The sequence below is a fragment of the Schistocerca serialis genome, chromosome 4 (assembly GCF_023864345.2).
Source record: "Schistocerca serialis cubense isolate TAMUIC-IGC-003099 chromosome 4, iqSchSeri2.2, whole genome shotgun sequence".
NCBI lineage: Eukaryota > Metazoa > Arthropoda > Insecta > Orthoptera > Acrididae > Schistocerca > Schistocerca serialis.
In genome coordinates this window covers 626,354,264-626,604,386 of record NC_064641.1, presented here as the reverse complement: position 1 = coordinate 626,604,386, position 250,123 = coordinate 626,354,264, and the positions used below count along the sequence as shown (strand labels likewise).

The following is a 250,123-nucleotide window of genomic DNA, read 5'->3' as shown; positions in this document are numbered from 1 at the left end:
GGCTTTGCGTTTCCTTGAAGCAAATAACCTTCGAAAACTATGTTTTATCCTCTGAACTGATTAATCCATTTCAATAAGCATTCTTGAAGACGCGGGAATTTCCACTGGCGTGTACGCTTCCTACTCCCGTATGATACGTTTTCAGCAAATCTATATTTCTACTTGCGATTGGCAAAAACGTTGCGTGACAAGGTCCCGATAGTTTTCACTACATCTTTTCCTTTCATCCACATTTCAGTGCCCGAAAAACCTGCTCCTTTTCTGCGAGATCCAACAGATACATTGCTTTAAAGTCGTTGTTACAACTCATTTATGGTAAGTAGAAGGTGATGTACTCTTAAAGAAATGAGTTCACGAAGAGTTGACTGACGAAACAGTCACCGAAAAAATTACAAACACTGAGTATTAGATAGCCTCTGACATCGAATTAAGGATATTTGAGGGCGATCTGTCATCATTCTCGCTTCGATTTATCGAATGTAAAAAAGATACAGAATTTCTCTAATTTATATCGATTTTTTCAAGAGACCGGACCACTTGATCGAGTTATTTGAATATTCGATGTATTGGGGTTCGTACATGAAAGAGTCGACTTTTTATAATCGAGCTGCGTGAAGAAGTCTTGGTCTAATAGTTTCTCTCCCTCTTTACATGATATTTTACACTCCACCTGTCTGAACTTGTTTGTTAGCACGAACAGGAGGGAAACTTTTGTATGTGCCTTGCGCTTTGGAGGACATCTCTGCCATAACCCTTAATCAGTTAGATGAAATAACTCCTCCCGAACAGGCCATGAACGCGGTTCCGCACTTACGTTTAGTGAAAAAAATACGAGCTTACGGAATATCGGACCAGGTTTGTGATTGGATTCAGGATTTCCTAGAAGAAAGAACACAACATGTCATTCTTAACGGTTCAAAATCTGCAGATGTAGAGGTAATTTCGGGAGTACCGCAGGGAAGCGTGATAGGACCTTTATTGTTTACAATATACATAAATGACTTAGTTGACAACATCGGTAGCTCCGTGAGGCTATTTGCAGATGACACGGTTGTCTACAAGAAAGTAGCAACATCAGAAGACTCGTACGTACTCCAGGAGGACCTGCAGAGGATTAATGCATGGTGCGACAGCTGGCAGCTTTCCCTAAACGTAGATAAATGTAATATAATGCGCATACATAGGGGCAGAAATCCATTCCAGTACGATTATGCCATAGGTGGTAAATCATTGGAAGCGGTAACGACCGTAAAATACTTAGGAGTTACTATCCGGAGCGATCTGAAGTGGAATGATCACATAAAACAAATAGTGGGAAAAGCAGGCGCCAGGTTGAGATTCATAGGAAGAATTCTAAGAAAATGTGACTCATCGACGAAAGAAGTAGCTTACAAAACGCTTGTTCGTCCGATTCTTGAGTATTGCTCATCAGTATGGGACCCTTACCAGGTTGGATTAATAGAAGAGATAGACATGATCCAGCGAAAAGCAGCGCGATTCGTCATGGGGACATTTAGTCAGCGCGAGAGCGTTACGGAGATGCTGAACAAGCTCCAGTGGCGGACACTTCAAGAAAGGCGTTACGCAATACGGAGAGGTTTATTATCGAAATTACGAGAGAGCACATTCCGGGAAGAGATGGGCAACATATTACTACCGCCCACATATATCTCGCGTAATGATCACAACGAAAAGATCCGAGAAATTAGAGCAAATACGGAGACTTACAAGCAGTCGTTCTTTCCACGCACAATTCGTGAATGGAACAGGGAAGGGGGGATCAGATAGTGGTACAATAAGTACCCTCCGCCACACACCGTAAGGTGGCTCGCGGAGTATAGATGTAGATGATGTAGATGTAGAAAGGTACCGACCGGCCGCCATGGCACCCTAAGCCCACAGATGTCACTGGATGCGGAGGGGCATGTGGTCCGCACACATCTCTCCCGGCTGTATGTCAGTTTCCGAGACCGGAGCCCCTACTTCTCAATCAAGTAGCTCCTCAGTTTGCCTCACAAGGGCTGAGTGCACCTCGCTTGCCAACAGCGTTCGGCAGACCGGAAGGTCACCCATCCAAGTATTAGCCCAGCCCGACAGCGCTTAACTTCGATGATCTGACGGGAACCGGTGTTACCACTACGGCAAGGCCGTTGGCATTAGATGAAACAGGATACTGCTAAATAGATTTCAGTGTTGCACTCCGGTGAAGGATAGTACTGTCTTGCGACTCAGGTTCTGTTGCCTCCGTGTTGAAAGCACCAGTCGCTCGCTGCGGCACATGCATGTGGTCGTCGCACTAGCTGGCCAGTTAACAGACGGCAGCTGCCAACACAGCTTGTTCTCGCAGCGGCAGAAGTGGTGTGCCACAGCTGCCTCTGTGCCAGTTTTGAATAGTACCATTTTGCCATGCATGCTGTACTTTAACCACGGTGGCACGCGAACAGTTTACAAACTTATCCGTTTCGCAAATGCTTCCACCATTCGCCCTAAAGCCAATGAACGAGCCCTTTTGGACGTCAAATAAATCGCTCTGTTTCCGCATTGTGATAACTACTGCAACGTTTTCCGCGTCTCCCTGAAATGCATCATACACCCCCCCACTGCTAGTACTGAAAACCTGTCGTCTGTGAGTGGTTATTGCACGTTGAAGTCGAACATAGGCGGTGGTCAGTTGGTCACACTAATGTTAATGGACGGTATACATCCACACTCTGCAGACCACAGTGAAGTACATGACAGGATATTTCCCGTTGTACCAGTTACGTCCGTTCCACTCACGTATGGAGCGAGGGAAGAATGACTGCTTAAACGACTCTGGGCGCACTGTAATCTTCTTGCGAGCCAAACGGGGGCGATACGTATGGCGTTGTAATGTATTCCTAGATTCTTCACTTAAAGCTGGTTCTTGAAAATTAGTACGTAGGCTTTCTGTGGATAGTTTGCGACTATCCTCAGGCATTTTCCTCGGCATCTACGTGATGTTCCCTTTCCTTGTATACGTTCAAATCCCCTGTTAATCCCATCCGGTCCGGCTCCCGCACACTTAAGCAGTAATGTAGCTTGGGTCGCACGAGTATTTTCTACGCAATTTCCTTTGTAGCCTCTTTGCGTTTCGCTAGTGTTCTACCAGTCAACCGAAGTCTGCCACCTGCTTTACCTACGACTAAGTCTATGTGATTGTTCCACTTCATATCTGTACAATGTTTTGCACCTATGTATTTGTAAGAGTTGATCGATTTCAGTTGTGACTCGCTGATACTGTAGTCGAAGGACATTATGTTTTTTTCGTGAAATGAACAATTTTATATTTCTAAGCATTTAAAGCAAGTTGCCAGTCTTTGAAATACTTTGAAATTTTGTCATGACTTGACTGAATACGTAAGTAGCTTCTTTCAGACAGTATAGTTAACCACATCGTCTAGATAACTGCACTGGCTGCGAACAATATGAACTTACTGTTAATGTTCCTTACAAAGATCCGATTTAATAGCTATGTAGCTTTTATTAAGACACTACTTTATTACAGATAACCGCATCGTCTGTGAAAAGTCGGATTTACTGTTAATATTATATGCAAATCATTAATACACAACATGAACAGCAACATTCCAACGTACTCCCATGGCGCACGCCTGAAGTTACTTCAACATCTGTCGTCCAAGATAGCATGCTACGGCCTCCCTGCCGAGAAATCCTCAATCCAGTCAGAAATTTCCTTTAGTACCATATACATTCGCACTTGTGTTACTGAGTCAAATGCTTTACTGAAGTCAATAAGCCCTGCATCTGCGTGACTGCTTGGGTCTGTGGTTTTCCCCACAGGTGAAGGAGGCCTAAGTCTCATTGGCTCAGTTTCGGTTTCAGTGGAAGACAGCACCTTGATTGTGTTGGTTATGGAAGAGAGTATAACGTGCTGAGTTCTTCCTGGTCTCTGTCTCCATTGCACTGGCCCCTAGTCCAACGATAGATCCCGTACTAGGTGATAGATCCCATATTAACTGTAGAGGAGACAGGGTCGGCAACAAAAGGTGCTATTTGAGGTACATGACTCTCTGTAGCCCTCTCAGCACACCTATTCACATGAGCTTCCAATCGTTTGACAGTAGTCAGGGCGATTTCAGGCTGCTCATGAACATCAAATAATTCACTCCGTACCCGAAAATAACATTAGCAGCGAGGCTGCACTGTGGCTGGTGCAATGTTTTGCAGATTAGCAAACAAATTACTCTATGCTCGCGGTTCCTGTTTTAATGTCTGGATCTGTTTACCTAAAAATGAAGCAGTTAATACGCAAAACGAGATTTCTACTAAGGCAACAGAAAAACCTGGGCTAAAAGTTACTGATTTCCTGAAACTTTTTTGAGGTTGTGTTCACTATCAAACTAGAGAATAGAGTTAATTTACGTTACATGAAACCAAGACACGCTACTATTGAAAGGAAAAACTAAACGAAGCACGCTGTGTTAGTTATAGCATTCGCTAGATTAACTGGAAACCAATTTAATACGTAATGTAATGCACGATATTGATAACTTACTAATAATTCAGAGATATAAGTTTGAATGTGTATACACGTATTGTGAAATCACAATTGTAGATTTCAACTGATTTTATTACACACAATATGTTTCTTTTCATGATCATGGTATGCAAATATACGATATATCACGAGTTTTTATTTAATTAACACGTATAGCATTTTTAAATTTTATGTGAAGTTTCTGGACCTAGGTTCCTGAAGCGAATTTATCTGATGCACATCAGTTCACTGGGACAGAAAGGAAATGCCAAAACTCGGCTGCTATATATAAATATAAGTAAATAAACATGAAAAAAGCACTGATTTTGCACTTAGGTGAAGACACGAATAGCTTTCTTGTAGAAATATTGTGTAGTTTCCACAATACCATCCTACACAACATCCGAGGACCTTTCAATTGATGAGCCTCAACAGCTGAGCATAGCCGCACATCTCTTATAAATTTTGTACGGTTTGGACAATTTCATCTGACGCAACGCTCGAGAACCTTTAAAGCAGTTAATATGTCGGATAGGCTTCAGACAAGAAACTAAGATTACCACTTGAGTGTCAGTGAGACATGGACTTTAAACGAGGAAACCAATCAAAAAGCGAAGGTTACGCAACCAGTAATGGAGAGAAGCATTCTGAAAATTATCGGAATAGTCAAGAAACCAAACTAGTCAAGGCACATGGAGTGAAATGGATGTCTAATGACTGGTGATAGTAGTACTGATGACGGTAAAACAATAAAATAGCAGTGCGCAAACGGCCAGTAGTTTGCTTATATGAGGTGCTGATTCCCGTATTACACAGTGAACGAATGCTGAAAGCTGAAATAGCGACAACGTACCATGTTGTTGCCAAATATCAGTGTCAATAGATATTTAATTGTTACGCATTCTCCTGATCGGCTAATTGAAAGGAACGTATGTACACTCTCTCCGTAGGCCTCTGCATCACCCACATCGATGGACGGCAAGAGACACGCAGCCTCGTTGTTAACGACACACAGATGTGAATGGACTCTAACGAGCCCTATTGAACCTACTTAGTAAAAACACAAATTTGCTGCGTCAGCCTCGTTTCTTTTGTTTTTTATCTTGTATGCAGAGTTTTCCGGACGAGCTCAAGTACACGTCTACAGTGAAGTGCTCGTACACCAATACTAAGTTGGCTGATTTTGATGGAATTTGCCGCAGCGTCAGACCACAGCTTAAGAGTGCAAAATATTCTTACATTAATGCGCGGCGACAAATTATTCCGTAGTAATGCGAACAGGCTGTCCTTTTTTCTCTTTATTCATGTAAGGCCTCGATACTACAACCGAAACATAGTGAGAAGCAAAGAAAAAAAATCTAACAATCAGTTTACCTTCCGCAGTAATGTAGCATCCATTTCTGTGGTCATTTCATCTACATCATTGCTGAAGTAGCTGACGGAGGATTATTTTTTTGCATATGGGGACATTACAGTGCACAACTATTGCCTTGTCGAGCAATAAAAAAGTAAATGCAGAATTGTAATGCAATAGTTTAACCAACAATCAACGTACACTGAAGAGCCAAAGAATCTGTTACACCTGCCTAATATCGTGTACGAACCCCGCGAGTACCCAGAAAAGTTGGAACGAAAGCCATATCTCTCTGCACTACTGGAAAATAGAAGTTACAGTACTTTACCTATGCGCGCTGGCGCCGAGCGCGCTGCCTGAGCGCACCACGGGCAAGAACCATAGCCTGCAGCTCAGTCATAAACATTTCATGGAAATAAACGCTCTGAGCACTATGTGACTTAACTTTTGAGGTCATCAATCGCCTAGAACTTGGAACTAATTAAACCTAACTAACCTAAGTGCATCACGCACATCCATGCCCGAGGCAGGATTCGAACCTGCGACCGTAGCGGTCGCGCGGTTCCAGACTGTAGCGCCTAGAACCGCACGACCACTCCAGCCGGCGAAGAGATATTCTCCTTAGTATCTCACAATGTAGTTAACTGCAGAGCTAGCTATATTGCAGTTTCAGTGAAGGGCGGTTTCGTAGACTATCGTAGTATTACATTTGAATAAATGAATACCTTTAAACGAAAGAGGCACAAGCGACACCTCTGTGATACTGCATCCAAGATATAATTTCTTTTTTCTGTATCCAGACATAAATCTACATCTACATCTGTACTCTGCAAACCGCTGTGATGTGCGGGGCAGTGAGTGTGTCCTTTTGTACCAGTTATTAGGGCTTTTTCCGATTCAGTATACGTATGGAGAGCGGGAAGAATGTTTAAATACCTCTCTGCGTGCAGTAATTAGTCTGACCTTGTCCTCACGATCCATATGGGAGTGAACGTATGGGGCTGTAGTTTAATTCTAAGAGTCATCATTTAAAGCTGGGTCAAACAAATCTGTGACGATTCGTGCTGCCCTTCTCTGTATTTGTTCAATATCCCCTTGCAGTCCTGCTCGGTATGGGTCCCACAGCGTGAGCAGAGATTCTAAGATGAGTTAGTGTCGAGGTCCAGTGTGCCGGCCAGTCTGTAGATGGTTTTTAGGCGGTTTTCCATCTGCCTCGGAGAATGCGGGCTGGTTTCCCTTATCCCGCCTCAGCTACACTACGTCGGCGATTGCTGCGAAAACACTTTGTCCACATGCACGTACGCCATAATTACTCTACCACGCAAATATTGGGGTTACACTCGTCTGGTGTGAGACGTTTCGAGGGGGGGAGGGGGTCCACTGGGGGCCGAATCGCACGATAACGCTGGGTTCGGTGTGGGGCGGCGGTGGGGTGAGTGGACTGCTGTAGCCTGTTGTAGGGTTGTGAACCACTGAGGGCTACGGCGGGGGACGAAACCTCTCCGTTTTTCTAGGTCCCCAGTTCCATACAATACAATACAATACAATACAATACAATACAATGGGTCAGATGAGGATTTGTAAGCGCTCGCCTTTGTAGATTGATTGCATTTTCCTAGTATTCTATCAATAACCGAAGTCCGATACCTGCCCTGCCCTACCGATGACTGGGATAATGTGATTGTTCCATTTCAAATCCTTACGGTTACAACCAGGTTTTTATTTGAGTTGGCTGACACAAACTGTATCTTGCTGGTATTGCAAACATAGGATATTACGTTTTTTCGTTTTGTGAAGGAAACAATTTGAAATTTTTGAAAATTTCAAATATTTTGCCAATGTGTGCACCACATGGAAATCTTAGCAATATTTGAATCAATATTTACGCAGCTTCTTTCAGACAGTACTTCGCAGCACACAACTGCATGATCTCCCAAAGCGCGCGGTATTAGCCGAGCGGTCTGAAGCGCTGTAGTCATGGACTGTGCGGTTGGTCCCGGTGGAGGTTCGAGTCCTCCATCGAGCATGGGTGTGTGTGTTTGTCCTTAGGATAATTTAGGTTAAGTAGTGTGTAAGCTTAGGGACTGATGACCTTAGCAGTTAAGTCCCATAAGATTTCACACACATTTGAACATTTTTGATCTCCTAAAATCGGAGTTTACCATAAATATTGTCCGTAAAATCATAAATACACAACTTGAACAGCAAGGAACTTAACATCTCTTGATGACTCCCCATGCAAGCTAGCTTTCTGCATCCTCGCTAACAAAAACTCCACAATCCAGTCACAAATTTCACTTGACATCCCATACGATCGTATTTTGATACTAAGTGTAAGTGTGGTACTGAGTCAAAATGTTTGTGGAAATCGAGAAATACTACATCTATCAGACTACCTTTATTTATGGCTTTTAGCGTGTCATGTGAGAAAGGTGCGAGCTACGTTTTTCGTGACCGAAATCCATGCTGGCTGAAATGGAGTTCACACTCTTCGACATGCCTCATTATGTTTCAGCTCGATGCTTAATTATTTCCATCTTTGTTTCTAACTCTAACAACCGGTTATGTTGAAACTTCCTGTCTGATTAAAACTGTGTGCCAGACCGAGACTCGAACTCGGAACCTTTGCCTTTCACGGGCAAGTGCTTGGGTAGCTCAGGTGGTAAAGCACTTGCCCGCGAAAGGCAAAGGTCCCGAGTTGGAGTCTCGGTCCGGCACACAGTTTTAATCAGCCAGGAAGTTTCAACATAACCGGTTGTTAGAGTTAGAAACAAAGATGGAAATAATTAATTTTGACATCAGAAATACCACGTGAGGCTGCACAATTAAATTTTGTTAGAATGAGACACATAATTGACTTATTTGAAGTTCGATTTTTTATGTGTTGCTTGCTGTTTTGATTACGTGGTTGGTTACAAACGTGCTATAATGTCTTTGTTTTCCAGTACTTAACATTTTACTGTACGTTCTTTAATGTGACATGTTACATGTGTGGAAAGTAAAATGTCTGAAAGGATATTTACCATTTTGAACCAGATCAGTAGCCACATCTCTCAATGCTTTGGCATTCCTCGAAATGTTCTTATACTCTTCATCGCCTGTATCGTACAAGAAGTTGATGAGTTTTCCTGTTTGCATGATTTCCACTGAGTGCAATGCACGCTGACCGATACGACAGATCTGCTTTCCGCCGCTATTGGCTCAACCGGCAGTGTCAGAAGACGGCGAAAAATGCGGCTGCAAACGCTCAGAGGCCGACAGACGCGGTGCCCGCGACGGCTGGTCGGACACGGCGGCCTAAGACCGCCCTTTGTGTGACGGACATGATGCACTAACACGCATTTCAACGATGCTGCCTGTCCGCCGCGGCTCAAGGTCGCAGACAGCTCGCACAGACCACGTTCTGTGTGGCCAGTCTTAAATGGATTAATTCCGGGACGCTCGCAAATGGTACGGTAGAATTCCTGCCTCATCCAGCTCCACCTCTAATGAACTTCTTGTCGGCGGGACGATAAACCTTAATCTTCTTTCCTTCATAGGAGGTCAGTTTCTTGGATGACAAATGCCTGCTTTCTAGCGAGAGTGTTCCTATAATTCGAGGAGGCGCGAGAAGTCCAAATTGATATTCAAATGGCCATTGATGTGGAACAACACTCTCCTCGTACGAATTTAAACACTTGTCAGCTGCGAAATTACATGCGCAATCAAATACCGACGTAAAAATTTGCGCTTTGACGTTTAGATGAGGCGAAGAACATAATACACTGAAGCGCCAAAGATACTGATTACATTTTCCCAGAATTCTATCATTAACCGAAGTCCGATACCTACCGATGACTGGGCTAATGTGATCGTTCCATCTCAAATCCCTACAAAGTGTTAAAACCAGGTATTTATTTGAGTTGGCTGATACAAACTGTGACTTGCTGATATTGCAACCGCTCACCGAGGTGTGTAAACAGGCAGAATACGGCGCTGCTGTCGGCAACGCCTATACAAGATAAGTGTCTGGCGCAGTTGTTAGATCGGTTACTGCTGCTACAACGCCAGGCTTGTTGTTATAGTCCTGGTGTAATAGTCTTCTCACGATCGATGGGACACAGCTTCTCCGAGGTAGCGCTGAAGCTGGGATTTTCCCATACGACCATTTCACGAGTGTACTGCGAATATCAGGAATCCGGTAAAACATCGAATCTCCGACATCGCTGTGGCCGGTAAAAGATCGTGCAAGAACGGGACCAACGACGACTGAAGAGAATCGTTCAACGTCACAGGAGTTCAACCCTTCCTCATATTGCTACAGATTTCAGTACTGGGCCATCAACACGTATCAGCGTGCGAGCCATTCAACGAAACATCATCGATTTGGGTTTTCGTAGCGGAAAGCCCACTCGTGTACCCTTTATGACTGCACAGCCTCGCCTTGGTCCGTCAGCACCGACATTGGATTGTTGATGATTGGAAACATCTTGCCTGGTCGAACGAGTCTCGGTTCAAATTGTATCCTGCGGATGGACATGCACGGGTATGAAGACAACTTCATGAATCCGTGGACCCTGCATATCAGTGGGGGACTGTTCAACCTGGTGGAGGCTCTGTAATGGTGTGAGGCGTGTGTAGCTGGAGTGATATGGGACCCCTGATACGTCTAGATACTAATTTGACAGGTGACACGTACGTAAGCATACTGTCTGATCACCTGCATCCATTCGTGTCCATTGTGCATTCCGACGGACTTGGGCAATTCCAGCAGGACAAATCGACACCCAATACGTCCAGAATTGCTACAGAGTGACTCCAGGAACATTCTTCTGAGTTTAAACACTTCTGCTGCCACCAAGCTCCCCAGACATGTACATTATTGAGCATATCTGGATGCCTTGCAACGTTCTATTCAGAAGAGATCACCCCTTCATACTCCTACGGATTTATGGACGGCCTTGCAGATTCTTGGTGTTAATTCCCTCCAGCACTACTTCAGACATTAGTCGAGTCCATGCCACGTCGTGTTGCGGCACGTCTGCGTGCTCGCGGGGGCCCTACACGATATTAGGCAGGTGTACAAGTTTCTTTGCCTCTTCAGCATTCATCCGTGAAATAAAATGAGGGGTAAGTGGCTCGGAACAATTCTTTGGGCCATATTACTGAAAACAGTAAACAGAGAAAATGGAAAACGTCGTATTTTAATCTCAAAGAGCACCTGACAAATAATTCTTTAATTACAACTGCTTTCGATATCGAGATTACCTTCAAGAAACTTAAGATTATTTACAACAGTCTACAAAGCAGCTTTAATAATATGGCATAATTAACATAAAAGCCATACTACAACGTTGTCGTAAAGTTTGTCAATAGTGAAATATACTAACACTATTAATCTTCGTCTACTAATAGGGCTCCACCTATTCGTTTGGAAGTACCGTACATATTGCACCCTGTAGAGTGCCTCCTTACGAAAAGGTGAAACCCGAGTATTGACGACAGTGGCACAGTGTGACTTGCCGAGCGTTGCTAGGCACTTCAGTCCGGAACCGCGCTGCTGCTACGGTCGCAGGTTCGAATCCTGCCTCGGGCATGGATATGTGTGATGTCCTTACGTTAGTTAGGTATAAGTAGTTCTAAGTCTAAGGAACTGATGACCTCAGCTGTTAAGTCCCACAGTGCTCAGAGCCATTTTTGAACAGTGTGACTTCTATGTTCTTACCGCATACAATATTAAAGCTGCGATGAAGGATGTTATAAATAATGTTATGGTACTTGAAGATGATCTCATGAACCAAAACGGTTGTAACTAACCAATTATTTGTGAGTATTTCTTGGCCGTTAAAATATGCCGTTATTCAGATATGGACTGCTGGGCACAAGCTACACAAGATATATTAGGAAAAAATCTATTAGAAAAAGTATAAAATATGTAGGAATTTTTCCTTCCCAAACGTCATCCTTCAAATCGGAAAAGCTCTTGAGGCACCAAAGCATTTATTGTTTGCAGGTAACCACTTTTTTCTGAGACTGATAGTTGTCTGTTCTACTCTAACACTTTTTTCTCGTACATTACAGTGCAAGCTACTGCACGCTTTAAGCATAAAGCTCTAGATGCTGAGAGCAAAGATGTTGAACATAGTCGTTCTTGTGATTGCTGATGGGCGACTAATGCTGCCAGGTAGTTTTTTATTGTATGCAAGGATGCACCGAGTGGTGAAAGCTCAACGATAGAGCCTATACGATGGACTATGGCTTAGAAAGTTTACAAAAAAGCCAACAATTTTACGTTTATTCATCACGACCTATAATTTTCATGCTTTACTTTAAACCTTAAAGTGAATGCCAGCATCAGAAAGAATTAAATGGACAATATACTGAACCGCAACGAAAAATTTTAAGTATCTATGGATGGAATTGAATATTTTCTGAACAGAAAAAGTATTAATATCCAGTTGACGAGAATGTACTGCATCGTTTAAAACGATCGGACCCTGCCCACTAAACCACCAACCCTCCCTCCCTCCCTCTCCCCCAAAAAAATCAATGTTTATCGAAGTGTATGGTTGTATCAGGAAAAGGTGATAGACCTTATTCAAGTATTTTAGAGCTGTCGCACGGAAAAAGAAACTAGAATATTCCAAATGCTTATTGCATTAAAAGAAAAAGCCAACAGAGGTTACGTACTTCCTAAATATATATTTCTACGAAGTTTCACTTATATATGATTCTCCATAAAAAAATTTATTATGAATCTGCCAAAACATATACCTCAACTAGATTGAGAGTACCCAACGAGGACACTTCAGAGATACGTGGAATGTTGCAGAGAGTAACAATAGGACGTCATACGAGTCTTGTCTTATTCCCTTTTCTTCCTCCTCTACTTTTGAACTCTTATCTTTCTTATTTTCCCCTATTATCCTCTACTGGCTATAGCTATTTTTCTGTACACCGCAAGCGTGTTTTATTTTCACGTATTTATCGTTCGACATTCACTCATCCTGCTTTGTTCTCCCACTTACTTTATTTTATACACCTACGCAACCTACCTATTCACACCTGTATAACCACAAAGCCATAATCATTCCAGGTCCTTCGCAGATTTTTAATTTATAAGAGTTTGTTGTGTTTAATAACGCAATGTACCCACAGTTTAAATTTTAGCTGCCTAAACATGCTCTTTTATCACTATATAGGGACTAAAGCCCAAGAAGTTTATATTTAACTTCACATAGGTCATGCTCTACGAAACAAAACTGTTCATTGTCTTTATATCTGTTATAATCATGTAACATTTTGTTTGTGGAAGAGGCATGCTGACTAAATATCTGTATGTTCCGTTTTCTGGTTTCGTCATGACATTTTTTTCTTAATCTTTCTAGAAAAGCAGTGTAGTAGTTGTTAGAACGAGGGAGACAGTAAATCTACCGGGTGGAGGACAGTTAGGAATTGTGTTGCCACACAGAGATTTACGACGCCTCGTTGTGGTAAGATGTACAACGTATTTGCATACCACGGCTTAAATGATTTTGTAAACTCAGCCAATTGTTTACTGTATGATGTTATATTTCACGCCGACACTGATTCAAATGCTGTTGAGAAGAATTGGTTACTGAAAAGAACAATGTGAATCGTGCAATCCTGGTGTCTCCTGAGCTTCCTTCCAACTCACATAGAGACGCCACTTAGTATCTACAGATCTCCGCTTCTTATATAACAACCTTCGGAACTATTCATTTGCAATGATTGAATAATATGCCAAAACCACAAAGTACAGAAAAACAAGGCGGGAATTCCCTCTAGGTTGCGCACTGACTGTGGGAAAAGCCGGACCAGTACTTACTTGTAGAATGACCTAAACGTTACGTAAGCTGGTCGTAAAGGACAATGTTACTGCGATCGTACCACGCTGTCATATAGTTTTAGTATCCAACTGTTTTTGTTTCTGTAACGTATTCATCATTGTTTTGCCGGTCAGATTAGACATGTAAGTCAACGCGAGAAGGCAGTTGTACACAGGTCGCAGGTTCGAGAACCACTGAGGGCACGTTTGTGATCTTAATCTGTTCGCTCATTCTCCGTCTCCATCATATTTAAGGTTCTGTTATGAACATATGAGAGAAACGAGCAACTAGTGTGTGTGTGTGTGTGTGTGTGTGTGTGTGTGTGTGTGTGTGTGTGTGTGTGTGTGTGTGTGTGTGAGTGAGTACGGAGTTCTCTGTGAAAATGGCAGATAGTCCTCAGAAGCCAAACAATATTATAAATTGTTGCTGCCACAATACGATAATGCAGATAAATGACGCGCTGTGCAAAAACAGTGATAAGTGATGATGTGGTTTTATTTGGAATTAGTTTTTCAAGACTCTCCGTTTGTTCTACGTATTTGCTTATAAAAAAATTACGGACAAGTTGAATACTACGAAGACTTTTCTATTTTCAGAGAGTAACTACATTTCTATAATTTTACTTCGTCATTTTCCGTAACAAGCTTTTGGCACATTTGCTACAGGACTCTTCAGGAGTCTTTTCTTATTCACGGTTCTCGTTGAGTTAACGTACATCCTTAAAAAATAAACCTGCAGCTGTACTCAAGCATTTGACAGCGTATTGTTTTAAATTCGAGGAAGATAGCGTACTATTTTAGTTTCTAAACTAGTATGGTAGAAGAGTGGTTCAATGTACATCCAGTTATCCTGATGGTTTCTCTAAACCATTTAAAGTAATACCTGGACGCACCCTTAAGCAAAGCCAAGGCTGGTTGCTTCCCCAGTATAGGGCTTTGTTCCATCTGTAGTATGTCTTCAAGAAAAAGATGGCGCAGTACGATTACCAAACTACTTTAAAGTACCTGACGATGACAGCGAAAACCAACAGAGAGGTGTATCACCTCAAGGAGGATAACAGAGAAAAACTGATCACGATAGACAAAAATATTCAGCTGTGTAACGGTTTCTTCCTGCAGTCATACCAAAGGACAAATGGACCACACTTGAAATATGGAGAAATTTATTTGAAAGAATCCAGTCGAAAATGACATAAATACAACCATCTCTGCAGCACATTAAGATAAACAATTTTAGCTTAGGATGATTTAGACACCAGGCGAATAAAATATATCTTGAGTACTAATAAGCGCTTTACTATTTGATCACTACCGGTTTCGTGGAACTAAAAGCCACACTTCAGGTGAACATCTATACAACAACAAATCCAGAAGGAATAACTGCCCTGTGATATACACTGGTATGGTACACTACTTAAAGATTTTTAAAAAATATTTAAATAATATTAAAAACTTTTACATGTGGATATCAAAATTTTAGTATTCACATGACAAAAACATTAGAGCGGAAATGTTCGGAACCTTTTTACCCATCATTCGTTGTCAGAACAAAACACCGCTTCAAGACGGTATTTTATAAGATGAAACAGCCGGATTCCAATATGGTGGATGGATCCTAAACAAATCGCACCTAAGTGATCCACTGGTAAGGAGAAAGTAAATGAAAACTATTAAGACCTAATTTCGGGCCAGAATGAAAAACCAATAAGTGGTTGCCACAAAATGGAGGAATGTTCTACCTGGACAAAATCGTCAAATAAATAGCTATTGGTGGAAAACAGAACCTGATACCCGCACCTACCGCCTCTCCGATCTATACGGAATCGCGAACAGGGGACGCGGCCGCGTGCTCTGTCATACTGACGGCAAAAAAGTAAACAGCTAGCCTGTGGACTGCTCGCGCGTGCGCTATTGATGTGCGGGATCGACCAAATGATAGGTGGTCTTTTGGGAGAATTTTAGAATGTTTAAAACATTTTTACGAAATAATAATTTTTAGAATTTTAATGTGCTAAAATATCTCAAAATTTTAAGCTTTATTTAGTGCACTCTGCCGGCAGGTATGTTTCGTTGGCGTAATGTATGCATATGATGGTCCTCTTTTATGCTCTAGAATTGGCATAACTTATGGGCGTTGTTAACGGAAAATATATCAGTTGTCCCCCATCATTTTGTATTCTACATATTGTTTTTCAAAAAAGTTTTTGCACTCTTTAGCCAAATATTCCTTGTTCTCATTCACCATTCGTGTATTCCCCAAAAGACCACCTATCATTCGGTCGAGCCCGCGCATCATTAGCGCACGGGCGAACCGTCCACAGGCAAGTTCTACAGAAGCGTCAAGACCAGCGACATGGATAGAAGCATCAACTGTATCACTTCACTTGTATTAGGAATTGTACATCCTGAAGAGATTTCTTGTTTACATGTCGCCCTATGCTTGCGACACTTCTGTGTTGTTGTCAGAGTTAAGTATTGCCATTTATTCATTTCGTAATAAAACTCTTTAATACGATTTGGTTGAATTGCTGTCTAGCGATCCGAGAAACCAGGTTTCTTAGGAACGCCATATTTGACGAGTAGGCAGGATACATCATCAGACCTGTTAATTATTATTTCGATCGAACCTTATATGGACTGGTGCCTTCGCATTTAAGTGTCGGAACAACGTGTGCAGAGGTTTAGGACTCGATTCACGTGTGATCTGCTTCTTGCATTTTGTGACTTTTGTTTTACGTATCACAAATCACCTCGAACTATACCACAACTTTTAAAGCCCTATGGTGTTCAAAACAGTCATCGCGTTGACGACTGTTGTATTGATTTAATTCACCTATGAACGCGTGAACGGTATCCAACTATTGTTCCTTCTATTTCAGTTGTTAGGTGAGAGCATTTGAAAACTAACTTACAACTCCTGCTGCAGTGTCATAACTAAGTCGTTAATTAGTTATTTATGAGCTTTGCTGTCTTTCTTTACTGTTACATATACGTTCAAGAGCAGATAAAATTGAACATGAAAACAGCTCTATCTGACGTAATTAAATTATGTGTAGACTGTATATTGAGAGTAGAATGTAAATGCACTATGAACAGTACATCACCATTTTCAATTAATGTTTGGTTTTTAATATACATCGCAACTGAGACCCATGCTCTATCGCCTGATGATTGCCCTGATTAACTTGTGATGCACTGCGCCGATGTAGTTATATGCTATCGCACTGGCGCCATGGGCACTAAATTTTTTACAACGCTACTCTCAGTATTCTTGCTGCGTAAAATTAGCATAAAAACTCCATTGTTTTCTTCAGGAACAACCCCTGTATTGTCTTCCTGACGAAGACCATGGAAATGATTGTCGAAAGATTGATTTTTCTTCCAATTTGATGCGGCAAAAACACCGAGAGAATTTGCAGTATCCGTGTTGGAATATTTATTTCTTTAGATGATTCGTATGTAACCAAAGAATCGAAAGTGGTTGGTGGTCGAAACTGACACAGTGAGAATGAGAGCTTGTAAAGGCACAGGATAATTCTTACAAAAGGGAAAACACCAACCAGATGCTGTAAATAATACTATTTATTAAAAACAGAGCCATTATCGGTTTCGAACCATGCTCGCAACAGCAGCAGCTAGGCTCATGATTTGTCACGCTTTCCAATATGTAACAGGGACAAGGTAAACGATAGAAAGCTGTCCTTGTGTGCGTAGATTGAATCTAAATGTCGTATAACGTTACAAATTTATAAGAATTTTTGGCATCATGCTGAAACATCAGCGACTTTTCTTACTGTAAATGAAAGATATCAGCCCAAAGCGCATTATTTTTAATTTTGCTGTTCAAATTAATGCGATTTAGACTGATAGATTTTAATGCTGCAAATTACTCATTTTTTCCGCGAAACACAGATATGATGATGAGAGCAGTAGAGTCTATAAATAACGGAATTCAACACTTTTTTAATTTTTCTAACAAGCATTTCGATCAGATTTAATTTTAATCAATTAATTATTCTGTTGCAAGAGGAAGTAATTCGAAAAATCGAAAAATAAATCACCCTTCGCCTGATCTTCATCTATATTCGCCCTAATTAGCATGACGCGGTTTCATACGGGCTACGTGAATTGTATAAAACTTTTTATTGCGGTATAGGAACAACTTTTGCATATCAGTCTTATGATAGTTACTAACAAGTCAGTAGTTTGCATTCAGCTCTAGCGGCTCGGCTTTTTTAACTACATGTAGTAAATTTTAAGTATCTAACGTAGAAACTGTAAAATTATGGCAAGGGAAATATTATTTAAAGCGTTAAATGATTTTTAAGCTTATTCTGGAATATATTATCGGATAAAGAAGAGGCTTTGGCTATCCGAACAGTCACTGTAGCTAATGAAGAAACAACTGAACAGTAAGAGTTCGTTATGAATACATAGATATAAAAATTAAAAATTTTCTTGTGTACCTTCTTCAAATGATTTCTTATACCTCTACAATGCTGCGGTAACACGTTGGCGTTCCCCTCCATTATTACTGCTGTCCTTGCAGGTCCTCACTACCGTGCAAACATTTATTGCGATGTACTTTCATGGACTAATAAATAAATACTCGAACAACTTTTTTTGAAACTGTCCCGAATATATTTTAACTCACAACATTTACGTAATACATTCACAAGGTTAATAATACTTGCGTGCGTACATTTTTTACACAACTCATTATATGCGTCTGGTCTCTTTCAGATATCAACCCAGACAGGCAGCTACTAATTAATTGGTGCGCGCTGGATTGCTCATTAATAATCATCTCTGGCCTCGCTATCTTCTATCATTGTCACAGATGTTATCGCTATCTGGCGGCCAGAGAACGCGTTTCTTTTATCAACTAAAAAATTACAGTCACAGAACGTATAACACGGTGTTCGACCCAAACGTCGCCCTGTCATTGTAAAAAGTTGTACAATATCTACAAAATTTGTGGATGACTTATCCCCTCTTTTAATCATAACATAACCGAGGATTCGTCGAACAAAAACCTGCGTCCGGTAGTCGGAAGAGAGCACTTCTACAAATATGGTAGTAGAAGTGGGCCACAAAGTTACCATCCGATATCTCTGACGGCCATTTGTTGTAGAATCCTAGGATATATTCTGAGCTTAAATATAACGGGGTACCTCGAACAGAATGACCTCCTCCACTCCAACCAACATGGATTCGAAAACATTGGCCAAGCAAAAGCCAACTCGTACTTTTTCACATGATACGCTGCAACTCAGTGTACAAGACAGTATTTCTTGTTTTCCGGGAAGTACTAAAACTACGCTTATTATCGAAAGTGTGATCATATGGAGTGTTAAGCGAAATTTATGAGTAAATTTACAATTTCTCGGTGGGGAGGATGTTGGATGGAGAGCCATTGACAGATGTAGAAGTAACTTAAAATGTACCCAAGGGAAGTGGTTTCGACCATCGTATTGTGCATTAATGACCTAGTAGATTATATTAATATCAACTTCAGACTTTCACAGATCAGGCGGCTCTATGTAATGAAGTACTGTCTGCAAAATGCTACACAAATATTCAATCGGATCTTGATAAGATTGAAAAGGGGAGGAATAACTAATCACTTGCTTTAAATGTTCATAAAGATAAAATTGCGCACTTCAAAAAACGATAAAACGTTATATTCTATGACTACAATGTGGGCGATCACAACTGAAGTCGGCCAATTATTACAAATATCTAGGCGTTGCAGTTTGTTGGAATATTAAACGCAAAGGGTCAGTCGTAAGTAAAGCAGATAGCTGACTTCGATTCATTGGTAGGTTAATAGGAAAATGAAAAGAGTCTACAGTGGAGATTACATATAAAACGTTCGTGAAGCGCATCCTATAATATTGCTCAAGTGTGTAGGACCCGTACCAAATAGGACTAACAGGGGATACTGACCGTATAGAGAGAAGGGCAACATGAATGCTCACAAGATTGTTCGAGCTATGGGAAGCGTTTCGGAAACGCTGAGAACAGACGCAAAGGGAGCCTAAATACAAGGTGTTTATAAATGAATATCGGGGTTCTAACGCTTTATAATATTTATTATATTAAACTCACAGTTACAAATCATACGTCAAATGAAAGAGCAACTCAAACAGTTTTGCCAAGAACCTTATAACTGTTCATTGTGAGCACCATTTGTCGCACGGCACACATAAAGTCTACAGCCGAGTTCTCCCCAAATGTTGATAAGTGTGTCTTCGGTGATTGTAGCAACAGCTGCTGCAATCCGATTTCATAATTTAGGGAGGTCTGCTGGTAGCGGAGGCACGTACACACGATCCTTGATGACGCCCCAAAGGAAAAATTAGCATGGCGTTAGGTCGGGTGAACGTGGAGGCCATGCAAAGCAAGCCCTGTCATTGGGTCCCTTGCGGCCTATCCAGTGCTTGGGTACAGTGAAGTTTAACCAATCGCGTACTTCGCTATGCCAATGAAGATTTATAAGGTTCTTGGTAAAACTGTTTGAGTTGCTCTTTCATTTGACATATCATTTATAACTGTAAGTTTAATGTAATAAATATTATAATAGGTTAAAACCCCGATATTCATTTATAAACACCCTGTATTTCAGGCAAATCAACATTTACAGTATTTTTAGATTTAGAGTAAGTTTTGTACAATGTTGACTGGAATGCACTCGCTGAAATACTGAAGGAAACAACGATAAATTACAGGGAACGAAAAGTCATTCACAAGTTTCACAGAAATTAGACTGTATTTATAAGAGTCAAAGGACATAAAAGGGAAAGAGGTGTTGATAAAGGAGTGAAACAGTGTTCTAACCTGTCCCCGACGTTTTTAAATATCTGCGCTGGCCAAGAAGTAAAGGAAACCAAGGAGAAGAAAGAAAAGCTTGCAGGTTTGGCGATGGCATTGTAGTTCTGACAGAACTTGGAAGAGGAGATGGACAGAGTGAATAGTCCAGAATGAGATTTTCACTCTGCAGCGGAGTGTGCGCTGATATGAAACTTCCTGGCAGATTAAAACTGTGTGCCCGACCGAGACTCGAACTCGGGACCTTTGCCTTTCGCGGGCAAGTGCTCTACCAACTGAGCTACCGAAGCACGACTCACGCCCGGTACTCACAGCTTTACTTCTGCCAGTACCTCGTCTCCTACCTTCCAAACTTTACAGAAGCTCTCCTGCAAGGTTCGCAGGAAAGCTTCTGTAAAGTTTGGAAGGTAGGAGACGAGCTACTGGCAGAAGTAAAGCTGTGAGTACCGGGCGTGAGTCGTGCTTCGGTAGCTCAGTTGGTAGAGCACTTGCCCGCGAAAGGCAAAGGTCCCGAGTTCGAGTCTCGGTCGGGCACACAGTTTTAATCTGCCAGGAAGTTTCATATCAGCGCACACTCCGCTGCAGAGTGAAAATCTCATTCTGGAAACATCCCCCAGGCTGTGGCTAAGCCATGTCTCCGCATATCCTTTCTTTCAGGAGTGCTAGTTCTGCAAGGTTCGCAGAAGAGCTTCTGTAAAGTTTGGAAGGTAGGAGACGAGGTACTGGCAGAAGTAAAGCTGTGAGTACCGGGCGTGAGTCGTGCTTCGGTAGCTCAGTTGGTAGAGCACTTGCCCGCGAAAGGCAAAGGTCCCGAGTTCGAGTCTCGGTCGGGCACACAGTTTTAATCTGCCAGGAAGTTTCAGAGTGAATAGTGTTTTGAAAACAGGTTATGAGGTTAATAACAACAAAAGTAAAAAAAAAGGTAGTAGTTGTAGTCGAACTGAGTCAGGTGATGGTCAAGAGGATATATTGGGAAATGAGACACTAAATATATCAGAGAAGTTCTGTTATTTGGGTAGCAAAATAACGACGGTCAGTGTGTAGAGGATATAAAATGCAGAATAGGAATAGCAATGTCTGAAAAAAATTACTTTATTAACATCGAATGTAGATGCAAGTGTGAGGAAGTCTTTCTGAATGTATTTCTCGGGACTGTAGCCTAGGACGGAAGTGAAAATTGGAGGATAAGCGGGTCAAACACGAAGAGAATAGACGCTTTTAAAATGTGGTTCTGCCGAATAATAATTAATGTACATAGTATGGGTAGATCGAGTATCTAACGAGGAGTTACAGTCTGATTACAATAAGGAATCGGTTGATGTGATACGTACTGAGGCATTTCAGGAATGTTCAGTTTGGGTAATAGTAGGAAGCATGGGAGGGGCTCGAATACATTAAACAGATTCACATGGATGTAGTTTGCACTGGTTGCATACAGACGAAGATGACTGCACAGGATTGGCTAGCGTGTAGAGGTGCATGAAATCGGTTTTCGGACTGACAAGGGAACATTCCCAAGTGTCAATAAACGATCTTGATGAAACTTGGGGAATTTACAGAGGAGGCAAAATAGTGCAATAAGTATTTTTTGTTTGTGTTCAACTTTACTTTTAAGTGCTAAAACACACCACGAAAGGTAATTGCGCATTTTAGAGTGAGTATCTTCCAAACAATTATATCTGAACAGGGTTTGATTTTAAAGCTGAAATGTCATTAATGTTCTTGAAAACTGTGTGATCAACGTTTGTAATAATAAGAAATTTTGCAGAATAAGTCACCACCATTAGTTAATTTTGAACATAAAAACTTCTGTTACACCATAAAGTAGAGATGCTTTGAAGCCACACACAACCCTATGTAATGAAGTTGGTTTCTGAAACACCATTTTCGTAAAGTAAGCTGTACACAATGTGCTATCGGAGTATTTTCAACAAACCTAAGTGAAATATCTAAAGATTCATTAATATTCTAATTATTTATTTTATGTTTTGTGTTGTTATTTTACGTTTTATATTCATGGTGTTTTGTTTCGTACACAAACGTGTATTTTGTTAATTGACAATAATAAATAACTCACTATATTATGATAAAAAATAATTACGATAATGATAGTCTGTACGGAAATTCTTAAAACATAACACGATGCACATAAAATGAACGGATTTTTTCAAGTGATTTTCACGACGGAAAGACAACATAAAACCAAATTCAGCAGGACTTAAAATTGTCACAGGTATCCTCTAAATATCCTGATTTGTATGAGGCGTATTTCAGTACATTGGTAAGTCTTCGCGAAGAAAATTGATTATGTAGTAGTGACTGCAGCTTGATTGTTTTGTTTCTCATGTGGAGATTGACATCATAGTCTTTCAACAGAACTAGATATAAAAGTTTGCTCACAAAGTTTTTCCAGGATCGAAACCTGTGTATATCCCACCTGTGCCGCCGAACCCTTTGGGCTCAGCAAATGAATAAGTTCTTTGTCCTCAGGCGCGATGCTCCAAAAGATTCTTTTACATTGACCACCGCAAGAATCTTAGAATAATACAGATTTTTTTTACCTCATTGAGAAAGAAAAAATCTTCCAAATATCTTTTGACCTGGAGAGACTTTTGTCTACCAGATTTAGATGCTGTCATAATGACATCTGTGGCTTCAAAAAGAGATTCTCAGCTATCGGTCCAAAGTCACCACTAGCTTCTTTTAAAACTATGAGGAGGCGAGTGGTCAGTGTGGAAAAAAGAAAAACATCTAGAGCGTCGTACCCGAGGCCAAGAAACATCTGGTGATCACAAAGGGCTCGGTGGAACAGGTACAGCCGTGGCACATATACGCCTTTCGATGTTGGAGGAACTTGTGAGAAGGTTTTCTGATCTAGTTCTGTTGAATGATTGTGATGTCAGTCTCCACTTGAGAAACAATACAGTCAAGCTGAATTCATTCGCATATAATCAATTCTCTTCGCTAAGGCTTACAATGTATTGAAATATGTTTGAGACAAATCAGGATGTTTAGAGGATCACTCGTGAAAATTTGAAATCGTGCTGAAATTAGTTTTACATTGTCTTCTCCGTCGTATAATTACTTGAGGAAATTTCGTTCATTTTATGCGCACAGCGTAAAAAAACCTTAAGTTTTCAGCACTTTTTACAGATTATCAATATTGTAATCATTTTCTATCACAATAATGAGTTCTTTATTATTGTCAGTTGATAAAATAAATGTATGTGAAAGATACACTATAAAACAAAAAAGTCATGGATGTATAAAGTAATATAACTAAAAATAATTAGAATAGTAATGAATGTTGAGATATTTTAATTAGATTTGATGAAAATACTCCGACAGCACATTACGTACAGTTTGTTTTCCAAAAATAGTATTTCAGAAACCAGCTTTATTACACAGGGATGTATGTGGCTTGAAAGCTTCTTTAATTTATGTTGTAAAAAACGTTTTCATCTTTCATAATCAGTTAATGATGGTGAGGTACTTTGAAAAATTTCAGATTATTACAAAATTCGATTATACAGTTTTCAAGAACATTAATTACGTATCAACGTTTATATGAAAAACATTTTTTATATGTAATCGTTTCGAAGATATTCCCTCTAAACCTAAAATGCCAGATTACTTTACGGGGTGTGCTTTACCCTTTAAGTTCAAACAAAGAAAGTACGTATTGCACTATTTATCCCTTCTACACATCCGCCATGTTCCATCAACATCGTTTATTGATACTTGAAACTCTTCCCTTGTGAATACCGCAACAACAGCCGTCTCGATTCATTACCTTTTATTAAGTCAATTACTTTTCCTCGTAAACTGGATACACTTATGTTATATGTCCGTATTCCATTAAAACGCTTTCATTCAGTTTTGCCACATTACAGTTACTCATTCACACCCCCACGCGACGTCAGTATTGCCATCGACAAACAGCAACATTACAGATCGAATAAAATAGCTTTGTGAGAGACAGATAGTACTGCCTTGGGCCAGTGTTGCCGGACTCCAGCGAACCAGACTTGACAAGGATCTGCTTGTAACTACCAAACAGGCAACAAAGCAAGTACACAGTGCTCGAGAAAGAACTGTGACTGGCATCTACCACTCGAGTCGTTGAAATGTCAGTCATAAAGTTATTTTAATCGACGTATACATTTCGTGTCCATATGGCATTACTGACTTGAATCTGAATGTCACAGCCATCTGCTGCCATGGCTGTCAAAAAGTACACATAACAACCAATACCTTAAATATTACGTGCAGAACACTTCTGGAGAAACACCATCCAATATTCCGCAGGTTCATAGTACGACGTCTCTAAAATTCAGTTCATTGCAGAAAATGTGCTTATCCACGCTTTCCCGGTGAATCGCCAAATCCAGTACGATAGACGAAACATTGGACCATTCTGGTGAATATCTCTTAGGAGACGAAAATTTGTGCTAGACCTCTACTCGAACCCTGATTTCCTACTTTTCGTGAGCAGTCACCCAAACCAATATCTGAGTACCCTTCACAACTGACTCCAACTTTCACTTTCACCACTGTATCCTCCTATTACTTCCGAACAAACACAAACTATCTGATAAAAGGTGTCCTGATACCTATTAGTAGACATTACTGTGGGGTGTCTGCACCCTTCGCCTTTATGATGGCTTAAACTGTGCTGGGAAATATGTCAGTGACGTGGATGAGTGTCTGTGGAGCAATGGCCGTCCATTCTTCCTCAATAGGCGAAACCAGAACATTTAGGAATGTTAGACCCCATGATCTGAAGTGATGTAGACGTTCTAACCCATCCCAAAGGTGTTGGGCCACGTCGGAACTTTGAACAGGCCAGTTCATGTCATTGTCCACAAACCATTGGCTCACAGATGCTGCTTTATGAAAGGGTGCAGTGTCATTCTGACAGAAACAGTCATTGTCTCCGAACTATTCCTCTTTTGTTCGTAGCACACATCACCGTAAAATGTGTTCCTGTCTTCCCAATCTAGCGTTTTCTCAACCACAATAAGGTGCTTTGAGTAACGTACCGTAACACGACCTCCTCCATATTTCGCTGTTGGCGGTGAGCCTCATGAAAGGTAACGTTCTCCTGGCATTTGTCAAATCCAAACCCTTCCATCGGATTGTCAAAGGATACAGCGTCATTCGTTCGCTCCAAGTCATTCGTTTTCAGTCATCCAGTGTCCAATAGCGTCACTCTCTACTCCACCTCAAGTGTAACTTAGCATTCACTACACATACATTGGGCTTACGAGGCGCTGCTCGACCGTTGCACCTCGTTCCTTTTAACTCCCAACACACAGTCACTGTCACAGTTGACAATTTGGAAATCATGATTGATTCTTTCCGCTGATTTCAACCGATTTTTTAAAACCACCTTCTGCTATTCTAGATTGTCCCTGTCTGTCAGTACATGAGGTCTGCCTGGTTTTGGTTTAGACATGGCTATTACCTCTCATTTCCACTTCACAATATTACGAAGCACTTTTAGAAGGGTTGGAATGCCCCTGTTGGATCTGCTACTTAGGTGACCTCCAATGATTAGTCCACGATCGAAGACATTCAGCTCTCCTGACCTACCCATTGCGCTTTTAGTATGACAACGCACTACTCCCTAACTCCATTTATACTAGTGGAATCGCTTCTCATGATGTCTAGTGGTAAATTCCACATTACGTGGTAGTGACCAAATACTTTTTGATCAGTTAGTGTAGATGTTTCTCTATTCCAGAATGAGATCTCCAGAAGAACGGTGTGGAAAGATATGATTTCTGAGATAATACGTTAGTTAAGGTGTCTGCTCCCGAAAAACAGGGAAACTGGGTTCGAGTCCCACTCAGGCACAAATTTTCAGTCTCACTACTGATGTTCAATATTTCTTACCGTTGCTTCACTCTTATCATTCATGCCAATCCCCATTGATTTCACCTTGATTATATCCATTCACATCATATTAGTAAACTGAGTTCAACAGCGCACTCGTTCAACAGGTGGAATGAAATAATTACAGCTTCGGTATTTTGATGTTCCGCACATCATTCCGATTCCATCCATAGCAATTGGCTTGCTCTTATTCACTGTACTGTCCTCTACCAGATTCGTGTCCAAACAGGACGCTTGCAAATAAATTCTCAGGACAAGTTGCATTATTCATTTATAACTGTACTGTAAATGTCTTGGAGATTTCCTTTGCATGATGTGACACGTAGTTATTTGATTCGAATTTGGAGTTTGCTACTCAGTAGAAGGACAGTGGGTTTTCTGGATCATGGGAGGATAACAGTGGGCTTTCTGGGTCATGGGAGGATTGCAGTAGACTTCTGAATCTAATCTGAGCTTTGCCTATAATTACTATTAAACACAGTCTTGATCACAATTTATTTTATAAGGTGACCGGTTTCGACCACTGCTGTGGTCATCTTCAGACCATTGAGTGGAAACCCCTTTCTGTTGGAGAATCACAGTTGTGATTCTCCAACAGAAAGGGGTTTCCACTCAATGGTCTGAAGATGACCACAGCAGTGGTCGAAACCGGTCACCTTATAAAATAAATTGTGATCAAGACTGTGTTTAATAGTAATTATTTACAATTTTATTGATCACTGCTGTTCCCATAATGCATTCAAAAGTAATGAGCTTTGCCTGTCGGCTTGCCCATATACAGGGGCAAACACATGATATCATTCCCTTTCCCTTTCGTAAGCCACTCCCCTTCTAGACCATGACCCTCTTCCTTCCCCTCCCCTAATCCTCTTTCCACCAATTTTTTATTTAATTTCCTGGAAATAGATGTCAGAGAGCTTGTAAGTCATTACACGTATTTAGTCCAGTCACAGTTCAGTATTTTACTGCCATAACAGGTCATCCAAAATTATTTCTCAATTCCTTAAGACACGCTCCTTCGCTCTTTTGTTTTTTTTTTTCCTTAGAAACAGGTTAATCAGGGTGCTTCCTATAGTTAGGATGGGTGGGTTATAACATTTTCGTCCAGTGATGTTGGCAGCTGCATATTATCTACATGATCTCTCATGTATTATGGCCAACACTAACGTCAGTTACTTGTTCATAACTTGCTGGCCGAAAGGATGAAACATTATACTACACTGTGCAAAACAATTAAAGGATCACTTTTTCCAAACCCCATAATTGTTTTCAGTTGCGACGTAGAAGGCTGAAATTTGCCTCTGGTATGCCAACAGCCTTTTTTGTAATGGTGCAAAAGCACATCTTTGAGTCCTACACTTCTACTCTACCACCTGTTAGACTGGCGTAATCTAACTGGTATGAAGGGTATGCATGCCTGCAGGACACTTGTCACGGGTTGTCTCTGTACAGGTACATTTTTAAAGTGCTCAACAAAGGCACTTCGGTATCACCGAGAGTGTAACTGAACAGGGGTACCTAAGGGGGACACTTTACCGTTTTATTCACCCATGTGTCAATGTCACAACCCTCCATGATCACATCACAGGAGGGTGCAAACAGGAGGGCTGAAAAATCATGAGCACCCTCTACTGCCTCAGATGGCAGTCAAATTTCGTTGAATGGTTTTGAAAAGTCCCGAGTGGTTCCACCCAGTTCACCAGAGCAACAATTGCACTCACACTGCTTTCCAAAGGGGTACGATCATGTTCAGTGGAGTTCCTGGCCCATGAAGTCTTTAGAGAAGGGCTGAATCATCTGGATATATCAGCAGTGTCAACCGTTGTCATGGATGTCGCCCTATTGCTTATTGCACTGTGAACTGTCGTTTTCGACTGTGAAATATGTAAGAATCAAAGCCCAAAAAGAAGGAGTGGTTTCATTGACGCCCTTTATGTCACCCCTGAAGGATTTTCGTGTAGATTCTGAACAGTGATGTGTATCAAATGTTTTCCTTGGCCACCCATATGAAAACTTCTTAATCTCAACCCTAGGCATCGAGGTTCTGACCTCGATCGTCGAGCTGTGAAACGAAGGGGTGAAATGTGAGTAAGAGGAGGTGCGTCGATCTTCTCATCGTCGACCCGTCCACGGTGGCGATGCGCAGAACTGTGGAGAAATTTAGGGCCAATGTGACGTTATTAATCCACCTTACACCTCACGTGAAATTCTGACCTTTTTTCCTACATGTGTCGACATCTTGGTATTTGAAATCTTATGAAGCCTGAAGATGACGTCGTAGGGCACCTCACTTTTTCACCATTAGAGAGGAAGGTTTTAGGCACTTTTGAGCCAAATTTCCACCTTCTACATCGCAAGTGGAAACAATTAAGGGGTTTCGAAAAAGTGGTGCTGTAACTTTGTTGTGCAGTGCACGAACAGTTTGATAGAATATTATTGGCTTATTTTGCAAGATTTTCTCTTTTTGTTTTCTTGAACAACATGTGCCTCAACACTTGTATGTTGAATTTATGATCATCATCAACAGACAGTGGCATAACGATCTAGTAGACTTTATTTTGTATTTTGGTGTTTTGTTATGAAGAAAGATTTCAAGCTACAGTGAATTTGTTATGCTACATCTGAAAGTGTGTTCTTGATGTCTGGAGGAAGAATGGAAAGTGTTTTTTGTTAGTTTGTTTACTGACCGTGTATGAAGGTATTGTGCTATGAAGTCACTTTCAAATGTTAACAATATCAGTTAGGCCTGCCAAGCATTTCAGTTGCAGACCCACAACACATAAAAGAATGTTGGAGATGCTGGAAAAGTTGGAATTACGCCAGATAGTGTAAGAGAAATGCATGGCTGAGACATGGTAGACCATGGGTATCTGGGAAGTTTAGGCAAATGTAGATAGTTTGTGACTGAGATGTAATCTGTTGTAAATAGTGTTAGGTGGATTATGAATTAAAAAGTTCTCCAGGAATCTCGCTAATATACGTGTGCTTTGACGTCTACAGAATCCCTGAGCCATGTGTGGAGCATTTCTCTTCCTTTACATTTCTGCGCCACACTCCTCCTGCTTCTATCGTTGATTCTATTGTTTACTGAGGTACTTGTATACGATGACAGAACAAAAATAGATCATTTTGCAATAGTATCTTACGGTTGAAGATTTTTATCTGCTCATCACGTGACACTGGCTCAAAACAGATCAGAAAAGCGCTGGGATACCAGGGATGTGAGACGAATCATTGGTCCTGATGTCCTCATTACACTATTACTCGTTCCCTGACGTTCAGTCAGCGTGATAGCAGAGAATCCGCCTAAGAAAACTGTCAGAATCAGAGTTAGGAATAATGTCAGCCATTATGAGAAAATATGTGAGCTTTCAGGCAAATATAACAGGAAGAAAATATTATTGAGTTAAAAGACTTGAATTAAACGGCGTAGGTTACAGCTAGTAGAGCACCTGTGGTTAAGCAAATACATCAGTGGCATCACAGATCCCATGAAGCATAATATACTGAATAGGTCTCTCAGAGATAAAGTTGAAGGTTTGGGATTTAAGCTATAATTATCCAGATATTATGATCAGAACTGCGACTGCAGTGACTTTACTGTGGATTCCTTTTTTCTTGTAAATAATTTATGTTAAGTTCTTTCTGCCGAAATTTATTCTTATTTCACGACGTAGCAGGCTATTATGTTAATCTGTAACGTGGAGAACAGGCTGACTAGGTTGATGATGACAAGAGATACACTGAGGCTAGGGATAGACATATGGGGGAGTAACTCATGGAAGAGAGTGAATTCGTAATTCTGTTCTGTTAGGACATGTCCCAGAACCCCAAAAATTCCATCGGTATGATATGGTTTGACACTGCTGCTGAACTGCAAAAAAGGACTTAAAAGGCAAAGACTGGGAAAGTTAGCTAGTTCCAAGTATGTTAGCAGAGATAATTCCATGTTCTAAATTCTTCCACGAGGGGAAGATGTTAACATGCAAGGTTAATGGCACAACAAAGCTCGTCGTCGCAGGCAGCCACTTATTGCAATATCCTGCCGTGACTAGCCACTGTAGTAGCCACCTAGGTGCCTCTGTCCACCTGTTGGTCAGTGACTAATATGTTACTCAAACCAGGAACATTCCAGTATATACCATATATGACATCAGCAGCAGCCACACCACAACAAACCCAGTTTTACATGTATAAGAGCTGGCTGTCTGGTCAGGCTGGTCATTGGGTAGACTCAATGAGTCTTTGAGTCAGTATTCATTGTAGTGTTGGCTTTTCTGGGTGGCCACTACTGCTCCACCAGTAATGCTCCACTATTAACCTGACAGGACCGCCTGCCAGGAGTCCAGTCAAAGCAAAGATCGGTCAAGAGTCGAACTGAAGTTCTCCTAACCACCAAACCATGGGCCACACACCAGAGCTATGCAAGTCTGTGCATCAGCTCCTGATGCAGCTAAGCCTTCCGGCTTAGTAAGCTTAGTATGGTCAGTCTGCCATTTTGCTGAGATGGATGTACTGCTGCTGGAGTCTTTATAACAACACTTCTCTACGTCGCACATGTGTCTGACACCATACCCACCAGCTGTGGCATGAACTGTAAATACAGACTGTTGGAAAATAACAATGGGCTCTGTTGTCAATTAGCGGCTTTTGGCTTACCCTGATCCACCATCCTCAACCAGAAAACACCAAACCCCTACAATATAAATAGTTCACGTATGGAGATATGTAACATGCACCACAACATTCAGTTCACTATAGAATAGGAAACAGAATAAACAGTACACTGCCTTGATCTCAGAATGACGTAATCCAACAACAGACACAGGTTCAATGCATGCAGAAATAAACAGCTACAAATATGATAATAAACGTGACATAAAACTTCCTGCATTCTCTAAAACAGGAACCATCAGATGTATAGTGTGCAGGCAATGTAGAATAACTGCAAGTAAAAATAACCATCAAGAAGAGCTAAATATGATTATCAAAATACGACAAAAGTATAGAAGCAACTGGAGTACAGTATACAAACAACACTATACCCTTAAAATTATGGCAATCCAGATATACTAACACATAACTGTAATGCAAAATGCACAATCATATCAGAAAACTCGTCCCTCAACACAAAAACAAAACAGCACGCTGTAACATATCGGAAAAATGCTCACACACACAAAATAAACAACTTCATCCAAAAACATAGAAAACAGTTTCCATAATACAAAGGTCATTAAAAACTGCAAAGGAAGATAAAGATAAATGCAATATGGTAGTTTAACGATATATGAATTAAATTGTGATAGCTACAACTGCAAATATATTGGTATCACTGAAAGAAATTTTAATATCAGGTATAATAAACACACATAAAGAGACTGAACAGGGGATGTGACCATTCTACATATGTTGAACATCTAATAAAAGAAACTCAGTGTCTCATTGAGATAACAATAAGCATGGAAATTTTATGCAATAATTACAAAAGCAAACGAATATCACTCTCCAGGAAGAGTACTTAACACAGAGAGTTATAAAACAATGGAACTAAGCGCAATCAGTATGATTCACACGGCGATTGTGTAGCATACATACGTGATAATACTCAGGGATTCTTTGAGTATATATATATATATATATATATATATATATATATATATATATATATATATATATATATATATATATTTCTCTGTAATATGAGGAATAAGACTTGTAGAAGCTTAAACATGTCAACAAGTCTTGCCCTGTATGAGTCCTTGCTGATTAAGCATATGTACCTGTAGCAGCATTGACACACGATATCTCACACTAGTGAGGTGGGTGCTGGGCAGGGAGGGAAGGAGGTTGCTCGGTTGTATGTGATGCCATAGATCAGTGAAAAGATGGGTAAATATGCTCAGTCGTCAAGGTATCAGACAAGCTGAGACTTATTGATGTGTTCATACTTGCATGCGCCTTATTTCTCAAATTAAAGGGATGTGGATTGCACATATATATTCAAAGAAACGCTGGCTGTTACTTTGTGTGTATGTACTAAGAATATTGTATAAAATAGATATCTGCACTTCTTGGACAGACCTCTTTCAGGGCCTTGGAAAACCTTTGATTCACTTTCCACTAAATTTACTCATTAATGCCATTTCTTACTAATAAATAAACTTTCAGTAGTACACTCACAATACAAGACATAAAAATTATTTTCATGTAGAATCTGCCATATTGTCTAGGATTCAGAATAGAGTTATATACTGTGCTGGACAGAATTTCAACAATCTCTCTTCTAATGTACAGAAATAAGTCGGAAATCCCTGTTAATTTAAAAGAAAATTAAAAATGTAGCAGCAGCCACTCTTTCTACGTAGATTCAATGCAAGTAGTATTCTTCATTATAAAACTGCATGAGAATGTAGTGTAAATTGATCTTCATTTGTACAGATGAAGATAATTATATTTTTTGAAAAATACCACTGCATTCCTATGAACGTGAAGCTACCACCAGGAGATAAATAGTAGCTATTTGATACAACTGAAAAAGCAGCAGCTTTCTTCTTTATTCTAAGTTACTAAGTCATACTTACAGCTAGAATAACCACAAACGCTATTAAGTAGTATAGTGATAGTTGATTGTTAAAAAAGTATAAATTTAAATTTTTACAGTTGATTTTGTATTTTTTATATTTGCCTACACTCGTTTTACACCACAGAAGATTCTCTTTCTCAGCAGGATCTACATAAAAATTTGACTGAATGAATAGTGAAAATGTTTGTTTAGTACTTTTCAGGCAAAGCCCATTTCACCAAATACAATTCTCTGAGATAATTGTAATGAGCGATCGATAGAGATATGACCTTCAGAATGTATCGGCGACATAAGACTTACTTCTCGTAACTAGTGGGAGTTGGCCAATTCCGCTTGCATGGCGGATATGGATGTTTTAATACGGGCTCCACATATATGCAGAGCTACCGATTGTATACAACGTACAACCTTGTAAAAATACGGGATACGAATGCAACGTATACTATAGTATAAAGTTTATCGCTGACACCAACAATGCCCTCCAGAAAGCATAGCAAAAAAAGAAGCCAATCGCGCCACTTGTCTGTGAGCTACGGCCGTAATGCAACGTAAATGTCAACTTTTCTCTGTTTTAATGATTTCAGAATATGATTGTGGCCCACACCAATAGTCAAGGTATATTTATAAATATGTAGTAATTGAAATTGCGTTCTTCTTTAATAAATAGAGTTTCAGTTAAAAATGTGTTTCATCAACTGCATCTATTCATTATTCGAATGAGAAAAGTATTCAGGAATGCAATTATTATCACCGTAGGAGGTATCCTTGCAGCCTTCAATCGCAACGTGGGAGAGAAATCATCCAACATGCAGCCGTATTCCATCTTACTCCTTCCTAACAATTTGTGAAGACGGAAGTTATTTGTAGTATTACGATTGTCTGTTACAATTAGTTCAGTCAGCTTCAGTATTACCTGGTATATTGCGAATATCCTATTCTGTTTATCGGGTGTTTCCAGAAACACTTAACTACTTACATTATCAATGTTCAGTATTAACTTCTATGAATATGATAACGAGGTTCAGATTCAGAGTTTTTGTGCACAGGTTTGTAATGATTTGCCATTCGATGAGCTTAATAGAAGCGTACCTAAAGTGTTGCTACCAGAACTTCGAACAGTTCTCGAAATATCTGTCTGCTTCCGTCATTCGACCTTCCCGATTTCAAATATGGACGATCAGTCTCCAGTGCGTGTGATACCGTCTTGCCCCAAAGCAGAATTAGCTTCGTCTCCCGTCAAAAACTTCAAGAACTGTATTCTATTTCTCTGCGGGTTACGAACAGAATGTTGAGGGGCCTTTGCTCCTGCTATACATTACTTGGCAGCAACTTCCTGATTTACGTGCAGGGAGCACGCTATTCAGGGCTACAAGTTACTACAGGGACAATCGAAACAGATAGATTAGAGAAACGAGTCGATTTTTTAAAATGCTAAAATCGTCTGAATAATTGAGCACCCATTGTGCGATATCATCGCAAATTATTCTTGGCTCTTTACGGAAGCGAACCTGCGAATCGACAGCGAGTCCTATTCATTCAGGACAAAATAATTTTCCTTGATGTACAGGACTCATTTTTTACATTACATTTTGCTCGTAGTCTTCTGACGTCTAGTATGATTGCATTAATACCTTACGAATTCACCGCTGTATGTAATTCTTTTTCGTCTATAGATAGCAGTATTTTATTTCCAGTGGAGGGAGAGTAGACTGATAGTTCTCCTGTGTAATAGTAGTAAATCTTTCGTGGTCTACAGCTATACACATGTGCGACAAGCAGACCTTTTCCAAACCAAATGGAATTTTCTGAAAACTGACTTTAGCCAAGTGTGTGTTGTGTTCAAATGGCTCAAATGGCTCTGAGCACTATGCGACTTAACTTCTGAGGTCATCAGTCGCCTAGAACTTAGAACTAATTCAACCTAACTAACCTAAGGACAGCACACACATCCATACCCGAGGCAGGATTCGAACCTGCAACCGTAGCGGTCGCTCGGCTCCAGACTGTAGAGCCTAGAACCGCACGGCCACTCCGGCCGGCGTGTGTAGTGTGTACCGATCACGAAAGACCAGTAACATTTTACATTTACAGAATTTTATGACTGAAAATTACGATCATATTGACGCGTCGCGTTGTTTTTTTGTGTATGTGTGGCACATTGTGATGATAACCAAGTACTTTAGGTTTACTGTGATGTGCCATGTGTTCATAAAGTGTATAATTTACTCGTAAAGGTGTGGCAGGAGATTCTAAACGAACATGCTCTCTGAGTGTCTCCACGAAAAGAAGTTCTAAAAATATCATTACTACTCCTATATTCAATGCAAACAATTGAGATTTAATTGGATGGTAATGCACTTGTGGAAGAATACCTTTCGTTGGGAGAAATGCGTTCGTCCTCAGATTCACTATGTTGAGAAATAAATATGTTGACATAAAGAATAAAAATATGGAATGTTAATAATGTTTGTTTTATTTAAAAACTTCACGAGTACTCACTTAAAAACTTGAGGGACAATACTTTTTAGCACGTCCTCGTATTTTCAAAATTAATTTACCAGATGAAGGAGAATTGCCATATTATATAGTGATGGTTAACGATATTTCATTGAACGTTCTAAGAAATCAGTTTCCTGATTTACATACAATATGTATGCAATTGTCAGTTCTTCACAGCCGCATTAAGCAGTATTTGGTTCGTGTATCAGTGAAGATGGCTGGGAAATGGTCCATGGCTAAATATCCTTGTGGAATAGGAAACCTATAAATTTTCTATTCCCTTGAACTGTGAACAGCCAGGGCTTCGAGTGAATGTTCAGCTATATTTGTCCCTAATAACAGCCTTTACTGCTTTTCTGTATTTGATTTTCATCTTCCCATTACTCTTGTTTTTGCTCTTGATCTTCTACATTATGTAGGTCTTATGATATTGCTTTAATACTTTTAAATTATCTTTTTGATTGGCTGTCTTCGCTACGTCAACAATTATTTAATTACATTTAATATCAGTTCGCCCTTCGTTCCACATAAATTTTACTGTTTTCCCAAAATTTTCGTGTTTTACGGTGACTTCAATAAAGTCCGTTGCCAGTGAACTAGTTTTCTTAATGAGGTGTGGGATCTGCTAATCCTGCAGTGAGTTTCAACAGTACAATCCGTTATAACTGAAAATATTTTTTGCTTTGTGTTACTGTTCAATGTAAAACTGGAAGTAGAACTGTAGGTTGCCAGAAAGACTAGAAGTCTCAGTGCGTAGCGAAACCAATTCTTTGTAACCAGAATTTTGAAACAGTAATGTACAATCCAGCCTGCCGTTATCTGTGGTTTTGGAGTCGTCTGTGTATACTTGAGTGTCGGTTAGACCGTCAGTGAGAGAGCACTTCGATTTCCTGCTGCTAATAAGGCGAGTACACCGTTCGCTTGTTACACATTTTTGCGAGCTTCAAACAGGTACAACTTATTTTCAGTTATCTGGGTAGTTACTATTTTATTTTTGTAATTTCTTGCGTGTTTGAGTGCCTACTAGACACAACCGTTTATTTTAATAACAGTGTAGTGTACAGTATCGCCGTTGCTATCGACTCTCGTATCGTACAGGCTTTTGTTTGTTTGGTTAGAACAGCTCAGTGTCGGTTAGACCGTCAGTGAGAGAGCACTTCGATTTCCTGCTGCTAATAAGGCGAGTACACCGTTCGCTTGTAGGGTAAACATAGTCATGTGTAGGGACTGTGGTTGTTGTGAGCGGACGCAAGGAGAATTGGCCACTCTTCGGGGGCAGGTGGAGGCTTTGTCTGTTAGGCTCATCGAGCTCGAGGCGCAGGCGTCGGCTCGTAGTGGCGTTGGGGCAACTGTGGTGAGACCTATGCCTACTTCGGTGGCCTTGGAATCGCATGGAACCCCTGATGTCGCTGCGTCTTCCGGCAGTGAGCATCTTACCGGTCAGCCATCACTCCAGGGTGAATGGCGGACAGTGATGGGCTCGCGCGTGCCTGGCCGAAAGGCGAAGGTGGGATCTGGCCGCGTGGCAGCTGCCTTACCCCTTTCCAACAGGTACGGGGTGCTTCCTAGTGGTGATGACATCGTTTCCGAGCCACCACAGGATGCCTCGCCTGTTGGGCCAGTGGCCGATTCTCCGGCAAGGTCCCGACAGTCACAGAGGGCGGGCCTGTTAGTTATAGGGAGCTCCAACGTTAGGCGGGTTATGGAACCCCTTAGGAAAATAGCGGGTAGGTCGGGGAAGAATGCCAGTGTGCACTCGGTGTGCTTGCCGGGGGGTCTCGTCCGTAATGTGGAGGAGGCCCTTCCGGCAGCTATTGAACGCACTGGGTGTGACCGGCTGCAGATAGTAGCACATGTCGGAACGAATGACGCCTGCCGCTTGGGTTCTGAGGCCATCCTTGGTTCCTTCCGGCGGCTGGCTGATTTGGTGAAGACAACCAGCATCGCACGCGGAGTGCAAGCTGAGCTTAATATCTGCAGCATAGTGCCCAGAGTCGATCGCGGTCCTCTGGTTTGGAGCCGTGTGGAGGGTCTAAACCAGAGGCTCAGACGACTCTGCGACTATAATGGTTGCAAATTCATCGACCTCCGTTATTGGGTGGAGAACTGTAGGGCCCCCCTAGACAGGTCAGGCGTGCACTACACACCGGAAGCAGCTACTAGGGTAGCAGAGTTCGTGTGGCGTGCACACGGGGTTTTTTTAGGTTAGAGGAACCCCCCCTTGGGCGAAACGATAAAATACCTGACGGCTTACCAGAGAGGACATTATCATCGTTGATAAAGAACGTCCGTCCTCAGAGACCAAAAACAGGAAAAGTCAACGTAATATTGGTAAACTGCAGGAGTATCCAGGGCAAGGTTCCTGAATTAGTATCTCTTATTGAAGGAAATAGTGCGCATATAGTATTAGGAACGGAAAGTTGGTTAAAACCGGAAGTGAACAGTAACAAAATCCTAGACACAGAATGGAATATATACCGCAAGGATAGGATAAACGCCAATGGTGGAGGAGTATTTATAGCAGTAAAGAATTCAGTAATATCCAGTGAAGTTATTAGCGAATGCGAATGTGAAATAATCTGGGTTAAGTTAAGTATCAAAGGTGGGTCAGATATGATAGTCGGATGCTTCTATAGACCACCTGCATCAGCAACCGTAGTAGTTGAGCGCCTCAGAGAGAACCTGCAGAACGTCGTGAAGAAGTTTCGTGATCATACTATTGTAATAGGGGGAGACTTCAATCTACCAGGTATAGAATGGGATAGTCACACAATCAGAACTGGAGCCAGGGACAGAGACTCTTGTGACATTATCCTGACTGCCTTGTCCGAGAATTACTTCGAGCAGATAGTTAGAGAACCAACTCGTGAAGCTAACGTTTTAGACCTCATAGCAACAAATAGACCGGAACTTTTCGACTCCGTGAATGTAGAAGAGGGTATCAGTGATCATAAGTCAGTGGTTGCATCAATGACTACAAGTGTAATAAGAAATGCCAAGAAAGGAAGGAAAATATATTTGCTTAACAAGAGTGATAGGGCACAAATCGCAGAATATCTGAGTGACCACCATCAAACATTCATTTCTGAGGAAGAGGATGTGGAACAAAAATGGAAAAAATTCAGAAACATCGTCCAGTACGCCTTAGATAAGTTCGTACCGACTAAGGTCCAAAGCGAGGGGAAAGATCCACCGTGGTATAACAATCATGTACGAAAGGTACTACGGAAACAAAGAAAGCTTCATCATAGGTTTAAGAGTAGTCGAATCATAGCTGATAAGGAAAAGCTGAACGAAGCGAAAAAGAGCGTAAAGAGAGCAATGAGAGAAGCATTCAACGAATTCGAACATAAAACATTGGCAAACAATCTAAACAAGAACCCTAAAAAGTTTTGGTCATATGTAAAATCGGTAAGCGGATCTAAATCCCCTATTCAGTCACTCGTTGACCACGATGGCACCGAAACAGAGGACGACCGAAGAAAGGCAGAAATACTGAATTCAGTGTTCCGAAACTGTTTCACTGCGGAAAATCGTAACACGGTCCCTGACTTCAGCCGTCGCACGGACGCCAAAATGGAAAATATTGAAATAAACGATATCGGAATTGAAAAACAACTGCTATCACTTAGTAGCGGAAAAGCATCCGGACCAGACGAGATACCCTTAAGATTCTACAGTGATTATGCTAAAGAACTTGCCCCCCTTTCTATCAGCAATTTATCGTAGATCGCTGGAAGAACGTAAAGTACCTAGCGACTGGAAGAAAGCGCAGGTCGTTCCCATTTTCAAGAAGGGTCATAAATCAGATGCGAATAATTATAGGCCTATTTCGCTTACGTCAATCTGTTGTAGAATAATGGAACATGTTTTGTGTTCTCGTATTATGACGTTCTTAGATAATACAAATCTCCTTCATCATAACCAACATGGATTCCGCAAACAGAGATCATGTGAAACTCAGCTCGCCCTATTTGCCCAAGAAATTCACAGTGCCGTAGACACTGGCGAGCAGATTGATGCCGTATTCCTGGACTTCAGGAAGGCATTTGATACGGTTCCGCACTTACGTTTAGTGAAAAAAATACGAGCTTACGGAATATCGGACCAGGTTTGTGATTGGATTCAGGATTTCCTAGAAGAAAGAACACAACATGTCATTCTTAACGGTTCAAAATCTGCAGATGTAGAGGTAATTTCGGGAGTACCGCAGGGAAGCGTCATAGGACCTTTATTGTTTACAATATACATAAATGACTTAGTTGACAACATCGGTAGCTCCGTGAGGCTATTTGCAGATGACACGGTTGTCTACAAGAAAGTAGCAACATCAGAAGACTCGTACGTACTCCAGGAGGACCTGCAGAGGATTAATGCATGGTGCGACAGCTGGCAGCTTTCCCTAAACGTAGATAAATGTAATATAATGCGCATACATAGGGGCAGAAATCCATTCCAGTACGATTATGCCATAGGTGGTAAATCATTGGAAGCGGTAACGACCGTAAAATACTTAGGAGTTACTATCCGGAGCGATCTGAAGTGGAATGATCACATAAAACAAATAGTGGGAAAAGCAGGCGCCAGGTTGAGATTCATAGGAAGAATTCTAAGAAAATGTGACTCATCGACGAAAGAAGTAGCTTACAAAACGCTTGTTCGTCCGATTCTTGAGTATTGCTCATCAGTATGGGACCCTTACCAGGTTGGATTAATAGAAGAGATAGACATGATCCAGCGAAAAGCAGCGCGATTCGTCATGGGGACATTTAGTCAGCGCGAGAGCGTTACGGAGATGCTGAACAAGCTCCAGTGGCGGACACTTCAAGAAAGGCGTTACGCAATACGGAGAGGTTTATTATCGAAATTACGAGAGAGCACATTCCGGGAAGAGATGGGCAACATATTACTACCGCCCACATATATCTCGCGTAATGATCACAACGAAAAGATCCGAGAAATTAGAGCAAATACGGAGACTTACAAGCAGTCGTTCTTCCCACGCACAATTCGTGAATGGAACAGGGAAGGGGGGATCAGATAGTGGAACAATAAGTACCCTCCGCCACACACCGTAAGGTGGCTCGCGGAGTATAGATGTAGGTGTAGATGTAGATACTCGGTAAAATTATCAACAATTCAGTTTTTTGCTAATTGCTGTTCTCCAACGAATATTTTCTTTGGAAAGAAAGAAAGACTCTTAGTTAGAAGAAATGGCCTCCTATATCTGAAAGAAATGAAACCTTTGGGCCACCGTGTGACGCTGTTGCCTTTCCATAGGGATCGATACAGAGTCCTCTATTACGTAATGTTTACATAACGAACATGGAAACCAGGCTACCAAGAGCTATTCAGTCACTGAAATATACTGATGATGCATGTATATACACTTCTTATGTCCTTCTCGAAGAAGTGAAAGGAGTAACAAGCTCGCCGACATCTCAGCTAGAAAACTAGTTTGAATCCAAAGCCTTACGGCTCTCATCTCTCAAGGCATTTATCGTCAAGTTTCGGACGTAAAGGATTACACAGAGACTACCACAAATGAAATTAAACAATCAACTTTCTTAGTGCAAAGCCAGACTAAATTTATGGAAATGATGTCATTGATGGGGCATATTGTATACCTCAGTGATTCTACCTGGTCTCCATGGGAAGAAAATTACATTAAATTAAAAGTAAAGGGCAGCATAGACATGGAAAGACCCTTGGACAGACCGTTCGACCCCACGTCATCAACGATAACAGCAAAGGTTGTTAAATTATCTTTATATATTCATAAATTATTACATGTATTGGTCTCCTGAAAGTTTACAGTGTAGTGAATAACATAATTAGTGTCGAATCAAAATCAGTTCGGTTATCATTAACAAGGCTTGTGGTAATGCCGAGCAGAATCGAGAACTTAAACGTGAACTCTGTTCCTGAGAACGAAAGGAATCCACACACGTTCGCAGAACGAGAACTTTTACGAGTATGTTCACTGTGTTCACTGGAAGTGATGACTTTTGTCTTGGAGCAGTGTGTTTTTTAGAAGTCTGTAGCATATGATAAGATGCTTAATTTTAAATACGTCTTGTGAAATTATAAATAAAAAGCTTGGTGTGCTCCATAAATTAGCCCATGCTTTTTGTACAGGCTGTACTGAATATCAAGAGACTCCTGACGATATTTTAGAAAAATATAGTACCGTAACATTCGAACAGAGCTTTGTTTTAAAAATGTTTCTTTCTCAAAATAAGAACCATAAATACTTACTTCAGAGACGAAACACACGGAGAACGCTAAAGAGCAGCTTGCAGTGGCATTTACTTCAACTATGGTCGTTGGCTGTTTAATTACCGGCGAATTTTGGGATATAAAGGTAGATCGTTCTTTTTGAATATCCAGTACTAAGCAATCATTTCCGAACAAGGCACATACCTACATGGGAGTGTACCACAAGAAAAATATCCAGCTTGGCATACCTGCTGTAGAATTTCATGAGGCAGAGGCAATATTGTGTGTACTGTTTCACCGATAACAGGTCCCTACCCCTACGGCGCATCCTTTCCTGACCTAAATGACTGTGGGATTACCTTTTCACTAGCATAGGTGCCACAAACTGTCTAAAGAATGGGTGCGTTAAGTGCAGTACAACATTCTTAAAGAGACTTTTCTTTTAAATTTTCAATCCTCATCTCTTTGTCACGTATTGTCATATTAGTGGCTACTCGCTCTGCTCCCCACCATCCCTCTACTCTACCTAAACTCCGAGGTAACTCATGGGCGGCCCTATTACAGTTATTGTTGCTTTGGAAATTACCGTTTTATTAACTTTTACTTTTACTGAAATCAGACATATGATTTTATCTTGCAACGTTGTTGATTTCATGGTCATGAGCCCGAGGCTGATTTGATGTACATGTCTATCTTTGTCTTTCCCACACAAGTCTATTCCTCTCTGTATAACTGTCGCAGCCTACAAACAATTTAACCTGCTTATGTTAGTCAAGCCTAGGTCTCGATCTACTAGTTTTATCCCCAGCCCCACTCTCCTACACTCACTTATACTTCCCTCAAATCGACTTGATACCTTAGGACGTGACCCATCAACCCTTTTTTTCTGGGCAAGTTTTGCCTAAATTTATTTTCTCCCTAATTACATTCAGTACTGCGATATTGGTTATCCGATCTTCCCATACAATCTTCTGCATTCCACTACAGCAGCACATTTCTATTCTCTTCTTTTCGGCACTGTTTATCGTCCACGTTTCACATCCATGCAAGATTACGCTCAAGACAAACACCTTCAAAAGAGACATTCTAACATTTAAATTTAAATTCGGCGTTAACAGATTTCTTTTTCAGCAAGCCTTTTATTTCTATTGCCAGCCTGTACTTTTTATCCTGTCTGTTCCGACCAGAGTCAGTTATTTGTCTGTCAAAATAACAAAACTGATGTCCTGCCTTCAGCGTCTCATTTTCTTATCTGATTCCCTCAGCATCACTACATTGATTACACTCCATTATCCTTGTTTTAAATTTGCTGATACTCGTGTTAAACTGTTCATTACTCTTTCCATTCCTTTCAACTAAAACATCCTTTGCCGTCTTTGACAGTATCGCAATGATATCGACAAACATCAAAGTTCTCAATTTCTCCTTCCTGGACTTTAAATCCATTTCTAAGTCCTTGTTTTCCATTAATGCGTGTCCACTACAAAAATTTCATAACGTCTGGAATAGGCTACAATCCTGTTTCACTGCTTATTCACCTATTATTTCCTGTTCATTTGAATGAATGAATGAACGAGTTTCCTTCGATTCTTATAAATTCGATTCTTATAATTGCTTTCTGTATATATTGTGAATAACTTTTTCTCCCTGCTACCTTCAGAATTTGAAAGAGTGTATTCCAGATAACATTGTCAAAAGCTTTATCTAAATCTAGAAATGCTGTATTTACAATTTTTTTCAGTCTGTCCCGTAAGATCGGTCATAGGATCAGTATTGCCTCGTGTGCTCCTACATTACCCTGGAAACCATACTGACCATTCGCGAGGTCGACTTCTACCAGGTCTCTCACTCTTTTGTAAATAATTTGTGACCATATTTTGTAATAATTTGTTAGTAAACTGGTGGTTCTGTGACACATGACATCCTGTCGTTGTCCGTAAATGCTCCGCGTACAAAACTCAACTGGATCTATGACTTCATTGTACCATTTTTAGGGGAAGAAGACGTTTCAAACCTGGGTCTGGCCATCATGATTTAGGTTTTCCGTGATTTCCCTGATATCGCTTAAGGCAAATGCCAGGATTGTATCTTCGAAAGGGCACGGGCGCATTCCTTCTCCATCGTTCTCTAACCCGAGCTGGTGCTCCTTCTAATGACCGCGCTGTCGACGGGATGTTAAACACTAATCTCCTCCTCCTTGTTCAAATGGTTCAAATGGCTCTGAGCACTATGGGACTCAACTGCTGTGGTCATAAGTCCCCTAGAACTTAGAACTACTTAAACCTAACCAACCTAAGGACAGCACACAACACCCAGTCATCACGAGGCAGAGAAAATCCCTGGCCCCGCCGGGAATCGAACCCGGGAACCCGGGCGTGGGAAGCGAGAACGCTACCGCACGACCACGAGATGCGGGCCCTCCTCCTTGTACCACTTTATTTGCAGTACATTATTTTATTCTTACAGTGATTATTCAGGTCTGATTTCAAACTTTCTCTGTTGCGTTTTTCTATTCGTTATTGAAGTTAACAGCACAAAAGGCAAACAGAAAAATGTCATCAGCAAAACGAAAGATCTTCAGATATGCTCCATTAAACCACATTCATTCCTCTGTTGCATAGTTTGGAAATCTGAACACCTCCTCTAATGCTGAAAATATTTTTGGTGACTACAGTTTCAAATCCGAAATTTACCACTACCCCAGTGATAATAGAAGTTCTAGCACTGATGTGTATAAGGGGTACTCAAATTAAAACGAGAGAGATGTGAAAATGTAAGTTAATTATTTATTATTTCAGAAGTAATCGCTATAACTGTTAATACATTTATTGCTGTGAGACAACACAGTCAACGCCTTCATGGAAAAATGTGAGCCCGTCCACATGTTGACATGGTTATTTGAGTACGCTGCAGAAGATTCGCTGAGAAATCGTTAAACATCCCCCATAGAGTACCGATCTCTCCCCATGCGATTTCCATATTTTTGGAGTCCGAAGAATAAACAGTCGTGGCCGTTGTTTTGTTTGGAGGAAAAAGATGCACATCTGGGTGCAATCGTAGTTCCGCAGACAACCGCATTTTTCCCATAAAGTCACTTATTTCTTTTAAAACAATAAATAGTTTATTTACTTTTTCCGTCTGTCTCGTTTTTATTTCATTGTCCCTCCTTATATATTCTTCGAGAAACAAATACCCCGTTCTGTAAAGGCTTTCGGTACAGGTTTTGTTGGAATTTACTCAACAGTTTCTCTAAATGTACGAGTCCAAGAGAAAGTGATGTTTCACACACAATTACTCATTCTGTAATTTCATTTTCTCTTCTAATTCCAGCTTCTCCTTTCCTTGACTGAATGCAATTTTCTAAGCGGTTGCGTAGTGTTACATGTCACGTAGGCAAACATTTCCCACTCCCTATTTATGACAAAATAGTAAACTAGTACTAGGTAGGGAATAAGTCTCCAAACACATACTGTGCGCAGTCATTTTGTTCCGAGTTTGTACAGAGTTGGCCGAGCGGTTCTAGGCGTTTCAGTCTGGAATCGCTCGACCGCTACGCTCGCAGGTTCGAATCCTGCCTCAGGCATGGATGTGTGTGATGTCCTTAGGTTAGTTAGGTTTAAGTAGTTCTAAGTTCTAGGGGACTGATGACCTCAGAAGTTAAGTCCCATAGTGCTCAGAGCCATTTGAACCATTTGTACAGAATTAAACGGAGAGGTGTGCGGTTCGAGTAATCGGCAAGGCGCGAAGGCGAGTAAACGTCTTCATCTGCTGTGGGCGGGGCCTTTAATGCTTTGACGTCGCGGCTTGGCGTGTCTTCGCTGTCAAGGAGCAGATACCCTCTCCAAGAATGTAAACAGCAACAACCAAAGGAGGGTCTAAAATAATGTGTCAGTTAATTCTCGTCGAGCCTTCAAGGCTGATATTGTGTTCAATCTATATTGCATCTCCAAGTTAGGAAGTAACCGTGATCTGTGCACCGATTGAAACAAATACAAGACAGTCAATGATGAAGTTCTGACGTCGTTTCGTAATGAGAGTAGATATCGTTTTCGTTACATCAATAATAGCTGCAAATGTGAGGAGCTGAGGTCTTTCCCTTTGCTATGTTCGATTCTACGAAGATACTGCTTTACAGGCCCTCCACGTAAAGAAGATAATTAACGGCTACCGACTTACATGAAAGATAAATTAACACACGATACGTCGAGTGACAGATGAAATGTGTGTGTTCTGACTCAGTTCCAAACACAGCAGTAGAGGGCCAAAAACACTTTAGTTAACGTAATTTAGACATTACGGGGAGGGGACTATAATTTTTTAGTTTTGTTTTTCTGTTTTAGTGAATCAAACATAAATGTAGCCTAATTTGGGGAATTTTTCTCCGTTTACAAATTCTGTAAATAGCAAGGCATTCTGAAATGTAATTCTACCGTATTTATGTGAAAACTCTTAAATAAAACAAACGTTATTAACATTCTACATCTTTATTGTTCATGTCGCTAGAGGACTCCGAATTGTAAAGTGTAACATGGCAGTGTGTAATGTAACTGTATCAGTGCACGGGAAACAACGTGTTGTAACCAAGTTTCGAACTCAAAGAGTTGGTCCACACGTGGAGCACCCTTTCCCTCAGCAGACCACACACGAGTGCTGCGGCATTTGCAGCAATCAGACACCTTGGATTCACCGTCATCGATCGTGCTCCATACTGTCACGACTTGCCACCATCTGATTTTCATCAGTTTCCTAGACGTTAAGAGCGTCAATGAGGACTTCACTCTTATAGTGATGAAGCGGCTTCGTCAAAAACGTGGAACGTTTTACATTGACGATATCAACTAATTGGTCCCTCGTTGGGAGAAATGGGTTCGTCGTCTGCGTGACTATGATGAGAAGTAAATGTCGAGACATGAAAAATAAAGATGTATAATTTTAAAAAAGTTCGTTTCATTTAAAAATCTTTAAGAATAAATATATAAAGAATTTAGGGGCATTGCTTTTAAGTACGCCCTCGTAATTTTACAAGTAACTCTTTTACAGCTAATCCTCTAACTTAAATAACTTCTAAGGACACAATGTACCCCAGGTGCCTTCTTTGCATTCATGCCTGAAATGGCTTTTTTCGCTTCTTCGCGCACAGCAGCGGTGCTTTTTGACATCGCAGGTGACATTACGTATAATGCCTCTGTTGGATCCGTCAACGTTTTGTTCGAGGTCGACACATGCAGGAAAGATAGAGACGGCTCCCGTGCAGCTTCGTCCTTCTCCTCGAGCATATCCCGTAAGAGCGTTCCGCACCCTTGATTGTTAAGGACAGCTACTTCACGGCGTGCGCCCGCTTCCTCCCTGTAGATATAATAACCCACGAGCAGCGCTTCTTACCAGATGCTTATCACGACGAAGCACATCTAATGCCAGATGGAGGCACTTCCGTGTTTTATGCCGTTTGCTTGGCGGCTCCCTAGCCTTTGAGGGTGAAGTTCGATTAACGTCCCTGAACGCTGATCAGAACTTTCCATTTGTACAGCGTTCATCCAGCGCACCCTGCATCTTTTCGTAAAAATGGCTGATTTTGCTGATTAGCTGCTATTATGAAGCATTCTATGTGAACAACAGGCGTACATAAATAATTTTAAAAAGATACACGAAATACACTCTGATACCAAAAAAACAAAAAACAAAAACTACGCACCACAAAGGAATTATCCAAATGAGACGGAAACCAGTAGATGCGATTTAAGTTTACAAAAAAGTTATTACAATTTCAGAAAAATTAGATCACTTACTGAAGGGAAACAGCTTCATAAATTCCGCATGTCAGTAACGCGTTGGTCCATTTCTTTCCATTATGCATGCAGTTATTCGGCTTGACACTGGTTAATAGAGTTGCTAGATACCCTTCTGAGGATATCGAGGCAAATTCTGTCCATCTGGCGCATTAAATCGTCAAAATCCCGAGCTGGTTGGAGGACTCTGCCTATAATGCCCCAAAAGTTCAGTTGGGCGTACATCTCGCGATCTTGCTGGCCAATGTAGGGTTTGGTAAGCACAAAGACAAGCAGTAGAAACTCTCCTCGTGTACAGGTGAGTATTATCTAGATGAAAAGTAAGCGCAGGATGGATTGCCATGAAGGGCAACAAAACGGGACGTAGGGTATCGTCAACGTACCGCTATGCTAAAAGATTGTCGTGGATGACAACCAAACATGGCCTGCTATGAAAAGGCCATGATTTCTGGTTGTCGGGCGGTATGGCGGCCGATAGCCACGTTGGTATCCCACCGCTATTCTGGGCGTCTCCAGATACGTCTCCGGCCTGGAATCTCATCGACTGGAGAAGAATCACCTTCAGTGATAAGTCCTGCTTGGAACTGAGCCCGAATGACTAGCGAAGACGTGTCTGGAGCAACCCGAGACAGAAGTCGGATACCAACCTGACTGTCGCTCGCCATACGTCCTGACAACCAGGAGTGGTGCTCTGGGATGCCATTTCTTTTCATAGCAGGACCCCTTACAGGACAGCGGTGCATCGAAGATATTCCACGCCTCGTTTTTTTGCCCTTCATGGCAAGCCATCCTGGGCTTACGTTTGTGCAAGGTGAAGCTAGCCCTCACATGGTGAGAGTTACTTCAGCTTGTCTTCTTGCTTACCAAAGACTAACTTGGCCAGAAAAGTCGCCGGATGACTCCCTAATTGAGAACGTCTGGAGCATTTTGGGCAGGGCCCTCCAACCATTTCGGGATTTTGCCGATCTAACGCGCCAATTGGAGAGAATTTGGCACGATATCCCTCAAGAGGACATCTAACAACCCTCTCAATCAATGCCAAGCCGAACCACTGCTTCCATCACGGCCAGAGGTGTACCAACGCGTTATTGACTTGCTCAGTTAGTGAAGCTCTTTCTCTTGAATAGATCATCAAATTTACCTGAAACTGTAATCATTTGCTTGTCTCTGTATTTATACATGGCATCTACCGATTTCCATCCCATTCGGATTGTTCTGTCATGGCGCATCGATTTTTGTTCTTAGACTGTATTAAAGAAAAGCTGTCGTGAGTGTGGGATGTTCACATGACGTAGGAACGTTTGCAGTTATATAATTGATAGTGGACGTGGTTGTATTTGTAAAAAATCTGTCAGTATAGCTTACTGCTTTGTGTGATACAGTATTATTGCTTCACTAACTATTTCAGATTAGTGTCTACGTTGTTCTACGTCCTATATTTTTATAGTAAACTGTACGGAATAAATTCTAACCATGTTTCTATGTAAACTAATTTTGTACTTACCTATACTTGTTGCTTCAGTCGTGCTCTGTACGAAGTAAGATCTAACTAGGTTACGGTTTCAGTTATAGGAATAATTCTCGAAAACAGCTGTAGCTAGTTCGGCTTCGTATCTAGTCTCTCTCAGGTAACGAAAATTTCGTATTGGTAGAATATTTCTCTATTAGTGTGTTAATGTATCGTTTAACAATTTTCTTTGATCTACCTTTCAATCATTCGACTATTATTCCTTGATGCATTTTTTTAGCAATAAATGTTTTGACGTAATGTTGTTCAATTAAAAACCATGTATTCAGTTTCAATAATGTATATAAAATTTGACAGTCAGACTTTTTTTCAAAACAGATTCGTTGAGAGCATCCCAAAACCGAACCGTTACTGATGCTCAACGTTCTTAACCAAAAAAGTAACCAAGAAGCTTACAGTAAAATAGTGCAATACAAGCCTGTCTTTTTGGTCGTTATGATCTCGAAATAGTTGACCAGATAGAAAAACTCAAAAGGTGAGCAATGCAGCTTTCGATCAACACGGAAATAACGCAAGCTAATACATACTGGCCATTAAAATTGCTACACCAAGAAGAAATGCAGATGATAAACTGGTATTCATTGGACAAATATATTATACTAGAACTGACATGTGATTACATTTTCACGCAATTTGGGTGCATAGATCCTGAGAAATCAGTACCCAGAACAACCACCTCTGGTCCTAATAACAGCCTTGATACGCCTGGGCATTGAGTCAAACAGAGCTTGGATGGCGTGTCAGGTACAGCTGCCCATGCAGCTTCAACACGATACGACAGTTCATCAAGAGTAGTGACTGGCGTATTGTGACGAGTCAGTTGCTCGGCCACCATTGACCAGACGTTTTCAATTGGTCAGAGATCTGGAGAATGTGCTGGCCAGGGCAACATTCGAACATTTTCTGTATCCAGAAAGGCCCTAAAGGACCTGCAACATGCGGTCGTGCATTATCCTGCTGAAATGTGGGGTTTCGCAGGGATCGAATGAAGGGTAGAGCCACGGGTCGTAACATATCTGAAATGCAACGTCCACTGTTCAAAGTGCTGTCAATGCGAACAAGAGGTGACCGAGACGTGTAACCAATGGCACCCCACACCATCACGCCGGGTGATACGCCAGTATGGCGATGACGAATACACGCTTGCAATGTGCGTTCACCGCGATGTCGCCAAACACGGATGCGACCATCATGATGCTGTAAGCAGAACCTGGATTCATACGAAAAAATGACGTTTTTCCATTCGTGCACCCAGGTTCGTCGTTGAGTACACCATCGCAGACGGTCCTGTCTGTGATGCAGCGTCAAGGGTAACCGCAGCCATGGTCTCCGAGCTGATAGTCCATGCTGCTGCAAACGTCGTCGAACTGTTCGTGCAAATGGTTGTTGTCTTGTAAATGTCCCCATCTGTTGACTCAGGGATCAAGATGTGGCTGCACGATCTGTTGCAGCCATGCGGATAAGATGCCTGTCATCTCGATTGCTAGTAATATGAGGCCGTTGGGATCCAGCACGGCGTTCCATATTACCCTCCTGAACCCACCGATTCCATATTCTGCTAACACTCATTGGATCTCTCCGGGTTAGTGATATCTCTATCATCAAATAATTTCATTACGCTTAGTGAACTGAAACAGCAGTACCACACTTATATAAACATTACCCTATCACAATAAAATGCAAAACAATATTATTGTGAACCTTTTAAGACAGAATAACCCACAATAGAATTGTCGTAGCAAACGCAAACGTCAGCTGTAGGGAACGCAGTGACCGTTGTAATCGATGCACAGGTAACAGCAACATGTCGCGTATTAATCGATTTCTTTTTGACTCGTTCCACTCATGATACGCAAGCATTCTCACATATCAATTGCCTTGGTGGCAACACGTTGGGGTTTAAAGCGTCGCTCGGCACCACCGTGAACACAACGTGGTAAGAATTGGATCCGCAGTGCTATTGCAGACAATTCAGATAATATGTGGCCTTCGGTAATTTATCTGTGCATTGATATAGTTATGAGCTGCTACTTGCTCAGTACATACTTGCATATATTTACTGTAATCATCAGGTGTATCACTAAAGTACACCGTTGTGCGAAATTTAAAGACGAAAGTATCTTTAGCATGATACGTCACTTTCAAGTACGTTCCTGAGTGCATTACGTGTTATCCCTTTTAGTCATACGAGGATACGTCCCGCATTGTCGAACATGATCGTTATGGCGGTCCGCGTGTTATGGTGTTCAAAAATGGCTCCAGGCACTATGGGACTTAACATATGAGGTCAGCAGTCCCCTAGAACTTAGAACTACTTAAACCTAACTAACCTAAGGACATCACACACATCCATGCCCGAGGTAGGATTGGAACCTGCGATCGTAGTAGCCGCGTGGTTCCGGACTGAAGCGCCTAGAACCGCTCGACCACAGCGGCCGGCCGTTATGGTGTGTGGAGGCATAATGTTGCATGTGCGTCCTGACTTCAAAACCTTTGAACACTGTACACTCGCCGCTCAGCGTTATTGTTACACTGTACAGCTTCCCTGTGTGCGTGTTTTCAGAAATTGATTCGGCCCTGACTTCGTATTGAGGGATGACAACGCACACTGAACTGCGCAGGTGGAGCAGCTCTTGAACTGAGAGGATTTTGGCTTATGGACTGGCCTGCCTGTTCCGCCCGGCTTAAATCCCATCGAGCACGTGTTGGATGCGTGTGGGAGACATATTGCAACACTCCACGTGCACCGACGAATATACAGTCGTTGTCAACCTCCCTTGTGGAGGAATAGAACGCCTTACGATAAGAACTCCGTACCAATCTCGTGGCCAGCGTGGCAGCACGTTGCTCAGCATTAATAACTAAGTCCCACCCTTTCCACTGCCCAGGGGACCCTCATAAATCGCGATCACTTCAGTGTAATTGTTGTCTTCCATAAGAATGACATTCTGTTCGTCTCACTGCACGTTTCCTTCAGTTACCTTCTGTCCTACACTGTAGCACTTCTTTCTACACTACTGACCATTAAAATTGCTACACCACGAAGATGACGTGCTACAGACGCGAAATTTAACCGACAGGAAGAAGATGCTGTGATATGCAAATGATTAGCTTTTCAGAACATTCACACAAGGTTGGCGCCGGTGGCGACACCTGCAGCGTGCTGACATGAGGAAAGTTACCAACCGATTTCTCATTCACAAACAGCAGTTGACCGGCGTTGCCTGGGGAAACGTTGTTGTGATGCCTCGTGTAAGGAGGAGAAATGCGTACCATCACGTTTCTGACTTTGATAAAAGTCGGATTGTAGCCTATCGCGATTGCGGTTTGCGGTTTATCGTATCGCGACATTGCTGCTCGCGTTCGTCGAGATCCAATGACTGTTAGTAGAATATGGAATCTGTGGGTTCAGGAGGGTAATACGGAACGCCGTGCTGGATCCCAACGGCCTCGTACCACTAGCAGTCGAGGTGACAGGCATCTTATCCGCATGGCTGTAACGGATCGTGCAGTCACGTCTCGATCCGTGAGTCAACAAATCGGGACTTTTGCAAGACAACAACCATCTGCACGAACAGTTCGGTGACGTTTGCAGCAGCATGGACTATCAGCTCGGAGGCCATGGCTGCAGTTATCCTTGACGCTGCATCACAGACAGGACCGTCTGCGATGGTGTACTCAACGACGAATCTGGGTGCACGAATGGCAAAACGTCATTTTTTCGGATGAATCCGGGTTCTTTTTACAGCATCATGATGGTGGCATCCGTGTTTGGCGACATCGCGGTGAACGCACATTGGAAGCGTGTATTCGCAATCGCCATACTGGCGTATCACCCGGCGTGATGGTATGGGGTGCCATTGGTTACACGTCTCGGTCACCTCTTGTTCGCATTGACGGCACTTTGAACAGTGGACGTTACATTTCAGATGTGTTAGCCGGCCGAAGTGGCCGTGCGGTTAAAGGCGCTGCAGTCTGGAACCGCAAGACCGCTACGGTCGCAGGTTCGAATCCTGCCTCGGGCATGGATGTTTGTGATGTCCTTAGGTTAGTTAGGTTTAACTAGTTCTAAGTTCTAGGGGACTAATGACCTCAGCAGTTGAGTCCCATAGTGCTCAGAGCCATTTGAACCATTCAGATGTGTTACGACCCGTGGTTCTACCCTTCATTCGATCCCTGCGAAACCCTACCTTTCAGCAGGATAATGCACGACCGCTTGTTGCAAGTCCTGTATGAGCCTTTCTGGATACAGAAAATGTTCGAATGTTGCCCTGGCCAGCACATTCTCCAGATCTCTCATCAACTGAAAACGTCTGGTCAATGGTGGCCGAGTAACTGGCTCGTCACAATACGCCTGTCACTACTATTGATGAACGGTGGTATCGTGTTGAAGCTGCATGGGCAGCTGTACCTGTACACGCCATCCAAGCTCTGTTTGACTCAATGCCCAGGCGTATCAAGGCCGTTATTAGGACCAGAGGTGGTTGTTCTGGGTACTGATTTCTCAGGATCTATGCACCAAAATTGCGTGAAAATGTAATTACATGTTAGTTCTAGTATAATATATTTGTCCAATGAATACCCGTTTATCATCTGCATTTCTTCTTGGTGTAGCAATTTTAATGGCCAGTAGTGTATGTATGGTATGGTCCAAGTTTCTTCGAGCTATGTTGCTTGGTAGGATTCATCATGCGAATGTTCCTTCGTCCTGAAGTTTTGCACAACACCATTTTATGTTGCTAGCCGCGTGATAGATTTACCAAATGACAATAAATTTAATTTTGTGATTATTGCACGGGAGACAAACCTTCCGCTAGCTAAGCAATACAAAAGTGATAGGCAGGCAGTAAATAGTATTGGTACTACGTGGTACCCACATCCATGTACTGTATGATGATTAGTTTATTACAAAATGTGTTACTAGATGTAGTAAACAAAAGATTAACGTGTTGATTGTTGGCAGTTCACCGGGCGCGTCGAACCGTGAGGTTCTTCTGCGAGGGATCACCCACAGTGGCGAATATCTTGCGAGGACGTGGCTACGAACAGGTACGGGAAACTTGCTTCATAATCTCGCTGTGATTGAAATTCATATTGTTTTGTTCTGCTTCTTACAATTATTCTATTATCAGTTAACTCTCCTTCCCTCTTAAACTGTACTATTTCTATTTTTTAGTTTTTTTCTTGTTTTCGTCATTCTTCCTAGTGTCGTTGCTGCTTACACATCTAAGCCTGCGGTCCTGAAGCCACCACAGCAGAGAGTATTCAGACTATGAGAATAATTTTTACATTTCATATTTCGCGAAAGGTATGCGGAAAGAAAGATTGTCGATAAACGTCAGCAAGCGTCGTGATCATGACGCGAGTGGGTTGTTGGAGGAAGTAATCTTTTCTTGACTCGTTCTGGTTGGTGGGCACTCGTAATTTTACGAGGTTGATTCTTTGCGGCGCAATGCACCTTTCTTATTGCGTGTCCCTCTATGCTTTGTTGAGTATTTCTGAAGCATTCCACCCATGACGAAGGACGCAACTCTTCTCTACATTTGACTACCTATCCTAATCAAGTGGGTAAAGAGCCCGCATCGTCGAATACTACTGAAGAATTGAACGAACAGGAGTTTTGTAAATGAATCCGTTCGTGCATGAATGACATTTCGATGTGATTCTTCTATTAATCGGTGTGTGTCTGTGTGGGAGGGTGTATTTCATTAAGTATATTCTTAGGTGTCTTGTGAGAAAACAAACGCAGTCAAGAAAAACCTTCCGTTATAGGTTTAACGACACACTTGAGAGAATTTGAGATAGGCTTGATTGTTTCCTACACACTTGATGAGTACAGCGTAGGTTAACAAGAACTATTAAATGTTAGCTTAGATAGCAAGGCAAAAACAAAACGGTCCTTTCATTTTTATTACAGTTGTATATCTGATACTCAGGTGACGTTCGTACTTCGCAGAAAAGTTGAACATGCACTTGCATCAAGTACACGTTCCAAATGATGATGGCAGAAGCAACCAAAGTGGTCTTCTTGGAAACTGTCATACGAGATGACTTTAATAGGCAGCTGTAAGATGTGTGCTAAGAGCTGTTAATTAGCAGATGGAAAAAATAAGCACATAAACGTAAAGCTTCCATTATCCACAACTTAACCGTGCTCTTGCGCAGAAATAAGCAAACAATGCAGCCATATAAATAATTGACCACTTCCCTTTTATATCAAAGGCACTAGAAGATAATAAAAGTTTTACAAATAAATTGAAATCACAACTACTTGAGAAATACTCCTAGTCCTATAGATGAATTTCTGAGAAGATGACACTTATGCGGCTGGGTTACATGTATCAAACTCTGTAGCAGATTGTGATTTAAAAGTAATTTAGATTTCTAAATGGTTAGCAACGTGTTCACAGAAAAAATCTCATCTGTAAACCTACTATATTTTCCACTTCATGGCGAGCTGTTGCGAATATTATGCACGCAACAAGCAAGATATTAAACTAATCTATCATGAGCAAGTCCAAAAACAGTACCAGGACCAGATAAGAGCATTATGTGGATATCCTATTTCATTTTCGGTGTATTCAAACTGCTGTAGTCCAATATCAAAAGCCATTGTGAACATATTACTCACATCTTAGCTACGAGTTGTTCCATTCGACTACGTTTAAATCACTTAAATGAAACTTCAATGTCACACTTCGATGACAGATAAGAGCACAGCAAATTTTAATTTGTGAAATATCACTATGTAAGTACTGCATTTGATAACATATAATATTTCAAATAAATGTTTTCCTTTTTCACAAATAATATCTCATTAATGGCTATTGTATACCAACTGTTCATAACTGTCTGTTACATGGTATTGTACCTGGTCATTAGCCATCCATCTCTGCTTCTGACACAACACCCATCACAATCTTCTCTCTGGAGACAGTGCATGCACCCAGCAATGCGAGTACACAACTTGTTTTGGAAACATTACAGCCGATAAACACAAGAACGCCTTTTGAAATGCTAACGTCTAATAAGCGGTACCAGAGTTGCCACCCTTGCCACCAGCAGCGCTCGCATCGATGACGGCGACACTGCAGTCACGACGCTATGTTATATCTATGGGTCACATGCTCTCTGAGTGCTCGAAGGGTATACTTCCACCAGATAGATATTTAAGGCATGATCTGGCAGCTTACACCCATGTTCCTGGCTTTACACTGGTTAAACGCAGCAGCTTGTCAATCAGAGCTCCTCCAAGCTCACCTCCAGTGACCCTTACAGGTCAACATGGCCTTTGGATATACACTGTGCTGTGATGACACTCCAACATGCACCAGAGAAAATACTCTACACCAACCACACTGGACCCCATTCATCACCCCTGGAGCTACCACCTCCTCTGCAACTGATCTTCCTCGTACTTAGTATCTCACGATTTGCATTCTTCTGTGGAGCTTAGACTGTGAGTTTGTGCCTAGTAATTACCTGTTGGCACCACCGCGCCTCCAGCAGGTGCCACTGGTCGAGCCCTGCCTACCATCAGCCGCCAGCACCCTGCTGACTCCGCATCAGCTCGTCAGCGTTGCTGCTAATTCTCTTCTGGCAGATGCTGTCACTACCTCTTCAGTGTGGCATTCATATCCCTCATGGCACTTAGGCTTCCAAAGGGGAGGCTCGACACAGATAGTATTTAATCCTTTGCCCAGGTCTCCTCCATAATGGGCTGGTCTCTTCTGGTGATTCGATCTGATGGTACCAGCATCATTAGTGTGACATCTTTCATCTCACTGCATGGCACCAGCTGGTCACGTGCTCTCCCACCTTGGTAAACAGGCTGTTCTTCTCTGGCCGTGTAGTCGCCCCTTTCAGTGAGCATTCCACACCACCAGCTAACCCACGCTGGCTACGCATCTGAATGGCTTTGATCCTGTGGCAACGATGTTTCTCCATTTTTTTTTAATTTTCAGACTAGCTCCACATCAAATACCTCCACAGCCATTCCCAGGCTATCCACAACGCTTAACAGCCTTGGGTCGAGAATTCCAGGGGACAGGGTTGATGCCACCAAGAGCTAATCACACCCTTGGACATCTCCTGCCTTGACCCATGTGTGGTACCCTTCCCATGTGATCACCAATCATCTGCTTGTCTTCGGGCTAGCACTGCTATCTTCCCTCCTTTGGAGAAGGGATGCAGGACCTGCCGACCAACATCAAGGTAGCATTTCCTTGAGGAGGAAGGGGTACTATATCTGGCGTTAAATGGCCATTTCTGCTTCCAGCATAATACCTGTGACCAGCCAATAGGCAGCTTTAGTGCTGCAGGCACTTCTCTTCTGGAGGCAGTACATGCTCCAAGCAATACAACTAGACAGTGTGTTTTGGAAACATTGCAGCCGATGAACGTATGAACACGTTTTTGGCATGCTAACCTCTAGCAAGCGCCAACAGAGTGCCAGCCTCGCAACCACCAGCACACGCTTCGACGATGGTAACATTGCAATCGAAGCATTATGTTACATGTGTGGGTAGCGTACTGACCAAGCGCTCTGGGGTATACTTCCACTTGACAGATATATTAAGGCACCACCCAAGTTCTGGCAGGCCGTTTAAACTTAATGCTCTAGGCTTGACGTTGGTCAGGCCCAGTGGCCCATCAATCAGAGCTATTGCAGATCTCATGCCGGCCACCCCCAGCAGCTCCATCCAGCCCAGCGCAGCCTCTGTATCTAAAACTGTGATGATGTTCCAGCAGCCAACAAGGAAGATACTCCACAGTAAGCCACCAGCCATTGCCCCTGGAGCCGTTGTCTCCTCTGGCGGCTGGCCTTCCTTGGACTCGGTGTCTTGCAATTTGCATTCTTCTATGGAACTTATACTGTTAGTGTGTGCCTAGCAGTTACCGTCACCACCTACGCCACATTGGAGGTTAACTTCCCCAAATTCCTTGCAGATCAGCAGTATCTTTTTGTTTGTGTCTATCGGAATCAGTATTATGTGGAGCCTTGCTTTATATGGGTTGTCTTAATAAAATATTACTTTGCGCTACCTGCGAATCGTTACTCATTGCTTGTGTGCCTCCCAGTGTAGCGGCAGCAGCCGAGCCGAGAGGACGTGCAGCAGAGCAGCAGCAGCACTTGTCTGATAAACTCTAAATTAATTTAGTCTTTGTTTTTTGTTCACGTGTTTCTACAAAGAAGTGAATTGTACGGGTGCATTTTACTGTATAGACTAGTGGTTAGAAAATTAATCTTAGTTTCTGTTGTTGCGTAAGTCTTGTGAATATCCTTGTGTAGAGCGGCTTCCTAGTGCAAATTTCCCGTCGCCAGAAACTCCGTCACGCCGTTAAGTTTTAGTTTAGTGCTAGTAGACAGAATACAGTTTAGATCAGTGTATTCTAGTTTGAATATTAATCTCGTGCAGTAACTTTCTGACAAGCATGATTTCTAATAACAGGTATCCGTAAATATATTAACTTCAGTAGAAAATTATTTTTGTTTAATAGCCTGCGGTCTCAAAGTACAGTGAGAATTCTGCACAGCACTCTAAAATTAGTTAGTAAATTAGTTAGTTCCAACGAAGAGAGGTGCGTTTCGTCACGGGACCGTTTAGCTGGCGAGAGAGCGTTACGGAGATCCTAAACAAACTCCACTACAGATGTTACAAGAGAGAGTTACTATTGAAATTTCGGGACAGCACTTTTCAGGAGGAGTCGGACAACATATTACTTCCCCCTACATATATCTCGCGTATTGACCACGAGGAGAAAATTCGAGAAATTAGAGGCAATACAAAGGCTTACCGACAATCATTCTTCCAACGCACTATTCGCGGTTGGAAAAGGGTTGGAGGGATCATATAGTGGTACCGAAAGTACCCTCCGCCACTCTCCATTAGGTGGCTTGCGGAATATGATGTAGATGTAGATATAGATGTAGATTTACTGCACATGTAACGTGGCACTGTTTTTTCATCAAATTGTTGTTCTATACCCTTTAGGTTCGTTAATCTTATTATATTGCTTCACACACATGCAAGACAGAATTACGATAAATCTCAACATCCCCAAAGGAGTTTTCATTTGGTTAGCAAAGGTTTTGTTCAAATTCTAGCAACGAAATAAATGTCACATACGGCGAGGAATCGTTGCATACTTATAATCGGCCGTGGGTTTCAGAAGACTATCATATTACGTCTTGAATTAGGCTTCCAGTCCGGACTGGTCTCACTTCACTATTTCAGTGATTTATCTACATCTCTTTTCCTATTGGGTCGACAAGTTATTATTTTAGGTTGGTCTTCTTCCTTAAGCCATCGCGCTTGTAACTAACGTGGCCTATTCGTTTGACATTTAGTGTAGAACTGGTTTCAAATTCAGTCCGTTGCTTATGCCGCTATTTATAAAGTGATCCAAGAGACTAGCAGTTTTGACATTCCTTGGAGATTTGATTTCTGCTGCCTAAAACTATGTTCTAATCAACTCTTAGAGTGATCAAAGTTTGAGAACCATACGGTAATTTTGGAATTACAACAGGTTTATAAAATTTGTTGGGGGTGTTAACGAGAAAGTCTCGTAAAGGTTTGAAATTAGAAAGTAACTAAGTGCTCTCATTCTCAGATACTGGATGAGTCTTTGCACGGCGTGACGTGGGCTACACTTTATCACCCACACCCACACCCTTTGACAGGTAGGTGTTTCTTAACCCCGTAGTGTTTCTTAGGACACAGTAAGTGATAAGCGTAACAAGATTGGTTGATATAGGTCCACTGGCTTAGGAGAAGATACATAAATACATTTTTATATGTGTATGCAGAAATAAACAATAGAGAACGGTTTAGAAACATCATAAAGAAACACACACTTAAACAAGAACATACGGAGAACAGAACGGGAAAAAGATGGTCGGAGAACGCAAGAGAGAACACAGTGAACGTATGAAGAGAATTTGGGAAGAACGAAGAAAGAAGAAGAAATCATGACTACTCAAGATGTAACCTCCCCACAAAAATTTTATAAATAGACAATATTTAATAGAAATGGAGCCAAGAAGCAATATCGTCCCCACAGAAATATTTAAATAAAAAATATAATAATAAATGGGAGCCAAGTGTAACCTCCCGCAATGAAATCTACTGACAATGACAATTAAACAAAAATTAGCAATCTGACCCAAGTATAAGTCACTCACAAAAAATGAAAGTCGATTCAGTGATAAGAAAATCTCAGTGATAATGAAAATTCAATTAAACCGAAATATCGGTCTTTGGCCCTGTGCAAAAAAATCAGAATTAAATTCTTACCTCAGTATAACTGCATGTCAAATTTCTGCTCTTATTGTTGGCCACGGCTTGGAGGAACTGCATTGCAAATAATATTTTTTTTTTTTTTTGAAATTTAACTGAAACTTTTCTTTAAGGGAAATGGAAGGAAATCGTTGGTTCAATTAAATGATTTTTTTGTTAAAAATTGCTTTGAAATCAAAATTATTATTGGGGCACTTGTTGAAAATTAATTACAATAAATAAACTTTACATTATCTGATGGTTACCTACATTAACAATATACCTCATTCAGCATCTTGACCAGAATGCCATGTCGACGCTCGCCGACTGCGTCCCGCTCGCGACCGTGACAGGACTAGACCACTACTGCCGACAGACTACATCACACAACTGCACTGGGCTGCTACTACTGACCGACTGCTCTGCATGACAACTACTAGCGTACTGCTCGCAACACTCGCGCGGTCAAGCGCAGACTAACTACGATAAATGGCTCTCTGGTCAAAGATTTTATCATGCCTCACCATCGCTGCTACATTACATACGTGTTTCATAACCCTCCACTGGGGGGGCAAAAATTTGGCAGCGTGGTGAGTCATTTGGACTTGCCATCGCAAGAAATTTTTACAGTTTACAGAATATTCAAATGTAGTACATAAATTAAATGTGGTGCACACGCACCGAGTACAAAATATATCAGACAAAGACAAAATGTGAGTACAAAACATAGTAGCAAATCAGAAAACTGTATATACAAATTATTTGACAGATAACAGAGTGCACACGCACTGAAAAAATTCTTTAGCATATTCAGAACAAATAAACAGAATGGCAGAAAATCATGTTGATAAGAGACATGAGTGTACTCGCACTGGAGTTGAGAACATATCAGCAAATGACGAAATGTATATACAATGAGTAACAAATGACATAAGTGCATACGCACTGAAGTATTGAATATACAGAATGAGTACAAATCATATTGAAAAATGAGAAAAGTGCACAGGCACTGAAGTTCAGTAGAAAACATATTAACACCTAACATAAGTGCACATGCACTGTAGTTCAGAACATATCATCAAAAAAAAAAATGTATATACAATATAAAAGACAAGAGTGTACATATACTGTACTTCAGAACAAATCGAAAAAATGTCTTTAGCATTTTCACAACAAATAAACATAATGGCAAAAAATCATGTCGACCAGTGACATAAGTGTACTCGCAATGGAGTTCAGCGAATCGAAAAAAATGTATAACCCATGAACATAAATGATGTTAGCAAAAAATGATTTTCACTATGTGACAAGAATTAGGATAGGAAAGGGAAGGATTGCATCATGGTTGTAACACTTTAGATTGCACACAGCTGTTCTGAAAGTCCATATCTTTCCACAGAAGTACAACACCAAGTGACACAATTTGAAGTTCTTTTCCCATCAGAATTTATCAGCATAGCCAAGACACTGAACTGTCGTAGTAATGTTCCATGTTTTCATTTTGGCAGTACATTAGGTACACCAAACAGTGGGACCATAATAACGTCTTCATCGCTCACGGTGGTGGACAGCATGTCGTGTCAACACCACGCTCTTACAAGGCACACCAACGTAGAATTGGTGCAAAAACCAAATATAGTGCTCCATGATCATGAGGATGGACAGGACAAATCGACATTGCAGTAATTCAGGGTAGTTAGCTCATAAGGTGAAGGACATTAAGTCACATAATATTGACAATTACAGTAGTAGTTTGCGGCATTCATAGCCTAGTTATTGAACATTTCTGTACCATGTAGTTAATATTACAGAATAATGTTCATAAAATTAAATTATTGGCATCATGGGTAATCGTATTACAATAAACAGTGGCAGTCCTTGGCCAGTTACAAAGCATATTTGGTATGACAGAATAATGTTCATCAGACGTCTTAATTGAAAAGGAGAGTCAATTATTGGCCTAGCATTAACATAATACATTGAGTGATACAAATGATTGGCACTCATTGGCCATTTACCAAAACATGAAAACTCAACATTGAAAACAAGAGCTAATTAATGGCATAATTAATAACATAGTTCATTGAGTGACATTAATTATTGGCACTCAGTGGCCAGCAAGTATTGAATAGAATAAAACATTGTTCATCATTCAGTATTATTCAGATCATTACGAAGTCATTATTAAAAATCAGTTAATTACAGTCATAGCATTAATAATCATGGGCATTATAAGTAGTCTCATTACAATAAAACATTGTTCCTCATTCAGTATTATTCAGATCATTTTGAAGTCATTATTAAAAATCAGTTAATTACAGTCATAGCATTAATAATCATGGCCATTATAAGTAGTCTCATTACAATAAACAGTGGCAGTCCTTGGCCAGTTACAAAGCATCATTTTATATATATTTTTTGTATCATTAAGAAGTCATTACTGAAGTGACATACTATTCAGAGCTAATCAGTATTATTCAGAACTTTCTCAAACTGGTATCACTATTTGGGACTGGTAATACATTTTTTTGTTAGCAATGCATTGCGTTCGGATCGATAATTAATTGCTGAGGCATAACACTATTTGGTTTTGACCTATTGCTGCAAATGAGGATAGGTAACGTCATTCGTCATGAGTCAGCTGTAGCAAGGTTATGTAACAAGGCAGTATATGTGATCACATTTATAAATGATAAACACAAATGGGTAAAATATAAAAATGCAAGTACTAGAACAGGTATAATAAGTAACAGGTTTAGTAAGTATCATGAAAAGCTTCTCCCAAAAAAAAAAAAAAAATACAAAATGAATTATTGACCTGAAAGAAGAAACACACACTATGCTGAAAAGTAGTGAACTTCAAATTAACAAGTAGTGAAATGAGTATAAAATGTGTTCCATAGCTGTCCTTTCCAAAACTTTCCGTCATCCTACTATGCAATATAACACCTGCTGTCAAAACAAACTGCAACAAATACTTAAATAACTACATAGCATAAATACATAACTTCAACATTATCCTCATCTGTAAAGAAAAAAACTTCATTATCAATCACTTCATTATCCATATTATCATAACTTCATTATTATCATCACCTGTAAAGAAAAACTTCATTATTCTTAACAGCATATTCTTCATCATTATTCATCAGCATTGATTATCATCTGCAAAAAATCACTTCATTACTCATTATACAACTATTCCTTATCTCTAGCATATTTCATCACTAAAAATAAGATGTGTAGTTCTGTCTGACAGCCTGCATCAATCACCTTGTATTCTGAAAGAAAAAATTAGTTAAGACTGCTATTCTACGATGAGTATAGTATATTCTTGTTAATGCTTGTTAATCCTGATCCATTTACTCTTCCTCATAAAGTTATTGCATCTTCTTTCGTTTATTCCGTAGGTGAAATTCCCATTTCTGTTGAATTTATTTCTTACACGCATCATTTCTTTCTGAAATGGATGAACAAAGATTAATGTCTTGCATTTAAATCATATACCCACTAAATAATGACTGGTTTATGGTAACATAATTAACCATACAGCATAACATGACAGAAAACGTAATATGTCAAAGACATTGACAGTGTTCAGATGCAAAAATGTACACAGAATAATACAATGCAGCAGCAAAAAACGTAAAACAGTCACGATCTTGAGATGTCATAGGGCAAAAAGAATGTCAAAGTCAGCTGGTGTGTGTTATATCTTAACTATTTCACAGTGCATACAAACAAAACTGGAGTACAATCATATACACAAAAAAAATGGAAAATGTGCTCGGTCTGATGTGTAATGACAAGAAAAACGACCTGCTAACCTTACCTTGCCGGGCACTTGCCAAGAAAAAATACGATAATCATCAGTAATTAGTCAGGTGAATATAATTGCATTAGTAAATGGCGTCATAGTGTGTTGAATTATACAGTGTCTTCATTCAATAAAGGGTTTAATATTTGACCAATGGTGGTTGCCTTTCGATTTTCTGGTTCTCAAAGTTTCGACGTGTACAACATTGGGGTGAGGGATGCTGCGAATCCGAAATGGACCTGCGTATAGAAGTTCAAATTTACTGCACTTATCTTTTAATTTGCTGGATAAATAGTGTGTACGTACTAATATATTCTGTCCAACGTGAAAGTCGCGGCGTGTACAAACCTGTTTTTGCTGTCTTCTCCGGCGCTCTGCGGCACGTTTGATGTTGTTCAGCGCAATGTCAATTATTTCGTGGTGTCTTAGTCGACGACATTTAGGGAAGTTTACTAATTCTTTAATTTTGTTTGGTGGTTCAACGTTTTTCAATATAACAGACGGAGATAGCATAGTGGATTCATTTGGAATGGAATTAATTACATCTTGGAATGAGAGTATGTGTGTATCCCAATCAATATGTCTTTTGTGGCAGTATATTCGTCACAGCTTACCAATTTCTTTCATTAACCGTTCACAAGGGTTCGAAGAAGCGTGGTACTTGGATATATAAATCGGAGAAATGTTTCTAGCTCGTAACATGCGTGTCCATATGCCACAACGAAATTGAGATCCATTGTCAGAAATTACTCTCATCACATGCCCTACATGAAATAGAAAATGTTTTACAAATGCTTTCGAAACAGTTTTAGCAGTAGCTTTGCGTAATGGAGTGAAAGTAACAAATTTTGAAGTGAGCTCAACAGCGACAAAGATGTAGCAAAAACCTCTGTTAGTTCTCGGAATCGGACCAAAAATATCTACAGCGGCCATATGTCTTAATTTAACAGGTATAATGGGATATAAAGGAGGAATATGTGAAGTGGTGTCTGATTTAGCTTTCTGGCAAATTTTACAAGACGCTAAAACTCGTCGTATACGTTTCTCCATGTTAGTAAAATAACAGTTCTGTCTCAGTATAAGAAAACATTTTCGTGCTCCGTAATGTGCGTAACTTAAATGAGTGTACCAGATTAATTTGTTAACCAGTTCGTCAGGAATGCATAATAACCAATTGTTGCTGTCAGGATGAGAGCGGCGAAACAGAATGTCATTGCGTACAATGTAATGGTTTCTAATCGTAACATTATTCCTATCTTGCCAAAGGTGTTTAATTTCTTTCCACACGTTGTCTTTATTTTGTTCTTGTGCTATGTCCTGTAATGACGATGAAATAAAGTTTTCAAATGCAACTTGCTGAATGTACATGACACTGAAATTTGTTTTGCAGAAGTTGGTTGCTACATCTTGCTGATTGTTGCTCAGAGAACGCGATAGTACGTCTGCTATAACATTTTGTGTGCCGGGAATGTGAACTATTGTAAAATTAAATTCCTGTAAATAAAGTTTCCATCTGCTTAATCTGTTGTGAGTGAATTTGGCCGAAAGTAAAAATTGTATCGCTCTGTGGTCTGTGTAAACGGTGGTGTGTCTGCCATAAAGAAAGTGCCGAAATCTCGTAAAAGCCCATACAACACATAATGTTTCAAGTTCTGTAACAGAATAATTTCGTTCAGCAGGTGACAGAATGCGACTTGCAAATGCGATGTTTTTAATTGCTATTGAGCCATCTTCTTCAATTTCCTGGAAAATGTGTACGCCTAAAGCCGTGTTAGAACTGTCGGTGGCAATGGAGAAATTTCTGGTAAGATCTGGGTGCGATAAAAGTGGTGCATTCAACAGAGCATGTTTCAGGTTCATGAATTCAGAGTGTGCTTGCTTATCCCAAGACCAAATACTGTTTTTACCTGTTAATTGGCTTAATCTGGGTGTGTCTAAAGCAGAGTGATGAATAAATTTACGGAAAAAATTAATTAAACCCAAAAAACTGCGTAATTGCTTTTTTGTTGTAGGAATAGTAATGTCACGTAGAGCTTGAAGTTTTTCCGGATCAGGTGCAATGCCTTCTGCTGAAATTACGTGTCCAAGAAATTTTATAGAAGTTTTGCCAAAGTGCGATTTACTAAGGTTAACTGTAAGTCCTTGTGCATGAAAAGTTTGTAACAGTTGTTCAAGAATCAGATTGTGTTCAGACCAGTTAGCTTCTCCGATAAGAATATCGTCTACGTACGTCGTGATTCTGTCCTTAAGTTCTGTCGGAAGTATTGTGTTTAAACCGCGAATAAAAGCTGCAGAAGAAATAGTTAACCCGAATGGTAATTTACAAAATTGATAACAGTCGCCAAAACAGAGAAAAGCTGTATATTTTCTACAATTCGGATGAAGTTCAATTTGCCAAAATCCCGATTTCAAATCTAGTGTAGAATAAATAGCAGTACCATGAAATTTCTGTAAAAGTTCCTCTAAAGTCTGTGGTCGATCTGTTTCATTAATAATAATGTCATTAATGTGACGTGAATCAAGTACAAGGCGAAGTGAGCCATCTTTTTTCTTAACAATATGTAGCGGGTTTATGTACGGACTAACTGCCGGTTCTATAATTTCTTGGTCAAGCATATCCTGCAATTCTTTCTTAACCTGTTCTCTATGGATATACGGAATGGGATAATGTTTAGCTTTAAATGTATCGTGCTGTTTGACTTGAAATTCATACATAAATCCGGACATAGTACCAGGAATGTTGTCAAAAACTGGAGCTTGCTGTAAAAGAATTTTGTGTAATTGCGTTCGTTCGTCGTCTGTAGTTGCACTGCTCTCTTTAACCTTATCAGAAATCAATTGCATTACGTCGTAGTCAGCTTCGTCTGGAGTATTATAGTTGTGTACGTACGTATCCGTGAACAATGTGGGATTACAGTCTATGTTACGTGTTGCGGAAATGACCTCTGTGCGGTTAATTGTTTGTTCTTCCGCAGATAAAGAGTGCTGAAATTCTAAAGCCAATTGTACATTTTCATCCTTTAACATTAAATAAGAATTTTGAAAATCGATAACTGCGTCGTGTTGTACCAGAAAATTCGTACCTAAAATAACGTCTGTTGTCAATAAAGGAACAATCCAAAAATTAGAGTGGAAAGTATGACCTCCAATACAAAATGATAAATGCGTCTGTAATTTAACGTCTACTCCTTTACTCGATACTGCTCCCTTCACTTTTGTTTTGCCTAAAGGTAATGTCGGATAAGTATTCTCTTTGTTGCACTCGTTGAAAGTCTCCTCATTTATTACTGATATAGGTGATCCAGAATCAGTTACTGCTGAAAATTTCGATGAACCAATTTTAATTTCGATAACAGGATGTGAAATAGTTTTGTGAACAAATGGTCTTTCCTGCAAGAGAGTGTCTCTGATATCGTCAAAAGTAATTACATTTTCATGGATAACATTCTGTGTGTCTAAAGTAGTACTTGTATTATTGGAAGATGCGACCTGTACAGTATCTAGTCAGATTCTATCTGATGTGTTACTATTTTCAGCTGGATGTTGTGGCATTTCTACTATTTGAACTGTTCTATTATTTCTTCCAGACGTATTACGCTCTGGATGATACCTACTGTCGGGTTCATTCATGAGAATATGTTCTTGCGTATGATTTTGCTGTTGGTGAGACCGACTGTTATTATATGTACGCTGATAATTGTGCTCATCGTTTTTACGTCTATCGTGAAAGTCATTCCTATACGGTGCATTGCGATAGGAATTGAAATACTGTCTTCTTTGTACGTAGTGGTTTCCTTGCTGCCGTGCGTTACTATTTGTTTGATCTGGGACTATACGTGCACGCGGCGGAACATTAAAGCCTGGTTGACCTTGTGCATTCCATTGTTGGTTATGTATTCCAACCGGCTGACTTTCATGCTGTTGTGGTGGAAAACGCCTATTGTTACCAAAATGTGTTTCCTGTTGCTGAAAATTTTGACGATATTGATAATCTGAATTTTGTCTGTGATTTAAGTTCTGGTAGTTGTCGTTCCTAAAGCGTCTGTTACTTTTCCTATTGAAATTACGTCCCTGGTCATAATTACTGTAAGTTTGTTGACCTTGGTTATTATACGAAAAGTTTTTGTTTACAAAAGAATAATCAGATTGCTGTACTTCTAAAAGCTGCAACAGATCCCTGAATGCTGAAATGTTTTCTTTTTGCTGGCCCGTTAGAAGTGACACCCTTAATGACCGTGGTAATTTAGAGATGCATAATTGTATAAGTGCGGATTCACTGTACGGTTCACTTAGGCACTGGTTCAGTTGCACCATGTGCTTAAAAAATTGCGTCACACTGGGAAAATTGGAGTTCTCATAATTTGGTAAGCTAATTAACTGATCTTTAATTCGCTGTGTCGTCTTCGACCAATACGCTGACAGAAAAGCATTCTGAAACTCTTCTACTGAATAGCATTGCCTCGCGATCGGTCTCATACGAGTTGCCGGTTCGCCTTCCAAAAAACTGCAAATAAATTCAAGTTTAATCGTTACAGGCCAAATCGGTGGAAAAGCAAAGCTAAATTATTGTATCCAGTCTAGCGGGTGAATCTGTGTTCTGTCGTTTTTAAACACTTTAAACTTTCTCACTGACAGAAAATGTTTGTAATCAAAACTATCGTCTCTGTGTGATGGAACAGGTTCAGGGTTGTAAGAGAATCTGTTGAACTGTGGTTGTTCGGAATCAAAGTCCCGTACTCTCTGTAGATTACCCAAATTACACGCGCTGCGTGAGTCTGACAAATGTTCATAAAGTGGCGTCTGTTGTGGTATGTTATTAACTAAAGTGTTTTTCATCTCTGTTACTTCTTGTTGTAAACTTGACAATTTTCTACGCAACGTGTTATTAGACGAATCGATCTCATTAGTTGTCTGCTGTAAATTTTGAAATTCAGGTGTTAGATTAAATGAAACCGGTGAAGTATAGTCTGATTTATTGTCATTAGCACTTTCGATAGCATCAATACGACTGGCCAATTCATCATATTTTTCAGTCAGTAATTTTGCCTGATCATCGGTTTTAGTGTCAGTGGCATTAATCTGTTTTTGCAATTTACGCGTAGTTTCATTCAGTTTTTTAACGTCAGTTTTGACGACATCTGAATCGTGTGCTAATTCTAATTGTTCTAGTCTGTCGGTCACTGTTTGAAAATCGGTTGTGTATGTGTCTGTATTCGACTTAAGATTGGAAATTTCGTCACGTAATTCTGTGTTCGACTGTTTGATGGAATTAATTTCGTCGGACACTGTAGCAATAGTATTGTCTACATACGTTTTTGCCTTCGCAAACATTTTACGTTTGTCTTCCTGTCTCTGTGCTGTGATTTTTTCCATTACTTGTCGTTTTACTTTGTTTTGATACTGAATAAATTTACGGAAACGCGTATCACTGTTTTGTATGTGGAGATTAAAGCGTTCGTCAATCTGAGTGTTCTGTTGTTCGAATTTCGCGTCTATCTTTTCATCCATTGCGCGCGAAAGTTCTGCTGTCATTGCTTTAAACTCGTCGTGTAATTGTGTAGCCTTTTCAGAGCATTGTTTAGCGACTCCGCTAATTTCGTCTCTGAGTGTTTCTGTTGCAGCTGTTTGCAATTCCCTTAATTCCTGAGCAACAGACTTAATTTCTTCACTACTTTTTTTTTTTAACAAGCCTCAATTTCCACGCGTAACTGTTCCTTAGTGTCATGACACTGCGCGGCAACTGCTCTAATTTGTTCACTAAGCTGTCTGGAATTGTCGTCTAATTTTTCATTTAACTGTCTGGAATTGTCGTCTAATTTTTCATTAAGCTGTTCGTTCTGTTCCCTAAGTTGTTTAAAATCTTCACTTTGTTTGTCTAATTTTTCATTCTGTTGTTTGAAATTGTTGTCTATTATCTCACTTTGCTGTTGTAGCAAACTTCTCATAATTCGTACCAAGTCAAAACTAGCGTTTATATTCTCTGTGCTGTTTAGTGGTGGATCTGGAATTGTCTCGTTTTCTGTAACCATTTGGTTATTCTGAGATGTACAAAAAGGTTTGCCAGTTAAACATATACTGTCAGTCCCTATTTCGGAATTAAATGGATCCGTTGTACTTTGTGTATCCTGTTCATTTTCATTAGACAAACTTATCTGTACATCACTTGAATTTTCCAGACCGGGTGTGTTCCGCTGGGCAGCGCTCATTACTATAGACCGCTCCGCGTCATCAATTGTCGTCAAATTAACAGACGAGACAATTGAGTTCGTTTGTTCATCATTAAGGTAAAAGTCATCACTAGTGGTTGGAATGCATTGATTGTCAGTGAACACAGGATTGTCATCATTACACTGCGTGTCACAATTACTATCGGTCACGCTGTTTAAGTCGGTAATTTCATTCAAAATACCTCGCGATACACTATTCACAGTCTTTCGCGGCATTTTAACAATAGTCACAATTATTCACAAAACAAATAAGCACAAATGCAAAAGCAACACACAAATACAACAGAGCAACGAATTGCCGTTGACCTGTAGAAAGAAAGTCACAAGATTAGTAAAAGCGTTGCGCCAAATCCTAATTATATCTAAGCAAATAAGAGCAGATATCTGACTGTTTTTCAAAAGACTCTCGACGAAATACGATCCTGGACTGTGTGTCGCCAAGTGTAACCTCCCCACAAAAATTTTATAAATAGACAATATTTAATAGAAATGGAGCCAAGAAGCAATATCATCCCCACAGAAATATTTAAATAAAAAATATAATAATAAATGGGAGCCAAGTGTAACCTCCCGCAATGAAATCTACTGACAATGACAATTAAACAAAAATTAGCAATCTGACCCAAGTATAAGTTACTCACAAAAAATGAAAGTCGATTCAGTGATAAGAAAATCTCAGTGATAATGAAAATTTAATTAAACCGAAATATCGGTCTTTGGCCCTGTGCAAAAAAATCAGAATTAAATTCTTACCTCAGTATAACTGCATGTCAAATTTCTGCTCTTATTGTTGGCCACGGCTTGGAGGAACTGCATTGCAAATAATATTTTTTTTTTTTTTTTGAAATTTAACTGAAACTTTTCTTTAAGGGAAATGGAAGGAAATCGTTGGTTCAATTAAATGATTTTTTTGTTAAAAATTGCTTTGAAATCAAAATTATTATTGGGGCACTTGTTGAAAATTAATTACAATAAATAAACTTTACGTTATCTGATGGTTACCTACATTAACAATATACCTCATTCAGCATCTTGACCAGAATGCCATGTCGACGCTCGCCGACTGCGTCCCGCTCGCGACCGTGACAGGACTAGACCACTACTGCCGACAGACTACATCACACAACTGCACTGGGCTGCTACTACTGACCGACTGCTCTGCATGACAACTACTAGCGTACTGCTCGCAACACTCGCGCGGTCAAGCGCAGACTAACTACGATAAATGGCTCTCTGGTCAAAGATTTTATCATGCCTCACCATCGCTGCTACATTACATACGTGTTTCAAAGTTCAGTCGCTCTCTCAAAAGGGAATAATCGAAAATAATAATAATATGTACGCTGAACTGCAACTCTGTCAAATTCTTCAGCGCCAGACCTCCCTTCTTTCGTAGAAAGCGCGTGTAGTAAGAACGGTGACTATTGCTTATCGTGTTTAGAAAAAGTGTAATGTTGCTCGTAGAAATAACTCAAGAACGTGGTGTCTTTGCTGAAGGCGAAGTGCACTTCATGTGTAATGAATTAGTGCTGCTTGTAAAGTTTTACTCGCCGTAAAATCGTGAAAATTGGGAATTGATGGCAAAGAAATTTGAAAATATTTGATTATCCACAAACACACACACACACAAACACACACACACACACACAGATTTGGTTCAGAAACGTACAGCATGTGATTTTTGGAACGAAAGAAAATCCATATAATTATCTCGAAAAATATTGAAAGAGTGTCATTGAACTAGGAAGTGATGAATTGAAAAGCGTTATTACTCGGATGCACTAACAGCAAACGGATTATGTATCGGGTATCGAAGATCATCCGTTTCAAAATGCCACTAATGTAACATTCCAACATGAAAAACACGCTTTAAAGGTCTTTAGGTACCATGAAATTCGCCTTTCCATAACACGCAATACGAACCTGAGAATGCTCATAAACCACACAATGCATGCGAATGACGAGCAAATTCTGATTTCAATTATACTCAAATTCTATGCAACCACTTAACACCTTATGAAACCGCAACGCGCCAAACGATTCTACTGGGCACACGCATAAAATTCGCTCCAATAGACTGACCACAAAAGACTCACCAAGTTGTCCCTTTCAAAAAAAACCATCGGCCATTTCGCCACCGACCGCACTTGGGTCTTATTGGCTCGTGAAACCATAACTCAAGAGAGTGGTTTCCTACCACCTTACCGACTTCCCAGGGACAACTGCAGTAGCAGATAGCGTTAGCTTGGTACAGAATCTATCTTTACCTGCAATTTAATAGTGAAACTTGCGAATATGACAGAACTTTCACAGTATGGAAAACCCAAGAATAATTTGGAAAGGGAATTAAAGTCCGGGCAAGGGAATTAAAAGCCTTGATGTTTGAAGACGACGGACGACAGGACCAAAAAGATGAATCACATGGAACAAGCAGTTCTTGAAAAGAGATATTAGGATGAACAGCAACGAAAGTATAACAAAGCTAATGGATTTAAGTCAGATGCTGAGAGAATTAGACTAGGAAACGGAATAGTAAAAGTACTGAATGAGTGTTGCTATTTGGACGCAAAATAACTGACATAGGACGAGAGGATATAAATGCATACTGGGAGCAACTATATAATAGTTTCTTAAAAAGAGAAAATTGTTAACATTGAATATAAGTTGAACTGTTGGGAAGTCTCTTCTGAAGGAAGCCTTGTGTGGAAGTGAAAGGTGCACGATAAAAAGTTTAGACAAGAATAATGATGGAGATTAGTAACCGGGACATCCGCAACTGAATCGAATGATTAATTAATTTAAAGAGATCCACTTTAGTTGTGCTAATTATTTATCCACACCACGACGGTTTCGGGATGTTAGAATCCCATCTTCATGTGTATAAACTGTAATTTACAAAAAAAGAGAAGAGATGAAATACAATCCATCATATCGGAAAAAACCAGAAGAATGAAACAAGGCGACTCACTAATTATATTTGGTAATGCATAATGTGCATTAGGCTAGTCAGTGCAAGGGCTTCAAATCAGTGCGTCTTACGAGGAACTTAAAAAAAAAAAAGGGAGGGCCTAATAATCAAATGGACCTAAAAATATAACGTCTGGGCTGTTAGGACGAAGGAAAAAGGAACAAACAACAAACGCTGTCAGTCTCTTCGCTGTTTACATTGCTACATTAACATTCTATATCTTTGAACCATGGACCTTGCCGTTGGTGGGGAGGCTTGCGTGCCTCAGCGATACAGATAGCCGTACCGTAGGTGCAACCACAACGGAGGGGTATCTGTTGAGAGGCCAGACAAACGTGTGGTTCCTGAAGAGGGGCAGCAGCCTTTTCAGTAGTTGCAAGGGCAACAGTCTGGATGATTGACTGATCTGGCCTTGTAACAATAACCAAAACAGCCTTGCTGTGCTGGTACTGCGAACGGCTGAAAGCAAGGGGAAACTACAGCCGTAATTTTTCCCGAGGGCATGCAGCTTTACTGTATGATTACATGATGATGGCGTCCTCTTGGGTAAAATATTCCGGAGGTAAAATAGTCCCCCATTCGGATCTCCGGGCGGGGACTACTCAAGAGGATGTCGTTATCAGGAGAAAGAAAACTGGCGTTCTACGGATCGGAGCGTGGAATGTCAGATCCCTTAATCGGGCAGGTAGGTTAGAAAATTTAAAAAGGGAAATGGATAGGTTGAAGTTAGATATAGTGGGAATTAGTGAAGTTCGGTGGCAGGAGGAACAAGACTTCTGGTCAGGTGACTACAGGGTTATAAACACAAAATCAAATAGGGGTAATGCAGGAGTAGGTTTAATAATGAATAGGAAAATAGGAATCCGGGTAAGCTACTACAAACAGCATAGTGAACGCATTATTGTGGCCAAGATAGATACGAAGCCCACGCCTACTACAGTAGTACAAGTTTATATGCCAACTAGCTCTGCAGATGACGAAGAAATTGAAGAAATGTATGATGAAATAAAAGAAATTATTCAGATTGTGAAGGGAGACGAAAATTTAATAGTCATGGGTGACTGGAATTCGAGTGTAGGAAAAGGGAGAGAAGGAAACGTAGTAGGTGAATATGGATTGGGGGACAGAAATGAAAGAGGAAGCCGCCTGGTCGAATTTTGCACAGAGCACAACATAATCATAACTAACACTTGGTTTAAGAATCATGAAAGAAGGTTGTATACATGGAAGAACCCTGGAGATACTAAAAGGTATCAGATAGATTATATAATGGTAAGACAGAGATTTAGGAACCAGGTTTTAAATTGTAAGACATTTCCAGGGGCAGATGTGGACTCTGACCACAATCTATTGGTTATGACCTGTAGATTAAAACTGAAGAAACTGCAAAAAGGTGGAAATTTAAGGAGATGGGACCTGGATAAACTAAAAGAACCAGAGGTTGTACAGAGATTCAGGGAGAGCATAAGGGAGCAATTGACAGGAATGGGGGAAATAAATACAGTAGAAGAAGAATGGGTAGCTTTGAGGGATGAAGTAGTGAAGGCAGCAGAGGATCAAGTAGGTAAAAAGACGAGGGCTAGTAGAAATCCTTGGGTAACAGAAGAAATATTGAATTTAATTGATGAAAGGAGAAAATATAAAAATGCAGTAAGTGAAACAGGCAAAATGGAATACAAACGTCTCAAAAATGAGATCGACAGGAAGTGCAAAATGGCTAAGCAGGGATGGCTAGAGGACAAATGTAAGGATGTAGAGGCCTATCTCACTAGGGGTAAGATAGATACTGCTTACAGGAAGATTAAAGAGACCTTTGGAGATAAGAGAACGACTTGTATGAATATCAAGAGCTCAGATGGAAACCCAGTTCTAAGCAAAGAAGGGAAAGCAGAAAGGTGGAAGGAGTATATAGAGGGTCTATACAAGGGCGATGTACTTGAGGACAATATTATGGAAATGGAAGAGGATGTAGATGAAGATGAAATGGGAGATATGATACTGCGTGAAGAGTTTGACAGAGCACTGAAAGACCTGAGTCGAAACAAGGCCCCCGGAGTAGACAATATTCCATTGGAACTACTGACGGCCGTGGGAGAGCCAGTCCTGACAAAACTCTACCATCTGGTGAGAAAGATGTATGAAACAGGCGAAATACCCTCAGACTTCAAGAAGAATATAATAATTCCAATCCCAAAGAAAGAAGGTGTTGACAGATGTGAAAATTACCGAACTATCAGCTTAATAAGTCACAGCTGCAAAATACTAACACGAATTCTTTACAGACGAATGGAAAAACTAGTAGAAGCCAACCTCGGGGAAGATCAGTTTGGATTCCGTAGAAACACTGGAACACGTGAGGCAATACTGACCTTACGACTTATCTTAGAAGAAAGATTAAGGAAAGGCAAACCTACGTTTCTAGCATTTGTAGACTTAGAGAAAGCTTTTGACAATGTTGACTGGAATACTCTCTTTCAAATTCTAAAGGTGGCAGGGGTAAAATACAGGGAGCGAAAGGCTATTTACAATTTGTACAGAAACCAGATGGCAGTTATAAGAGTCGAGGGACATGAAAGGGAAGCAGTTGTTGGGAAGGGAGTAAGACAGGGTTGTAGCCTCTCCCCGATGTTGTTCAATCTGTATATTGAGCAAGCAGTAAAGGAAACAAAAGAAAAATTCGGAGTAGGTATTAAAATTCATGGAGAAGAAATAAAAACTTTGAGGTTCGCCGATGACATTGTAATTCTGTCAGAGACAGCAAAGGACTTGGAAGAGCAGTTGAATGGAATGGACAGTGTCTTGAAAGGAGGATATAAGATGAACATCAACAAAAGCAAAACAAGGATAATGGAATGTAGTCTAATTAAGTCGGGTGATGCTGAGGGAATTAGATTAGGAAATGAGGCACTTAAAGTAGTAAAGGAGTTTTGCTATTTGGGGAGCAAAATAACTGATGATGGTCGAAGTAGAGAGGATATAAAATGTAGGCTGGCAATGGCAAGGAAAGCGTTTCTGAAGAAGAGAAATTTGTTAACATCCAGTATTGATTTAAGTGTCAGGAAGTCATTTCTGAAAGTATTCGTATGGAGTGTAGCCATGTATGGAAGTGAAACATGGACGATAAATAGTTTGGACAAGAAGAGAATAGAAGCTTTCGAAATGTGGTGCTACAGAAGAATGCTGAAGATTAGATGGGTAGATCACATAACTAATGAGGAAGTATTGAATAGGATTGGGGAGAAGAGAAGTTTGTGGCACAACTTGACCAGAAGAAGGGATCGGTTGGTAGGACATGTTCTGAGGCATCAAGGGATCACCAATTTAGTATTGGAGGGCAGCGTGGAGGGTAAAAATCGTAGAGGGAGACCAAGAGATGAATACACTAAGCAGATTCAGAAGGATGTAGGTTGCAGTAGGTACTGGGAGATGAAAAAGCTTGCACAGGATAGAGTAGCATGGAGAGCTGCATCAAACCAGTCTCTCGACTGAAGACCACAACAACAACAATCTTTGAGTTGGTTCTTATATTTTAAAATATTTCATTTTACGTCACTTGAGACCGTAATGTATCCTACATATGTGATGATTAAAACGTGGTACAGTTCATGTTACCATTACTTTTTATCACGATTTTTACTGTCCTGTCTTCTGTTCACCCGTCTGGCTTACGTACCATTGTCTTGTTGCCTAAGACGGCTCATATTTGTGAGGTTCAGACTACTTTTTCTGTCATTCGTTTAGTTGTTTCGCTTCTTAAACATATTTCTAAACCATTAGTGTTTTGTATAATGTACGGCGCCCAGCCTGACCATCTTGTTTTGCTATTTCGCTTCTTACATTGCTACACACACATTTTAGATTTGTGATGGATTGTAATGTATTGTACTCGTATTTTACGTCACTAGAGCCCATACTGTATCTTACATACACTATGTGACCAAAAATATCCGGACACCTGGCTGAAAATGACTTAAAAAGTTCGTGGCGCCCTCCATCGGTAACGCTGGAATTCAATATGGTGTTGGCCCATCCTTAGCCTCGATGACAGCTTATACTCACGTAGGCACACGTTGAATCAGGTGCTGGACAGTTTCTTGGGGAATGACCGCCCATTCTTCACAGAGTGCTGCGCTTAGGAGAGGTATCGATGTCGGTCGGTGAGGCCTGGCACGAAGTGGGCGCTCCAAAACATCCCAGAGATGTTCTGTAGGATTCAGGTCTGGACTCTGTGCAGGCCAGTCCATTAAAGGAATGTTATTGGCGTGTAACCACTCTACCACAGGCTGTGCATTATGAACAGGTGCTCGATCGTGTTGAAAGATGCAGTCGCGCATCCTCGAACTGCTCTTCAACAGTGGAAAGCAAGAAGGAGCTTAAAACATCAATGTAGTCCTCTGCTGTGATAGTGCCACGCAAGGGGCAAGCCCCCTCCATGAAAAACACGACCACACAACAACAACACCGTCTCCGAATTTTGCTGTTGGCACTACACACGCTGGAGATGACGTTCACCGGGAATTCGCCATACCCACACCCTGCCATCGGATCGCCACGATGAGTACCGTGATTCGTCACTCCACACAACGTTTTTCCACCGTTCAACCGTCCAATGTTTACGCTCCTTACACCAAGCGAGGTGTGTTTTGGCATTTACCGACTGGATGTGTGGCTTATGAGCAGCCGCTCGACCATGAAATCCAAGTTTTCTCACCTCCCACGTAATTGTCATAGTACTTGCAGTGGGGCCTGATGCAGTTTGGAATTCCTGTATGATGGTCTGAATGGATGTCTGCCTATTATACATTACTCTTCAACTGTCGGCGGTCTCTGTTAACAGACGAGACCGGCCTGTAAGCTTTTGTGCTGTACGTGCCCCTTCACGTCTCCACTTCACTATCACATCTGAAACAATGGACCTAGGGATGTTTAGGAGTGTGAAAATCTCGCGTACTGACGTAAGACATAAGGGACACTTGACCACGTTCGAAGTCATTGAGTTCCGTGGAGCGCCCCAGTCTGCTCTCTCACAATGTCTAACGAGTACTGAGGGCACTGATATGGGGTACCTGGCAGTAGGTGACAGCACAATGCACGTAATATGAAAAACGTATGTTTTGGTGGTGTCCGGATACTTTCGATCGCATAGTGTATTATGACGATTTACGTAGCATGATCCGTTGCCATTAATTTTTATCACTGTTTTTACATTTTTTATCCTTTTTCATTCATTTTTGACTATTTATGATTGCCTTGTTGGCAAAAATGTCTCATATTGTTACTTGTTTTAGACTTATCTAGCTCAACACATCCCTTCTATATTCTGCTGTCCTTCTAAATTAAATATTCTAAGCGCTCTGCCCATTCAATGCTGGCTTTCTATACCTTCGCTGATAATGTCAGTCTACTCTCTTGTACACCGTTGGCGCATGCGCCGCTGCTCACCTCCACAGCCCCGGCGAGACCCTCCTCTCAGTCGTGGCAGATGTTCATATCGTCCGGGTGCCTGACGGTGGACGGTATGAGTAAAGTGCTGGCTTTTGGTTTCTTTTTCCTTCCTTTTCTCCTAGTTCCACCAAGATACAGTGATTTGGAGCTCTCACACTGAATGATCCGACAGCATGTTATGCGTTACCAAATGCAATAACTGAGTGGCCTTGTTTGATGGTCTGCTCTTCTGGCTTTTCCAGATACGTTGTATGATATTTCTTAACCTCTTCTCATTTGTATGTTCCAGTTTTATACGTTAGAGGATGTGATTTTAACATCCCAAAACCGGCCGTGATTTGAATAAATCATTAGTACAACTAAAGCGCATCTCTTCAAATTACTTAATAACAGAGAGATTTTGACTCAAGCTGAAGAGAAAAGAAAATTATGTCGCAACGTGAGTAAAAGAAGGAATCTGTGAAAGGACATATACTGAGACATCAAGAAATCGACTGTTTGGTAATGGAGGGTAGTGTGGGGGGTAAAAGTTATAGATGATGACCAAGACTTGGCTACAGTGAGCGGATTGGAAGAGGGCCAGGTTGGAGTACTTACACATAGACGGTTCAAATGGCTCTGAGTACTATGTGACTTAACATCTGAGGTCAACAGTCCCCTAGAACTTAGAACTACTTAAACCTAACTAACCTAAGGACGTCACACATCCATGCCCGAGGCAGGATTCGAACCTGCGACCGTAGCGGTCGTGCGGTTCCAGCATCAAACGCCTAGAACCGCTCGGCCACATCGGCCGGTTATAAATAGATGAAGAGGCTTGCACAGAATAGGCTAGCGTGGAGAGATGTATCAACAACAGACTTTTCGAGGACATTTAAACATACATCCTCAATTTAAATGCTTTAGTCTCACTAAAATTGTGCTCTCACTGCATAAATAAATCTACGGCACTTCAAAGAGCATCATCCGTGACCGATCGAATTGACGTAGGTTTTCAACTGTATTAACCCTTCAAGAAAAATAGTCTTCGCGTTTGTTACTGCAGTAATCTGAAATATTTTTTCATTTTTTTCTTAAATTATCTTCATCGAACTATTGAGAAAGATATCGGGAAGAATGTGTTCCGTGTAAATAGAGAACACGGCCACGTATATATCTGTAGTACTCTGAGGTCTCTCTCTCTCTCTTTCTCTGTCTGTCTGGAAAGCACATTGGCAGTACCTTACTTTGTTAATGTATCAGTGATGTATGAGGCTCTTTACTACTCTCGGCGACGAATAGAGCTTTAGAAGGCTGTTCCATTAGAAAGCGCAGAACGCTCACGAAACACTCTGGCACTCCACTGCTGCAGCTGAGTACACTGCCACGAGCGGTGAGCGCATTTGGGAAGCGGAACGCCCCTCAGCTTCACTCGGAAACCGTCACGATCTCTCACACTACATTTTCCAGTAAACCTGCGCGGAGTAATATTTCCACATACACCACAACTCTCCTTTACTTATTCAGCACAAATACCTCACTATCGTGGGAACATTGGCGACATACACTACATCGCATCTATTGGCGGTCTTATTTTACGCACGACATGGCATAAGATAAGAACCTACTACCTCTCTGCACCTGCATAGTTGCCGCTGTTCTTCCTCGATAATTTATTACACAATACCCCTACAATCTTCAACAAAACGGTTGCAGAGTTTACGATGCGTAAACTGACAAACGATCGCTTATAGTTTAGAAAGAACTTGATCTTCCCCTGTAGAGAACACAGCGAAAGAGAAGATACTATCCACTGTTATATTTAGATTTAAGATGCGGCACTGAGACACCTATTTTTTTTTCTACAAAATGTATTACGATTGTTAGGAAAAAACATTTACATCAAACTGTCCCGGTGTTGCACAAAACTCCTCGCTTGCCTTAGTGCCTAATCAGAGGATTGGTTGACAGCAGATCTCGTCTTCACGTCGGTTTGCCTTCTTCATTTTTCTCAAAGATGTTAGAGATGACATATTTTGTGATTTGATCTGTGTACTTCAACAGCGGCTTTTGTCTATATCTTCTTCGGTTGATAAGTGTCCCATATATCAACAGATGACGAGTAATCTGAACTTTTCTTTTTACGTTAATTCTCCAACTCTTTTAAAAGGCTTCGTCATCCGCGCTCTTATAAGTCCATTTTAGTTAAAGACACGACTGCAACACTACATTTCAGAAGTATTCAGTCATTTCCTTTCTTTAGCCCCCGAGTCCAGGTCTAACGGCCGTCCAGTGCCACAATTCAAACATGTGCTTTCAGGAAATTGTTCCTTATTTGTAGCCTATTTTTCGTGGATAGTATCTTCTTTTATTACTGGAGTACCTGAAAGAAATTACTGCTAGAGGGTAAAATACTTGGGCTAAAATAACATTGTGGTTGTCGCTTCAGTGCGTTGAGTAGTAGGGACCAGCCATTAGCCTACTGTTGCTTTTCCTCGAGCATTACGTGCTCACTTGTCGCCTCTTTTGTAGCCACTTTCCGAGATATACGAGGTATAAAGTAAACAATGGCAAAGACGGAAGTGTCGAATAGTGACAGCTCTTGCATCTTTGTTCCACTGTACTGAATTTATTTTTATGTCAATAAACCAACGCTGCATTTATTTCTGAACTTAAAATTTTTGGTCAACGGTTTACTTTCTACATAAAAAAATTAAAAGCCATTGTATCATATTATTCCGTTTAGTCCTGCACAGGAGCACCTACTTCTTCATTTTAGCGAGTTTTCCTCTTATCCCAGTACCCTCTCATCCTGGCTCCGTAGGTGTTTTCCCGTCCCTGAGTCAGTTTCACGCTAGTTTCCGGACGCGCTTTTACAGCTGTTAGTGACTGCAGAGAATCCACGGCTCTGTAAATCTCTCATTACTAATATGCGTCGTGAATGTCGTTGTGGTCAATTTCTGGTTTCATAAAGTCCTTTCTAAATACTGTTGTCCACGCCGCGTAAGTAGTTTTTCCTCTAGAAACTGTGCTGAAGATCCTTGACATGAAACTTCGGTTGTCCATCTTGACAACATGACCGTACAAAATTAGGCTCCTGTTTCCCTTGCTCTTGTAGAGATCTTTTTTGTATTTGCTTCTGTACATATGATTTCTTTCATGTGGCCCATGATTTTCTCAGAGTATTGCTATCCTTTAGTTCTGGATTCTTGATTTTTCGCTGTTTGGCCATGTTTAGGCACTCTGAGGCATATAACACAGACGATCTTGTGTTGTTGTTTAAGATTGGTGGAAAGAGAGTTTGATCTGTAAAAATTCTTACGAAAGGGGTATGTTTTCTCCAGTTTGGAGGACGTATTGTTCATGATCAGACTCTATTGACTATCAGAGTTATCCATTCTCCAAGGTATTTGAAGAAGTTAGTTTTCGATATTAACATATTAGCCAATGGGATCGTATCGGGTGCATCTATAACGTTCGGGATGAGTTCTGTTTTAACTGCTCTGTCGTTGAAGAAAGAATTGATAGGTAGCCTCTTCTGCGCTGGGTGCCAAAAGTGTGAGGATCTGTGAGAACGCTATGCAGTTGACTCTAACTTGTTGTTTTTTTTTTTTCTTTTTTGTCATCAATTCTGCGTGCTTAGTCATCTGTGTCATCGTCATTAATGAATAACTTTTTTCGATGGACAATTGAAGATAATTTGGGATAGATAAACTCCTCATCTAAACCAGTTCTGATGTCGAAGTACCTTGACAGCTCTCCTCTGAATTTTACTTTTGACATCGTATCGATAAGCGTTGCTTTCACAAGGTTCAAAATCTTGGTGTCTAGTCCCAGGTCATTTAGTCTCTGGAAAAATGAATCTTTGTCTACGAGTGATAGACAATTCGGTCATTGACAAGGTTACTAAGTAAGGTGGGACGGTCAAGATCTTGTTTCCGCTTTTTTTCAGTTTTTATAAAGCGATTCTAGGAAAATTATTGAGCTTAGTTCTGTTCCCCGGGAGTAGACAACATTCCATTAGAACTACTGATGGCCTTTGGAGAGCCAGTCATGACAAAACTCTACCATCTGGTGAGCAAGATGTATGAGACAGGCGAAATACCCACAGACTTCAAGAAGAATATAATAATTCCAATTCCAAAGAAAACAGGTGTTGACAGATGTGAAAATTACAGAACTATCAGTTTAATAAGTCACAGCTGCAAAATACTAACGCGAATTCTTTACAGACGAATGGAAAAACTGGTAGAAGCGGACCTCGGGGAGGATCAGTTTGGATTCCGTAGAAATGTTGGAACACGTGAGGCAATACTAACCTTACGACTTATCTTAGAAGAAAGATTAAGAAAAGGCAAACCTACGTTTCTAGCATTTGTAGACTTAGAGAAAGCTTTTGACAACGTTAACTGGAATACTCTCTTTCAAATTCTGAAGGTGGCAGGGGTAAAATACAGGGAGCGAAAGGCTATTTACAATTTGTACAGAAACCAGATGGCAGTTATAAGAGTTGAGGGGCATGAAAGGGAAGCAGTGGTTGGGAAAGGAATGAGACAGGGTTGTAGCCTCTCCCCGATGTTATTCAATCTGTATATTGAGCAAGCAGTAAAGGAAACAAAAGAAAAATTCGGAGTAGGTATTAAAATTCATGGAGAAGAAGTAAAAACTTTGAGGTTTGCCGATGACATTGTAATTCTGTCAGAGACAGCAAAGGACTTGGAAGAGCAGTTGAACGGAATGGACAGTGTCTTGAAAGGAGGATATAAGATGAACATCAACAAAAGCAAAACGAGGATAATGGAATGTAGTCAAATTAAATCGGGTGATGCTGAGGGGATTAGATTAAGAAATGAGACACTGAAGATGGTCGAAGTAGAGAGGATATAAAATGTAGACTGGCAATGGCAAGGAAATCGTTTCTGAAGAAGAGAAATTTGTTAACTTCGAGTATAGAGTTAAGTGTCAGGAAGTCGTTTCTGAAAGTATTTGTATGGAGTGTAGTCATGTATGGAAGTGAAACATGGACGATAACCAGTTTGGACAAGAAGAGAATAGAAGCTTTCGAAATGTGGTGCTACAGAAGAATGCTGAAGATAAGGTGGGTAGATCACGTAACTAATGAGGAGGTATTGAATAGGATTGGGGAGAAGAGAAGTTTGTGGCACAACTTGACTAGAAGAAGGGATCGGTTGGTAGGACATGTTTTGAGGCATCAAGGGATCACAAATTTAGCATTGGAGGGCAGCGTGGAGGGTAAAAATCGTAAGGGAGACCAAGAGATGAATACACTAAGCAGATTCAGAAGGATGTAGGTTGCAGTAGGTACTGGGAGATGAAGAAGCTTGCACAGGATAGAGTAGCATGGAGAGCTGCATCAAACCAGTCTCAGGACTGAAGACCACAACAACAACAACAACAACAACAGTTCTGTTCCTCACCTTATAGTCCTAGAATTTAGTTTTATAATAACTTGGCTATTTTCAAAGTGGGCACGATTATTGTGATGGTTTGAAATTAAGTAACTTACTGAGCTCAACTCCGAGTATTTGCAGTGAATAATGTGATCGCTAGATACATATGGTGCTCTGGACGAAATCTGGCTAAAATATGGAAACTATTTTTAAAGCTGGAAGGACCACGATATCTCACTAAACTCTAAAAACACTACTGACCATTGAAGTTGCAACACCCAAAATGATAGCAAATAACGTAATTATCCTCACTGTACGTATACAGCAGAATAGGAGGAACACAGGATTAAATTTGTTGGTGATTTGGGGATCTATAAAGTGCGAAATTTGATAAGAATTGCGAAAACACTCTGTTGGCACCCACCTACATAGAGAGAAATGATCATCACGATAACTTAAGAGAAATCTGGGCTCGCACAGAAAAATTTAAGTGCTCGTTTTTCCCACGCCCCGTTCGAGAGTGGAACAGTAGAGATAGCTTGAAGGTGGTTCATTGAACCCTGTGCCAGACACTTTATTGTGAGTAGCAGAGTAATCACGTAAATGTAGATGTGAACAGTGGCCATCTGCTGGGCTTCCAGTCAAATTCAAAAATGGCTCTGAGCACTATGGGACTTAACATCTCAGGTCATCAGTCCCCTAGAACTTAGAACTACTTAAACCTAACTAGCCTAAGGACATCACACACATCCCTGTCCGAGGCAGGATTCGAACCTGCGACCGTAGCGGTCGCGCGGTTCCAGACAGTAACGCCTAGAACCGCTCGGCCACTAACGGCCGGCTCCAGTCAAATTCAGCTTGGATGAGAGGTACAGGTACGTTACTCCATGATGCTCCATCTTCGTACCAGAATTCATCAGTCGCAGTGACTGGCGAGTGGTGGTGTGGTAGTCTCTCTGCAGTCCGTGATCAGACGTGTTCTTTCAGTGAAAGAGCTGGAGACGTGCTGGCAGAGCGACAGTCGATCTCCCTCTTTATCGGGGTAGAACAGGACAGCACGGGCAACATACTACCCGGCATTGTCTTGTTGAAAAAAAAGAATCACAGATACCTCGAAGGGAGACCACAGCCATCAGCCTTAACATCGTCCAAATTACCAGCCATACGGACCTGAGACGATCATGTTGTATGCCTAATGGCACCCCAAAAACATCACACCAGGTGCTGGACCCCAATGACGATGACAAATACATTCTGGCATCTTTCTTTCTCTTCAGAGCCAACTATATGTTGCACAAACTACACTCAAAATACCTGTGAAAACCCCAGGAAACTTCGTGCAGTAACTTTGGAGATTAACGTGTGAAAACAGACAGGAACTACGCTTTTAAATAATACTTTAAATCACCATCATACAGTCAGGGGCGACTGTTTTAAATAAAACTTTAAACTGAAATCCGATTTTGGTGGAGTAAAGCCTGTATTTTGCCTCAAACTACGCTCAAGTTATCTGTGAAAACCTTATGAAAATTCGTCTAGTCATTTTGGAGATTACAGGGTTCAAACTGAATCGGAAGCAGACAAGACTGTTGTAGATGAAACTTAAGTGATGATATCTTCTTTTCCGCTATCCGATTTTGATGGAATGAAGCCTATGCATTGCCCCAAGCTACGCTCATGTTACCTGTGAAAACCCCACGAAAATTAGGCTAGGTGTTTTGGAGATAAATTTCTCCAAACAGACGGACACAACTATTTTAGATAAAACTTTAAATCGGCATATCTTTGTTTTTTATTTCGCGATCCAATGTTGGTGAAGTGAAGCCTATTGTTGCTCTAAGTTGCACTCAAATTACCTGCGAAAACCCCACGAAAATTCAAGTAGTTTTAGAGATTAGCGTGTTCAAACAGACAGGCAAGGCGTATTTACATTTTTATTGTTAGTATAGATTATATGGCAGCAGATTGGCACTGGACTACTGCAGAGCATAACTAATCGTAGATGTTGTTGCCCAACATCACGACAAAATTTCCAACACAATACCTGAAGGACCTTAACATACTCTGGGAAGTTTTTGACTTCATGTGCTCTGTGTCCTCTGGGAGATAAGAGACACAGCAACACATAGAAGAGCGCCGAGGCGCCTGCACCTCTGGCAACAATGAGTTAAGCATAACGTCCAGAGAGGGTGGCACATGGCGAGGACTATTTCATTCCTTGACCATATGTCATTCAAATGCACTGGCACGCAGAACTTATGGGCGAAAGTAACTTTCGCATGATGTATCATTATCAGGTATTATAGTTCGATGAACTTAGACCAGTCATAGAAAGAACTTCTACAGTATAGGAAAGGTGGTAACGGGAAGAAATACGCATGAGAAGAACAGAAATGGAACTTTTATTCGAAGACAATAATTACACTAAAATCACCACGATTTATGATGGTCGCCTGTACATTACAAAGGCGGAACATGGTTCTTAATAGGCTTTGTGATCACCATGGACAACAGGTAAAAATCGTCAACGTGCTCCCATGCTGGTTGGTAGCGGTTTCTTGTAACAGAGGCTTCCATTACTCCACCAACGCGGTTGATAACTGCTGGACGATCGTTGCTGCAATAATTCTCCACAACGGATCCCACATAAGCTCGGTAGAATTTAAGTCAAGGGAACCGGCAGGTCTGTCCGTTCGCCAGATTTCCTCTTTCTCCAACTTGTTGCAAGAACCTCTCCCTCCACCCCACCCCACCCCCCTTTCCCATCTAGTGCGCTGTTCCATACGGTTCTCATCCACAAAAATAAGGTCGGGATGAATGTACCACAGTAAAGTTGCGCATGGGGAAGGAGTAGAGTGTCACAATAACGTTGACGATTGAGTGTTCCGTATCCATAGATTTGGAGGCCATTACGAGCTTGCAACATCATGGTTCTCCATATTATAACACCTGGACAACCAAAAAGATCATGTTCCACAACGTTTCTGGGTGCATTACGTGTTTCCCCATCTCACCATATAAGGGTATGTCCAGCCTGTTTGTTGATCAATTCCAAGGTAACGCTAAATACACCAAATATAACGCTTTGGGGTGTGAGGTGAAAAACCGTCTGTTCACATAGAGATTCATTGTCGTTCTTACAGGGTGTTTCAAATATGACCGGTATATTTGAAACGGCAATAAAAACTAAACGAGCAGCGATAGAAATACAACGTTTGTTGCAATATGCTTGGGACAACAGTACATTTTCAGGCAGACAAACTTTCGAAATTACAGTAGTTACAATTTTCAACAGATGGCGCTGCAAGTGATGTGAAAGATATAGAAGACAACGCAGTCTGTGGGTGCGCCATTCTGTACGTCGTCTTTCTGCTGCAAGTGTGTGCTGTTCACAACGTGCAAGTGTGCTGTAGACAACATGGTTTATTCCTTAGAACAGAGGATTTTTCTGGTGTTGGAATTCCACCGCCTAGAACACAGTGTTGTTGCAACAAGACGAAGTTTTCAACGGAGGTTTAATGTAACCAAAGGACCGAAAAGCGATACAATACAGGATCTGTTTGAAAAATTTCAACGGACTGGGAACGTGACGGATGAACGTGCTGGAAAGGTAGGGCGACCGCATACGGCAACCACAGAGGGCAACGCACAACTAGTGCAGCAGGTAATCCAACAGCGGCCTCGGGTTTCTGTTCGCCGTGTTGCAGCTGCGGTCCAAATGACGCCAACGTCCACATATCGTCTCATGCGCCAGAGTTTACACCTCTATCCATACAAAATTCAAACGCGGCAACCCCTCAGCGCCGCTACCATTGCTGCACGAGAGACATTCGCTAACGATATAGTGCACAGGATTGATGACGGCGATATGCATGTGGGCAGCATTTCGTTTACTGGCGAAGCTTATTTTTACCTGGACGGCTTCGTCAATAAACAGAACTGGCGCATATGGGGAACCGAAAAGCCCCATGTTGCAGTCCCATCGTCCCTGCATCCTCAAAAAGTACTGGTCTGGGCCGCCATTTCTTCCAAAGGAATCATTGGCCCATTTTTCAGATCCGAAACGATTACTGCATCACGCTATCTGGACATTCTTCGTGAATTTGTGGCGGTACAAACTGCCTTAGACGACACTGCGAACACCTCGTGGTTTATGCAAGATGGTGCCCGGCCACATCGCACGGCCGACGTCTTTAATTTCCTGAATGAATATTTCGATGATCGTGTGATTGCTTTGGGCTATCCGAAACATACAGGAGGCGGCGTGGATTGGCCTCCCTATTCGCCAGACATGAACCCCTGTGACTTCTTTCTGTGGGGACACTTGAAAGACCAGGTGTACCGCCAGAATCCAGAAACAATTGAACAGCTGAAGCAGTACATTTCATCTGCATGTGAAGCCATTCCGCCAGACACGTTGTCAAAGGTTTCGGGTAATTTCATTCAGAGACTACGCCATATTATTGCTACGCATGGTGGATATGTGGAAAATATCGTACTATAGAGTTTCCCAGACCGCAGCGCCATCTGTTGTTGAAAATTGTAACTACTGTAATTTCGAAAGTTTGTCTGCCTGAAAATGTACTGTTGTCCCAAGCATATTGCAACAAACGGTGTATTTCTATCGCTGCTCGTTTAGTTTTTATTGCCGTTTCAAATATACCGGTCATTTTTGAAACACCCTGTAAGTGTCTGGCAGAATGATACGTAATTGTAAGAAATGTAACAAACGAAGTGTAGCAGTAGGTTAAAAACATAATCTCATTCTTTCCGGCACAATATCAACCTGTAGAATGTATTAATATGCCACCTAATGTCTTGCATATCCCTTCTTGGAATCCGTGCTATGAGAAACCAAGTCGGAAGAGGTGGTGGTAAGTTCCTATGTGACCAAACTGCTTAGGTCATCGGTCGTTAGGTTTACACACTACTTAATCTAACTTAAAGTAGCTTACGCTACGGACAACACAAACACACACACCTATGCCCGAGGGAGGTCTCGAACCTCCGACGGTGGGAGTCACACGAACCGTGGAAAGGCGCCTGAGACATCGCGAGTACACCGCGCGTCAAGACGGAAGATTACGATCTACCGTCCCATCGACGACGAAATATGACGGAAGGAAGTTTCGAGTTTAACGACCCGTCGACAGTCAGATTATTTGAGCCCAAACTCGAAGTACTATAGTATCGGGAAAGGAGATCGACTACGTCCTTTTCAAAGGAACCATCACGGCATTTCCCAGGAGTGATGTATGTAAATCACGGAAAACCTAAATCTAAATGTCCCGACAGGGATTTTTTCCGTCGGTCTCCCGAAAGCGAATCCATTGTGTTACCACTGCGCCATATTGCTCGGTCGCTGTCACAAGTAGGTACCACCAAAGGGTCAGGGCGACAGATTACAAGACGAAACTTTCAATAACTGTGAAAGAAAAGCCATTGAGTGGAAATCGCCTAAGAAACGAGTAAATGCAGCAAAGAAGCACTTCTACGAGCTTTGTGAGGTTGATTGTCAAAACTTATTCGCAAGTAAATATCTTGTTTCTAGGAATGAAGTTTTCTATAGAGATTCCATGTCTACCGCCTGTGACAAATATCTAAATAATGAGTCACACAAGATTTTCAATGACATTTTCACGTGAAATTTCTTTTCCGTTTCCGACATAGCTAATATCGATAATAATTTACAGCCGCCCTGTATCTAACAAATCCACGGCTGGTGGAAATTTTGACGGTTCTTTCTCTAGGCTAAAAAAATTAAAAAAAATTTTATATTGTAGAATGAGTCAGGAATTGTTATCCGGTTTGGAAACCCTATTATTAGGAGAAAAGAATGGGGGCTAATGGTCACTGCCTTGTTTGACCGTCGAGAGAGAGTAATAGTAACGCCGAAAAGTCTTAACTGGCAGAACTCGAAGCGATACTCCATACATCTCTTAAGAAGGTATTTGGAAAACACCAAGGCTCATCTTTTAGCGTGAAAATCACCAATGTCTTCAATACTCAACGTGTCTAACCCGTAGAAACAGTGCAGATAAAGTTGCAGAAATAACTGCTCGCAAACAGGCGCACAAACATTAATTCTTCGCACAGACGTTATGGTTCAGAAGAGTGTACCCTCTGGCACAACGTATACTATGATTCGCAGAATATAAATGAAGATAAGGACGTATAAGCTAGGTAGAAATGAAAAATCACAAAATACTGATTTTTCAAAAAATAACGGACCATTTTCTATGTACAGAGGAAAAGCTCATTTAAGTAAGACAAGAATTTAGGTTGCTGAGCAAATACGTTTCGTTAACAATTACATTTTTACATGGATATTCAAACTTATTTTCAAAAAAAGCATTAAGTCTGTTCGCAGGCCCTGGCGGGTCCATCTGTACCGACCGACCGCCATGTCATCCTCTGCTAGTGGTATCACTGGATGCGGTATGGAGGGTCGTGGCGTCAGTTCACTGCTCTCCCGGCCATTGCTGCTTTCGTGAGCTGTATCCGCTACTACTCTACTAAGTGGCTCCTCACCTGGCATCACGAGGCTGAGTGCACCTCGTTCCACTGCCTCCACCAAGGAAAAATCCGTGGCAGTACCAGGAAACGTACCCGCGTCCTCCACATGCCAGATAGCCACGCTCACCACTCAGCTACTGAGGCGGTTTGCGACCTTATATATTTCTTCCAAATTATCTATTAATTCTTGTTTTGATTTGCATTACAGTATTAGATATTGTTTCATTTGTTGTTATATTAATCAGATTTTTAAATAACTAATATTACTGCGCGTAAGAAGTTAGTCTTCAAGTTAAATAAAGACGCTATGGTTGCGTATTTTAAGTAATGTGCAGTGTTTACGCGCAACGATTCAGGGACGAATACATGTTTCATGTATCAATAAATCGAGGGAAAAAATTGTGATTGTATTTCGCTTCACCAGAGTATTTAAAATAAAATAGACTGTTTTTCATGTTGTTGTTGTTGTGGTCTTCAGTCCTGAGACTGGTTTGATGCAGCTCTCCATGCTACTCTATCCTGTGCAAGCTTTTTCATCTCCCAGTACCTACTGCAACCTACATCCTTCTGGATCTGCTTAGTGTATTCATCTCTTGGTCTCCCTCTACGATTTTTACCCTCCACGCTGCCCTCCAATACTAAATTGGTGATCCCTTGATGCCGCAGAACATGTCCCACCAACCGATCCCTTCTTCTGGTCAGGTTGTGCCACAAACTTCTCTTCTCCCCAATCCTATTCAATACTTCCTCATTAATTATGTGATCTACCCATCTAATCTTCAGCATTCTTCTGTAGCACCACATTTCGAAAGCTTCTATTCTCTTCTTGTCCAAACTATTTATCGTCCACGTTTCACTTCCATACATGGCTACACTCCATACAAATACTTTCAGAAATGACTTCCTGACACTTAAATCTATATTCGATGTTAACAAATTTCTCTTCTTCAGAAACGCTTTCCTTGCCATTGCCAGTCTACATTTTATATCCTCTCTACTTCGACCATCTTCAGTTATTTTGCTCTCCAAATAGCAAAACTCCTTTACTACTTTAAGTGTCTCATTTCCTAATCTAATTCCCTCAGCATCACCCGACTTAATTAGACTACATTCCATTATTCCTGTTTTGCTTTTGTTGATGTTCATCTTATATCCTCTTTTCAAGACATTGTCCATTCCATTCAACTGCTCTTCCAAGTCCTTTGCTGTCTCTGACAGAATTACAATGTCATCGGCGAACCTCAAAGTTTTTATTTCTTCTCCATGAATTTTAATACCTACTCCGAATTTTTCTTTTGTTTCCTTTACTGCTTGCTCAATATACAGATTGAACAACATCGGGGAGAGGCTACAACCCTGTCTTACTCCCTTCCCAACCACTGCTTCCCTTTCATGTCCATCGACTCTTATAACTGCCATCTGGTTTCTGTACAAATTGTAAATAGCCTTTCGCTCCCTGCATTTTACCCCTGCCACCTTTAGAATTTGAAAGACAGTATTCCAGTCAACATTGTCAAAAGCTTTCTCTAAGTCTACAAATGCTAGAAACGTAGATTTGCCTTTCCTTAATCTTTCTTCTAAGATAAGTCGTAAGGTCAGTATTGCCTCACGTGATACAGTGTTTCTACGGAATCCAAACTGATCTTCCCCGTGGTTGGCTTCTACTAGTTTTTCCATTCGTCTGTAAAGAATTCGTGTTTTTCATGTATCTTACTTATTTCACTTTTTGGCGTAGATGGGAGGAGAGTGGCAGGATAATGGTGTAATGTAGTGAAATGAAATGATCGTACGGCATTGTTGGCCGGGAGACCCCATGCGGGGTGTTCAGCCGCCGAAATTGCAAGTCCTTTTTAGCTGACGCCACTTCGGCGACTTACGAGTCAATGATGATGAAAGACACACAACACCCAGTCATCTCGAGGCAGAGAAAATCCGTGACCCCGACGGGAATCGAACCCGGGACCCCGTGCGCGGGATGCGAGAACGCTACCGCAAGACCACGATGTAATGTAGTGTGTGTGTGTGTGTGTGTGTGTGTGTGTGTGTGTGTGAGACTCAAAACTAAACTAAACACTGTAAACCGCTTGTACTTAACTGTTTGGATGTACAGCTCTTATGGCTCGTGGTGTCAGGTGGAGTTCCTGAAGAGCAACTGGGACCTGTGCTGGTGCGACCCGCGGCACGTGGAGACGGCGATGGCGGCTCTGGACCCGGTCCGCAGGGACGACGGGCGGCGCGTGTGCCACTTCCGCAACCACTACGAGCTCACTCGCAAGAACCTGCTCTCCAGGAACCTCTCCAGGCTCAGGTACCCGCAGCCGGCGCTTACCTGCCCTCATTTGAAAACTCTATGCATAGGACGGGCTGTATTAATATTCTTTGCACTTCCCTTCACTGTCGATAACGCGGAAGGTAGGAACGAAGATTAGGATAGAACGTACCAATTACGACTCGGTCATTACAGTTGGAGCACAAGCTCAAATTGGGGAGGGATGGGGGTATTAAAAGACCGCATCCTTTCAGAGACACAAGTCCGACTTTTCCCTTAAGTGATTTAGGGAAACCATGGGAAAACTGACGCTGGATGGGCGGACGGGTCCGCCTTACCATAGAGCCACCTCCTTCGGTCGGAAAGATGGAAACAAATAACACATTTGCTTCAGTGTTAGTTATTATCACGGTCTCCAACTGTTTTGAAAGACTGATTCCACATTGCCAGTGGAGTTTTACGTTTTCAAACATTCGACATTTCTCTTACTTTCTCCCGCGGTTTAAACAAGCCTGTGACCATTAGCACTATCTTCTTTTTGTTTTATTCTTCCCTCTCGATGATTCCTGTCAATCAAACAGGATATAAGTACCACTTCCATGAGCAGCATCACCCTTTAAAAGGTGTAAGTGACTTTTTAAGCAGTCTTTTCTGTTGGCAAACTATTGCGTTTCAGTATGCTGGCAGTCAATCGAAGTCTACATTTGTAATACCTACACTCTGTATCCATGTATGAACCCTGCAGTTGCTAAATACCTGTGGGAATTGGATATATATCCTAAACCCCATCATCTCTCTGTCCATTTCCTCCCCCTATTTCTATCTCCTCCTTATCCCCCGCCCCCCTCTATGCCCGTTTCCTCCCCACTTCTCTGTCCATCTACACCTCCCCCTCTCTCTGATTTTGATCTTTTTATTATTATTATTGCAAATTCAGATTCTGTAAGCCATAAATACAACTCTTTTATTTTCTGTGAAAACGATTACGTGTAAGAAAACAAAACAGCACATCGTTGTATATACAATGTTTATTTAAAAATATATATAATTAGAAATAATATCTAAGAGAGAAAAATCTTTCTATTGGTTTAAATATCATACTATCGTAATTAAAACAGATCGCCAAAACGAAGACAAAACCGCACATGGACAAAGCACAGCATCTCCTTGCTTGCAGTTGGTTTTAACAGAAAACCTATAGAGTGTCTTGCAAATATATATATAGCCTATGTCCTCACGAATGTTTATTAGTGTCCTGTAAAAATTTGCGGTAAATTGGTCAAGAACGTTTCCAGATTTTGCTAACAACATTTCCCTATTATATATCACGTAGACATTTATGTCTTACATACAGGGTGATTATAATTAAAGTTAAACTTTCAAAACACTGTGAAATAACACCACTGGTCACAATGACGTCAACTTGCAAAGGAATATTATCGGAGAAGGAGGAAAACGTATGGCAGAAGAAAAAAATAGCGTGAAAATTGATCAATAGAGTGCGCTGTATTTGTCAGACTAAGTAAATGAAAACACCTGTCAAGCGCATGACCTAAAGCTGGTATAAACACACCTGGTACACGGTTTTTCCACCTTTCGCGTCTGCGACGTTCGCTTTGACTGTCCCAATTCTGGATGGCGCTCTGCTTGTAAATCTGTATTACAAGAATGATGACTGCACACGTCGCTCTGCTGAAGTTCCGGGCGCTGAAGGATTTGAAAATAGGCTTTGGTCAGATGACTGCCATGGGTCTGGAGAAAATGATTAGGAAATTCGAAAAAAAGAGCTCTTTTGGTGTGCAACCCGGTAGAGGGAAGAAGCGAATTGATTCGACGTCAGTGGAAGCAGCGGCCACAGCAATGCAGGAGGAGGCGAGTGGTCGTGTGCAAACGTGTAGTGCACGGAGAATTGCCCGAACACTGGACTTACCCTTGAGCACGGTGCGTAAAATCCTACGAAAAATTCTTCTTTGCTATCCATTCAAAATTACCCATGTGCATGAGTTGCTTCCTGTTGACCTGTCAGCAAGAGAGACCTTTGCTTTATAATTACTTGCTCGCATGGAAGTGGACAATGATTGGCCGTGGAAGATTTTGAGATTGACGAAGCCCACTCCCACCTGACAGGATATGTCAATACACGGAATTGTCGAATATGGGCAACAGAAAATCCACACGAAAATCAACCAGTACCACTTCATCCTGAAAAGGTCACTGTGTGGTGCGGGTGCGGCATCATTTATCATAGGGCCATATTTTTTCGAAGAGTCAGGTGCTTCCGGTCTTGTTACCTGTACCGTCACTGGTAAACACTATGAGTGTCTTTTGCGCAACCACGTAGTTCCAGTTCTCCAACAGCGTGGATGTGTGGATGGGATCTTTTTAATGCAAGATGGGGCACCTCCGCACATTGCAAATCCAGTTAAACAGCTGCTGAAGCGCCATTTCGGAAATGCTAGAATTATCAGCCGCCATTCCGCTGCAGCCTGGTCGTCCCGATCACCTGATCGTAATCCGTATGACTTCTGGCTGTGGGGCTATCTGAAAGATGTTTTGTTCAGCCTTCCGGTTGCAAACTTAGGTGCATTGAAGACACGCATTGCGCAACACATTCTGAGCGTGACCCCGGAAACACTTGATCAGTTGTGGAACATGTTGTTTCTCGATTTCAACTTGTTACAGAAAACGGTGGACACTATTCTGAACATGTTTCGCGCCAGTCACACGGAAATTAATAATCCGATTTGATTTTGATAGATGCTTTTTATGGGGTTTTTGGCCTCAGGACAATTAAAAACCAAAACCCATGTGATTGATGCTTTTTATGCAATTCTTGGCCTCAAGACGATTAAAAACGGATGTGACTGATGCTTTGTATGCAGTTTTTGGCCACAGGACGATTGAAAACCGATTCTTCCCATCCGATGTGTTATGACCTTGTCATGGTGGATGGGCTTACGTAACTAACAGCATTACACTTGTACACCCATGCAAACTGAGTAGTACGGTTTGTCTAACGTCAAACGTACACCTTAGGCATTGTTGTATGATTCATTTGTCATTTGTAGTCGACCACTGTTAAATTATGATGCTTACAGGCCATCTATTGCTACATTTTTTAGTTACTTATATTTATTCTGCCATACGTTTTCCCCCTTCTCCGATAATATTCCGTTGCAATTTGACGTCATTCTGACCAGTGGTGATATTTCCACAGAGGTTTGAAAGTGTAACTTTAATTATAATCACCCTGTATATTAAAAGTGTGTAGCCTATGTCCATCCGAATGTTTATTACAGTAATGTGTAAGATTTTGAAGTAAATCAGTCAAGTACCTCTCGAGATTTTTGATAACAACGTTTCCCCATTCTGTATTAAATGTGTATTTACATATTATGAGACTAGCTCTTACCCTCAGCTGGGCTCACATACGAGTGATGGTGAGTAAATAAGCTGCTGTACGTGCAAGAACACCAGCTGCCTTCATGTGTCTCCCTGTTTGGGTAAGAATAGCTCGTGATGTGCACACCGCTCTCACCGTTCCCCATGCTACCCAAACGTCCGAAGCGTCGACATGTGGAGCATCGCTCCGAGCAGTGCGTACACAGGGGTACGGCCAGGAGCATCCATCTATGTATCCTGCTATCGGAGTAGCTACACATCACACGTGTAAATAGTGTAGAAGTGTGGATTAAACACATTGAGGATTGTATAAGCATTGTATTCGTTACTTTGAATCGTATAACGTAGCACATATCAACCGATAAAACTATTTTCAAAACATGCTTAAGTTAAATATTCAAAGAGTAAATAGCTGTTTCAAAGACTAAATACTTTTCGCTAATTCGCTTAACATTCTTCAAACGAATACTACACACTTTCTGAAGCAGCCTTTGTTTTTGCTCTGGGTTCAAGCTATCTCCATACCAGATTTAGAGAAATTGGTTCAGCGTGTTAGTTGTAGAAATGTAATGGACAGAGTTGCTTCCGCCTTTATAATATTAATAGAAGCCTATGGATAAAACCTTCATCTACGACATCTTTTTTTCCATGATCTGATTTTAGTGAAATAAAGCTTGTGTGGTGCCCCAAGCTATGCTGATGTTACCTGTGAAAACCCAGTGAAAGAGATCATCGTGTTCAAACAGAAACAAATAAGACGGTTTAAAATAAAACTTTAAATCAGGATATTTTTTTCGTGATTAGATTTTTATGAAATCAAGCCTATGCAGTGCCCAGGGTATTCTCAAGTTATCTGCGAAAACTGCATGAAAAATCATTTACTAGTTTTCGAGAAGAGTGTTCAGACAGACACGACAGTCTTATAAATTTATTATTAATATAGATGTCGCTCCAGTAGTTGTATAGAAACATGCTCGTATTCGAATGCAACGTTGTGTCAAAATTTCAAAGCACTCAGTGAAGAACTTTCAGAGATTTATGCTTTTAATAAATGAACATTTACATTTTTGTTCGTATAGATGACATTTTTATACATTTTATCAAAATATTGTTGCTTTCTTAAACTTTTTATATTTTCTGTGGTTTATTTTAATGCATTTAATGTATTTATAACACAAAATGTTCGAAATTTGTATATAAATATCAGAATTAAATTTTGTGCAAACTGGCTACTTCATGCTTAGAAGATTGAAGTTGTAGGCTATAGGAAAAACACGGAGAGAAGGCCGTCGGTACTTGAGAGGTGAACGCACGAATACAAAAGATGGAACGGAACGTAGCGAGCGCGTCCGTTATAGAATACAGAATATAGCCTGCGGCCAGCCTTACGGCAAAAAGCAATTGGAGCAACGAGTGATGCAAAAGTGCTTATAAATTGTTCCAAATGAGCCTCGGATTCAACGGGCTGGAGCACGTAACGGCAGAGCATATAATTACATGCTCTGGGTCAGTACTTCGACGCTAAGAAGAGATTTATAGAGCGTATTACATGAAGAGCCACGGTTGCACAATCATGGTCAGCATCGCCGCCACAGCAGCTCGATACTTCGTCTATCTCTAGGAAAAGTAATGTTGTAGAATTATACTACCACCAAGAACTATACTTCGTCATATTTGCTTAATATACATATCAAAGGGAACCTATTGTGTAATACCTACTTATCCGGTCGATTGACGTTACCTGAGTAAGATTTCCAGCCCCGTTCTATTATGTAATCTGCGATGTTATGAAATTCCAAATCCTCATTCAAACAGTTATTTAATAATGCTTTATTCATTGCGTTGTCAACGGCCTTGCTGCGCTGGTAATACAGATTCCCGCCAGATCACCGAAGTTAAGCGCTGTCAGGCTTGGGTACCACTTGGATCCATTATTGTCAGGGTCTGCCGAGCGCTGTTAGCAGGCGAGGTGCACTCACCCTTCGTGAGACCAATTAAGGAGCTACCTGACTGAGAAGTAGCGGCTCCAATCACGATCATTAACAATGGCCGGGAGACTGCTGTGCTGACCACATACTCTTCCAAATCCGCATCCAGTGACGCCTATCGGTTGAGGATACACGGCGGTCGATCGGACCGTCGCGCCTTCTGATGCCTGCTCTGTCGGAGTTTTTATTGATTGAGCTGGTTGTAGATGGAGTAAGTAGTTTAATGAGACATACTTTGCTTCTTTCAAATGTCGCACGTGCTAGTAAAATTGAATCATATCGATCACATTGTTAAATGCTTTTGTTTGATATTTCTCAAATAAGCGCTACTAAAAGTAATTGTTTAGTGTATAACTCAGAATGAAATTGTTGTACACTACTGGCCATTGCTACACCACGAAGATGACGTGTTACAGACGCGATATTTAACCGACAGGAAGAAGACGCCATGATATGCAAATGATTAGCTTTTCAGAGGATTCACACAAGGTTGGCGCCGGTGGCGACACCTACAACGTGCTGACAGGTGGAGTTCACGTTTGTGTCCTGAACTCGGTATGTAGTGAAGCTGTGCCACTTCAAACTCCTCTTGAAGCTGTGGCTGTCAGGATATGGACGACGCAGGAAATAACTCTCTGCAGATGGTGCTGTACCCCTGAACATATTGGCTGCACTGATTGATCAACTCTCTAAACCTTTCCTACTTTTGGGAGATTTTAACGCCCATAAACGCATGCTTACTGTCTGTGGCAGAGATGTTGAAAATTTGCTGTCCCAACTCGACCTCTGCCTCTTAAATACTGGGGCCGCCACACACTTCAGTGTGGCTCATGGTAGTTACTTGGTCATTGATTTATCAATGTGCGGCCCAGGACTTCCCCCATCTACCCACTGGAGAGCACATGACGACCTGTGTGGTAGTGACCACTTCCCCATCTTCCTGTCACCCCCATGTCGTCATGCCTACGGACGCCTACCCAGATGGTCTTTAAACAAGGCACACTCGGTAGCCTTCACTTCTCCTATCACCTTTGAATCACCCCCAAATGGTGCCATCGATGTTGTGATTGAGCAGGTCACTACAACGATCGCTTCTGCGCTGGGAAACGCGATGCCTCGTTGCCCCTGAGGCAATTAAAAAGCGTCGGCGAGCTCTACAGCGACATAATCGGCACCCTTCCCTAGATCACCTAATAGCCTTTAAGCGGCTCCGTGCCCGCATTCGCCTGCTTATAAAACGTTGGAAACAGGAGTGTTGGGAGAGGTACGTGTCGACCATTGTGTGCCATCCCTCACCTTACGAAGTCTGGCCGAAGATCAGATGTCTTTTTGGGTACCAGACCCCTACATCCCTGGCATTTACATCAGTGGCGCATTATTTACCGACGCAAACGCGATTACCGAGCACTTTTCTGAGCACTGTGCTCGAGCCTCTGTGTCGGAGAATTACCTCCCAGCCTTTCATACCCTCAAACGGCGGGTGGAAGGGAAAGTCCTCGCGTTCACTACACGCCACAGTGAACCCTATAACGCCCCATTTACAGAGTGAGAGCTCCTCAGCGCCCTTGCACATTGCCACGACACAGCTACTGGGCCGGAACGGATCAATAGTTTGGTGATTAAACATCGCTCGTCTGACTATAACGATATCTCCTCGTCATCTTCAACCGAATCTGGTGCGATCGCGTCTTTCCATTGCAATGGCGGGAGAGCGCCATGACTCCGGTGCTAAAACCCGGTAAAAATCCGCTTGATGTGGATTGCTACAGGCCCATCAACCTCTCCAACGTTCTTTGTAAGTTGCTGGGACGTTATGTAGTGTCGGCGATTGGGTTGGGCCTAGAGTCACGTGGCCTACTGCTCCATATCAGGGAGGCTTTCGCCAGGGTCATTCTACCACTGACAATGTTGTGTCCCTCGAATCTGTCATCCGAACAGCCTTTTCAATACGCCATCACCTCTCTGCCGTCGTTTTTGACTTATGTAATGCATACGACACGACCTGGCTACATCATATCCTTGCCACATTGTATGAGTGGGATCTTCGGGACCCGCTCCCGATTTTTATCCAATACTTACTGTCACTCCGTAGTTTCCGTGTCCAAGTCGGTGCCTCCCACAGCTACCCCCGTATTCAGGAGAATGGCATTCCGCAGGCTTTCGTATTGAGTTTATCTCTGTTTTTAGTGGCCATTAACTGCCTAGCAGCAGCCGTAGGGGCGTCGCTCTCCCCTTCCCTTTATGCGGACGACTTCTGCATTTCGTATTGCTCCTCCAGTACTGGTGTTGCTGAGCGGCGCCTACAGGGAGCCATTCACAAGGCGCTTTTACGGGCTCTAGCCCACGGCTTCCAGTTTTCAGCCGCAAAGTCGTGTGTCATGCACTTCTGTCGGCGTCGTACCGTTCATCCGGAACCTGAATTTTATGTTAATGACGACCCACTCACTGTAGTGGAGACATATAGATTCTTAAGACTGGTTTTCGACGTCCGATTGACTTGGCTACCTCACCTTCATCAGCTTAAGCGGAAGTGCTGGCAGCACCTCAGTGCCCTCCGTTGCCTGAGCAGCACCAACCGGGGTGCAGATCGCTCTACGCTGCTGCAGCTCTACAGAGCCCTTGTTCAATCCCGCCTTGACTATGGGAGTCTGGTTTACGGTTCTGCGGCGCCCTCAGTGTTGCGTTCACTTGACCGAGTGCACCGCTGTGGCGTTCGCCTAGCGACAGGAGCTTTTAGAACGAGTCCAGTGACCAGTTCCTGGTGGAGGCCGGAGTCCCTCCTTTGCGGATCCGTCGTGCACAACTGCTCACCAGTTATGTTGCACACATTCGTAGTTCTCCTGAACATCCGGATTACCGTCTCATTTTCCCTCCCGCGGCAGTTAATCTCCCACAACGGCGGCCCAGGTCAGGGCTCACAACTGCAGTTCGCGTGCGATCCCTTCTCTCCGAACTGGAGTCCTTCCCTTTACCCCCTCTACTTGAAGTCCATTCAAGTACACCTCCATGGTGTACACCTCGCCGAAGCTTCGTCTGGACCTTTTATGTGGCCCTAAGGACTCCATTAACACCACCGCTCTCTGCTGCCACTGCCTCTCGATTCTTGAAGTGTTCTGTGGCTCTGAAGTGGTTTACACTGAGAGCTCGATGGCTGACGGTAATGTTGGCTTCGCCTATGTCCACAAAGACCATATTGAACAGCATTCTTTGACCGCTGGCTGCAGTGTATTCACTGCAGATCTTGTGGCCATATCTCGTGCACTTCAGTACATCCGTTCCCGTTCTGGTGATCCGTTCCTTCTCTGTTCTGACTCGCTGAGCAACTTACAAGCTATCGACCAGTGCTATCCTCATTATTCTTTAGTTGCGAACACCCAGAAGTCCATCTCTGGCTTGGAACGGTCCAGTCACTCGGTGGTGTTTGTGTGGACCGAAGGACACATCGGAATTCCAGACAACGAACTTGCTGACAGGCTGGTCAAACAGGCTAAGTGGAAACTGCTCCTAGAGATGGTCATCTCTGAAACTAACCTGCGTTCTGTCTTATACCACAAGGTTTTTAAGCTTTGGGAGACGGAGTGGCATGACAGTATGCACAACAAACTGCGGATCATTAAGGAGATTGCGAATGTGTGGAAATCTTCCCTGCAGGCTTCTCACAGGGAATCAGTTGTCCTTTGTCGAATCCACATTGGTCATACGTGGCACAAACATGGTTTCTCCTCCGCCGCGTGGACCCACCTCAGTTTCGCTGTGGCTCCCAAATGACAGTCGTCCACCTCTTGCTGGACTGCCCACTTTAGCCGCTTTGCGGCGTACTTTTAACTTTCTCAGCACCCTACTTTCGGTGTTGGGCGACAATGCCTCAACAGCAGCTTTAGTTTTACGTTTTATTCGTGCGGGGGTTTTTTATCATTTGATCTGAGTTTTAGTTCATAACCTTTGTCCTTCTGTGTCGTTCACCCTAGGGCTTTTCGGGTGGAGGTTTTAATGTGTTGCAGAGAGGTTGGCTTCTCCTTTTTTATTCTAATGGGCAGCCAGCCATGGTAATAAGATTTCTGGATTTTAATCTTTTCTCCCTGTTTCTTGCGTTTCTATGAGGTTTTCTTGTCCTGTTTTGGCCTTTGTAGTGTTTGTTGTCCTTCTGTCGTTCTTCTGGTTCTTCCTTTATTCTGTTATTGTGCCGTGAGTCTTCTTTGTTTTCTTGTTTCCCTTGGGTAATTGTTTTACTGGGAACAAGGGACCGATGATCTCGCAGTTTGGTCCCTTTCACCTCCTTTTAAACCAACCAACATAAAATAGTGTTGTTATGTCATTTTCTCAGTGGGATTGAAACAGGTTTCATATTTTGCACATAACTTGTAAGCTACTACATGCCCAGTATTGCAAGAAAATTCATTTTGTTGACTTTTATTTTCCTTTTTCCCGGGCCTCAATATATCTTAACTTACTAAGAGTAGTTTTTTCCTTTATCCAAGAAAATGACAATTTTTGTTTAACCAGGCGCTCTCACAGCTCTCTTAGCAACTGGCGACACTGTTTTTTGTTGCCAGGTGTTAAGTAAATTTGATTCCACATGAAGGTTGTCCAACATCACTAGGAGGTTCCTACGTTACCTCTGGTTTTATACATTGCCCAAAAGAGGTTTCTTAACAGCCCCATTACTTTTATAGCTCTTTAATATTTTTTTAAAAAAATAGGAAACTTCTTTCCCAGTACTATTTAGACCACAGGTAACCGCAAGGTAGACGGAGAAAAGCAAACCTGCATACCCGTACAGTACAGCAGAATACGCTGTCTCTCCAATCGTGTACGGGACAGTGCGGCTTCCTGTACGCCGATCAGTCTGTCACCATGCCTGTCACCATCATTTTCAACTTCAATCGCAATCACATTTTCACTTTAGGACAAGAAGGGTTGTCAATACGGAAATTTGCCCGCAGAGTTGGTGTACGCCGTAGAGACGTCAGTCGAACGTTCATTACCTATGGTGAGACACGAAACGTGGAAGACCTGCCTGATAGTCGTCGCCGACGATCAGCAGTACCAACTAATGACGGCTACCTACAAACTATGAGTCGAAGATGTTCCGAGAAGAAAGCAGCAGAACAGCGCATAGGTTTCTAGCCGGCAAGTGGGAGGGGTGTGATACCACGCAACCGTGTCCATAGGATCAGTATGGCGTCTAAAATTTCGTTAGGAATAAAAATACAAACTTGCTCGTTCCTTGTTTTTTGAAGAAGATGGGCAGTGAACAATGAAGACGTAACGTTAATTGGTGGCATCGAGTTCTCTTCACCGAGCAGTCTTTGATTTTGGTGGCGGCAGGCGATCACTGTACAAGAGTACAAATAACACTGTGTGATCCATGCTCACAATCCATCGCGTTCTGGATGGAGGTGGTGGGTGAGTCACGTTTTGGACTGGTATCACGTACGGATGTCTGGCACCCCTCATAGCTTTGGAGGCTATTTTTAGGGCTGCATAGTATCAGGATAGGATCTTTCAATAAACTGTCCAGTTCTACACTCAACACATGGGCGATGCAGGGAAACATTGCTCCAACTTTGTGAACAGCATCCTCCAGTAGGCAACAATCAACCGAATCGATTTGTCTGCGACTGAACGTGCTTCGGACTAGTTGAAACTTGTGGTGTGTCATCATTGGAACCCTTCTCACTCACTGGATGGACTCAGGAGAGGGCGGCCCTGTGAACAAGTCTCGGCATGTCCTAAAAAACAGACACCACGCATTCATATAATTCATTCGCATCTATGGACGGCGAATCAACCACCTTCAAAGTGCGAATGTACAATTACGTTAGATGTTCTACGGGAATTTCAAAGCAGCGAGAATGGAGGCTATGGACGGGAACTGCATGTAGGTGGCGCTAGGAGCGAACAAGAGTCGACCGGGAGACTTGCCGAGACAGGCCTCTCAATTGCGCTAAAAAGTGCCCGGATGGTGCAGTGGTTAACGCAACTGTCTAGTAAGCAGGAGTTTCCGGGTTCGTATCACGGTCCGGCACACATTTTCACGCGTTGCCGCTGATTCCGCATAAAGTTCCGATGCAGCTTCTGTCAACGGTTCCTTTCCTTTCTCCGTCATCCATCTTCAATTTACATAAAATGTTACAAGGCCTGAGGTGGAACACTATGGTATTTAATGTTATCCAGCAGCAGTTTGATTTCACAGGTGTGCAGTTCTGTGTTTTCGAACAAACTGGCTTTCATTTTTTTGGTTTCTTAAGGACCATCCTTTCATTCCCTGCTCGGCTTTAATCTAAGCCTAAACATTCGCATATACAGGGTGGAAACGATATTTGTTTACAACGTACCGAAGGGCTGAAGACGAAGTGGGGGCTAACAATTTGATATAAGACACTTGTGACCCATCAAGTTGGGGAACCACCTCAAATTGACCTACAAAACCCACCTAAGCTACAGCACATGCGCGACGTGCGAGATTTCCAACAGTCTATCGCTCTCTAGGCGCAAAGTATTGGCACCAGAGAAAAAATTAGTGGGATCTTTTTGTAGGAAATTCATAGCAACTTAAATCTGTACTGGGATACTTTTTCCATAGTAGCTGCGGTTTTCGAATTATCAAGGAGACCGATCAAATGTGACTTTTAAATGCGTCCCCACCCTCACCACCCACAAGTTTTTAGTATGGCACTCCCTCCTACCACTGTATAAATTATTTATACAATTTATACAATTATTTCCCAAACTTAACCTTTTTGGCCTTCATTGCTCAGCTTTTACGCCACCGGATTAGTTGGCTACTTTGTTAACACTATTAATCTGAACATTCCCTTAAGGGTATTGAAACAAAGAAGTTTTTGTAAAAGTTATGCATAAACTACTTACGCTTAAAATCCGATCTCAATTTAATCCCCACAAGCTGAGTACATTCGTGGAAAGAAGGCCAGGCAGACAAATCATTTAATTGTAACTTTAATATGGTGAGGTTTTAAAAATTATGAGGTAAAATTTGCGCAAACGTCAGTTTTGTAATTTGTAGGCGCATGACTAAGCCGGTGGCATTATAATAGCTCAGTCAATGAAGATAAAAAAAGATCGAATATGGGAAATAATTCGTACAGAGGCAAATTTTTGTACGGTGTTATGAACAACGCACTAAAGATCTTGTGTGTGGTGAGTACGGGGGTGGAGGGCATTTGATTGCCACTTTTCTGCGTGTTTCTTGAATAACTCGAAAACCGCAACTCTACCGAAAATGTCCCAGTATAAAATAAACTGCATAAACTTTAATTTTTCGCTAGGACCAATAGTTTGCGCCAAGAGAGTAAAGGAATATTGAAAATCTCGGGAATCGCGCATGCGCTGTAACGCATGTGGTTTTTCTGGGCCTGTTTGTATCAATTTCCCAACTTGGTGGATCACAAGTGTCCTATATCGAATTGTTAATCTCGACGTCCTCTACACCGCTGTGGTACGCTGTAAAAATTATCGTTTACACCCGGTATACAAGTGATATTAAACTTTTTTGAGTAGTTTATTACATATCATTTGCCGTAACATGTATATATTCACAACGGGTGAAGAAAAATCATTTTAACACCAAAGCTGTTTTTTATTTACTGGCTGATTAGTTTTGAGCTTTGCACATTTTACGAGTCACCTATTACAGACAACAAAATTTTTGGTGAGTGGATGTGTAGCACGTGGATAATAAAGGTATCGGTGATAACATGTTTCGTATGGTAACTACTTGCGTATTTGTATTTGCGCTATGTTTGCTGTAGACAGTTCTCTTTGTCATCTCATTTAAGTGAGTGTTATATCTGCGTTGCAAGATACCACAGATGTAGTTACATATTACATTATTATGTTAATGTATGTGAATAATATATAGTTTTGTTTATTATGCTACCTTTCATCATCCAGCCTGATGTGATGCACTTGACGACAATATTTTATACACAATGGAGAATTTGTTCTTACTGGATTGCACTGTGTGTCACGCTGTCTTCCTGAATAAAAATGGTTCAGATGGCTCTAAGCTCTATAGGACTTAACATCCGAGGTCATCAGTCCCCTAGACTTATAACTACTTAAACCTAACTAACCCACGGACATCACACACATCCATGCCCGAGGCAGGATTCGAACCTGCGACCGTAGCAGCAGCGCGGTTCCGGACTGAAGCGCCTAGAAACCGCTCGGCTTCCTGAATACAAATACCTAAGTATTACCATACGTTCTCAGTAACAGGTGGCTTGTGAGAATGAACAAAGCCCGAAACTAGTCAAACAGTAAATAAACAGCAACTAATGGTGTTAAAATGTCTTTTCTTCACTATTTAAGAGCTTGAAGACGCTGCTTACTGAAAGTTTTTATAACGGAGAAGAGCTATAATGCGCCATTGCATTGTTATTGTTGCAGGCGCCGATACGTACGAGAAGGCGGAGAAGAGAAGGCTTCTCTGTGCGACATCATGCCACTCACGTTTGAGCTGCCAGTAAGTGCTGCAACCCTTCAGCCTTCTACGTTGCGCAGGTGGAGGACATTTCAGGGGCCAACCACTCTCCGCAGATATCTGTGTTTCCAAAAGCATAGCGCAGACTATTTTGTCTGTGTATAACTGTGCATGCTGATACAAAATGACTATTGATTATTGCATACATTCCTCATTGAATGCATTGCTTAGCTTTTATCCTCGCTACTCCGTCAAGCTAACTGCAAAATCTACTTACAAGGGAGGTCTCTCAGCTGTAACAGGAATTTGTATTTAAACATTTGTTCGCAGACCCGTCTCACATTTCTAACCATGCCTCCGACGACTTGCGACTATGTTGCTCTATGTCTGTTCACAACAGCTCTTGCGGTCTTTGTGGAGAGGTGAGGGAGGTTAACGCGACAGTTAGTCGGTTACACCAGCAAGTAGTTGACGTTTTTAGTATACGTGTGTCAGTATTGTCATATGTGTACAGCAAAATTGAACGAAACAGTTAGTGTTTAGAACATTTTAAGTATTGTAGCATCCCATATAAGAAGGCGTTATCCAACGGAAGACGATGTAGGACCAGATAACGACACTTTTGCGATGTTTTTGATGAATCTGATTATTCAGAAACATGAATGTTCATTTGACTGCTCAACTGACATTACATTGGAAACGACAATGCATAAAGAAAACGACTTTATAGACGACAACACGATTAATCGCGTTCAAGACTGTAGTGCTAGTGGCAGTGGGGGAAACAGTACACTTCGAAGAGATACTAACAGTTCTGGTGATTATGAACCTTCACCAGAAAAGAAATGTAATACTGTAGTTAGAATATCTTGAACGTATTTATGATGATTATCATACACCTCCACATAAAGGTGCGACCTACAACTCATTACTGAAGAGACATCCATCCATAAGAAGCACGTCGAACATCAAAGTAATATTTGATTATGCGGAGGAAAAAAGACGTAATAAACATCCATTTCGAGGACGAAGGCAATGAAAAAACTGGAGATGAAACAACGTGTTCTACCCCATCTGACATAGCAAGGAATGAAGTAAAATGTATACAGTACTGGTATCTCAAATTTTGAGCGATCCAAACAGCAGGAGAAATTGTTAAATGTTCTTCAATTTCATAGCACGTCTCAAAAAATAATACAGAATGTGCCGTAGACAGGTCAGTGCTTTAATGGCAGCCGGAGATGTACAGAAAGACCAAGATGTTCGCTGTTCTGTGGCCCATTTTGTCTGACGAGTAACCCAGAAAACTGCATGTTTCTAGACACACTCACATTGCATTAGTAACACTGATAAAAGTGGATTTAATTATGAACCAACTTCTGGTGGGACGTTGTCTAAGAAAGGGAAAAAACAACAGATGCCATGGTTCAGTCTACAACCTGTGTTCAGGAAAAAACTTTCAGCCCTAAAGATAAAAAGGTCATGAAGACGATCTTCCATCAAACATACATTTGGAAGCTAGCACAAGTAGAAAAATGTCAAAAGACCTTTTAAAATCCTTTTTCGTGAATGTTGTTAATGGCAATGTCACAAATAACTAGAAGTGTATACTCCTTTGTGATTCCTGGAGAGCTCATAAGAACGCAACAACAGCAAATGATTCATTTGCGGGTAAAGACATCTTTGGAAGTATATTTCTGCCGACGGTATAAAATATATCCAAAAAGGGTAACAGATTATGTACGGATTATCTTCAGTGACTTCTACACTAAATTGGGAAATAGGAATTTTCGTAATGAAGTTGCATTCTGTTCTTCATAACCAGCTGTCTGCTACAGTGTATCAGTCTATGCTTCAATATTCCTAACAAACACGTTACTGAATTCTAGAATATGATTCAAATGACATTTGATTTTGCATCTCAAGAGTGTGATTCTGAGGATTTTCCAGACATTACTTTTGCCAAATGTGCTTATTGTGAATCGTACTAACTTCTGAATAGTTTGCGTTAGGACGTTCAAACTCCACGGTTGGCCGCGGGGCATAATGGGAATTAGTATGGTTTGGTTTAGTGACGAAGCCCGCTATCATTAGGATGGCTAAGCAAAGTTCGCGAATTCGGGGGACTGCGAAACCGCATTTCGCGATCGAGAAGTCTCTTCACCATTAACGTGTGACTGTCTGTTGTTCAGTGCCCAGTCACGAGATAATAGGTGCGATATTCCTAGATGGCATGGTGACTACCGAATGGTACGTTGTTTTGGAAGAAGATTTCGCCCCTGTTATCCAAAGTGACCCTGATTTCGACAAGAAGTGGTTCATGCAAGACGGCGCTCGATCCAGTCGAAGCAGAAGACTATTTGATGTCCTGGAGGAGCACTTTGGGGATCGCATTCTGGCTCTGTAATACCCAGAGGCCACTGGCATGAACGTGATTGGCCGCCTTCCTAATGTTAATTGGAAGCTTTTTCTTCGTAGTTCGGAATTTCTGAGTGATATTTACTCTACATCATGCCGTTCGGCTTAAGTTCACATGGAGTTGACGAATTTTGTGCCGTAGCCTGACACAAACTAGGCAAGTCACTGCTCCGAACTGGACGAAATATCGACCCTAAGCCTACAGCCGAAATCAACGGTGACAGTGAAAGCTATAACTACAGGTAACGTGGGCATAAATCAGTACCGATGAACAACACCTGGACCATCTTAAACAGCAATAGTCGTTATCAGAGTTCCAAAAGCAACGTCCAGGTCTAGAGAACTGAGGTGATAAATGTATTCTGAAAGAGGCGTTATATAGACTACAATGGAGAGATTCTAAACTGCCGATTCAACAGCTGGGCTAGGTATTTAGTCGCGGTCGCCGCAATCGGAATATATGATACTCAGATATTGTCTCACTACTTTTTGAGTCGGTTTCTATAACTCTAGCAAGGATCTATGTTAGAATGATAGTCAATCTTCTATTTGCATAAAAAATTAATTTAAATGTTGGGTATGGTTTAAGTATTATGATAGTTTTAAATGCATTTTTATGACTGCATGGTTTGTGTGAGCATGTGACGATTCACTGGTCATATTTGCGAATTTTCGTGGGATTTTGCACACTTGCTGTGAAAGATTAACCAATACATGCAAGATCGGATTCTACGTCACAGGCTGAACCGAGCAGATGATTATAACGAGATGACGGCAGTGGCTCGTCTGTGGTTAAAAATGCTACCGTAAGTAAGCATAAATATATAGCATAAATAGACAGTTTTGATCTGACGAGCCGCGTAATTCCCATGGCATGCCACTGCCATTGCATAGATACTTAATCACCAGCGCCAGTATGATAAACAAAATTTTAGGATCGTGATAAAATTAAAAATCTCCCCAATTTTGAGGTTTATAATGTAATTTGGGTTCTAGATGCAGAAAAAGTCTGCTCTGTTGAAACTTACAGATCAACATCTGTACTTTATGGAGGTGTGATGAATGAAGGTTGAGTTCGATAATGGTACATTACGTTTAGTGACGTACGAACGAAATTTCATGAATAAGAACGACCAGGACGATCTTCTGTTATGGCTGATGAGCTCATATCAATGATTCTGGAAAAATTCAACAGCGTTGGGATTTTCTGAAATTTCAGGATCAGTTCTCTGTGAAATTGTTAGAGATGATTTAGGCTAGAGAGAAGAGTGCGCTTGCTGGGTTCCTCGCATTTTGACAGATGAGCACAAAAAACAACGAAAGAGAGCTGCACCGACTTTCCTCACACTGTTTTGCATTGAAGTTCAGATACAAAGCAACAGTGACCAGAATGGTTTCGTTCACCATTCCCAACAAAACCGAAAGGAGCAGATTAAATTTGAGCAGCAATAAGGTTACGGGAACAGTGTTTTGGATTCTAAAAGAAGTGCTACTCATCGCCTTTATGCCTAGAGGAGAGACAGTAAACCAGCGGTTCATTGTCAGGCCTTATACCGTATACGCCATGCGGCGCCGCGCAAACCAGTGGCGTGTCCTGTTGTCAGTCATACTGTGCTTGTTCACGACAACAGTCAGCCACATTCTGCTGCGTTGACAAAGGATTTGCTTTGGCAGTTTAAGTGGGAAGTTTTTGAACATCCGCCTTACAGCCCGATCTAGGTCCCGAGTAATCATCATCTTTCACTTCTCGAAATGAAGCATTTTTGGGCGAAAAGCAATACGGAAATTATAACAAATTGAAAGGGAACGTTAGTGACTATTTCAACAACTTAGTGACAAATCAGTAAGCAGAAGGCATAGGAAAGCATGTGGAGCGTTGCGGTATATGTTGGAACTTGAACGGCAGTTACTATTGATTACAAATGTCCGGACAAATTAACGTTCTTTACTTTTACAATGACCATCGTAAATTTCTCCAGAAGTTTCGCTTAGCCAGTTTCTGCTTCTTCCCTGATGAAATAGAAATGAAAATTTTGTTAGTGATAAATTTGCGAAGTAGGAATGCAAACAAGTTAGAACCACATACTATGGTGCTATCTTGTTTTATGCCCACATGGAGCGTTAGATAACAAATTTACCAATGTTCGAAATTTGTTTGGTTCGTCAAATATGTAACAAATGATATTTCGTCTAGTAAGAAAAGGGAAACATATAAAATCCTCTCTTCAACATGTTAACCGCCTTTGATTCCACTGATACCCACATAGTATTCTTCGGGATCTTACCTTGATTTCTGAGAATCACTACAGAAGCTTAAGCTGCCATTTCACGCGTGTTCGCAAACTAAATCTGTGTGTCTGTAGCACCAGATACAGTCGGTAACTGCAGTGACAGTGGTACACAAAGTACGCTCCGCCACACACCACAAGGTGGCTTGCGGAGTATAGAGGTAGACGTAGATAAGTAGCAGTGCAGAGCGATGCGGTCACAGATTACGTGAGCGAGCATGCACGTTCTGTGTAACCGTTTCTGAGCGCTCAGCAAGAACGTTGAAGCCCACGTCGTTATTTACTTCCAGGTTCGTGTTTCCACCTGCGTACGAATGGGGTTTACTAACAGTCGTCGGAATCAGTGGCAGAACACAACTCCCGTAAATCTCTTTGTCGCGAAAAAGAAGTTCCATGAAAAACTTATGAGGCTCGTGAAATCCTGATAAGTACAGCGTCGGCAAGGAGTTTATTCAAGTCCTTCCGGATTCAAAGCTTGCTTCTGCATTCTGTCGTTCTTTTGCTAAAACACTAACTACATGTCCACATGTCTGTGAAGTGTTATATGACATGTTCTTCCATGCCGTGTTCATGAGAGTCCCAAATAATTAGAACTCGATTAACTGATAGGAAGACGCTAGGAAGGCTTCATTTTTAGTCGTAAAACACGATCGGAGTTTGCCGTTGTCTATCGCAACATTGCCCGGTGCCGAGTAACTTCTCGGTAAAACGTAATCTGCAGAAAGTCCATATTTTTGTGTCAACACCAGTTTTGTCGACAGTTAACCTAAAATTTCGTTTATAGAAACGACTACGGAAACCTCCTTAGGTCGGAACAGGCACTCGCACAGGAGACATCCTGTTTAACAAGTTTCTAGCAGAGGGCCATTTTCCGCAGGAGCTTTATAATTTGTATCTGGTGCTACAGACACACAGAACGCCTTTTTTAAGCTGCTACTGAATGAACTTAATCACTAAGGCGCATTTCGCATTTAAAGAATCTGGACTACTGTACAGCTTTCGCTCGTGTGGTAACAGACTGAAAGTCGCACTTTTTCCGTTCTTTTGGGAGTTGTTAACATTTCCAAGCCTAAATTTCCTTGTTTCACTAAATTTTCGGCGTGTACTGTTGCTGACACTAAAGATTCACTATAGGTATCAGCAAGACACACCACATGAAGTTTTGTTCACTGTTAAAGTGACGATAACTATAGTAAATCTGTAGTGAAACACAGAAATTTCGACTTGGACACATTAATAACACCCAAAACAACGGAAACGACTTTAATGCCTTTACCTCATGAGTGAAAGCAGTACAGTCGTCAAGAAGTCAGATATAATTTTAACTGACATCCACTGATGTTGCCTTGTTAATAAAGGCTAAACTGGTCTGATTGCTGAAATACTTTCGGTTGCAACATGCGGGAAGCGTTTTTTTGGTCCCCTGTGGGCATTAAGTAGCAAATACGTACAGGGGAAAGTATGCCCCGTTCTCCAGACGGAACTCGCCAAGTAGCTCTGCTGGCCAAGTCCGGAGAAAATACGGCGTTTACGATGTTTCGACCCTCTCACTTGACTCGCTACTGAAACATTTTGCAACCAATATGCTTATTTTAGACAGAGGAGTTTCATGAAATCTTTATAACGCGACCATTTAGTGTAAGAACTTGTTAGTTTTACGTATGTTAGAGTCCTCGTTTCGCAGCTGCGGCAAATTAGCTCCATAAATATTGATTTGCGTGAAACATGTTACATTACTTATCGATCCCTTTCATTATTGCCTGTACGTCGTTTGATATTCTCTAGACATCGAAAAATCACCCTGTAGAATGTGGTGCTACATTCGGCACATTTATTTATTTACTCAGTCTAGATTACTTCGAACACGGCTCATCTTTGTACTTAAGCTGGGTGTTCAGACTAAAATGTTGGCAAGTAGCACTGGTTTGGTTAGTGAAAATCAAGAGCTTTCACTTCCTGCTGAATCTCACTATAGGTAGTCCGTGCTAGTTCGAAAGTTTGTGTGATTTGAAGTACATCTTCCAATAAGACATCCCAAAATTTTAATTCTTTGTGCGAAATCCCTTTGACTGGCGCATACGTTTACACGACATTATGATTTAAAGAATCTGACATTATCTACAAGTAAAAACAGATTTGCGACTTAGTGTTTAAAGTTATGCTACGCGCATGTGATACAGTTGCTTATGACTTTTTCTCTTTGATGAAGCCTCAGCATAGATGTAATAATGTTGGTCTGACTTCGATAATGTGGACTCAAAAAACACACATTTTCTTTGACGAAACTGATATAGTTCTAGAAGAGTAGCTGGTTTTTCTAACAGGAGAAAAATTGCATGATCTATCCATGAATGAACTTTATGTCTTTGCTGGTGAGTTACGTGGTATAGTTCGAAATCTGCCGTAGACCGCAGACGTATACCCTCCAGTCTCCTTGAGCGTCGTCAAATCGTGTGAATGTTGAAGCATGGGGCCAAAATACAGCGGCTGTGAGGCCGCTTGCGTCGGTGATGGATGCTACTGCTTAACGAGCCAGTTCAGGAGCTGATGTTGCTGCTGCAGCTTTTGCACTGTTCCGATTTACACGGTTCTTATTTGCACTCGCAGACTAAGGTCTTCTACATCGGCGTTGCATATCCACAAGCCACATTACGGCGTGTGGAGGAGCGTACTTCCGGTACCACTATCCGATCCCCCCCTTTCCTTCTCTTTTCGCGAACTGCGAGTGGGAAGAATATTGCGTATCAGCTCTAACCTCTCGTATATTCGTGCTGTGCTCACTTCGCGACTCGTATGTGTAAGGAGTTTAATATGTTGCTCGATTGTTCCCGGAACGTACTCTCTCGTAATTTCAGTAGCAAACTCCTCCGTGATGTGCAATGCCTCTCTTGTACCGTCTGCCTCTGAAGTTTGTAGATCATCTCGATAGTGCTGTCACGCTACTGTGCCATGCCGTGAGTAGTCTCTTTTATTAATGCAATCTGGTGAGGATCCCAGGCTGATGAGCAGTACTCAGCAATAAGTCGTACAAATATTTTGTAGGCCACTTCTTTTGTGGCACAATTACATTTCCTTAAGATTCTTCCACTGAGTCTTAGCCTACCTCTGTTTTTTTTTCTTACAATTGGATGGTTACTCCTAGGTATTTTTATAGTGTAATCGTACAGTAGGGAATTTCTCCGTCTGTTTGTACGCACTCTGTTACATTTATTTATGTTCAGGGTCAACTGCGAGTTCCTGAACCAACACTGCCCCTTGGAGATTTTCCGGCATTCCTTAGGCGCTGTTAGCTTGCTATGGACAAGTGCATCGTAAATAGACATCTACATGTACATCTACCATTGCTTACATACTCTGCAAGCAACCGTACGGAGCGATGGAAAAACAGCTGTCTTTATGCCTCCGTACAACCCCTAATTTCTCTTAAAGGGTGTATACGACCCAGGACAACCGGGAGATCCGGGAAAAACACGGGAATTTTTTTATCCGGGAGAAAACCGGGAAAAACCCGGGAATTGTTTATAATTCCGGGAATTTTTTATTGTTTTGGTTTTCTGTTAAATTTTTGTGTATTTGACTGGTAAGAACCAATACTCCAACAAAGGATATTACTGTATACCGCTACTGCAGAATAATACTGCAGCAACAAAACATGAACGAGAGGAAAAAAACGAAAATAAAACTTAAGTTGCAAAGGAAATGCGCCGTATACAACAACAAAACACAGTGCTCACACAAGCGTCTGCCAACAGCACAGTGTGTCGAAGGCTTAGGAAAACTATGCAATGCTTCATAACAACACATTGCCTCCGATGAGCATGACGTGACAACTGTTAAAGTCGTTTGAGCAGTTGCGGTCGGCTTTTGCGCATGCGCAGTTTCGTCGCGTATGAGTAATACCTTGTCCCGCTTCTGGTTACAGAAGTGTGGCTGGGCGCCACTACCTAATATTGCCCCGGTTCGGAAATATAGTAAATCTGGGGCTGATGCACAGAGCAGTCCGAGTTGTGGTGGGGAGGTGCGTCGTCTCCACGTGACCTGTGTTTACGTTCAGTGATTTTGTTGTTTCCTCTTCGTTTATTGTTCTCACGTTAAATGAAAACAAAACGGATTTTTGTGGCCGGGAGCTATCAAATGAATTAAAATACGTTCGCTTAGTAACGGAAGGCTAAAATATGTTATTAGTTTTAGATTTTATTTCCACTTTTAATATAGTCAAGCATTAATCGCCTTGCAGATCAATGAAGATATTTTTGTCGGTTTGCTAAAGAGATTTGGCTTTTAATCTTTTCCGCTGAGGCAGTCAATTTATTTGAAACGAAGTGTTTAATTTCACACTCTTGGCGGGTTTCAACTGTTCGCTACATTTCAAGTGCATGTATGGCATTATACCATAATAAAGAACCAAACAAGATAATACAGCACTGGTACTCCAAGAAAATTTACACCCGAATGTGGACGTACGAATGTGCACTTTAAGCCGAATTACGCATTTTAGTGTGGTTCACGAATTTCCGATACTCTTGGAGTATCCTCTGATGTCTTGTTTCTTTTATGACATAATGTAAGATCTTTTAATGTTTTACACGTACGAACATACGGGCTTCCTGCGTCATCGCAGCTGCGCAAGCGAGGTGACGCGTGTTATCTGGCGCTCTCTTGCAACTGCTGAAACGAACCTATTTCTAACAGGTCGCGGGAAAATATTGCGAATGGTGGTTTGAAAAGCGTTACATTCAAAGCAAATTTCCCTTTGCGCAAGATGAACTATGCACGATGAGTTTCTTAAATCACAAAGCGTTTGACTCCATTTAAAAATCAACGCTTTGAGGACAACCATTTAGAAGAATTTCGATCCCAGATCAGACATTTTCGTCGTTATTAAAAATTTTACTGGCACACTTCTGTGATGTATCTTAATTTAAACTTTTCTTATTTGTGTGTTCGCTCTAGTTAAGACTTATCTTGCTATTGGCTGACTACATCACGTGTCTCATGTTGTCATCAGCGGGCGAGATCACGTGACATGAGCTATGACTGGCTTACAAAAGCGCATCGCAATCTCGATTTCAGTGTTTCGGAAAGTAACATGCGGTGTTTGGTGGAATTCAAATTTATACCTTCGTAATACGAAAATATGCAGCGTACATGCCCCTCCCCTCCCCCTTCCGGGAGTTTCGTTGTCTAAAGTGCCGGGAAATTCTAAGTCGGTATATAAAACCATAAACATTCAAAGGATTGATGCGTTTTACAGTGCCGAGGAAGAGTATACTGTCACTTAACTCGGAAAATGTGTATTTTAACCCGGGAGAATGTGTATTTTTAACCGGGAAATCCGGAAGAAATCCGGGAATTTTTTTTCTTTGTCCACGTATACACCCTGTCTTATCTGCGTATCCTTAAGCGAAATATACGTTGGTGGCAGCAGAATCGTTCTTCAGTCAGCTTCAGATGTCGACTTTCTAAATTTTCTCAGTAGTGCTCCTTGTAAAGAAGATCACTTTCCTCTCCAGGGATTGCCATTTGAGTTCCCGAAGCATCTCTGTACTACTAGCGTATTGTTCGACCCTACCAATAACGAACTTTGCAGCCCATCTCTGAGCTGCTTCGAAGTCTTCAATACGACTTGCTACGTATACCAAACGCTCGAGCATTACTCAATAACTGGTCGAACTAGTGTCCTGTACGTGGTCTCCTTTACAGATGAACCACACTTTCCCAAAATTCTCGCAATAAACTGGAGTCGGCCATTCGAGTTCCCTACTACAGTCCTTACATGCTCGCTCCATTTCATATCATTTTGCAACATGACACCTGGATATTTATTCGATTTGACTCTGTCAACCAGCACACTGCTAAGGCTGTATTCGAACATTACGAGATTTTATTTTTCCTACTCATCTGAATTAACTTATAATTTTATACATTGAGAGCTAGCTACCATTCATCACACCAACTAGAAATTTTGTCTAAATCATCCTGTATCCTCCCACAAACACTCAACGACGACACATTCCCATACACCACAGCATCATCAGCAAACAACTTCGCGAGGGTTCCGACGTTATCCAGCAGATCAATTATATGCGAGGGCGTGTTGGAAAGCTAAGCCTAAGAACTTTCTATGTGAAAACCTTTGAGGATTTTTAAATAAAACAAACGTTATTAACATTCTGCATCTTTTTTCTCCTCCCCCATGAACCATGGACCTTGCCGTTGGTAGGGAGGCTTGCGTGCCTCAGCGATACAGATAGCCGTACCGTAGGTGCAACCACAACGGAGGGGTACCTGTTGAGAGGCCAGACAAACGTGTGGTTCCTGAAGAGGGGCAGCAGCCTTTTCAGTAGTTGCAAGGGCAACAGTCTGGATGATTGACTGATCTGGCCTTGTAACAATAACCAAAACGGCCTTGCTGTGCTGGTACTGCGAACGGCTGAAAGCAAGGGGAAACTACGGCCGTAATTTTTCCCGAGGGCATGCAGCTTTACTGTATGATTAAATGATGATGGTGTCCTCTTGGGTAAAATATTCCGGAGGTAAAATAGTCCCCCATTCGGATCTCCGGGCGGGGACTACTCAAGAGGATGTCGTTATCAGGAGAAAGAAAACTGGCGTTCTACGGATCGGAGCGTGGAATGTCAGATCACTTAATCGAGCAGGTAGATTAGAAAATGTAAAAAGGGAAATGGATAGGTTAAAGTTAGATATAGTGGGAATTAGTGAAGTTCGGTGGCAGGAGGAACAAGACTTCTGGTCAGGTGACTACAGGGTTATAAACACAAAATCAAATAGGGGTAATGCAGGAGTAGGTTTAATAATGAATAGGAAAATAGGAATGCGGGGAAGCTACTACAAGCAGCATAGTGAACGCATTATTGTGGCCAAGATAGATACGAAGCCCACACCTACTACAGTAGTACAAGTTTATATGCCAACTTGCTCTGCAGATGACGAAGAAATTGAAGAAATGTATGATGAGATAAAAGAAATTATTCAGATAGTGAAGGGTGACGAAAATTTAATAGTCATGGGTGACTGGAATTCGGTAGTAGGAAAAGGGAGAGAAGGAAACGTAGTGGGTGAATATGGATTGGGGGAGAGAAATGAAAGAGGAAGCCTTCTGGTAGAACTTTGCACAGAGCATAACTTAATCATAGCTAACACTTGGTTTAAGAATCATGAAAGAAGGTTGTATACATGGAAGAACCCTGGAGATACTAAAAGGTATCAGATAGATTATATAATGGTAAGACAGAGATTTAGGAACCAGGTTCTAAATTGTAAGACATTTCCAGGGAGAGATGTGGACTCTGACCACAATCTATTGGTTATGACCTGTAGATTAAAACTGAAGAAACTGCAAAAAGGTGGGAACTTAAGGAGATGGGACTTGGATAAACTGAAAGAACCAGAGGTTGTACAGAGTTTCAGGGAGAGCATAAGGGAACAATTGACAGGAATGAGGGAAAGAAATACAGTAGAAGAAGAATGGGTAGCTTTGAGGGATGAAGTAGTGAAGGCAGCAGAGGATCAAGTAGGTAAAAAGACGAGGGCTAGTAGAAATCCTTGGGTAACAGAAGAAATATTGAATTTAATTGATGAAAGGAGAAAATATAAAAATGCAGTAAATGAAGCAGGCAAAAAGGAATACAAACGTCTCAAAAATGAGATCGACAGGAAGTGCAAAATGGCTAAGCAGGGATGGCTAGAGGACAAATGTAAGGATGTAGAGGCTTATCTCACTAGGGGCAAGATAGATACTGCCTACAGGAAAATTAAAGAGACCTTTGGAGATAAGAGAACCACTTGTATGAACATCAAGAGCTCAGATGGAAACTCAGTTCTAAGCAAAGAAGGGAAAGCAGAAAGGTGGAAGGAGTATAAAGAGGGTCTATACAGGGCGATGTACTTGAGGACAATATTATGGAAATGGAAGAGGACGTAGATGAAGATGAAATCGGAGATACGATACTGCGTGAAGAGTTTGACAGAGCACTGAAAGACCTGAGTCGAAACAAGGCCCCCGGAGTAGACAACATTCCATTGGAACTACTGACGGCCGTGGGAGAGCCAATCCTGACAAAACTCTACCATCTGGTGAGCAAGATGTATGAAACAGGCGAAATACCCTCAGACTTCAAGAAGAATATAATAATTCCAATCCCAAAGAAAGCAGGTGTTGACATACGTAAAAATTACCGAACAGTCAGTTTAATAAGCCACAGCTGCAAAATACTAACACGAATTCTTTACAGACGAATGGAAAAACTAGTAGAAGCCGACCTCGGGGAAGATCAGTTTCGATTCCGTAGAAATACTGGAACACGTGAGGCAATACTGACCTTACGACTTATCTTAGAAGAAAGATTAAGGAAAGGCAAACCTACGTTTCTAGCATTTGTAGACTTAGAGAAAGCTTTTGACAATGTTGACTGGAATACTCTCTTTCAAATTCTGAAGGTGGCAGGGGTAAAATACAGGGAGCGAAAGGCTATTTACAATTTGTACAGAAACCAGATGGCAGTTATAAGAGTCGAGGGACATGAAAAGGAAGCAGTTGTTGGGAAGGGAGTAAGACAGGGTTGTGGCCTTTCCCCGATGTTATTCAATCTGTATATTGAGCAAGCAGTAAAGGAAACAAAAGAAAAATTCGGAGTAGGTATTAAAATCCATGGAGAAGAAATAAAAACTTTGAGGTTCGCCGATGACATTGTAATTCTGTCAGAGACAGCAAAGGACTTGGAAGAGCAGTTGAACGGAATGGATAGCGTCTTGAAAGGAGGATATAAGATGAACATCAACAAAAGCAAAACGAGGATAATGGAATGTAGTCGCATTAAGTCGGGTGATGCTGAGGGAATTAGATTAGGAAATGAGACACTTAAAGTAGTAAAGGAGTTTTGCTATTTGGGGAGCAAAATAACTGATGATGGTTGAAGTAGAGAGGATATAAAATGTAGACTGCAAATGGCAAGGAAAGCGTTTCTGAAGAAGAGAAATTTGTTAACATTGAGTATAGATTTAAGTGTCAGGAAGTCATTTCTGAAAGTATTTGTATGGAGTGTAGCCAATTATGGAAGTGAAATATGGACGATAAATAGTTTGGACAAGAAGAGAATAGAAGCTTTCGAAATGTGGTGCTACAGAAGAATGCTGAAGATTAGATGGGTAGATCACATAACTAATGAGGAAGTATTGAATAGGATTGGGGAGAAGAGAAGTTTGTGGCACAACTTGACCAGAAGAAGGGATCGGTTGGTAGGACATGTTCTGAGGCATCAAGGGATCACCAATTTAGTATTGGTGGGCAGCGTGGAGGGTAAAAATCATAGAGGGAGACCAAGAGATGAATACACTAAGCAGATTCAGAAGGATGTAGGTTGCAGTAGGTACTGGGAGATGAAGAAGCTTGCACAGGATAGAGTAGCATGGAGAGCTGCATCAAACCAGTCTCAGGACTGAAGACCACAACAACAACAACATCTTCATTCTTCATGTGCCTATATTTGTTTATCAACATAGTGATTCTGATGACGATCACAATTTTCCCAACGAGAGAACAGTTTGTTGATACCGTCACTGTAGAATATCTGAGTTTGTTGACGGAGCCACAACCTCACCTCTGCTTGCACCGCTTCATCAAAATCAAAGTGAAGTCCTCGAGGTTGTTATTTAAATTTTGGGAACAGATGAAAAACTGGAGGGGGCCAAGTCGGGACTGTATGGAGGATGATCGCTGACTGTGAACCCAAGGCGTCGGATTGTTGCAGATGTCGCAGCTTTCGTGTGTAGTCTGGCATTGTCATACTAAAGAAGAAGGTGCTCCTTGTGTGGACGAACTCTTCGAATTCAAAATACGATTACAGCATGCTATTTCTCGCGCACAGTCGTAGTTACGTTACACGTCGACATGTTGCAGGCTACAATTCGGAGCCCCCTAGAGGCAGAGGGCTGCAAATGCGTAGACATTAGAAATAAACATGTAGGATAATCATAACTTTTGTTTTATTTGTAAAGTTTTAAGAGTTTTCATATAAAAATTCGGAGGCATTACTTTTCGACGCGCCCCCGTATAGCGTGATCTTTAATGAGGCCATGATATTCCTTTGGAGTCTTCAACAAATTACTTTTAGATCTGTCGACTTCGCTCGCTAAGAATAACGCACTGAGTTCTATCTCTTAAAACGTCCTGAATGCAGTCAGAAATCTGGTCCGATAGTCGTTAAGCTTGTATTTTGTTCTCTAAACGACAGTGCGGATCTGTATCGGATTATTTCCGAAAGTCAAGGAACACGGCACCAACTCTCTGGATCTCATGCACGAGCAGAGCGAGTTCGGTTCCCAAATATCCCTACTTGCGGAATCGATACTGATTGTTTTAGAAAATATTTGCTTCTCCAAAAACTCATACTGCATGGACATAAAACATGTTCCATACTTCCACAACGGATTGAACTCAACAATATAGGTCTATAACTAAGTGCATCGGTCCTACGGCACTTCTTGAAAACGCAAGTGACGTAAGCATTCTTCCAGTCGCTAGGTACCCTTCATTGTTGCAACAACCAACGATACACTACTGCTACAAGATGGGCAAGTTCTTTCGCACAGTCTCCGTAGAATCACGCAGCTATCTCATCTGGTCCAGATGCCTTTCGACTATTAAGCGATTGCAGTTGCTTTTCTATCACGTTTCTGAAATGAAATTAGCGTATGGCATCGTTGACCGGGAGGTCCCATCCGAGGAAGCTCGGCCGCCAAGTGCAAGTCTTATTTCAGTTGACGCCACATTAGCCGACTTGCGCGCCAGTGGTGAGGATGAAATGATGATGAGGACAACACAACAACCAGTCTCCGAGCGGAGAAAATCTCCAACCCGACCAGGAATCGAAACCGGGCCCCTATGCATGGAAGGCGAGCACGTTAACACCCAGGTAAGCAGGCGGCAATACCTGCCATTTCAGCGGTCGTTCGATCTCCTGCGTTGAAACACTTTCGAAAGACCGAACTCAATATTCGCCAATTTAATGTGAACAAAATCAGATTTCTATTGAATCTCGAAAAACATACATTGTGCAATTAAACCTCTGCTGCGTATGGTATGAGACGGTTAGTATATCACAGTATTGCTTACATCCAGGATAATAGTAAAATTTACGTTAAACTGAATTATCACAGCAGACTCCTTTTCTTAAGCGCGACCACATAGTCCCAGACGGGGAATTGTTGCAGTTCAAATGTCATCGTCGCCCAGAGCAGTGATTCTCAATTCGTGGGTTTCACTTCTTAAGGGGGCAGCGAATCTAAATATGGCACGATTATACTTGACACCTAAAACCAGTACCATTGTAAAATGTTTTTACTGTTACCAGTTAGTATTAAAACGTGACTATAATAAATTACAATAGAATTACATAAATGCAAAAATGATTTTAATTCATTTATCCAACAAATAAAACTTTAACTTATACAAGCCGCTGTAATGTAAGCAGGTGTTCTCTCTTCGAGTACAGGAAGCGGACGAGCTCAGCTTCAGACAGCGTTCCAAACAGCGAATTCGGACGGTCGCAGTGTGCTCGCGTATTTCATTTGTTCGCAGGGTGACTACAAGATGTTCACAGAGCACCACCGCAAGAACCCAGAAGATATCTGGATCGTCAAACCGGTCACCGGCAGCCAGGGGCGTGGTATTTTTCTCTTCAAGAGGTCAGTCAGCGGCGACACACATTACTGTACTCGTATGTACAAACTGCTGGCAGAAGGCGCCAGAGCCGTCTTTATAACCACAGCCGCTCTCGTTGTGGGAATTTGCTGTCAAGTGACTCATTAATCTGTAAATATTAAACCGGCCGCTGTGACCGAGCGGTTCTAGGCGTTTCAGTCTGGAACTATGCGGCTGCTACGGTCGCAGTTTCGAATCCTGCCTCGGGCATGGATGTGTGTGATGTCCTTCGGTTAGTTAGGTTTACGTAGTTCAAAGTCTAAGGGACTGATGACCTCAGATGTTAAGTCCGATAGTGCTTAGAGCCATCTGAACCATTTGTAAATATTAACAAGCGAACACTGCATTATGTGTTTTCTCCTTTTTCTCTTCTGCAAATAATGATTTACTTTCGTTTCAGTATCCACTCTAATCTGGCATGCTGCTCAGGATGGTTCTGAGCACTATGGAACTTAACATCGGAGGTCATCAGTCCCCTAGAACTTCGAACTACTCAAACCTAACTAACCTAAGGACATCACACACATCCATGTCCGAGGCAGGATCCGAACCTGCGACCGTAGCGGTCGCGCGGTTCCAGACTGAAACGCTTAGAACCGCTTGGCCACAACGACCGGCTTTTTTTTTTCATGCTAGATTGCTAGATTTTACCTATGTTTTCCTCATGTCAGCACTGAGGAAGAAAACAACTTCATAATTATCTGTACATTGCGTACACTGGTCTCCAAAATTAAAGCAACAAAACCGCTATTTCCCCGTCTTGTGTCTAATTCACGATATAATCATACAGACTGTCAACAGATGTCCGTACGATCGTGCTCGACACGTAAGATCGCATTACAGTCAACGGACAACCATGCCAGTGATGAAGCCAGGACGCCTATAAAACGAGGTAGTGTTTCTCATGTAGTCCCAAATCCACAATCGCTGTGTGCACAGTCACAGACGGTGCATTATGGCACAGAGAAGATGCCTACCAGACTCTCTGCGGTGAAGGGCCAGAGAAAGACAGAAAGCAGGACAGTCGCAAACGAATGCTGCCTGATGGTTCAGTGTGAATCGTTTTGTTATTTCTCGGATGTACCGACAGTGTATAGAGACCGAAACTGTATCCCGAAGACCAGGGCAGGACCGACAACGTGTGACTTTAGAAGAGACGACCGTTGTTTGGCTGTAAGGACACGACAGTACCGCCTTTGTGCTACACCGCAACTGGCAGGTCAGCTCGAGGCATCCATTGGACGTGTTGTATCGGCAAACGTTGTGTAGAGTTCTTCGTCGGAGTGGCCTTTATTGTCGGAGACCTGCTGTATGCCTACCTCTGACATGTCTTCGCAGAAGGGGACGTCTAGAGTGGTGTCATCAACATGCCACCTCAGTGATCGAAGGCCGGTCGGAGTGGTCGAGCGGTTCTAGGCGCTGCAGTCTGGAACCGCGCGACCGCTACGGTCGCAGGTTCGAATCCTGCCTCGGGCATGGATGTGTGTGATGTCCTTAGGTTAGTTAGGTTTAAGTAGTTCTAAGTTCTAGGGGACTGATGACCTCAGAAGTTAAGTCCCATAGTGCTCAGAGCCATTTGAACCATTTTTTCGAACGGTGAGCCAATGTTGTTTTCACAGATACACAACGATTTAGTCAGGAGAGTTATTCTCGATGGATTCGCATCTGGAGGGAACGTGGAACAAGATTTAGGGACCCATACATTGTGGAAAGAGACTGATGTCGAGAAGGATCCTTAATGATGTGGGCAGAGATTGTTTACCACGTGAACCGCTCTTCATGATATTGTACGGGTGAATCGACAAGGTTTAACTGCTGTCATGTATCGTGACGCGATATTGGAACCTTATTTGCGGTTGTTGCGAGGTGCTGTGGGCCCAGACTTTGTGTTGATGGATGACAGTGCTCTACCTCATAGAGTGCGGGTGGCATAGAGTGCGGGTGGTTGAAGTTTTCTTGGAAACGGAAGATAATGCACGCATGGTGCGGCCTGCTCGCTCTCCCGATTTGAATCCCACAGAGCATGTCTGGGATGCACTAGGGAGACGGCTTGTATTACGTCAGCATCCACCAACCACTCTCCAAGACTGCGAGCAACTCTCCATGAAGAAAGGGCGTTATTGTCTCAACATGAGACTGATGACATCTTTCATAGCATACCCCATCGTTGTCAGGCCTATCTTGCTACCAGAGGTGGTCATGCTCCATACTGAAAGCACTTTAACTATTTGTCGTAATGTGATTGCAAATCTGTTAAGTTGAAAAAACGAAGAAAATTTTTGTCTACCGTTATGCATGTTGTAGTTGTTTAAGTTCTGTATTCGTTGTATTGTTTCTATTTCACCATGACCTGTTTATACTGTTTTGTACCAAAATAAGCGTGACCTTGCAAAATTTCCGATTGTTGCTTTAATTTTGTACACCAGTGTACATTCCGAAAGTCGTTGTAAAGTTAGAGCGTGCCTTTCTTGGAGGAGCTATACAGCCTAACTATTGTCCATAGTCTATTACTTTATATCATTCATATTTGTGGGCGTTCTTTCGCCATAGTTGCTGGTTCAGTCTGTTTATTTTGTAGATGTAAGGGTATAACAGTTATCTTTATCTAAAAGATAAACAACATCCATTAGTGTAGTAAGAAATGATGGTTATCTCAACAAAAAAAAAACTCTGTGTTTCACTGTGTAGTGTTGGCGTATTATAATACTTTTCTGTCTGGAATAAGCAGAATCATCTATCTTCTCTAACACTGTAGCAAATTAAGCACCCTCTCTTGACAAAGTGGAGTTGAGCCAAACACAGACAGAATTCGTTTGTTGAAACAGTCTCCAGTCGCTTACCATACAGATCACAATAAAATAGTGGTATTATACAATTTTCTTGAAAGATAATGGAATACTGAAGGAGCAGAAGATGATTGTTTAACGCCCCGTCTACAACGAAGTCATTAGAGACGGAGGACAAGCTCGGATTAGGGAAGTATAGGGAAGGAAATAGACTGTGCCCTTTCAAAGGAACCATCCCGCCATTTTCCTGAAGCGATTTAGGGAAATCACCGAAAACATAAAACACGATAGCCGAACGCGTCTCTGAACAGTCGTCCTCCTTAATTAATGGAGTAGGCTGCCTGCTAAGAAACTCTGGCGACATCAGACCAAGAAATGCCTGATCTAGAAATAAATGTAATGGTAAATTAAATCAGTGTCGGAGAAGATCGAAAAGGAAGAAGACGGACAAGACACCTGTAGGATAAAGCTCTCTGGCGACTACAGTGGCATGTATGCTCTGGAATCAAACCCATTCGCACCCAGATAACCGCAGAACGAGAAGACCGTATAACCATGTGCTACGCGTTCCTGTTATTCAGTCCCTTCCTCATTTTCCCCTAAGAAGGGTAGACAGCGTCGGATTCTAGAATGATGTGCAAAGATCTTAGGTGCTGTGTAATTGCTTTGTCTCACGTATTTTCATACATGATCAGCCGGCGCAGGAAATTATATATATCTCTACACAAAATAAGTCAGTGTGAAATCTATTTCGACTATACTTATGATTGGTTCACATCTTTTCTTCTAGCCATTTCCTAATTATCAGTATTTTAAACAAGTTAAAATTAACGACCTTGATTGGTGACGTACTTATTGAGTTACAATATTAGTAAGAAAATGTGTCTTTCGGAAGATGGGAATTTTGATGTTAAAGTCAAAGCTCTGTAGGAGAAAAGAATATCCATACCTTGTTCTCTCTTGTGAGTGTATGTTTTGTTTATGTAATGGGTTCCGCCGTATGCAGAGTCCCAAACTGGAGGAAAAATTGCTTTTGTAATGAGGGGGTAGCCATCACACAGAACTTGATTGCAGCGAGATGCGCCATTGTCTGGAGCAGGAAGGGGCAGCGGCGGGAGTCAGAAAGGTCACGTCGGCGGGCTGTGTGATGGTAAAACGCACAGTCACAGTCGCTCTCTAGGCACTCGCGTTTAGAAAGGACCTCATACGACGATTACGTCATGGCTTTTTGTCATCGCCTTTTGTGGACGTTCAGAACCCTTTCATCGAGCTGTTTCGTCATGCTTCCCTCTTTCGCTGTAGTGGTTTGTGGCACTCATTGCTACGAAATTACAAATTACGAGACGAAAATATGGTCTCCCCATGTGTCTGATTATTGGGTGGTCAAAGTCGATGAAAAAAAATTCAAGACGATTCTCCGAAAACCCGCTACTAATGGAAGTCCCACATTTCCTCCGCTTTAAGAGCAGTGATAAGTTAACTTGCAAAATTTCTTACATAAATGCCTTTACACAATGAAAATGTTGTTGAACGAGTCTTTAAAAGTGGTTCAGACTTCCTGAGTTGCTCTCTGTTTCACTTTTGCCCGTCATGCACATTTACATATGTGTGTCGGAAAAGGATTCACCAAGATGGAGAAGACTGGCATAGCAACGTTCTTCCTGGGTAAAGCAAAAACTTAAGATTTTCTCGAAAAAAAATGGCACTTCCGGTTGTTCGGCCGCATGGGGTCGACGGTCAGGTTGGTGTCCCATCGCTATCTGGAAGTCTCCGGACACTGTTTCGCTAGTCATTGAGGCTGAATTCGAAGCGAGACTCATCACTGAAGACAATTCTACTACAGTCAGTGAGATTCCAGGCCAAAGACGTGTCTGGAGATGCTCCAGATAGTGGTGGGATACCAAACTAATTGTCGCCAGCCATACTGCCCAGCAACCAGGAGTGATGGTCTGGGGGCGCCATTTATTTTCGTAACAGGACTCCTTTGCTTGTCATCCGCGGCATCTTTACAGGACAGCGGTACATGGAAGATATTGTACGCCACGTTTTGTTGCCCTTCATGGCTAGCGATCCTGGGCTTACATTTCATCAAGATAATGCCCGTCCGCACACGGTGAGAGTTTCTACTGATTGTCTTCGTGCCTGTAAAACCCTGTCTTGGTACAGCAAGGTTGTCGGATTTCTCCCCAATTGAGAACGTTTGGAGCTCTGTGGGCGAGGCCCTCCGTTCACCTCGAGATTCTGACGATCTAACGCGCCTATTGCACATAATTTGGCACGATATCCCTCGGTAGGGCATCCAACAATTCTATCAATCAATGCTAAGCCGAATAACTGCTCGCATAAGGACTACAGATCGATCAACGCGTTATTGACTTGCTCAATCTCTCAAGCTCTTTCTCTTGAATAAATCATCCAGTTTTTCTGAAATTGTAAACATTTGTTTGTCTGTAAATATACATCTACTGATTTCGTCTCATTCGGATAATCCCTTCGTTCCCGAACAGGCTGCGACGTTGCTGAAGAATCCTTTCGATAGTCTTAAGGTCAACTACGAACCAAACCTGTCCGCAACTCATTTGGCAGAGTCGTTCCGCGATCACAGGTAGACGAACGGCTCCCCACAGGTTCAATGGTTGGCCAACTGCACATGACCCCACAGTCTTTCAGGTCGCAAGCACAAAACGTCACATAATTATCAAGAAGAGCGGAATTGATCGCCGGCCGCTGTGGCCGAGCGATTCTAGGCGCTTCAGTCTGGAAACGCGTTGCTGCTACGGTCACAGGTACGAATCCTGCCTCGGACAGGATTTATGTGATGTCGTTAGGTTTACGTAGTTCTAAGTCTAGGGGACTGATGACCTCAGATGTTAAATCCCATAGCCATTTGAACCATTTGAGAACTGATCGTGGCACAAGTTCTTGCAAATTATTAACCGTTTCTATAATATAGTACATTTTTGTGGAATGACGCGTTTATAGGCCTGATAGAGCAGCGTATTTATAGAAATTAGATACAGTCCACCAAAGAGAGTAGGCTGTCCACTGGGGTTTTTAGGATCGTCCTCAAATCCAGTCTCTGAGCCATGGCTGGTGTGTGGGCTCTCCCCATTACGCACTTCTTTCTCATGGAGCGCAAACATCCATAAGGTACTCATATCCGTATTCACCTGCTTACGATGCATTTAGTTGCAGTGAGGGTCCTTAGGGTTTTTCCGAGGTGCTTTCTTTTCGAAATAGATGTACAAGTAGTAGTAAATTGCCTGCACCGATGTCTTCCAAGATTGTGTCTTCATTGTCTCAGGGTTCAACATCCTAGGTAATTTGCAGCTAAGTTGTATGTGATACCGAAGGCATTACAGCCCACTATAAACAGAATATCCTTCTTCCCTTGTTGCAGAAACAGAAGAGTGTTACTCTGCCGCGTACTGAAGCTCACATAAATCCAGTAAAATCAGGAGTCAGGCATGAGTCCCAAAGGACACGAAGCGTGATATTGTTCTCCCTCCCCCTGCAGACTGTCCCCTCGCCGCCTCGCTCTTGAGTGCGACCAGGGACGTATCGAAAAAGGAGAACTAAGCAAAAAAAAAAAAATGGACGTATGATTTGTAAATTAGAGTGGTATGAGAAGATTTTTGTAGTAAAAAGTAAATAACTATTTCATCAGGTTACCTTCCATTCAGAAGGCTGTTGCACGCAGCGACTTTTATATTGACTTGTAAATAATTTCAGCTATCAGTCGTCCTTTTTTAAATTTTATTGGTAGATCTAGATTTCAGCTAGAAACTAGCCATTCTCATTGCACTATCGTTTTTGATCAATGCATGTAACGCCTGTTGGTCGGGCTTCAATGAACTGTGGATGAACCCCGACCAACAGGCGTTACATGTATTGATCAAAAACGATAGTGCAATGAGAATGGCTAGTTTCTAGCTGAAATCTAGATCTGTCAATAAAATTTAAAAAAGGACGACTGATAGCTGAAATCTATTATTTACAAGTCAAAATAAATATTTCGTTTCATTTCTTCGTTCGTAACCCGTACGAATGTAATTACGTCGCGGCAGCCATTTACGAGACTTCTATGAACAGCCTTAACTATTTGAAAAAAGTTTCCAGTTATTTAAAGATATAGCAGAAACACTTCTGACTGTAAATGTACAATACGGAACGGATAAAACATTGACCATGGGATTCAACATTATGCTCTTTTTATTTGCGCTAGTTGACATCTTTGGTAATGAATAAAACTGTGGTGTAATGTTGTCTATTTTTTATTTGTTACACTCTTCTTTTTGCTTTGACCAGCTGAGGACCACGTCATTTCGAGTCAGCTTCCTTTCTTCTGGCACTTATCCTTGTCCAATATTCTTTGAACTGCAGTCCTCTTCGCCGGCCGTGGTGGTCTAGCGGTTCTAGGCGCTCAGTCCGGAACCGCGCGACTGCTACGGTCGCAGGTTCGAATCCTGCCTCGGGCATGGATGTGTGTGATGTCCTTAGGTTAGTTAGGTTTAAGTAGTTCTAAGTTATAGGGGACTGATGACCACAGATGTTGAGTCCCATAGTGCTCAGAGCCATTTTTTTTCCAGTCCTCTTCGATCTTCCGTCCGTGGTAATTTTACATTGGGTTTCATTACGCCCTGAAAACCTGTGACAAACCGATCTTCTTTTTTCTATTTGAAAGTCACCCTGTTATAAATCTCCGTTTCCTCTACTCCCCTATCTTCTAAATCCATTTGTACCTTTTGGGTGCAGCGTACTTTGGTATTATCTGATGTGCCAACCTACACTGGCCCATTTTAAGGACAAGTCCGAGGAACATGATTCCTCTTTTGGTGACGGTGTCCGAAATACTCTCTGTCCGGTTATAACGATTTTGTCATAATACGAGTTAACTCTTTTATTAAAGTGTAATCCCAGATCTTTATAAATTAAAAAATAGTATGTATTATAGACAAAATCTTCAATATGAGATGTCTCGAACAGCATTTTTTCAAACATGTATTAGCATAATTCGTGTCCGTATTTGTGATGTTATGAAAAAAATAAAGAATATCGGTCATGGGTCTGAAGTTTTGTGAAGATTACGTAAGGCAGTCCAAATATTTGGCGTCAGAATTATCCAGGTGTTCGAAGATTATAAACTGAGTTTTTTTTTGAAACGGGGAAGTAATAGTAGCAAATTAATATAAAATTTTTTAATGATGAAACAAATTTACACATTTAGTTACAACTTAGGATCATTGCAACTGTTCAACCTGACGACTGCCAGTCGTAGCGACTCCATTACAACATACATTGATGAGTTTAAACATGATGTAAACTAACTCAGCCCACAGGCCCCGGCGGATGAATCGCTACCGACCGACCCCTGTGTCGCTCGCCGCCAGTGGCGTCATTGGATGCATTGTGGAGGGGCATGGGGTCAACACACGGCCGTTCTGGGCGCTATAACTTTTCGTGACCTGCAGCCGGTACTGCTCGGTCAAGTAGCTCCTCAATTGGCATCACGAGGCTCAGTGCATCGCATACCAGACCTCCCACCAAGAAAAAAATTCCTGGCAGTACCGCGAATTGAATCCCTGTCCTCGGAATGGCAGTCAGCTGGGCTACCCACTACGATACGGAGGCAGACCAATACATAAAGGCCACCTGCTAAATAGCGTTTTGGTCCACCTATGGAACGCAGTACAGAAGGGATTACACGTGGCGTGGATTCGACAATTCTTGGTAAATTTTCGGTGGTATGTGGCGTCAGATGGCTACTCACAGGTCAAGCAGCTCCCTTAAATTGAGGGTCGGATATTTAAAGGCACGGAGCTGGCGAATCGAATTTCGTGGTTTGGACATCGATGTGACTTCACTATCATGGTGCTCAACTCGGGGAACGATTTTGGCCTTGTGACAAGGACAGTTATTCTCACATAGTCCACAGCTGTCACGGTGTCTTCCATCACTAGCGTTGGACCCATGGAAGACCAGGCTAATGTCACCTAGGGCATAATACTGCCCCCACCGGCCTGCGTCTATGGCGCGGTGCATGGTTCGAGCAGTCTTAGGCCTGGATGACGGCGTATCGAGACGGAACTGTCGACCTGGTGAAACAAGAAGCATGATTCATCCAACCAAGCGCTAGCTTTTCACTGATCCATGGTCCACTCTCGATGATCTCGTGACCACTGTTGTAAATTATGATGTCGTTGGGCCAACAAACGGACATTTAGGTGACCTATGTTCAAACATGCGCGCTGAATGGTGTGCTCAGAAACTCTTTTACTTCCAACATCTTTCTACACTGTCATTAGATATACTACAGATCACCACCTATACTGCTTTACAGAGCGGGCAAGCATCCGACATCTACTACCTGTGATGAGACCTGTACGTACAACATTTTCTCGTCTGTTAGTGTTTTCGCCGTCCTTCAACCAACTTTTGTAGAGATCAGGATAGTACAACGCTAACAGCCGACTCGCTTCGCCGTTTCCAGAATGATGTTTTGAGATGCCGGGCCGTAACAATCTGTCATCCGTCAAAGTAGATTATGTGAGTTGAGTTCCCCATTTGGTGTCTGTATTTCGATAGAACGATCCCCAACCGTCTCTGCTCCACATATGCACTTTCCCTACCTGGTCACCTTCCCGAAACGCCACAAGTCGGCATTCAGTCTCTCGGTGGGCAGTGATTATAATCCTTCGCTTCAACAGTGTAATTCATTGCTAGAACCAAACTCTTGGTTCAAAATTATATTTATCATTGGGCTATAAGTAATTCTCCACCAATACACTCCACACTGAATGTTCGAGGATATTGACTGACTGGTAGGCTCATGGGTAATTATTGATGAATCTACTCCCATACGTGGGCAACGGCCTTTCCGTAGTGGATACACCGATTCCCGTGAGATCACCGAAGTTAATCGCTGTCAGGCGTGGCCGGCACTTGGATGGGTGACCCTCCAGCCGCCATGTGCTGTTCCTATTTTTCGGGTTGCATTCAGCCTCGTGATGCCAATTTAGGAGCCACTCGACCGAATAGTAGCAGCTCCGGTCAAAGAAAACCATCATAACGACCGGGAGAGCGGTGTGCTGACCACACGCCCCTCCTATCCGCATCCTCAAATGAGGATGACACGGCGGTCGGATGGTCCCGATGGGACACTTGTGGCCTGAAGACGGAGAGCTACTCCCATACAACCCACCAACAGTTTGAGGCGGATTTCAAAACTTTTATTTGTGCATTCATTGCACCTTGCAGGCACTACAGCCTGCTCCATCGATCATTATATTAAGGTGCAATATGAACAGATACAGGACATCCATAAAGGGAGGAATACGAACTACCTTTAAATAAACGAGATTAAAAATTATATGCCCTTTTTCCCATCCTCAGTACTGAATGATCAGCTACAACTCCCCTACTTGCCACTTCTAACTGCAGATACTGCTCATACTCCCATCCAGACCATACTGCAGTTTACCCCTCCAAGTCACATGCCCCATTTTTTCCTTCATTTCAGTTACTAAAGCTCCACTTGCGCTGTTTATTTAATTTTATTTCTTACTTCGTATATTTACAGCTGCTTCTCTTACAGGCTTATCTCACCTGTTTGTAATATTGGACCTGTTACAGACAAGATTGTTTTGTTCAGCCACTGCCTTGGAACATGTTAGCAAAGTATACTGTTCTATTTACTTTCATCTCAGAACAATTGTTGTAATTTGTTACATAGTTCATTACTTAATATGGTACATACTCGTATTTCATTTCAGTTCAGGCATTTTAAACTGCATTTTCACTTAAATATTTCCTCTCGTTTTACTATTATATCAGTTAACATTTGTTGTCTTTGGAAACCAACTGGGATACTCTGCAAACGCACTAGTTAAAAATCTTTGATCCTACAAAACTCTCACAGCGTCACATATTTATCTTTACATCTGATGATAGTGTCACAGCCGAAAACCGGTTTGTAAAATAATTATTTATTTATTTATTTACTCGTTCGACATTTACAAAGACATTCATTACAACGTATTAACTAAAATATTCTGATAGCTCTATAGTGAGTTTCAATACTCTTTACATATGTTTTTAGATTAAGGTGAAAAAACCATGGAAATGCAATGAGCGCATATAAAGATGGCTGTGGTATCGCGTACACGAGGTATAGAAGGGTAGTGCATCGAAGAAGCTGTCATATGTACTCGGTGATTCATGTGAAAATGTTTCCGATTGGTTATGGCCACACGACGGGAATCAGCAGACTTTGAACGCGGAAGGGTAGTTGGAGATAGACGCATGGGACATTCCATTTCGGAAATTGTTAGGAAATTCAATATTCAGAGATCCACAGTGTCAATAGTGTGCCGAGAATACCAAATTTCAGGCATTACCTCTCAACACAAACAACGTAGTGGCTGACGGCTTTCATTTGCCAGCAAAGAGCAGTGGCGTTTGCACAGAGTTGTCACTGCTAACAGACAAGCAACATTGCGTGAAATAACCACAGAAATCAATGTGGGACATACGAAAAACGTATCCGTTAGGACAAGGCGGAATTTCCCGTTAATGGACTTGGCAGCAGACGACCGACGCGAGTGCCTTTGCCCACAGCACTACATCGCCTGAAGTGCCTCTCCTGGACTCGTAACCACTTCGGTTGGACCATATACGACTCGAAAACAGTGCCACGTCAGATGAGGCCCGATTTCATTTGGTAACAGCTGATAGTAGAGTTCGAGTGTGGCACGGATCCCTCGAAGCAATGAACTCAAATAATCAACAAGGTACTGTGCAAGCTGGTGGTGGCTCCATACTGATATGGGCTGTGTAACATGGAATGGACTGGGTCCTCTGGTCCAATTTCATCGATCATTGACTGGAAATGGTTTTGCTCGGCTACTTGGAGACCATTTGCAGCCATTTATCAACTTCATGTGCCCAAAGGACCATGGAATTTTTAGGGATGACAATGTGACATTTCACGAGGCTTCAGTTGTTCACGATTGGTTTGAGGAACAGTCTAGACAACTCGAGCGAATGATTTGGCCACCCAGACTGCCCAACATTAATTCCATCGAACATTTATGGGTCATAATTTAGAGGTCATTTCGTGCTCAAGACTTTCTCAATTAAGGACGGCTATAGAGGCAGCAGGGCTCAGTATTTCTGCAGGGAACTTCCAGCGCCTTGGGAAGCCCATAACACGTCGAGCTGCTGTACTACGCCGAGTAAAAGGAGGTCTGACGCGACATTAGTAGGTATCGCATGACCTTTGTCACCTCAGTCTATAATACAGCACAATATCATAAACATTCTTGAGACACTCTGTAGCTGAGTTGGAGAGTCCGTATATGTCCTTCAGATCACTCTCATAGCCATGCATTGACACACAAGTAATCGTTCCACTGACAGAATTTTCCCGAATTCAGATTCAAGACTGTTCTACAGGCCCCATTTGTTCACTAGTTGCTTACACCTACCTACACTCGTCCTCACAATGTTGAAAGTTCTCCACAATTTCCCCTGGAGCATGTATCCAACGATCTTCTTGCAGTGTCGTCCACCAAGTTTCTTTTCTTGTGTCCACTTACAGCCTACAGTTCTTTCGAAGCTATCCTCGAGTGGAAGTCATGCAGTTCCTCGCCGATTTTCCATATAAGTGAATTGAGTTTAAGTCTGTTTAGAGGAGCCAGGTTGTGGTGATACAGAGAGTTTTGGGTTGTCTAGAATTTTTCTATATGACTTCCAGCTAACTGTAATCTCCTAATTTCAGGGGTATTTTTGTTTGCTAGACGGGGAGTGAAGCACATGGGGTGGCCCAGAGTGTTTCAGAGATTATCCGCATGGTCTCCTTCCGCTGGACGTCCACTTTGGCTACGTTTGCATTTCTCATCCAGATCGGCGAACAGTATTCAGCCACGCTGTAGAGAAGGCATATAAATAATCAATACTGTAGAATATTAAACCAGTGTCATGCGTGTTTTCATTCATAATGTATAAAATATTCAACCAATGATCGACGGAACAACTGATCAATGTATTACATGCAAGCTTGTAAGATCTTGTAATGAGTAATGATTCGGCTGCCCTAAACAGCTATAAGTTGTAAACCGTGGTGAATTCTGGCAGTGTTATGAGTGTGTAATATTTTTCAGGGCAGTGCTACCAACGTCGAAGAATACACAGTTGTTTGATACCACGAGGGGCGTTCAATAAGTAATGCAACACATTTTGGTTCTCGGCAAATTCCAATTGAAAAAAATGCGGAATTCGTTGTGGGCCATCGTGGAATATTTCGGCTTCAGGCGCTGTAGTTTCTAGTAATTCCGATAGGTGGCGGCGCTTTGCACAGTCTTCAGATTGGCGTCTGTAACGGAGGTGCGTTCCAAGCAGAGAGCTGTCATTGAGTTTCTTTTGACGGAAAACCAGAGCATCTCAGATATTCAAAGGCACGTGCACAATATCTACGGAGACCTGGCAGTGAACAAAAGTGCGGCGAATCGTTGGGCGATGCGCTTGCCATTATCGCAACAAGGTCGCCCAAACCTGTACGATCTCCGACGTGCGAACTGACCCCACTCAGCTGTGGCTCCTGCAGTGTTAGACTTCAGTGTGTTCGTCACCACAAAAAGCGAACGAATTTCTTCTCCATGACAACACAAGCCCTCAGAAAGGTCTGCGCTCCTGGGAGGAACTGACGAAACTTCATTCGACTGTTCGTCCTCGTCCACTCTGCAGTCCTGATGTCGCACCTCCTGACTTCCATCTGTTTGGCCCGCCCGCCTGCTTAGCTGGGTGGTAACAAGCTTGCCTCCCACGCACTGGGCCCGGGTTCGATTCCCGGCCAGTTGGTTGGTTGGTTGTTTGGGGGAAGAGACCAAACAGCGAGGTTATCGATCTCATAGGATTAGGGAAGGATGGAGCGATTTAGGGAAATCACGGAGAACCTAAATCAGGATGGCCGGATGTGGGATTGAACCGTCGTGCTTCCGAATGCGAGTCCAGTGTGCTAACCACTACACCACCTCGCTCGGTTTCCCGGCCGGTTTAAAGATTTTCTCCGCTCGGGGGCTGGGTGTCGTGTTGTGCTCATTATCATTTCATCCTCATCATCGCCCGCAAGTCGCCCAATGTGGCGCCGACCGAAATAAGACTTGCACTTGGCGGCCGAACCCTACTGAGACATCCTGGCCAACAATGCCATGCGATCATTTCATTTTATGTTTTTGGCCCAACGAAGGATGCACTTCGCGAAAAGCAGTACGTGGATGATGGAGAAAGACGTTGGCTGCGACGTCTGCCGTAGAGTGATACCATGCGAACATAAAGGCCCTCCCAGTGAGGTGGCGTAAGGCCGTCGCGTTGAACGGAGACTGTGTTGCAAAAGAGGGTTTCCTAGCCAAAAGAGGGGGAATAATATGGTGTATTGGAATTCTGAATATAATCTACCTGCTTTCAGAAAAATGTGTTGCATTACTTATTGGACGACCCTCGTACTATCATTTTATAAACACGTGCCTCTCGCGCAGCGCTCATTAGCTAATTACGTGAGAAGATGTTTAGGAGGTGACTGGCGTGACGTGCACTCAGGCTGCAGCAGCTGCGGGAGTGGCTGCGGAACCGCGAGCCGGCGGAGGAAGACGGCGACAGCGGGGAGCAGTCGCGCGGCGGCACCACGCACATCGTGCAGCGCTACGTGCACCGGCCCTCCCTCGTCGCCGGCCGCAAGTTCGACCTGCGCATCTACGTGCTCGTCACCTCCGTGAGTCTCGCCAAAGTAGCGGCCGCCAGGCGCTACGGAGCCTACTGCAAACTTGTAGCTCGACACTGTGTCGAAAATTAGCTAGCTAGGCAGAACACTAGACACTCCGTTAAAAGAACACTGATCGCTGTGGAGCTAGTAGCAGGCGACATGTGACCCTCCACTGCAGACGTGTCATTCCAGTGAAGTGGTGTGCGGGGATTCTGTGGAATCAGCGCAGTGTACAGCTTCAAAACTACCGTCAACTGTCGTAGACAGTCGAAACTAAGCGTAGACTACGACAGTTTTCCTAGCAGCTTTGTTCACTTGAGGTCGTTGGTTGGTTTGTTGGTTGATTCGGGAGGAGGCTACCAAATAGCGAGGTCATTGTCCCATCGGACAACTATGGTTACGAAGGTTAAAAAGTCGGTCAAGAAGGCTAGGAGAGTATTCTTACTAGAAAGAGCAGATAAACAGTTGTTAGCATCCCACCTAGTAAATAAATCGACTTCATTTACTTCCGGGCCGATGGACGTGGAAGAATTATGGGCAAAATTTAAACACATTGTAAATCACGCATTGGAGAAGTATGTGCCGAAAAAGTGGGTTACGGACGGAAAAGACCCACCGGTTTAACAGCGCAATTCGGAGAATGCTCAGGAAGCAAAAGCAGTTGCACTCGCGGTACAAGAAAGATCGGGAGAATGAGGACAGGCAAAAGTTAGTAGACATTCGTGCTACTGTAAAAAGAGCGATGCGCGAAGTATACAACAACTACCACTGTCATGCCTTAGCAAAAGATCTTGCTGAAAACCCAAGGAAAATCTGGCCTTACGTAAAATCGGTAAGCGGGTCGAAGGCTTCCATCCAGTCACTCACTGATCAGTCTGGCCTGGCAACGGAATACAGCAAAACGAAACCTGAAATCTTAAATTTAGCGTTTGAGAAATCTTTCACGTAGGAGGAGCGTACAAACATAGCGCCGTTTGAGTCTCGTACAGATTCCCGCATGGAGGACATAGTGACAGACATCCCTGGGGTTGTGAAGCAGCTGAATAGCTTGAAAATAAATAAATCGCCAGGTCCTGATGGGATTCCAATTCGGTTTTACAGACAGTACTCTACTGCATTGGCTCCTTACTTAGCTTGCATTTATCGCGAATCTCTTACCCAACGTATAGTTCCGAGCGACTGGAAAAAAGCGCAGGTGACGCCTGTATATAAGAAGGGTAGAAGGACGGATCCTCAAAATTACAGACCAATATCCTTAACATCGGTTTGTTGCAGGATTCTCGAACATATTCTCAGTTCGAATATAATGAATTTCCTTGAGACAGAAAAGTTGCTGTCCCTGCATCAGCACGGCTTTACAAACCATCACTCCTGCGAAACGCAACTCGCCCTTTTTTCACATGATACCTTGCGAACCATGAATGAAGGGTATCTGACGGATGCCATATTCCTTGACTTCCGGAAAGCGTTTGACTCGGTGCCCCACTGCAGACTTCTAACTAAGGTATGAGCATATGGGATTGGTTCCCAAATATGTGAGTGGCTCGAAGACTTCTTAAGTAATAGATCCCAGTACGTTGTCCTCGATGGTGAGTGTTCATCGAAGGTGAGGGTATCATCTGGAGTGCCCCAGGGAAGTGTGGTAGGTCCGCTGTTGTTTTCTATCTACATAAATGATCTTTTGGATAGGGTGGATAGCAACGTGCGGCTGTTTGTTGATGATGCTGTGGTGTACGGGAAGATGTCGTCGTTGAGTGACTGTAGGAGGATACATGATGACTTGGGCAGGATTTGTGATTGGTGTAAAGAATGGCAGCTAACTCTAAATATCGATAAACGTAAATTAATGCAGATGAATAGGAAAAAGAATTCCGAAATGTTTGAGTACTCCATTAGTAGTGTAGCGCTTGACACAGTCACGTCGATTAAGTATTTGGGCGTAACACTGCAGAGCGGTATGAAGTGGGACAAGCATGTAATGGCAGCTGTGGGGAAGGTGGATAGTCGTCTTCGGTTCATTGATAGAATTTTGGGAAGATGTGATTCATCTGTAAAAGAGACCGCTTATAAAACACTAATACGACCTATTCTTGTGTACCGCTCGAGCGTTTGGGATCCCTACAGGTCGGATTGAGGGAGGACATAGAAGCAATTCACAGGCGGGCTGCTAGATTTGTTACTGGTAGGTTTGATTATCACGCGAGTGTTACGGAAATGCTCCAGGAACTCGGGTGGGCGTCTCTGGAGGAAAGGAGGCGTTCTTTTCGTGAATCGCTACTGAGTAAATTTAGAGAACCAGCATTTGAGGCTGACTGCAGTACAATTTTACTGCCTCCACCTTATATTTCGCGAAAATGCCACAAAGATAAGAGAGATTAGGGCTCGTACAGAGGCATATAGGCACTCATTTTTCCCTCGTTGTGTTTCGGAGTGGAACAGGGAGAGAACATGCTAGTTGTGGTACCCTCCGCCATGCACCGTATGGTGGGTTGCGGAGTATGTATGTAGATGTAGATGTAGAGAACGAACTCGGCTGTGTCCTTTCAAAGGAACCATCGCGGCATAGTACCCGCATTACCTGTAAGTTGTATGTAGATGTAGATGTAGAGAAGGAACTCGGCTGTGTCCTTTCAAAGGAACCATCGCGGCATAGTACCCGCATTACCTGTAAGTTATGTGTGTTGCATATCCGTCGGGCGTTACCTCATAACGAGCGCTTTCATTATGCATGCGATCAATGTTTTACTGCATTCCGCTAGAAACATTCAAGTGGTGAGCCATGTAGAAACTCAGTGGGGTTATATAAACGACAGGATAACCTACGAACATTTTTCTTCTACATAGTCATCCTCCTACCTGCAACTTAAAAATAAACAGTATTTATAGCAAAATTGAAATTGTCGATGTTTTAATTTAAGTTTTATACGAGAGCTGTTGACTTGTAACTTGCCATGGTGGGATGTTGTAGTAAAAATTTAAATAAGCTTTACGGGTTTATATATAGCGCTAGGAAACGCAGTTTCCTCAACAAAACGGTAGAATATTAAGGAAAACTACAAAACAAAAATATGTAAAACATCACTTCAGCACTTTGCCGAACTTATCTAAAAAAATGTTTTTGTTATTTCTAAACAGATTTCACAGTTATCAACAGCAAACTCATGCCTTTGATTGTAATGAAGAACGTTCAGCTGAGTACAAAATAACAGCAATTATACATATTTTATGCAAACTGCACTTATATCAAAAGTAATTGGTTTGGTTGCATAAAAACACATAAGTCACGCTATCCACTAATTTTCATTACTCCTAAAATGCAGTTTATATCGGGGCCAACACTGAACGATGTGCAGTTCTATTTATGTGCGAAGTAAACAACCAAACAAACAAAAACACTAAGAGAAGTCTTCGGCTCCCAGTTTCTCTATTACACATACATTTAAACACTCATGCTCATAAATTAAGGATAATTGCAGAATGTGGTGCCACAGAACGTGGCACTACACGAAACTGGCGCTAATAGCATAGGCACATAGGGAACACACAGGACACTGATCAGTAAGTCTACGGTATTGGTGATAAGTTGAGAAAACCGTCCCGAAACACATGTGCTGCAAAACGCCACTGTTTCCTGCGCATGTAACCCGACATCAATATGGGATATGATCACCATGCACACGTACACAGACCGTGCAACGGGTTGGCACACTCTGGATAAGGTGGTCGAGCAGCTGCTGGGGTATAGCCTCCCATTCTTGCACCAGTGCCTGTCGGAGCTCCTGAAGTGTCCTAGGGGTTTGAAGACGTGCAGCAATACGTCGACCGAGAGCATCCCAGACGTGCTCGATGGGGTTTAGGTCTGGAGAACAGGCAGGCCACTCCAATCGCCTGATATCTTCTGTTTGGAGGTACTCCTCCACGATGGCAGCTCGGTGGGGCCGCGCGTTATCATCCATCAGGAGAAAGGTGGGACCCACTGCACCCCTGAAAAGGCGGACATACTGGTGCAAAATGACGTCACGATACACCTGACGTGTTACAGTTCCTCTGTCAAAGACATGCAGGGGTGTACGTGCACCAATCATAATTCCACCTCACACCATCAAACCACGACCTCTATACAAGTCATTTCAAGGACATTAAGGGGTTGGTACCTGGTTCCTGGTTCACTCCAGATGAAAACCCGTGAGAATCACTGTTCAGACTATACGTGGACTCGTCCGTGAACATAACCTAGGACCACTGTTGCAATGATCATGTACTGTGTTCTTGACACCAGGCTTTACGGGCTCTCCTGTCACCAGGGGTCAGTGGAATGCACCTTGCAGGCCTCCGGGCGAATAAACTATGTCTGTTCAGTCGTCTGTAGACTGTGTGTCTGGAGACAACTGTACCAGTGGCTGCGGAAAGGTCCCGAGCAACGTTACCTGCAGTACTCCGTGGCCGTCTGCGGGCACTGATGGTGAGATATCGATCTTCTTCTGGTGTTGTGCACTGTGGACGTCTCGTACTGTAGCGCCTGGACACGTTTCCTGTCTGCTGGAATCGTTGCCATAATCTTGAGATCACACTTTGTGGCACACGGAGGGCCCGTGCTACGACCTGCTGTGTTTTACCAGCCTCCAGTCGCCCTAGTATTCTACCCCTCATACCGTCATCAAGATGTGTTCTTTGAGCCATTTTCAACACAGTCACCATTAGCACGTCTGAAAACGTCTGGACACTTACTGCACCGTACTCTGACATGCACCAACACACCTCTGCGTATGTGGACTGCTGCCAGCGAGACTTCGGTGATCTGAGAGGAACCGGTTTTACCACTGCGGCAAGAGCGATGACGAACTGTCTACATTCATAAGAAAGCGAGTTCTACTTGCACCTGGCAAATTTTATTTTTAATTTGCGATCACTGATTATAGACAGTTTGACCGCCAAGCTATGGGTTCTCCTCTTAGTCCTTGACCATTTGAAATTTTCAGAGACCAAAAAATGGCTCTGAGCCCTATGGGACTTAACATTTGAGGTCATCAGTCCCCTAGAACTTAGAACTACTTAAACCTAACTAACCTAAGGACATCACACACATCCATGCTCGAGGCAGGATTCGAACCTAAACCGTAGCGGTCGCGCGGTTCCAGATTGAAGCGCCTAGAACCGCTCGCAACACCGGCCAGCTCTTTTCAGGGACATTTTTGAATAAGCTTCTTTACAGAAAAAAAACAGTACCTACCTATAGTGTAAGCCTTGAGATCTCACAGCATCCACAAACAAGCAGCTTTCCATTCCATGCTGCACAGCCTAATGTTAATTCTGTCATCCGACCCTCCATTACAAACCGAATTATAGACTATCAAATTTATCATTTTCTGTAATGGATATAGCTCTGACCTAACATGCGAAAAATGAACGTGCGTAAAAGTACACTACTGTACGCAGGTCAACAGCTAGCAATTATGAAACCGGTGAACCGTTCCATATGTTGACAAATTTCGTATAGTCTTACAAAAAACTTAAAAGTCTCGCAATTATAGACATGCGTTTTACAGTAACAGAGCAGCTCAATCACACGGAAAGGAAAAATCGTGCAGTAAAATCTGTATGTATGCCGAAACCGCCATTTCCACAGACAAAGGAAGCCGGAACTGATGCTCTCTCTCAATAGGGTGCCAGAATACTGGCACCGGGCTGATTTGCGTGATGATGCGCTAACTGTTAGCACGTCATCAGCCGCTGAATTAGTATGCACGCCTTCGCAGACTTACTTCGTGCCAGTTGGGATCATAGATGGGAATGTTTATGACAGCTCTTATTAAACAATGACATCAACTACATTTGCAGTGTTGGTTAGTTAATTAACTCTGGAGACTATACTTCTCATGGCGTAAATCATACACTTGGCAGTACTTTTTACATTAAAGAATGGGGCCGATAGGGGAACAGCGACTCCCGAATGACCGAGCAGTGCCTCGTTGTTTCAGTTCAGGAGTGGGACGTTTCACTGTGACTGGGTCTCACTCTTGGACAACATTCGTACAGTACAGATGGAAGAGCTCCTTAGCTCTGGTTAAGTGTATCAGGATCCGTGAGACACGTCAATATTAACATGAACAGCTATGTAGATGAGGAAGCTATGCAAAATTTCGAAGTTGAAATTGTTCAATTATTTCAACATGATACTGTTATACTTTCAATATACAGCAATACACTGAAATAAATAAATATATAATGAGTAAAAAAAGACGCACCACGAAGGAATTAAGCGAATGGGACGGAAATCGGTAGATGAGATGTTCGTGTGCAAACAAATGGTCTCTCTTCGAATTGACCCCCGACGACCAGCGAAGACTTGTCTACAGACGCCCCAGACAGTGGAGCATGAATGTCGCCCGTCTTACCGCTTACCAACCAGCAGTGAGGGTCTAGGGGTGCCATTTCTTTTCATAGCAGGACGAATTTGGTTGTCATCCGTGGCACCGTTACAGCAAACCGATACGTCGACGTTATTCTACGCGCCACTGCGTTGCCCTTCATCGCAAGCTTACATTTCAGCAAGATAATGCCCGCACACTGCGAGAGTTTCTACTGCTTGTCTTCGTGCTTTCCAAACCCTACCTTGGCCACCAAGGTCGCCGGATCTCTCCCCAATTGAGAACGTTTGAAGCTATACAGGCAGGGTCCTTCAACCAGCTCGGGATTTTGACTGTCTAACGCGCCAATTGGACATAATTTGGCACGATACCCCTCAGGTGGACATACAACACCTCTATCAATAATGCCAGCCTGAATAACTGCTTGCATAAGGGCCAGAGGTAGACCAACATGTTATTGAGTTGCACAGTTTGTGAAGCTCTTTCTCTTGAATAAATCATCTAACTTTTTCTGAAATTGTAATCATTTGTTTTTCTGTATATGTACATCACATCTACCGATTTCCATCCCATTCTGAAAATTATTTCGTTGTGCGTCTTTTTTTTGTCTTAGAGTGTAATTAAAATTTACCTCGGAATAATTATTTCGGGAACATATCTCTGGTGGCGGCCCTTTTATTTGTGTTTCTGTGACATAAGCACGCCGGACAAAAAGTTAGTACTCACAGGAGACATCGCGCTAATACTGTGTAACTCCGCCTTTAGCCTCGATAAATGTCTTATTTCGGCGAGACTTCCGCCAGAATCAGCCGAGGAAATACGTCGTGAAACTTGTCGTGCGTTGACGAAATCCAAGCCGAGGAAGTCAAATATCAGCAGTAAAGAGAGGGCGGCCATTCGTGATCTGAGGGAGCGCTCTGCAATTGTTGTCTTACCGGCTGACAAAGGCAATGCTACAGTTGTTGTCTCCCATAAGGACTACACTGATAAGATGCAGAGCCTGCTAAATGACGATTCCTACCGGAAGATCAGCGTTGACCCTACAAAGAAGGTGGAGAACAAGACGAGGGCGCTTCTCAAGGACGCAGATTTACCGGAGGGTGACGCTAAGAAATTGTTACCCCAAGGTCCGGTACCGCCTAGACTATATGGACTCCCGAAGGTTCACAAAGAGGGGATACCATTACGCCCCATTGTCAGCAACATCAGGGCACCTACATATTTGCTGGCCAAATACCTGACGGGAATATTAAGTCCTTATGTGGGTAAATGCCCTCATCACATCCGTAATTCCGTGGAATTTGTTAAACGCCTTGGCAGCTTCAGGTTGGATGAGTCAGATATCATGGTGAGTTTTGACGTCGTTTCCTTGTTTACGAGGGTACCCTTGCGAGAGTCACTAGAATTGATTAGTCAGAAGTTTGACGAGAAGACCACTGAACTTTTTAGGCATGTCTTGACTTCCACGTATTTTCTTTTTAATGGAGAATACTACGAACAAACGGAGGGAGTCGCCATGGGTAGCCCACTCTCACCGGTGGTAGCGAATTTGTACATGGAGAACTTCGAGGAGGAAGCCCTGTCGTCATCCGTATGGAAACCTACTTGCTTTTTCCGTTACGTGGACGACACGTTCGTCATCTGGCCACATGGTGTGGATAAACTCCTTGACTTCCTCACACATCTAAACTCCATACACCCCAACATCAAATTCACTATGGAGACTGAAACGGAGGGTAAATTACCTTTCCTCGACGTCTTGGTCAAGAGAAGGGCTGACGGCACCCTAGGTCATGGGGTGTATCGGAAAACTACGCACACTGATCTGTATTTGCACGCAGACAGCTGCCACCACCCTTCACAGAGGAATGGGGTACTTAAAACTCTAGTACATAGGGCGCGCACTATCTCTGACGTAGAGAGTCTACCCCAGGAATTGGAACATCTGAGAACTGTATTTCGGAAAAATGGGTACTCAGAGTGGCAGATTCAACGTGCTCTCCGCCCAACCACTGCGGCACAACCTCTTGAGATGGATGAAGTCACGAGGGAGGAGGTAGGCACTGCATTTATTCCATACACAGGCGCACTCTCGGGGAAAATCGCTCGCATTCTGAAGAAACACCGGGTCGGAACTGTGTTTTGTCCTCCAAATAAAACTCGTGCACTGGTGGGGAGCGCCAAAGATGACCTCGGTTTGAGGAAGGCTGGCGTGTACCAGATTCCGTGTCAATGTGGCAAGTCGTATATTGGTCAGACGATGCGTACCGTCGAGGATCGATGCCGTGAACACCAGAGGCACACTCGCCTGATGTATCCGAGCAAGTCGGCGGTCGCTGAACATTGTTTGTCGGAAAATCACGCCATGGAATATGACCGCACGAGGATTCTGGTACAGACGTCGAGATACTGGGACAGCGTTGTTAGAGAGGCCATCGAAATTCGCACCAATGACGACCTCATAAACCGTGACTGTGGCTATAATCTTAGCAAGGCTTGGGAACCAGCGATCGGGTTAATCAAGAGTAAATCGAGCAAACGTATAGTTGTGACGACCACGGCGGACAGAGCCATCACTCCGACGTCATCTCAGACGCCGTCGCAATCTGTTCCACCGCGCGACCGTGGCGCGGGGCGCGGACGGCGGAGGGAGCGCGCCGCGGGCGGAGGGTATTTAAATCGGCCGCCGCCGCGACCGAACCCAGTTCCCTCTGAGCAGCCATAGCGTACGGATCTCCGTGCCGGCACGTTCACAGGAGCTCAGTCCGTCAGTTCACCTGATGATGGCGACATGTATGATCGCCGAAATATTGTGCCCGTTGGACACTATAGACCGGCAGCACACCCGTGGATATTTTGACTATCAAATACGCCGGGAGAAACTCAAGAATCACATAACAAGAATTGTTGATGTCAATGAAAGCACGTTCATCTCAACCAGCGAACGAATTTGCACATAATGGAAATTCGGAGTCGGGTGTCTGACAAAAGACCATTTCTCAAAGCTACATACAGAGCTGGATTTCTTCAGTGGGCCAAAAACACCGAAACTAGACAGTACCGACGACTCGCTCTTTTGCCTCTCTTCAACTGACTTCAACTGATGCGAGCTGTCGACAGGACCGTTGGCCCATCGAGCCGTTTCAGCCACAATGTGCGGAGCGTGTACTTCAGGCCTGAGTCAGTTCTGTCGTTTTTTTCGAGTGTTTCTCGTACCGTAACTTGGGCTCACTCATTCAGACTATCGTGATCATGAACCAGGATGTTTGTTTCAACATTCCTGGTGCCTAAGTGTTACCCTCTCGTCTACATCTTCAAAGTGACGACAATCGTGTTCAGTGGGCTGTAGAAACGCGTTCCTCGTTTGACGAACACCCACACATTCTATTGAAACTCGACTGGCCCGCTAAATCACGTGGTCGTAACCCCATAGAAAGTGTCTGGGACTATTTGTAACAGCAATCACATCCCCGAAATTTGGTAGCTACACGGGGTCTAATCATCAATGACAGACTCCAGCTGGATATGCCACACCGGAAGAAGCTTGGGGTGGGGGGGTGGGGGGGGGGGGGGGGCGGGGGGCAATCTTCCTCGCCGAAATAAGACATTTATCGAGGCTAAAGGCGGAGTTACACAGTATTAGCGCGATGTCTCCTGTGATTACTAACTTTTTGTCCGGCGTGCTTATGTCACAGAAACACAAATAAAAGGGCCGCCACCAGAGATATGTTCCCGAAATAATTATTCCGAGGTAAATTTTAATTACACTCTAAGACAAAAAAAAAGACGCACAACGAAATAATTTTCAGAATGGGATGGAAATCGGTAGATGTGATGTACATATACAGAAAAACAAATGATTACAATTTCAGAAAAAGTTAGATGATTTATTCAAGAGAAAGAGCTTCACAAACTGTGCAACTCAATAACATGTTGGTCTACCTCTGGCCCTTATGCAAGCAGTTATTCAGGCTGGCATTATTGATAGAGGTGTTGTATGTCCACCTGAGGGGTATCGTGCCAAATTATGTCCAATTGGCGCGTTAGACAGTCAAAATCCCGAGCTGGTTGAAGGACCCTGCCCGTATAGCTTCAAACGTTCTCAATTGGGGAGAGATCCGGCGACCTTGGTGGCCAAGGTAGGGTTTGGAAAGCACGAAGACAAGCAGTAGAAACTCTCGCAGTGTGCGGGCATTATCTTGCTGAAATGTAAGCTTGCGATGAAGGGCAACGCAGTGGCGCGTAGAATAACGTCGACGTATCGGTTTGCTGTAACGGTGCCACGGATGACAACCAAATTCGTCCTGCTATGAAAAGAAATGGCACCCCTAGACCCTCACTGCTGGTTGGTAAGCGGTAAGACGGGCGACATTCATGCTCCACTGTCTGGGGCGTCTGTAGACAAGTCTTCGCTGGTCGTCGGGGGTCAATTCGAAGAGAGACCATTTGTTTGCACACGAACATCTCATCTACCGATTTCCGTCCCATTCGCTTAATTCCTTCGTGGTGCGTCTTTTTTTACTCATTATATATTTATTTATTTCAGTGTATTGCTGTATATTGAAAGTATAACAGTATCATGTTGAAATAATTGAACAATTTCAACTTCGAAATTTTGCATAGCTTCCTCATCTACATAGCTGTTCATGTTAATATTGACGTGTCTCACGGATCCTGATACACTTAACCAGAGCTAAGGAGCTCTTCCATCTGTACTGTACGAATGTTGTCCAAGAGTGAGACCCAGTCACAGTGAAACGTCCCACTCCTGAACTGAAACAACGAGGCACTGCTCGGTCATTCGGGAGTCGCTGTTCCCCTATCGGCCCCATTCTTTAATGTAAAAAGTACTGCCAAGTGTATGATTTACGCCATGAGAAGTATAGTCTCCAGAGTTAATTAACTAACCAACACTGCAAATGTAGTTGATGTCATTGTTTAATAAGAGCTGTCATAAACATTCCCATCTATGATCCCAACTGGCACGAAGTAAGTCTGCGAAGGCGTGCATACTAATTCAGCGGCTGATGACGTGCTAACAGTTAGCGCATCATCACGCAAATCAGCCCGGTGCCAGTATTCTGGCACCCTATTGAGAGAGAGCATCAGTTCCGGCTTCCTTTGTCTGTGGAAATGGCGGTTTCGGCATACATACAGATTTTACTGCACGATTTTTCCTTTCCGTGTGATTGAGCTGCTCTGTTACTGTAAAACGCATGTCTATAATTGCGAGACTTTTAAGTTTTTTGTAAGACTATACGAAATTTGTCAACATATGGAACGGTTCACCGGTTTCATAATTGCTAGCTGTTGACCTGCGTACAGTAGTGTACTTTTACGCACGTTCATTTTTCGCATGTTAGGTCAGAGCTATATCCATTACAGAAAATGATAAATTTGATAGTCTATAATTCGGTTTGTAATGGAGGGTCGGATGACAGAATTAACATTAGGCTGTGCAGCATGGAATGGAAAGCTGCTTGTTTGTGGATGCTGTGAGATCTCAAGGCTTACACTATAGGTAGGTACTGTTTTTTTTCTGTAAAGAAGCTTATTCAAAAATGTCCCTGAAAAGAGCTGGCCGGTGTTGCGAGCGGTTCTAGGCGCTTCAATCTGGAACCGCGCGACCGCTACGGTTTAGGTTCGAATCCTGCCTCGAGCATGGATGTGTGTGATGTCCTTAGGTTAGTTAGGTTTAAGTAGTTCTAAGTTCTAGGGGACTGATGACCTCAAATGTTAAGTCCCATAGGGCTCAGAGCCATTTTTTGGTCTCTGAAAATTTCAAATGGTCAAGGACTAAGAGGAGAACCCATAGCTTGGCGGTCAAACTGTCTATAATCAGTGATCGCAAATTAAAAATAAAATTTGCCAGGTGCAAGTAGAACTCGCTTTCTTATGAATGTAGACAGTTCGTCATCGCTCTTGCCGCAGTGGTAAAACCGGTTTCTCTCAGATCACCGAAGTTTAGCGCTGTCAGGCTTGCCTAGCACTAGGATGGGTTACCAACCGGGTCTGCCGAGTGCTGTTGGCAAGCGAGGGGCACTCAGCGCTTGGGAGGCCAATTGAGGAGCTACTGGACTGTGAAGTAGCGGCATCGGTCACGAAAACTGACAACGGCCGGGAGAGCGATGTGCTGACCACACGCCCCTCCGTATGCGCATCCGGTGACGCGTAAGAGCTGAGGATGGCACGGCGGATGGTCCATACCGTTGAGCCTTCATGGCCTGTTCGGATGGTGTTTGTTTGTATATAGATAGTTCGTCGATCCCTGTAATCGAGAATCTCGATGAGTTTTATCTGTTATCGATTTCGGTACCGGCAAGAATTGATCCCAGGAATTCCAAGGCTTTCGCGAATGTTTCAGTTTTAAGCCTGAAGTCAGACAACAATTGACAAAAGAAATATTTTTGTTATATAGATACAAATTAAATAATTCAGGATATGTTCCTCTACTTTTACTGTGAAATCTTGCTCCTTGACAAATTTCATGATTCTAGGTCAACGGAAAGTACTCTGTAGACCTTAATGAATTTGCGAGTATAAAAATATGTCGCATAAATGAGACCTTAGGCCTTAGTATCTGGCATAAATTTCAACTTGATCCCTGAGAAAAAGGGTTTTTAACAGTCGGGCAGACAGACACAGAGGACAGCAGAGGACAGCAAACTGATCCTACAAGGATTCCGTTTCTACAGATTGAGTTACGGAACCTAATAATTCTGTGTAACATACGTTTCATTAGCAACGATTGTGTTATCTAATTCTACAAGCTTTACTTTAGATTTGTGCACAAATTCTGTTAATATGTTTGTGCTCTCATCGGTGGGAACATCTGTAAATAAGTTAGTGACGTCAACGACGCTAGTTTAGAGGTGGTTGGGACCGCTATGTCACTAATTCCATCAAGAAAAGCAATGAAGTTTATGATTCCACAACGTAGAATTACATGGTTTTCTCTTTAAGCATCTTATCTATACAGAAACTCCAACGAATCTGATATAGCATCCGTATTCGAATACAGAGATATGTAAACAGGCAGAATACGGCGCTGCGGTCGGCAACACCTACATGTACAGGGTTATTACAAATGATTGAAGCGATTTCACAGCTCTACAATAACTTTATTATTTGAGATATTTTCACAATGCTTTGCACACACATACAAAAACTCAAAGATTTTTTAGGCATTCACAAATGTTCGATATGTGCCCCTTTAGTGATTCGGCAGACATCAAGCCGATAATCAAGTTCCTCCCACACTCAGCGCTCACTGTAGGCTGACCCGTTGATTTCCCCTTACAGAGGCATCCAGAAGCTTTAAACTGCGCATACCATCGCCGAATGGAGTTAGCAGTTGGTGGATCTTTGTTGAACTTCGTCCTGAAGTGTCGTTGCACTGTTATGACTGACTGATGCGAGTGCATTTCAAGCACGACATACGCTTTCTCGGCTCCTGTCGCCATTTTGTCTCACTGCGCTCTCGAGCGCTCTGGCGGCAGAAACCTGAAGTGCGGCTTCAGCCGAACAAAACTTTGAGTTTTTCTACGTATCTGTAGAGTGTCGTGACCATATGTCAATGAATGGAGCTACAGCGAATTTATGAAATCGCTTCAATCATTTGTAATAGCCCTGTATATACGATGACAGGTGTCTGACGCAGTTATTAGATCGTTTACTGCTGCTACTACGGCAATGTGGTGTTATAGTCGGCGCACAAGCGATGGGACAAAGCATCTCCGAGGTAGCGATGAAGTGGGATATTTCCCATACGACCATTCCACGAGTGTACCGTGAATAACAGGAATCCGGTAAACATCAAATCTCCGATATCGCTGGAGCTGGAGAAAGATCCTGAAGGATCGGGACCAACGACGACTGAAGAGAATCGTTCAACTTGACAGAAGTGCAACCCTACCGCAAATTGCTCCAGGTTTCAGTGCTTGGCCATCAACAGGTGTCAGCGTCCGGAACATTCAACGAAACGTCACCTATATTGGTTTCGTAGCCGAAGGCCCACTCGTGTATCCTTGACGACTGCACGACGAAAAGCTTTACGCCTCGCCTGGGTCCATCAACACTGAGATTGGACTGTTGATGACTGGAAACCTGTTGCGTGGTCGGACGAGTCTCGTTGTGTCGAGCCAGTGGACATGTACAAATAGTGAGGCAACCTCATGAATCCATGGACCCTGCATGTCAGCTGGGGGCTGTTTAAGCTGGTAGAGGCTCCGTAATGATGTGAGGCTTGTGCAGTTGGAGTGATATAGGACCCCTGATACGTCTAGATACGACTCTGACCGGCGACACGTCCGTAAGCATCCTGTCTGATCACCCACATCCATTCATGTCGATTGAGCATTCCGATGGACTTGGGCAATTGCAACAGGACAGTGTGACACCCCACATGACCAGAATTGCTACAGATTGGCTCCACGAACAATCCCCTTAGTTTAAACATTCTCACTGGCTCCCAAACTCCCCAGACTTGAACATTATTGAGCCTATCTGAGAAGCCTTGCAAGGTGCTGTTCAGAAAGGTTCTCCCCCTCCTCGTGCTGTTAGGGATTTATGAACAGCCTTGCAGGATTCATGGCGTCAGTTCCCTCCAACAGTACTTCAGACGTTACTCGAGTCCATGTCACGTCGTTTTGCGGCACTTCTGCATGCTCAAGGGGGCCCTACACGATATTAGGCGGGTGTACCAATTCCTTTAGCTCTTCAGTGTAATTCTGTCGCTAGTAAGTATTACTGTGGCATTTAGCATTGCGTTATTGGCGTGAATTATAAACTACAAGCATGCTGCTGTCCGGCGGTCTCTGACACTTCAGGTTAGTGACCGGTCTTCGTGTCCTGAAAGGCGTGACAGTGTGGCACTCATTTGGCTTTTGGTGTTGCAGTTCTGCCCGCTGAAGGTGTGGGTGGCTCGCGAGGGCTTCGCGCGGGTGTGCACGCACCAGTTCTCGCTGGAGCACCTGGACGACAAGCTGGGGCACCTCACCAACACCACGCTGCGCCTGCGCAACGACCCCAGCGACACGGTACAGCACACACCGAAAACTGACTGAAGCACCAAATACTGAAAGCAGGAGGATTATGTACATACTATTGCTAGAATAAGTCAAACTGGAGAGTGCAAATGGTCATGGACCTAAGTGCCAAATTTCACTTTTGTCAGGAGAGTCAATGAACAATGTACGTATTTCCTTTTTTACGTAGCTTATTTGTATCGAAAAAGCTGAGAAGGTATTCTGAGACCACAGAATTAGGCTGTCCACCTTGCGACTGTAAAAAATGAGACAAATGAGGAAATAAATAATTTATAAAGAACGTTGTAAGTGGCATACCATGAAATTGACTTGTTCTACTCGTGAGTGCCCGTAAGAAAACTTATGTTTCAAGAGTCACATATACTGACTCATTACCCTTCATTTATGATAACACAAGCACAGAAATACAGGAGTATCATTTTAACTACTAGAAACGTAATCAACAGAAAATTTATCATACCTTATAAATGTTTTACAAGAGAATTGTGTGTTGTGGTTGTCTTCAGTCCTGAGACTGGTTTGCTGCAGCTCTCCATGCTACTCTATCCTGTGCGAGCTCCTTCATCTCCCAGTACTTACTGCAACCTACATCCTTCTGAATCTGCTTAATGTATTCATCTCTTGGTCTCCTTCTACGATTTTTACTCTCCACGCTGCCCTCCAACGCTAAATTTGTGATCCCTTGATGCCTCAGAACATGTCCTACTAACCGGTCCCTTTTTTTTTGTCTAGTTGTGCCACAAACTCCTCTTCTGATGGTACTGTGAACGGCTGAAAGCAAGGGGAAACTACAGCCGTAATGTGAAAATTACCGAACTATCAGTTTAATAGGCCACAGCTGCAAACTACTAACACGAATTCTTTACAGACGAATGGAAAAACTGGTAGAAGCCGACCTCGGGGAAGATCAGTTTGGATTCCATAGAAATATTGGAACACGTGAGGCAATACTGACCTTACGACTTATCTAGAAGAAAGATTAAGGAAAGGCAAACCTACGTTTCTAGCATTTGTAGACTTAGAGAAAGCTTTTGGCAATGTTGACTGGAATACTCTCTTTCAAATTCTAAAAGTGTCAGGGGTAAAATACAGGAAGCGAAAGGCTATTTACAATTTGGATAATAATATAGTTGAATTCATGAAACGCCCCTCCGTTTTGTCTTCTTTTTCTTACACAACTCTATTTTTGGAATCAGATGTTGCGAAGTTGACTGTTGACATTTTTACGGCCTACATTGCATTAAATAGCCAGTGAACTTACCGCAGTGGGAACACCGGTTCCCGTCGGATCGCCGAAGTTAAGCGCTGTAGGGCTTGCTCTTGGATGCGTGACCGTCTGGGTCAGCTGAGAGCTGTTGACAATGGGACTGCACTTCCTTGTGAGGCCAGCTGAGGAGCTCCTTGATTGAGAAGCAGTGGCTCCAGCCACGAAAACTGACAACGGCTGGGAGAGTGATGTGCTGACCACATGACCCTCTATATCTGCATCCAGTGACTCCCATCGGCTGAGGATGACACTGCGGTCGGTCGGTACCGTTTGTCCTTCTGAGGCCTGTTCGGACGGAGGTCACAGTTCGTAGTAATGGATGGTAAATCATCTAGCAGAACAGAAGTGATATCTGGCGTTCCGCAAAGTAGTGTCATAGGCCCTCTGCTGTTCCTGATTTACGTAAATAATCTATGTGATAATCTGAGCAGCCCCCTTAGATTGTTTGCAGATCGTTGTAATTTAGCGTCTAGTAAAATCATCAGACGGTCAATGCCAATAACAAAATGATCTAGAGAAAATTTCGCTATGGTGCGAGAAGTGGCAATTGGCACTAAACAAAGAAAAGTGCGAGGTCATCCACATGGGTACTAAAAGAAACCCGATAAATTTTGGGTATACGATAAATCGCACAAACCTAAGGGCTGCCAATTCGACTAAATACCTAGGAATTACAATTACGAGCAACTTAAATTGGAAAGACCACATGTATAATATTGTGGGGAAGGCGAAACAAAGACTGCGCTTTGTTAACAGAACACTTAGAAGATGCGACAAACCCTCTAAAGAGAGAGCCTACATTACACTTGTCCGCCCTCTGCTGGATCATTGCTGTGCGTTGTGGGATTCTTACCAGGTGGGATTGACGGAGCACATCGAAAAAGTGCAAAGAAGGGCAGCTCGTTTCGTGTAATCGCGCAATAGGGGTGAGAGTGTCACTGATATGATACGCGAGTTGAGGTGGCAGTCACTGAAACAAAGGCGGTTTTCTTTGCGGCGAGATCTATTTACGAAATTTCAGTCATCAACTTTCTCTTCCGAATTCGAAAATATTTTATTGACACCCATCTACGTAGGGAGAAATGATCATAATAATAAAATAAGAGAAATCAGAGCTCGAAAGGAAAGATTTAGATGTTCCTTTTTCCCACGCGCCATCCGACAGTGGAATGGTACAGAAGTAGTATGAAAATGGGTCGATGAACCCTCTGCCAGGCACTTACGTGTGAATTGCAGAGTAACCATGTAGATGTAGAAACGATAATTTTGTACCTGTCACGTATTTAAGGCTGTTAAAGCCGAGAAAAAGTTTCACGAATAAGTTAATTTGCAATTAAGAATTCTTGGTGTCATGCTGGTTCGTCAGCGACTGTACCTAATAAAAGGTAACAGTCCAGACCGCGCAAATTTTATTGGTAAATGTGCTAGGCAGTTATTTGTTTAGCAGTTTGCCAAGCATTGTTTCCTGAAGACTTCGCACCGATTGAAATATTTATTTTCGCTAATGTCTTCCTTATCTCAAAATACTCTATCTAGGATCCTCTACTGTGTACAGGGTGAAAAGTATTTAAACCGACAAACTCTGGGAGGTTGTAGGGGACATCCAAACAAATATGTTTCCCTAATGTCATTTGTTCCTATGAGGAGTATTTAAACCGGTAGAGGAAGATTTCTCTGGCGGCATATACATTAAACCAACAAACACTTTTCCATTTTTTTATGACCAAGAGACAACACATTAACACAACCCAATTTCAATTACAGTAAATTTTCAAAAATGCCTCCATTGACACGTAAACAAAGGTTACACCGTCGGATCGTGTTCTGTCTGACACGGGCAAAAACCCCAGCAGTATCCTGAATTGTTCCTGCTGCTGCTACTATCCGGGCAACCAGATCCTCTTCTGATGCAACAGGAGTTGCGTAAACAAGGTTGCGCATCTCTCCCCACACAAAAAAGTCCAGAGGGTACATATCTGGGGATTGAGCAGGCCACGCTACAGGACCACCTCTGCCAATCCACGTTTCTGGGAACCGTCGGTCCGGGAATCGACGTACACGACGACTGAAATGTGCCGGCGCCCCGTCATATTGGAACCACATGCGTTGTCTTGTAGGGAGCGGGACGTCTTCCAACAATCCTGGCAATGCTCTGGCGAGAAAATTGTACTAGTGCCTGCCATTTAATGGCCTAGGTAGCAGATATGGCCCAATTAAACAGTCCCCAACAACACCGACCCACACATTAACGAAGAACCGCACTTGATGAGCGCTAGTAACTGTGGCATGTGGGTTATCCTCACTCCAAACATGCGAATTGTGCATGTTGAAGACTCCATCACGCCCGAACGTTGCTTCATCGGTAAACAACACAGAGGATGGAAATGTTGGATGCATTTCACACTGTTCCAGGTACCACTGCGAAAACTGTGCTCTGGCTGGATAGTCAACTGGTTCCAGGTTGTGGACACGCTGTAAGTGAAATGGACGTAACACTTGCTGTCGTAGGACTGTTCTTACATTCGTCTGATTCGTCCCCATGTTACGTGCAGTTGCACGAGTGCTGATTGAAGGATCCCGCTCCGCATGCTGCAAGACAGCTTCCTCAAATTGCAGCGTTCTTACCGTGCGACGGCGTCCCTGTCCAGGTAATTTACTAAATGACCTGGCCTCACGCAGACGTTGGTACACAGTAGCAAAGGTCGTATGATGCGGGATACGGCGATTAGGATATTGTTGTTGATAAACCCTATGTGCAGCTCGTCAGTTGTGGTGCGCTACATAGTACGCACCAACCATATCAGTGCACTCACTCCAGGTGTATCGCTCCGTTAGTAAACAGAGACAATGCACTACTACACTGGTGGACAGCAGTTGCCTACAACTGAAGAGCGTAATACGCCCTCTAACAACTGAAGATCGTAATACGGCCTCTAACAACTGACGAGCGTAATACGGTCTCTACCGGTTTAAATAATCCTCATAGGAAAAAAATTACATTAGGGAAAATATTTGTTTTGATGTCCCCTACAACCTCCGAGAGTTTGTCGGTTTAAATACTTTTCACCCTGTATACAATGTTGCCACTAGAGGCTGTTTGCCGGCTGGAGGCGCTATCCCTGGTGCGCTGTTTGCAGTTCGGCAGCAAGTGGCCGCTGATGGACCTGCGGCAGTGGGTGGAGTTCAACCACGGGAAGCTGGCCATCATGGGGCTGGTGCACGACGCGGGCCGCCTCGTGCTGACTGCGCTCACCGCTGCGCAGACCGCCGTCTCGCACGACCCCCACTGCTTCGAGCTCTACGGCTTCGACATCCTCATAGACGCCGATCTGCGCCTGTACGTCTCCTTCCACTCCACTCTCCCTAATGTCGCACCTGATGTGTCCTTCCTTTGTACAGCGCGTCCCCATCTTGTAAGCATCGATGTAACGGCTCGCTTGCGTGCATTGCAGAAGCATCAATGTTTATACACTTCTTTCTTCTTGTGCCTTTATCCCACATCGACGTAGGGACGGTTACTCGTAGATCTGGCAAGGTTACAGGTTGCTAAATGCATTCTCTGAAAATTATTTCGAGCAGTTAGTTAAAGAGCCCACTCTAACAATACCACCACTTGCAAAGTAAGTTAGAAATCAGATTAATAATGTTGCTCACGCAGCGTATGTTCGCTTTATCGGGCAACAACAAAATTATTGACTGTGGATGGTATCGTCAGAATGGAAATAATGAAGTCACTGTAAAAAAAGTCATTAATTTTGGCACTTATCTTGAATGGATTCCCACGTAGATTTTGTCGAAGTTGTTATGGCTCATCTTGTTGATTCCAGGGTGATTCCACTTTGACTGCTAGAAGGTCCAGATCTGTATTTTAGCAATATTTGAAGATCTAACAAATGCGTTTTTCAGGAAATTCTTAATGATCAAACAATCCCAGATCATAATTTTTGACTTGGTGTTCACGATCCACATTCTTATTAAACTTCTTGTAAATTCACATATACTTCTTCTTAACTGTCACATCTTCAAGAAAACAGTTTTGTATCAATCTTCACATATTTAATTTCCATTTCAACCAAACACAAGACTTGACTGTTCTTTTACAAAGCGAAATAACAACTTCTGCAAACTGAAACAAAGACTGCTCTGCGCGCATTCGCCCCAAAACGGTTACAAGTAAGTCAAAAATTATGACAGTCTGACAGAAATGAATACACACAAGAACCATATCACTGTAATATATCGATACATCGGAGTACCTCTACATTAATAAAACCAAATGTGAATATTGTCACAAAAATATGTCTGTCACTTCGCAGAAAAGTAGTACGATATTACTGGTATCGAGAACTGAGGCTGGAGTGCCGTAAAAGTCACGTAAATAAAGAACCATTACACCACGCGGTTAGTAAACTGTTCTGAAAACACACTTGACCTCTTAGCAACAAATAACACAGAGCTAATAACAAGAATCAAAACAGATACAGGGATTAGTGAACACAGGGTTGTCGTAACAAGACAATATTGTAATCCCCAAATCGTCCAAAACTAAACAAAAAGTATACCTATTCAAAACAGCAGATAAAAATTCACTTGACGCCTTCCTGAGAGACAATGTCCACTCCTTCTAAATTAACAACGTAAATGTAGACCAATTGTGGCTTAAATTCAGTGAAATAGTATCGGCAGCAGTTGAGAGTTTTATACCAAATAAATTAACAAATGACGGAATTGATCCTCATTGGCACACAAAATGGGTCAGAACACTGTTGCAGAAACAACGAAAAAACATGCCAAATTTAGAGGGACGCAAAATATTCGAGATTGGCGATCTTTTGCAGAAGGTCGAAATTTAGCGAGATGCTTACAATAGTTTCCACAATCAAACTTTATCTCGAAATCTGGCAGAAAATCCAAAGAGATTCTCGGCTTATATGAAGTATGCTAGCAGCAAGACACAATCAATGCCATCTCTGCGCGATAGCAATGCAAGTACTATAGAAGACAGTGCTGCCAAAGCAGAGTTGCAAAACACAGCCTTCCGAAATTCCTTCACGAAGAAGACGAAGTAAATATTCCAGAATTCGAATCAAGAACAGCTGCCAACATGATAACGCAGAAATAGATATCCTCGGAGTAGTGAAGCAACTTAAATCACTTAACAAAACCAAGTCTTCTGGTCCAGACTGTATGCCCATTACATTTCGTTTAGATTACACTGATGCAATAGCTCCTTACTTAACAATTATGTACAACCGTTCGCTCCATGAAAGATCCGTACCCAAAGACTGGAAAGTTGCACAAGTCACACCAACATTCAAGAAAGGTAGTAGGAGTAATCCACTTAATTACAGGCCCATATCATTAACGTCGATATGTAGCAGGATTTTGGAACATATATTGTGTTCGAACATTATGAATTACCTCGAAGAGAACGGTCTGTTGTCTCACAGTCAACACGGATTTAAAAAAACATCGTTCTTGCGAAACACAACTAACTCTTTACTCACATGAAGTGTTGAGTGCTATTAACAAGGAATTTCAGGTAGATTCCGTATTTCTAAATTTCCAAACGGCTTTTGACACTGTACCACACAAGGCACTTGTAGTAAAATTGCTTGCGTATTGAATATCGGCTCAGTTATATGACTGGATTCTTGATTTCCTGTCAGAGAGGTCACAGTTCCTAGTAATTGAAGGAAAGTCTTCGAGTAAAACGGATGTTATTTCTGGCGTTCCCCAAGGTAGTGTTATAGGCCCTTTGCTGTTCTTATCTGTACATATAAACGATTTAGAAGACAATCTGAGCAGCCGTCTTACGTTGCTTGCAGATGATGCTGTCGCTTATCGACCAGTAAAGTCTTCAGATCAAAAACCAATTGCAAAACGATTTAGAAAAGATATCTTTATGGTGCAAAAATTCGCAATTTGTATGGTCATCCACATGGTGCTAAAAGGAAACCGTTAAACTTCGGTTTGTACGATAAATCAGTCAAATCTAAATGCCGTAATTTCAACTAAATACCTAGGAACTACAATTACGAACAACTTAAATTGGAAGGGACACATAAGAAATGTTGTGTTTAAGGCTAACTAAAGACTGCGTTTTATTGGCAGGACACTTAGAAAAGGTAACAGATCTACTAAAGAGACTGCCTAAACTACGCTTGTCCGTTCTTTTTTAGAATACTGGTGCGATGAGTGGGATCCTTACCAGGTAGAATTGACGGAGTACATCGAGAAAGTTCAAAGAAAGGCAGCACGTTTTGTATCATCGCAAAATAGGGATGAGAGTGTTATTGAAATGATACAGGCTTTGGGATGGACATCATTGAAACAAAGGCTTTTTTCGTTGCGGCAGGACGTTCTTACGAAATTTCATTCATTAATTTCCTCTTCCGAAAGCGAAAATATTTTTTTGACGCCGACCTACATAGGGAGAAACGATTATCATAATAAAATAAGGGAAAGCAGAGCTCGCGCGGGAAGATATAGGTGTTCGTTTTTTCCGCGCGCTATACGAGATTGGAATAGAAATTAATTGTGAAGGTGGTTCGATGAACCCTCTGCGAGGCACTTAAATTTGATTTACAGTGTACTCATGTAGATGTAGACTTTCAGAGGTGTCGAGGTGCCCTTCCTGTCCCCATTCTGTTACCCCCAGGACGAAATATGCGGACTCCAACCGTCTGCGAATAGCGTTATTCGTGCGAAAATGAACGAAAGTTTCCAAAATATCTGCGAATCGTGGAATTGAGGCGGGAGTGGGGTACCAGCCCAGCATTCACCGGGTGGGATATGGAAAACCGCCTAAAAGCCACATCGGCCGGCACACCGATCCTCGTCGGTAATAGACCGGGCGCATTCGATCTACCTGTGCAATTCCCCATCCAAGAAGCGGTGCTTTAACACACGTGGCTATCTTCTTCTTCTTCTCTCGTTACGGCCTCTGTAGGACCACAGGTAGCCCCTTCGTGTACTGCATTTTCCTCTTCTTCTCCCAGAACCTCTTCATTTTTTCTCTTCTTCTCTCCCGCTCTTCTTCCGAGATCTTCAGTATCCTTTTCTCCTGTCGGCTCCAGTGGTGCACTCTAATCTTTTCCTGTATTCTTCTCTGTCGTTGATCTCCGGCATGTCGGTCGGTGTATATTTGTTCCTCAAATTTTCCTTTCCTTCGACCTTGATTCCCAATTCCAACCAGTCCTTCCGAAGTTCAACGACTCACTTGGTTCCTGTCTTTCCCCTTGTCCTTCCTGTAGTTTCCCACACTCTCTTCGTCATTCTGTCCATACTCATCCTAACTACATGTTCAGCAAACCTTGCCCTTTTGAGTCTGAATTCCCCGCATATTGTTCTCATGTTCCGGTACAATTCTTCCCTAGGTCTTCGCATCCACCTCTCTCCACCTCTTTTGGGACCTAGTATTTTTCTCAGTACGGCATTTTTCTCTCATCTTTCTCTAGTTGTTCTGCCACATTTCTTTCTAGTAGCATCGTCTCAGCAGCATATAATACTGCATTCCTCACCTCTGTCTTGTAGTGGCTTATCTTTGCCTCTGTGGATATATTCTTTTTATTGTATATGTCTCTCGTCATACAGAAGGCTGACCTCATTTTCTTTATCCTCTCTGTTATTCCCTCCTTGCTCCTCTTCCTTCCTGTTATAAATTCTCCCAGCTATTTAAATTTGTCCATCATTTGCACAGTGCCTTCCGGTGTTTCCTAGTCTGCACTGGTATTTAATGTCTTTGTATTGTTATAGCGCTACGGTCGCAGGTTCGAATCCTGCCTCGGGCATGGATGTGTGTGATGTCCTTAGGTTAGTTAGGTTTAATTAGTTCTAAGTTCTAGGGGACTGATGACCTCAGATGTTAAGTCCCATAGTGCTCAGAGCCATTTGAACCATTTTTTTATTGTTATAGGCGATCCTAAGTCCCACCTTTCTGGCTACTTTACTTAAGTTGTCGAGTTGTGTCTTTGCGTCTTCTTCCGTCTCAGTTACCATTGCTATGTCGTCTGCAAAGGCTAGGCAGTCCACTTGAGCCCTGTCGTCCTTTTTGTCTCCAACATGGGTCTTTGGTATTCCCATTTCCTCGTTTATTGCTCTCCACTGTGTGATCACTTCGACCAGTGCTATATTGAACAACAATGGTGACAATCAATCGCCCTGTTTAACCACCAGTCTTAATCTCAAATTCTTCTGACAGTGTTCCTCTGAATCTCACGCTTGCTTTTGTGTCTGTCAGAAGTTTCATCAAGTCCTCTGTTCTTCTGGATCCTAACAAGAATCTGTCTGTCGATGGAATCATATGCCTTTGTGAAGTCCACGAAGGTTATTACTGTCTTTTTTGTTTTTTAAGACCCTATGTTCTGTCAGTTGCTTCAGGATAAATATCTGTTCTATACAACCTCTTGCCTTCCTGAATCCCGCTTGGTAGTCGACATCTCTACTTTCTACCTGTTCTTCTACTCTCCTGAGCAATAGTTTTGACAGCACCTTGTATCCGACCTCTAGTAGCGATATTCCTCTGTAGTTATTTGCATCTCTCTTGTCCCCCTTCTTATGTATTGGTACTACAATTGCATTCTTCCATCCTTCTGGCAACGTTTTTGTTCTCCAGATCTGGTGGATTATGTTGGTCATGTTGTCTATTGCTTTGTTGCCTCCCTACGTTATCATCTCGGCTGCTATTCCATCTTCTCCAGTTGCCTTATTATTCTTTAGATCGCTTATGGCATGTGCGACTTCATACCTTTTTGGAAGGCGTGGCTCTCTCTCTTCTGTGTCAGTCCCCATTTCCAGCTCGTCTTCAGGTGGTTCATAGTTCAGCAGGTCGTGAAAGTGCTCTGCAAAAATCCGACAGTTCTCCTTCGCACTAACAGTCAGCTCCCCTTTCTTATCTCTTATAAACAGTTCTCTACCCTTGTGTCCAATCAGACTCTTTTTGAATTTCCCGAAAAAATGTCTGCTGTTGTTTTTCCTGAAGTTGGTCTCAACCTCGTCCAGTTCCTGCTTCATCTTCTGTCTTCTGGTCCATCTTATTGTTCGGGCGCTTCCTTCCTTGCTCCTAAGAAAATTTACCATTTTTCCGGGTCCTTCTTGCTGCTCCAGTCTCTCCAGGCTTTCCTGCGAGTCTCTACCACTTCCTCACATTCCTTGTTCCACCACCAGTGCTTCCGTTTCTTTTCTTCCTTTCCCCGTAGTTCAGCCTGTTTCGCCATATTTCGCTTCATGTCGTCCCATTCATTGAATGATTCAATTCCCTCCTCATATCTGGATCGATTGTGTCTTAATTTGTCTCTGTCTTCCTTTATGTTTTCTGTTCTTCTATTCATCTGTGGCAGTCTGTCCCTCTTGGGAATCCGGTTGGGTTCTCAATTTTTGTACACTAACTTGCGCTTTTCGTTTTTCTGAATATAATTAGCGTTACTGCCAAGGATTATTCGATCATGGTACAATGTTCGTCTCCCAACACTGGTACTGTGTTCAAAAACGACAGGGCCATAGTTCACACAGATCGCATCGTCCAAGATTGGTTTTGTGGGTACAAGGATGAATTGTCATATCTCCCTTGACCATCACGGTCACCAGATCTCATTATTATTGAGCCTTTGTGATCTGCTTCGAGGAAAAATGTGCATGATCGCTTTCCACTACCACCATTGTGACCACAACTTGCCAGTATTTTGCAGGGAGAATGGTATAAGATTCCCTTGAAAACCGTACGGAACATGTATTTATCCATTCTGAGAGGACTGGAAGCTGTTTGAATGCCAATTAGTTTCCTATATCCTGTTACTCAAGGTAGTGTGTAGTGTTTTTCGGTGTGTCCATATTCTTTCCCAACCCCTCTACTACCTTTACACAAGTCGAGCCTAATGAAACAGTTTGTGAAAGCCTTAACGAAACGTGGTGAATATATCAAGTATTTCTGCAATACGTTTCTTCAGCTATCAGAAGCAAAAATGAAAGCAGGCGTGTTTGTTACTTTGACACTCAAAAAATTATGTTCATATTCAGTTCCACCCTTGAATAAAAAATTACGGAGGGGATTATTTCTGTTGTTGCGTACATGCTAAAAAACCGAGGGAATTAGACACTACGATAGTATATGAGCGTCAGGAGTTACTTTTTGAACAATCACCTTAATTCTTTCTCTGAAAATTTGTAGGATACTAGTGAGGAACAAGATACGAGTACAAAGTGATGGAAATACGGCATCAAGGCCGCTGGAATGATGGTGGGAGACTGCTACTGGTCACTTCATTAATACGTGCAGCAGAGGAAGAAACTATGCTAGATGCTTTATGGAGACGTGAGAAAGGAAATGTAAGCCAGTGGACAAGTAATTACTTTGTAATAAATATGGTTTTTCATGTTTATACGTCAGTACAGCCTAGTGCACTGTGAGGAATAAAATTAATATTTATCCGGTTACACATGTTTCACTAATTTTTTAGTTTCTAATGAAAGCGCAGTGTCATAAAACTTATATTATAGAAAAATTCGAGGTCACAAATGCAGTGCACAGCCCCCTCCCTCCCCAAAGAAAATGAGATTAACTTCCTACCCGTACGTAATAAAAAAATAATCAAAAATATTACGTTGGCCTATGTAGTCGTTCTTTATCATTATATCACTTTGTTCGCAAATCCCCAGAAGATATCAGGAAGATTTAGTTTGCTTGACATTATAAAGAGAGATACGCAATGTTATATATTTTTTTCTTATATAACCAGTATATTTTAAGGAAATGAAATGAGTAAGCAGGCATCCGACGAAAACCTATAGTCTCTACAGTGAGGACTTGGAGGGAAAACAGAGACCTGAAGTTCGCTGGAAAACGTAGCTTACAGTCAGATAAGATGAACAATCCCTAATCTTAGCTCTCTGCACCGGCTTTAAAGTTGGAGCGTTAACTTTATGTTATTGTAAAGGCTCACAGTCGCACGTTATTTCCCAGAACATTTCCTGTTTGTCTTCCGCTGTCCGTGCTTACTTTACAATGTCCAGAGTAAAATGTTTCTACGTTGGCTCATAGCTCTAGCTAATACTCTTGTGAATCCTAACTCCTTCAATCCTTTTGAGTCCTTTAAAATATAACGTCGTTGTTGAAAAATCTTGGTTCTTGATTATCTGTCAATCTCCCCAAGGAACTTTTTTCTTGTTAAGCAGAATAACTAGTAGAAATGCTGGAAAAAACATAAAGTGAAATTTGTAGATTTCATATTAATAACTAATTTGCTTTCTTTCTTTTTTGGTCTGGCTTAGTTCTTTCTTGTAAGATGTATGACATTTCACAATGCATACTCTTATTGTACGACTATCATTTTGCTCTCCTTTTTGATATTTAGAATTAATAGCATAGCATCTGGTTAACTATACTAATTTAAGACACATTGGTAACATAAACAATTTTGCCATCAACCAGTAAAAGACGAAATTTTGTTCTACGTGCTATATGTGTTTTATATATCCGAGTGACGTATATCGGATGCATAAACAATGTAATCATAAAATATGCGTAAATGTTTTGCGACGGAAAAACTGTGTATACTCTGTAATGTGGTGCTCCTGGGTATTCTGACAAGTCATTGTTTTCATTTTATGCTCAATAATTCGACGACTGTACCAGGCGTCTTCTTCAGGTGCGTTACGTGTACTCCAAACAGACTGGGGCATATTGTTGGTCTCACGCTGCTATTTAAAACTGAGTTCGATTCCCGAAACCCACTATGCCCTTTGTTTCTGAGAGCCGGTACTGATACTACACTACTGGTCATTAAAATTGCTACACTACGAAGATGGCGTGCCACAGACGTGAAATATAACCGACAGGAAGAAGATGCTGCGATATGCAAGTGATTAACTTTTCAGAGCATTCACACAAGGTTGGCGCCGGTGCTGACGTGAGGAAAGTTTCCAACGGATTTCTCATACACAAACAGCAGTTGACCGGCGTTGCCTGGTGAAACGTTGTTGTGATGCCTCGTGTAAGGAGGAGAGTACCATCACGTTTCCGATTGTCGGATTGTAGCCTATCGCGATTGCGGTTTATCGTACCGCGGCACTGCTGCTCGCGTTGGTCGAGATCCAATGACTGTTAGCAGAATATGGAATCGGTGGGTTCAGGAGGGTAATACGGAACGCCGTGCTGGATCCCAACAGCCTCGTATCACTAGCAGTCGAGATGACAGGCATCTTATCCGCATGGTTGTAACGGATCGTGCAGTCACGTCTCGATCCCTGAGTCAACAGATGGGGACGTTTGCAAGACAACAACCATCTGCACGAACAGTTCGACAACGTTTGTAGCAGCATGGACTATCACCTCGGAGACCATGGCTTCGGTTACCCTTGACGCTGCATCACAGACAGGAGCGCCTGCGATGGTGTATTCAACGATGAACCTGGGTGCACGAATGGCAAAACGTAATTTTTCGGATGAATCCAAGTTCTGTTTACAGCATCATGATGGTCGCATCCGTGTTTGGCGACATCGTGGTGAACGCACATTTGAAGCGTGTATTCGTCATCGCCATACTGGCGTATCATCCAGCGTGATGGTATGGGGTGCAATTGGTTACACGTCTCGGTCACCTCCTGTTCGCATTGACGGCACTTTGAACAGTGGACGTTACATTTCAGATGTGTTACGACCCATGGCTCTACCCTTCATTCGATCCCTGCGAAACCCTACATTTCAGCATGACCGCATGTTTCAGGCCCTGTACGGGCCTTTCTGGATACAGAAAATGTTCGACTAGTGCCCTAGCCAGCACATTCTCCAGACCTCTCACCAACTGAAAACATCTGGTCAATGGTGGCCGAGCAACTGGCTCGTCGCAATACGCCAGTCACTACTCTTGATGAACTGTGGTATCGTGTTGAAGCTGCATGGGCATCTGTAGCTGTACCCGTACACGCCATCCAAGCTCTGAGGGACTCAATGCCCAGGCGTATCAAGGCCGTTATTACGGCCAGAGGTGGTTGTTCTGGGTACTGATTTCTCAGGATCTATGTACCCAAATTGCGTGAAAATGTAATCACATGTCAGTTCTAGTATAATATATGTCCAATGAATACCCGTTTATCATCTGCATGTCTTCTTTGTGTAGCAATTTTAATGACCAGTAGTGTACATGAAAAGCAAATTCTTTCAGCTTCTTACACTCTGGTGGATGTGAGGAGCGGCGAGTATTTAATAAATTGAGTGCCAGACGCCAACTTTATTTAAAATGAAACTGCTGTCTTTATTTACTAGGTTTCCTGATTTCTATATTTCGATAGACTCTATAATTATGGTGTTCCACAAACTTGGCGTTTATACCATGATACTGATCTGATCGTATGCATTTCCCGATTAGATTCGAGGCAGTGATCGGCGACAGCTGGTTTCCATGGTTGTTTTTGTCCGCTGTGTCGTAGATGTTCCTTGCATCTCTGCTCGTCTGTTCTGATAGTCTCCCTAACTAACGTGAGACATGCCACATTCGCATGGTATGCGATACACACACAGCTTTCGGAGACCTAGATCGCCTTTAACGTTACAAACAATACTTTTTTATCTTAACTGAAGGAAGTTAAGATTCTGGATGCCATGTTTCGTTAGGAGTACACCGATTTTTTTTTTTCCGGATATGGGAGAGCATTAGACATGTAAGCGATTTTGGCTTCTCTTCCTTTGTCTTAGTCTCCTTTTTCACAGGCAATCTTGTTTTTGATTGCAGCGACTGTTCAGTTTGATTATCTGAGTACCCATTTCTTTGGAATGCTATTCGAAGGCATTGTAATTCTTCGACTCTCTTTGTTTGAAAGTTTCCGAGCTATATGGACCAGGGTCTTTAGCAGCGAATTTTTTTGTGATGTATGATGATGGCTGGAGTTGCAGAGATAGTCTTCGGTGCTCACTGGTTTTCTCCATAGACGGAGACTCAAGGATCCGTCCATTCTTCTCTTAATTCGCACATCGGGGAAAGGTAGTTGGTTCTCTTTTTCAAGGACTCTCCTCTCATCGGTTACTTCCCTAAACCTTGAGATAAGGGAATATTAGCTGGGATGTGCTGTATTAGACGTATGTTTGTAAATGAAGTGTGTGCTCCACTTTTTTAGGTGGCTGCTGGAGGTGAATGCTTCTCCATCGCTTGCTCCAAGTGATGCTGATGACCAGCGACTCAAGCATGACCTTCTCCAAGATGTATTTAACATTCTGGACTTTGAAGGAAAGTATGTCCAAAGCAAGATGTAAAATTTCCAATACCTATGTTTTTAGACTGTGTAATAATTATTCTTCTACCAGTAGTAGGTCGCCTGCTTTATGATATGTGAATCATAAACAGGTTTACGTCTTTTATAATTTTTATAATGAATTATTTCGTTCAAGGTGCCCACCTGGTTTGTTTTCCAAAAAATACGGACATTTTAATGATAAAGAATGTCTCGTCACTTTCTCAAATGTAGATAACAATAATTAGTTTCAGTAAAATTGTCCTCAGAACACATATTCTACTTACTGAAGTAACAAAGAATATCGTACTACCGAAAGTTTTACGGTCTCGATCAACATCTTTGTGTCATAGTGCCTCATTCCTTTATCTTTACTGTTACAGAATTGGCTCGATATACAGGGTTTCCCAGGAGGAATGGTGAATATTCAGGGATGTAACAGGAATGATCACTTGAATCAAAAAACTGCAGATGGACACCTGCACTATTCCGAATGGATTTCCATACTGAACACATTTAATGCACATTGTTATTGCGGCTTCCCCCGTCGGAGTTTCGAGTCCCCCCTCGTGCATGGGTGTGTGTGTTGTCCATAGCGTAAGTTAGTTTAAGTTAGATTAAGTAGTGTGTAGGCTTAGGGACCGATGACCTCAGCAGTTTGGTTCCATAAGACCTTACCACAAATTTCCAAAATTTGCACATTTTTATTTATTTTCTGTATTATTCAATACATTGTCAGGTTTACACGTGTACAACATTTAGCAAACATCAGTTCACAAAGTATCAATTTAAAAAAAAATTATTTTTAACACATTCACATGCAAGAAAGTCGCTGTGTGCTGGTAGTAGGCAATGTGTTGCTGTTCTTGAACAGGTTGTTGAACTAAACGTTCAGGAAAAATGGGAACTAGGAAGAACAACTGTCTCACGCAACGCCCTGAAAACTCTGGTAAACACTCTAAATCAAAATTCGACATATTGGAAAGTGTCAACAGAATTATTCGACAGTAGTAGGAGTACTACCATCGTAGAAGCTGTAAACGTACACAATATCTGCATATTTGTCCTTAGTGTAGATGCGAAATTTTAGCAAGCGCGTACGTATATAAACACAGTTAACGGATGCTTATATCTGATACACTCTCAGTCCTTCGCACTACTCCACTCTCAACACATCGCGGACAGTTGCAGTTCAACTGGCTAGTTTGATGGCAGAAAGACATCCCGAGCAAGGAGGTTGAAAGCAGCGATGTTAAAATGAAACGCCGACGAGGTTCGACTGGGTGGGACACATAGGCGTGCACCACTGGTCTAAAAACAAATGTACGTTAAATGTGTTCTGTCTCAGAAACCATTCGGAATTGGGCATATAACCATATGAATTTTTTCCCTCAAACTGAGCATTTCTTTCACGTCCCTGAATATTGACCATTCCTCATGGGTCACAATGTATAGGTTTTGAATCATAAATTTGAATAAAACTAATAACATTGTATTTAAATGAAAAATGGCTTTAGAGACTCCAATACTCTGATACATTCGTTTTTGTATTTAAAATAAAGTGCTCCATAAGTTAAATGGCGAGAATGTCATAGGTATATGCCTCGAACTGTCCGATGCTTTTGACATCACTGACTGAAAAACACTAATTTACAAACTTAACAGCGTAGGCGTCAGGGTCACATTCAACAAAAACATATTACCACAGTCTAAAAAATAAAAATAACTAGAACATAAACATACAAGGAATTGGAAAAAAAGCTATTCAGTCAGTAAATATCACAAAGACACACTATGTAAAATTAAGTTTTTGTGTGTAATAAAATCACAATTTGATGTAACAGTTTAGGCTGGCCGGAGTGGCCGTGCGGTTCTAGGCGCTACAGTCTGGAACCGCGCGACCGCTACGGTCGCAGGTTCGAATCCTGCCTCGGGCTTGGATGTGTGTGATGTCCTTAAGTTAGCTAGGTTTAATTAGTTCTAGGCGACTGATGACCTCAGAAGTTAAGTCGCATAGAGCTCAGAGCCATTTGAACAATTTGATGTAACAGTTCAGCCTTTCAATGTGTATACTGATTCTAAGTTATTCCCGGCTGTTCAGCTGTGTGGCGTCGTCCGTATGGTGTGATATTTTGATAAGCTGGCATCAGGACCACCTGAAGATGCCACAAATCACCTTGTAGAAATCGTTCAGCTATTGTACGATATCATATGCCTGAATACTGGAGGACATGTCAAACCACAACTCTTTCTGCTGTATGTGTGTACACAATTAAAAAACTATTATTATGTAGTGCAAAATAACTCTAAACTGTTTCATTTTATTTAACTATAAAATTTATATATCTATAACTACCTGAATACCTATGATTGCACAGGTATGTATTTATCCCAGTCCTCTATTAGTCTAGTTCCTTCTTCCCCTTTTCTGCGTCCAAGTCATTCTCCACTTTCTCTCTGTACACCTCCTCCAATCCTCCCCCCCCCCCTCCACTATCTGTCCATCTCCACTTTCCCCTCTCTTTGTGCACACCTACTCCACCCCCTCTGTCTGTCTCCTCCTTTCACCTCTCCAATCTCCTACTCCCGCCTCTCTCTGTTCATCTCATTCTCCCCCTCTCTCTGTTATCTCGTTCTCCCACCTCTCTCTATCCATCTGCTCCTCCCTCCCCTCTGTCCGTCATCTCCTTCCCCCCCGCTCTGTCCATCTATTCCTCAAATGTTCTCTCTCCATCACCGTATTACGATACCCACGCTGGCCGGCCGAAGTGGCCGTGCGGTTAAAGGCGCTGCAGTCTGGAACCGTAAGACCGCTACGGTCGCAGATTCGAATCCTGCCTCGGGCATGGATGTTTGTGATGTCCTTAGGTTAGTTAGGTTTAACTAGTTCTATGTTCTAGGGGACTAATGACCTCAGCAGTTGAGTCCCATAGTGCTCAGAGCCATTTGAACCATTTTTTGATACCCACCCCAAATAGGAAGTTACTGGTTCTCACCCCCACAGTAATCTTTCCAAATAGTAAGTAACGTTTACTAAATTTGCATGAAATCGATCCAGAAGTTTAGCAGGAGATTTTTTCCTGTGGCTTTGCTCAGGTTCGAACGTGTCACATGTATTCATTTATATTTAACATATTTCACACATATTTGTATACGTATTTCATCGGTACGTACCTCTAGCGAATTTAGCCCTGCAATTTCATTTTCACACTGCTCGATGTTGATGATGTCATATCTCCTGAACTATGTGTCGTACAGTGATATCATTTTGCTGGTACATTCAGTGGTATATGTACATAGTGTCTGCGAATAATATTGCGAATATGAGTAGAGTTAGTAGTAGAGAAGTAATAAATTACCACATCATGCATGGTACGGCCATTTTACTACACGAACAACGAAGATGTAGTAAGCGATAAACTTTTTTTTCCTTTCATTATTTTGTGGGTGGTGTCAGAAAGACTTTCTCGTAAAGCTTTGAAATTACGTATAAAATTTGTTACAAGTGGTCTCATTCTCAAATACTGCGTAAATATAGCCTGGTGATCTGCGCATCGTGAGCTACACTTCTTTGTCACCCTCTCCCCCACCCGTCTGAGAGGTAGGTGGTTCTTACCTTCACAGTGGTTCTTTCCAAATGATAAGTGATAACAAGTTTGACTGAAATCGATACCGTGGCTTAGGAAGAGATATGGAACAAATACACATACATCCCATTTTTATAACATGTATGGATATCATTGAAGTTCCCGGGTTCGATTCCCGGCGGGGTCAGGGATTTTCTCTGCCTCGTGATGAATGGGTGTTGTGTGATGTCCTTAGGTTAGTTAGGTTTAAGTAGTTCTAAGTTCTAGGGGACTTACGACCATAGATGTTGAGTCCCATAGTGGTCAGAGCCATTTGAACCATTTGATATCATTGAAAAATAAGAATCCACACACAATTTCTCAAATGACTTGCCCCATGTTTTATTGAACCTGGTACAAAAAATGACGAAAGAGTACCAATACAGTACAACAGAATGTAGTTCAGTATTCGCTTCTCACAAATTCGTAATGCCTGGCACTGACATCTAAGATGCGTCACTGCAGAATACGACAAGCATTCTGGTATCACTGTCGTTCATCAAAGTACGTTAACTTACTAACTGCAAACATTTCAACTCCTATTCTTTGTGCTTATAGGGATTACTGTCATAAGGTTTTGTACATTGTTCACGGCGTCACGTCGTAACCGCAATCAGGTCCAAATCCAAATGCAGGGTTGTCACACGTAGCACTGGAAGCACGTTTCTCTACAGTTACACCATGCTCTCAAGCCACCAAATGGTGTGTGGCGGAGGGTACCACTAACTGAAACTCCTTCCCTGCTACACTCGCGAATGGCGCGTGGGAAGAATGATTGTCAGTAAGCCTCTGAATTAGCTAGAGGAAGTAACATGTTGTCCGACTCTTATTGAAAAGTGTTCTCTCCAAATTTTAATAGTAAGTCTCTCCGTGATGCACAATGCCTCTCTTGTAACGTCTGCCACTGGAGTTTTACTGCAACGTGCAGACAGAACAGAACCTCCCCCCCTCAGATTGAGAGTACTGCTTTTTATAAAAACACTGAATACCCCAGAATATCTAAACATTACAAACATAATACATTTCTAGAACCTTCTAGAAACGATAAATAGTGAATAATAAATACTGCTGGTGATCAAATTTGAACTGGGGACTCACAGCTTGCTCTCCTCTGGAGAAACAGCGATCTTCTGTTTTAGAAGATCTCACTGGAAACTACTACAGCGGCCTAGGTATAGATCTCGTCAGTGGCCCTCTATAAGGCAGCGCTAGAGAATCGTCGTGTTTGGGTCGTGTTGTCACATCTTCGTCCCTCTGATGAGCATCAAAGGTAGCCCTTTCTGTCAAAGCTTCACGATCATTGAGCTCGCTTTCAGTTTACAATAAACCCCCATCGTTAATCTGCGTTTCAGGGCTGTAGCACGGCTCCACATGGAGGAAATGGAAGACGTCTCTGTGGTTTAGCCTTCTTGCTAAAGGGCCATAATCCTAGATTTTGTATGCGACATCCGACAAACGTCAAAGGATACTATACGGTCTAAGGTAGCCTATTACTAACTTCTCCGACTGTCCCACTTTCTGTACAGGTATAAAAACAGTACCAAGTCTTTCGGGCTGTATCTCACTGGCTGGTCCTTCGCGTTCTCAGTCCTTCTGGGCGTTCAGGGATCATATGCGAGCTAACTGTCTGCTTCTCCGGTCCTGTTGATGAGCTGTTTTACGTATCCATTCTGAGTATCGTCCGGCTGAAACGAGCCAAGTATCCATTGTTGTTTCGGCCTCATGACAGTGGATCAGAGGGAGCAGTATAAAGCCTGTAGGTTCTTGTTTCGCTGTCTTATATGCGAATGTGATGATGGGCAGATTTGTATCCCAGTCTACCTCTTCTGCAGACGTCTCATTAAAGCGTTCTTTGAGATAACTCGTCCGTGGGTAGTCTGTAGTTCTCATCCTGTAGGTGATAAAACAGTGCGAATTTACCTCTCCTACTAGTCGAGACTGGAAAACCTTTCCACAATTAAAAATCATCACTCATGATGCTCTGTGTGTCAAATTATTTTTTTTACAAGTAACCTTGCAATTTCCAGAAATTTGGCATTCAGTTCAGCTTTGGTGATAACATAGCGGCTCAAGTAGTCAGTGCAGACTATTATCCATCGATTCCCATTTGTAAGCCTTGGAAACCTCCCAATGATATCGATTCGAACCTGATGGAATGGCGCCGACGCAAGCAGAATTGGTATCTGATGGCTCGGAAGTACCTGTGGCACATGCTTCAATTGCATTCGTTGCAGTAGCTCGCATAGTGTCTAACGGATCTGTGGAAACCTTGTCAGTGATACCTGCGTCCGTTCTCTCTGGAGTCTTGACGAATCCCAGGTGACCATATGTTGGAGCACTCCGGAAATAAATCAGGATAATTGGCCATAGAGAAGTTGGTATGATGAGCAACCATTTACACCCTATTCGACCACAATTCCTCTTAGACAATTTCCTTTCATAAACTGGAAATCTCCTATGACCAGTTCCTCTTTCTTCAAGGTTTCTCTGGTTTTCGGCAGTACTAGATCTTCCTTCTGTTCAGCAGCCAAGTTATTCACTGCAGCGATGACTGAGACTTCATGCACACTGCTGGTTTCGGCCACAGGATTCCTTGACATGCAGTCGACATCCCTATGTTTGCGTCCGCTTTTATATCACTGTGACGACATACCCCCTTAAGCTTCAGTAACCATCTCGCCAGTTAACCTGATGGATTTTTCATGCTGGTCAACCGATATACAGACTCGTAATTCATCAGAACACTGAATGGCTTGCCAAATAAATACGTTTGGAACTTATTGATGGTTCAAACAAGGCAATCTTTCTCACAAGGGGAGGCCACAATGTTGAGATCACAGATTTACTTCAAACTTCGTACGTCTTTAGTAGGCCATCAAAACAACATAATATGCAAATAGTAAGGGGCACTACTCTGGCAATTCCGAGAAAATCACAGGAGAAGTTTTACGCGTCTGTTATGTCTCTTCTGTATCTGTGCGTAGGTGCTGGATGTTTGAGTACAAGGTGATCAAGTGATTAGCATTCGAGCTACAGAAGACGAGGTCTATCAGGCGATGGTCTGACTCGGTTTCCAACTTAATAATGAATCTATTTTTTTCATTGTTGGTTATATTATTTCATTCATATGACATTTAAGACGTAATGTAATGCAAAAAAACACGTGTTTCAATTTATGTTTTCCATGTCTGTATGTGTGTGATGTCGAGAGCACATCCGACGAGTAACCGTATATTACTCTTGTGGTCTGGCACACAGTGACATACTATATTACTGATTGTGGATAACTTCATTCGCATCACTGTTTATCGAGGTTTGACTTGTGCTTTCCAAGCCTGTCTCTCGTCCTTGAAAATTTAATTGCAAGTAGTAAATGGTCAAATAACATATGAAATTCACAACAATTTAGTGAAAATACACGTGGTTTTTTCCATTATATTCCCTCTCAAACGTCATATAAATTAAATAAAGTGAACAGCGCTAAAAAAAAAGGTAGATTAAAAACTAAAGTAAACTGGATCTAAACCGTTGCCTCATCCACGACACTCTTGCACAGCACGTACGCTAATCGCTGGCCCACACTGACTCTTTATGAGGAGCACCTCAGATACGTGACTTACATAATAGACGCATAAAGCTTTTTTGCGATTTTCTAGGAATTGACAGAGTGGTACACCTTCCTACTTGCATATTACGTTGTTTTACTGTCCTACTAAAAATATACAAACTTTGAAGAAAAACAATGATCCCAAAGTCGTGGTCCCCCCGTGTCAGTTGTCAGTTCCTCTTGAACTTAGGTAGTACCCTGGCAGTATGATCTAACACATTTTCAGAACCTTTCCGAATTTGCACTAGAACTGCACCTATCCCATAGCCACTAGCATAGGTGTGAAGTCGTGTCTCATTATTTTTGTCAGAAAATGCCAGGACTGCAGAAGATGTTAGTGTCTCCTTTAGGACAAGGAAAGGTAGACTTTGCCCTCATTTCAGGAAAATTTGTTATCTCCCTGGAGTAGTTTTTTCAAGGGGTGTGCTTTGGTATAGAGGTCCTTTTTGGATCCCCAGTAGTACTAACACCTTCTGACAAAATTCCTCACATCACCAATGTGCCAAGGAACCGAAAAATCTGTAACTGCTTTTATTTTCTCTAGATTGGTGTGATTCCATCGCCATTAACTAGAAGCCCCACTATTTATATCCTTTGGTTGGCAAAGAGGCATTTTTTCAGATTCAGATGCAGGCCTGCAGTCTGAACACGCTTCAGTATGGCTGTCATGCACCTCAGAGGTACTTCAAACGTCTTTGAGAAAACGACAGTGTTACCGAGATAGCAAAGACACATCATCGAATTAAGGTGCCAAAGCAGATAGTCCATCATACGCTTGAAGGTGGGTGATGTGTTATGCCCTGTGCTGTCTTTCTTCTTCTCAAGGCTCACAGGAGAGGACCAAAGACACTCTGACAGTTCAATACTGTCATCTTGCAACATCTTCTCCACTTGCGTTGATACAGTGTTGTACCATGCTCTACTTGGTCTGTCTTTTCTCCACTCCTGATTTGAAAGCATCTGAAAATTGCTGCAGCTCAGCTAACACTCGCCAATGTTGTCCCTCAGTCAGGATGAATGCTTTTGGCTGTCCAATAGTAGTTTCCTTCACTAAATTGTCTGTACTGGTACCGGTACATGAATCTTTTTCAGTGGCACTAAGCTGCCTGTCTGGATTGGTTTCACTGTGCCTTTCTCTGGAAAGAATTGTGGATGCTCATGATAATTAGTGATCCGAAATTCTCCTTGACCACATGCAATGCTTATGATCACTGCTGGTATGTAAATATATTTTGTGGGCCAGAGTAGCTTTTTGCAGTCGCAAAAAGCTTTGCAGTTTAATTGAATAACGTGACTAACAACTGGAACTCATATTGTTGGTGCTGGCAGGATAAAATAACTTAAATGGCAGATAGCCACCCCGAACAATCTTTGTTGTGTTTGCATGTTTGAATAGATTCATCAATCAGGAGTGCTGATCTTCCACACTCTATAATTGTTTGATACCTGCAATAAATCCCATCCAACAATTAACGGGGGGCTACATTCTGTTCAAGTGAGAGATTCATAGGGCTGTGTTCTGCCATTCTTGCAAAACATGTTTTTGTCAGTTGGACATACTTCCCATTTACCACATTCAGCACAGTCATTTTCATATCATGGAACATAGCCTACTTTAGCTGACAATGAAGAACATTAGACATTACAGAAAAAGTAGTCCCTGAGTCAACTGGCGACCATCGTGATGACATCAATAAGGCTTCGTGACATCTCGATAACTGTCTTCCATGAAAGATTTCATCTGTAATGGCTACACCTCTATAGATGGTCACCTTGTTTAGTTTACCTGAATGTGGTGAATAAGTCAGTGGATGGTACCCCTGTAAAGTGATGGGGAACAGCTATGACATGTTGGGCAGCAACCTTGTCCAAGGTGTGGCTATGGTCTTCATTCTAGAAGTCAACTATAATCGTCTGCAGTTGACTCTGCGAATAGGACTATTATAATAGTTGACATTTCATGGGGTATTACTTATTGAACACATATCTGGTATGATTTCCATATTGGAAACATACCAGGATGTTGTCCACTGCCCTCCAAATATTTATTCTTCTGCATGATGTAACACTTGGTAGAGGAGTTCATTGTACGTGTATTTGTGTTGGTCAGATGCTGGATATTTGTTTGATGGCTGTTGCATCAGTCCGATTTGGCTTAGTCTATTCCTCTTGGTATGTTCAACTGGTGGCAGACATCCAACATTCTTCTTCAATATTCTCTGTTACCTCCTAACAAATGGGTCTATATTCATAGCTACTATCTCTTGTATACATGGTCTGACATTTCTGACTGCCATAAATCACCGTATCTCTTCTCTTATAGCCTGGTACATGAGAGATGTGTGTTCATTGTGGCCTTGTGCAACTATCATAGGTACCACATTTGGGAGTTGGTCATACTACTTTTCTTTCATCCAAATGTTATTTATTTATTTCGTCCTTGATTGTGTTCTAGTTCCTGCCCTTGCAGGCAGCAGTTTTTACACTGTCTAATTAGAGCCATGGTAATGTAGATGTTTCGAAGTACCCTATGTCTTCACCAAACAATGTCACACCATAATCACAGTCAAGTCCAAATGCTAAACAGGGTCATCAGTAAAGTACAACAGTTAGCACTGAAAGCACATTTATTACATACACCAACATACAGACAGAACAGAACTGTCTCCTGTGTAGAGATTGCTACTATTTATACAAACACTGAATATACAATACTATTTAAAATTACAAAAGTAAACTTCAAAAACTTCATAGAAATGATAAATGCTAAATAAAAAATATTTATTGGTGATCAGATATACATTGGATACCCACAACATGACTGCTAGAGATGCCATCTGATGCTCCACATTGCATGCAGAACAGGTTCCAGCAGTATGTAGTCATCCTTGATTATGAGTCAGGTTTCAGCTCAATACTGTGTTGGCTGGTCCATACCATGCTGTAGCCTGAAATTAAGAAGGAAAACATCTGACATTGGGTTTCAAATTCAGCATAATGGCCAGTGATGCTGCCAGCTGGTGTGGCCGTGCGGTTCTAGGCGCTTCAGTCTGGAATCGCGTGACCACTACAGTCACAGGTTCGAATCCTGCCTCGGGCGTGGCTGTGTGTGGTGTCCTTAGGTTAGTTAGGTTTAAGTAGTTCTAGGTTCTAGGGGACTGATGACAACAGATGTTAAGTCCCATAGTGCTCAGAGCCATTTGAACCAGCCAGTGATGCCACATCATACTTACATTTTACGGGCAGAAAACCTAAACAAAAATTTATAAAACTTTGGTTCAAGCATGTTATAATATTTAGACAGTAGTAGAGCTTTGTCACACAAACTTTTAGCTTCCATTAACCACTAAGAGCAATTCAATTGGTAACCATTCATCAACTGCACTAGATGATAAATCTGATGCTTTTATAATTATATTACATAATAATGAAGAGTTATAGATTATTTGCATAAGCCATTCCCATTCCACATTATAGGCCTTCTCTTCATCAACAGTTCTGTAGCTTAACAGCAGATACTGATGGTCACAAACCTGTCATTGAACAAGTTATTACTAATGCAGAAAAAGAGCTGTGAAAGGAATATAATATTATACTTCTGGGACTTAGAGGGATCTTTTTAGTCACATACTGATGTTAAATTATGCTGAACATGCATCTACCACAGCCGGCCGCAGTGGCCGAGCGGTTCTAGGTGCTTCAGTCTGGAACCGCGCGACCGCTACGGTCGCAGGTTCGAATCCTGCCTCGGGCATGGATGTGTGTGATGTCCCCAGGTTAGTTAGGTCTAAGTAGTTCTAAGTTCTAGGGGACTGATGACCTCAGAAGTTAAGTCCCATAGTGCTCAGAGCCATTTGAACCATTTTCATCTACCACAGCACTGGTTGAGCAATGGTATGGCTTCACCATATTTAATAATTTTATTGGTACGTCATTATGGCAGCAGTGAGAGCTACACTGTTGGTACAAAAGCAATGACAAAGTCTTGTATAGGTAAACTGAAATTAAATTGACTCAGAAAAACTTGGAGAAAAACTATTCAAAAATCCTCCAATGAATTTGAGAAAAAAAAATTATTTCTCCATGGCTTTCATAAAAACCCAGGAATGTTTAGTCAGTTATAAAACACCAATTGGAGTAACATTGTTTGTTCACATATTTGCTGCACAAATGCATTATAGATGGAAAGTTGGAATCCTGTCTTCTGTCTGGTTTTCCTTTTCCTTGTTCTGTTCTTTATTTTGTCTTCCATAGCTCCTATGTATAACAACTGGTAAGTGCAGAAATTGAAGACATGAAGTCATTGACAGTACTGTCAGTCACCTTAAAACAGAGACTACACAAACTCAAGGTGACCATACAAAATGATTTCTTGTTACAGTCTGTATAGGATACCTAAGGATCTGCTGTCAGTTTTAGCTGCCCTTTCATGCTATTTAAGTACACAAAACTGTAAAATTCGTGGTATAGTCCAATAGCACGAATGTCAGCTTACTATAAAATTGTACAACAGACAGCTGAACATAGTATGAATGTTGATATCCAAATGACTATAGGAAACAACCCTTTTTGTAGGCTTCTGCAAGAGCTTTTTACTCATTCTTGCATGAGAAAGACAACATTCACAGAATATCTTATCTTTTACATGGATCAGGATAAATGATTTCCTGTTGTATTCCTCCCATCTGCTCTGGCAAATGGTGATATTTCCAGCTTTACAAGATTATTTCCAAATGATACTTTCTTTTATAGAAGATAATATCCTTTGAAATCAGCAGATTTTCAGAAAATTAGTTCTTGGTGCAACATTTCACACACATTAAACAAGAGAAAATTCATCCTAACAGTCATTAAGGGATTATTTCCTTTCACTCAGTCATTGTGTACTACATGTCTGTTCACGAAGGATATGAGGAATGACTAAAGATTCAAGGTAGAGAAACACCTGTTAAGAACAAATTCTCTAAACTGTAGGCCTATTAATAATGAGCTATTATCAAATTGTTATTTACTATAAAACATCATACAGGCTAAATTTAGTAAAATACCTGCTGTTTATTTTATAACACATCATTATTATAGTTATATTTATGCAAGAGGAACAGTTATCAATATTCTGTAAGAATAGAGACCTATTTGCAATTAGCATTGTTTCTTGGCAGGCTACTAAAAGGCATTTTCAATTCACAAATTTAGGTAATTTTTAGAAGAAGACCCTACTAATACTTCTTAGTTTTCTTTTACAATCACAAGGATTCTTTATTTCTTTCTTCACTTCTATGGTAACATGGCAAACACCTTTGCAACAGAGTACTGAAACCCATGTTAAAAAGTACACAATGAGTCAATTTTTCATGAAAGTTGTTTGTATACTGGTATCTTGTATCATGGTTGTGTAAGTCAGTATTCAACTGCAACTGATTTTTATTATTAGCAGCAAATACAATTGAGCAAAAAATTTACTGGAAAGTGAATGTAGGACTTCTAAGATTTTGTAGCACTCTCTGCTAAATATATGTTTAGCTATTTTAAACATTAGTCTTTTTGCTTGGTTTTATGGATGAATAATTTATTTACATTAGATGCATTATCCAGGAAAATTTGTTAATATAAAAGAGAAATAATGTATTAAAACTAGCTATTGTTCTTATCTCTAAGTTGAAACTATTTTGTTTGTATGAACAATGAGAAATACATCTAAGGCAAAAACCATCAAACTGGAGTTTTTTGAATGAGTCCATTTTGGTTTGTAATCTAGGTATATCCTAAGGAACTTTACATACAGAGTTAAATATAGTTCATAGTGATTAATGGCTAAAAAGTTGATTTGTTTTAAGTTTTGTAACTTGTGTCTCAGTGAAGTTAATGTTTATACAGTACGATGTGAACCAGATGTATAGTTTAGTTGTAATTGTTGATTCATCAGCACATACTTGTATTACCCTTTTTGGACAGTCCTTTGATGTAATAGAAAGGTGAGTTCTCTAATCCTGGGCTTGAACAGGAGACAGACTAAACTCTTGGTAGAGCTAGTGACAGGCCATTGTAACTTTAAGAAAAACCAACATGTGATGGGTATAAAAATAGAAGCTCTATGTGAAGATAGTGTGGAGAGGGTGATGGAACTGCACCACACCAAACCTTCCCATACAAGGTGGTGGAGCTCAAAATACACAGAATATTCAGGTAACCAAGTCCTGAAGAAATTGTGTCCAATAAAAAACTAGTGAAGAGCTTTCTGGTATTCTTTAATGGTACTGGTTGGCTTTACTAGAACCACAGAGAGTGAAACCACACTGTTTCATTATTCACGATAGTGGGCTTCTGATGTTTTTGAGAGGCACAGTGGTGTTATTCCTGACATCATTGACCATTAGATACGGTCTAACATCAGGACTGGCAGTGGCTGAGAGATCTCTGATGGTACAACAGTACGTCATAAGCATCCTGTCCTTACATGTTACCTTTCATGCGACACTACAGCCATTTTACTACAGGACAATGCTTGTCACCTCAAGGCATGTGGCTCTATGACCTAGCTGCATAATGCTGAGGTACTACCATGGCCAGCAAGATGCCCAGAATGTGTGTGGAACCATGTTGAATATCACCTCCATCTTATGGCCATTATCCATATTACAAAAGTTGTATGGCAAACTTGCCTCAGAAGAGGATACAATAGGTTTATGATACCTTTCCCAACTGAATCAATACTTGCATCTAATGTTGCTTAGTGGGCTCATAGTGCCAAATTCTACTCAATTTTGTAATCACTGGAATAACGCCACATACTCTCTCAATCTGTAGAGTTTAATTTTGTTTCTTCCTCCCCTTATGGGTGCTTTACCTTTTTGTCAGGTGATGTGTATGTATTTTAATATTATTTTTCAACTCCTTGGGCAATTTGTTATACAATTTTCTTTTCTGGTAGAAGATACTGTTTCAGGTTTTTTTGTGTGTTTTCCTAGGTAAATGCAAGTCAAAATTGGCTCTTGTTCTATGATTATATATAGAACATTAATGAAATACTACTAATTTTTCCCTGATAGGACAACAGGTGATAGATATATTCACTGAATGCAGTAATAATATCCAGTTCTTTAAATAGTCCTTTAGAATAAGCCTGGCCATTTCTTTTGGTTATAGTTATTTTGAACCTTTTCTGAAGTTTTAAAATTGTGTGCACCTTTGATCATTAGAAAAGAATCCCATACCTAAGAAGTGAGTGCATGTAGGAATACTATGCACCATGAGACATTGTCTTTTATAGATTCTGCTAGAATCCTTCAAACATAACATGCTCGTGATATATTCTTCTTGCCAGTATGCTTTTGTGTTCATTTCATGTTAACTGACAATTAAAGTTTATCTCCAAAAACTTTATGTTTGCTAGTCAATGTACAGGTTTATCATCTATGTTCATTGAGACAGAGTTGCTTTCCATGTTTGTGTTGAAGTACATGTTGTTTGTTTTCTTTATGTTCAATGTTAATTTATTACATATTGGCCACTAGTAGGCAATCTTGAGGGTCTATTTTATCTTCTCTCTTAGTCCTGCTGTTTTATCAGTGACTATACTGTTGCTGTTGTCAGCAAAGAGAATTTTCCTCTGTGTCTTAAGCTGTCTGGAAAGTCATTGATACTTATTAAGAACAGAAGTGGGCTCAGTACACTACCCTGAGACATATCTATGTTTACATGTTTCTTGTTTAACAATTGTCATACTAAAAATTTATCATCAGTAGATGCAAGAACTATCTCTACCTTTTGCACTCTACTTTTCCAGTGAGACTGGAACCAATCATTTATTATTCCTCTTACATCTAATATCTCTAGTTTGTTTAATAGTATTTTTAGGTCAACAGTGTTAAAGACTGTGGACAGATCTAAGAATGTACCTGTGACACAGTCATCCTTGTTAAGGGCTTCAAGTTCCACTTTTTTTAACTGTGGTACAGTCAATCCTCCCACTTCAGACCACAGTGTGCTTTCTTAAAAAGATTATGCTTATTCATTTAACTATCTGAAAAATCTGCGTAAATATACAGTCATATCTTGATAAGATTTCAAAGTGATGCAAAGGCAGGCAGCTTGCATTAAATATTCAGGAATATAAAACTGTGCATAGCACAAAACATCAAAACCTAGAAGCAAGAATCACTATTAAGTAATGAATTTGGATGTGTATTACAAAACCTGTGGTTTACTTCTGTAAGGGACTAGCTTGGGCTAATTACAATGCACACAAAGGCATTAAAGCAATAATTCTTCCTATACACCATACACTAATGGAATAAGAACAAACTGAAATTAGCAAGAACCTTTTACAATGCACTTCACCAGTGGATGCCGCTGTAGCTATATAGAAGTAGATTTTTATATATAAACTTCAGGCCCCTCACAAGGAATTACATCTCAGTCCATAGAACTTCTCAACCCACCCAAACCATGAACACCCACCTTTTACCTTCTTCCTAAGATCCACAAACCCAATCATCCTGGTCATCCTATAGTTACTGGCTTCAAAGCACTCGCTGAGTGTACATCTGCGTTAGTTGATCAACACCTGCAACCCATAGTACAAATACTTCCCTCCTATATTAAAGATACCAACCATTTCCTAGATCATCTGAAATCTGTGCCCGTCCCACTCCCATCACACACCTTGCTTGTCACCACTGATGCCATCTCCCTCTATACCAACATAATGCATGTACATGGTCTGTCAGCTGCTGCTGAACATTTCCTCAGTCAATGCCCACCTGATTCCAAGCCTATGACATCTTTCTTGCTCATCTTAATCAACTTTATACTTACCAACAATTACTTCACATTTGAGGGGCAGACATACAAACAAATTAGGGAACCAGGAGGGCTCCTTCCTAGCCCAACCTTTTCACAGGTTGCTTGGAGGAGGGTTTCCTGGGATCTAAAAGCCTTCAGCTGCTGGTTTGGTTTAGATACATTGATGACAACTTTGCTGTATGGACTCATGGTGAGGCTGACCTGTTAAAATTCCTAGAATCTCTAACTACCTTCTCCTAATTAAATTTCACATGCCCTATTTTGAATCCCAAGCCACTTTCCTTTATGTTTATATCATCTTCACCAAAGGCCAGCTACACACTTCTGTTCATATAGAACCCACTTAGAAACAACGGTATTTACATTTTGGCAGATCCCATCCTTTCCACGTCAAATGTTTCTTGCCACATAGCCTTGGCAATCGAGGCAAACGTATTTGTTCAGATGCAGACTCTTTCCAGCAATACACCACCACTCTCACTTCAGTCTTCACTGGACATATTATCCCAAGAGTCTAGTTCGAAAGCAGATTTGCTAGGCCATCATATCCAATCCTGGTACTGCTGATCCCTCCAAATAACAACTTCACAGTACACCACTTGCTACCCAATAGTATTATTCTGCTCTTGAATGTATCGATCATCCACTTCCTAAAATCATGCCCTGAAATGAGAGCCACTCTGTCTGAGATTTTATCCACCACACCTAGAATAGCTTTTTGTCACCCTTCCAATCTCCTCAATATCCTTGTTGGACCCTATGCTCCTTCTGCACCCATCTCCCTATCCTATGGCACCTACCCCTGTGATGTCTCCAGTGCAAGACTTGCACCCTCCTACCACCATCTATTCCAGCCCTGTAACTGGCAAAAAATATCCTATCAAAAGGAGAGCGACCTGTGAAACGACACGTCATATACCAGCTGTCATGTAAACACTGTTCAGCCTTTTACATTGGCATTGTATCACCCAGTCATCAATCAGGATGAATGGGCATGGGCAGAGGATGTATACAGGCAACACACAATATCCTGTTGCAAAGCACACTCCTCAACAGGACAGTCATGTCCTCGGTGCCTGTGTCACTACACACACCATCTGGATTCTTCCCCCCAGAAACCAGTTTCACAGAACTCCGCAGTTGAGAACTAGCACTACAACATATTCTTGGTTGTTGCCACTCACCTGGCCTTAATTTATGTTAATTCCTTCCATCTCAGAACTTTTGTCACAGTAACTACTCCTTTCTTCACTCCATTTTAGTTTTCCACACCTCTCATTTTCTGACTTGTCTATATTTTGCCATCCCCCCTCCCACCTCTGTTATGTACAATGATTTCAGCTTTTCACACCTTGAACAATCTTTCACTAGTGATCTTTGTTTTGCATATTATCCTGTCTACCACCTTTAAGCTCTCAGATTTCCAAATGTGGTCTAGTGCAGTCCCCAACAATCAGTCTTTCCTTCTCCTTCTGTCCAATAAGTCTGTCCTGATCTGGGGTTCTAGGTAACTTTTCTAAACTGTACCCCTTTCCCTAAACCTCTCCAGGCCTTTTCCTTCGCCCCTCTTCCCTCCCCTTCAACTCTTCCACCAGAAGAAAGAGCCACTGGCTTTGAAAGCTTGTAAAAGTTAAATCCTTTTGTGTGTGTGTTCCCCTGCCGCCGCTTGATGAGTAGATTTTATCTGTCCATTTACATTATAAATATATGTAGTCAAGCATAATAAGGAAATTATATGAGGAAAAGCAGAGAATTTTAAGGATTCAAAACTTGGTTTAGTTTTGCTAAACTTATTCCGATTTTCTGTTGCCTTAATATCACAACAGTAACCATTAGTTCTAAAACTCAGTTTCCATGTTAGTGCTCCATTTCTTTCAGATTTGGTTGTTGTCAGTAACATTACTTTATCTACTTTACTATATTTTACAGACTATAAGATGCTATGGACTATAACACTTCTTAATTTTTAAGCAATTTAAAAAAAAAAAAAAAAAAACATTTTTGCCATTTTTATTATTACACTGCAAAGCCAGACTAAAAGAAAATCTTAGTTTATAAAACCAAACTGACCTTTAAAATCCCTAAAATTCATCATCTGAACTTTGTTGTTCTTCTGCTTCTGTGTCATCATTATTCTAGTAATTGGATTCCAACATTATCAGCAGATGCAGGCAGACCAGCCAAGGGTGATGGCGCTGAACTGCCCAGAACCACAGAAAGACAACAGCCGTGGATGACAATGAAGATGCCAAGATGCCAACAACAGCCATGGATGGATACAGCAGAATGGCATGTCTGAAGAGTGAACCAAATAAAGAGCCTAGATGTAGCAAGATCAGGAACTGGACAATGATGGGTATAATGTACAATACAAGAGCACACTCAGAACATGACTGACATTTGAGCCCCTGCACTACTGGCTTTATAGGGCCCCCATAAGTGCCGATAGGCTGGCATGGAGGTCATGGCCTGTGTTCAGCACTGTGGCACTGATAGCACCACTCATAGATTATAGGAGTACTGCCTAGCAGCTGTCATCTATGTCCATGCCTTCTGGCAGGCTGTCCAAATTGTCAGACTGGGATAGCAGATCCCTCCCCTCCCAAAATGGGCATACAGGGAGGAAGCAACCTGGCCGATGTTTTAGGTGGTGATCCAGTGGTGTCTCATCAGTGGAGGCCACCAGCTGGGAGAAGGAACGTGGGACTTAAGACACTGCCCTGGGAAACTGCAATGTGGGGGATGTACACAAAGCAGACGGAGGCTGTGGTGAAGTCTCCATACCCTTGCCCATGGGAGCTGCCACTGGTATCCTCGAGAGAAATAGTACTCATGAGGAAGCAACTCAGATCAATCTGTTGCTGGAGGGATAGGCTGGAGGCAGGGACAGAGTTGGTTCATGTGCTGATGCTCCAAACCTCGTGTGATGTCAATCATTCTAAGGTGGCACCCATGATAGACTACTATAATAGCTGGCATCCATGAGGGCTTTGCCCCATAGGAACATGCCCAAACAGCCAAATCAGGAGGATATCACCCAGCATACTGGGTCTGGGGTTTCTTGGGTAGGGGTGCCAAGAGATGGACGCGAGTACATGGCACTCGGCCATGGAGGAGCTCTGCTGGGCTATAGTCATAGTCAGGGGTGGACCTGTAGGTGCTCAGGGACATTGTGAGTGCAACTGTCATGGTAGATGCAACCACAGCCTTCAACATTCATGGCTTAAATATGTGTACCATCCGCTCCACTTAGCCATTGGAGGAGGGATGAAATGGAGGGCTACACAGGTGCTGCCATTAGCAGTGCAAAACTGAGCGAAGGCCATAGCTGTGAATTGTGGCCCCTTGTCAGTTACGATGTTGTAGGGAAGGCCTCCAGTGGCAAAAATCTGCAGAAGGACATTGAGTGTGCCAGCTGTGGTGGCGGACACCATGCTGACCACATAGTGGTGGTTTGAATAAGCATCCACGACAATAAGCCACATTCAGCTGAGGAAGGGGCCAGCAAAACCTAGATGACTGCAATCACAAGGGTGATGGAAGAAGGCCAGTGTTTGAAAGACTGAGATGGAGCATCCTGATGCTGAGCACAATCAAAACAACAGTGCACCATGCCTCCACAGCCATGTTCAGTCCTGGTCAATAGACATGTCACCTGGTAAGAGCTTTCATCTGTGACATACCCCAGTGCCCACAATGGAGGAGTCCCAAGACATGAGAGTATAAGGTAGTCATGATGGATGACAACATGGTGAGTACCTGCCTCTGCATCCAGCAGGAGCACATTGGAGATGATGGACAAACAATGAGAGAGCCGAGCCCAGCAGCAGACTTTGAAAACTAAGTGGGCCACCCACATAGTGTATGACACACTGCAAGAGAGAATTGTGGTGCATGTCCGCCACAATGTGAGTAGCAGTAATGGGAAACCCATCTGAGGTATGTTGTTGTTCCACATCAATGTGAAAACAGGAGAACTCCAGTTGGTTGAAAGCCAGGTCTGGTCCTGAGGGCAAACATGAGAGGGAATCAACATTTGCATGTTGTGCAGTTGGCTTGTATTTGATGGTATAATTGGAGGAGCTAAGGAAAAGATCCCAATGTCAGAGCCTTCTGGCTGTCCATTGTAAAAGCAAATAGTGTGGCCCAAAGAGTGCTACTAAAGGTTTGTGGTTTGCAACGAGGGTAAACCAAGTCCCAAACAGGTACACATGGAATTTCTTCATGGCAAAGATGATTGCCAATGCTTCCTACTTGATCTGGAAGAAATTGCATTGGGCAGGATGTCAGTGTTTTTGATACATTGGTGATGAGTTGCTCCATACCATCATAGGACCAATGCCTTAGGAAGAAGTGCCCACAGGCAAAACAAGGGGATGTGATGGGGAAAAGGTGGTAAGACAGAGCACAGAACGTAACATGTACTTTAGCTGTGTGAAGGCCTGCTCACAGGCTGCATACCACTGAAACAGAATGCCTTTCTTCCAAAACTGGTGGAAAGAACTTAGAATAATAATTCATTTTTCCCAAAACAAGCCTGCAACTCCTGCGGTATTTGGGGACGTGGAAGAGAGTCAGTAGCAGAAACATTACAGTCAGTGGGCTGAATCCCATCTTTGATGAGCAAGCGGCAATGGTAGTTTACTTGTTCCTGAAAAAACTGTGCAGATGGCACTTGAGGCCCACACCATGCGACTTAGTAAAGAGGTTGTGTAGGTTACGCAGTTGCTCTTGGTGGATAGTACCCATAACAATTACATCATCTAGATAATTATTGGTACAAGCTGGGATGGACATGCTTAACTGTTACAGATATCTCTGGAAGATGGCTGGAGCAAAAGATACCCCAAAAGGCAATTACTTGCATTTTTATAAGCCAAAAGGCATATTGGTGACATTGTGTTGCAATTCCTCATCTAGTGAAATCTGTAAGGAAACATCAGCAAGGTCTATTTTAGAAAAACATTCACCTCCTACAAGCTTGACAAGGCCCTCTTGATGTCATATGGGGTAGGTTTCCAACAGAATTTGGGCACTGATTATTGACTTAAAATCTCCAAAAAGCTGGAATGATTCATTTGGCTTCTGGACCATGACCAGAGGTGTAGCCCAAGCACTAGTTTTGACCAGTTCAATGAGCCCAGCATCATGAAGGCAAATGAGTTAGAGCATAACAGCCATCTGAAGGAAACTGGAAGGGGATGTTCTTGACAGAAATGGGGCACTGCATCTGGACAGCAAGAAATATGTGCCTCAGAACTCATGATACGCTTCAGGCCACACTCAGAGACACAAAAGAGGTGCAATGGCAACCAAGTTCTTGGAAGGGAACTGTGTCCAAGATGACCAGAACTTCATTGGGTTCTCCCTTCATTGGTGATGGAGAACCCAAACAGTGAAAAAGCATCCAGGCTGAAAATGTTGCCAGCTGAATGACTGTTGGCAATATACAGCATTAGTGGTCATGTAACCATCTTGTATGTAGGCGTAGTGGAGAACTGACCTCTGTGGGTAATAAGGCTGTCACCATATGCAATCAACACATAGTAGGGTGGTGTCAATGCCAAGTAGCCCAGATGAGTGTATATTGAAAGATTAACCAGGGAAACCGTAGCTCCCATGTCAACATGATGGTTAGCAGTTGTGAGATCAGTAAACAACTGTGGAGGGGGGGGGGGGGGGGGCACAAGGATTTTCCTGGGGAACAATGGCCTGAGTTTCATGTGCCGTGCCATGATTCAAGTTAGGAGTGGGATTAAACTGACCTGATATCTGGCGGCATGCAGTTCAGAGATGTCCATCCTTGCCACCATGGGCGCAGTGCCTCTTTTGATCAGGGTAGTCTGCCTGTTGGTGCATCACAAAATACTCAGGACAAGAAGGCAGACCCCTCTGCTTGCAGGCTTGACTGGCTGCTCAGGGACATTGACACATCTGAAAATGATGAATCACAATGACCCCTTCAGGAAGAAGGCTTGTGAGAATTTTGTTCCCACAGTGGTGGTTGAATCACAGCCATCTGGGGGAAGGCCATATGACATTGATTTGGGGCCTGCGTGATCTCGAAAGAAAGTGCAATTTTCAGTATGTCATCCAAGGGAAGACTGTCAAGCCTGAGGGCTGCAGTTCAAGCTTCTGGATCAGCAACCAATTTGACCAGTATGTCGTGGATCAGGGAATTGGCATATGAGGTTTTGCAAGATGGGCTGGAACAAATACAATCAGAAATATGATTCAGCACTTGCAAATCCATCACCCATGAGCAATAAGACTGGCCCGCTTGTGGTACTGATGGCTTTGAGGTGCGATGCAACATGTGAAACAATTGTGAATAATAGGATGACACCAATGAACACATTATCTTGAAAGTGAATGCAACCGGGTTTGAGATGGGAACCAACTTCTTAAGTAAGAAAAATGTCTCCAGTAAGGCACAAGAAAGGATGAGTGACTGCTGGAGAGCATCATCGGAAACTAAAAAGTGAAAAAATGCTGTTTAGCTGCTGCAAACTTGTGTCCCAATCCTCCTTGGTATTGTTAAACGGCAGAAATGCGAGTGGGCCGGACTCCGCCTGGAGGGTGACCACAGCCGAGATGAGTTGTGAAACTTGTACCTGTAACCAGCCTGACAGGAGCTGCATTTCCTGATGCAAAAGGTCTGTTTGCTGCTGGAACTGCTGGTGGAAGTGCTGTAGCAATTGCTGCTGCAGGAGCAGCTGTTGCTGTTGCTGTTCCATGAACTGTACACGTTTTGCATCCATAATGCACTGTTAGCCTTTCTACCTCATAGCCAATTCTAATAACTGAAGCCTAACATGACCAGCAGACACAGGCTGACCAGCCATGGGCAAAAGTAGTGAGTTACCCAGAACCACAGAAAGACAGCAGCTATGGAGAACAATGAAGATGACGGCAACAGCTGTGGGTGGATACAGCAGAATGCTAAGTCCAAAGAGTGAACCAAAGTGAGAGACTATATGTAGCAAGATCAGGAACTGAACAATGATGAGTACAGCATGCAATACAAGAGCACACTCAGAACATGACTGACTTCTAAGCCCCTGTGTTGCCGGCTTTATAGAGCCCCCGTAAGTGCCAATAGGCTGGTGTGGCGGGGTGACCCATGCACAGCACTGTGGTTGTGACAGCAGCGCTTGCAGGTTACAGGAGCACCATCAAGCACTGTCATCTATGTCTGTGCCTTCTGGCAGGCTGTCCAAATTTTCGGACCAGGATACTGGAGTTGTCTTCTTCCTATATAAGTTGATCTTCACTGCTGTTGAGTGTGTTACTTATACCACACTTCTTGAAAGATTCAACAGTAATGTCTTCTCTCACTCTAAACCATGACTGTTTTATCCACTGAAATACTTGTTTGATTGTAAGTCATTTTAAAACTCCCTTTAGCTTGAATTCATGTTGTGCCTCATTCATTTGTTCCATTCCTCTCTCATATACACTTTAAAAGGTTTATTTGTTTATTTATTGAGACATCAAATGGTTGCAATTGTGAAGTAAGCCATCCCGTAATAACATTGAGCTCTGTATTTCTCTGTATCAGTTTCTGTTTCATAGAACTTTTTAAATGACTACTAAACTGATCTAGCAAAAGAAGAGAATTCTTCTTCAATAAAGTACCTTTCCTTCTCTCCCATACTCTGTTAATCCATAATTTCATACCAACCTCATCCATCCAACCCTTGTCATGTACATGAACACCTGGCTATTTCAGAAGGTTTTGGCATTTGTTTACACATGAAAATGATCATTGCATTAAGTTTAGTACCATCAGCACAACATGGAAGGACAACAGTGTAGTGTATTTTTTCATGTCCACTTGTTTTTGTAGTTACAGTTTTGGCACCTTTCATGGCAACAGTTCTGTTACTCAGCACATCAAATGTCAGAGGAGTTTTGTCCATTTTCACTATTTGACTTAATTCCACACTGATTTTCTTTCAATTTTGAATAATAAAGTGATGGAAAGATAATATTTTTGCTTTGTACTCTTGTGGAATTTTCTGAGATATTTTGTTTTTAGTTTGCACATTAAGTTCAAGATGCTTTACAAACCTGTAGCACAAACCAACTCCACACTTAAGGTCTGTCAAGTAGCACCAGTTTATGAGCATATACAGGGTGTTTGAAAAAGAACTACCTAGTTTTAATGTGTCCTAGAATCTTTAAAAAGTGACTTAAACTATTCTAGTTTGTGATGTTTGATTCATCAACTCTCCAAGTTTGGCTCCCCTGCAGTTGACAGGTCTACTTGACCTTGAGACGGCACCAGTACTGTTCTTTTTTCCTCTGTTCCCTGAGTTCAGTCCAGGCATATGTGCAGTGCAGTGCAGAGCAACTCAGCAACAATGTGTACTCTGCAACAGAAAGTGCAGTGTGTTATATGGCTTGTGAAAACTGAGTCAGTATGGTGGAGAACCACCTACAAAAAAAACCATCCATCATTGGCTAAAGACATTCAAGGTAACCAGTAGTGTTTTAAAGGCAAAATCGTCAGGTAGACCAAGACCTTCTGAAGATTTTGTTGAACAGATCCGTGTTTCGTGTGTCTGGAGCCCGAAAAAGTCATTGTCCAAACATAGTCTACAATTAGGAGTGCGTTCACTTTCCAGGAAGGTGGATAGGCAGGGCTGGCCCAATACCTTGGCCACCATGAAGCCCAGACTTAACCCCCCGGACATTTTCTTTTGGGGCCACATAAAAAAGTTGTGTACAGAGAAAAGATCAGAGACATGGGAAAGAACCATCATGGCAGTTAGGACAGTTACACCTGATATGTTGGTGACTACATGGCAAGAAGTGGAATATCATCTCGACATGTGCAGGGTAACAAATGTATCCCACGTTGATGTCTACTAACATTAACAAAACTTGAAGGAATTCTCTTTTATGATATGTCCTCAATGATATAATTTTTCATTAATTTCCCCATTAAATTTATACTTAATACTAGGAAGTTCTTTTTCAAACACCTTGTATTAAAATCATTTTATATGAATTACAATGCCATTTGGACAGTGTCCTTGAAAGCATTTCAATATGCCATCTTCTACTTTTGGCCGTTTTGCATTCAGTCCTCTATTTGCACATTTAGTCTTCCTCATTTTCTTTTTTTCAGTTCTTCTTTACTAGCCTGCCAATTGCAACTGGTCTTTTCTGTTGGTGGAGGGTGAACATGCTACTCAGCTGTATTGTTCCCATGATTTTCTGCATATGCTATTACTTTCAATTTATAGCCTGCATCATATAAATACCTTTTATTTTTTTCCATTACAAAATTAGCTACTAACAAAAATATTGTTCTGTTACCAGTAACACAAATCACTTACAATTCATGTTCACTGGTACCACAGACTGCAATGATGTAGGCTAGACAGTGTTCTGGGTTTGTGATGGTAGGGCAGGAGGGAGATGGTTTTAGCAAGTTTGTGAATCCTTGCAACTCATCTTCATCGCATCAGTGCACTGCTGCTGCCAATTGAATCCAATGTTGCCAGATAGAGTTAGGTTTCCCATGGCATTGAATACATGGCCATTTTTTAGACTGGCAGGAATTTTATATTAAACACTGGGCATTTTCATATTAATTTTGAGTATAAGATGCACCTGAATTTTGGCGGCAATTTTTCAAAGAAAAAGTGCATCTTATAGTCTGTAAAATGCTGTAATATAATTCTTGATTCATATTTCTGAGTTTCATTTTCAAACATGGAAAACTAAAGGTAGTTCAAGAATAGTATCTTTTCCAAATGGAAGGAGAAAGATACAAAAAGCTTCAATTTTGAGTTGATATTTAATACTTTGACATATGATAGGATACCATATTTAGATGAATAAAAGTCACAAATACATTATGAACGATTGTAAATGAGTCATAAAAAGTAAAATACTTGATATGAAAGCAAGTAAAAAGTTAAATATGTTTTTTGCATCACTTAAAATTGTTAAAACTTTTGAAGGGATAAGTTCACCTATTTGGTTCACTTGTGTAATTTGCAAGATTTTCATTTATGTTTATCATCATATAAATGACAATAATTATGAGGCCAATCTGTAATAAATTCAGTGCACTACTATATCTGTCTGTCTTACTGAACTGTTTCAGATTAACAGGAAAAGAACGAAGAGTTGGTGGCTTTGACTTGCTATGTAATGGAGAGCCACTTTGGGCTCCAGTTCCAGGTGGCAGACAAGTTGACACAAGATATTTAAACCTTTACCTGGGTAATTCGAATTTAAAATACTGTTTTTGTGCATGATTACATCTTTTAACTCACTCCATACCAGTTTGTGGATTTGATACCAGTGAATCAGGAGTGCTATTACACTGCTGTAGAAAAGAAAGTCATGTAAATTGCCAGCACTTAGTCACATATTCAATGTGAAAATTTAGTGCTTTTATAATTGAGTTGGCAGATTCCAAATTGAAGTAGGTTATGATGAATAGGATCCACAAAAAATTCAAGGAACTAACCAGAACGTTATGATACTCTGATGAAACAGGTGGTTTTATTTTATTTTATTTATTTATTTATTTATTTATTTTTATTTTTTTATAGGAAATGAATTTTGGTTACAAACTATTGAAGATGTTGAGATTTACAATTCAGTTTATGTAACTGTAAATTCTGTGGACTACACAGGATGAACCAGAACTCGATTGACAAACTTTCAGAGGTGATAGTATGGACAAAAACAAGAGAAAGTCTAGTAAAAATGGGCTCTAAAATACATACCTTCAGAGCTATGAACACTTGTTTGTCTTCACTGCTACAAGATATATATTTCCTGATGTAAGCTCTTTGTTTTCCATATATTGGGAGATGATATAATGGACCAAAACAAGAAACAATGTGCAGTAAATATGGCTGTAAAGTGCATAACTTAAGAGCTGTGAGCACCTTTTCATCTTCATTGCTGCATAAAACATCTTTTCTACTAAACAAGTGTTCATAGCTTTTAAGGTATGTATTTTAGAGGCCATGTTTATCAGACTTCTCTAATTGATTTGGTGCATACTATCACCACAGAAAGTTTGTCTGTTGAGTTCTGGTTCACCCTGTATTGTAATAGCATGCAGATGGCCAGTTTGGAGGCTACTAAATTAATTCAGCTCTAAATATTTCTGCTTGCTGATCATTTACAAATGAATTTATGTAACAGAAGCTTTAAGTCTAAAGGCATATGTCTGTGTGATTTCACAACAATGACCACTGGACAGTATAAGGACAGCTACAAACTTTAGCTACAAGCTGTGCAAGATGAAATGTCACATATCAGTTTGTAAAGCAGTATTTCTGGTACAGAGAAAAACATACTTATGACTATGCATATATGAATTGATAACCACCCTGCTGCCATTCTTACAGAGGAAGGTTTGTGTATATAATTTTTAAATATTTTATGCAAATTGACAGAATTATGATGAATTAAAGTCCAGCACTGCTGTGAGAACAATTCCATTCCCTTCTATCTGTGAACAGCAGAACTCCTTGGAAGCACAGCTCTGCACAGTGCAACACCACCCTGTTCAAACTGAGTGCATGTTCTCCATTTCCTTTGATGTACCAACAACAAGCAGAATGTGTTCAGCGTGGTTTGGTCAGTGAGAATGCGCCTTCACGTGTTCAGATATTGTTTGTTTGGACGCTTTTCTGGTAAACAAATCTCCAGTGATGAGAAACAGATGCAGATCTTTAATGGCTGTTAAAAAAAGTCATTTTCAGTTACATTTTATTTGCAAAAATGTATAACCTAAAGTGCACCAACCAAAAAGTAGAAGCTTCTTGAAGAAAGAAATAGATATGAATACAATATTCTTGACAACTTAAACATAGAAGATAGAGCAGGATTCAGAATTTTTGTACACGTAATGATAGAAGATTGTGAAAGCTTCTACAGATGGTTCAGGGATGCAGTTTGAAAAAAGAAAACAAATTTGGAGTTCCAATATGGGCTTCCATCAGACTGGCAATTGCAATTTGCACTCATATTTCACTGAAAATACTTTCAACAATGAGTAGTGAGTTACTTAATGTAAAAATATTGTAATATATATGACCAACAACAAATGCATAGCAAAAAACATGTGAATCCAGAATCTGTGGTTTTTAATTTTTTGTGTGTAAAGTAAAATGTTTTTCAATAAACTACTTCCCCAAGTAACGTTGCTTTGGATAGTTTACATAGAGAATTTTTCTACAGCAGTGCAGTGGATGATTTAGCTTCTAGCTTTCTGCTTTTCTTGAATCAACCGTAGAGGCACACACATCCCTCTGAGTGGCAGGGTGAAAAAATGCACCACAAAGAGTCTTTGACAAATTATTGTGGCAGTGAGTCCTTACAATGAATCTGTGTATACTGAGCTTGACAAGAGCAATGTTGTTGTGGGTTAAAGATCTACATCAGGCTTCTCTTTTTCATTTTATTTCTTTTGTGGGCTACAGACATGATCCACTTAGCCAGCCTCCATTACCTGATATGCTAGATAGGAATATTAACAATGTAGGAAAAGATAGACTGCTACTTACCATAAAGAAGACACATCAAGTCACAGACAGGCATGATTAAAAGACACTCACATATAGCATCTGTCTGCAACTTGATGTGTATTCTTCCCAATAAGTAGCAGTCTCTCTTTTCCTACATCATTAAAAGATGTATCCAATCATTCACACCCATACACCCATGATTTGCACAGAACACAGAATATTTACCTTAGTTGTAGACATATAAGCTAAATCATGATGTCCTCCAGTCTTTACCATGAAAGTCACTCCAAATGCTAATTAAATACGAAACAGATAACATTCATGCCTCCTGAGAGCTTTTCCTGGTATGCGTTGTGTAAACCATTTAGTTGTATGAAATTAATGATGTTCTGTTACCTAATGTTGTTCTCTGGCTTTTATGTGTAACTGTAAGCAGTGGCCCATAAACAATATTACTACTATACCAGACATGTCATCCAGCCAGAAACACTTTGTGCTGTCCATGCAAAGCCAAGGCAGATTACTTGCATAGAAAAATGAGTATAAATACTATCATTAACTGATATCCCATCATATTGCACTTCTCATTATCTCAACAGTCATATGATATTATTATTAGATTGTACTCACATCAGACACCCTATACACAACATACAATAAAGCCACTATTATTCCTTCATCTGGTTATTGAGTATACAATCATACTGAAAAAGTGTCACATAACATGCTACCGATGTGTAAGAAGCATTATGCTCTGATGTCACAAGCAAATTATAACTGCTGCATTAGATCTTTAACAAAATTGTTGTTCACTGAGATCAGCAAGATGTGCAACAACTGCTGATGCCATGCATCTACTTAAAGAAATGCTAAGCCTATATTGGCTATTACCCAGGAGCATTTTTAAAGGGTCAAATTACGAAAAGTAAGCAGATCAGTTTCCTTCTCTAGCATGCAGGTATAATATTGCTTGTACAATACTGTAGTTAAATAATCCCTGTAAACCAGTTGTGTGTGACTACATTCCTCATTTACAGTTCCCCTACTAAATCTTATCTGGATATTACTCACCTTTTAAGTGTGAGAGAATAATTGGACAACTGAAATCTGAGCCCTGGTCTTGTTAGTGTTGAGAGAAGAAGCACTAAAGAGCATATATTCGACACAGTAATGAATGTCAGAATGGGATCATGCATCACAAATATCTTAAATGTTATAGAAAACGAATTAGCACCAAACAAATGTTTAGTAAATATATAGTAAGTTACAAACTGGTAATACAGTGAATATCCTTAATAGGACTCAACAATTTTTGTTGTTGAAAGAACAGAATCATACATAAACAGATTTCTGCTTATGCAAGGAAACAGGTAAACAAGTTTTTTCATGTCAACAAGCAAAATTTCAATTTTTTGAACAATTTTTAATCAAAACTTGAGCAAAATCCATTTAAGGAAACATACTTACCAAAGAGTTTTGTGATTAGTTTTTCAATTATAGAAGCAGCTCTTATACTTGTGTATGAAAAAAGTAGTACTCTGTTGAGGAATTTTATTATTGAAAATTACAACAAAAGAAATATTTTGACTAAATTTGTGCATCTTGTTAGTGCTTGATGTTTTAACATTTTTCCATACCACTTGGAGTATTTTCTCTGCAACATACATCTGGTAAAATTGAAGTACCTTCACTGAAACACTTGATTCAGAATGCATCATTACATTTTTAGACCTATAGGCCTATGCATTATTGTGTTACCCCTTTGTCCTAACACTCAATAAAATCTATATACATGTATATGGACACTTGCTCCATGAGTAGTAGGACACCATATTTTATAAGAAAAACATTGCACAGTATTGTCTGTGATGCACCCATGGTGGACTTTACCACTTTTTATAGTGCAGACTGGTTGCCACAAATGCAGCACTACTTTTTTTAGGAACGTAAAGACACAGATTTAATGTATGGTGCCTTAGGACGTTGCACTCAGAAACCAGAAAAACGCATGAAGGAAAGTTTCATCTTAAATGGAGGAAACATGTCACTGATGATAGAAATTTACAAGAAACTGAATCATGAAAACAACAGAGAACTAGCCAAGATTGTCAACTCAAAACTGCACACACAATAGATTTTTAGGAGATAGTTTTGGATTGTTTGGTAGACGATTCATTAATAAGCAGCTGTCCACTTTCTCCTGAAATTGACACTAGGAAGAATACAGTGTGGGAACAATTCCACCACTGTCATAAACATTATGTGCAAGCAATGGGTTCAAACAGTTGTGAACTCTTTGTCCAAACAGACCATGGAAGGCCAAACGGTACTGACCAGCTGCTGTGTCATCCGCAGCCTACAGTGTCACTGGATGCAGATATGGAGGGGCATGTGTTCAGCACACCGCTTTCCCAGACGTATGTCAGTTTATGAGACCAGAGCCACTACTTATCTATCAAGTAGCCACTCAGTTTGCCTCACAAGGGCTCAGTATACCCCACTTGCCAACGGTGCTTGGCAGACTGAATGGTCACCCATCCAAGTGGTGCTAGCCCAGCCCGACAGCGCTTAACTTTGGTGATCTAACGGGAACCAGTGTTACCACGGAGGCAAGGCCTTTGGCGAAACAATTGTGAGGTCATGGTTAATTTCTGTAAATGGATTGTCCAGTGTAGCACTCCAATTGTAAAGCATTCATTGAGTGTTCATCACTTTGAATACTTGTTATTGCTGTTCTAGCACATAGGTTCTTTACCTCAAAAAGAAAAAAAGAGAGAATTAAATATTTATTTCTGACAATCAATCCTTTATCTCAAACAAGTCAGTTTATGATCCTCTATCATATGTAAAATTTTGACACTAAAGGTTGGAAACATACTGTATAGGCATGTATATGTGAAGAATCAATTTTTGTTAAAAGTGGAAAAAAAATTATTAGTTTTTTTACAAATATCTTATCTTTTACAATAATGTCTCCCTACTCATGTATGTTATGAACACTGGAGAAGTGTCAAGTGTCAAGTGTAGGCAGCTGAAATTGCATATTGTTCTACTTATGAGCTGAAAAGTCAATCTACTGAAGTATGTTGTTCAGTTACTTATTTGCTTGCAGGTTGCACTACATGGAACAAAGATCTAATGCAACAGTGCATTTGTGAATCAACATTCAGCAACACATTCTGAAATATGCTGTGTTAATAAAGATATTTTAATTGTTACAAAAGTGGTTTATTGACAGTTTATTCCCCTAGTGCCATGGCACCTACACAAAGAGCATTAATAAAATGTATTGATAAATTCTTATAAAAGTACTGCACATCTGTCTATTAACATTTTAACATTTCATTTGTGATTTTTCTCATTGTAATTTCATATTAATGTTTTTCAATATGCAGGGTGTGAGAATAATCGTCAGAAGCAGCTGTTAGAGATATGGTCAAAAGCAGCTAAGACAAGGTCTACTGCAGTTAAATAGATGAATTTCTGAATGTGGTTGAAGTTGTCATTTCTACTGTCTTTTTAAAATTGTTGCCTTATGCCACAAGAATTAATTAGTTGCTCTGTGTTGGAAGGCCTATATATTCATGAATTTGTGAAACAATAAATTTTGTTACCCACAAATTTGTTAAGCAATAAATTTTGTTAAAAGTGGAAAAGAGATTTTTTTCATTATGTAAGTCACCTATACATTTTGATAATAGGATGGTAACTGTGTAAAATGAAAATGACACACAGTTAGTAGAGCTTCACTACAAACAGTTCAATCAATCATCAAAAAGTCACTGAAGAGTTAAATCAATATGGAAAACAAGCCTGACTGTTTAAACAACAACCCATTAAAATTAAATCTTAGGTGAAAAAGAGCTAATTATTGTAACCCTTTCCAACATCTGTCTGTTGGTGATAAAGTTAAGTGCTGGTGGAGATTGATGATGGTAAGATCTACAGATAGATTCCCATAACTGACATACTTCATTTTAAACTAGCCCCAACCTGTGCTGTTACTCATGGTTGAACAGTTATTTATAAAGAAATGCTAATGCCAAAACTCATTATCCATGTGTACTCATGATCTAGAAGTTATCTCTTGGAGGTATTGAGGTGCAAACCACTTGCGGACCAGTAAACTGTGCAACACCAAATTTTAAGACAGGGGAAGAAGCTGACAAAACACATGCTGCTCACAACTCACTCAAGTACTTAGGAAAAAATTCTTCCATGACTATGTAGCAAATTACAAAATACACCAGGAGAGGGGGTAATTAATTTCATGACTTTGCAACATGCCTAACGTGGAAAAGATAATAATTGTCTTGATATGTATGGAGAGCCAGAAATATACTGTAATATGTGTCTGTAATCAATGTTCTGAGACCTCTTTTTCTCTCTGTATTTATATAGAGATCTCTGGCTCTCAATACATATCATCAGCGAATGTAGTGCTGTTTGTAAGAAAAACATATTGTACCCAGATGAATACCTGCCACTTTTAATGTTATTAGAATTAATGTAATACCTTCAGCTGTTGACGGGCATTGATGTATATCAACGGGGAGAGGTGAAAATGTGTGCCCCCACCAGGACTTGAGCCCGCGATCTCCTGCTTACATGGCAGATGCTCTATCCATCTGAGCCACCAAGGGCACAGAGGATAGTGCGACTGCAGGTATTATCTCATGCACACCTCCTGCAAGACACACATTCTCACCTTGTATGTCCACACACTACATTCGTAGTGTCCCACCCCAGCACATTCATTACTCATGGAAGACATTCTTACCAAGTCCCATAAGAGTTTGGGGAATATGTGTGCATCCACACAGAAGAAGAAGGTCATGGCCAGTATTGCCAGAACTATATACTTATATGCATATGGTGTCTGCTCTTTTGGATGTGTCATAGGGATGACTGTCATAGGGATGTGCGCAGAAAATCAACACATCAGGACAGTGCTGTTTACAAGTCAAAAATTCTGTACAGTGCATTGAGAGATAGCATCAAAAAAATACCAAACATTAATACATTCAAAAAACAACTAAAAATTCTACTAATAAACGACAGACTCTACAGCATTAATGAATATCTGGAATTTTACTCAAATCTGTAGGTCTGCTTCATAACTCTCTAAACAAGAATTCATAATTATCAACCATTCCTAGATAAAACCAAACTTCTTTCATCCATGTATGTATCTAATTATGTACCTAGATTATGGGCCATATGTTAGTATGCATAGTTAACTAAAGTACCGGTATTTAATAGTTTCTGTAAAATCAACCAAGGGGTTTTGCTAGCTTCTATATATATACATATATGTCTCCCTTTATTATAACCATATATATATATAAAAACAAAGATGATGTGACTTACCAAATGAAAGTGCTGGCAGGTCGACAGACACACAAACACAAACATACACACAAAATTCAAGCTTTCGCAACAAACTGTTGTCTCATCACGAAAGAGGGAAGGAGAGGGAAAGACAAAAGGATGTGGGTTTTAAGGGAGAGGGTAAGGAGTCATTCCAATCCCGGGAGCGGAAAGACTTACCTTAGGGGGAAAAAAGGACAGGTATACACTCGCACACACACACACACACACACACACACACACACACACACACACACACACACACATATCCATCCACACATATACAGACACAAGCAGACATATTTAAAGGCATGTGTGCGAGTGTATACCTGTCCTTTTTTCCCCCCTAAGGTAAGTCTTTCTGCTCCCGGGATTGGAATGACTCCTTACCCTCTCCCATAAAACCCACATCCTTTCATCTTTCCCTCTCCTTCCCTCTTTCCTGACGAAGCAACTGTGGGTTGCGAAAACTCGAAATTTTGTGTTTGTGTGTTTTTTATTGTGCCTATCTACCAGCGCTTTCCCATTTGGTAAGTCATGGAATCTTTGTTTTTAATATATTTTTCCGATGTGGAATGTTTCTTTCTATATATATAGTTATAATAGAGGGAAACATTCCACGTAGGAAAAATATATCTAAAAACAAAGATGATGTGACTTACCAAATGAAAGTGCTGGCAGGTCGACCGACACACAAACATACACACAAAATTCAAGCTTTCGCAACAAACTGTTGCCTCATCAGGAAAGAAGGAAGGAGAGGGAAAGACGAAAGGATGTGGGTTTTAAGGGAGAGGGTAAGGAGTCATTCCAATTCCGGGAGCGGAAAGACTTACCTTAGGGGGAAAAAAGGACAGGTATACACTCGCGCACACACACACACACACATATCCATCTGCACATACACAGACACAAGCAGACATTTGCAAAGGCAAAGAGTTTGGGCAGAGATGTCGGTCGAGGCGAAAGTACAGAGGCAAAGATGTTGTTGAAAGACAGGTGAGGTATGAGCGGTGACAAATTGAAATTAGCAGAGATTGAGGCCTGGCGGGTAACGCAAAGATAGGATATACTGAAGGGCAAGTTCCCATCTCCGGAGTTCTGACAGGTTGGTGTTAGTGGGAAGTATCCAGATAACGCAGACGGTGTAACATTGTGCCAAGATATGCTGGCCATGCACCAAGTCATGTTTAGCCACAGGGTGATCCTCATTACCAACAAACACTGTCTGCCTGTGTCCATTCATGTGAATGGACAGTTTGTTGCTGGTCATTCCCACATAGAAAGCTTCACAGTGTAGGCAGGTCAGCTGGTAAATCATGTGGGTGCTTTCACACGTGGCTCTGCCTTTGATCGTGTACACCTTCCGGGTTACAGGACTGGAGTGGGTGGTGGTGGGAGGTTGCATGGGACAGGTTTTACACTGGGGGCGGTTACAAGGGTAGGAGCCAGAGGGTATTGAAGGTGGTTTGGGGATTTCATAGGGATGGACTAAGAGGTTACGAAGGTTAGGTGGATGGTGGAAAGATGCTCTTGGTGGAGTGGGGAGGATTTCATGAAGGATGGATCTCATTTCAGGGCAGGATTTGAGGAAGTTGTATCCCTGCTGGAGAGCCACATTCAGAGTCTGATCCAGTCCCGGAAAGTATCCTGTCACAAGTGGGGCTCTTTTGGGGTTCTTCTGTGGGAGGTTCTGGGTTTGAGGAGAAGAGGTGGCTCTGGTTATTTGCTTCTGTATCAGGTCGGGAGGGTAGTTGTGGGATGCGAAGGCTGTTTTCAGGTTGTTGGTGTAATGGTTCAGGGATTCCGGACCGGAGCAGATTCATTTGCCACAAAGACCTAGGCTGTAGGGAAGGGCCGTTTGATGTGGGATGTGGAATGGGTGGCAGCTGTCATAATGGAGGTACTGCTGCTTGTTGGTGGGTTTGATGTGAACGGATGTGTGAAGCTGGCCATTGGACTGGTGGAGGTCAACGTCAAGGAAAGTGGCATGGGATTTGGAGTAGGACCAGGTGAATCTGATGGAACCAAAGGAGTTGAGGTTGGAGAGGAAATTCTGGAGTTCTTCTTCACTGTGAGTCCAGATCATGAAGATGTCATCAATAAATCTGTACCAAACTTTGGGTTGGCAGGCCTGGGTAACCAAGAAGGCTTCCTCTAAGTGACCCATGAATAGATTGACGTACGAGGGGGCCATCCTGTTACCCATGGCTGTTCCCTTTAATTGTTGGTATGTCTGGCCTTCAAAAGTGAAGAAGTTGTGGGTCAGGATGAAGCTGGCTAAGGTAATGAGGAAAGAGGTTTTAGGTAGGGTGGCAGAAGATCGGCGTGAAAGGAAGTGCTCCATCGCAGCGAGGCCCTGGACGTACAGAATATTTGTGTATAAGGAAGTGGCATCAATGGTTACATGGATGGTTTCCGGGGGTAACAGACTGGGTAAGGATTCCAGGCGTTCCAGAAAGTGGTTGGTGTCTTTGATGAAGGATGGGAGACTGCATGTAATGGGTTGAAGGTGTTGATCTACGTAGGCAGAGATACGTTCTGTGGGGGCTTGGTAACCAGCTACAGTGGGGCGGCCGGGATGATTGGGTTTGTGAATTTTAGGAAGTAGGTAGAAGGTAGGGGTGTGGGGTGTTGGTGGGGTCAGGAGGTTGATGAGGTCAGGTGAAAGGTTTTGTAGGGAGCCTAAGGTTCTGAGGATTCCTTGAAGCTTCTCCTGGACATCAGGAATGGGATTACCATGGCAAACTTTGTATGTAGTGTTGTTTGAAAGCTGACGCAGTCCCTCAGCCACATACTCACGATGATCAAGTACCACGGTCGTGGAACCTTTGTCCGCCGGAAGAATAATGATTGATCGGTCAGATCGGTCAGATCACGGATAACCTGGGCTTCAGCAGTGGTGATGTTGGGAGTAGGATTAAGGTTTTTTAGGAAGGATTGAGAGGCAAGGCTGGAAGTCAGAAATTCCTGGAAGGTTTGGAGAGGGTGATTTTGAGGAGGAGGAGGTGGGTCCCGCTGTGACAGAGGACGGAACTGTTCCAGGCAGGGTTCAATTTGGATAGTGTCTTGGGGCATTGGATCATTAGAAGTAGGATTAGGATCATTTTTCTTCGTGGCAAAGTGATATTTCCAGCAGAGAGTACGGGTGTAGGACAGTAAATCTTCGACAAGGGCTGTTTGGTTGAACCTGGGAGTGGGGCTGAAGGTGAGGCCTTTGGATAGGACAGAGGTTTCGGATTGGGAGAGAGGTTTGGAGGAAAGGTTAACTACTGAATTAGGGTGTTGTGGTTCCAGATTGTGTTGATTGGAATTTTGAGGTTTTGGGGGGAGTGGAGCTGAAAGTGGGAGTTGAGTAGATGGGAGAGACTGGGTCTGTGTGCAATGAGAGGAGGTTGAGGTTTGCTGGAAAGGTTGTGAAGTGTGAGTGTGTTGCCTTTCCGGAGGTGGGAAACCAGGAGATTGAATAGTTTTTTGAGATGGAGGGTGGCATGCTGTTCTAATTTGTGGTTGGCCAGTAGGAGGATGCTCTGAACAGCTGGTGTGGATGTGGTAGAGGAAAGATTGAGTACTTTTATTAAGGATAGGAGTTGATGGGTGTGTTCATTGGCTGAGTTGATGTGTAGGTGAAGGATTAGGTGGGTGAGGGCAATGGATTGTTCAGTTTGGAACTGGTATAGGGACTGATGGAAAGAAGGGTTACAGCCAGAGATGGGAACTTTAAGTGTGAGGCCTTTGGGGGTAATGCCAAATGTCAGACAAGCCTGAGAAAATAAAATATGGGAGTGTAATCTGGCTAGGGCGAAGGCATGTTTGTGGAGGGAATGTAAATAAAACTTAATGGGGTCGTTGTGGGGATGTTATGAGGGTGACATGGTATTAGAAGGTGGAAAGTGTAACACGAGGCTGAAATGAAAATATATATATATATATATGGGGAGAGATAAAGGTGAACTAGAAAGCAACTGGAGATCTGGTGTGAAAAAAGGTGAAAAAGTGTTGGTTAAAGCTGGGCTGTGTTGATCCTGTGGTGAACTTGGGTTGGTAGGCAACGATGTGCACAAAGGTTAGTTGGTTGTGTTACCGCCAAAACACGTTAAAGGGTGGAGCAATTCGGGAAAATTTCGAAAAAACTGCATGTAAATGTATTAAAAGGAGTGGTTTTGTGGTGGCAGAATGTGAAAATGAGGCTAACAATTGTCTGACGAAGAAATAATGACGTTAAAACCTGTGGGAAGCAGCTAAAAATGATCAGTGATGTGGGAAAAACGGAAATGGAAAAAAAGCGAAAGTTATTAGAACTAGCCGAAATGGCTGTTTAATAGGTGAAAGGAACTGTTTGTGAATTGGAAACGGTGGATTTTATAGCAGCGGTAGTGTTGAAAGCGGAAAAAATTTTTTTGGTTATGGTTTGGAAGGGGGTTACGTATTATTGAGTATATATAGGCGGAATAAAATTGTATGGTAGATTCGGTAAAAAGGAGAAGGTGAATACAAAGTTAAATTACTTGCAAAAACAGAAAGAGAAAATAAAATGACAAAAAGATTTCGAAATGCAACAGTGACAATAACAAACGTAATTATTGGGTTCAAATTAATGATATGAATATAATAGAGGGAAACATGTCACGTGGGAAAAATATATCTAAAAACAAAGGTGATGTGACTTACCAAACGAAAGTGCTGGCAGGTCGATAGACACACAAACAAACACAAACATACACACAAAATTCGAGCTTTCGCAACCTAAGACTGCTTCATCAGGAAAGAGGGAAGGAGAGGGAAAGACGAAAGGATGTGGGTTTTAAGGGAGAGGGTAAGGAGTCATTCCAATCCCAGGAGCGGAAAGACTTACCTTAAGCCCATCTCACATGGAGCAAGGTTCGCCGCAAGTTTGCGAGATGGCGTGCATGCCTGCTGGCTTGCAGGGAAAGGAGCCAGCTATCTTCCATGCCGAAGCTCTCCCACGGTGCAAGATCGGCAGCTAGTTGTGTTGTGATCGGCTGCATGTTGTATCGAGCGAAGATGGCTGCTTCAAGTAGAGATGTTCAGAGCAAACTGGCGTTATTAGCTGTTTTGGTGCTAAACGATGCAGAAATGCATGCTAATGAGAGAAGAAGAAAGAAAGAATGGACGAAAAACTGGATTAAGAGGAGAAACGCTGGAAAAGGTGTGCTCTCCATGCTTCATAAAGAGTTGATGTTAGTTTGCATAACTCCTACTTTTTTTTTTTAAAGTGTCACCATTTCATTACTGTTTGACTTTATAAATATACCAATAATGACTGTTATATATGACTTTATTTTATAGGATAGAAGATCGCACATCTTTTGCAAATTTTATCCGAATGGATGTATTGGTATTTGAAGAACTGCTTTGTATGGTTGCACCTCTGATTCAGAAGAAAGACATGGTGATGCGTCAGGCAATTGCGGCGTACTCCACCTTAAATGGAGTACGTAAGTTATGCATTTTGCTACAGCACTCCTTGCTCATCGTATATGGTTGAACAAGACACGTGGCACTTGCAACTCTTTCGAGTGCTTCTGCACGCAAGTGTTTATTGTAATAGTTTGCGCTTTTCACGACGTACAGACACTGTTCTTCGCTATAAGTACATATCAATGCTTCAATCGCTTCCTTGGACCACTGTGGTGCCATTATTTAATAATTATAAGAACTTCCCACCGCACCTCACAACAGCAGAAAAGCGACTATCAACAAAGACTTCCCGCCCAGGCTTTCCGCTTCTGATGCCACAAACGAAACGTCTCATGATTGGCCAACGCAGGTAGCACGCAGGGAACCTTACAAGAAAAATAGCACCAGATCTATCATGGAAATCTTACAAGGTTCCCATCAAGGTAGCTCGCTAGCAGACGATGGAGCCCGCAAGATAGCCGTCGCGCGAGCCAGCAAGGAAACTTACAGCGAATCTTGCTCCGTGTGAGACGGGCTTTAGGGGGAAAAAAAGGACAGGTATACACTCACACACAGACACATATCCATCCGCACATACACAGACACAAGCAGACATTTATAAAGACAAAGAGTTTGGGCAGAGATGTCAGTTGAGGCGGAAGTACAGAGGCGAAGATGTTGTTGAAAGACAGGTGAGGTATGAGCGGCGGCAACTTGAAATTAGCAGAGGTTGAGGCCTGGCGGGTAATGAGAAGAGAGGATATACTGAAGGGCAAGTTCCCATCTCCGGAGTTCTGACAGGTTGGTGTTAGTGGGAAGTATCCAGATAACCCGGATGGTGTAACACTGTGCCAAGATGTGCTGGCCATGCACCAAGGCATGTTTAGCCACAGGGTGATCCTCTTTACCAACAAACACTGTCTACCTGTGTCCATTCATGTGAATGGACAGTTTGTTGCTGGTCATTCCCACATAGAAAGCTTCACAGTGTAGGCAGGTCAGTTGGTAAATCATGTGGGTGCTTTCACACGTGGCTCTGTATCATGTACACCTTCCGGGTTACAGGACTGGAGTGGGTGGTGGTGGGAGATTGCATGGGACAGGTTTTACACCAGGGGCAGTTACAAGGGTAGGAGCCAGAGGGTAGGGAAGGCGGTTTGGGGGTTTCATAGGAATGAACTAAGAGGTTACGAAGGTTAGATGGATGGCGGAAAGACACTCTTGGTGGAGTGGGGAGGATTTCATGAAGGATGGATCTCATTTCAGGGCAGGATTTGAGGAAGTCGTATCCCTGCTGGAGAGCCACATTCAGAGTCTGATCCAGTCCCGGAAAGTATCCTGTCACAAGTGGGGCACTTTTGGGGTTCTTCTGTGGGAGGTTCTGGGTTTGAGGAGAAGAGGTGGCTCTGGTTATTTGCTTCTGTATCAGGTCGGGAGGGTAGTTGTGGGATGCAAAAGCTGTTTTCAGGTTGTTGGTGTAATGGTTCAGGGATTCCGGACCGGAGCAGATTCGTTTGCCACGAAGACCTAGGCTGTAGGGATGGGACCGTTTGATGTGGAATGGGTGGCAGCTGTCATAATGGAGGTACTGTTGCTTGTTGGTGGGTTTGATGTGAACGGATGTGTGAAGCTGGCCATTGAACTGGTGGAGGTCAACGTCAAGGAAAGTGGCATGGGATTTGGAGTAGGACCAGGTGAATCTGATGGAACCATAGGAGTTGAGGTTGGAGAGGAAATTCTGGAGTTCTTCTTCACTGTGAGTCCAGATCATGAAGATGTCATCAATAAATCTGTACCAAACTTTGGGTTGGCAGGCCTGGGTAACCAAGAAGGCTTCCTCTAAGCGACCCATGAATAGGTTGGTGTACGAGGGGGCCATCCTGTTACCCATGGCTGTTCCCTTTAATTGTTGGTATGTCTGGCCTTTGTGTTCGACCTGCCAGCACTTTCGTTTGGTAAGACACATCATCTTTGTTTTTATATATATATATATATATATATATATATATATATATATATATATATATATATATATATATATATATATATATATATATTATATATATATATATATATATTAAATCAGATGATGCTGAGAGAATTAGATTAGGAAATGAGACACTTAAGGTAGTGGATGAGTTTTGCTGTTTGGGTCCTTAATAAAACCAATCTGCTTTCAGAGAAAGTATTGCATTACTTACTGAATGCCCCTCCTATAAGCAATGTATTCATTATATTGGAACCGAGCGAGGTGGCGCAGTGGTTAGCACACTGGACTCGCATTCGGGAGGACGACGGTTCAATCCCATCTCCGCCCATCCTGATTTATGTTTTCCGTGATTTCCCTAAATCGTTTCAAGCAAATGCTCGGATGGTTCCTTTGAAAGGTTACAGCCAATTTCCTTCCCAATCCTTCCCTAACCCGAGCTTGCGCTCCGTCTCTAATGACCTCGTTGTCGACGGGACGTTAAACACTAACCACCACCACCACCATTATATTGAACTGTATTGTGTAGCAAGTGGTATACAATAAAAGCATTTTCATAAATATGATACAGTTTAAATGTCATCCAGTAAAGAGCTTTTCCTATGCACAATATTTCACATTATATTTCCTCCTGCGGGTCCGGGAGTTGGAATAGGCCCGAGGTATTACTGCCTGTTGTAAGAGGCAACTAAAAGGAGTCTCACACCTTTCGGCCTTTATGTGATGGTCCCCTGTAGGGTTTGACCTGCATTTTTCAAAATTTTCCTGAAGAACGAGCCAATTATGAAAGGGCACCTTACATGGTGCATCGTGTCCATCGTGCATTGAGATCTTTAACCCACTTTATCGTCGTGGCATTGCAATCTCACTCATCTTCCATCTCTTGGGTGAGAACACCTTCTTGGATGTGTTTTCCTTCACACACTATGCAGTGTCATTTTCTGTGCCAATGATGATCATGAAATTCTTTGCACCTCATATCCAGCATGGTAGCCTGTCCATAGTGCTGGGGCCACCATGTATCCTGTTATTTGTAGCCACCTGACTACACAGGGATCGCTCTGCTGATGCCTGCACCGTTAGCTCCCCACATATGCCAAGGACTGGATGCCCACCATCCTGGAGCTGTGGGACTCCCAGTAATGGCCACTCTGCCAGGTGGCCTTTGATGCAGCTGGGTGGTGCCTGTGGAGAGGGCCCCTGGTCAGAGTGGGTGGCATCAGGGCAGATGATGCGTGATGAAGTGTACCACGTCATCACTTGCTGTGATCAAACGCCAGTAGTCTCTAAGTGTTCCAAGTCTCAGTACAATGCAAGGAAGTATGACCCTAAATCATTCCCCTCCCTGGCCATCCCAAGGGAGGAATTCCAGGCTAAGGATGGCAGTCAACCTTATTCACCCCAGTACCCTGTACGTACGAGAGCTGATGGGGACTCTTTTGTCTCAATGAAGCCTCCGTTTTTTGTAAAGCATTTAGAGGACAAGTTTTGGGGAGCTGGAGGGCTTGTCCAAAATGTGATCAGAGACAGTCTTGATAAAAATGGCATCCTCTCTCCAGTCACAGGTATTACTTACTTGTGACAAGCTGGGGGATGTTTCCATTAGCATCATGCCTGATAAGAGCTTAAATGTCATCCAGGGTATTATATTCCACAGGGACCTTCTTTTAAAATCTGATGACGAGCTGTGCATCAACTTAGAGCAGCGACAAGTTCATTTCATCCAGTGTGTCTGTTGGGGTCCGACGGATAATCAGGTTACCACCAGTGCCTTCATCTTGGCCTTTGAGGGTGACACATTACCCGAGAAAGTCAAGGTGATGGTCTGTCGATGTGATGTCAAGCCATATATCCCTCTCCCAATGTAGTGCTTTAAGTGCTCGAAATTTGGCCATATGTCTTCCCGCTGTACTTCCAGCATCACATGTCAAGATTGTGGACATCCACCCCATCACAATACTCCATGTGCCACGACTCCCATCTGCATCAACTGCAGAGAGCATCATTCATGTTGCTCAACAGACTGCATGATTTTACAGTGCAAAAGGAAAGTCATGGAATACAAGTCCCTGGACCGACTGACCTACACTGAGGCTAAGAGAAAATTTGAGCAACTATGTCCTGTGGCTATGACCTCCTCTGATGCCACATCTACGAGAACATTTGTAGCCCCATCAGTCCTGCAAGTTCCAGTCGGCTCTCAGAGCTGGAAGACTATACGTGCCCCCCTTGATGGTGCGGGGCACTTCCCTCCCTGTTGCTCTTGCACCACCTACCTCGGAAGCACTACCCCCCAACCATCGAGGACACCAGTCCCCACTTCTCAGATGGAGAAGCGTAAGTCTTCGTCAGCTCCTGTAGCTAGTAAGGGGTCCCTTGGGTCACTCCCTTGCCAGGTTTCTGCTAGTGGGAAAGATGACACCCGCCAGCGGCTGAAGTGCCCAAAAGCAGCTGGTTGTAGGGTTTCATGATCTTCCTCAGACCCAGAGACTGAATCAGTGAAGCCCTCCCAGCCAGAGAAACCCAAGTATGAGCGAGAGAAATCCAGCAAGAAGACCCCCAAGACCAAGGGAATTGCAGTGGCACCTACACAGCTGCTGCCTACAAGCTCTGCATCTGAGGATGAGGTGAAGAATCTGGCGTCCACTGAGGATCTAGATTTCCCCAGACCCTCAGACACAATGGATATAGCCTGTTCAGAAAAGTCGGTGGCAGCAGGTGACCCTGAAGTGTAGACTGCATCATTGAGGGTTTCATTCCTTCCCAGTCTCACGCCATCCTCCAGCGGAATTGTGGCGGTCTTTTCCACTACCTTGCTGAGCTACAGCAACTGTTAATCTTTACACCTGCTTTCTGTGTTGCCCTCCAGCAAACCTGGTTTCTGGCAATGTGGACCCCTGTCCTTCACGGCTATAGGGGATATTAGAAGAAATGCAGCGAATTTAATAGTCAGGTGGAGTTTGAATTTATTTCCTGCACTCGGTATGTAGTGAACCTGTGCCCCTTCAAACTCCTCTTGAAGCTGTGGCTGTCAGGATACGGACAATGCAGGAAATAACTGTCTGCAACATATATCTCCCTCCAGATGGTGCAGTACCCTTGATTGTATTGGCAGCACTGATTGATCAACTCCCTTAATCTTTCCAACATTTGGGAGATTTTAACGCCCATAACCCCTTGTGGGGTAGCACCATGCTAACTGGCCATGGCAGAGATGTCGAAAATTTACTGTCCCAACTCAACCTCTGCCTCTTAAATACTGGGACCACCACACATTTCAGTGTGACTCATGGTAGTTACTCGGCCATTGATTTATCAATTTTCAGCCCAGTACTTCTCCCGTCTATCCGCTGGAGAGTGCATGATGACCTGTGAGGTAGTGACCACTTCTCCATCTTCCTGTCACTCCTCCGGCGTCTTGTTCATGGACGCCTACTCAGATGGGCTTTAAACAAGGCAGACTGTGTAGCCTTCACCTCTGCTGTCACCGCTGAATCTCCCCCACTTGGTGCTATCGATGTTGTGATTGATCTGGTCGCTATATTGATAGTTTCTGCGGCGGAAAACACGATCTCTCGTTCTCTACGGTGCCCCCGGCGGAAGACACTCCATTGGTAGTAGCCGGAAGTCACTGAGGAAATTAATGAGCGTCGGCGAGCTCTAAAGCGACACAAGCGGCACCTTTCCCCAGAGCAATTAATAGCCTTTAAGCGGCTCCGTGCTCGCAATCACCAGCTTATAAAACGATGGAAATAGGAGTGTTGGGAGAGGTACCTTTCGACCATTGCATGCCATACATCACCTTCCCAAGTCTGTAAGAAGATCAGACGTCTTTTTAGGTACCAGATCCCAACAGGTGTCCCTGGCATTAACATCAGTGGCGTGCTCTCTACTGACGCAAACTCGATTGCCGAGCACTTTGCTGAGGACTATGCTCGAGCCTCTGCATCGGAGAAATACCCTCCAGCTTTTCGCACTCTCAAACGGCGGATGGAAAGGTAAGTCCTCTCGTTCCCCACGCCGCAGTGAACCCTATAACGCCCCATTTACAGAGAGGGAGCTCCTCAGTGTACTTTCGATATTGCCCCGACACAGCTCCTGGGTCGGAATGGACCCACAGTCAGATGATTAAACATCTCTCGTTTTCTCACAAGCGATATCTTCTCGTCATCTTCAACCGGATCTGATGCAATGGCGTCTTTCCATCGCAGTGGTGGGAGAACACCATCATTCCCATGCTAAAACCCGGCAAAAATCCGCTTGATGTGGATAGCTATTGGCCCATCAGCCTCACCAACGTTCTCTGTAAGCTGCTGAAACTTATGGTGTATTAACGGTTGGGTTGTGTCCTGGAGACACGTGGCCTACTGGCTCCATGTCAGGGCGGCTTCTGCCAGGGTCGCTCCACCCTGATAATATTGTGTCATTCGAATCTGCCATTCGAATAGCCTTTTCCAGACGCCAACATCTGGTTGCTGTCTTTTTTGACTTATTTAAAGCATACGACACAACCTGGCGACATCATATCCTTGCCGGATTGTATGAGTGGAGTCTCCAGGACCTGCTCCCGAGTTTTATCCAAAACTTCCTCCCGCTCCATATTCTCTGAGTCCAAGTTGGTGCCTCCCATAGATCCCCCCATATTCAGGAGAATGGCGCTCCGCAGGGCTCTGTATTGAGTGTATCTCTATTTTTAGTGATCATTTACAGCCTAGCAGCAGATGTAGGGCCATCGGTCTGCTCTCCTCTGCATGCAGATGACTTCTGCATTTCGTGTTGCTCCTCCAGTACCGGTATTTCTGAGCGGCGCCTACAGGGAGACATTCTCAAGGCGCAGTTATGGGATCTAGTCCACGGCTTCAGTTTTCAGCTGCGATTTCATGTGTCATGCACTTCTGTCAGTGTTGTACCATTCATTCGGAACCTGAACGTTACCTTAATGATGATCCACTCACTGTAGTGGAGACATATAGATTCTTAGGTCTGGTTTTCGACACCCGATTGACTTGACTACCACACCTTCATCAGCATAAGTGGACATGCTGGCAGCACCTCAGTGCTCTCCACTGCCTGAGCAACATCAACTGGGGAGCAGATCGCTCTACGCTGCTGCAGTTCTACAGAGCCCTTGTTCAATCCCGTCTTGCCTATGGGAATGTGGTTTATGGTTCAGCGGCACCCTCAGCATTGCATTTACTCAACCCAGTGCACCATGGTGGTGTTCGCCAAGCGACAGGAGCTTTCAGAGGTGAGTGAGCAGTGTCCTGGTGGAGGCTGGAGCCCCTCCATTGCAGATCTGATGTGCACAACTGCTCGCCAGTTATGTTGCACTTATTTGCAGTTCTCCTGATCATCCGAATACCTTCTCCTTTTCCCACCCATGGCAGTTCATCTCCCGCATTGGCAGCTCAGGTCAGGGTTCACGACTGTGGTTCACGTGTGATCCGTTCTCTCTGAACTGGAGTCCTTCCCTTTACCACCTCTACTTGAGGTCCGGTCATGTACACCTCCATGGTGTACACCTCGGCTGAAGCTTTGTCTGGACCTTTTGGATGGCCCTAAGGTCTCTGTTAACCTCTTTGTTCTCCGCTGTTGCTTCCTCTTGATTCTTGACGTGTTCCAGGACTCTGAAGTTTTTTACACCAACGGCTTAATGGCTGATGGTAATGCTGGCTTCACCTATGTCCACAGATGCCATATTGAACAGCATTTATTGCCCTCTGGCTGCAGTGTATTCACTGCAGAGCTTGTGGGTTGGGTTGTATGGGGGGAAGAGACCAAACAGCAAGGTCATCGGTCTCATTGGATTACGAAAGGATGGGAAAGGAAGTCGGCCATGCCCTTTCAAAGAAACCATCCCACCATTTGCCTGGAGTGATTTAGGGAAATCATGGAAAACCTAAATGAGGATGGCCGGACGCAGGATTGAACCACCATCCTCCCAAATGTGAGTCCAGCAGAGCTTGTGGCCATATCTTGTGCACTGCAGTACATTCGTTCCTGTTCTGGTGACTTGTTTCTTCTCTGTTCTGACTTCCTTAGTAGCTTACAAGCTGTCGACCAGTTCTACTGTCACCATCCTTTGGTAGTGATCATCTAGGAGTCCATCTCTGCCCTGGAACTGTCCAGTCAGTCAGTGGTGTTTGTGTGGACCCCAGAACACATTGGAATCCCAGACAATGAACTTGCTGACAGGCTGGCCAAACAGGCTATGCAGAAACTGCTCCTGGAGATGGACATCTCTGAAACTGACCTGCATTCTGTCTTACGCCACAAGGTTTTTCAGCTTTGGGAGATGGAGTGGCATAACAGTATGCACAACAAAATGTGTGTCATTGAGGATACTGTGAATGTGTGGAAGTCTTCCTTGCAGGCTTCTCGCAGGTAATCCGTTGTCCTTTGTCAGCTCTGCATTGGCCATATGAGGCTCACACATGGTTACCTCCTCCATCGCGAGGACCCACCTAAGTGATGCTGTGGCTTCCAAATGACAGTCGCCCACCTCTTGCTGGACTGCCCCCACATTTAGCTGCTCTGAAGCAGACTTTTAACTTTCCCAGCACCCTATTTTTGATTTTGGGCAACAGTGCCTCAGCATCAGCTTTAGTTTTACATTTTATTTGTGAGGGTGGGTTTTATCAATTGATCTGAGTTTTAGCGAATGTCCTTTGTCCCTCTGTGTCCTCCACCCTAGGACTTTTAGGGTGGAGGTCTTAATGTGTTGCAGAGTGGCTGGCTTCTCCTTTCTTATTCTCATAGTCAGCCAGCCATGGTAATCTGCTTTCTTGTTTTTAATTTTTTTCCCCTGTTTCTTACATCTCTCTGTGCTTTACTTGTCCTGTTTTGTCCATTGTAGTGTTTGTTGTCCTTATGTTGTTCTTTTGGTTCTTCCTTTCTCCTGTTATTGTGCCATACATCTTTTTTGTTTTCTTCTTTCTCTTGGATAATTGTGCTACTGGAAAACGGGACTGATGACCTTGCAGTTTGGTCCCTTTCTCATCCTTTTAAACCAACCAACCAATCTTCACATTATATTCTTCAGTTCAATAAATATCTTGATCTATGTACACTTAAAAGTGGCCTGTGTATTAACTCAGAGCATAAGCTAATTCCATTCTGTATTTCTTCCAAATCCTTCCAGCTGCTTCAGAATGAAGGAGTAACAAACATAGTCAGACACAAACTTTTGCATTTATAATATAATGGGATTGTTGTGTCAGTTATTTGAGTTATTAAGCACATCTGATAATGGGACAGCTAGTCCCAAAATTGATCATGTGAAATAAAATAATAAAATTGATATAGTGCATTGTGAGGAACTACTTAAGTCAGACATCACTGAGTTAGCAATAGTAGCCTCCAGTCTTACAATTTATAGGTGATTATTATCCTTGAATAATGCTGTCTGTCTTTGTAAATATTAAGTAAATAATGGTGAATAAACTGCGGCTAGTTGGCATAACTGGAAAAGAAGCCATTCATTTAAACTACTGGCTCTCTGGCGTGGTATCTGTTAAATAGAAATATGAGCTTGTGGGAGCAGTTGCCACTGGAGAGAAGTGTTTTTAATTCTCTGGGACAAACCCAGTTGGCAGTTTTATTACTACTCAGATTTTAATGTTGTTTTTTTGTGCTTTATGTTATATTTACTTTTGACATTTTGTGCCTACAAGTGTCAATAAAATTTGTAGCAATCTTGATGTGTGGAAATTATTTTGGATACAACATATGAATATCCAGGGTACTATAAATCAGTGATCCTGCAAACAATCAGAGACACACAAACAGACATACAGAGCCAAACAACATCATCAGGTCAAGTGATGCACACTCACATGAAAAAGCTGTTAGCAGACCTCTGAGATGGTTTCCAGAGACAGATTGAAGAACTGTAATTGGCAATGGAGGAATAGAAGAGTTCTGCATTGAGCCCAAATTAGGAAAGTTGGAGAAGTCATCACAGATATGCTAGTATGAAAAGCAATTCATACAATGAGCTACACACGTAGTTTGGTGGTAAATGATGAAATTGGCAGTGACATGGTGCATATGCTGATGGTGACGTACAATACAGTGCACCACATTAAGGTGACTTGAGGTCAACCAGTTTACTGCAGCTGCCTGTGGGCACCATAGATACCCATGCTAAAAAAAAAAAGGAAGATGCAACTGGAAGCCTTGCAGTGACTATCAAGTGTTCAATGCCTGTACAATGCTGAGTGTGCAACATCAGGGACTTTACCAATGTTCTGACAGGAGCGACAATAGTTAGCTTATCTGACTACAAAAAGACATCGAAGTCATGGAAAAGGAGTACCAGAGACAGCAGTAACAACACCTTACAGTTTCTTTGAGTACATGAATGCCATTCAGCTTGAACGTGGGGCAGGTGAGGCAGCGGTTTGTTGACAAGGTGCTAGTGGGATTGCAGTGTTGTTTCATGTTTTTGGATAATATTGATGTTTGAAGTCAGGGCATTTGCATGAAGAGCACCTCAAGGCTGTTTTTGAGTGCATCAGCAAATATGAAATTGAAGGCAAAGAGGCAAAGAACATGTCCTGACAACAGTAGGTCTCATTCTTGGGCCACACAATGTTTGCAGCTGGACATGTCCCCTAAAAGATAAAATATCCTTCATCAAAGAGATATCTCAACCAACTGATTACCATCAAATCAGAAGATTTTTACAAGCAGTGCACCTCTACCAACAATGCCTACCAGTGGTGGCTGAAGTGCAGGCACCGTTGACAACAGCACTAGCAGGCAATAACGGCCAATGGTCATTGCAGTAGACAATGGAAATCAGACAGCATTTGATCAAGTGAAGGCAAACTTAAAAAAATGGGTCTTTTGGCGCACTGGTACAGCAAGCACTGTTAGTTATAGTGGTCGATGCCAGTGAGAAAGTGATGAGAGCAGAAATGCGCCAATACGTGGACAGGCAGTGGCAACCTTTGGGTTTCTTTTCACACAAATTCACAGTGACATGGGCAAAATGAAGTGTGAACAATAAGAAACTGCTGGCAATGTATGAAGCAGTGAGATATTTCTGTCCATATGTACCAGTTCACAATTTATACAAACCACGAATCCATCATATTCAAATTCAGCAAACATAAAGGCACCTGTTTTCAATAGGAATTGCAATGATTAGAATTCATCATCCACTTCAAGATGGGTTTTTGTCATATGAAAGGAGCTGAAAATGTTGTCACCAATTTCTGGTCAGGAAGAGAAGCTATCTGTCAGATGACGGATTATGATCAGTTGGCAGTGGCACATGATACAGACCGTCAACTACAGGAGTATAAGCAGAACATCACTATTGGACTACAGCATAAGCAGACATGGCCAGCAGGAGTGAGTGTTACCATTTGGGATAAGCCTTGACCTTTTGTCCAGAAGAAACTACAGGAAGTGATTTTTGACAGCATTCACAGGCTAACCCACTCTAGTGCTAACACTAGTGTGAAACATCTTACAGATAGGATTGTGTGGCCAAGCATTAAAAAGGATTGCTGTAGATGGACAAAAATGTGCATGGTGTGCCAGAAATGAAGAGATGGCTGGCATGTCCACAAGCCAGTGCAAGAATTCCCACCAACTACAGAATGCTCGAACAGTCCACGGGTGTACTGCCAGTCCATTGTGTCCAACGGGCACAATATTTTAGCGATCAGACATGTCACCAACATCAGGTGCACTGACGAGCTGAGCTCCTAAGAGCAGGTGGCCATCCTAAATCCCCTTCCCCCGCGAGGTGTTCTCTCTGCGGTCCGCGCCCATGGCTGCATGTCAGCGGTTGCTGAGAGGCTGGCGTCCGCATCTGTGGTGGCGTCGGTGAAACTGCCTCGTCTGCCTTGGTCGCTTGTTCGTTTTCTTTGCTGAGCCTCTTTTTAATTAGGCTCAGTGCTGGTTCCCATGCCTTACTGAGGTTATAGCCACAATCTCTGCTGATGAGTCCATCCTGATGCCACCTCAGACACCAATGCCAGCCTCTCAGTGGCCACCAACTTGCGGCCGTGTGTGCAGACAGCAGAGAGAACGCCTCGTAGGGGAAGGGGATTTAGGATGGCCACCCACCCTCAAGAGCTCAGTTCGTCAGTGCACCAGATGATGGCGACATGTCTGATCACCGAAATATTGTACCTGTTGGACACTATGGACTGGCAGTACACCCATGGACTGTTCAAGCAGAAATACACCAGGAGAAGTTGAAGAAACACAACTACAGAGTAGTTCACACATCCCCCTGGACTCATGGGATTGATGGTGCCCTCAGAAGAGTACTATTATTTACTGACTGCTGTGGACAGTCACACGTGATGGGTGGAACAGTAACAGTCATACTGTGGATCAGTTAAAACAACAGAATACAGAAAGAGGATTAAAAAAGAGAGAAATAGAAGCAGGAAAATGAAGTGGTATTACCAGGTAATAGTCGTAGTAGTAATTGTGCCTCAATGAAATAATTTGCACATACTGCATTGTTTATTTCCTCATTGTGGCAACAAACATTGAACCTACTCTTCAAGACCCATGTGTGAGATGTACTAGATTTTCTCAGAAAGATTCTGTTTGTCACATCAACAGACATTATTTCTGGAATATAGCACTCCCTCCCCCCCCCCCTCTCCCCACCCCATTAAATGAAAATAATACAAAAATCATTATGTCACAAGAAGTGGTACACCTCCTGGTTTTGATTATGACTCTAGTGACTACTAAAATTATATACCGACTAGAAAAGATTACCCTTCATATATCGTTGTAACCAGAAATGGCTCAAGGCATGTTTCTTGCCAGATTTAATAATGCAAGAGTGACTGATGTACATGCATAAAATTGCAAATAAGCAAATCATAATTCATTACAGGGCCTAAGTCATTCCTTTCAGCATTTTCCAAAATTTTTGAGAAGTTGGTTTATGAAAAAAAATAGTAATTCATTAGTAACATTCTAAATCATTAGATGCTTCACATTCTAGTTTTTGAAATGTCTTCTCTGAAAAAAGAACCACATATGACATTGAAATGCAATTCTTGCAGGGATAAACAAAGAAAATCAGGAAGCTCAATTTGGCTTGTTTTACCCTTGTAGCACCTACCATTGATGTTGATGTGAAAATCGCAGCAGTATTTTATTTTCTTAGTTTTATTCTCTGTTGTCTTGCTATATTATCTTCTGAAGGATGAAGCTAAGGCATATTGAATATTTATTCAGAAAAAGAGACTGCTAATAATATTATGTGGTGATGTTGGTTTTTTGTTGCTAGGTGGGGTCACATCAGAGATATGAAGGTCAACTTTGTTTTTTTAAATGGGATGCTGTAGTTTGGTACTTATTTTCTGATAGTGGCTATCAAGACAAATCGAGTTATGTGTAACAGTAAGGTCTTTGAAGGTCAACGAAGGTCAAAAAGGTGGCATGAACATCCAAGGTGTTCAAAGTGATGACCATTGGTATCAATTAAGTGTTACAATCTACTTATCATAGATTGAGTGGTATTCCTTACCTCTTTGGCACTTATCAAAGCACATGCTCTGACAATTCTCTCTCATATATTGTGCAAATAGTAAATATTCACAGAAAATGGCGTATCAATCTAATGTGCCATTGACATGTAAACACTATTTGACAGTTTCGCAAACAGCACTAATAGGAATGGTAAGACTAGTATCGTCGAATGAAGTGAATGTGAATGATGTATTCCTTCAAAGAACAAATTGATGTGCTTCTCATTTAAGGAGAATGCCAATGAAATTCAGTGAGAGCTAGAGACTTACATGCTGAAAGATATCCCCAATGCACTCAGCCTACACATCATACATTTAAATATGTGTATGATAAATTGACAACAACTGGATCTTTAATGCACTGGAAACATATCCAGCAAAGGGAACTTACTAACGAGGAAATGGGAATTGGTATTCTCATCACTGTGGTTGGAGACGCTTGTGTTAGTTTACGTCGAATCGCACAGGAATCTGGCATGAGCCAGATAGTGTTGTTCATGTTCTGCATCACCATAAATATCATCCTTACCATACCAGTCTCCTCCAAGAACTAACTGATATGGATTGTATGCATCACATTGAATTCTGCTGATGGGCTCAACATAGCCACTATCAGAAAATAAGTACCAAACTGTAGCATCTTATTTAAAAAAAAAAAAAAGTTGATCTTCATATCTCTGACATGACCCCATGTAGCAACAAAAAACCAATGTCATATTTTGACCCCCATTCAACTTTTGTCCCACAAACTCTTCACTCACCCTGTATACTGGCAAAACCCCACCATGTCCAAAAGTATCCACAATATATTGTTATTTGTCAACAAAACTAAGTAAATGTTCGTACACCCCACGTCCTCCTCCTCCCTCCTCCCCCCCCCCCCCCCTTCCACACTTACATACAGACACACAAACACACACACACACACACACACACACACACACACACACACTGTAACGGAACATATTAAAGGCTTTACTTTAATGAAGTATGTGATACCCTCCAAATTCAACCAGTTTAACAGGTATTTATGATTATAGAAGAGTTATTGTGTATGTTAACAATGATTGCACAACATGTCTCCATAAACAGTCAACCCATTAAATTATACTGAATAACTGACACACACAAAAGTTAATATCACTTGATCACTGATACAGCAAATGTCATCATGTAAAAACACTAAGTTTATCTTAAATAATTAATATGAAGTATGAAAAATAGTAGCCAACTTAGGTATTTTGGATCTCCTTAAATAAAAATCACCCAGTGAAACCTATTTGTTCACTAGGAGCGTTTTCACTCAGTATTCACGTAATCAATCCTATTTTAGACGAAAACCAATGTAATTCTTAATAATTCATGTTAATTACTTATTTATGCAAATTAGAGAAGTCAATTGACAAACTTCTAAAAAACGGCCTTTTTGTAACAAAGAATTATTCTGTCAAGTCTACAAATCTGTCTGTCATTTTAATAACATGTTAAATTATGTCACTCGATGCAAATTAATAACTTTTCTGCACAAATTATGATAACAGATGTACATGTGACTTGTAAACTATATCTCTTTTTAGTAGTTCTTTGACAATGTTATAAATACAAGCAGCAAGAATGGTCGGGAGGCAGTCGGAATGTCACTTTGATAGAGTGTGTTTGTGTGTTATTGTTTGAGGTGGATAAACAATGCAAAGAACATGTAACGGAAATACTACTTTGTCTAGTGTCATGGTCTTTGGTGGACAGTGGAATTAAGATGGCCACCAGAGTAATAAATATTTGAGGTTTACATATTTGTTGGTTTCGCTCGTTCTTTATCATCAAAAGCATATAAAAAACACGGGACCTCATGTTTTTAACCCTAGACAACCAGATTTAGAGCCAGCATCAGCATCGAGAGACAGCAGCGATCCAGCAAGTAGCAGCAATTACCACAACACAATGCATTTTAATGGTGCCATCCTAACATCAAGTGCTAACAAGCTCCGTAAATGGGAGTGAAATAGTGCGATTATAGCAATTAGCTATATCTACGACCAGGCGACCATTACAACACACACACACACACACACACAAAAAAAAACAGTAAACTTCATGTCTGTCAATGTTTAAAAGAATACAAAATCCCCGTGATTGGCAAAGATTTACGGAAACTTGAATTTTAGAGTGGACTTCAAAGAAAAACTCTATCTCAAAATCTGGCAGAAAATCCAAAGCAATTATGGTTGTGTATAAAGTACCCCAGCAGCATGACACATTCAATGTCTTCCTCACGTGATAGCAATGATAACGCCACCACAAACAGTACAACAAAGATAAATACAGTATTCTGAAATTCCTCACCAAAGAAGATAAAGCACATATTCCAGAATTCAAACCAATCACAGCTGCCAATATGATAACTTAAAAGCAGACATCCTTGACATAGTGAAGCAACTCAAATCATATAGCAAAGGCAAGTCTTCTGGTCAAGCCGTATACTAATTAGGTTCCTTTCAGAGATTACTGGTATAATAGCTTCATACTTACCAACAATATACAACCACTCACTTGACAAAAGATCCATAGCTAAAGACTGGAAAGTTGCGCAGCTCATACCAACACGCATGATGCTAGAAAGGAAACAGGAGTGATCTGTGTGGCTGTCTGAAGATACAGACACAGACATTGTAACCATCCATGATGTATCCATGCCTCAAAGGGTTAAAATAATGATATAATATTTGTCTCCCTGTGCCAGACTCACCAATTATGTGAGCATAAGGCATGCTCAGAAAGCCAAAGTAGTTAAGGTGACCATTCATGATAAGCTCCTTGGTTATTTACAATTCTGTTATAGAAATAACATCTCCACCTATTGGGTGACAAGATATAACCATGTATCAGAGAACCATTACTGCAGACATGAAAGGAATCTCATAATTTCTCAAGCAGAAATGACGTCATGATCAACTGACTGGCAGTGCGACTATCTTGGATTTTTAGAGTATATACCAAAACTTTTATTAACTTTTATTTGTGGAGTTATTCTACAGAACTCTTAAAAGAAAGATGTTCAAATGATTCACTTCTCAGCATTGTTTCTAATGGAATGGTATGTTGCAAGATCAAGTTAGTCAGAATAATCACACAAAATGTGAAACAATTAATATGAAACCTGGTGATGTGAAAGCTAACAGCTTTTGTTTCCTGTTTCTAATAAGATCAAGATGATAGATCTATTAAAAGCAAAACTGAAAGTCTGTGATTTTGTTACAGTTAGTAAACATAAGTCAGTTTATGAGAAAGATTTCACCTACACTCGTCTGCCGAGATATTCAAAATTTGAGCAATTCAAGATTCCAATCCAAAAACATATCTGCTAGAAGATTACATGTTGATAACTGTAGCTGGAAGTTTCTACAGCACAGGGGAAAAGAAAGGTTCACCGACATATCTAGAGCAAAATTTTATACAAAGAAAAGGAAACAGAACTTTTGTAAAAATGTTGGGTTTTGATAAAATGCACAATTCTTGGAATGTTTTGAAAAAGAGTGCATGTGGAAGAAGTGAGGAAAATAGGTGTGTAAAATTTTTCCCTTGCATTTTTCATCTTGCACTAGAATTGGCTGAAAAATATTCCACCATCTTTAATTATTTCTAATTTCTCACCATACTCCATCTTGATAACATCATTGAAAAAAGGCATGTGGCTTGTCGTGTGACAATGCGGTGTCATAGGTAAAGGGGGCATGACTTGTAATGTCATGGGAGGTCAATGACATGGATCAAATAATGTCACAAATGCAAACAAAGTGCACCAGATAATATGTAGCCTTCCCACTCACTCACTCAGATGTCAGAATGCTACTAACAATGCTGCACCTAACAATAAGCTAAATGAAGACTTACTCTGGAAAACAATAACCAACTCAGCAGTTGCCACTTACCACCTTACGGTACTTGCTATTGACTTAGGTTTTGCCATTTCCTTCATGTGGATACTCAGAGTCATTGACATCATTGAGCCTATATTAAGTGGTGCCTTTCTTGTTTATCACACATTAATGGCAGACCTGGGGAAAGCACAACTACAGAACACAGTCAAAAGTAGGACAATAACTAGTATACAATGTATGATAGTGTATACAGGGAAGCTCTGTCTATAGTATGGTGCAGAGAATAAACAACATCAACAGCTACAATAACCCAAAAAGAAGTCATTGAATTCTTTTTCCATACCTGCATAGCACAGGGACATCAAACACAATACACGGAGTAAAGAATGCTATCAATGGGAGATCTCAGATTGATTCCATATTTTTAAATTTCCAGAAGGCTTTCAACACCACTGTTCATTTCTAATCAGGTTGCATTCCTATGGAGTGTCATCTCAGTTGTGTGATTGGAGAAGGTGATTTCTTGTCAGAAAGATCACAGTTCTGAGTAACTGATGGAGGGTCACTGGATAAAATGAAAATGGTATCCAGTGTTCATCTAGGGAAATGTTGTTTCTAATCTATATAAACAATTTAGCAGACAATCTAAGCAGCCCTCTTAGAATGTTTGCAGAAGATGCTGTCATTTACTGTCTAGCAAAGTCATCAGAAGATGAAAATCAATTGGAAAATGGTTTAGACAAGATATCTGTATAGTGTAAAAAGTGGTAATTGTTCCTACATAATGAAAATTGAGAATATGAAATAACAAACAGTCTTGGTTGCAAAACTGTATTTTTTATTTTGTTTATCCTCCAATGACATGTTTCACCTTATACAGAGGTCTTCAGATTGGCCTACGAGAAAAAATATAACCTTTCATATAAATTGTATGGTCCTAATTTAGCAAAACTGGACTAACAAGAAAAAATAAAACAACTTACTGGCAAAATATGGTGTTAAGCACATAGGATGCTGCAGGAAACTGACATGGTCAGAATCTGAAAAAAAACATTGTGCAGTTTCCTAGAAGATAAGAGTAAAATATAATGGTGTATGTCTGATAAAATGTACTGAAACCAGTAAACAGTCTAATGCACTCTAAAATAGAATTTAAAAATACATAAAAAACAACTTACTGATATAGAAGTTGTTGAGTACATACTGTAACCACATGTGCTAAAACACATGAAAGGCCCAGCAGGTAGGTGCTCTTGTCAATTTTTTTAAAAAGTCCTCAGATGGTGTTCTACAAAACAGTTCACCTCGAGAGTAGCCAAGAAGTATTCAATAGTAAATATCCAGCTTAGTCGCACAAGAAGTACACCTATCTGTATAAATAAGCAGCAGATTACCTTGTCAGATATGCAGTGCCGTCTACATCCACTAAAGCAGGATGAAGCGTACGTAGACGCATTACACAGTAAATATGTAGGAGACACAGGTGCCCATGCCTCTGTCTGTACACATAGTACTGGGCATAGAAATGTACAAGAAGAATACAGCTAGTATACACAGCCTACAACAGATGACACGTGTAGATGTTTGGTTGTGAAAGCTATAAGGTTTCCAGATATGATCACAAAGAGAAATATGACAGCAGTAAAGCCCTATAAAATATGTGAAGTCATCCACATTAGTATTAAAAGGAATCCATTAAATATTAGTGACACATACTTAGGAATTACAATAATAAATAAGTTAAATTGGAACAATCACATAGATAGTGCTGTTGGGAAGTTGACCCAAAGATAGCATTTTATTGGCAGGACACTAGAAAGATCAACGGGACATGTGAAGAGACTGTCTCCAAATAAATGTTGTATGGCATGAGATCTACATCCAATAGGATTGATGAGGATATTGAAAAAGTTCAAAGACGAGAAATTCATTTTGTATTATTGAAAAATATGGGAGAGAGCATCACAGAAATTATATGTGAGTTGGCATTTCAATCGTTAAAGCAAAGGCATTTTTCTTTATGGCAAGATACTTTCACAAAATTTGAATTGCTAACATTCTCCTCCAAATGCACCCATCTACATAGGAAGAAATAACCATTGTAATAAAATAAGATAAATCAGGGCCCACACAAAAGGATTTAAATGTTCGTTTTTCCCACACACTTTTTGAGAGTGGAACTGTAGATAAAAAACCTGAAGGTGGTTCAATAGACCTTCTGTGAGGCACTTTATTGTGATTTGCAGAGTAGTTATGTAGATGCAGAGTGTGCATGATATTTGTACCACATCTGGCCAACCTGTTCTCCAGCATGCTGCAGAACTTCTCTGTAGCACTCAACAGAAACAAAGGCCATATTTGAAGAAATGCTCCAAGGTGGAATAATCCATTATTCTGACTCTCATAGTTTTCACCTTTGCATCTTGCTCACAAGACAGATAGTTTGTTGTGCCCTTGTAGTGGTTACTATGCTTTAAATGCCAGGACAGTCCCAAACAGATAGCCTACATCAGACATTCAAACTATCGCAGGCTCATTAATATATGAAGTCTATGGTACTTCGTGACATCCTGAGGTTCATGACAATTATGCCCAGTGTCCTATTTAAATTTTAATTTTTGCCAATTGGTCTCAAAAATGCTGTATGGACATGGAGACATTTTGTGAATGAAAGGTTAAAGGAGCTTCCATTTTGTTTCACACATCTTCATGAGAGTCTACTATTCTCACTATACACCTGACTACATGAATGACATGTGCAGGAAGTGCATCAGCAAATGCATAACTCTAGCATAGTAGTGAATGAAGAGAGGTGAGTCATCAGCAAAGCAGAAGTGACTTTCCTGGGACACAGTTTCAGCAGATGACATATGTCCATTACTGGAGAAGACAGCAGCTGTACAAGCCCTTCTGAAGCTGACAGACTACTAGCAATTATGATGTCTCCTGGAAGTGGTCAAATTTTATCACTGCAGCCTCCCAATAATGGTGGCTATAAAAAAACACTGCTTACACACAAAGGACCTGGCACTACAGTGTGATGATCTCCCACATAGAGCCCCGAGATGGAAAAATCTTTCCATAATCTTCACGTGAGCCTAAATAATACAGTGCTCCTTTCTTACCCAGAGTCATCTGTCCTCTTGGCAATATCATAGACACTAGCCAAACAGAAACAGGTGCAATCCTACACCAACAAATTAATCAGCACTGTCAACCATTGATTTTTTTCAAAGTTGCAATCAGTGCAGCAGCAGTGAAGTGCATATAACAAAGAAGTGCTTGCAATTTGTGAAGCTGTTAAATATTTCTGACCACAAATTGAAACTTTCCCTGTGACAGTTTACACTGAGGTCAAACCATTAGTCTCTGCTTCCTAGAGCATCAGTGACAAGTGTTCCCTTGACATATAGAGTTTGGCAATCAGTTTACAATGGATACGTGCCACATGAAAGGAGCAGATAGCATCTTGGATGACTACTTTTCACACATCTCTGATTTGGGAAATTATAAACTACAAAGAACTTGTCACCACTCTGACTGCACATCAACAACCACAGCATTTACCAGCAGACTCTTCCACAGGACTGTGACTCACCCAAATTCTGGTGCTAAGCACAACGTTGGTACTATGGTGCAGCATCTCCCAGCATAAGCTAAGGCACTACTATTCTCCAAAACTATGCATAGCTGTTTTCAACATTATTCACAGTCTATCACATCCAGAGCAAACACAACCACCAAGTTACAGACCAACCATTTTGGTAAAAGAGGTCATAGGGAGCACTGTCGTCCTCTTTTTTCCAGACTCAGAATACTTACAATTATAAATCTATACATCTATGTGTCTGTACTCTATATTGAAAATAATATTTCAGAATTTATTGCCAGAAGGGAAATACACGAACACAACACCAGGGCTAACGGTAATTTAGACATACCGCGCCACAGATTAGCGAGAACAGGAAATTCCCACAAAGTTAACCCACTCAAAATGTTCAATAAACTGCCAGTTCATGTTCAGTCTATGGATACAAATTCTTTTAAAATTAAGTGGTACAGCTGGCTGTCAGATCATCCATTCTATGACATTAAAGAATTCTTTGAGATGCCTGAGGAGAATATAAGCATTTAAAAGTTGTCTGTAGTTAAACATATTATTTTGTCCTGTGGTTAATCATGTGTAATTGCAAAGTTTATACTATAAATAATAAAATACCATATTATATTAGATTATAAGATAGCTTGTTGTGTTAACTTTTAAAAGCTATCCTTTGTAATTTGGTACACTGCCATGCTTCAAATGTATTCTATAATATATTGACAGAAGTTTATTTTATTATTCTGTGTACTAGTACATCTTGTATGACAAAGCCAATATCATTGTAAAATGATCTACGGTGAATAAAATTCTTGATTCTTGATTGAAATGCCCCTTCATTCAAAAAAGATGCCCTTGCATGAGCACATTCATATATTCAGTATCAACAATGGAAAGTGAGACATGTACACATCAACATCGTGCAGTTTTAAGGCTCTCCATCAAGATTTGTCCACTTCCATGCAGTCTCATCTCATCTCACCTGTGGGCCACTACAGATACCTTTCCATAATGGTGAACAGATGTACTTGGTGGACAGAAGATATTTCTACCAAGACAACAGCAAATACCTTCAACTGAATAGGGGTAGCCTGATTTGACTGTTACCTCTACATAATTACAGATCAGGACCCACACTTTGAATCTGTTTTGTTCCAAGGATTCTTCAACTTATCCAGTATTCAGTGCCATCATAAAACAATCTACCATCCCATCAGCAATAGAATGGTAGAATGATGGCATTGGACCCTGAAGGCAGCTCTCATGTGCTGACATGAGGAATGATAGAGATCCTCCCCTTGGTCCTTGTAGACCTTTGCACAGTGTACAACCCAGACATAAGAACATCATTAGCAGAATGGTGTATGAGAAACCTTTATGCATTCCAACAGACTATCTCACACCTACACTGTTGCCTTTCACAGCAGAACTGACACAATTGGTACAACAGCTCTGAGACAACATAACCAAGATCCATCACCTACCTGCCTCATGCTGTCATACCACAGTGAACAATGCATTTTCATGCAGTGTTGCAATGATGAGACCACACCACAGAGATCTTGCAAAATGGAAAAACCACAAAAGTCTCTATCAGGTGCATCAAGTCAGCATGTCCTATCTTCAACCCTACAAGGTACCATATTGCTGCCACAAGCTCCATTATGCCTGGAGATGGCTGTGTAGCAGTTACCACATCCATCCATCAGCCAGCAACCACATGGTCACTGAATCCAGAGCTGCACCAATGTGCAGCCAGCAGTCCACACACAACCCAGATAGTAAATAGAGTTTCAGCTTTGTTACATTCCATGTGCTTTGTGCTATAAAAAGTAATTATGTATGCTTCAGTTCTATGTATGTTATTTTAATTGGTGATAAGCCGTATCCACAAGTTATTTGCATGTTCCATAGATCACAATTATGGCTTCTTGCTTTGATATGGAATGAGTCAGTTTTACAATTACAGTACATCTCAGCAGAAGATGTGGCAACATGCTGACCATTTACATGATTTATTAAGGTTTGAATGTTTTTTATTCTTTTTCTACATGTCTTCAGAGATTTATACTTAACTATCTCTCTCTCCTTCTCTTAAAACACACACACACACACACACACACACACACACACACACACACACACACACACACTCTTGCAGTAACACTTTACCAGAAATTCATATATAGTATAGAGAGAGTTCTCAAGCAGATGTAATTCCAGGTTGTGTTTGAATTTAATCTTATTATACATTAAATTATTTATACCACTAGGTAGATGGTCAGAGACTTTTATGATTGAATACTTCACAATTTTCTGTACCACATTCAGACTGAGTGGTGGATAGCATAAATCATTTCTCCTTCTAGTGCTATACTTATGGATGTTACTAATTTAAAAAGTACTGGGAGGTTGTTATATGTATGCCTAACTTATTGAGGAGTGTCTGCAAAAGGTCTAGAGTGGATACCACATATTTTCTACATTACATAATGTGTCAGCAACAAATAATTTTTTTTCAGTGATGAGTTACCCCAGAATCTGATTCCATAAGACAGTGAATGAAAGTAGGGAAAATATGTCAACTTCAAATAGTGTGGTCAGTCCTGTTCTGAATTACGATGCAAAAAGTCTTCAGTTAGCTTGCATCAGACATAGATCAGAGACAGTGGTCAAATGTGTCTGGTTTGTCCTCACATGTATGTGTGTGTGTTTTCAAAGAGAAGAAGGCCTTTTGAGCAAAAGCTCACACTTGTAGCAGTATTTTTTTTTTTTTTTTTTTTTTTTTTTTTTTTTTTTTTTTTTTTTTTTGCCTGTTTGTAACTCAACATCTTCTCTATGTAGTGAGTAGCAATCCATCCTTTTCATAATACTGTCAAAAGTAGTTTCACCAGAAAATTTACTCCCACTACACATAATCATGCACACTGGCTGTGTGGATGTGAAATAATAAATGCTTTCTTCTGTTACATGTGTCTACTAATGAATGTTGCAGACTATCCTTGGTCCACAAATGGGGTAATGGACATTAAACACTTAGCTAAAAAAAAAAGACCAACTATATCTATGACAAAATAGAATACTTCAGAAGAGCCTGGTATTTTCTGCAGTTTGGCCAGCCTGATGGCAGAAATGGATTCCACACTGTAGGAATCAATAATTGTTAATTTTTGGTGCTCTCCAAAACAATTCATAATGAGCTGCTGGACTCTATATATGCTGTTTACCATCAACTGTTTTCTAAAGAAACACTGCAAACAGAAGTTGATGAAATGACAGATTTTGCTACCTTGTCTTAATTTATATTTATTGTTCTGTAGGAATTAAGTGGGGGAAATATATGAGCTTTATCTATGAGTGATAGGCACAATTAGATGCAGGCAAGAGTAAAACCAGTGTATGAAAGAGCAAATTTTGTGCAGTGTTATGCCCACCAACCTAGGTTGCCAGGTGTTCAATTTTTTACTGAATTATTCAGTATTTCAACCCCATGTTCAGTGTTTGATTTCAACCCCATGTTCAGTGTTCAATACTGAAGTATGAGTGGTTGGGTACTTCTAGAATTCCATTCGTGTTACAAATTAATTTATTTATTGATATGCAAAATCAAGTCAATAAACATTTGGTATGCTGTTGTCAGCCAACACATGCTGCATTTGTGCCCTTGATTGCTCATTGTCCATCTCTTTCTTTTTTGGCATTTGGCTGCAACCATCCGAGCCTGTCAGCCTATCCATCTACTGATTAATCAGCTGAACCTCAGAGTTGAACACAGTTGTCATTTGACTCTGATGTGTTTCTTATGCATGTTTGACCAATTTGTGAATTAATGAAACATAATAGAAAGGAAGATACCTATTGATTTGCATAAATTTATATTAGTGTATTACAAGATCATTTTAATCACATATAATCCTTGCTTTATGGCCAACAATTTCTCTAGATACACCTACTTCCTTAAAATCTTTTGTTGTGTGGTACAATATGTATTATTATTTTAATTAATACAGAAATATTGGAAAGAGAGTTATGTACTTAACATGAAATATGGATTCACTGCCTAGAAAAATGAAAAGTCACTGTGGTTCTTGTGCTTTTAAAAATAAGTGGTCACAAGATGAAAGATTCTCCAGTTGAATTAGTCCAGTGGACAACAAACACCAAGTAAGATGGATGGTTTTCTCATCCTCATTTTAGTGTTCAGAATCATGGAATGAAAGCTCTTATTCAACACAGAAATGGCAAAAGTGGCTTTTATCAGTGCAATTAAAAAATGTTTTAGTAGCATTAATAAATTTCTTGTTCTGTCTTCTGGAAATTTAAAAGAGAAAATAGCTGTAGTTGAACTCACTAAACCTAACACATGTAGAATATGGACACAGCTACAATTCCTACGACTGTGGCAATAAAATAGAGTCCATACTCTAACAATGGAAAATCCGGGATGGAATGTAACAATATTAGAGAAGGAAAGTTGCTAGTCACCATATAGTGGAGATGCTGAATCGCGATAGGCACAACAAAAAGATTCACACAGTTATGGCTTTCAGGCATTAAGGCCTTTGTCAGCAATACACACACACACACACACACACACACACACAAACGCAACTTGCACACATGTCTGCAAGTTGCGATTGTGTGAGTGTGTATATGTGTCTATTGCTGCCGTAGGCCTTAATGGCCAAAAGCTATAATTGTGAGAATCTTTTTGTTGTGCCTATCGTGACTCAGCATCTCCGCTATATGGTGAGTAGCAACTTTCCTTCTCTAATATTGTTAGATTCCATACTCATTAAGACTCTGGGATAGTTTCAAAGGTGCAGTTCAGTAGAACAAAAATAGAGGCACTAATGAGTAATATTTTGGTGCCCTATTCCATAGAAATTGTTGTAATAAATAAATGAATAAATAAATAAATAAAATAAAAAATCAAAACCGTCCATTTTCAATATCTCTTGTAGCTTCCAATAATGGTAACAGAAAAATTTCCTCACTTTCATTGATGATGAAGATGGAACAGTAAATCACTTGTTAGATTTTTATGAAGAAATGAAAGAAACATCAGAGCCTACTATGAATACAATTAACATATTTAAGCAGAGAAAATACAACTAACAGAAGAAAAACTATCAAAAGGACAATGGTGATTCCATGCAGCATTGCCAACTTGGGAAGTGTCTTCAGTCACATGAATCATTTACGGTATGAGGCTAGAAACAAACTGGGTAACAATAGTAAAAGCGAGATTCTCATTTGAAGTTTGTAACACACAACAACTTTTACCAAAAAATTAAAGATAAGAAAACATGTTGAAGGCTATAACTAGCAATAATAAACATAGTTTTTAATGTTTTCTAAATGTTCTATTGTGTTCACCCTCAGCTAAGAAAATCCTTTCACCAGTGTTCACTATTTTTTTCAATTTAATCTGGCAACCCTGCCACCAGCTCATCCTCATTGTAGAGCACTGTGCAACATAGCAAAAAGAATTTAGAATATTTTTTATCAGTTTGTATGGATTCTCTATGTTCTTCTCGAAGTCAGTGAAAAGAACTACTGTATTGGATAACGTTGCGAAGAAACTTACTCGAAGAAATGCAGACACAAGATGGAATTTTAAAACACCAATTTAAGTATAAGAAATAAACAGCTAAACTAATTGGAATCATTAAGGATGATGACAGCAATTACTATTTAACAACTGTTAAAGCAGTTTGACATCAGAAATTTCTCAACAACAACTAAGAGTTTCTCTTTTGGCTTGAGTCCAGTAAGATCCTGCCACATTGTGGTATTAAGTTTAATCAGCTGCAGCTTGGAGATGTTGAAAATGTGAATGCTCTTAAGAATGTAACTCATTTCAAATCAACAATAAAAATGATGAGAAATTTTCTGGGTTTTAATCAACATTGGGATAATGAGAATGGAAATGAAGAAACTGCCAACCCATAAGTTTTCATTTTGCTGACTCCTGTAAAGCTGCTGCAAAAGAAGTCTCTGACCTTGTTATGGGTAACAGTGATGAGCATTTCACATTTAGCAATCACTTATCAGCAGCTATATCATTCCAAGCCAGATTGTTTCGAAAACTCAAGCTGTTATTCCCTGACAAAGAGTTTCAGAAGAGAATTAAATTCTTTGATGTAAACAAAAATGAACTGTGACAGGAATTGGCAGTCATATACAGCAGAAATGATTTCCAAACTACAAACAGAGCTTTCACACTTCTGAATTATATCTATGACAATAATTTAGAAACAATTATACCAGAATGACTGAAACTTCTACTAATGATTTGTAGAATATTAATGACAACAGCAGAAAGCAAGAGGTGTCTCTTCATGCTGTACACAATGAAAACTTTCATTAGAAACACATTGAAAGAAGAGAGACTGAATGTTTCAGCAATGTGCTCCATAGCAAAAGAAAACACTTTTGAATGAATATAATTTTAATGAGCTTTAACTGGCCACTTTGCAGAAGGTGAGGAGAGGAGATTGGAGTTCATTTGCAAATCTTTTAATTAAAGTAAGAATATGATTTTAATTTTGTTTTATAAATTACTCTCTTGCCTACAGAAAATATTACAAACTATGTATTTGAATATAATAGAGGGAAACATTCCACGTGGGAAAAATATTTTGTCTGCTTGTGTCTGTGTATGTGCGGATGGATATGTGTGTGTGTGCGAGTGTATACCTGTCCTTTTTTCCCCCTAAGGTAAGTTTTTCCGCTCCCGGGTTTGGAATGACTCCTTACCCTCTCCCTTAAAACCACATCCTTTCGTCTTTCCCTGTCCTTCCCTCTTTCCTGATGAAGCATCCATTGGTTGTGAAAGCTTGAATTTTGTATGTATGTTTGTGTTTGTTTGTGTGTCTATCAACATGCCAGCACTTTCGTTCAGTAAGTTACATCATCTTTGTTTTTAGGTAAACTATGTATTTGTGCATACATTTTTATATTTTTGTATCAGAATAAAAAATTGTGTTAGATGATGGTTTAAATTATGTCACTTGCTACAGCTACATCTACATCTACATACACATTCAGCAAACCACTGTTCAGTGCATGGCAGATGGTACCCTGTACCACTATTAGTCATTTCCTTTCCTGTTCGACTCACAAATAGAACAAGGAAAAAATGATTGTCTGTATGCCTCTGTGCAAGCCCTAATTTCTCTCATCTTTCTTGTTTTTTCATGAAACATGTGTTGCAGCAGTAGAGACATTCAGCTTCCAATGCTGGTCGTGATACACTAAATACTCTATTTTCCCTGTTCAAAAAATGTTCTGAAGAGACAAAATGTTGCATGTGATTGTTAGAACAGGTATGCCACCCCTAACCTACAGACCACTCAACACCACTGTTTCTCACTCTTTGAGCAATATGACAAACTCTGGATGAAGCATTCTGTTGAATTTGCAAATGCAGAGCTTCAGGAACTGCTCAACAGTAAGGGACAATCTCCCATGAGTTTATTAATATGTCACCTCTCACATGATCTACATCTGAATATTTCAAGAAAGAGGGTACCATTACCTGCCTGACTAATTCCCAGAGGCATTCAGTGTAATGAATGAGTTGTCTGCCTAATCCTTGTTTTCCAGTACTTTCACAAGGCCTTTTCTAAGGTAAATATTTTCGATAGTAAGTAAAGCTCTGCTTTCAGCTCCTAGATGAGCTAATCATGCCTGACTGATGTCTTTTCATCCACTGTCAATGGCATCATGTTGTGTGGAGGGACATGTAGTCAGCACACTTCTCTCCTGGTCATTGTTGGGTTTCTTTACCTGGGAAATCAATTGAGCAGTTCCTCAGTTAGCCTCACAAGGCTTAGTGCACCCTGTACCATTCATTCCAACAAGGAAAAATCCATGGCAGTACCAGTAATTGAACCTGGGTAGTGAACCACACTGTCTACCCAGCTATGAAGGTGGCCTTTTAAGTAGATAGTGCTGTGAAATAGATATAGAGACAGTTGCAACAACCAGTGAAAAAAATAAAACATGGCACCTAGGACAGTATAAAGAGTAACAGACAAAATACATTTGGTGTTTTCCAGCAGAACATAAGAAGATTGTTAAATAAATATATATATAAATAAGTTAATAATAATTACAACAACAAGTTCTGCTAAGGAATTTGCTAATGGACTAGAAGGAGTATTTTTTGTTGTTTCTGGCATGTATGTCCCTGAGTACTGGACACCTTTCTGAAACAAAGAAAATGACTATAAGTATTTAATGAAGATTGTTCTTACTCCTAGTATTGATTCCTAGAACTGAGTTATTCATTTTAAAGGAAAATATAGTATGTATAGCTTATCTCATGAAGCAATAAATATATTGGGCGGCAGTAGTCAGTACACCCAGTTCTTTGAAGAGGACTCTGCAAGAAATTCTTGAATTTACATAAAAAATAAATTGTGTTACACACTTTTAGATCTAGAAAAATTTAGCTTCGCTTGAGGAGCTATACCAAACTATGAAACTATATAGCATCATGAAAAGGAAATAAGAAAAACAGTCCTCTCTCTTTTTTTTCTTTTTCCTTTTTTGCATCACCAATGACTCACAACATTTGCATCATAATCAACATCATCATTTAAGACTGATTATGCCTTTCAGCATTCAGTCTGGAGCATAGCCCCCTTTAAAATTCCTCCATGATCCCCTATTCAGTGCTAACATTGGTGCCTCTTCTGATGTTAAGCCTATTACTTCAAAATCATTCTTAACCGAATCCAGGTACCTTCTCCTTGGTCTACCCTGACTCCTCCTACCCTCTACTGCTGAACCCATAAGTCTCTAGGGTAACCTTGCTTCTCCCATGCGTGTAACATTACCCCACCATCTAAGCCTGTTCGCCCTGACTGATACATCCATAGAGTTCATTCCCAGTTTTTCTTTGATTTCCTCATTGTGGACACCCTCCTGCCATTGTTCCCATCGACTAGCACCTGCAATCATCCTAGCTACTTTCATATCCATAACCTCAACCTCATTGATAAGGTAACCTGAATCCACCAAGCTTTCGCTAGTTCAAAAGATTGAATGGTGCACAGATAACTTAATCTTGGTACTGACTTCCTTTTTGCAGAAGAGAGTAGATCATAGCTGAGTGCTCACTGCATTAGCTTTGCTACACCTCACTTCCAGTTCTTTCACTATGATGCCATCCTGTGAGAATATGCATCCTATGTACTTGAAACCGTCCATCTGTTCTAACTTTGTTCCTCCTATTTGGCACTCAATCCATTTATATCTCTTTCCCACTGACACTACTTTCATTTTGGAGATGCTAATCTTCATACCATAGTCCTTACATTTCTGATCTAGCTCTGAAATATTACTTTGCAAACTTTCAATCGAATCTGCCATCACAACTAAGTCATCCACATATGCGAGACTGCTTGTTTTGTGTTCACATATCTTAATCTCACCCAGCCAGTCTATTGTTTTCAACATATGATCCATAAATAATATGAACAGCAGTGGAGACAGGTTGCAGCCTTGTCTTATCCCTGAAACTACTCTGAACCATGAACTCAATTTACCTTCAACTCTAACTGCTGCCTGTCTATCTATGTAAAGACCTTTAATTGCTTGTAAAATTTTGCCTCCTATTCCATAATCTCATAGAACAGACAATAACTTCCTGCTAGGAACCAGGTCATATGCGTTTTCTAGATCTATAAAGCACAGATACAAATCCCTGTTCCACTCGTAACACTTCTCCATTATTTACTGTAAGCTAAAGATCTGGTCCTGACAACCTCTAAGAGGCCTAAACCCACACTGATTTTCATCCAGTTTGACCTCAACTAATACTCGCACTTTCCTTTCAACAATACCTGAGAAGATTTTACCCACAATGCTGATTAAAGAGATACCTCTGTAGTTGTTACAATCTTTTCTGTTTCCATGTTTAAAGATTGGTGTGATTACTGCTTTCGTCCAGTCTGATGGAACCTGTCCCGGCTCCCATGCCATTTCAATTATCCTGTATAGCAATTTAAGACCTGACATTCCACTCTATTTGATGAGTTCCAACTTAATTTCATCCACCCCAGCTCCTTTATTGCACTGCAATCTATTGACCATTTTCTCCACTTCTTCAAATGTGGTCCTATTTCCATCATCATTCCTATCCCATTGTACATCGAAATCTGAAACATTACTGATTGTATTTTCACCTACATTGAGCAACTCCTCAAAATATTCCCTCCATCTGCCCAAGGCATTAACAGAATTCACCAGCAGCTTTCCTGACCTGTCCAAAATACTTGTCATTTCCTTCTTACCTCCCATTCAAAGACTGCTAATTACATTCCAGAATGGTTTTCCAGCAGCTTGGCCCAAAGACTCCAGCCTGTTTTCAAAGTCTTCCCAAGATTTCTTCTTGGATGCTGCAATTATCTGTTTGGCTTTGTTTCTTTCTTCAACATAACTTTATCTGCCTACCTGAGTTCTAGTATGTAGCCACTTTTGATATACCTTCTTTTTCCTTTTACAGGCTGCCTTGACTGTGTCATTCCACCAAGCTGTTTGCTTCATCCTACCTTTACACACTACTGTTCCAAGACATTCTTTAGCCACTTCTAGTACTGTGTCCCTGTACCTTGTCCATTCCTTTTCCAATGACTGTAATTGACTACATTCACCTAACTGGTACCTTTCTGAGATCACTGTTATGTACTTGTGCCTGATTTCCTTATCCTGAAGTTTCTCCACTCTTATCCTCCTACATATGGACCTGACCACCTGAACTTTCGGCCTCACAATACCAATTTCACTGCAGATTAAATAGTGATCAGTGTCATCAAAGAATCCCCTGAATACACATGTGTCCCTCACAGTCTTCCTGAATTCCTGATCTGTTATTACATAGTCAATGACAGATCTGGTTCCCCTGCCTTCCCAAGTATAATGGTGAATGTTCTTATGTTTAAAAAAGTACTTTGTGTTTACTAACCCCATACTGGTACAGAAAATTGCATTACAAAGAAATATCTTTTTAGACATTTTAGCAGTTCTGTGGTATGCTCATCTCAACTGAATTTCTCATCAAGTTGTAACCAGAAGAATTTAAAACTGCCAATCTACTCTGCCTTTATGACCTCATATGTTATGTGGGTTGACCAACAGCCAGTGCAGGGCATAAGGTGCAAGCTAAGTGCAGGAAGAGAAGTTTTGAGAAAATCAAGATGGTCTTAATGTTACTTACCAGTGGGTGAGAAAGTAACATTAACTCTGTTCTTCTGTCATTCTACCAAGAAAAGAGCAGAATTTCTAGAAGAATTTAAGTAAACATCTCAATCTCTATTTATAAGGTCACTTTCTAACTTAATCTCTGCTGCTTGCTTAATAACACTATCACTGTAGCTGGAAATATATGACAGATGTTAAATGCTACAGAATGACAATGGTACCATGGGAATGTTCTCCAATAGCATGTTGTCTCAGCTGTGGTTAAATGTGTGACACTTATTCTCCATGCTCCAGTCCTTCATGCTCCTGATGTTGCAACCGATGCAACAGTTGCATCGGACACAGCAAACACTCACCTTATGTAAACCAGGATCATCCTTTACAGACCGTTAAAGGGTTCTTAGCATATACATTAGTCGAAAACATTTCACACTATGTTTCCACAGAATCTAACCATTTATGTTGGAAATGCTACCTGTGGACTTAGGTATGTCTTCATAATTTTCATCACTCATCTGATTCATGGTTGGTTGATAGTACCTGATCTGTCTTTCACTATAACCATTCTAGTGAAAGGTGACTGCAAAATGCACTGAATCAGCTGACAAACTTTCAGGCATGAGCCCTATGCATGAAGGTGCAACATCCCCCTTCATGCTGACTTGGATGGTGATAACATTCAGCCTTCAGATACAAATCAGTGTGCAATGACTTCTTACAAATAGCATGTCCCAATTTACTGTCAACCTACCTCCTAACCAACACATCAATGAAGGGAAGGCAGACAGCCTTTTCCATCTCTATAGTGAAGTGAATAGTCAGATTTGATTGGTATTGAGAAATCTACAGAATATTTTTCCATTGGAGTTCATAACTCTGCAACTCTATGACCAATACTTAGGGTTATGGTCACCACCAATCAGTCAGTACATTTTGGCCATATTGTTGGAGGAGCTGTGTCTCCTGTGGTGAAATCCCGGGACCAGTTGGTGGTCTGTATTCTGGCACTAGACTGAAAGCTATGTTGTTGATGTGTGTTTCAGTTGTAGTGGATTCCATGCTATTGAGCTGTTGAGGAATGATGTGTCTATGGACTAATTTATTTTTGATGAGATTGGCTGTTACTTCCATCATGGTAGTCAGGTCTGTCATCCCTAGAGATGGTATAACTTCTGGCTTCCAATGTTTGAGTGGGAAGTAGATGGGTTTCAGTTACTAAAGCATCACTGACCTAGTTATCACTGAGAAATACCTCAAGAAGATTCTATTGTCTAAGAATGCCACTAGCTTTCCAATTCATAGTGATAAAAGGTCTGTTTGTTATTGAGAAGTTCAAATGCAACAGAAAATACAATTGTCATTTTTTAAAGTGAATCAGGTGCCTGTTGCAGTCAAGTTGCAGCATCTTTGACAGTGTGAACGATTATTGTGAAGTTAAACTGATTCATGAAATTAATTAATTCTTTAATGTCAGATAACACAATAGTCCCTGCCTACTTTTTACTGGCAAGTATGTCTCTCATGACATTTAGTGGTCAATTCTGCATTACGTATGGGTCCGGATACATTTGATCAGTTAGTGTATATTTATGATGGACTCAAAAAGAAAACCAATATTCGATAGGATAACTGGTTAAATGATTTAATGGATACAAACACCAGCTACTGAAAACTTCAGAAAGAATTTTTAGTAGAATGGGTTTGTAATGTATGTTACTCACTGTAAAGATGACATGTTGAGCTGCAGGCAATCACAATGAAAAGATTGTTGCACTTTCAGCTTTCAGCTAAAGCCTTCTTCTGATAAGAAAATACATGCACATTCACACAAGCAAACACATGTCACTGCCATATGAGCTGTCAGTCAGAGCTACCGGATATGGCAATGATGTGCACTTGATGTGTGCTTGCTTGTGTGAATATGTGTGTGTGTGTGTGTGTGTGTGTGTGTGTGTGTGTGTGTGTTTTCTTTTCTGAAGAAAGCTTTGGATGAAAGCTAAAATGTGATAATCTTTTTGTTGTGCCTGTCTGCAACAAACGTGTCATCTTTATGGTGTGTAGCAATTTATTCTTTTCTTAATGTGCATCTTTATGCTGAATAACAATCTATTCTTTTCTTAATATTGTTGATATTCTAGCCTGGAGTTTCCACTATGTGATGTTCCTGAGAGTTGTGCTTTGAACAAGGCCAGAAGGAAAGACAACTGGTTTTCATGTTCGTGTTTCAGAATGCATTGAAGATGATTATTACAAGGACATCAGTACACTGAAATTTCATGTCATTCATCCCACAGATAATGTGTTATCCAATCAAACAACAATGTCAGTGTCTTGGTATTTCCTCTTGTGAAAATATTCTTTTCTTTTCCAACTTTTGTCTGCCAGCTGCAATGTCAGTCTTCCAGGGCACATCAGACAGAAATGGGTAAAACTGTTTGCCCTCTTATAGTCACAGTAGTTTTGGACATAGGTCTCTTTGGGCCATTTGGAGTTTAGTCAGGACCAGTTGGTAGTGTTAATATAAGTGTTGCAGCACTGCTTGATATCTTGGAAATTTGGGATATGGTGTTCCAATTAACATCCCAAGCACATGCAGCCAATGTCACAGCTAAAACACAATACGCATTATGTTGGACTGTGGCAAGGTGCTCATAATGAACTGTTTCTGCAGCAATGTGCAAACCAATGTTGCATTCCTTTGCTACCCCACAGCCAAATAAACACTCACTAGAACACTATTTATACTTAGTGTTTGAACCACCAGAGAGGGGTGAATGCCAGTGATTGTATGCAGTGACTACTGTCCTTCAGACTGCGCCATCATCCTCTGTGCAACCATTGTCATCCATCATCAGCCCACCACTTGTGCGCCAAGATCCTGTGACTGTGGTTCTGCACCACCCTGCCTCTATGTTGCCACTCAGTGCTGCAGGCTTCAGTGGCCACTACCAGACAGGCCACGGGGGTATTGCCTGCCGGATGCTGACTCAGCTCATTGTGCAGCAGCACCACCAAGTCATCACACTCCTGGCCAGACAACATGATGTAGTTCAGTGCCGCTTCATCATGGGCCACACAAAATCAACACATGAACATGTATGAAGCATGGACACTGTGGTGATGCTGGGCTGCACTACCAGACAAGAGCACACACTTTCACTGCTGTAGTTTGTTGGACTAATAAAGAATTTATATGTATGCCATCTGGCTTGATGTAGCCATCCTCACCTCTGACAAAATCCCATTCCTCTTTGCCCAGCCATTGAACTCACATGCCCACATGGGAGAGCCATCATCATCCTTTACATACCTTCCCTCATTATGCACACGATTTCAGGGATCACGTGTCCATACAGTTAGCAGGCTCACTTACAGAGGCCACCTGGGTTGGCCCCCTGGCACACTCTGATGAGCTGCCACATAAACAGTATCATTTTAGCGATCACAAACAAGTGCTCGGCCTATTCTCGAACCTGCATTACTTTGTTTAGTCAATGTGTTCAGTGTTACGCACAACCTGTACTTAATTTTATCTTACATGTTTATCTATGAAGTATTATGTTCCATAAATTGTGTTTTTTCTTGCTATAGCAAACTTGGTGACGAGTGAGGGTTATGTTTCCTCTGCTTATTAGAGTCAGTGCTAAGTCCCCCGACAAACATCTCAATGGAAGAAATATTCCAACATAAAATTGTCCACTAGGCAAACTTTCACAGGACAACAGCAGGCTCTCACCTCCGTTCTCAATCAAGTGGCATCTGCATGTTCATGTTAGGTTGCTCTTTCATCAGTGCAACTGTTACTTTTTCCAGCAGATGATGAACCAGCTGAGGATTGGGGCTCCTATGAGACACTGTTACATCAACATTTCCAGGTTTTTATGCATGGGTGATGCAAACCAGTGTAGTGTTTTCTTTCTTTCCTGACTTTGCCATGCATTTGTCAGTTTTCATGTCAACTTGTGCCTTTGCAATAACTGACCAGGTTATCATTTTATGAAATGTGCAAGCTTCTCTCAACCTATTAGTCATGGTGATGTATGTAAAATTTTACCATTGTTAGAAATGCCCAAACCAATCCTACAAAGCCGGCCTGCAGAATTAAACAGGCAGAGCCATCATTCTAAATTTGTCACTAGTATCCGTCACGAAACCTACACTGATCACATGGTGCATAGTGTTATTATTCATCTCTGATGCTCTGTGATTATTGGTTGTTGATAACTGGCTTTTTCCTTAATTCCACTCCCGTCACGAAACCTACAGTGATCACATGGTGCATGGTGTTATTATTCATCTCTGGTGCTCTGTGATTATTGGTTGTTGTTAACTGGCTTTTTGCTTAATTCCATTCTAAAGGAAAATTTTAAATGGTTTCACAAAATAAATCTAGATGTTGTCAACCAAAAGTGATGTTGAACCTGGGCCTTGGCTCTCCCATGAATTCCTGCTGCAACCAATGAAAGGCCATTTCAATGAATTTTATTAGTGAATATATATACTGTAACAACACAGTTAAAGTACCTAACCTATGGTCACCTATGGCTGAAAGCCACATACTATTCTTGCTGCACACTTTTGTCCAATGAATACTTTCTTTCTAAGTGGTGAGTACCACAGAAACTTATTCCATAAGACATTACTGAATGGAAAATTGCAAACTATGTCAGGAAATTTATTCATTGGTTCCAAAGACTAGGCATTATACAAAGAGCAAAAGTAAATGACATCAGTTGATTGAGAAGTTCATTAATATGCTTCTTTCAATTGAAGGTATTATCAATATGTAGTCCTACACCCAAAAATGTGGACCATTCTACCCTATTTACTGACTCCTACCCTATGATACATCAATTGTTAATATGACTGTTGCATAGAACTGAATATAGTGTATGTTTCAAAATTTAAGGAGAGTCAGTTTTCTGAGAACCACTTAATAATTCTTTGGAAAACATCATTTACAGACTGTGTTTCTTTTCCTCTAAAGGGATTTATCATAGCGTAAAAAGCACCAATTCTGCCTGTTGAATGGATAAGGAATAAGTGTCCACCAAAAACTGAACCATGTGGTACTCCTTTTGTGATTTCTACCCTTCCAACACTGGATTATTCTACACAACATTTTGCATTCTGTTTGTTATATATTATCTAAACCAGTTATGTGTAGAGCCATCAATTCCACAAAGTGTGATTATTCCTAAGAGAGTAAAACAATCTACACAATTAAATGTTTTGGAAAGAGCGCAAAAATTCCAACTGATGATATTTCACCATTTAAAGTTTGTACTATTTTATGAGTGACTGTATAAATAGCATTCTCAATTAAACAACCCTTCTGGAATCCAAACTGTGATATGCTAAATAAATTGTTTCTACTTAAGTTGAGACTACTCTTGAGTATATTACTTTTTCGAATAATTCTACATCTACATCTATATCTACATCCATACTCCGCTAGCCACCTGATGGTGTGTGGCGGAGGGTACCTTGAGTACCTTTATCGGTTCTCCCTTCTATTCCAGTCTTGTATTGTTCGTGGAAAGATGGACTGTCAGTATGCTTCTGTATGGGCTCTAATCTCTCTGATTTTATCCTCATGGTCTCTTCACAAGATAAATGTAGGAGGGAGCAATATACTGCTTGACTCTTCGGTGAAGGTATGTTCTCGAATCTTTAACAAAAGCCCGTACCGAGCTACTGAGCATCTCTCCTGCAGAGTCTTCCACTGGAGTTTATCTATCATCTCTGTAACGCTTTTACGATTACTAAATGATCCCGTAACAAAGCACGCTGCTCTCTGTTGGATCTTCTCTATCTCTTCTCTCAACCCTATCTGGTACGGATCCCACACTGCTGAGCAGTATTCAAGCAGTGGGCGAACAAGCATACTGTAACCTACTTCCTTTGTTTTCGGATTGCATTTACTTAGGATTCTTCCAATGAATCTCAGTCTGGCATCTGCTTTACCAACGATCAACTTTATATGGTCGTTCCATTTTAAATCACTTCTAATCCATACTCCCAGATAATTTATGGAATTAACTGCTTCCAGTTGCTGACCTGCTATTTTGTAGCTAAATGATAAGGGATCTATCTTTCTATGTATTCGCAGCACATTACACTTGTCTACATTGAGATCCAATTGCCATTCCCTGCACCATGCGTCAATTTGCTGCAGATCCTCCAGCATTTCAGTACAATTTTCCATTGTTACAACCTCTCGATAGACGACAGCATCATCTGCAAAAAGCCTCAGTGAACTTCCGATGTCATCCACAAGGTCATTTACATATATTATGAATAGCAACAGTCCTATGACACTCCCCTGCAGCACACCTGAAATCACTCTTACTTCGGAAGACTTCTCTCCATTGAGAATGACATGCTGCGTTCTGTTATCTAGTAACTCTTCAATCCAATCACACAATTGGTCTGATAGTCCATATGCTCTTACTTTGTTCATTAAATGACTGTGAGGAACTGTATCGAATGCCTTGTGGAAGTCAAGAAACACGGCATCTACCTGTGAACCAGTATCTATGGCCCTCTGAGTCTCGTGGGCAAATAGCGCGAATAATTTGGAAAAAGATGTCCATAAGGAAACTGGACAACAAATGTTTATGTATTTCTTGTCACCTTTCTTATGAAGAGGTTTAACATTTGCTCATTTTAACTCATTTGGAAAAATTCCCTGTCCCAGTGATGCATTACACATCTCACTTGGGACACAGCTTATTATGTTACAACACTTTTCAGAATTCTGTCTGAAATTCCATCAACACGTCAGGACCTTTTATTTATTAGAATTCTGTTAATTTCAGTGAAAGAGGTTGTTGCTACTTCTGGTTCCTTATAGTTATGTTGAATGTTTTTTAGAATGTAGATACTTCTTAATATTTTAATGACTATCATCAAAATATTACAGTAGTTTTTGTTATATTCAAGTAATGTTGGATCTTGAATGATTCTGGTCTTTATATAAATTTCTTTCTTTCTCTTAGATTAGGTTTTAATTCCATTAGTTATCCATGTCTCATTTTTTTAAGGATCTCTTGGATAACTTTTTAGGAAAGCAACTTTCAGATTTTAAAACAAATTTACTACGAAATAAACTGAATTTGATATCAGCATCTTCTTCTATATACAGGGTGTTACAAAAAGGTATGGCCAAACTTTCAGAAAACATTCCTCACACACAAATAAAGAAAAGATGTTATGTGGACATGTGTCCGGAAATGCTTAATTTCCATGTTAGAGCTCATTTTAGTTTCGTCAGTATGTACTGTACTTCATCGATTCACCACCAGTTGGTCCAATAGAAGGAAGGTAATGTTGACTTCAGTGCTTGTGTTGACATGTGACTCATTGCTCTAAGTACTAGCATCAAGCACATCAGTATGTAGCATCAACAGGTTAGTGTTCATCACAAACGTGGTTTTGCAGTCAGTGCAATGTTTACAAATGCAGAGTTGGCAGATGCCCATTTGATGTATGGATTAGAATGGGGCAATAGCCGTGGCATGGTATGTTTGTATCGAGACACATTTACAGAACGAAGGTGTCCCGACAGGAAGATGTTCGAAGCAATTTATCGGCATCTTATGGAGCACGGAACATTCCAGTTTATGACTCGCGACCAGGGAAGACCTAGAATGACGAGGACACTTGCAATGGATGAGGCAATTCTTCATGCAGTTGACGATAACAATAATGTCAGCATCATAGAAGTTGCTGCTGTACAATGTAACGTTGACCACGTCACTGTATGGAGAGTGCTATGGGAGAACCAGTTGTTTCTGTACCATGTATAGCGTGTGCAGACACTATCAGCAGCTGATTGACCTCCACGGGTACACTTCTGCGAATGGTTCATCCAACAATGTGTCAGTCCTCATTTCAGTGCAAATGTTCTCTTTATGGATGAGGCTTCATTCCAATCTGATCAAATGGTAAATTTTCATAATCAACATGTGTGGGCTGATGAGAATCCACACGCAATTGTGCAATCACATCATCAACACAGATTTTCTGTGAACGTTATGGGAGGCATTGTTGGTGATGTCTTGATTGGGCCCCATGTTCTTCCACCTATGCTCAATGGAGCACGTTATCATGATTTCATACGGGATACTCTACCTGTGCTGTTACAACATGTGCCTTTACAAGTACGACACAACATGTGGTTCATGCACGATGGAGCTCCCGCACATTTCAGTTGAAGTGTTCTTACGCTTCTCAACAACAGATTCAGTGACTGATGGATTGGCAGAGGCGGACCAATTCCATGGCCTCCATGCTCTCCTGACCTCAACCCTCTTGACTTTCATTTATGGGGGCATTTGAAAGCTCTTGTCTACGCAACCCCGGTACCAAATGTAGAGACTCTTCGTGCTCGTAGTGTGGATGGCTGTGATACAATACACCATTCTCCAGGGCTGCATCAGCGCATCAGGGATTCCATGTGATGGAGAGTGGATGCATGTATCCTCGCTAATGGAGGACATTTTGATCATTTCCTGTAACAAAGTGTTTGAAGTCACGCTGGTATGTTCTGTTGCTGTGTGTTTCCATTCCATGATTAATGTGATTTGAAGAGAAGTAATAAAATGAGCTCTAACATGGAAAGTAAGCATTTCCGGACACATGTCCACATAACATATTTTCTTTCTTTGTGTGTGAGGAATGTTTCCTGAAAGTTTGGCTGTACCTTTTTGTAACACCCTGTATATACTTCATCCTACACCACCTCTTTTGTCTCTCTCTTAAAAAATTGTACCCTGTTCTCATTAAAAAGCTTTATTGCTTTGTATGTATTTGCCTTGGGGCTGTTTGTTTATTTCCATTAACTGTGCATCATGATCAAATAGCCATTAATGAATAGGTACATATTAATTGTTTCAGCCTGAGCACTGTCTGTAAAAATATTATCAGTCAGTGTCCTACTACCTTGCTGCACCTGAGCTGGAAAACTGACAACTGAAATTAGACTGAAACATGTAAATAATAATTCTAGCTCATTTTTCCTGTCCTTATCTTTTAAGAATTCTACACTGAAATCCCCACAAATTACTAACTATTTTTTCATGTTTGACAGGTAGCTAAATAATGCCTCTAGATTTTTCATAAATGACTGAACAATTTGTAGAGTGGATCTGAAGACTGTTACAGTTATCAGAAACATATTCTGCAGTAACAATTCACAAGCACATGAGAGATCTAGATCACTAAGTCAAAAGCTTTAGCAGATACTGCAGTCTCGCCTCACAACATAAAATCATGCTTGGTGTCAGTCTCATGTGAGTATCAATTTTGCTAATAAGCAAATATTGATGTCTTCCACATACGACTAGCCAGTGGTACCATCATTTGCAGGGAGGGACATGGCAGTCAATGGGTTCAATAAAACACGCATGACAAAGTGCAGGAAAAAAATATACTTCATAGTTTTGAACATCATGCAAACAGAAAAATGGAAAGACATGTCTAGAAAATGTCATCAACAAAGAGGTTATTACAGATGGAGCACAAGAACAGACTGAACAGTGATGGGGAAAGGGTTGGCTGTTTCCTTTCCATAGGAACCAACCTGAAACTTGTGTTAATTGCTTTGAGGGAATCACAGAACACCTCGGTCTGGATAATTAGGTTAGGATTTTAAGTCCGCTTCATATTAATACCAGTCGAGTACCTAGATGACTGATTGTAAAGTTACATACAGGAAAAAATACTTAGTTCTTGTGGTAATTCACATGATAATTAGTACATTAATGTGAATCAACTGGCTTCAAATAAACAAAATACACTTCTAGATATGCTGCATCTCTGCCGCTCTTACTGTTTCCTTTTATGTTATTATTTCACTCCTGTTTCAATATAATCTGTTGTTCTTACTGTTCCCTTTGCGATTATTATTATTA

At 41.6% G+C, this 250,123-nt stretch overlaps 1 protein-coding gene and 1 pseudogene across 1 annotated transcript; one reads left to right on the top strand and one right to left on the bottom strand.

Annotated features, from left to right (window-relative positions):
• Positions 1–2,037: 2,037 nt before the first annotated feature.
• LOC126475842 (5S ribosomal RNA) lies at positions 2,038–2,155 on the bottom strand (annotated as a pseudogene).
• A 51,923-nt stretch (positions 2,156–54,078) lies between these two features.
• On the top strand, positions 54,079–195,376 carry LOC126474646 (probable tubulin polyglutamylase TTLL9). Its single transcript, XM_050102125.1, has 10 exons — positions 54,079–54,097; positions 92,823–92,998; positions 106,762–106,837; positions 123,101–123,207; positions 137,605–137,776; positions 153,033–153,173; positions 157,587–157,786; positions 168,559–168,672; positions 194,834–194,952; positions 195,288–195,376. The coding sequence occupies exons 2-10, from the start codon at positions 92,886–92,888 to the stop codon at positions 195,374–195,376; spliced, it is 1,131 nt and encodes a 376-aa protein (XP_049958082.1). The 5' UTR covers positions 54,079–54,097; positions 92,823–92,885.
• The last annotated feature ends 54,747 nt before the right edge of the window (positions 195,377–250,123 follow it).

What these genes read in the sequence shown, in the direction of transcription:
- LOC126474646 (XM_050102125.1), top strand. Translation starts at nt 92,886, where the DNA reads ATGGCGGCTCTGGACCCGGTCCGCAGGGACGACGGGCGGCGCGTGTGC. An exon ending in AGGAACCTCTCCAGGCTCAG is followed by an intron (nt 92,999 to 106,761) that starts GTACCCGCAGCC and finishes TTATTGTTGCAG; the next exon opens with GCGCCGATACGTACGAGAAG. An exon ending in ATTCTGGACTTTGAAGGAAA is followed by an intron (nt 168,673 to 194,833) that starts GTATGTCCAAAG and finishes GAACTGTTTCAG; the next exon opens with ATTAACAGGAAAAGAACGAA.